This window comes from Sorex fumeus, unplaced genomic scaffold (assembly GCF_029834395.1).
Source record: "Sorex fumeus unplaced genomic scaffold, SorFum_2.1 ptg000128l, whole genome shotgun sequence".
NCBI lineage: Eukaryota > Metazoa > Chordata > Mammalia > Eulipotyphla > Soricidae > Sorex > Sorex fumeus.
In genome coordinates, this window is record NW_026606185.1 from 182,128 (window position 1) to 463,792 (window position 281,665).

Here is a 281,665-nt window from a genome sequence, read left to right on the forward strand (position 1 = left end):
GGGGTGGGTGCCTTACTCAAATGTGTTTAGGCCACCGGACTGCTAAGGAAAAACCGACCCTGCGCCACCCCTCTTCATGCCAAGTGCAGTGGGCATCTTGGAGGCCCGGGGCCTGCCCGCCTGTGCTCAGGAACATTTCACTGTTGGTGATGACCCGTGTGTCACGTCAGCACAACGCTGAAATCACAAAAGCCATCGCAGTGACCTGTGTCCTGGAACGGAGTTCCTTCCTCAGAAGGCGTGCTTGGAGGAGCTGTGGTCCTCCCGAGGGCAGCTTTGCACGGGTCGGTGCCGAGAGTCCCAGATGGCTCAGAAGGAGCAGAAGCATTCGCCCGCAGCTGGGTTAGCGCAGGTCCCTGAACCGTTGCTGTCACTTGTAAGAATCCAGGCGACTGGAGCACGGGCTTTGTACATGGGGTCCCCAGGGTGGCCCGAAAAAGAAAACTCAAGGTTTCTTAAGGCACCACCCGAGCTGGCATCAACTCGGAATGTCCCCGTCTGCCAGCTGCTGCCGCTCGGAGCCAGAGGTGCGGGGGCTCATCTTACCCAGCCTTAGAGGAGGGCGGTCACTAGCTGTTGGCTTCTCTTCCTCGGTTGCTAGGGAGGCTCTCCCCTCCTTGCTGCATGTCCTGGCCGTGCAAACCTGAACGTGCCTTATGAGAGTACCCTCACCTCGCCTGCGTGGGGTGGTGTCCTGTCCCCACTCTGCCTACCCACCCGAGGCTGGGTCGCTCAACTTCCCGCCCCTGGAATCAGTTGGAGGCTGCCTGCCGGAGTGTCCCGCAACCCGAACAGTTCAAACAGCCTCTGTCCTGTCTTAGATCCCTACTCTGCCTGAGTGAGGTGGGTGGCAATGTGCAGGGAAGGTGGTCAGGGAGTCCCCAAGCAACCCAGATGAGTGATGGCAGAACCTGCCCAGCTCTGTCCTGGACAGAGTCCCCCGGCCTGGGTCCCGTGCAGAGCTGGGAGCCACTAGATGGCTGTGCACGGCGGCTGGTGGGGGCTCGTGCTTGCCCACCCCCCATCCTCCAGGATCCCATGGGAAGGACTGAGTTTCTGGGGGGAAATCCCAAGTTTTTAACACTGGAGAGCTGTTGAGCTATGGAAAATACTGTGATTTTTCCTCTCTGATGAGAGGTAACTCAGCAATGAGCAAGTATCTGGCACGTGTGAGGTCCTGAGTTTGATCCCTGACACCACAAAAGTCGAAAAGACCAATAAAATGTTTGTACACGATTTCAGCAGCCTTGGCACTTTTATTCTTCCAGTCAAGAGAATGGAGGGTCTCGGGCTGATTTAGAGGGTGGTCGGCAGTGGGACACTTGCTTAGCATGTGATGTCTTGAGTTTGATCACCGGCAGCTTTTAAAAAAAAAACTAGAAAACTTTTTAGTGGTTCAGGTTCCCCCTTCTCTGAAATATGGTACTGGGCTGGAGAGGTGGAACATGGGTTCTGCTGCTTGCCTTGTGAGCGGCCGACTGGCTCAGTCTCAGGTATCACATAGTCCCCCGGGCACTGTCAGGAGTAAGCCCTGGCACTGCTGGGTGTACCCCTCCCCAAAGTTACCACACACCACACCAACGACGTTCCCCAGCAGGCTGCCCTCTGCACCCTCCATTCTGTGGCCACAGATGCTGTTGTGTCCCATTTGACTTGTCTCTTCCAAGATATTTTTTGGTTTGGGGACCACACCTGTAATACTCAGGTTACTTCTGGCTCTGCACCCAGGAATTATCCCAGTGGTGGTGCTCGGGGGACCATTTGGGAAGCTGGGGATCAAACCAGAGTCTACCATGCGCAAGGCAGTTTCCCTACCTGTAGTTCTCTCTCTCTCTCTCTCTCTCTCTCTCTCTCTCTCTCTCTGGCCCTCTTCCCCATCTCTGTGTTTCGCATGTGATGGGGTCATCTGTTTCAGTGGGCTGCTTTAGGCTTTATGGGACCGTTGGCGAGTTTCCAGCCCTTTTGTATTTCTGCTTTACAGAGTTCCCAATCACTCTCCTCAGCTCCCACGTTCCCCTTCCATATTACCAACACCATGACTCATACGGGAATAGGTTTTAAAAGAAAATATGAGGCACTGGAGAGAGAGAACCATGAGCAGGGCTCTTGCCTTCCACCCAACCAGCCAGCATTCGATCCTCAGTGCCACATAGGGTTCCCCTGAGCCCTTCCGGGAGGGAACCCTGGGCACAGAGCCAGGAGCAAACCCTGAGCACTGCTGGGTGTGCCCACTCCCACCCCTGAGAGCTTGGGACCAGAGTGAGTGGTGGCACAGCAGTAGGCCCTCAGCACTGACAGGTGCGACTCAACACCCAACCCAAACACACCCCTACAGAATGCCAGGAGCCGGAGGGGGCAGTGACTGACTGTGGGGTACCCAGTAGTGATCACTGCCCCTGATCTCAGTTTCTGGTGATCCAGCTAGTGTCTGCTTGGCCGCTCCTGCTCCCTACCCCATGTGGCTCAGTCCCCAGCCACCCCAGCCTGTTCCAGGGCCCCGTCTGCTTCCGGGGTAACAGCACTCCAAGACTGTCCTGTTGCGTGGGCTTCCAGTACTGAAGGAGCAGAACCCTCACAGTGGGCCTGGGGGGTCCGCCTGTGCCCTCAGCAGCGTGAGTGGCCCAGAGATGCTGAGTCTCTGCATTTCCAACTCTTCATTCCAGCACGCAACAGAACAAGTGGGCACATGACCCGGTCAGTCCAGCTCCCGAGAGAAAAATCCTAAGCTGTCCACGGAACCGAGGGTGGGTTTCTGAAAACGTCTGCGGATTCTGCTGATACCTAATGCTGAGAGGACCTTGAGGTCCCTACAGGACTCAGGCGCCCCCAGAAATGAGGCCTCTATGGAATAGAAGGTGCCAGAGTGCACCACCAGGGGTGACCCTCATAGGTGCATCGAAACACAGCCTTGTCCAAAGGAGAATCGGTGAGCTGTGGCCCATCGTGGGGGCAGCGCTGTCAGCCCCAGAAGAGAGAGAAAAGGCCCTTTTCCCTCGAATCCACTCGCCCTCAGCCAAGTCCTGGCCCATGGTTCACTGCTGTGAGCCCCCGACAGTGCTGGGAGGCCAGGTGCCCTGTTCTCATTTAAAAGCAGAAAAGTAAAAAAAAAAAAAAGCGGAAAAGTGGAGCTGGAGTGATAGCACAGCGGGTAGGGCTTTTGCCTTGCACGCAGCCGACCCGGGTTTGATTCCCAGCATCCCATATGGTCCCCTGAGCACCGTCAGGAGTAATTCCTGAGTGCATGAGCCAGGAGTAACCCCTGTGCATCGTCGGGTGTGACCCAAAAAACAAAAAAAAATAAAAGCGAAAAAGTGGGGGGCCCTGGGCCAGGGGCCTGTGGGTCCACGGGCAGGGCCAGGAGGAATTGTGCCCCATGGCCGGTTCACCTGCTGCTTGGTTGGGAGGAGACTCCTGGCACGGATCTCTGGGCTGACCCAGGCACATCCAGTCTAAGGCCAGGGTCCCAGCCAGGCCTTCCTGCTGAACTCATTGTTGGAGAAACCTTCGCCCGATTTACAATTGCCTAGGAGTGGAAGAGACAGTTCATGGTCTGAAGGTTCCTTCCCACTGTGGAGTGTAATCCCGCTCAGGGCCAGCAGGGGTCGCTCTCTGCCCAGCTGCTCACAGCTTTTACTGAAATCCCGCTCTGGGCCAGCAGGAGTCGCTCTGCCCTGGGATTCACAGCTCTTACTGAGCTCCCGCTTAGGGCCAGCAGGGGTCGCTCTGGCTGCTCAGAGCATCCGCTGAGATCCCGCTTGGGGCCAGCAGGTGTCGCTCTGCCCCCACTGCTCACAGTTTTTACTGAAATCCCGCTGGGGCCAGCAGGGGCCGCTCTCCGCCCCACGGCTCACGTGCACCTGCCCAGGACGGTTTCTGGGAGGGGTCTCTCCGCTTCCACCCCTTCGCCCAGGTGGGAAATCACAAGCGCAGAGTAAGGAAGGATTTTTTTCACAAGCTGCAGAAATGCTGGGGGGACCCCCCACGTCCTGGTGATTATTCCCAGGGCCAGGGGTCTGGCTCCCGTGACCTCACATGTCCAGTAGCAAATGTCCCCCGGCCAGTTCTGGAATGGGGAGAAGGTGCCAAGCCCCCCGACTGCTCACCCCACCCACTGATCCTCCCTCTGCACCCCTTCTGCCCCCACACAGCTACGCCGCCAGGATTCAGAGCGGGGCCCCCTCTGCAGTCACAAGAAGGGGGACCTGGGGAGATAGGGGGCCCGTTTGGGGTCTTGGGGTGGCTCTGCCTGCTGGTTTAGCACCCCCAGAAGCAAGGGCCTGCACCTGAGTGAGGACAGACAGTGCCCCGTGGGACCATGGCCCCCAGGGACCTTCCTCCAGGAAGCCCTCAGCTGCTCCCACTGTCCCCACCCAGGTGCAGGCCTGCACCGTGGGGCACCTTCTGGGGGTCTCCTGGGGCTGGGCCTCTCTCCCTGCTGGGACACCACCCCCCAGGCAGGTCCCTCCCTCCCTAAGTGCTCCCTGCCTCGGCCCAGCAAGGCCGGTCACGAGCACACAGGGACATTCCTTGGGGCTGTGGTCACCTGGCAGCTCTGCGTTCCTGGGCCTCCGTGGCGCCTGTGAGGGCCACTTCTAAGGCCACGTGCCCCACATCCCCACCCGCCGCACAGAGGCCCGGCCTAGCCTCAGCCCCGGCTGCTGTCTCAGAAGAGACGGCTAAGCCTCCCGTGGTCTGAGCCAGGGCCCCAGTGCTGCCCAGAGAGGCTCGGGGGCGGGGGGAGCAAACGGGAACAACTGAGGCCAGACTCTGGGGAACAGGGCTCAGGGTGGGGCTGGGGAGGGGGACCAGGGAGGGGGACCAGGAAAGGAGACCCGCGGTCTCCAATGGATGGCCCAAGAAGACACGAAGCGTTGAATGGAGCGGTTGCATCACACACTCTGAGTAAAGCTGACTCCAAGGCCTTTCTAGAACCTTCCAGACGCTCCCAGAACCTCTCCAAACCTAGTTCTTTTTGGTGGACATGGCCCGGAAGGAAGTGCAGAGGACTCCTTCCCCGTGGGCCCAGGGGTTAAGAAGAGACGATGCCAAGGACCGGAGCACAGGCTGTGATGATGCTGCATCTCAGAGTCCAACCCCAGTCGTGACACAGTCCTGCGCAGAAGCTGGGAGTCGTTGCCCAGATGCCGCTGAGTGGATCTGGGGGCACCACATGGTCCCTGGGACATGGCCAGGAGTCGCTCACCCCCAAACACCAAACTCAGGGCCCCAGGGGTGAGGCCCCCAAATGAGCCAACAAGCCCCTTGGTGCCTCAAGGGAGGCCTTTGACCTCTCAGTGCCATCTGCGAGACCCCAGGTCAGGGGAAGAGCTGGGAGGTGAGAGGCTCAGGAGCTGGAGGCTGAGTCCCTTGGGGAGGACGCTGACCTTGCTCGTGGCCACCCCAGGTTCCATCCCCGACATCCCACATCCCTGAGCCTCGTCAGGAGTGATCCCTGCGTGCAGAGCCAGAAGTCAGCCCTGAGGTTTGACCCCCAAAACCTCTCTGCGGGGATCGAAGAACACGCAGGTGTCACTCTTGTATTGCGTCTGGCGCACCCTCATTCCATGCTGACCGCGGGCTGGCACAGCACCGCTGACCACGCCCGAGGAGACCCTGGCCTTAGCCGGCCTTCTCACACGGCGCTATCCCCCCCGCTGCCAGCAGGTGGCGCCCATGCCTCACCTCAGTCCAGACGCGGGGGGGGGGCGGGGGGGGCGGCTCTTCACCCAGATTCCTCAATCAAAATTTTTAAAAAAATTTTTAATTAGTTTATTTTTTGCTTTTTGGGTCACACCTGGCGGTGCACAGGGGCTACTCCTGGCTCTGCACTCAGGAATTACTCCTGGCAGTGCTCAGGGGACCCTTTTTGGATGCTGGGAATTGAACCCGAGTCGGCCGCGTGCAAGGCAAATGCTGTGCTATCACTCTAGCCCCTCAGTCGAAATTTTTAAATCCTGTAATTATCCATATTTATCTATCTTATTTTTTTGGCAGGGAGTTTGGCGGCGCTCAGGGACTGCTCCCGGCTCTGTGCTGGAGGGTGGGGGGGCACCCCCAGGTGCTCTGGGGACCATATGGGGTTCCAAAGGCCCAGCCAGGTGCCTCCCTCAGGAAGCCCATGCTCAGCCCGTTAAACTCTCTCCAGCCTCACAAGCGTTTTTTTGTTTGTTTCAGTTTTCTGGCCACACCCAGCGATGCTCAGGGCTGACTCCTTGTCTTGTGCTCAGGGATCACTCTGGGGGTGCTGGGGGACCCTGTGGGACGCCAGGGATTGAACCTGGGGGGGCAGGGCAAGGCAAGTGCCCTCCCCACTGTGCTATCTCTGGTCCCCCACAGGAAGTTTTCAGAGAAAACTTGGGGTGTCTCTGTCTGGGGGGGCAGGCGAGGCCACACCAGACTCGGGGTAACAGCAGGGACCCCAGGCGGTAGGTGGGGGTGGGTGGGCTGCAGGAATCAGCCTGGTCCTTGCTCATGCCCAGCGGCCCTCTGGGGACCCCAGGAAGAAACCCACTGGGGGTGGGGCTCAAGCCTGCTGCCACCCCTTGGTGTGGGTGGGCGCGCCCTGCTCACCTGGACACCCCCAGGCTGGCCCCGAGCAGAGGTGGGGGTCCCCACAGGACATCCCGGCCAGGCTTGGCCCGGGACCCTGAGGGACATGACCTTGGACCACTTCCCTGGCCTCAGCAGCAACCCCTGGGGGTTGGAGGGTTGGGGGTCCTGGGGGACCCTGGGAATTGGGGGACAGGAGGGGGCTTTCATGCCCTTTATGCCCTCTGACCCCCGCTGGCTGGAGTCTGACTTTCCCCGGATAGTTCATGCTTCTTCGAAACAAGGACACCCCCTTCCCACCCTGCGAGCCTCGACCTGGTGCAGGGGGCTCAGGGTGGGGGCTGGGAGGGGCACGAGGGTGGAGGATCCTCCCAGAGTGGAGGCGATTGCAGGGGAGGAGGCGGGAGGGGCCCCCTGAGGTCCTTCCCCAGTTGCACGACCCCCCTCATCCTGGCCTGGGTGCTAAATTCTGAAACCTCCAAACCTGCCTCCCTGAACCCCCGCCCCAACTGGGTCCGAGGGGGTCTGAAATGCCCAAAGGCAAGGCTGCCCCCCCTTCTCCCTGTTTTCTCCGCTGTGTCCCAGCTCCCCGTCCGCAGAGGGGCTCCCCAAAAGCCAGCCTGGCCTCCTCAAATCCTGAAACAGACATAAAGGGGGCTTGACGGGGGTCCCGGGCCAGGTGGGCGCCAGGCCCTCCTCGGGGAGAACAGCAGAGTGAAGCGGGCCCGAAGGGGTGCACACCCTTCCCCCGGTCTGGCCCTGCCGTGAGCTCGGGGTCCCCCTTCCCCTGCGCGGACAGCAGGCCCAGCTACAGGCCACATCACCGCCCAGCGTCCTGCACCCCGCCGCGTCACCCCTTCCCACCCTCCGCAGGTGCAGAGCCCCCGGGCCCACGCCCCACCCTGCGCCCAGTCCCTGCTCCCACGCCCCCTCCCATCTGCACACCTGCCCGCGCCCTCTCACGCTGAGCCCTCCCCCTGCCTCGGGGACTCGGGCCCACGCGGACGCCCACTGGCCGCGCGCCCGCCAGCAGCCTCGGAGCGGAGCGATGCCCCGCGCCCCTCTCCCCTCCCCCGCGCCCCTCTCCCCTGCGGCAGGACCTCAGCTGGGCGGGCTCGGGCTCTGAGTGACAGCCCCAAGGTCCTGGCAGGGGCGCGCGGGGCGGGCCGAGCCGCATGAATAGCGGCCTTGTGTGTCTGCCCACTGCGCAGGAGGGGGCGGTGGAAGCTTCTGGGGCCACCCAGAGCCTCGCCCTCCCCCCGAAAGTGCTTCGTCAAGGGAATCTCTGTGCAAAGGTTGTTGCTTTAGGCTTGCGGGGCCCGGGACAGGCCCGGGGCGGCGAGAGAGGCCCTCGAAGGCGGTTTGGGGCTGCGCCTGACGCGGGCTGCTGGCCTGGCCGCGCGCCCCAGAACGGGCCCCGCGCCCCAAAACGGGTCCCCGCGCCCCAGAACGGACCCTGCGACCAGAACGGGCCCCGCGCCACAGAACGGACCCTGCGACCCAGAACGGGCCCCGCGCCCCAGAACGGACCCTGCGACCCAGAACGGGCCCCGCGCCCCAAAACGGGTCCCCGCGCCCCAGAACGGACCCTGCGACCAGAACGGGCCCCACGCCACAGAACGGACCCTGCGACCCAGAACGGGTCCCACGCCCCAGAACGGGTCCACGTGCCCCAGGACGGGTCCTCGCGCCCCAGAACGGGTCCCCGCGCCCAAGAACGGGCCGCGCGCCCCAGAACGGGCCCCGCGCCCCAGGACGGGTCCCCGCGCCCCAGAACGGACCCTGCGACCCAGAACGGGCCCCACGCCACAGAAGGGGACCCTACGCCCCAGAACGGGCCCCGTGCCCCAGAACAGGCCCCTGCGCCCCAGAACGGGCCCCTACGCCCCAGAACGGGCCCCGCGCCCCAGAACGGGCCCTGCGCCCCAGAACGGGCCCTGCGCCCCAGAACGGGTCCCCGCGCCCAAGAACGGGCCCCGCGCCCCAGAACGGGCCCCTACGCCCCAGAATGGGTCCCGCGCCCCAGAACGGGCCCCGCGCCCCAGAACGGGTCCCCGCGCCCCAGAACGGACCCCGCGCCCAAGAACGGGCCCCCCTTCCCCAGAACGGATCCCCGCGCCCCAGAACCGTCCCTCGCCCCCCAGCGGACCCTGCGCCCCAGAACGGGCCCCACGCCCCAGAACGGACCCTGCGCCCCAGAACGGGCCCCACGCCCCAGAACGGACCCCGCGCCCCAGAACGGGCCCCCTTCCCCAGAACGGGCCCCACGCCCCAGAACGTGCCCCTGCGCCCCAGAACGGACCCCGCGCCCCAGAACGGTCCCGCGCCCCAGAACGGGCTCTAGAGCGGGCCCCCACCCCAGAACAGGCCTCTTCGATGTTTCCAGAGCTGCTTTGCCTGGAGCAGGCCGTGACTGTCTTGCCGTTCTTGGGAACCGGGATGGGAATGGAAGGGAAAGAGCTGGGACACCTGAGTCGGGTCGGGGTGGGGAGCAGGGCCGGGCCGGGGCCCAGCTGCAGCCGGGGTGACCCCTCCAGCCCTCAGCGCTGAGCCCTATTGGGGAGCACGGCCGCCGAGAGTCCCAGGTGGCGGCCCCCAGCCCCGATGTGAGCTCCGGGAAGACGGAGCTGACGCAGCCTGTTGATTGCACAGACACCCCATGAGGGGTGCCGGAGCCCCAGAGCTCCCCCAACCCGCACGGCCCATCTGTTCCCAAGCTCTCCTACACCATGGGGTGGCAGAGGAGGGGCAACTCAGGAGGGGAGGCGGTGGGGATGAAGGCAGAATGTTCTGGAAAGAAAGAAGCTGGACTGCAGGCCAGGGGGTTGGTGCGGGGGTCTCAGTAGTGAAGGGGCTTCCCTGAGTGCGAGTCCGGAGTTCAAGACCCCCCCAGACATGGGGCTGGAGCGATAGCACAGTGGGGAGGGCATTTGTCTTGCTTGCGGCTGACCTGGGTTCGATTCCCAGCATCCCATATGGTCCCCCGAGCACTGCCAGGAGTGATTCCTGAGTGCAGAGCCAGGAGGAACCCCTGAGCATCGCTGGGTGTGACCCAAAACGCCAAAAAAAATAGAGTTCCCGAGACCCACACAGGGGGGTGCTCCAGAACCCGAACACGTGGCAGGAGGGGATGGTCCGGTGAGTTTGTGGGAGCCGTGGGCGGGCAGAGCAGCAGCTGGGACCGGGGGCAGGGCGGTGTTCTCACTGGACAGGTTGGCCCCTGGAGAGGGTCAGGGCCCTGGACCAGCCTGGGGTGCGGGAGATGGTGACTGGGACTTCGATTCAGCCAGTGGGAGGGACAACCCCCAGGGGGGGATCTGGGCTGCCACAGAAGGTTCCGGAATGGTCCGGAATGGCTTCCTGGTCCCGCCTCCTCCCTCTGGCCCACTCTGTGCTGTCTTCCCCTCAGCTCCCCCAGCCCAGATCCTGCTGCAGGAGTGGGGAGCCGCCGGCAGGACCCCGAAAACGGGGAGCACAGAAATGGGGCTCAGAGCTCACTGCACCAGGTCCCCGGGGGCCCCTCCAGCCCGGCCCTCTCTGGGGTGCTGACAGGAAGCAGGCAGGGGTGGGCCCAGCCGTGGGAGTGGGGTGAGCCAGCGCGCCTTGCCCTCCCACCTGCTCCCCACCCTGCGAGGGGCCACTTGGGTCGACTGGGCTCTTGGAGCCGACCAGGCCAGCATCGCCTCCTGGGGACAGTGGCAGGGATCACGACCTGCCCGTCCACATTCTCACTGCCACCTGCAGACCCCACCCAGCGGTGCTCAGGGAGCACTCCTGCCGGGGACTGGGGGTTGTCTGTGTGCAAGGCAAACCCCCTCCCTGCTGTGCCACCTCTGCAGGGTGGGACATCGGGGCCTGCTCTGCCCACGGCTGTGCCCTGTGTGAAGGTGGCACTGCCTGGTCTGCCTACTGACACTTGATTGGCAGGTGTGATGTGAGGGAACCAGGCCAATGCCGCTCCGGCCTGTTCTGTTCATGGTCTTTCGGCTCCCTGTCTGCCCGCCGCCCCCAGCCAGGCCCCAAGGGGAGCAGGGCTGGTCACTTGCTCATTCACTTATTCATTCACTCGCCCTGAGGGGGAAAAAAAAAACATTGATCTTCTCATACTGGAGATTCATTTTGTTGTTTTTATTTGATTTGATTTTTTGGCTTTTTGATCACACCCGATGATGCTCAGGGGTTCCTCCTGGCTCTGCACTCAGGAATTAATCCTGGCAGTGCTCAGGGGATGCTGGGGATCAACCCTGGTCTGCCGCGTACAAGGCAAACACCCTCCCCGCCGTATTATTGCTCCAGTCTACATTTTGTTGTTGTTTTCTTTTTAAGGGGGCCACACCCGGCCATGCTCAGGACTGACTCCTGGCTCTGTACTCAGGGATCACTCCTGGTGGCCTCAGGGGACCTTCTGTGGTGATGGAGATTGAATCTCGGTCATTCCCATGCAAGGCCAGGCCCTGCCCGTTGTCCTGTCGCTCTGGCCCCAGCACACCAGGAATGACCGTGAGGGGACTGCCCAGGGCACTCAGCAGTGGGATTAGGGTTCAGAGTTGCCTGACCCTGAGCTGCCACTGTGTCCCCCAACCCCTGAACCCCAACCGCAAGCCGCCCCCGACGGGCACTCAGCAGCGGGGGTGGAGGGGAGGGCCCGGGGATGGACTGTCCTGTGGGAAGGAGATGTGGTTCCACCTCCGTCTGGACAGTGGGAACCGGCCAGCAGAGCCGGACGCTGAGAACTGTGAGGTCACTGTGTCCTCTGAGAGTCTCCCAGGGTGGAGCCAGAGCACAGCCAAGAGGGCATCGGCCTTGCATGAGGCTTGCCCAGGGTCCTCCCCAGCACCTGGGCACGGCCGGGAGCGGGGATCCCTGAGCACAGGGCCAGGAGTAACCCTGAGCACAGCCAGGAAAGATCCCTGAGCACAGAGCCAGGAGTAACCCTGAGCACTGCTGGGGGTGGCCTAAGAATCAAAGGAAGAAGAAAGAGTGGTCTGAGCCCATGGACAGGTACACAGGACACTTAATGACCCAGACGCCAAAGCGTTTCCTGTGATTCAAAACCGTTGGCCAAGCAAGCGAGACAAATTTGGAAAAACGAACGATATCAAACTAAGAATCTGAACAGCAAAGGAAATGCCGGCCAGAGAGAAAGACACACACAGGCTGGAGAGGGCATCTGCCCCCAGTCACTGGGGAAGGGGCCAGGACCCAAGATACAGCCACTATTAGAGCTGCACAGAGAAAGAGATCAGAAAGTGGGGGAATAGATAAAAAAGAAAGAAAAAGAAAGAAAAAAGAAAGAGAGAAAGGGAGAGAAAACAGCCAGCGTGGCCTGGTGTGGGACAGGGTTAATGGGTTAATGGGCTTCTGGGTTTGGTCCGGCCTGAGCGCAGCCCACAAGCACCCCTGGGTGCTGACCAGGTGGGCATGAAGAGCACTGTAAGGCTGAGCACTGACTGTCAAGCAGTACCCCTGAGCACAGCTTGTGGGGGGAGAGAAAAGGAGAGGGAGGGAGGGAGAAAAGGATGAGGAAGGAGGGGAGGAGGGAGGAGGGTGGGGAGGAAGGAGGGAAGGATGAGGATGAAGAAGCGGGGGAGAGAGGGGAAGATGAGAAAGGGTGGACAAGAGAGGGGAGGAGGGAGGGGAGAACGAGGAAGGGGAGAGGAGGGAGGGCATGGGAGGGCGGGGTGTGGGGCACAGAGCCTCAGGACAGGAGCTGGTGTCCCTCCCTAGCAGGGACAGGGGCACGTCCCCTCACTGTCAGACGAGGCCAGCGACGGTGTGACCTCCCCGGGAGGACAGTGTCCCTCAGACAGCCTCCGCTGGCCAAGGTCACCGTGAGGGACGGATGCCCTCGGGGGCCAGGCCCGGGTGCCGGAGCTGATGGGGCCCGGTTGGTTCCATCGGCCTTTGAGGCGACAGAGCGGACGGAACAGTCTGATGCGCCCGTCAGCTCGCCCTGCCCTGATCGGATCTGTCATGTGGGGGTGCGTTCCGGGGTCACAGCAGGCGGGGGCCGATGGAAAGCCCCTCCGGGCTGGCAAGGGCTCCCAGGGGATTTGGAGAAATGGGGTCAGGGCTCTGTCGCTGGTCCCCGCTGCCCCCCAGCCCCCTTGGCCGCTCTCTCCCTGTGAATGAGACTCAGGATGGGAAGCTGTGCTCCCTGCACCCCACCGAGAGGGCACGGAAGCCCCCCACTTCCCAGAGAGCCGCTTCCGCCCAGACCGGACACTTGGCGGCGTCCGGGCCGTGTTGGACCAGCGTCAGAGGCCGAGCCGCCTCCCCACACCGGACGTGGCGCGGAGAGGGCAGATTCTTGGGGTGGCGCCCAGACAACGGAGCCGCGTGGGTCCCTGCAGGGGTGCGGGGGCTGAGCACCGACCCGGCGCTCCCCCAGCCTCTGCCTGATTTCTTTTCTTCTTCTGTTTTTGTTTTTGTTTGGGGGCCACACCCGGTTGTGTCCAGGGCTTCCTCCTGCCTCTGCACTCAAGGGTCACTCCTGGCAGTGCTGGGGGCGGGGGCAGAGGAGATGCTGGGGATGGAACAGACTTGGTCACAGGACAGCAAGCAGCCCACCCGCTGTGGGGTCCTCTAGGCTCTCCGCAGCTCTCCCGGGCTCCCCCAGCTGCATCTCTCATGGGTGACCCGATGGCTTGGTCTGGCCCCCACGAACCATCTGACCTCTATCTGCACTTGGACCTCAAGCCCTTGAGACTGGGGTCTGCTGGACTATAATTGCTGGAAGAGGTGCCTGGACCCTTATCCCTGGCCCCCCCTCAAAGTTCTCACCACAGTCTTTCTGGGACTCTGGAGAGATTGGCAGAGGTGTCCTCTGGGGCCTTTCTCTTCTGTGGGGTTTTTTTTTTTTTTTTTTTTTTTTTTTTGCCTTTTGGGGTCATATCCAGGGGTCTACTCCTGGCTCATGCACTCAGGAATTACTCCTGTTGGTGCTCGGGGGACCATATGGGATGCCGGGGATCGAACCCGGGTTGGCTGCGTGCAAAGCAAACGCCCTACCTGCTGTGCTATCGCTCCAGCCCCTCTTCTGTGGGTTTGGGGCCACACCTGACGGTGCTTGGGACTGAGTCCTCTGTGCCCTCAGGAATCACTCCCAGTCATGCTGAGGACCCTGTGGGATGCCGGGGATCGAACACGGGTCGACCTCACATGAGGTCGGCACCCTCCCCTCTGTTCTGTCCCCTCTGAGCCCACTTTTGCAAGCCTTTCAACTGGGGTGGGGGTTGGGGTGGGCCTTGGCGAGCCCTGCAGGAAGCTGGCCTGGGCCCCTCGGCTGTCCTGGCCTCGCCTGGGTGCCCACGTGGTCCCAGCCCGTTTTTCCCTCCGACCTATTTTTTCCGGTTGTGTTTTATGTTCTTCCAAGGGGCCCCCCTCTCCTTCTTGGAAGCCAGCAAGCAACAAACACTCCAGCAGTGCCCTGTGACCTGGCCCTGGCCGGGGCTTCCTAAGCAGGCGGGGGGGGGGGGGGGGGGTGCGAGGGGAGGGGATTCTGGGCGGGGGGTCCTGTTAGGGAGCGCAGACCACGCTCAGCACCCCCCCCCCCACCACACACACACACCCGCCCCGCTGGGAGCCTGCCCTGGAAAACAGCAGCTCGGCGGGTGGGTTAGAGTAACAGGTTTGAGAGGCAGAACCAGAAGCCTCCATCTGCCAGCAAATTCCTCTCCCTCCCCCAGCCTCTTCCCAGCCTCCCGTCTGGCTGCTGGCAGGAGGCCCTGAGCCCGGGGGACTGCGGGCGGGCGGGCGGGGATCAGCTCCCTCGGATTTCTGTCAGCCCCAACCTGGCTGCCTTCACCTCGGGGCCTGCGAGGTGGGCCGCAGATTTTGCGAGCAGGGTTGGGGTGGGGGCACCCCCAGAGGATCCCCTGCCCGGGAACGGGGAGTCTTGGGGAGGCGTAGGGAGCACGGACACGCTAGGGAAGGGCAGGTCCACCCAGGCCGGCCGGCTGGCTCTCAGCAGGGGCTGCTGGCCGGTGGAGGGCGCTGGCCTGGCTCTGCGTGCACGGGGGCCCACAGCTGCAGAGCCCGGAGAGCAAGATCGGGCAACTGTCAGTGGTCAGGGCGCGGGCCTGGCACGAGGCCAGCCCAGGCTCCATCCCCGGCACCCCACAGGGTCCCCCGTGCCCCACCAGGAGTGATCCCTGAGTGCAGAGCCAGGAGTCTTCCCTGAGCACTGCTGGGTGTGGATACTCACTCAGCAACTGGAAACACACTAATGCGCACACACAGACACACACAGACACAGAGACACAGACACACAGACGCACACAGGCACACAGAGACACACAGACACACACATACACAGACACACGCACACACACAGACACACAGACACAGGCAGACACATAGAGACTCACACACAGACGTAAACACAGATACACAGATACACATACACACGCACAAACACACTACCTCTTCTTAATCACGCAGTCCCATGCACGCCCAACTGAGTCCATCACTGGCCTCTCCGTGGACGGCACTGCCCAGAGTGGTCACTGCAGGTTCCAACGTGGACCCTGCTCTCAGCCCCTGCGCCCTCGCACCCTCTGGGTCCAGGGGTCCCCAACTCTGGCCCCCTGTGTTGTCCTCTGAAAAAAGGGGTCACGTGGATGGATGCCCCTCACAGAAAGGCTGAGATGGCCTCAGACCAGCCCCATCACGTGCTAGTCAGTGCAGTGGGTGCCCATGGGCAGAGCCCTGGCGGGGAGGGGCGGGCGCTGGGGGGCCCGGACACATCCTTGGGGTCTCAGCGGCGCCCGCAGGTGTTAATCTGGCCCGGGCAGAATCCATGGCAGCGCAGGCAGGCCCTGCTGGGTGAGGCGAGAGCCCTCGGCTGCACAAGCAGAATGAGAGACTGTTTCTGGGACGCGCCAGAGAGAGGCCAGGGGGCAGGGGCTGGGGGTGGCCCAGGTGCATAAGGCCGGAGGTAGACCCCGCGAACCCCAGGTGTGCCCACCCCCAATGCAACCTGAAAGCTGCCAGCTCCGGCTTCTGAGTTGCGGGAGGTCGGTGGCCCGGAGGGAGGTGTCCTGGGTGAAGCTGTGGGGGCTGAGGTTCCTGGAAGAGCCTCAGAGGTCAAAGGGCAGAGAGGAGGCCCCTCCCCGCCCCTGTCCAATCAGGGAAGACTCTGGACCGGCCTGTAGGTGTCGGGTGGAAGTTGATGAGGGAGGAGGCTGTCCAGGCCCCACTGGGCACCAGGTGGACGGCCAAGCTCCTTCCACCCGTGCCCCCTGCTCGGCTGCGCACCCCCCATCCCAAATGGTCTGTGTCTGCCTGGCTTCCCTCAGCGCCCCCTTTACAGGAAGCAGCAGTGCCCAGTCGGCAGATGGGGCGTGGGGTGGGCGTGTCCTTCTCATGGGGGCACCCTTGCATCCCTCCCAGTACCCGAGGGGCTCCCCGACATGATAACCCAGAGAGCAGCCTGGCCCCCCAACCCTGCAGGTTAATGTAGAGGCCGGTGGGGGGCGGTGACTGTGGGCGTTGGTCCCACCCCCCTCCCCCACCCCTGGCCTTTGGGGTCACCGCTGGTCAGGCCCTAACTTGGCCACGGCTGTCAGGTGGCAACAGGGGACAGACCCAGGCTTGGGTCGCCTCCCAGGAAGAGGAATTTTAAAGCCCATGCGTCTCCCGGATGCTGGGGAGAGGAAGTGGATTCCGGGAGTGCAGCCACGGCGGGGAAGGGGGTGTGCAGGGGCGTTGGCCAGCAGATGGGAGGCAGGGGACACAGCGTCACGGGGTCCCTGAACAGGGCCAGGGCCTCTCGCCGGTCAGCGGGAGCTTAGCTGGCCAGCTCATGGTTGGGAAGCAGAAACCGTACCCCCTTTGCAAGAGCCCACGATGCTGGGGCAGGAGCTGGGGGCTGTCCAGGCAGGCGGGCACAGGAGGGTCCCGAGGCGGCAGAGAAGCCACCTCAGTCCCCCTGGCAGCCCCCTAGAACCCCACCCTGCTCCTCCCTTCCAGCCCCTGCCCCGTGCTCCCTCCCCCGCCCAGAAGCAGAGCCGGACACCAGACGTGCTACAGTGCTTTTTAATGTCTCTTTGCTGTTTTATCAAGATTTTGAAAAAATATACACTGTTCAGAATCTGGAACTGGTTTGGGGGAAGCTGGTGGGGCCACCCCGCCCCTTCCGAGTCTGGCCCCGCCCCCCACCGTAGTGGGGCTGTGCAGAGAGAGCCCCAGAGGGGCTCTGGGATCCAGGACGAGGTGGGGGGTCGCTGTCACGTGGTCGGCCAGCCACAGGGCCAGCTGGTTCCCATTTGCAGCCCCCCCCAGCTCACACCCCCCCTTCTGCTCACTCCCTGAGGGCGGGCTTCCAGGGGGTGGTGACACGGTCCAGTTGGGAAGAGCCAGAGTCTCCCTGTCGCCATTCGAGGGGGCCCCTGCGTCTGGACAGGGGCTTTGTTGTGCTGCTAAGCCAGAACCCCGTCCCTGGGGCCTGGGAAGGGAGGAGGAAGTGGCAGGGGGGAGGCTGGCGGGGCGGGTGGCCCTCACAAAGGCCCTCTCATCCCCGGGAACTGCCAGGGTTTCTGTTTTGTTTTTTTTAAATGATTTTCCCAAACACTCAGGACCAGCAACCTCCTTTACGGACGGCTGGGGGCGGGCACCCCCCCCCGAGTTGCAAATAAAAGGTCGACCCGCCTAAGGAGCACGGTGGTTCTGGGGGGTCCTCGGGCCCCCCTGCAACAGGGCGACAGGAGCCTGCTACCTGCTAGCTAAACCTCGTGGCCAAGACTTGGTGCCCGGCTCTCAACTGTCCCCAGTATTGCTCTGAAAGGGCTGAGCCCTACGAGGGAAGGACAGGGCGAACCACCAGGGTGGGGGGTGGAAGGCGCCCGCCTGCTCCCTGGACACCCCCCCTCCCCGGGCCCTTCTGGAAAACCCACCAAGTCCAGGCCCTTCTGTTCCTGTCTGGTTCCCGCCCCTCCCCGAAGAGGGGGTACAGTGAAGGGTCCCTAATGCCCATGGGGGCTCCAGGAGGGCGACCCCCCTTCCTCCCACCCCCCCCCCCGCCTTCCCCCGAGGGTCCTCGGAAGCCAGGGAGGGGGACCGGTGGGCAGGAGAGGGAAGGGGACCCCTGTCTGGGCACGAGGGGAGAGTGGCCCGTGCTGTGGGGGCCCCCAACTCCTCCACGGGGCCCCCCGAGGGGTGGCCAACTCTGTCCTTCCGCAGGGTGGAGGGGGCAGGAAGTGGCCGGTGGTGGGGGACTTGGGGGCGGCCGCGGGCCTCACACCCGGATCTCGTCTTCCTCCTCCTCGTCCATGAAGGAAAATTCCTTGTCGGGCTGCCGGGGGAGGGGGCCGCGGCTGGCCGGACTGCGCTCCTCCAGGATGCCCGACGTGCAGCTGGACAGGGAGCTGCTGTCCCGCGTGGTGCGGCTGCCCAGGCTGCGGGCCGAGCCGGGGCTGGGGGCCGCCGCCCCCCACCCCTCCTCCTGCACCGCCTGGGCGGGCGGTGGGAGCCGGTCAGGGCCGCCTGCCTGGCCCCCGGACCTGGCTGGGGCAGGGGACCCCAAGGTGGCCATCGGGGCATGCCCGGGGGGCCGGCCCAGGGGCGCGGCGTCCTCCTCCTCCTCGTCCTCCTCCTCGCGGTAGCCGCCATCGTGGTAGCCGCCGTCCTCCTCCTCCCCCTCCGGGTCCCACTCGTCCTTGTCCATGATGCTGAGGACGTCACCCAGCATGGACGGGCCCAGGTCGATGTGGAAGGACAGCACGGACTCGGCGTGTTTCAGCCCGTGGCCAGCCCTGGGCACCACAGGCAGCTCGGTCAGGTCCCCGAAGGCCTGCTCATCCAGGAGGGCGTCGGCCAGGCCCGGGCTGGCAGCCCCGTTCCTGCGGGCCGCCCCGTCGAGGGCCCCTGCGGCCACTGCTGCCGCCGCCGCCACCTCCTCCTGGCCGCCCTCGCCGCCCGCCTTCTTCACGGGGCTGTTGGACAGGCTCTTGGGCAGCTTGCCGGTCCCGCGCTCGGCCGCCTCCTTGTCGTTGAGCTGCGGCAGGGACATGGCGTTCTTGACGAACAGTGCCGAGTCACGCAGGGAGCCCAGCACGTCCCTCTGCTCGCGCTCGCCCCGGGTCACTGACTGCGACCGCTTGCTGCCCCGGAACTTGCGGGACAGCAGGCCGCGCTTGGCGGGGGCCGCGGCCGCCGGCGGCTCGTCCAGCGACTCGGCGTCCAGCTCGCCGGCCTTGCTGTTGAGGAAGGACGTGTCCCCGAAGGCGTCGCCCGCGCGGCCCACGTGCATGGTGTGGCGGAAGTCACCCAGCGGGGCGCTGATCATCTCGGCCGTCAGGTCCACCCGTGAGCGGCGCTTGGAGTGGACCGAGCCGGACACCAGCTGCTTGAGGATGGGCATGGTGGAGGGTGGTGGCGGGGGTCCTAGGCCCGGCCCGCGGGAATCAGACGCGGGATCGGCGGGGACGGCGGGTGAGGTGGTCACAGGCCTGCAGGGGGGAAGCAGAGGGCACAGGGTTAAGCGGGTGACTGTCCACCCCACATGGCTGTCCAGGGCTAGAAGGCCGAGGAGCCACCCCCTGCCCCCACCCGCTGATGGGGCCTGTACGGCCCTGGCAGAGTGTGTCGGCCAGCCCAGTGTAGGCTCAGGGGCAGGGCCTCCCTCTGGGTCTGGACGAGCCCCGACCAATCCCCCCTCTCCTCCCCGCCACCCCCACCCGGAGCCCGGGGGCGCCCGAGCCCGCAGTCAAGCACCCCGAGACCAGACGGAGACGCTGGCCCCGGACAGCAGCCAGGCTGGCGACACCCCTCAATTTCTTCCTGTCGCCTGACCTCAATCCGGGCAGGGGAGACTAACCTGAGTCACTGTCCTGGCAGGGAGGGGGGGGGCGGGGGGGGGCAGGGAGGCGGCCCGGCCCGGGCCTCCAGTTCCACTTCTGAATCAGGCACCGGGTGGGGCGGGGCGGCGGGACCCACAGAACCAGCTCCCCGGCTTTCCGGGCCCCGCCGGGTGGGGGCCTGTATCGGGTCTCAGTGCCGAGGACACCCACACCCCAGCCCTGAGGCCGGGCTGGAAAGCTCAGTGACACCCCCCCCACCCACGCCCCTCTTGGTGAAGCTTTTCAGGGCAGCCAAGGGCAAAGAGCCAGGAGACCCCGAGAGCCCCCTCCTTCCTTCCCTCCCTCCCTCCCTCCATCTGCAGGCCTGGGGGCCGCGGTGAAGCTCTGTGCTGGGACCAAGCCAGTCCTGCCCCCACCCCCACCCCCACCCCCAGTCCCCTAGTGCAGACCTGGGCCACGTGCTGTCACCTCCTTCCGGTTCTCCACTCACCTCTGAGCTAAAACCGAACCTCCCCCGTACAAACCCTGGCTCCATTGGACCCCTGCACTCTGCTCAGCTCCCTAGACCCATTTCCCAGCACCCCAGGGCTGTACTGAGCCTGGAGGCGGGGGATCCTCCAGGCCGTAGCCCCCGCCACCCCAGCATCTCTGACGTCCCTTCCTCTCCCCACACCTTCAGCGACATCATTCTCTGCAGCCAGTCTCCTAATCCCACCCATCTAGAAGCTTCCAGAAGGTCTAGAAGCTTCTAGAAGGTTCCGAGGGACCTATTCACTGAACCCCGCATACCCATGCTGGGCCCCCAACCTCACACCCTGAGTGTCTCCCCTTCTACCTGCACAGCCCCCGGGCTTTAACCTGGGCTTCTAACCCGCTGTCCCTGTCTAGCTGCCCACGTCCAGACGGAGGACCGCCATTCCCAAGTCTGCCGGTTTCTCCCATCAGCCAGGGGTCCCTCCTGCATCCCTCCCGCAGTTATCTGGAAAAGGCAGTGGCAGCCGGGTTTGGGGCACCAGCCACACAGGTGACCTGGGTTCAGAGCCGCAGGAGAACGTCCCAGAATGGCGCTGAGGGGGGCGGCGGGTTCCCCCCTCACTCTCCTCCCACCAAGCCCTGGCCTGAACCTCCCCACTGCCGACACCCCAGGCTCCAACCCCTGAACAACGCGACAAGTGAACTGCCTGGCGGGGACCGGCCGACGCCTCCCATAAAGATCTCAGCTCCTGAGCGAAGATCCATCTTGCTTCGGTTTAGGTTTTGTGTTGGGGCCACACACCTGGCGAGTTTCAGGGCTGACTCCTGGCTCCGCACACAGGGATCCCTCCTGGCGGGCTAGGATCTGGGGAGCTGGAGCTCAAACCCGGGTTGGCTGTGAGCAAGGCGAACACTCTGCCCACTGCACTAGCTCTGTGGCCCGGAGATCAAGCACGAGGGCACAAAAGCAGTGGTCGAACACCGCCGGCCACGAGCCATGCTGTGCCCCAATAAAACGTTATTTATACAATCAAGTGGGGGGCCAGATAGGGCCCGGGAGTTGGAGTTTGCTCGATCAGAGACACACAAAGCTCAGGTCTGAGTGTCCTTCCCTCGCCGGGGTTCCAAGGGGGAGCTGACAACGGAAGCCCTGGGCCAGTCATGTGCTCTGAGGCCAAACTGTGGAAGGAAAGCAGCCCAGTTGGGCTCTTGGGAGAGGGTCTTCCTGGGTTCTGCCAGCACTGAGAAAGAGTGGCAAGAATGGCACGACGGGGCTGGAGCAATAGCACAGCGGGGAGGGCATCTGCCTTGCACGCGGCTGACCCGGGTTCGATTCCGAGCATCCCATAGGGTCCTCCGAGCACTGCCAGGAGTAATTCCTGAGCGCAAAGCCAGAGAACCCCTGTGCATCACGCGGTGTGACCCAAAATGTCAAGGAAAAAAGAAAAAAGGATGGCATGGCCCTTTGTGCCCGCCCGCAAGCCTGGGATGGTGGGAAGAGATTTGCAGAAGGCACGTTTCCCTCCAGGCTGAAGTTTGCAGGCGCAGGGCAGGGCTTGGACGCAGGCCCGCGCCTGTCCAGGTGGCCGCGAGGTGGCGAGTGACCACGTCCCACCAGGTGCCCCGCCCACAGGCAGCCACCCGAAGGAGGGGCCTGCTTCCTGGAATCTCCACGCCACCCCCCCCCCCCACCTCCGGCACCCCTCCCCGTGGCCTCCACCTACGCAGCGGCGGCAGCAGCAGCGTCCCTGGGCCAGCCGGGAAAACCCCCGGCAAGTCCAGACGTGTCAGCTGCCAATCAGGGGTCAGACGTGCCCGCGGACACACGTGAGGCAGAGGGGGGTGGAGAGGGCCAGAACGACGGAATCCAACCGGCGGGGGAGGCAGGAACCCAGGCCCCCTTGTAAACTTCAGGCCCCTTAGGGTAGCGACCAGGGCCGGGATTCCAGAGGGCCGGGAGGAGGAGGGCTCCCACCCTTCCCCACATCCCCATCCCCCCTGGGACGGGACGAGAGGGACATAGCACATAGTACCCACCACAGCTTGATCCTCCTTACCACCCCTGTCCTCTCCAGCCCGGGACCCCCAGGCTCCCGTGGGGTCCCCACCCCTCCATAACTGCTCTGCCTGGGACATCTGCTCCCTGGGCTGGGACTGAGGCTGGGGCTGGGGGTGGGACCAAACCATCTGTCACACCGTGTGGAGGGGCTGAAGGAACATGGGGACCCGGAGCAGAGTTGGGGGCAGGGCTGAGTCTGAGCTCCGGGGTCCCAAGGTCACAGCCAGGCTGCAGGGGGGTCCACAGATGTTGTTGCAGCTGTTGGTGTCATGGTGCCCGCGTGATTTTTTTTTGTGGGGAAGGGGTTGGGCTTCCCCCAGCAGTGCTCAGGGCTGGCTCCAGACTCTGTGCTCACCAGTTGTTATTATTATTATTCTCATTCTCATTGTTATTTCTATTTGGGCCACACCTGGTGGTGCTCAGGGCTTACTCCTGCCTCTGGGCTCAGGGGACCCGATTAGCCGGCTGTGGACAAGGCAGGCGCCCTCCCCAGTAAACTGTCCGTCCTCGGGGGTTACTTTTGGTGATGCTGCGGTCAGTCCTGGGGATGGAACTGAGGTCAGCTGCGGTGGGACCCGAAGCAGGTGCCCCGGCCAGTCTGGGGGACGAGAGGCCGGGGCCATGGGGCTGTGGGCGTGGGGGCAGGGGTGGGCCTTACTGGCGCTGTGACTCAGCTCTGGGAAAGCGGCTAAAACAGGAGTCCTGACCACGGGCAGCCGCGCCCACAGCGCCCAGCCTGGACACCCCACCCCACCCCGGAAACCACATCCCACTCTGCTGGCCAAGCCCAGGAAAGCGGGGCCGCGGCTGGCGCTTCTCCCTGACCCTCTGCTTCCGCCCTGTGGCCACGTGGACCACTGAGCCACCACGGAGCCCAGGGTCCCCCACCATGACCCCATCAATCACTGCCGGGGGCGGGGGGCGGCAGCAGAGACGGCGACCTTCTGGCCGTCCCCCCGTCCCACACCAGCCAGCCCTTGTGGGGCTTCCCGGCGGGCACCCCCTCTCCTGCTGGCCGTGGTCGGCACCCACAAGGCTCTGCACCCCCCCTCTCTGCTCAATTCCCGGCCAGCAGCCCCCAGCCCTGCGGCACCCACAGAAGGGGGGCCGGAAACTGGCTCCTCCTCCCTGCCCTATGATCCCCTACTTGCTGCACCCCTACCCACACCCGCCTGCACAGCCGGGTTCTGGGGACCAACAGTGAAAACAATGGGCTAAGCCCTGCACCCCTCCTGGGAGGGTCAGACCTCCGGGTCAGAGGGCCCTGTGGGGAGCAAGTAGGAGGGTGCCCCGACAAAGAAAGGGCTCAGGGAGCTGGTAACTGACGACAGAGGGCAGAGGGTGGGGTTCATCGAGGCCATCCCGGCTGAGGGGAGATGCGGGGAGAAGCGTGCCCAGAGCGGGAATGCCATGGTGACCGGGACAGAATGAAACCTGAGGGTCGGACACCTGGGAGACCAGGTAAGAGCCAGGAGAGTGACCCGGGTGTCCGAGGTGGCCCTCGAAGTGCTCCCAGAGCAGGAAGTGCTCCTGAATAAAGTGCTCTCAAGCAGGAAGTGCTCCCGCGCAGGAAGTCTGGCTGTGAGGCCCACAGCAGGAATCCACTCGGGGCCTGGTGTGGTTTCAAGCACCTGGGACAGGCTGGGCATGGGACGGCGGGTCAGGTGCTTCCCTGGCATGTGGCCACCCTGGGTTCTGCGATTAGCACCGCCTGCTCTGCCCGGACTGACCGCAGAGCACAGAGCCCTGAGCACTGCCTGGTGCGGCCCCCAAAACAAGGCCCACGCACAAGGGCCGGGCGGGGGGCAGTGGCTCAGGAGAAGGACAGAGAGGGACGCTCTCTTACAGGAGGTCGGGGGGACAGAGACATAGGAAGGACAGAAAGGGCGGAATCAAAGGGGGCCCCCAGGGGGCCACCCCTGCCCGGGGGTGGGGGCCGCCTCTCTCCCTGGGCTGTGACCATGTCTCCCCAAGAGAAAGAACTCAAGGAGAGGCTGTCCCGTGTGTCCACAAGACGGACAGACGGAGGCTGCAGCCTAGCAAGGAGCCCGGCGCCATGGACAGAGGCCTGGGGCTGTCTGGCCCCATCCCAGCCTGATCCCACAGATAAGGAGGCAGAAGGCCCAGGAAAGCGAGAGCCTGTCATGCCCAGGGGCGAGCAGGGGGGACTGCGGGTGAGTGACGACAGAGGCGTTGCCCACCCCAGGGGCCAGGGCCAAGTCAAGGCGAAATCTCTCCCTGCCGGCAGTGCTCACGTGTTCCCGGAGGTGGAGAAGCGCCTGCACCGCCGGAGTTAAAACTTCAGCAAGGGGCTGGAGCCATAGCACACTGGGTAGGGCGTTGGCCCTGCACGCGGCTGACCCAGGTTCGATTTCCAGCATCTCACAGGGTCCCCCAGAGCACCGCCAGGAGTAATTCCTGAGTGCAGAGCCAGGAGGAACCCCTGAGCATCGCTGGGTGTATCCCAAAAAGCAAAAACAAACCAAAAAACGCAGAAAACCTCGGGAAAGGTGAGCGGGGCGTGGTTCCAGCCTCAGCAAGCCTTGGGATGGATTCGTGTCAAACATCTTCTGACAACACCCACAGAGGTGTGAGGAGCCACACCAGGCCTTGTCCCAGGCCATGGATGCAGGCCACGGCCTGATTCTCACACAGGCACGGCCTGTTCACTCCAACAGCTGGGCAGGAGGAGGGCCGGGGAGATGGCTCAGTGGGCAGAGCAGCGCAGGGCATGCAGGAGGCCTGGGTTCCGTCTCCGGCACTGTGGGTGCCCCCAAGCCTCCCAGTCAGGAGTGGCCTCTGAGGGCAGCAGCCAGCTGAGCCCCCCCTCCCCAAACAAAAGGAGTCAGGGAGCTAGTGCAGGGGTGAGGGGGGAAGAGGACAAGCGTAAGACCCCAAGTTCAATTCCCAGCACCACTTCGTGTGGCTCCGAGCTCTCCAGTGCCGCTGGACTGAGCAGCCGTGCTGGGTGGCAGAGCTGACCTGTCCAGCCCAGACCCCATCCCTCCCTGCACCCCCCCCCCCCCCCCCGGCAAACACCATTCACTTGTGGCTATGTTTTTTATTTTTGTGGGATTTTTTTGTGGATTGTGTGTGTGTGTGTGTTTGTGTGTGTGTCTGTGAATCAAAGTAATTTTTTGGGGGGGGAGGGTCACACTTAGTGATGCTCAGGGGTTACCCCTGGCTCTGCCCTCAGGAATCACTCCTGGTGGTGCTTGGGGGACCCTATGGGATGCTGGGGATCGAACCCAGGTTGGCTGTGTGCAAGGCAAACACCCTCCCCACTGTACTATCGCTCCGGCCCATCAAAGTAATTTTTAAAAAGAGATTTAATTGGAGAAACGTGAGGGCGAGAACGAGAGAGGAGGTTACAGGGTCATGGAATGGAAAAAGCCAATCAACAGATCTGAATCTCCCTTCTCTTGGGGGGCTGATGGGCGGGCTGTGGGATCTCAGCTGGTGGTGCTCAGGGATCACTCCCGGCAGTGAGGGGGGCCCTGTGTGTGTGGGGGGGGGGTTGTTGGGGATCAAACCAGAAACAGCTGCGTGCACTGCAAGCACCTGAACCCCGGGCTACTCTCTCTCCAGTCTGTTTTCCTTCTTTTAAAGGAAAAAACAAAATCTACACAGAAGTTCCGCTTCCTCACCACCCCCCCCAACCCCCCCAGTGAGTTCACTATGAAAATCACAGCAGGACAGCTCGAGGCTTCAGGACAGGAAGAAAGGGCTGGGGTGCCCTTAGGCAGGAGAAAGACTTGTCAAAGGTCCTGGGGCTGGTGAGCGGCCACGTGCCCAAGCCCAGGGCACCAAATTCCCATCTGAAGGTCCTTGCAGATAACACAGGTGACTGTGCCCAGTGCCAGGCCGGGCCATCTGCATCTGGTTCCCCCTGCACCGAGGGAGGGGCCCAATTCCAAGTGGCCCAGGAGCTGGGGAACTAGGAAGCACCGGGAGTGTAGGGGCCCTTGAAGGCTGGGACAAAGCTGCCCAAGACAGTATTTCTCTTTTAGGGGGGAGGGGGCACACCCAGTGATGCTCAGGACTTACTTACCCCTGGCTCTGGGCTCAGGGATCACTCCTGGCGGTGCTCGGAGGACGCTACTGGAGATCGAACCCGGATTCCAACTGCGTGCAAAGCAAGTACCCTCCCCGCTGGACCATCGCTCGGCCTCTGAGCCGATGACGGATGGCGTCCATCATGAGGGGTTTCCCTGGCCGTCCCCTGGGGGGGAGGGTGGCCCTCCCCCACAAAGCTCAGGGTCAGCACCTGGAACCCAGAGGGAAGGAAGAGGCCAGGCAGAGCAAGAGGCCAGCCCGGGGCAGGGCGAGGAAGGGACAGACAGCGGAGGCTGGAGGAAACACAACGTCTACGGCTGACCTGAAGTGGCGGACACTGGCTGGCCGAGAGGCCCTGGAGGGGCGCGGCAGGGAGGAGGGCTTGAGTGGGACCAGATGCTTTTGCCACCCCTGCACATCAAAGGCTTAAGGACGAGACTTTCCTTTGAACACCAGTTTAAAGCCCCCCTACGGGGGAGGGGCAGGTTTATGGCGACCCCCGTGCCTCCCCCGACCCCAGCTCACCTCCCCCCACCCCGCTCAGGAGAGGCTCTACAGCCTGTCCCCCAAGCCCCGTCGGCTGCACTACTGGGTCCTTTAATTCCCAAGCGTCTGGGAGGGCAAAGTGGGTAATCACTAACCACCAGGTGTTGGGGGGGTGTGAGATTAGGCCCCTCCCGCCCCCCCTGGCAGGACTCGTCCCCAACAGCTGCTTCCTGATAAGGACCCGCCCCCACCTGCTCAGCCACCCACTCCGGCTGGCACTGCCCTGAAAAGCTGCCTCCACTGGGAACGCCCACAGGAGCCCTGGCCCCACGGGGAGGGGGGAGAGTCCACACCCCACCCCCCACCAACATGCCCAGCTCTCCCTGGGGTGCAGAGAGAACAAGAAGGGGTGAGGGGCACCCCAGGGCTCCAGGCACAGTGGGCACCATCCCCAGCCCCGCCCAGAGCATGTTAGACAGCTGCCCTGTGCTACTGGGGAAACTGAGGCTCGGGTGGGAGCAGGGTTAGTGCGTGCTCCCTCCACTGGCTGCTCTGAGCCCTCAGACACCAGGCTTCCTCTCCGAGGGCATGTCGGGGACCCGGAGCAGCGGCAGGACGGACCAGGAAGCTGGTTGGCAAAGACCCTGGAGCCTAGGGGAGCTGGGGCTGCTCCCTCCGAGGGCCCCTGTCCTGCAGACCCCGCCACTGGGGGGTCGGGGTGTGAGTCAGGGCCCCCACCCCCTACCTGGAGGTTCTGGGGCGCCAGGCTGCCAGAACGGGGTGCTGACTCGCGGCTCACGGAACCACCAGTGCGGCCCACAGCAGCCTCTGGGTCCGAACCAGGCACGGACCCCATGGTCCAGGCCCGGGGGAGTGGGGAGTCCGACACGAGCGGGACACTGGGGGTCCCGAGTGTCCTGCAGAGAACGAGAGTCCCCTCAGGATCCTGCGCCCCCGGGGCGCCCTGGTGAGTCAGTGACTGGCAGCCCCACAGTGCTGAATAAAAAGGTAAAGGTAAAGGCCCTCCCGTTGATCGTCGATTTTGCTCGAGCGGGCCCAGTAACGTCTCCATTGGAGACTTTGTTGTTACTGTGTCTGGCATATTGAATACTCTTGGTAGCTTGCCGGGCTCTCCGAGAGGGGTGGAGGAATCGAACTCGGGTCGGCCATGTTGGCCGCGTGTAAGGCGAACGCCCTACCGCTGTGCTATCGCTCCAGCCCACAGTGCTGAATATACGCAGAAAAGATAAAAATGCTTAGTAATGCCTTCCCGGCCACTTGTATCCTTCCCTCTTGATTCCGGTGCCACCCCTGGCTGAGTGCAGGGGGCTCACTCCCGGCAGTCCCCAGGGGACCAGGCGGTGCAGGGATCGTACCTGGGCCTCCTGGAGGTCACTGAACCATCTTTGCAGCCCCTCTTTCATTCGATATTATTGTAGGGGGGGGTTGGGCCGTATCTGGCTGTGCTCAGGGCTTATTTCCGGCTCAGGGATCGCACCTGGGACCATCAGGGGCACCCGGAGATGAAACCCAGGCCACCAGCACGCCAGGCGAGTGCCCTCTCCACTGTGCCAGCTCCACAGCCTGCTCTAAGGGAGCTACGAAGCACATCAGTTGCCTGAGAGATGCCGCCACCGCTGGGGCACTCACCCCTCACTTCCTCTCTGCCCCCCACGGCGGTTCCACACTGTTCCCGGCAGGCTGAACAGGTCCACGTGTCAATATAAACGGTGCTACATCACTTTAGATTCTGTCCCCGAGAGCCTCAATGGTACATGCAGGGCCCCTGAGGAATGCGTCATCAGATCTGCTGGAACTTTGACAAGTCTCCTTGCAGCGGAGTCTGGGCAAGTCCAGGACGATTTCCGGTGGAGGGGACGTGCTTGTGAGAGAGAGAGAGACGCGACTCTCTCCTCTGGGGTGGGAGGAGCTTGGGGATCACACCCGGCAGAGCTCAGGGCTCACTCCTGGTGGAGAAGGGGGCGGGGGAGGAACCAGATGGGGTGCTGGAGACGGGGCCCAGGTCAGCACCGTGCAAAGCCAACGCCCTCCCTGCTTGATTATCACTCCAGACTTTCTGTATCTTAGAGTCAGCTACAGCTACGGTTAACTCCGAGTTACCCACCAAGACAGAAAGGACCTTTTTCTTAAGTCAGGACCAACAACACAAGAACAACCAAGACCTGTTCCCCTCCCCGCCCTCACCCCGGTCATCTGCATTTCTGTGAATTACTGAGAAGGATAAACGTTAAAAAATTTATGTGCTGGGGCTGGAGTGATAGTACAGCGGGTTAGGTAGGGTGTTTGCCTTGCACGCAGCCGATCTGGGTTTGATCCCCAGCATCCCATGTGGTCCCCTGAGCACCGCCAGGAGTAATTCTTGAGTGCAAAGCCAGGAGTAACCCCTGTGCATCGCCAAGTGTGACCCAAAAAGCGGTCTTTCATTGGGGTGGGGGGAATCTGGTGGAAAGCAGTAAGTTACCAAGATTCTATGCCACTTCTCCAAATGAGCACCTGAAAAGGCAGGGCATTCTGCTTGGCACCTCTGTGGGCAAGTACCTCACACACGCATCTACCCACGGGAACGACTGCCAGCACCCTCCGTCAAATGGTGCTCTGGTTTCTGGCTTCCTATCACGAAATCAATCCATGGCCTTCCCTGCTCCCAAGATTCTGGCAGACACTTCTAAAGCTGCCAGGTGATGTGATGAAGAACTACTCAGAGAGAGAGGCTGTAGCCATAGCACAGCAGGAAGGGAGCCCGCCTTGCATACGGCCGACCCGGGTTCGATCCCTGGCATCCCGGCCGGCCAGGAGTGAGCCCCGAGGCGGCAGAGCCAGGCAACAGGCCTGAGCATCGCCAAGGTGTGGTCCCCACACAAAACAAAAACTACCCAGAGACCTTCTAGAAGGAAACCCCGAGCCAGAAATAGCGGTGGCTTCTAAGATCGCGGGGCATCACGGATTCCTCCAAGGGTGAACAAGGAAAGCACTCAAGCCTACCTTCAGCAGACAGCCGGCCTTCTAGAAACACCCACTCAGCCCCAGGCCTATTTCCAGTCCTCCTCCTGGCTCCAGAGGGCTCCTTTTCCCTACCTGCTCTACAATGTCCAGTTTAAAACATAGTTTGAGGGGCTGGAGATATAGCACAGCGGGTAGGGCGTTTGCCTTGCACACGACTGATCTGGGTTCGATTCCCAGCATCCCATATGGTCCCTCGAGCACCACCAGGAGTAATTCCTGAGTGCAGAGCCAGGAGGAAGCCCTGAGCATTGCCGGGTGTGACCCAAAAAGCCAAAAAATAAATAAAAATAAAATAAAACATAGTTAGAGTTCCTAGTAGGGAAACAGCCCCCCTTGGGTCTTTTTGGTGTTTGTTTTGGGGCCACATTTGGTGGTGCTCAGGGCTTACTCCTGGCAGGCTCGGGGTGCCATTTGGGGAAGGAGGTCCAAACTGGGTTGACCCCAGGCAAGGCAAGTGCCCTCCCCGAGGTACTATCGCTCCAGTCCCAACTTTAGGCAACCCCCCCCCCCAGCTTTTTTGTTCTAAAATATCCTGGTTACCTTTACCTTTAGAGAGGTAATACAGAAGAGATGCCTTTTGCCTTACACATGGATGGCCCTGGTTCCACCTCCGGCCCCACAAATGGTTCCCTGAGCACCACAAGTGAGCCCTGAGCACTGAGCACTGCCAGGTGTGGAACATACAAAAATCCTTTTCTGGGGCCGGAGTGATAGCACAGCGGGTAGGGCGTTTGCCTTGCACACGGCCGACCTGGGTTCGATCCCCGGCATCCCATATGGTCCCCCAAGCACCGCCAGGAGTAATTCCTAAGTGCAGAGCCAGGAGTAACCCTGAGCATTGCTGGGTGTGCCAAAAGGCAAAAAAAAAAAAAAATCCTTTTCTCTTCTTTGGCTTTTTTGGGTCACACCTGGTGATGCACAGGGGTTACCCCTGGCTCTGCACTCAGGAATCCCTCCTGGTGGTGCTCAGGGAACCCTATGGGATGCCAAGGATTGAACCAGGGTTGGCCGCATGCAAGGCAATGCCTTACCCACTGTGCTATTGCTCTGGCCCCTATAACACCCCCAAATCTTAACTCCTTGGTGTTTTTTTTCCCTAAGGGAATCGGTCTTTCCAAACAGACTTTCCGAACTTTTATTAAGTTCCCAATGAAATCCCGATGCAATGACAGCAGAACTGAAAGGAAACAATGAACTCATTTAGAAGAACCAGATTAATCGAAACCGTCATCACCCCCGAGCCGCTGGCCTCTCAGACAGCCCCCGTCTGCGGGCCTTCGTCCCACAAATGCGCTGCATCTCTTGTCATGTGTCGTGGGGTTGTTTATTCTGTGGTTGTGTGTTCTGTAAATTATCCCTTTTGTGGCCATGAGCTGCTTGGCTAAACAATGACATGGATTCACCTTGGGTTTTGGTTTGGAGGCCTCACCCCGCAGTGCTTGGGGCTGACTCCTGGCTCTGTGCTCGGGGATCACTCAGGGCCATACCCGAGGAACCGGACACGAAGTTGGAGACCAGAGTTGGCCGCCTGCCAGGCAAACATCTTCCGCACTGGACTAGCTCTCCAGACACCCCTTTATACTATGCAAACAATTTTAAACTGATTTATTTGGGGGTGGAGGGAGGTTGAGTTTGGGGCTGCGCTTGGCTGTGCTCAGAGCTTACTCTAGGCTCTGGGCTCAGGGGTCACCCCTGGCGCCTGGAGGGCCCGATGGGGCTCAGGGTGGCCACATGCGGGGGGGGGGTCACTTATCCCTCCCCTTCCTCCCCAGCCCCTGGATAATGAACACAATGAGATGCAATTTGAGGATGTGAATCTTTTCTCCTGCTCTTCATTTTCCAAAATCCCGGTTCCGGGGCCTGGAGAGATAGCACAGCGGATAGGGTGTTTGCCTTGCATGCGGCCGAACTGGGTTCAATTCCCAGCATCCCATATGGTCCCCTGAGCACCACCAGGAGTAACTCCTGAGTGCAGAGCCAGGAGTAACCCCTGTGCATCGCCATGTGTGACCCAAAAAGCAAAACAAAACAAAAAAATAAAAAAAAAAAAAAACAAAGTCCCAGTTCCACAAGCATCTCTAGGAAACTCCCCATCCCAGAGGAAATCTCGGGGGTGGGAGGAGCGTTTGGGGGAGGGTATCCAAGACTCAGCTGTTGCTCAGAATTACCAAGTGAGAGCAGGGCATTTCTCACGACCTGGGCCACACACAACACGGCAGAACCTCCCCCATCTGTTGTATTTATTCTAAGGCCTCAGTGCCGCTGGGCAGGGGGGGCGGGGGGAGGTTGTCACCGGGGGCTACCCCTAGACCAGTCCACATGGAGATGGAAGCAGGGGTCCTACGGCCAGGCTCACTCGCTCCCCCTGTGCGCCCTCCCTGACCCTGCAGGCTTCCGGTTTCAAGATTTACTATTTACTGGGCCATCCCTAGAAGTGCTATGGGGCTACTCCTGGCTCAGTGCTCGGGGCCTACTCCCTGCTCAGTGCTCTGGGGACCATGGTGGAGGGGCTGGAAAGCAAACTAGAAGCTCCTGCTGCAAAGCCACGAAGCTCTCGGGAAGATTCCCAGGCTCTTGGAAGAATCGGCACTTCCGCCTGCTGACCCCAGGGACCCTCGGGGGTAGAAGCCACACCACGGCTCTACGGACAGCCTGGCTGAGACATGTCACCAAGACCCCAGAGCGCTTCTGTCCATGGGCTCCGGCAGCCACTGAGGCCGTGAGCTGGGCAGTAGTCAGCTTCGCTATGACCACACAGGTTGGCCGGGATGCAGCAGGTGACCAGTGGCAGGCACAGCCCTCTCTCTCACAGGTGTGTGCCGACAGAACAGGCTCCAGGTTCAATGATTCACCCAACACACACAGCAGCACCGGATGCGGCCAAGGAGAGTCCAGGGCAATAAGGCAGTGGACCCTGGCCCTCTCCTAGGTGAAGAGGACCAGGGAGGGCACAAAGTGGCTGGCAGCCTCAGCCCTCAGACTCAGCCCTCAGAGGTTTGTGTGCCCTCAGGATGCACAGAATTGGAGTTTCAATGCCTCCCTGCAGCTGGGGGGACAGTCGGGGGGCTCAGCAGGGGCATAGCCGACATGCCCGGGGTTCTGAGTTCAGTCACAGCACCAAGGGCCCTGGAGGCCTCAGTACCACCACCCCTGGGGCATGGCCCCTGAGCGACTGGGGAGGTGCCCCCACCCCCTGCAAACAAACTAGAATCCCCAGGGAAAGTCCCAGCACAGCCAAGCCCCTCAAGCCTGACTTCACCTCCTCAGGACTCCAGACAGACCCCCCCCGAAGAAAAAAAAACTTCCCTCCTGCCTTTCTCCTGGGTACCCCCCTCCCTCATCCCAGAACCAAGCTCTGGGGACCAGGGGAAAATCAGGCGAAAGGGAAGTCCCGTGGGAGAAAATGGTCCAGGAGAGGAAGAGAAAGGGGGAACCTGACCCAAAGGAGACAGGTCAGCACCAGGATGCTTGGGGACCCCCTCACTTCCGGGCCCTACTGAGACCTGAGCGCCCACCCGGCCCCCCAGCCACCGCCTTGTACCTCAAAAGTGCAGGAGCTGGGCCTGAGCGAGAGCCGGGAGGGGAGGGCATTTGCCTTGCGTGAGGCCAACCCGGGTTTGAAGCTCGGCATCCCATAGAGTCCCCCTGAGCACCACCAGGAGTGATGCCGGAACACAGAGCCAGCAGGAAGCCCTGAGCCTCACCAGGGCTGGCCCCGAGCACTATGGGACAGAGAGGCGAGGGGTCAGTGGGGAGAAAGTCCACCCTGGGTGTGACCCGGAACCAATCTGCACAGAATATCAATGCAACCAGCACCCCAAGCAAAACGCAGGCAGGAACTTAAAGACACACACATTCATACAGACACACAGACTCACATGTACGCATTCACAGACACACATTCTCACATGCACACACACACATCCACAGACACATTTCCTCTTACATGCACACACACATTCACACACTCATAGAAATGACATACAGATACACACACAGACATACACACACACACATTCACACACACTCGCTCTGGTACACACCCATATCCCCAAGTTTGCTCCCTTGCCACAGTCAGGGCTGGCAGGGGCCTGTCCTCCCGGGAGCCCCCCAAGGTACTGTCCAGTGCGGGCGGGCCAGAGGCCCCGAGCAGTGGGGAGCCCAGCTCTGTCCCCAAGGTTGAGGACAGGCCCGTAGGGCAGGTCAGCTTCCAGGCAGGCTGCCCAGCTCCTCCCCGCCCCCCCCCCTCCCTCCGCCCCCAAGTCTTATCCAGGCATCGGCCCAGATCCGGTTCCTCGTCCTCCCTCCCCCAAGGGCCGCTCCTTGGAGCTGGGTCAACAGCCGCCTGGGAGCTGGCCACTGACCCTTCCACGCCCACAGGAGTCCGTGGGCCCAGGTATTGATCACTCTCAATCACACACACACACACACACACACCTCCAAAGGTGACGGCTGTGAAGCAGCAGGGGACCAGCACCCGTGCCAGACCCTACTGGGGGGGGGGGTCCCTGCCAGGATCGCCTCGCAGGACCCCCACTGACATTTTACCAGGCACATACCTGACCACCGGGGCAGCCCCACATCAGCCCAGTAGAAGCCCAGGAGTGGGGGGAAGAGGGGAGACCGTGGGAGGCCCAGAAAACCGCAGCACCCCCTTCCCACATCAGAGGGTCTGAGACATCCCCAAATGCCCCCTCTGGCGAGCAGGCCCCCTTGATCGCGCCCCTCCCCAACTTCGCAGCCCCCCACCCAGCCGCCCTGAGAAGGTTCTCAGAGCCACACCCCCCAGCCCTTTGTGGGAAAAAGACAGCTGTCCTCAGGGCTGGGGGACAGAGTCCAAGTTCAGGGCAGGTCACCCCCACTCCTGGGTCAGTCACGTGGTCAGGTGACCTGGAGCAGGCGCTGCGGGAGGAGAAACCCACGTGGCACCCGGGCACCCTCGGCTGGCCCTGGGCCGCGGGGAGCAGGGCCGCCTTCCCGCCCAGCGGCGGGCGCCTGGGGCCACCCAGAGGACCGGCCGGGCTGGGCCCTGGTCCAACCAACGTCTTTGGGGGGAGGCCCCAGATCGGCCCCCCCCAACCCTTTCCTTTGTGCCTGGCTCTTTGTTCTCTTAAAATTCAGTCCAGCCCGCTGGTGGTCCCCTCCTTCACCCCCGCCTAGGAGAGGGGGGGAGTGGGGGGGGGGAGTTATTACAAAACCCAGCCTGGCTCCCGGCTGGGGCCCCTCATTGTTTATGATGGGGAAAGCTGTCTCGGGTCCAGATGGCCGCTGGGGGCAAGGATGGGGGGCGGGGAGGCTCCTCTAGCAGCCCAGCCCGCTCAGAGGGGGGCGCCGGGCGGGGGTGACTGGGCTTCCCTCTCCCCCACCCCGCCCTCCACCTTCATCCACTCGGCCAGGGGCGCCAACACGGGGCGCGCTGGCCCCAGCCGAGGGGCGCGGGCGCCGGCCACTGGGCCAGGGGTGACAGGCGGCGGGGCGCAAGCAGTGGACGCGCCTCCCTTCTCCCAGGGAGGGAAAAAGAAAGAGAAAAAAAAAAAAAAGGAAAAAGCAAACTTGCCCCGGCGGGGCGGAGCGGCCCGAATCTGGTTTGAGTTAGCAGCGCGCTTCGCTCCCCTCCCCCGCGCCGGGCCCGTGCGCCCCGGGACGCGCGCCCCGCCGCAGCCCGCAGCCCCCAGCCCCGCGGCCCCGGGGGTGCGTCCCGGGCCGGGCCGGGGCCCAGACGGTCGCAGGCCATTAAATCATTAACCGGCCGCTCCCGTCGGCGCCGCGTCTCCCGGCGGGCCGCTCCCGCGCGCTCCCCCCAGGACGCTCCCAGCCAGGGGGAGGGCGGCGGGGCCGCTCCCGCAGGGGCGAGGGCAGGGGTGCGGCGGGGCGGGGCGTGTTTCTTAGCCCTTCCCTACCTAGGCCCCCCAAAATAGCGCTGGCCGAGGGGCGCGGGCACCCGCCCCGGCTACCCCAGCCAGAGGATTCCGTTGGGACTCGGGGCCGAGCGACTCTGGGCGCGCGCGCGCGCGCACACGCCCCCCTCGCGGGGACCCCCCCCCATGGGAAGCCCCTCGCGCGCGCGCGCGCCGCCGCCCGGCGTCCACGCTCAGGCCAGCACGCGGCACACACGCCCCCCGACCCCCTTCCGTTCCCGGGCGCCCCCACCCCGCCCCCACCGGTCCCCGCCCCCCGCGGCGCCCGGGGCCCGCCCAGCCGAGCCCAGTCCCGGGAAGAGGAAAATGAGTCGCAGCCCCGGCAGCGCCCGCCTCGCCGCCGCCCTCCTCCCGCTCCTCCTCCTCCCCCCGCCTCCTCCCCCTGCTCCTCCAACCCGCGCTGCGCGGACACGCGGGGACCCCACCCGCCCTCGGGCCGCCCCGCACGCGCTCGGGTACCCCCCGCGCGGCTACCCGGGCGCGGTGGGTGCGCGTCGGGGGTTCCCGGCGTGTCCGCGGCGCGCGAACGCGGCTCTTTGATCGCCCCCAACGCCCCAAGACGGGGGTCCGAGCACCCCCCCAACACACACACACACCCAGCGGCGCGCCCCCTCCCCGAACCTCCCACTCCGGCGCGCCCCCCGCCCCGCAGGCCGCGCGCGCCGGCCCCTACCTGGGTCCCGGGGGGCGCGGGCGCCCGGCGCGGGGGGCGCGGCGCGGCGCGGGCTCGGGCGGCCCATGTCTGCGGCCGACTGTGTCCCCGGCTCGCTCGGGTTTTCTGGGCAGCAGCGGCGCGGACACGCCCCTCGCGGGCTCCTCCCGCGCCCGCTGACGTCACGGCGCGGCCGCAGCCAATGGCACGGGGCCCCCGCGCCCGGCCGCTCGGCCTCCGACGTTCAAATCCGAAGGGCCGGGCCAGCGGCCAGCGTGAATCCGCGGCGCCTCCGGACCCCCGTCCCGGGGGCTAGCGCGCCCCCCACCCCGCCCCCCGCTCCTCCTCCCCAAGGCTCTTTCTTTCGGGCAAGGCCAGAAATCAATAGCCGGTGCCCAGCCCGCCTGTCCAGCGCCTCCCAGGATGCAGGAGGATGAAAGATGGGGCGCCCCGTCTGTGGACCACTCGGAGGGGAGAGGTGGGGGCGAGGGAGCCGCTTTCCAGGCCAGTCCCAGGCGGGTTCAGCCCTTCTATTATTATTATTATTATTATTTTGGGTTTGGGGTCCGCACCCCCAGTACTGTCCCCAAATCTGCTCAGGGGTCACCCCTGGCGGGTGCTCTTGGGGACCTCTGCAGGAGTAGGGGGTCCAGCTGGGGGTGGGCCACATGCAAGGCAAACTCCCTCCCTCCCACACTACCCCTCAGAACCCACCCGCGTGCTTCCAGCTGCTCCTGGGCTTCGGCCTGCTCCTGCCGGGAGGTTGAAGGTTTGAGTTCCAGCCCTGGACCCTCAGAAGCAGCCCTGGGCTGGCTTTTCCCAGGCGCGGCTCCCCGTGATGGAAAAATCATTCCCATGGCCGCTGGCTGAGAACCAGGTTCGTGGACGGACAGTGCAGAGTTGAAGTCAGTTCTCTGGCTGCTGGCTGCCCGGTTGGTGGTCCCAGACTTAGCCTTCCTTAGAGACCCCTGAACAGTCCCTTGGGGCGGTTCCCCCCCCCACGCCTGGAGCCCAGCGGTTGGCCTCCCCCACCCCCCGCCCCCCACCTACCTCTCCGGCAGTCGCAGCAAACGTCTGGAGAAGGGGCCTGCGTCCCCCACTCTCTTTCCCTCTGTTTTTAACTCGTGGTGTCCTTTATGGCTCCTTTAGTACTTTGTCCTCGCTGCACGGGCGGGAGGGCTGCTTTTCCTGCTTAGATCACAGATCTGTCACACGCGCCGCCCCTGTCACTCTATGGTGCCACCTCTCCACCACATCCAGGGCTCTGCCTTTGAGGCTCCTCCCAACAGCCCCAGGGATGCAGCCCAGGGTCCAGGGTATATGCAGGTGTGTGTGGGGGGAGTCAGTAACCAGCCCTGCGTGGTTTCGTCCAGTCCAGCTCTGCAGGTGTGACCTCCAAAACAAGCAAAATGACCCTAGAAATCAACGTGAGGGCTGGGAGAGCACTGGGAGGGGCTGGAGCATGTGATTTACATGCCGCCACCCTGGGTTTTGCATTGGTTGGGTGCTTGGAGCTCATCTGTGGCTCTGTGCTCAGGGGTCACTCCTGGAGGTGCTCAGGGATGCATACAAGCAAGGGCCAGCCCAAGGAGCTTGATCCAGGGCACCACCTGGTCCTCTTAGCACCGCTGGGAGCAACCCCAGAGCACTGAGATAGGAGTATCCCCAAGTATCGGTCTGCCCTCCTCCATGTCCCCCCCCAACACACACAGATGGGGCCAGAGTGATAGGACAGCGGGGAGGGTGTTTGCCTTGCACATGGCTGACCCGGGTTCGATCCCCAGCATCCCATACTATCCCCAGGTTTGATCCCCAGCATCCCAATGTGGTCCCCTGAGCACACCACCAGGAGTGATTCCTGAGTGCAGAGCCAGGAGTAACCCCTGAATACCACTGGGGGTGGCCCCCAAACAAGCAAACAGAAAAAAGATGGGACGGATTGCCCGCCTGTAAGATTCCTAGAACGATGCAAACCTCCTCGCTCTGAAGCAGCTCGTGGCTCCTTCGTCGGCCTCTGCTTCCTGAGGCTGTGACGAGGCTGTTTTCCTTCTGCCAGACCAGAGCTGTCTATTGATAATCAGAGGAAATTAATGCAACGAAAAGCATGAAGCTTGAAATCGCTGGCAGGTTCTAAAGCCCCTGACTTTGGAGAGGGATTTGAGGTCTTAGCCGCACCTTGGTTGAAACTTGACCTCTAAGCCGTTAGGCCTGGACGTGTGTCTCTGCCTGTCGGAGCTGCCCGGGCCTGTGTGATCCTTACAGCTGCACGGGCCTGCCCCGAGCCCCGGGGACTCCCAGCTCCCAATGTTGGCTAACACGGGGAGCGTTTCAGGGCCTCTTTCATCCCCATCCTAAAAGCCCTTTACGTGGGCTGATGCTGGATTGCTTGTTTGGCCACACGGGGCGATGCTCAGGGCTTCCTCCTGACTCTGCACTCCAGGACCACTCCTGGCGGTGCTCAGGGGACCCTATGGGATGCCAGGGAACCCTATGGGATGCTGGGAATCGTACCTGGCTTGGCTGTGTGCAAGGCAAGTGCCCTCCCCGCTGCGCTATTGCTCTGGCCCCTGATCCTGTTTTGAGGAAGTGAGTCCTGCACCCTTGTTCCTCATTCCTTTTGTCTTGTCAGAGAGGGTTACTCTGGGGTTACTCCTGGCTCTGCACTCAGGAATCACTCCTGGCGGTGCTCAGGGGACCATATGGGATGCTGGGAACCGAACCCGGGTCGGCTGCGTGCAAGGCAAATGCCCTACCCTCTACTCTATTGCTCCAGCCCCCAGAGCGGGACCTTTGAGAAAAAGTTTCTGTGACTCCCCATCTCGTGCCTGCACCCCGCCCTGTTCCCCCTCCCTCAGAGGTTAGGAGACAGGGATGGGGGTATCTCGGGGTGTTCCCAGGGCCTGCTGGCAGCACACTTTGGTGGTAGATCTTGGAGGCCCTCCCTGTTCTGAGCAGTTTCCTCCCCCTTCTTTGTTTCCTGTTCTCAAGACCCCCCCCCCCTACACACACACACACCCCGAGGCCTTTCCTTGCTGGGACAACCGCTAGCCGCCAGATTGGGAACCCCCCAGAATACCAGAGAGCTAGAGGCTCAGGGCAAGTGCTCTAGCGCTTTCTCCTACCCTCCTACCAAGTGTACCTCCCCACTCAAATAGCAAAGCATCTGCAAGGGCACTGGGGCCAGCAGGACATCCAACTGGTATGTGAATTGAGTCCCCCAGGGCCAAGGGCCATAAAGGCCCTTGGCCTGATGATTGGGTGTGTCCAGAGCCCCTCCTGCTTCTGTCCCCTGCCAGTCTGCCCCTGGCTCTGTTAAGTGACCCCTTCCATGACCTCCTGGGCCTGGCAGGGTCACGCATTCTTCCAAAACCATCTCTCCTGGGCTGGAGCGATAGTACTGTGGATACCGTGTTTGACTTGCACGTGGCAGACCGGGGTTCAATCTCTGACATCCCAGAGGGTCCCCTGAGGCCACCAGGAGTGGACCCTGAGTGCAGAGCCAGGAGTCAGCCCTGAGCACTGGCCGGATGTGGCCCCCAAAGCAAAATCACAAAAGGACAAAGTTGCTGGCTCAGATAACTCTGAGTTGAGCAGACTAGAGACTGGCTGGAGGGACCCAGGAGACTGGAGGGGGCCAGGAAGGGGACAAGGTGGGCCTGGCGGAGTTGGCAGAGCAGAGTGGCCGTGGAGGAGAGCCTGGGTGTGGGGGACTGTGGCCCTGGGTCCACTTAGCGTGTCTGCGTCCCGCCTGACCCCACACAGAGGAGGTTATTCGGAGAGGTGTTGGTTTTCTGAAGGATGTGAAGACCCGCTCGCTCTGACATTCTGTCTGCCAAGAGGAACTGCAGGCATGCGCCCTCTGCCAGGGAACACGCAGATGGCATGACCCCCGCCTCTCAGCGGTCCTGGCTGGCACCGGGTGTGGCCAGGGCAGTCATACTTGGGCCACGTCCAGGCTGCCGTCCAGCTCACCGAAAGCCTTGTTTGTCCACGGGAGAGAAGAGGGAGAAGGGAGACGGAAGTCGAGCTTCGAGCTCCTCGGCAAATCAGTGACCATTTGGAGGACTTTCTGGGCCCAGGGATGTTGTGTGGCAGCAGATTTGTGGGACTCAGGGCTTCGCCTGCCAGGGACCCTCGGGCCTCCAGGGAGAACCTGGCCTTGTCCTTCTAGAAGCCCCTTCTTGGTTCCTGAGCTTGGGCCTATCCTGGCCTTGAGTGCTGCTGTTCTCACGAGGTGTCTCCTGAGCCCACCAGGCCGGGCTCTCTCCTCTGGGAGCACATGGGGACCCCCCTGTGCTGTGGGTGTGAGCCCGGGGCCCAGCATGAGCTGCTCTCATGACCCAGCCAGGACTGACTGCAGCTGCTCTGAATGAAGGCCCCCTTTTTAAATTTTATTTTATATTTTGGCTTTTCGAGTCACACCCGGCGATGCACAGGGGTTCCTCCTGGCTCTGCACTCAGGAATCACTCCTGGTGGTACTCAGGGGACCCTAGGGGATACTGGGAATCAAACCTGGGTCGGCTGCATGCAAGGCAAACGCCCTCCCCGCTGTGCTATGGCTCCAGCAGGCGCCCCCTCTAGACCCTCTGGGACAAGTTTGTTCCCGAGTATCCCTCCTCCCTGGGGTTCAGAGGGACCCACCTGCCCAGAGTTTCCTGGACCCAAGTTGATAGAACAGAAGGAGCAGGTGTATCTGCCAAAGCTTTCCTGAGAAGGGAGTTTGGGGGGGGGGGCAGGGGGATGCACTTTCTGTGGTTTCTGGAGAGCAGCCCCCAAGAACTCAGGACCCTCCTGAGCTTCTGAGGAGTGGGAAAAAGGAGGGCCTGGGGCAGGAAAGCACTCGCGCTCCCAGAAATGTCTCTTCTTCCCGAGTGTCCAGCTAGAGGCCAAAGCAGCTGCCAGTGGGTCCCCTGGAAACAGTGGGGGTCCCTGTCTGGAGGCAGCTGGGTCCCCCTCCGGTGGGGGGCTTTGTTGTGGACCAGGCCTCTCCCTCTTAGCCCATGCTGGAGCTGCTACTCTTTCATTTGGGGGCCACACCCAGCAGTGCTCAGGGCTTTCTCCTGGCTCTGCACTCCGGAACCACACCTGGCAGTGCTCAGGGGACCCTCTGGGATGCCGGGGCTCGAACCCGCGAGCAAGGCCAGCATGGCCAGCACCCTGGCGCTGCTATTCCTCTTTTTTTTTTCCTTTTGCTTTTTGGGTCACACCCAGCATTGCTCAGGGATTACTCCTCACAGTGCTGCAGTGCTTTGGAGTCCATATGGGATGCCGGGGATCAAACCTGGGTCGGCCGCATGCCAGGCAAGCGCCCTGCCCGCTGTGCTATCACTCCGGCCCCTGGCACTGCTGTTCTTATTTCCCTTTTCCACCCTGAAGCGGAAAAGCATGGGCTGGGGAACAGTATTAACAGCAACAGCAACAAGCCCAGTGTGTGCAGGTGGGACCCAGGCCACAGCTGCAGCCACTAAACTGAGAGCAGGCGGGAAAGTGCTTCCCAGCTGAGCCATGGCCTTCTTGGGGGCCGGGGGAGAGGGGCTTGTCCTTCCAGAGGCTTCAGCAGCACCCAAGACCCTTCCACCCGTTCAGCACCAGCCCGATTCCTTCCCTCACCTGCCCTGCTCAGCCCTTCTCTGCCCCCCTTCCGCACACCCGCTCCCCACCCCCCACGAGTGTGTCCCCAGGCTCCATGTGCGGCTAAGCTGTCACTCAGCAGCATCCCCATCCCAACGTGATGTGACACATTGCCCAGAGGTACCCAGCATAAAGGACTAGCGCTCCCAGGCCCAGTTAAGTCACAGCTCCACCCACCCCAACCGCCTAGTGGACAACCATGGGCCCCCAAGAACAGCCCCCCAAAACCTGGGCCTGGGCTTGCTCCTGACAGCCTGACTCCGGGGCCATTTCCCCGGGGCACCCAGCAGAGGCAGCCCAGGAGGGTCTGCCAGGGACAACCGTCTCCCTCACACTGACACCCACAGACTGTGCCTGGGGGAAGGGGCCGGAGCAGAGACCCCAACATCTCAGGCTCTTTTCACTGGAGTCCATGGGACGAGGCGCCAGAAGTAGGCATCGTTGCCAGAGCTCAGCCGGAGGGCCCAGAATCTATTTTCTCTTTTCCAGAGTTTCCAGTTCCACAAGTAGTTATGTTGGCTGGTGTGTGTGTGTGTGTGTGTGTGTGTGTGTGTGTGTGTATGTGTGTGTGTGTGTGTGTGGTGTACACATGCATGAATGTGTGTGTGTGTGGGCCTGCGTGTGAAGTGTGTGCGTATTTGTGCATCTATAAATGTGTATATGACTATGACATGTACACATATGTGCATACATGTGCAGGCATGTATGAGGTGTGCACCTGCGTGTGTGCATGTATGTGTGCATGCCTGTGAGGTCTAGACATGTATGAATGTGTAGGAACACCCATAGGGGGAGGGGTCCAGGACCCCACCTGCTGTGCATCTTAATTTTGGGGTGGGGTTGGAGGCCACTCCCAGTTCTGGCTCTACACTCAGGGTTCACTCCTGGCCGGGCTCGAGAGACCCCATGGGGTGCCGGGGATCGAACCCGGGTCAGATGCATGCAAGGCAAGCGCGTTCCCGCTGTGCTATCTCTCCCGTGCATCTTCATTTTCTTTTGTTTTTGGTGGTGGGGCCAGAGGTCGCAGCTGACAGTGTTTGGGGGGGGCCTCCAGGACTACACGTGGGACCTGTTCCTGTGATGCTAGGGGTGGAGTGAGGTCAGCCACATGCAAGGCTCAGGGACTATCTCTCTGGCCCAACTCTGCATCTTTATATGCAGTTCTTGGGAGCACTTGTGGGGGAGGGGCAAACCAAGACACATCTCAGAAATGACACTAGCCCTATCAAGAATAAGGCCCGGGGCATGCTCCCAGGAAGCCGGGAACTTCTCCCCAAGTGACCGTCCAGATAAGTTTGTTCCGTTCTGCAGCCTTTGTTGTCACTGTGCCGAGTCTGACCCGCCCTGCCAACACTGAACTCTTGCTGGCGGGTGGTTTCCTCGAAGTTGCAGTTTCCGATATGTTGTGTCGCGCTCTCCTCTCCCTCACTCTCCTCTCCCGTGGCTGTGGCTGCAGGGAGGGCAGGTCTCTTGAGTTCTTGGCAGAGCTGCCTTCCCTGGTATCTTTTCAACAGACAGAACCTCCTGGGATGAAATGGAGCTTCGCAGAGTTGGAGAGGGGACGGCGGGTAGGGTGCTGGCCTTGCACGTGCAGGACCCGGGTTCGATCCCTGGCCCTCTCCAAGGTCCTCCGAGCCCTGCCAGGAGTGAGCCCTGAGCACTGCGGGGCGTGGCCAAAGCCCTCCCTGGGTGAGGGGCCAGGCTTGTGCAACTTTTCCTCTGGATGTCTTAGGTCCTTGCTCCACCCCCTCCTCCTGTCCCCGTGTGTTCCCCGTTGCCCCGAGGGCACTGCACCGCTGTCCCTGCACGGAGCCTGCAGGCAGCCACACTGGGCTGATGAGCTGGTGGCCTGGGTGTCACGGAAACCTAAAAAAATCCTCACGAGGCCCACGTGGGTCTACCAGCTACAAGGGCAGGATTCAGGCCTCCCACTCACGACACTCCTGTCCCAAATCTCAGGAACTGGGAAGACAGCACGGGAAAAGGATGCAGCTAGCTCCAGGATGTAACAGCCGGTGGGGGCGGGGCAGAGGCTGAGGGGAGAGTCCTGATGGGGTCAAGACACACACATGGCGGACGCCCATCCTGGGCTCTGCCATCCCACTGGGTGTGGCCTAGAGACCCTGAACACCTCTTGGGAGGCCCCAGGTTCACCCTGCGCACCTAGTTGACTGAGAATCAACCAGGAGGAGCCCCTGGCCCTGACCATTGCTTGGGAGGTCCCCCCCTACCCCCCTACCACACACACACACACACACACACACAAGCAAAAATTGGGACTGGAGCCTTGAAGACGGGGGTGGGGGGGTTGGAATCTCGGCGACTGTCTTGACTCTCCCACTGGTGTCTGGGGACCGGTGCTGGCCTTCAGCGTGGGCTGAAATGGTGATGGGGAGTCAGCCAGGTCACGGTCATGCCCCCAGATCCCCCAGGGGCTGACCGTACCCGGGCTTCCTCACAGGATGGCCGCCAATGCCAAGGCCAGGGACAGGTGGGAGCTCTCGTTTCCTGGCTGGTGGAGGAAGGAGGCAGCCGGAAGGAGAAACAATGAGACCCACACTTGGGGCCCCGGGTGATAGGATAGTGGTAAGACGCTTGCCAGGCACACTGCCGACCTGGGTTCTAGTCCCCACACCCTATACGGTCCTCTGAGGCTGCTAGGAGTCAGGAGTAAGCTCTGAGCACCACTGGGTGTGCAGAGAGAGAGAGAGAGAGAGAGAGAGAGAGAGAGAGAGAGAGAGAGAGAGAGAGAAACAGAGAGAGAGAAACAGAGAGAAACAGGGAGAGAGGGAGGGAGCGGGCAGACAGTTCCCAAGGTTGCAAACCCTGCAGGAAGGCCCAGATCAGGGCTGGTGACTCAGAGGCACAAGGGGTGTCCTGGGCTGCCCTCTCAAATGCTGGGGCCATCAGGCCCTCCTGTGACCCTCGCCAGCCTTCTGGTTCCCTACTCCCCCATCTTCGTGTTCGAGGGCCTGCTCCCCTCATTACGCGGGGTCCGAGTCCTCCATAGTCCTCACCAGGATTTGATCATCATCCATCTTCTGACGTCGATTTTCAGATAAAGTCACAGTTGTTGTTTGGTTTGGGGAGGCCACACCCCAGCAGTGCTTAGAGGTTGCTCCCTGCTCAGTGATCCGGGGATCACGTGTTGGGAATCAAACGTAAGCCTCCTGCTTGCGAAACCTGCGCTCCAGTTCATCAAGCATGCGTTCTCTCTCCGTCTCTCTCTGTCCCTCTCTCTTGCTCTCTGTTGTCTGTCTCTCTGTCTCTGTCTCTTTCTGGCCACACCTGGTGGTACTCAGAGCTTACTCCTGGCTCCTGGGACCATATAGGGTGTGAGGACTCGAACCCAAGAACCCAGGTCGGCAAGCATCTTACCCACTGTCCTACCACTCGGGACCCCCAAGTGTGCGTCTCTGTTGTTTGTCCTTCCGGCTGCCTCTTTCCTCCGGCAGCATCTGATGATGCTCAGGGCTTACCCCTGCCCTGAACTCAGGGATCACTCCAGGTGGGCTTGGGGGACCATATGGGATGTCGGGAATGAAGCCTGGGTTAGCGTGTGCAAGGCAAGTGCCCTCCCCACATTACCGTCTCTCCACCACCTGGTTTGTGCCCCCACAAAGCCTGGATTTCTGGGGACTGAAAGTCCCGTGCACCAGGTCCCATCGGCCCTTGTTTCACCCGGCCCCTGTCCCCGCTCCCCATCCTAGGCAGCCTCCTCTGAGGAGGTGAACGCTCCAGCTCTGACCCACTTCCCACAGCCCTGGGGCCCAGTGTCAGATCCTATAGTGTCACAGTTGTGCGGTTGAGCCGCCCTGAAACTTCATCACATGAGTATTGGCAGCTGTTCCCTGGGTGGGTATCCCAGAGTCCCCCAATCCCCACCCCCGCCCCCGCCCGCAAGCAGGAGCCTCTCCTGGGGTGAAATCATGGTGTTATGACTAGAACAACTTCACCGCAGCACTCAGAGCTCATCCCGGCCATGGGAAGGAGCAGCCTGTGACTCACACCAGGTCTGCAGGGCTGGTCCAGGCATGACCTGGGGCCTGAGCGCAGTGGGGTGGGGGTGGGGGGACAGCCACAAAGGGAGGTGGAGAAACCCACTTGTGCCATGCTGAAGCCCACCGGCTCCTGCTGAGACATAGCTAGGGGTGGCTTCTGCGGGGCCGTCCCTCACGTGTCCCATTCCAGTCCCTGATTCTCCCCAGTCTCAACGGCCCTCCCTCCTCCCGCCCCTCCCCGCCATGGCTGAGACCCCTCACAGCAACGTGTCAGGTTGGTCCCACACAGGCATGTAACCAGTGGTCCCCAAGGTGAGTCCCTTTGTTGCAGCAGCTTTGATTTCCTTGGGGTCCTAGTGGATGGTGAGTAGAGCAGGTGACCATCACAGGTCATCACTGTGAGAACTCATGGGAACCAGAACACAGGATGGGGACTTATATAACCCATATGCCCGGCCCTTTGTTCTTTCTGCTTCCTGATTGGTTACATCCTATGCAAATGAGGGTTTGTGGGATGACCAACCGGATCAGACATGTAAATGAGCGGTCCAGAGCTGGTCTGGATCTGGCCGGATCCTCCTCACTGCCTCCCAAACTTGCAGCTTACTCTAAATCAGAACATAGTGCGTTTGGGATGGGACAGGGTCCGTCCCGCCAGTTTCCAGCCTTGTCCCAGCCTTGTCCCCGCATTCAGGATACCTGACTTCTGGGTGCTGGTACTTCTGCTCTACCTTTGCGAGTTAATTTGTGCCAAGCGCTTAGGAAAGTTTTTTATTTTTTCTTCTTTTTGGCTCACACTCAGCGATGCTTAGGGGTTGCTCCTGGCTCTGCACTCAGGAATTACTTCTGGCAGTGCTTGGGGGACCCTATGGGATGCTAGGGATTGAACCCGGGTCAGCTGGATGCAAGGCAAACACCCTCCCCGCTGTCCTATCGCTCCGGCCCCGCTTTGGAAAGTTCTGTCTGATTCCACGTGAGCCTGCGTTGGCGTTTACACATGCGCCTGTCTCTATCTCCACTGCTGGTCCCAGGACTGTGGTCACCTGGCTGATGAGAATGCATGCACTCTGCCCCACCTCCTCTGTGCCAGGGGGGTGCTGCCTGAACCCCCAGGAAGCAGGCTACACTAGGTCACCCCAGGGAGCGCAGCAGTGGGAGAAACTGATTTTATCCCTAAAGTCTTTCATTTGTGTTTTGCAGGTTGCCAACACTAAGAGCTTTCTCTTGACCTTGACAAATGACAGTTGTGTTGGTTCTCAGCAAGAGGTGGAAACAACTTTAGAAATAGGGGAGGCAGCGAGAAGGTGGAAACAATAGTTGCTAGTGAAGCTCAGGGCTGGCAGACACTTCTCTGGAGGACTAAACGCTCAAAGTGTGTGGGAGGGGGGGAGAAAGAAAGAACCCCCAAGGTCAGGGAGGTACTCCGTCCTGGACTTCTGCCAGCTTCTCCCTTGATTAAACTAAACCTCCAGAGAAAAGTCTGGAGCCCCAGGAGCATGGTAGGTCACTGTTATCCTTCCATGAGGCTGACCTAACAAAGGACCGGAAGTCAGGGGCTGCACCCGCTGCCCCAGTGGATTCTCTCTCAGCTCAGGAGCTCAGGGACCCTTCTCTGAAAGTGCATGGCAGGCCCTTTCCTGCCTCTTCCTCCTTCCTGTGATCTCTGGAGGGCCCCTCACTGCCCCTGGCTTGTGGCCGTGTCTCTCTACCCTCATCTCTGCACACGACCTCCCCCCATCCACAGAGTCTGAATACTCTTCTCCTTAGCGCACACCTGTGATTTGATCGGAGTCCACCCCTGCCCCGGCATAACCTCATCGCTACTCACAAAACCTGCAGAGATCTCACTTCCAAAATTGGTCCCATCTGAGGTGCCCAGTCCCTTTGCTGACCCCATGGGGAAGAGGTAATAGCAGAAATCCCCACTGAGAAGAGGTTGCAGCCAGTGTAGATCTAGCCATGCCAGTGTAGACCCAGGCTGCTTATTTTTATATATTTATTTCAGGTCATATGAGGCAATGCCCGGGACTTACTTCTTGCTCTGCACTCAGGGATCACTCCTAGCTTGCTAGGGGGACCATATGGGGTGCCAGGGATTGAACCCAAATCAGCCATACGCAAGGCAAGCACCCTCCCTGCTGTACCATCCCAAATGCAAGCTGTTTAAATAGAGCCTGCTTGGGGCCAGAGAGATACTACAGCATGCAAGGCATTTGCCTTGCATGGAGTCGACCTGGGCTCAATCCCCAGCTTCTCATATGGTCCCCTAAGCAGTGCCAGGAGTGATTCCTGAGTGCAGAGCCAGGAGGAACCACTAAGCATCATCGGGTGTGATCCCAAAAGCGAAATAAATAAACAAACAAACAAACAGCCTGCTTTGTTTGTTAGTTCTGGGAAGCCCCAGAGCTAAGAATGATGTATATATATATATACATATACATATATATATATACATATTTTAAATGATTCTGAAGACAATAAGAACCAGAAGGATAGTTCATTGCAAGTGGAAATTAGATACTGTTTCAGGTCCTCTGCTAGCTCCTGCCTGGGATGCTGTTGGTGATGTCTCTGGAAGTTTCCACCTGAGGATAGATACCTCCTGGCCTGGAAAGTGTATTTCCCGGTCCCCAAGGGATAGGGCTGTTTGTTGGTTTTATTTGGGGGAGGTGTTACACTCAGCAGTGCTCAGAGCTGACTCCTGGCTCTGTGCTCAGGGATGACTCCTGGAGGGGCTTGGGGAACCCCACTTGGTGCTGGGGTTTGAACCTAGGTTAGCCCCTGTGAGGCAAGAATCTTCTCCCCTCCACCATCCCTCCGGCCTCTTTTTGAACCAATGTTGCCTGCCTGTCTGAGCTGGTCTGGGGTCAACAGATGAAAAATGACCCTTGGGGACCTCCCCAATACTCAGGCCCCGGAGGTCTGGGGACCCCTGGTGCTGACAGGCTCCTGCATGAGGATCCCCTCACAAGCTCTGGGGTGACCCAGCCCTCGGTATCATCCTCCAGACTCGGGGGTTCTTTTTTTTTTTTTGGCTTTTTGGGTCACATCCAGCGATGCACAGGGGTTACTCCTGGGTCATGCACCCAGGAATCACTCCTGGAGGTGTTCGGGATGCTGGAAATCAAACCTGGGTCGGCCGCGTGCAAGGCAAGTGCCCTACCCACTGTGCTATCACTCCAGGCCTGACTCTGGGGTTCTTATCTGTTCAATGCAAAAAGGTAAAAAGGAGGTGAAATTCCTTGGCAGGGGAGGGTCCCTGAGGATGAGCTAAGCCTCAGGAGCATACAATGCGAGCAAAGGTGAGTACCAGTTGTATACACAGCATACAATGCAGAGCAAAGGTGAGCCCCAGATGTGTACTCCGCAGACAATGCAGAACAAAGGTCCCTGTGAGGGCTGCAGTGGTCACCAGGCTGCAGGAAGTTGGTAACGCTGAATTTTTTTTTCATTAAAAAAATACTAAGGGGGCCGGAGTGATAGCACAGGGGGTAGGGCATTTGCCTTGCATGCGGCCAACCGGGGTTTGGTTCCTAGCATCCCATAGGGTCCCCCAAGCACCGCCAGGAGTAATTCCTGAGTGCAGAGCCAGGAGTAACCCCTGTGCATCGCAGGGTGTGACCCCCCCAAAAAATTAGGGAGGGGGCACTTCCTGCTGTGCTCGCTCCTGGCTCTGTGCTCAGGGATCATTCCTGGGGGTTCAGGGCACTTTATGGCCACATGCAAGGCAAGTGCCCTACCTGCTGTTGTAGCTCTTCCGTCCCCAGAACTCTGAATTTCTCCAGCAGTTTAGCCCTTGTCCCCCTATTCTGCAGAAGCTCCCTGTGGCCCCCAGGAGAGGAGAGCAGGGCCCTCCGGTCTGTCTGGAGCTCAAGGGGCTTCCCAGGGAACAGGCATATCAGAGGTGCTGGCAGGCCACTCTCATCTGCACCTACCCCTCTCTCTGCCCCTGAGCGGGGTTGTCTATGGGGGACTCGAACCAGCACCCCCGGCTTCCTGCCGAGTTTGGGCTATAGGAGACGGGACAGGTCAGTGGGTGGAGGAAAGTGAGATGAGAACCTGGTGTCTCCCCAGGGCCCAGGTGATGCCCCTCTGGCCAGCCTCTCCTGTTTCGGGGACCTCTATCTGCCATGTCCAGCTGGGGGTGTCCCAACTGGTTTCCAGGTCCCCTGCAGCTGTCCTGGAGTGTGCCTGGGGCATCCAAGATTCCCCCTGGACACAGCACCACCAGCCCACTGGGCTCTAGTCTGGTCATGTCCCCGGCCCAAAGCCTCACCACTGCACCGAGATGCCTGATTTGGTCAACCAAATACCGCCAGGGGTGGCCTCTGCCTCCCAAAACCCCACCAAACATTGCTTGGGGCGAATGTTCCTACTGCTTCCAAGTCTCAGTCTGAATGTGCTGTGGCTTCTAGAATGACCCAGAAAGTTCCAGAAGCCCAGATGGCAAAGGTTCTGGGTTTTTCTGCAGACTGGATTCCTGCTAAGCGTCGGAGGCCGGGTGCTGGGAAAGGGCTGGGAAGCCAGAGAGGCTGGGACTAATTGAACCAGAGCCACACCCCAGGGTTCTAGAAGCTCTGGAGAATTCCGGGCAAGTGTCCTTTATCCAGGAACAAAAGGGCTAATCCCTGCACTGTGCCACTCGGCTCAACTGCCTGCCTGGGGGCTCTCAGTCATCCTCCTTCCTGTAGCCTGGGCCCCCTGGAGTTGCTGAGCGACCCACATTCTCTAGGGACCTGTGATGGCAGCGCCCTTACCCAGCACCTCCTGAGGGCCTATGGGGGTGGGGGACCCTTCTATTGAGAGTTGGTGCTCCGAGGTCTGGAGCTGGGCTGTGGGCAGTGCAGGGCATCCTGTGAGGAGGACGTCATAACCAGGTTGACCAGGTCGAGGCTCTGGCTAACTGGCCATGAGGTCCCAGCTCAAAGGGCCTGGACCCTTTCTGGACCTTTGGTGTAGTTTTTAGTGTTTTTTTTTTTTTTTTTTTGGTGGGGGGAGTGGGGTGAAGATGGGGCCATACTCAGGGCTGACTCCGGGCTCTACACTCAGAGATCACTCCTGATGGAATCTGGGAACCCATGTGGTGCCAAGGACTGTAAGCACCAAACTTTATTTCATTTCATTCCACAGGATGTTGGGGCTAAGGTAGGAGCGCCAGGGAGGGTCGTTATTTCTGTGATTGTGATTGTTTTTTTTTTTTTTGCTTTTTTGGGGGTCACACCCTGCGATGCTCAGGGGTTACTCCTGGGTCTGCACTCAGGAATCACTCCTGGCGGTGCTTGGGGGACCCTATGGGATGCAGGGAATCGAATCCAGGTTGGCTGTGTGCAAGGCAAACACCCTCCCCGCTGTGCTATCGCTCTGGCCCTGTGATTTTTGCCTTGGGGGGGGGGGGAGGAGCACTGCAGGAAGTAGAGAGCCTGGAACTACCCAGCGCCAGGCAAGTGAAAGGAAAAGGGACGTGAGAATTCTCAAACTCTGCTTTTCTCCAGCCTGGGCGTCCCACCTGGCACGTGGACAGTCTCTGAGTCTTGGTGTGCCCGCCCTGGCACCCTGCGTCGCTCACAGTGTGTTTCCCGAATGTTCAGCCTCTCATTTCTTGTGGGGGGCAGCGTGGTGACCTCCAAGGCTCTGACAAGGAGAAGCGGAAACAGGAAGACCAAGGCTGAGCCTGCTCGGAAGTCACAGGAACTTCAGGTCCCTGGTGGCGCCAGAGAAGTGACGTAGGGAAGGAAGGCCATAAAGAATCGCTCTGTGGAACCCATTCTTTCTTTTTTTTTTTTTTTTTTGGGCTTTTGGGTCACATCCGGCGATGCTCAGAACTTACTCCTTACTCAGGAAATACTCCTGGCAGTGCTCAGGGGACCATAGGGAGTGCCGGGGATGGAACCCGGGTTGGCCACGTCCAAGGCAAGCGCCTTTCCTGTTGTACCATTATTGCTCCAGTCCTCTATTTGTGTTTCTTAAGTTAAAATGAAATATAAAAGATATAACTTTGGGGCCAGGGAGGTAGTACAACAGCTAGGGAGCTTGCCTTGATGCAGTTGGTTGGGGTTTGATCCCTGGCACCATAGAGGGTCCCCAGAGCCCCACCAGAAGTGATCCCTGAGCACAGAGCTGGGAATAAGCCCTGAGCACCACCAGGAGTGATCCGTGAGCACAGTGCCAGGAGTTAGCCCTGAGTCCCACCAGGAGTGAGCCCTGAACATTGAGCCAGGAGTCAGCCCTGCGCACAGCCAAGTGTGCCCCTCCCCTGCCCTCTACACTTTCACTCCCTTGCATTAATGATGTCGTTTAACGTACACTAGGTCTCTACCCATGGGGGGCTGGGCACCTCCTGGCCCTTTAACCGCGGTCTGGTTGGCACAGCCGCCTGAGCCCGTGATGAACGGTGCTTCCACACCGGCCAGGCGATGTGAATGGTCCCAGAGTGGGATGTGTGTCCAACACGCGCTCTCTCAGCACATCCGGTTGAATCCCGCATGTGGTGACTGTGGCGGGCGGTCCTGCAGTGGCTCAGATTCATCTCACAGCTCCAGCCCAAACTGCCCGGGTGGAAGGATGTGGTCAGGGCCACAGGACACCCCACAGTGGTGTTGCTCCATCCAGACCTGGGGGATGTGTGTGTACGCGCGCAGAGAGATATGGCAATGCACGAGATCCAGAGAGCGTCAGTCAGAGGTGCCTGGATTGATTGATCGGGACTAAGGTCCCCTTCCAGAGGAAAGACGGCTGGTCTCAGCTCCCTTTCTTCCTTTTACGTTCTCTCTTCTTTCTTTCTTTCTTTCTTTCTTTCTTTCTTTCTTTCTTCCTTCCTTCCTTTTTTCTTTCTTTCTTTTTCTCTTTCTTTCCTTTCTTTCTCTTCCTTTCTTTCTCTTCTTTCTTTCCTTCTCTTTCTTTCTTTCCTTTTTTCTTTCTTCCCTTTCTCCCTCCCTTCCTTCCTCCCTCTATTCTCTCTTCCTCCCTCCCTTCCTTCCTTTCTACTTCCTCCTTCCTTCCTTCCTTCCTTCCTTCCTTCCTTCCTTCCTTCCTTCCTTCCTTCCTTCCTTCCCACACCCTGTGATGCTCAGGAATTTCTCCTGGCTGTGCCCTCAGGAACTACTCCTTGTATTGCTCAGGGGACCCTATAGAACATGGGGGATCAAACTCGGGTTGACCACGTGCAAGGTAAGTGACCTCCCCACTGTGCTCCCTTCACTATCCTTCCATTTAGTTTTGGAGCTACCCCTAGCTCTGTGCTCAGGGGGACCCTACATGGGGTTGGGCATCAAACAAGGGTCAGCCGTGTCCAAGGCAAGTAAGTGACTTGATGGCAGAGGTGGACTCTAATGAACCTTCTTTCAGCGGACTGACAGGAAGTACCGCCAGACACACTGGTGGTCCTCACAGCCACAGTGTACCCCTGGGCGCCTGGGTCACCCAACTTGGGAAACACCAAGGCCAAGGCCTGACTCTTCAGACTCCTGAGAGCAAGTCCCTGAAGTGCTCCCTGGCACAGGTGAGCTCCTCGGGGGCTGCAGACCCCAAGGACCCCTCCACTGGCTGCAATGGATCAGAACAGGGATGTCGCAGTGGGGAGGGCATGATCGTGCTGGGATGGCCCGGGACAGAGCTGGGTCCTGGACAGCAGCAGGGAAGATTGGCATGGAATGACTGTGGGCATGCAGCGAGCACCCGGGGAGCACGCACTTCCCAGGGGAGGTGAATAACAGGTGCTCCCGGACTCAAAAAAAAAAAGTTTATTTATAAAATACACAAGTTTGACAGGACACGAACTTCTCGTGGTGTAATATTTCACATCAATTTCTCTCTGATCTTTCATTTAAAAAATAAACCTGCTAACAAGCTATATGACATATATATATATATATTTCTTACAGACACCTGCCATAACGAACACTCTTTCCATTAACTTTTTCATTATATTTTTTAAATCAAAAAAATAAAGATTTGTGTTGGTTTTTGCTTTCGGAGTCTATATGCATAAAGAAAGGTGATGCGTGGAGATGCTTTGGGTTCTGACCCGGAAGGAAACCATGAGAGGGTGTTCGTGGGCATCCGGGAGGCGGTCAGGGGGGCCTTGGACAGAAGGCTCCGCCCCCATCCTCATCTGCACACACGCTTTCAGGGGGGTCAGCGTGGGCAGGCGAGGGGCGCCCTGCCGGGGTGGGCTACTGGCGAGGTCTGGTTCTTGGCTGTGCTGCCCGGTTGGGGGAGAGGGGCGGGACAGCTGGCCTTTTGCCCACTGCATCCACATTTCCACGGGATCTTGGGGGCATGGGGGGGGGGCGGGACGGGAGAGGCACCCTAGGCTTGCAAACTCCCTGCAGCCCTGTGGGGAAAGAGACCTCTGGGGACCGGGAGGGGCTTTTTGGTTCGTTTTGGCAGTCTGGGTGTGGCTCGGAGGTGAACCTTGGGGCCGCGGCCTGCTGGGGGAGGGCAGTGGTGGGGTGCCAAGTGTGGGCGCCCAGGTGCAAGCCCGGGAGATCTCCCGAGGGCACCTGAGACAAAGGCGCCAGGTGGCAAGTGTCCCGGGGTGAACCCGGCGCACCTGGAGAGGTGACTGACTGGCAGGGAACAAAGGGGGTGTCCCGGGGGGGCCCCGGGCAGTGTCACCCCACCTCCCCGGCAGATATGTAAACAAGGGCAAAGAGATGTCCTCCCAGAGACTGGGGTTTGCCCGGCTGGGAGGGAGCCCGGTTCCACTGGTGGTTGGGGGTGGCGGCCACCGGCTCACTGCAGGACCCTGGCTTCCGGCGCCCTCACCCTGGACAGATCCCAGCCACCTCCAGGCGGAAGTGAGTCAGGCAGCCGGAGCCACGGCATGGGCCAGAGCTGGGAGTGTCCTGTGACCCCCGCACGTGTAGGGGGCTCTGCTCTGCGCTCATCCCCTGACCTGTGACCCCACGTGTCTGGCCTTCCTGGGGCCGGGGTCAGTGTGGGGGAGCGGTGTGGACAGGCCAGGAGGCAGAGGAAGCCTGGGCCCCTGGGAATCCCAGCGTGGTCTCCACCCCCACCCTTCCCCCCACCCCCCTGCAAACTGGGAACTTCCTTAAATGGCAAAACTCTGGAGCTGGGAAAAGGCAGTGGTGGCCGGAGGAAATGTGGAGGAAACGTGAGGGGAAGCAGCCCCGAGACAGATGTGCTGGACAGAGATCCAGATGTGCGCAGCCTCCCTGCCGAGGCCCCTGGGGTGGGGCCGCTGCTGGAGCCCAGCCCTGCCAGCCTGTCTGCAGAGGGTCCGAGCTCATGGCTGGCCATGTTCACCCCCTTGCCAGCCGGAGGTTGGGCAGTGCTGGACCCGTCCCTAAGCATCTCTCTCCAGGGACCGTCCACAGCCCCCGAACCAGCATCAGCTCCTCCCATGCTGGGCTCCCAGGACCTGCTTTTGGCCCCGCATTGAGTCCTGTTCCACCCTCGGGCCCCAGGCTGACCCCCGTGTCCCAGAGGGAGCCCTGCTCGGCCTGGTCCTCACAGTGACAGCTCGACGGGGGGCACCCCAGGAATTGGCGAGACACTTCCCTCCCTCCCTCAACCCCCAGCCTGGATTCCTGAGCTGCTGGGCCGAGTCTGGCCAGGGACGGGCTTTTTAAAGAACACGCTTGCTGCAGACTGCGCACATGGGCCCAGCCCTGTGTCCACTGCTATTCTCAGTCCTCGGCCCCGCCGGACCTGCCCCAGGCCGCCTGAGGGGCATCCTGCCAGCTGGGTCGAGCAGGGACAGGACCCAGCTTGTCCCCGAGGCCCGGGGCATGGTCACTGCGGGGCTGGGCTTCTCGGAGCCTTTGTGAGCCCAGGGCTGAGCCGACTTCGTGGAGCAGAGGAATCCTGGCCTCTGGTCTGGGGTCTGAGGGGAGTTTCCTGTTGGCGGGCAGGCCCAGAGGGACCCCCTGGACGGGAAACCTTCTTCTCAGCGAGCACGTGTGCATGCCTGTGAGTCTGTGCACGTGTGCTTGTGTGTGCGAGTGTGGTCATGTGTGTGAGCCTGTGAGCACGTGCACGCACGAGGATGCATGCACACGAATCTGTGTGTGTGTGTGTGTGTATGAGAATGCCTGAGCATGTGCATGCATGTGCACGCGAGTACACTGTGTGTGCATGCATGCGTGTGTGTGTGTCTGAGCATGTGAGCCTGTGCACGTGCGTGTGATGGTGAAGGGGGGTCCCTGTGTGTGTGTCTGTGGCCACCCTCAGCCTGCCCCAGGAGACCGAGTCACTCGCCTCCTCTCCGGCTCCCAGCCCCCTTTCTTGCCACCGGAATCGGAAGAAAGACAATTCGAAGCTTCGGAGATCTCCTCACTGTCCCCAGGTCACCTTGAGGCCCTCCCACCCCCGCTTCTGACCCCTGAATGCGTCCTTCAGGTTGGCTGAGCTTGGGGTCGGGGGGCTGGGCGGCCCCCGCAGGGCGCTGTGAGGAGTGTGTAGAGATCACAGAAGGGGTGAGCCGGGAGACGCATCCCTTCCTCTAAACAAACAGGGTGCCGGGGGAGGGGACATGGCTTTCTGGGGGGCCGCAAGGGTGGGGGTGAGAAGGCTGACTGCACCCCCAGACTGTCCGGTGCCTCCCTCAACATGCCAGAGACCCCACCCAGTTGGAATTCCAGAAGCTTCCACGCCCGCCGGCCAGCCCTCCAGTCCTCAGCCCCTCTCTCCCAGCCTTCCTCGAGGACGCCCTTCTGCCCCCCACTACCATCTCCTCCACTCTGCGCCCCCGCAGCATCAGGAACCACCCCCCATCCCCATGCCCGGGGCTGCCGTCCACCTCCTCCTCAGCCGCTGGAGGCCCGGGGATGAGCCGGGCAGCTGACTCAGTTTCTCCGTTCTGCTCTTCGTGGCCGGCGGCTGGAGGAGGGGCCCGGCGCGTGGGGCGGGTGGGCGGGCGTTCTCTTCTGATGTCAAACAAACGATGAGAAGCCAGTGATGGGCGCCCGGGAGCCGGGGGCCAGGCTGCTGGCGGGGCGGTACAGGGTGCTCTGCTGGCTCTGCGGGTTCGGAGGGTTCTGGGGCGTGGGGGTCCTACTGGCCTTGGGCCGGAAGAGGCTGCCCTGCTGGGGGCCGCCACTGCCCAGGGCCCCGTGCTCCTGCTCTGTGGAGTCGCTCTCCCCGTAGCTGGAGGACTGTGCCCGCGAGATGCCCCTCTGCTGCCGCCGCCACGAGTCGTAGTAGGTGGGGTCGCTGATGTAGTGGTTGACGAACGAGTGGGCCTTCTGGTGGCCGGGCTCTGTCTCGTACTCGCTGTCGCTGCCCTGAGGACAAGATGGGGGTGTCAGCCAAGCCCGTGGGCCCCTCTGCCCTCTTCCTGCCCAAGGGGCAGGACCTGTCTCCCGAGCCCCTCGGGCGGCAAGTCAGAGGGAGCGTGTGTCAGAGCTGGTGGGTCCTGACGGAACACCCAAGCACTCTTTTCTTATGACCCATTTAAAAAGATTGGAGCAATAGCACAGCAAGTATGGTGTTTGCCTTGCATGTGGCTGACCCAGGTTCAATTCCCAGCATCCCATATGGTCCCCAAGCACCTCCAGAAGTAATTCCTGAGTGCATGGGCCAAGAGTAACCCCTGACATCACGGAGTATGACCCCAAAAGCAAGAAAATTGGGGCTGGAGAGATAGTTCTGTGGGTCGGGTGCTTGCCTTGTATGTGTTCAATCCGGGTTCGATTCCTGGAACCCCGTAGAATCCCCTGATCCCCACCAGGAGTGATCCCTGAGCACAGAGCCAGGAATAAGCCCTGAGCACCACTGAGTGTGGCCCAAAGACCAAGTTTAAAAAAATGAATCCCATTTGTTTTGGGATTGGGACCATGCCCGGCGGTCCTTAGGGCTTACTCCTGGCTCTGTGCTCAGGGCATCAGATGTGCCAGAAATCAAATGGGGTTGGCTGCATCCAAACGTCTTAACCCTTGTACTATCTCTCCAGCCCTTTATTATTAATTTTTTGAACACTGACACCATTTATCTTGGAGCCACAACTGGTGGTGCTTGCTTGCTCCTGGCTTGGTGGGTGTGAGCTGCTTCCGCAGGGCTCAAACTGGACCTTCCTGCCCTGCAAGGTGTGTGCTTTGGCCCCCTCAGACTCTGTCCTGATCCTTTTCTTTTTTGCTGTTTTGGCGTCACACCTGGCGATGCACAGGAGTTATTCCTGGCTCTGCACTCAGGAATCACTCCTGGTGGTGCTCGGGGGACCATACGTGATGCTGGGAATCGAACCCGGGTTGGCCACGTGCAAGGCAAACGCCTACCTTCTGTGCTATTGCTCCGGCCCCCAGACCCACCTTTCTGGTGGACTCTTCTTTTTCCTGAGAAAGGCTCTGCTTGGTCTCCCCCGCGCACCCCTGTCCCATCTCTCTGCACTCCACCAGCTCCACTGCTGCCCCCCATGAGGCCCTGCTGGGCTGTGCTGGGCCCCTGGGAACTGGAGACCTCCGAGTGTCCAGGGGTTCACATGAATTGCCATTTTTTCTCCAGTGTCAGTCATAAGATGGACACAGAGGCCCCTCAACTGATTGAATTCTTTTTTTCCTTTTTCTTTTCGGGTCACACCCAGCGATGCTCAGCAGTTCCTCCTGGCTCTGCACTCAGGAATTACTCCTGGTGGTGCTCGGGGGACCATATGGGATGCTGGGAATCGAACCCGGGTTGGCCATGTGCAAGGCAAACACCCTCCCCGCTGTACTATGGCTCCAGCCCCGACTGACTGAATCCTACTCGGGGTCCACCGGCCCCTCATGCTCCCACACATGTAACCCAGAACGGCCGTGCCCACTCCCCGGGGGAGACCTGCGTGTGGGGGCCCCGAGACGGCATCAGGAGCACGTGCCCAGGGACTCGGGGTTCCAGGTGCCACTTCTGCCTCTGCGAGTCTGGCCAGCACCTCTGCGTGGTGGCCCGGTGGCCCCCAGTGGCCAGGGGCAGGTCCTCAAGACAAAGCAACATGGAAATACGCCCAAGAGAAAATACCACCCAGAGAATTGCACATTCACACAGGATTCACCCAGAAGCTTAGTTTGAAAAACACTGAATAGTAATGACTTTGTGCGTGCGCACTCGCACGCATGCGTGCATGTGTGTGAAGCGGGTGGGAGGTGCTTTGTGGGTTTTTTCCCCTAGTTTTTTTGGGCCACACCCAGCGGTGCTCAGGGGTTACTCTTGGCTCAGAGCTCAGGAATCCCTCCTGGCGGTGCTCAGGGGACCATGCGGGGTAACAGGGATCGAACCTGAGTTGGCTGCTCAGACTGTCCTTCCCCGTTGTCCTTCTGCTGCAGCCCTGGCTCCTGTTCTCGGGCCACACTCAGGGGTGCTCAGGGCTGACTTCTGGCTCTGTGCTTGGGGATCACTCCCGGAGGGGCTCGGGGACCCTCTGGGGGTACTGGGGGATCAAACCAGAGCTGACCACCTGCAAGGCCATTTCCTGAGCCTCAGGACCGTCTCCCCTGGTTCTGGCTTCTTAAGATCGCGGATCCCGGGGCTGTGGGGGTGACTCTGAGGCAGGGCAGGGGTCTGGCAGGCGTCAGGCCCGGGGTTCTAGCCCCAGACCAGTCTGCTGCCGCCCAACCTCCCTCACTGCTGGGGGGTTTTAATAACGCAACGACGTTAATAAAGCGAATCTGCTAAGCATTTGGAAGTCGTGTGGGGCTCTCTGTCTGCTGGGGGTGGCAGGGGCCGGGGGAGGGTGGTGGTGGTGAAACCAGAGCAACAGCCCCGAATCTGAACGGAGGCTAAAAATACCCCGCCCCTCCCCCACCCCAGCTCCCAGCCGTGCTGTGAGAACGAAGACAACAGATGGGGATGGGAAACTTCTGGAACTCTGGGGAAGAGCCACGCTGGGCCGGATGTTAGCGCCTTCCCAGCGAGATGCTGCTTCAGCAAGGCACGCCCGCGGCTGCCCTGTCCCTCCCCCTTCTCCTCTCCCCCCCCCCCCCCCCCCCCCCCCCGCCGCCAGCTTGGAGGTGGTGGGGTGTCTGCCTGGCTACAGTCCCCAGGTAGAGAAGCTTATTTGTTTATTTTGTTTTTTGGGGGGGGCCACACCCAGCCATGCTCAGGGCTGACTCTTGGCTCTGCATTCAGAAATTACTCCTGGCAGTGCTCAGGGGACCCTAGGGAGTGCCGGGGATTGAACCCAGATTGGCCGCATGCCAGGCAAACGCCCTCTCCGCTGGGATCTGGCTTGACCCTGAATGGTCATTTTAAACTCATTCGCTGCAAAGGTGGACAGGGCAGTATGGGGGGCTGGACAGGGCACTCCCCTGCCCCAGCGGCCACGGAGGGCCCATGCCGGCAGGGATGGACGCCTGCCCGTTAGACCGGCCGCTGACCTCTCTGTCCTGCCCAGCTGTCCTCCACACCTTCCTCTGGGCCCAGCCACTCTCTGCCCCCCATTCCCAGCGACCCTCCCCCCGCCCCCCAGCCAATGCCCCCAGGACCTCCGCCCTCTTGGTGGGCAGAGCCAGTGCCCAGGACAATGGAAAGTTCCGGGCCGGCCAGCTCCCAGCTCTGCTGGTGACGGTGATGCAGGGCCGCACAATGCAAACCGGCTCTTTGCAACACAGACAATAGCGGCGAGAGCAAAGCGGCCCGGCCGGCCCAGTTCCCGTATGCTGGGCAGGGCCCGGGCTGGTACGGCCACTGAGGTGCCCGTGTCCCGCCGCAGTGGGAGGAGGAGGGTCCTGTGTGGCCCATTGCCACGGGGCTGGGGGTCTCTGGGCCAGGCTGTGGCTGACCCCTGGCCACCTGGGTCACTCGGACCCATCTCTGAGGCCTCATGAGCGAGCACAGGAGAGACCTGGGCACAGTGAGCGCGAGGGGGCCCCCAAAGATCCACAGTGGGGATGGGGGTCCCTGCCAATACACAGATGGAGGGGAATATTCGCCCCCACCCGGCTGGTGCTCCAGAGAGGCCGGAGGCGGGTCCAGCCCTCTTCGGGGGGCCAGATTCGGAAGCCCGTTTATCCAAGGCTCCCCTCCCCCGCACCGCCCCACCCCAGGCTCCCGAAGTGCCAGAGTGTGCAAGGGGGTTCAGATTCTGCCAGGGCTGTGGGGAGGGGAGGGCGTGGAAACTGCGTGGGAGAGGAGGGGGGTGGGGCGTCTGAGGGACAGGGGCGGGTCTGCACCCCTGCCCCTGGTGATCAGTGGAGCCCCCCCTCTCCTGCAATCTGTTTCTTCTCTGGAGGGGGGCGGGATGAGGGGGAGAAGGAAGACAGAGGAGGGGACGGGGCTGAGGGCCTGGGAGCCGTGTGTGTGTGTGTGTGTGTGTGTGTGTGTGTGTGTGTGTGTGTGTGTGTGTGCGCGCGTGCGCACGCACATGCATTCACCTCAGCCACAAAGGGGCCTTTCAGGGCAGGCCGGGATGCAGAGCCCCTCAGCTGGCAGAGACCCTGGCGGGAGGGGAGAGGTGTGGGGAAGGGAGGGGCCCAAGCCTCTGTCCCAGGAGGGCAGGGCAGCGAAGGGCGTGGCCTGGAGACTGGAGGGTCACAGGGGCTTTGGTGTGGAGACTGGGGGAGGGGGCTCAAACTCTCCATTGCAGCCAGACGCCCCCTCTGTGGTTCTGGGGTCACGTTCACCCTTGACCCGGGGTCTGGGCTGGAGGGGCGTGGTCTGCTGGGGTGGGGTGGGGGTGGGCACTGCTAAGTGTCTACCCCTGGGGCGTCCACAGCCTCCCTCTGCCCCAGCTGGGAGGTCAGCAGTGACCGCTGGCGTGGGCCAGCCCAGACAGGTGGCCGCTGGGGGCAGCTATGACCCGCGCGTGGCCTTGGCTGTCTGAGGGCCCGGCTGAGCCAGGGTTGTTCTCCCCGTCCCCTGTGTGAGCCGAGACTCGAACCTTGTGGCCCTCTAGCCTCAGTTTCCCCAACTGCTCAGCGGGGCTCCTCCCACCACCGGGCATGGCTAGGTGTTCCCCCAGAGTGTGGGGCCAGCAGGGCTTGGACACAGTAGTCTAGCGCGCGGCCCCACCCCCACCTCATTCTCTTGGCCCCTGGACCTGCTGGAAGTGAAGGAGGAGTCCGGCACAAATGCTGGCCTCTGGGGCCTGTGAGAAGCTGGAAGTAGGGGCCATCAGCCCCAGGCTGCCTGCAGACAAGCAGAGAGACCCGGGGCATGTAGAGAGGGAGGGCCTGACACTCCTGCCCCTCTCCAGCCCTGCCTCCAGCACCCCCATCCTGTTCAACGGCCAGATGAATTGCCACCTCCTCCAGGCAGTCCTCCAGGGAGTCTCCAGGGCAATGAGTTCTTCACTGAGAGCTCCCCACACAGTCTCTCTGCCCCTGCACCCCAACGGTCACAGGCCCGACCCTGCGTGTCCTTCACGTGGTATTCTGGCTGAATACCTGCGTCTCTGAGCTTCAAATAAGCCACTCAGTGCTCCTCAAAGCCTGCCTGGCCTGTCCCCCAGCCAGCCCCCGCCAGTAGCCCAGGCACACAAGGGGCCTTCTGGGGACATGTCCTGGCCCAGTCCTGGGAAAGCCTGTCCTGCGAGGGGTCTGCGTGTGTGAGCATGTGTGCGTGCGTATATGTGCATGGACGTGTGAGCATGTTGAACATGTGTGTGTGCATATGAGTATTTGGGTGTGCTTGAGCATGTGTGCACACGTGTGAGCATGTATGTATGAGTGTGTACATGCGTGTGTGAGCATGGGTGTGTGTGAGCACGTGCATGTGCTTGAGCATGGTGCACACTTATGTGAGCATGTGTGCACGTGTGTGAACATGCATGTATGTGCACATGTGAGAGCATGCGTGTGAGCATGTGTGCATGTGTGAGAGCATGTTTGTGTGTGTGTGTGTGCATGTACACATGCATGTAACTCCCACAGCCACTGTGTTTACCCTAAACCAGGGAGCTGGCGGGAGCATTTCCGCCCATCTTGGCGCCTGTCCCTGGGGGTTCTGGCTCAGACTGTAAACTGTGTGTGGGGGGTGGGTACGAGAGGCTGAGGGGACCTGATGGGAGGGGAGGGGTGCAGGGTGGGTGCCTGGGTCCAGTCTGACGATGCGGCCCTGCGGGAGGGTGTGGGCAGCCTGCCCCTCACTGGGCAGCCACTGGCCCCTGGGCAGCACTGGGGCACCTGCTCCCTCTCCCGCCTGGGGGCCCTGGGGAGCTGGGCCGTGTCCACACCCATCCCCAGACTGCTCAGAGCCCCTCCCCGCCCCACAACCAACCCGGGCTGGGAACAGATTCCCCCACCCGGGACTGGACAGAGCGTACGTGCTGGAGGGGGGACAGTCCACTCCGGGGCCGCCCTCCTGGTGTCCTCTGAGGAGTTCAGGGGTAAGGACAGAGAAATTCAGCATTTTATGGGTTTTTTGGGGGGTGGAGGTGGTGGTTTGGGATACACCCAGCACTGCTCAGGGGCCACTCTTGGCAATGTTCAGGGGACCGCAGGAGATGATGGGGATCAAACCCGGGTCGGCCACATGCAAGGCAAATGTGTGACCCTCTGTACTATCGCTCTTGCCCTGAACGTCAGCATTTCAGTGGTGGCTGTGTCACTGCCTGGAGTGGGGCGGGTTGGGGGACACAGCGGGTCAGGGCAGGCTGAGGCCCTTCAGTCCTCCTGGCTCTCCTGTCTTGGGGGTAAGTGCTCTGGCCGAGCCCTCAGACTCCTACGCTGCCTGCAGCGACCCGAAAGCCAGTGCCTGCACTCACTCCTGGTGCCAGGGGTGGAGCCCAGGGCACCCGCAGGCCACGCATGTGCTTAGCCCCGAGCGTTGGCTGGGCCCAGTCTCAGTCCTCCGAATCTGCCTTGGGTCCCTCAGGGACACAGCGGGGGCGGGGGGGGGGGGGGAGGAAAATGGTGCCCCCCCCAGGTCTGGCTGCAGTCTGGCCCCCTTAGAGCATCCTGGTCCCCAAAAGCCGGGCTCAGTGTGGTGTCCATCCCCCAACCGCCTTCTGGCTCTGCTGACCAGTAACCAGGCAACCTGGGGCAGCCCTGGGCCCGGATCCAGCCTCAGGCACCTGTCCCGCCCCCGGCCCTGTTGTCTGCAGGAGCCTTGCCTTCTTGTCCTCTCCCTCTCCAAGCTGGTCAGGAAGGTCCAGGGCACGGGATCCCTCCCCTCCCCCTCCCCCCCCCCCCCCCCCCCCGCCCAGGCCTCCTCTCTGTAGCTCCCATGGCCAGAAGGACTGTGTTGTGTCACCCGGAGGTCCAGGTGCCCTCACTGGGGGTGGACCACATCCCTGGCGCCCGCTTCACACCCCAGGGAAGGGGCACAGGGTCTGCAGAGGCCCCAACCTCCACTGCGGGCACAGTTGTGATTGGCTGGACACTGTGTTGAACCCGACCCGTGAACCCATGTGAGGATCCTTCCCTCCCATTTCACAGATGGGGAAATTGAGGTCCCGGGCTTCTCCCCCACCCTGGAGGGCCCACTCAGGCAAGGGCTCAGCCAGTGGGTGGGTGCCAAACGCAGATTGCCCATCCACACCTTCAGAGTCCCACGGCGGGACTGGTCAGTACCAGTGTCCACCTGGCCCCGCTGAGTTGTCAGCCTCTCCCGAGCCACCCAGGCCTGAGGCTTGTGAGTCTCGGGGTCACGCATGTGGGCGTGTCTCAGATCATCAAGAATGGGGGACCCCCTGGTGTGAACTCTGAGCCGAGCCTGGCCCAGGGCTGCTGGGAAGTTCCTGGGGCCCCTTCAGGGTGACCGATGGGTCAGGAAGGGGACGGCCACAGGGCTGAGGGTGAGGGGCCACCTGGCCCTCACCTGGGAGTCGGAGATCTCGGAGGGCTTCTCGGTAAGGCTGCTGCTCTCGGCGGGGATGAGGTCATTGTACTTGGTGACGTCCTCGTCCGAGTAGTGGAGGCTGCCTGGGCTGGGCCTCGGTGGAGACCTGTGGAGAGGGGGGCGGCTGAGAGTCTCGTGGGGGGCCGGGGTGGGGTACAGGCAGCGGGCCCCTCTGTCCTCTCCCCGCATCTCGGGCTGGACCTTCAGAGACCGCAGCTTGGCTGGTGGGCTCTGGGGTTCCGGCGGGCTTTGGGGGTCCCGGCAGAGTCTGAGGGGCCCAGCGGGCTCTGGGGTCCCAGTGGGGCCTGGTGGGGGATCAGGTGGGAGGGAGCACTCTGTCCCAGAGTCTGCAGTCCAAGAAAGTCCAAAAGTCCAAGCAGGGCGCTGCATCCCTGGCCCCTTGACCCTCTCCTGCAAGCCACGGGGGTCGGGGGGAGGTCACCCCATTCTGACCCATCCGAGCAAATGGGGGGGGTCAGGGCACCCCAGTCCCGGGGCTCTGCAAGCTGGAGGGGGATGGAGGGGGGATGGGGGCTGTGGGCTGAGGCCAGGGTCTCCCCACTCTGCTGTGCGGCTTCTCCTCAGCAGCTTCCGGGACCCTGGCTGGATCCCCGTGGTCTGCTCATGGCTCAGGGTCAGGGCAGAAATCTCAGGCAGGGTGAGGAGGACGCAGACCGCACCCTGTCCTCTGCCTGACCCACCCCTCCCCGTTATGCCATAACATCCCGGCTCAGAGGCAGCTCTCAGACACCTGGGACCCTGACTCACACTGACTTGGTGGGACCTGGGGGAGGGGAGGGGGGAGGAGAATGTGATGAGAGAAGTGGGGGGGGGTAAGGGGAGGGGGGGGTGAGAGGAGTGAGGGGGAGGGGAGGGGGGAGGGGAAGGGAGGGATGAGGAGGGGGAGGGGAGAGGTAAGGGGTGGGAGAGGGGAAGGAGTAGGATGAGGAAGATTGGGGAGAGAAGTGTGGGGAGGGGAGAATGAGTGGGAGGGGAGAGGTGAGGGGGTGAGGGAGGGGAGGGAAGGGGGGAGGGGGGGTGGGAGTGGGGCTGCAGGGACATGGCCGAGGCAGTGCTTCTGCCTTGGCACCTTGTGCTGGGCCCCTTGGGCTGAGTCTGTGCTTAGCTGTGGGCAGTGGGGAGGCGCCCCCCATCCCCAGAGCCAGCCTGGCGGGGCTGTGGAGGCCACTCGGGTCTAACCATGGCCTCAAATGCCTCTTTCTTCCCCCAGGCTGGGCTGGGCAGGCAGGGGGGCGGGTTGAGAGGCGCCCGCTGCCCACGCTCCTCCCTCGTGCCCCCCCTGAACGCACAGGGCGCCTCCCTGCGGGCCGGACAGAGGGGCATTGTAAGCCGTGCCCGCCCCGCTGCAGGGGCCAGAATGTGGAAGGGCCCAGGAGTCCCAGGCCATGTCCCCCCGCCCCCCCCCCAAATGTCTCCCGGGTCCCTGGGAGCAGAGAGTGGCCAGGTCACACAGGAGGAGGGGCTGGACTCCAGCGGCTGCCCCCACCCAGGAAATGGGCAGCCTGGCCGCCCTGGGCAGCGGGGCAGGAGGGGCTGGGGCTCAGGGAAGGTGGGACTTGGGGTCCCCGCCGCCTCCCCCTCCTCTGCGTAGCAGGAGCTGCCCTTGGAGGCTCCTGCAGGGGGGTGGGGGCGGGTCCTGGCTCCTCCAGCCCTGCAGCCTCTCTGGGTGCACCGAGGAGGCCAGTGTTGGCCGTGGCCTCGGGGACGTTGCTAAGCTGCGGCCAAGCCCCGAGGCCGCCTGCAGAGTCCTGCCAGCGATTTGCATTCATTCCTGCATTCATTCTGCTTCCTGGGCACAGCCCTGGGGCCTGCCTGGGGCTCTGTGTGTGTGTGTGTGTGTGTGTGTGTGTGTGTGTGTGTGTGTGTGTGTTGGCTCTGGGCCCTGCCCCCGGCTTCTGGGCTTCTGCTCCCCTCCTGGAGCTGTTGGTCCCTCAAGGTTCTGAGCTGTGTGCGGGGCCAAGGCTGGGCGGCCTACCTGGTGTAGAGGCCGTTCTTGCGGCAGAAGGAGTTCTTGACGGACAGCCGGCGGCTGTTGAGCTCCAGGGCGGGGAAGCTGCTCTCGTCCAGGCTCATCATCTCCCCATGGCCCAGGGCCCCTGGCTTGGAGCTGCTCCCTGGGGGCAGAACTGGCTGGTCACCCCACGGCTCTTCCCACTAGGGGCTCCTCACCCCACCGGCTGGGCCCCTCGTTCTCGGCCCCCAGCAGTGCTCAGGGGGCCTGAGGTCACCCCTGGGGACCCTCGGGCTGGGTGGCTCTGTGCTGGGGCCAACAGGGCTACCCCAGCAGCCTTTAGGGGTCCCGCAGCACGGGGGTCACACCGTAGACTCGCACGCAAAGCCCATGTGCTGGGACTTCCGCTTCTTCCTGGCCCCCTTTCTCAGGTCAGTGCATTTCCCCGGATGTTCTTCCCTCGTTTTCCCCTTTCCTCCCCGTTCCCGCTCTTTATTGGGGAGACCCCCAGGGGGGGCCCAGGCGATGGCTGGGAGTGTCTGGGGTTGCTCCTGGGGATGTCCGGCCTCCCACATGCCCCAGCTCTGAGTCCGTCTCCCCAGATCTCCTCCCTTAGACTTCGTTTCTGGAGGGTGGAGGGTTTGGGCCACTTACAGTGGTGCCCAGGGCTTACTCCTGGCCGTGGTGGGGGGCACACGTGGTGCCAGGAATTGAACCCGGGTCACAAGTCGAGCACCTTAACCCTGGCGGTTTCTCTCCCACCCCTTCTTTCGGCGTTGCAGTTGCTTCCCTGAATCCGGACCTCCAGAAGGAGACAGCGGCAGCCCCCTCCCTCCCGCCCCCCCGCCCCGCTCAGCAGGACCGAGTGACCCCCCCTGCCCTTGCACTCACCCGAGTCCGTCTTCTTGGCGTACTTCTTGCTCTGGCCGCGGATGATGAGCACAAAGACCAGGAGCAGGATGAAGATGAGGCCCACCAAGGCGATGACCACCAGGAACCACCACTCCTCGTAGAAGGGGTTGGCTCTCTGGGCTGGACCACGGGGTCGAGGTCAGGCCAGGGAGCGGGCAGCCCCTGCCTGCCCTCTGGCCCCTGGACCAGCTATCTCTGAGCTATGGTGGGCGGGGACGGCCTTGGCCAAGTGTCAGCTCCAGTCCATGGAAAGGGATGGCCAGGAGGTGTTTGAGGAAGAGCACCGAGGGGCGCTGGATAGGAGTGCGGGGATCGATGGGGCTGGGATCTATTAGTGCTGGGATTGATTGGGGCTAGGATGGATTGGGGCTGGTATCGATTAGTGCTACGGGATCAACTGGGGCTGGGATTGATTAGTGCTGGGATCAGTTTGGGCTAGGATGGATTAGTGCTGGGATTGGTTATTGGGCTTGGATGAATTAGTGCTGGGATTGATTAGTGCTGGGATTGATTTGGGCTAGGGTGGATTGGGGCTGGGATCAATTGGGGCTGGGATCAATTAGTGCTGGGATCAATTAGGGCTGGGATCGGTTAGTGCTGGGATTAATCAATGCAGGGATTGACTGAGGGTACTCGGGACGCGAGCGATGGGATGAGTTAATGCTGGGATTGATTAGTGTTGGGAGCGGTTAGTGTTTGGATGGATTTATGCTGAATGGGTCCGCGCTGGGATCGATAGTGCAGGAACGGCTGGTGATGCCTGCCATGGCCTAGGACCGAGGGAGGGGTTTGCGCCCCCCATCCCATTACTGGTCTCTGGGGTCTCCCATTTAGTGTTCTATTGGCAGGTGCTGCCAGGGCTGCGGGGCCCTGGAGGGCTCATCCCTCAGGACCTGCTCTTTCTGGACACAGAAGCAGGGGCAGTGGAGAGGCAGCTTGTGAGTGGGCCCCTCACTGGACTCCTCCAGAATCCCAAGGGCACGCAGGGCACCAGGTGCTGCTCACTACCCCATGCGGTCTCCTGAGCACACTGGGGAGAGGCCGGGTGACCTCAGCACTGGAGGGCACCCTCCAAACTCAGCCTTCCCAGGTGGGCTGCTCTTTCCAGGGGGTCCTTGAGCAACTGGGGGCCCCTTCCCCTCTGTGAAGCACCCCTGCCAATGCCCTCTACGACTGGCCAGCTCTGGTCTGGGCTCCTGCCCTGTGTGGTCAGTCCTGTCCATCCCTGGCCAGCTCATTCTCTCCCCCATTGCCCGGTTCTGGGCAGGCACAAGCATGTGGGCAGCTCGAAGGTCCTGGAAGCTACGGGGATGGGTCAGGGGAGATTTCTGCCTGGGGGGGGGGGTGGCTTGTGGGCTGTGAGACTTGTCAGGTGGGGAGGGAGGAGGAGGAGGAGGAGAAGAGGCAGAGGAAGGGGAGGAGGGAGACAAGGAGAACGAGAAAGAGGGGGAGGAGGAGAGAGGTCCCCTTCCCCCTAACAGGGCAGCGTCCAGCAGCTGAGCCTGTCCCTGGGGTCTTTGGGGGTTGCCGTGGAAGCAGTTTCAGGCCTGACACCCTGTCCCAGTCATCTGACTGCAGACAACCCCAACACCGACTTCTGGAGCCCTTGGAAGGGCTCTTTCTGGACACAGAAGCAGGGGCAGTGGAGAGGCAGCTTGTGAGTGGGCCCCTCACTGGACTCCTCCAGAGTCCCAAGGGCACGCAGGGCACCAGGTGCTGCCCACTACCCCAAGGACCCAAGGCTGGTTTAGGGCCTGCTGGGGGTGCGCTGCTGGGGAGGACAGGGGGACCGGGCCCTGGGTGCCCCCCCCGACCCGCCACCTACCGGGCACTGACTGGGAGGGGCTACTGGGGGTGCCGAAGCCGTAGTCATTGACGGCGATGACACGGAAGTCGTAGCTGACGCCAGGCTTCAGGATGTCCATGCTGAAGGTGTAGGATGTCACCTCCTTGGGGATGTCTCGGATGAGCACGTCCCAGAGCCCCTCATCTGCAGGGGTGCAGAGAGGCGGCGGTGGGGCGGGGAGTCAGGAACCCCCCCGCCTGGCGGGGGCTCAGGTGCATCTCCCCCGAGGCTTAAGATGCCTCTATGGGGGTCCCTGACCTCCTCATGAGTTTTCTAAGAATTCTGAGGGGTGGTGGGGCCTGGGTGGGGCAGAGGCGGGCGTCTTGCGTTCCATTCCGGCCACCGTGGCTGACGACACTCCATCACTTGGGGGCCGCTCCATCGCAGGAGGGGCAGCAGGGGGCTCCCCTTGCCTCGGGGCTCACACCACACACCCAAACCTGGAACGCTGGGTCCCATGCCAGGACCCCCCCCCCCCCCCCCCCGGGCCTGGACCAGAGGCCACATTCCACAGCTCGGCCTCCCGGCTGGCCAACCAGATGCAACATAGACGGGGCCTGGCTCTCGGGGCCCATGCAACAGCCGGAAGGAAGGGTGGTGAGTCTTGGGCGCAGCGTCCCCGAGCCTGGACCCACCCGGGAGCTGGGTCAGCAATTTGAGACAGTAACGATGAGCCTGGGGAGAGCTTCCAGAAGGGCCTGGATGCTTCTTTGCTTGTGAGCGACACCTGCCACCCCAGCTGATGTGACAGGAAGCTTCAGACCTCCCCCTGGTCTCACTTGACCAGACCCCATTAGTTAGGGGTCTCCCTTGTCATCCATGGTGCAGGAACAAGAGGTGTTTTTCCTTCTGAACTCCATCGCCTCACGTGAAGTGCCACAGAATTCCAGAGCCACGGAATCCCAGAACCACAGAATTCCAGAGCCACGGAATCCCAGAACCACAGAATTCCAGAGCCACGGAATCCCAGAACCACAGAATTCCAGAGCCACAGAATCCCAGAGCCACGGAATCCCAGAACCACAGAATTCCAGAGCCACGGAATCGCAGAACCACAGAATTCCAGAGCCACGGAATTCCAGAGCCATGGAATTCCACATGGGAGCTGGCGGTTCTGGCAAGCACGCGGCAGGGCCGGCCCCATGGAGCCGAGCCTTTGGAGCAGGCTGGGGCCGGTGAAACAGGAGCCAAAGAGATGCTGATCGGCGGCTTCAGACGCGGTTTCAGGCGCAGGAGCCGTGGTCAGGTTACAAGAACTTCCTGGTACGCTCACGTGGGCCACAGAGGCTGACCTGGGCGGGTGTGGGTAGCCCAGGCACGGGCTCTTCCCAGGTGGTGGGAGGGATGGCGTGGAGGGCAGGCTGTCTGTTTATTCTCTTGGTTTGGGGCTCCCTAGCAGGCTCAGGGCAGCCAGGAGCCCCTTGAGGTGATGTCTGGGCCACAGGCTGGCCAGCTGCATGCCTGGCCCCACGGTGCCGGGGGCCCCCAGAGCTGGGCCCCGCGGTCCCAGGTGGGGGTCAGGCTTCTGTCCTGACCCGTGAGCTCTCACTGCAGCCCCAAGGGTGTGTGGTTTGACTGTTCCTCTGACACCTACCTTTGTTTTGGGGCGGATGGATCCTGAGCTCTGCCCATTGAACCAACCGCCCCCTACTTGACTTCTTCAAGGCTCTCCACCCCACTGGCAGGATCTCACCTGGGAGTCCCCGGCCTGGGCCCCGTCTTCCCCTGTCCAACTCCCCCCTGGATTCACCCGGAGTCCACCAGGACCTTTTCGGCAGATGAACCAAGACGCAGCGTCCGGGTAGGGGGCCTAGGATTCTCGGGAGACCAGGCTTGCCCCCCCCCACCAGCCTCCCCACCCACACACACCTGAAGGTCTGGCCTCGATGACATAGCGGGTGACGGGCCCCTTGCCAGGGTCGCCGCTGGACCAGTGGATGGCGATGGCCGAGCTGTAGCGCACGAGGATGGGCACGCCGGGGGGCCCCGGGGCACCTGCAGACAGGCCAGCGTGTGGGAGCGGGCAGGGGGCCGTGGCAGGGAGGGGTTTGGGGGGGTCCTGAGAGCTGGGAGTCCCACCCCCATATCCCTCTGCCTGTTTCCTCTTCCACAAGAGCCTTCTGGCCGGTGAGTCCCGAGGCTGTTGTAGGGGCAGCAGGTGTGTGTGTTGGGTGGGGGGGGGGGAGGTGTGGAGGGCCCAGGGTAGTGGGGCAGGGGTCTGCCAACCCTGGGGCTGGTGGAAAGGCGGAGGTGGGAGGGAGTGCGTGGCTGTGCTCCCTTCAGAGGCTGGAGCCCCTTCTCCAGGCACTGGGGGTGGGCAGGGATCTCCTATCACTCCCCCCATCCCCAGCTCATGCCATCCCCACCAATCCTGGTCTCCAGCACACTCCAGCCCTGGGACCCCAAAGTCTGGACCCAGGAGGTGGTGGGGTCCCCTGGCTAAGGGGCGAGGGGAGGGGAGAGAGCAGTGAGTGAGCAGGGTGAGATTGAAGACCACCCCCAGGCGTGGGGCTCATGGACAGGCTGCAGGGAGTGCTCCCGGCCCAGGGGACTGGGGTAAGCCAGGGGCTGTGTCCCTTAGGAGCTCGGGTCCCAGGGGGCCCAGTGCCACCTCCTCTGCACTTCTTGCTCCCCGCCCCCCAGCAAGGCCCCAGGGCAGGACGGCCTGTCCTCTAACGGCCCTGCCCTGCCCTGCCCTGGCAGTGGGCCCCGGAAGCCGGAAGCCGCTCAGGTGAGAGGAGGCGCAGGTGGGGCTGGGGCAGAGGAAGATGGGGGGCAGGGGGCAGGCCGTGTCCTGCACCCACAGGTTCCCTTCCAACCCTGCTCTGGGGAGTGAGAGTCCACAGGGAAGGGGCAGGGAGAGGAGGGCGGGCAGGGGGCCAGTGGGGAAGGCCCAGTGGGCGGGCAGCAGGAGGTGACAGAGGCTGTGGGCTGAAGGGAGAGTGGGGAGAGGAGGAGGGAGGGAAGGAGGGGAGGAGCTGGAGGGATCCCAGCAGTTTGCAGCTTCAGGTCCTGTCCCGGGAGGCTGAGTAGCAGCTGGGGGAGTCTGGGTGTGGAGGGACGTCCTGTGGTGTGACAACCTCAGCCACCACACACGCCCTGTGGGGCCCCAGGAGCTGTCATCAAACCTCCTCCCCTCCCTCCTCCCCCCTCCTTCCCTCCCTCCGTGCTCCCCTCTACACTCTGCTCTGGCCAGTGGTGCTGGTGCTGGCTCCCTCCGGTTTGATGCACAAACCTGCATCCTGCCCTCTCCCCACAGTGCACTGGGCCCCCAACTTGACCTAGACCCCCAACTGTGTTCCCACAACCCTACCCAGGAGGAAGCCTTAGCCTGGGGGGTGTCATCTTCCCACATCCCCAACCCATCCCCATAGCAAATGCCATGAGAATGCTCATTCCCAGGCAGGAGTCCCGGGCGCCCAGGAATCTGCACTGAATCCAGGAGTGCCCAGGGCTTCTCTCTGGTGATGCGGGGGTGGGGCTGGCACAGCTGGGACAATCTAACCCCCCAGTTCTGGGCCTTTCGACTCTGCTCCTGGATACTTCAGAATACTCCAGCATACTGATGCCATGGGATACTATGGCATACTGCCAAATACTCCAGGATACTACAGTATACCATAGGATACCGTAGGATACTACAGTATACTGCCAAATACTCCAGGATACAGCAAGATACTATAGTATACCATGGAATACTACAGCATACTGCCAAATACTTCAGAATACTACAGTATACTATAGGATACCATGGGATACTACAGCATACTGCCAAATACTCTAGAATATAGCATGACACTATAAGATACTGCAGGATACTGTAGTTTACTACAGGATACTGTTCAATACTATAGGATACTACCGGATCTTTAGGGTACTTCAGGATTCTGTAGGATACTATGGGGGACTGCAGAATATTGCAGGGCACTGTAAGCTACTGCAGGATACTACAGAGTACTATAGGGTACTCCTGTGTCCCACGGGACACCAGAGGATGTTCCAGGATACTGTAAGATGCTGCGGTACTCCAGGATACCATGGGGTACTCCAGGATACTCCAGCCTCCAGCTGGCTGTCACTTGTGTGCCTCTGATGGTCCCTCCTATAAGGACCCCCTCCTGGTCTGTCTCCTTCAGACCACCTCCCTGGCCCCGCCCTGTCCACACCTGGTCCCCACAGCTTCTGCCCTGTGTGGCCTACCACACATCCTGCCACGGCTGCACAGCCCTGGACCCCCCTACACCTGGGACTGGCGGCCGTGGGTGCTCCCTCCCCTACCTTCTCCGGGGCCCGTGGTGACGTTGGCTTCGATCTCAGGCCCGTAGGCGAAGGTCTTGGCGCGGATGCGGAACCTGTAAGTCATGCCCTCGGCCAGGTCCTTGACCTTCAGCCACAGCGGGCTGCCCCCCTTGACGTCCACAGTCACGATCTTACTCACACCTGGGGAGAGCGCAGAGTGCAGGCTGGGAGAAGGCCGGCCCCCATACCCCCACCCCTGCTCAGGAAATGGGGTTCCTCAGGGCAGGGGTCCGAGCAGCCGTGGGGCCCAAGCATGCATCTGGGGAGCGTGCACCCCCTCGTCCTGCCACGAAGACCCACGTCAGAGCTGGGGGCCCACCCCGAGCCCCCCACGGCCCGGGCCGAGCCCAGCACCAGCACCCTCCCAACCTCCAGCCCCCCGACTCTGGCTGACACCCCCGGATACCCACACGCCAGCTCTGCAGCCCACCAGGGCGCAGCCCCAGGACTCTGGGGGTGCCCCTGCCCCTGTCTGGGCTCCAGCTGCTGGGGCAGCCCCTGGGTCTGACTCCCTCCAACCTTCAGCCATGTCCACCTGCTGTGTGGGGGCCTACGTCCGCCTGGCCTGGCCTTCGTCTTCCGTACCAGCTGGGCAGATGGATACCCCCCTTCTCCTGCTCTGCGGCTGACCCCCATGAGAGGCGTGGGGGCGCTGCTCACCATCCACGGGTGTGCAGGGCTCGTACACCAGCCGGTAGCCCTCCAGGACCCCATTGGGAAACCGAGGCGCATCCCAGGACACATTCACCGACGTCGTGGTCAGCTCGCTGAACCGGACAGCAGCGGGTGCACTGGGAGCTGCGGGCGGAAGCAGAGGACCCCTCAGAGCCTCAGCGGGGGGCCTGGAGCAGGGTGGGAGGGGTCCTACCCCCCTACTCCCACGTATGCCCCTGCAACCGCTTTTCACTGGTAGGAGGAGGACTCAGGCTGAGCCCTGGGTCAGGGCCCAGGACTTCCTGGGTGGGGGGCAGGGGGTACCAGGGACCTGGTAAGGGCGGGTGGGGTGCCGGGCTCAGAGCCGGGGCACACGATACAAGGAGAGGCTGAACCACAGGGACCGGGCCATCCTGCTGGGGGCAGCTGCAGGCAGGATGGTCCAGGCGCCAAGCCCTGGAGTGACCCCAGGCCGGAAGGACAGAGCCGGGAGGAGGAAGCATCACTGGCAGCACCCCCGGCTTCTGGGTGGCCGGGCTTGTGGCTGGGCTGGGCCCCCCCAGTGCCGGCCACGTGGCTTCCGCCCCAGCAGGCTGGCCTTTGACGGAGGAAGGTGGGCTGGGGGCCCTTCCTGCCACCCCACAGTCGGGACGCGGGAAGCACGGTACGTCCTGCTCCTGGGAGCCAGGCTGCTGGGGCTCCGGGGGCTCGTGTCCGGCCCGATGCCGACAGAGGGGCAGGGACAGGCCTAGGCGGGCCGCGGGAGGGGAGGATGTGCGGGGGCCGGCTCGGGCTTGGGCCGGGAAACCCCTTTAAGAGGGGACAGACAGGCTGGGCTGGGGATGCTCCAAACTCCAACAGGAAGCCCGGGGAGGGGCTGGGGGTGTGGGCCGGGGCCGGGGTCCCAGACAGTGAGAATCCAAACAGTACACACGTGACATCACGGGGGCAGGACTGAACCAAGCCCCTGTGTGTCCTGGGTCACCTCCCTGCCGCAGAGTTGCCTTCTGGCACTGGTTGTTTGGGGCCACATCCAGGGGGGCTTGGGAGCTGCTCCTGGCTCAGTGCTCGGGGGGCCATGGGACTTGAGATGGAGTCCCGATTTTCCTGCGTCAAACTTGTACTGGGCCTACTGAGACATCTCCCCGGATTCCCCCCAAAGGCATCTCTGAAGAACAGGAAACATCTTGGTGCCTGCAGCTCAGGTGCACCCGCTCCCCACGACAGCTCCAGAGAACCCCAACTCCCCCCAGACTCCCCTCGCTCCCCCCTCCCATTTCCTTTGGGGCCCTCTGGCATCCTCCGGATTCTGCAGTCAAGAGTGGGCCCCGAGAAGCTGGAGCGATAGCACAGCAGGCAGGGCATTTGCCTTGCATGCAGCCGACTCAAGTTCGATTCCCAGCATCCCATATGGTCCCCTGAGCACTGCCAGGAGTAATTCCTGAGTGTAGAGCCAGGAGTAACCCCTGAGCATCATTGGGTGTGACTCAAAAAGAAAAATAAAAAAAGAGTGGGCCCCCGAGGAGTAACCTCTGACCCCGCCTGGAGCCTTGGAAGACACCTGTGGCTCCCCCAGCCCAGCTCCTGAGCCCCCTCCCACCCTCATACATTCTGAGTGGGCACTGGGGTCCACCCAGGACAACTGCTGATGAGGCTTTAGGGTCCCTCTCCTCTCTGCCCTGCCTGCGTGAAATGCAGACAAAGCCCGTCACTTATCCCAGGAACGAAACAAGACATTGGAGACACATAGAGGTGGGGGGCGCCGGTCATCAGCAAGAAGAGGGGAGTTGGGGGGACCTGAGGGTCCCTCCAGGCCTCTGGGGGAGGCTGCGATTCTCCTCTGACGGTCCCGTGTAGGCGCTCAGCCCCCCATGCAGCGTGTCCCCGGGGTGAGTGCCCAATACGGACCTCTCGGGGCCTGGCGGATAAGCCCCCCACCCCGCAGCCTGGGGCTCCCCTCTCCCCTCCCCACCTGCTTGCTGGGTGCGGCCGCGGGTGGGGGCGCTGCGGGGCCCGTCCCCCGCGGCGTTGAAGGCGGCCACGCTGACGGCGTAGGCCGTGTAGCCCGTCAGGTTCTTGAGCTTCACGCTGTTCTCCGCCAGGAAGAGCGTCTTGAGCCGCTCGCTGAGGTTCTGCTGCTCGGCCTCCCAGAAGTAGATCTGTGGGTGCGGCGTGGGAGTGAGGGGCGCCCCCCGCTTCCCTCCCCTTCCTTGGGGGGCGAGGGGGGCACACCATTTAGGACAGGGAGCAGCAGGGACAGGTCAGAAGCCTTCCAGAACTTTCCTTTCCCCACACCCGGGTCTCTGCTAGCCGGTGAGGCCCCCAGGGTCACAGCCCCACGGGCGTGTTGCAGGCCTAGAGGGTTTAGTGGGGTTCAAGGCACAGCACCCCCAAGGATGGGGGGGGGCAGTAACCACTGCAGGGGCTGAGCTGATGGGGGCAGGGCACCCTGACTACTACAGTGTGGGGGTCCCACAGGAGCAGCTGAGGGTGCAGGCTGCCAGGCTCCCCTTGCCCCACTGCACTGATACGTTCAGGCAGTCTGCAAAGCCTGTCACCCCGGGGTGGAGGGGGGCGGGGGGCAGGGGCTGACCACTCCCACCTCGACAGTGGGGGCCTGCGAAACCTCACTTCCCTGGACTAATAGGGGAAGAACTGGAGTGGCAGCATCCACACGCTCTGACAGGCTGACCTTGGAGTCCCTTCCACTCCCTTCCCCTGCACCCATGGAAACTTCTAGAAAGCCAAGATCCAACTCTGCTGAGGACTAGATGGTATTTGGTGCCACCTGCTGTCCAAAGTGGTTTGTGCAGGCTTTGAGCGACTTGTTTGCAAGGAGGCGCTGAGGCTGGTGGGAGGGCAAGACGCCCCACCCCAGGTAGGTGTGTGTGTGTGTGTGTGTGTGTGTGTGTATACACATGCGGGTGTGTACAGGGTAGGGGTTGGTGGAGGGGGACAGTAGCACATTTTGTCACTGGAAAACTGCTGAATTTCTCTGAGCCTTTTTCTTCTCGGCAAAAACAGTCTTCTTGGCCAGAGAGCTAGATTAGGGCTCGTTTAGCCTGTTTCCTTGTGTAGGGCTGACCCTGTTTCCATCCTGGGAACTGCATATGGCCCCCCAGTCTCCACCAGGAGTAAGCCCTGAGCACAGCCACCCCCGTAGCCCCCACACAGTAAAAACATTCTGTCCTGGAGTGATACCCGAGGCCACTCCTTTATCCGGGGTTAGAGGGTGAAAGTGCCCCCAGTTGGTGCTGACTTGGGGTCAGCTCCTTCCTGCAGCGGGGGGAGTGCATGAGAGAGGATGAGCATGGGGAGACTGCGGAGCGAGGGGGCGCGGAGAAGAGCTGGAACAGCAAAGGCACCCGGAGGTGTCCAGTGAGGAAGGCCCAGAGGAGAAGCTCCCCGTGCTCAGTCTCATACAGGCAGGGACAGTTGCATGTGCAGATCTGACCCAAGGGGGTCCTTCCAAACAGTGCTTCGTGAAGACCCACTAGGAAGAGGTTCAGGAGAGGGGCAGGAGGCCATGAGAGTCATGGGGGGGGTGTGTGTGCAGAGAGGGCGGTGGGCTGGGGACACGGGAGGCAGGAGAAAGGCTGGTGCAGCGTGGCGGCTGCTGTTGGTGGGCCCTGGGGGTGGTGCTATGCGGTTCCTGGTGGAGGGGGGCATGCACGCTCAGGGGTCCCATCCTGAGCTAAGGACAGTGCAAAGGGGTTGAACCCCGGCCAGCTGGACCACATCAGGCCGTGGTACTGGCCGCCTGCTTGTGGACTCAGTTGCCCTGATGCAGGGCACAGAGGGGCTTTACTCAGTGCTCGGCACTTCAGTGGGTTCCTGGATTCAACAGCCTGGGCTGGGGTGGAGCCCCGCCTCATCGCGGCCACGCTCAATCAGCCCCGCCCCTATTTTTAGGCACGCCCACTCACCGCCCCTATTACAGCCTCACTCTGGCCCCGCCCCCACCTTGTAGCCCCGCCCCAGACTACCTGGCCCCGCCCCTACACGTCTGGCCCCGCCCCAGCCCCGCCCCTACCCACCCTGGCCCCGCCCCAGCCTCCCTGGCCCCGCCCCTACCTTGTAGCCCTGGATGTCTCCGTTCTGGCTCTCCAGCGGGGGCGGCTCCCACGTCACGTCCAGCTGGGTGGCCGTGGCCCCGTGGACGACCACATTGCGGGGCGCGGCCGTGGGCACTGGAGGGCAGGAGGGGTGGTGAGTGCCGGGGCCAGGGACAGGGCTGGAGGCCAGCTCCTCCAGCCGGGGCTCCTGGGACTGGGGGGGCACGCTCACCTGCCTCTCCCACGAAGACCTCGTGGGGGGCGCTGGGGGGCCCCTCGCCCGCTGCGTTGTACACGCTCATGCGGATCTCATACCGCTGGTGCTTGTTCAGGTCTGGGGGTAAGAGGCAGCGGTCAGGGTCACCGATGACCCAGCCGCAGGGAAGGTTCTGGAAAGATCAGTTAAGGGGCCAAGAGGGGTGGCTGGGGCACTGCCGCCTCCCTGAGACGCTGGGCACGGGCGGCAGGGCGGTTTCCTGGGGTAATCGTGTCAGATACTCTGACACCAAAAGGGGTGCCCTTGCCGGCCAGGGGGCATACCGAAGGGGCTGACAATGATGGACACCCACAGCATACTGGACACCCCAGGTCAGTGGTCAAGGTCACCCCTTTCCCCAATCCCCAAGAAATGGAGAATTCCCAGCCCTCCCTGGACCCTTGGTCCTCCCAGAACCTCCTCAGTCCCTGGGAGGACCTGTGGAAAGCGTCTTTGTGAAGTCTGGGGGTGGGGACTCCCCTGGATGGGAGTGGGCCCTGCTGGCACCGCTTCCTGGGAATACAGTGGGAGTGGGGGTGGGGTCCCCATCTGACTGTGCCTGCAGCCCATGGACCAGGAAGGAGGCAGTTCCCCTCCCTCCCTTGGGCAGATTTCTAGGCTAGAGAGCCCCGCTTGGGTTCATGATGGCTGCAGCAGCAGAGAGCAGGGCCCTGGGGTGAGTGCGTTGGGTGCGGGCCCCCTCTCAGGGAAGGCTGAGCTGCGCGGACGCCTTGGGGGGCACAGGAAGGGTGCCCGGAACCCCCCCAGAACCCTCCTGCTGCTCCCATCCACCTCCAGAATCTAGTTTCCAGTCTGAACCCTGAGGCTGGGCCAGAGGCAAGGCCCCCCCACCTAGATTTTTTGCGTTTTGGGGAAAGTCACATGAATGAAGTGGCCTGGGGTCCCCCCACTCCCCGCCATCCCGAGACTTACTGTCCAGCTCGTAGTGCGTGAGGCTCGGGCGGCTGAGGTTCAGCATGGAGTAGGCTGGGGGCACGGGCCGGAGGGAAAGGGCAGGCGGTCAGTTTGCCCCTCTGCAGAGCCCCAGAGCGGAGGGACGGAACCCGGGACCCCCAGAAGTGGACTAGGCGGGAAGAGGGACATGGGGGCAGCACCGGAACCCTGAGGGTTCCCAGCTGGCTCCCGTGTTGGAAGGGGCAGAGGAACGATATGGAGCACAGTTGTGGGTCAGTCCTTCTCGGAACCGCAGTGCCGGAGGCTGGGCTGTGTCCAGTCTACACACAGAAGCATCTGTTGGGCCAGGGAGGCAGCTCGGGGCACAGGCTTATAAGCGCGAGGTCCTGAGTTTGATCCCCGGCACCGTGAGGCCACCCTCAACCCCCAGTACTACTGGGTGCAGCCTGGAAGCCTCGAGCCTCCGCCCAGAACCGTGCAGCCTGGCTGGGTGAGCACTGCCGGGAGGACCGCCCCCCCCCCAGCACTGCTCGGGAGCCCCCGCCTCAAGAAGCGAAAGTCTGCAAGAAGATGACTGACTGAGGGTCCCCTTGCTGTCCCCTGGCTGAGCCCCGGAGGGCAAAGTGCAGAGTGGGTTTGGGAGGAGGACGGAGGGCAGGTCCAAAGGACAGACCCCATCCTGCCGCCCACCCCTGCCCCCGGCCCTGCTCTCAGGGGAAAGGAGGGAAGGACCAGCTTTCCACCCCCAGCTGTCCCTCTCCAGCCTGTCCCGCCCCCCCACCCAGCGCGTCACCTCCCAAGCTGCCCTGGGCCCAGCCCCCACCTGTCACCCTCCTCCTGCCCCCTCCCCCCCCCACGACCTACCAGCTCCTCCTGCACCCTGATGCCTGTGGCTCATTCATGGACCCTCCACTGGGCTCCCAAACCCTCCACCTCAGGGTTGGGCTGCTCCCACCATAGGCGCCACATGGCCCCCAGGGGTGCCCGCTCCCTCTCGGTTATGCAGACCGGGTGCGAACTGGGGAGGGGGCGGCTGGCCTGCTCACGGGCGCCCCCTGGCGTCCGGGGCGGCAGCGGGGCGCGGGCGCAGGGGGCGGGCCCCGGGTGCCACTCACAGGTCAGCTCTGCCCACTTGGAGCCCGGGCCGTGGCCGCCCCGCAGCAGCGTGAAGCCCCGCAGCCCTTCGTGCCGCAGCTCGCGGTAGCGGATGCGGAAGCCCTGGAGGATGCCGTTGATCTTGTCCTGCGGCGGCGGCTGCAGGGAGGACACGCAGCGTGGGGGGCGCGCCCCCCACCCCTCCCCGCGGCCACGCTGCCCGGATGGACCGACGCCCCGATGGGACCTGGTCCAAGTGGTTCCCTGGAGGTGCTGGGAGGGCAGGAGGCGCCCAGCCCGGTAATGGGGCAGGCGAGGGAGGCTCAGGGAGGGTAAGGAGCTTGCCCGGGGTCACACAGCACGCTGTGACTCTGGACACGGGAGGCTCCTTGGAGCACTCTGGCATGATTACCAGCGCCTGTCCGGGGCGCCTGCCAGCTGCTCCTCGCAGAGGGCTGTCCTCCCCTCCCCCTTTATTGCTTTCTCCTTTGCCTTCTGCTTCTGGAGGAGGAACCGGCTTATATGGTCTTAAAAGCCTGCTGAGCCATCCGGCCTTTGATTAGCTCCTTAATGACCCGCCTGGTGCTGCTGGGACAGTCTCCAGGAGGCTCCAGGTGCCCCCGCCCTCGGTGGCACAGACCACTGCCCCGCCAGTCAGGTGGGGCTCAGCGGTAGGGGCCCGGGTCCCCCCTTCCTTACTACGGTCCTGGGACCCCTCCCCTCTGCTTCCTGCCCAGGCTTCCTGGGGTCCCCCTGCCCCTCCTTTCTTATCCCCTGCAGGGGAGAGGCTGCAGAGCAGAGGGCAAAGGTCGGGCTCCCCTCTCCAAACCCAGGGGCAGTTTTCTGCTCTGGGGCCCCCAGGGGCCACCTGAGGTGCCCAGAGGGTACAGGCGGGTCCCTCTGCAGCCCGGGCACGGCATAGCCCAGAGGGCAGTGGCAGGGACAGGAAAAGGGGTTCCCTTGCCCGCGTGGGGCAGCAGAGGGGTTGTGAGCCCTGGCGCAGGGTTCCAGCTGCGGGAGGGCACAGCGCCCCTGGGTGCCCCTCACGCCAGGTGCTGTGTACCCGGGGGCGTCGGGGCCCCCTCTGAGGATCTGGGGTGAGGATGGGTGTGCAGACACACGTTTGTGTGTGCATCTGTGCGTGCCCACGTGTGTGACACGCACATCTGCGTGTGCAGTCTGCATACGCACCAGGGCACATAAGCCCCGGGGGTGTCTTTGCCCGTCTGTGCCTGTGTGTGCTGCAGGGTCTGTGTGTGCATACATGTCTGTGTATGCGTGTCTGTGTGCACGTGCGTGTTCACAATGTGCATGAGTGTTTGTGTGCAGATCTGTCTGTGCAAACATGTGTATGCACATTTGAGTGCCTTCAAGTCCACATGTGTTTGCATGTTCATGTGTGTGTGCCCGTCAGTCTGTGTGACGCGTGTTGGCCCAGGCCCACGTACCTGCCACCGGATCAGCACCGACGTGGTGGTGTGTGGGGTCAGCGAGAGGATGGTGGGCGCTTCGTCGGGGGCTGTGGAGAGAGGGGTTGGGGCTGCCTGGGGGGGCCAGATCCCGCAGGTGCTGGACAGTGGGGAGCCCCAGTGGAACCCCCGTACCTTGTCTGAATGTCCGCAGAGCAGGTGGACGGGCTGGAGCCCAAGCCCAGAGCCCAGGGATGTTCTGACCCTTGTCACCACCCCATGCCTGGGCACCCTGACCCCACACACCGCCCTATGCCCGGGGCACCCTGACTCCCTCTCACTGCCCCATGCCTAGGAGGACATGGGGTTCCTGCTGGTCTGGGTGCTGTGGTGAGACCCCTTCAAGCCTCCGGGTGGGGGCTTCCCCAGAGCATCCCCCCCCGAAGAAGGGCTGTCAGGTGCCCGGAGGTGGGGACAAGGCAGGCCCAGAGAATGGCCGGCACTGACCTGCCTGCAGAGTGGTCAGCGGTTCCGACTCCTCGCTGAACTCACTGTCCCCAATGTCATTGGTGGCCTTCACCCGGAACTTGTAGGACGTGAAGGGCTTCAGCCTGGAGAGACAACGAGCTCAGGGCATGCAGGAGCCTGGTGGCCCATCTCTGGCTCCTCAGGGTCCCCCCTGGGCTGTCTCCGTTCCCATAAGGTCCCCCATGGGCTGTCCCTGATGCCTGTCCCCATCTCTGCATGGGAAAGGGGGACAGGGTTGTCCGGCTGTCACGTGGAGGGGACCGTGAGGCCCCGAGGAAAGGTGGTCAGGTCAGGACGAGACGGTCCAGGTCTTGGTGGTCTGAGCTCCTCCTGGGGGCACCCCTCACCCAGGGGAGCAGGAACTGGGGTTCACCCAGGCCAGCTGCCTCCCCGCCAGGTGCGTCTCCCTTCAGACGCCCCGCCTGGAATCTGGCTGGGGTGGGGGTGGGAGGCCCTGACCCGGGGCTGGGGGCTCCGCGGGTGGGGTGCTGTGACGGAAGGGGGGTCCCCTGGGAATTTCGGGGACTGGCCAGGCCCCAAGGGCCCTTCTGGGGGCCGGGAGGGGGTGAGTCTCACCTGTCCACGAGGAAGGCCGAAGCGTTGTGGCTCACGGAGGCCGAATGCAGCGTCCAGCGCCCGGCGGGCAGCTCGCGCGCCTGCACCGTGTAGTAGCGCACGGGCGAGAGGCCGTCGGCGCCCGGCTCCCAGCCCAGCAGCACGCTGTGCGCGCCCACGTCCTCCTGCCGCACGGCTGGCCGGCCGGGGGGCTGCGGGCGGGCTGCGGGGCAGGCCGTGAGCAACACGCACCCTGCATGCTCCGGGTGCTCACCTCTCCCTGTCCCCAAGAGGCCCTGGGCCAGGGCTTGCCCCTCGGGCGCTGCACCCACCCTCCCTCTGCCTGAGGCTGGTCCCGGCCCCCTCAATGTCGTCCGGACCCCTTACAGGCTTGTGGGGTGGAGGGTGCCCCTCCCGGGCCCCTGGGCAGTGTGGCTGCAAGCCTGTATCCACGCACCAGCCCCCAGAGAGGCTCCCCGTGTTGTGCTTCCGGGGACCCCCAGGGGAGGGGCGCTGTGCTTCTGGGGACCCCAGGGGAGGGGCGCTGTGCTTCCGGGGACCCCAGGGGAGGGGCGCTGTGCTTCTAGGAACCCTCAGGAGAGGGGCACTGTGCTGCCAGGGACGCCCAGCTTGGGCGAGGTCCATATAGAGCCAGGACATGGGGCCACCCCGGGTCCTCTCTGCCATCCCCCCCCCCCCGCCCCATGCTCAGCTCTGAGACGGGTCCCCGGAGCCTCACCTCTCTTCTCCGTGGTCACCACCAAGGCCTCAGCCGCCTCCCCCCAGCCCTTGCGGGTCTGGGCTGTGATGCGGAACAGGTAGACGGACTCCGGCTTGAGGCCGGTGGCTGTGTACTGGCGGGCGCTGGGTGCCAGCACCTCCACGGCTGCCGCGCTGGCCGTGGTGGCGTTGAGCCGGTGAGTGAGCTGGTAGGCTGCGAGTTGGGGGGGTGGGAAGCTGGGAGAGGCCCAAAGGGAACCCTGTCTCCTTCCCTGATCCCTAACAGTGCTGGGAAAGCACCTGCGAGCTGGCCGGCGCGCCCCCTGCTGGCCGCTGCTCGGAATAGCAGCTGAGGTTTACCAGATGGCCTGTCAGCTGCGCGCCAGCAATATTTGGGGAACAAAGATAATCAATGGGGCCAGGGCGACAACTCCAAAGGTTGAGCACCTGTTCTGCATGCAGGAGGGCTAGGTATGGCCTCCAGAACGGCACATTCCCCTGCTGGGTGTAGCCCCCCCCACCCCCCTAGTCAAAACAAAAAATAAAACCAGTTGACTGTAAGGGACCTCAAGGGACCCCAACTTTGGCCTTTGGCCTCCCCCTTCCCCAACTGCAGAGGATGAGACTGCAAGGGGAGGGGGAGGACTCTGAATGGGGCTGGGCAGGGCTGGAGATATTTTTTCTGGCCAATGAGGAAACAGTGCTGAGCCTGACACGGGGTCCGACACCTCCCCCCCCCCCCCCCCCCCGTGTCCTGGGGCTGTCTGTCCCCGGCCATCCTGGCTGTGGGTCACTGCGGGGAGCCCGTGGACTAAGGCCAGAAAGCAGGACTCACCCAGAATGATGCCGTTGGGTGCGGCGGGTGGCTGCCAAATCAGCCGCACGGAGGTGGTCCTCACTTCCGGGAAGAGGATGCCCACGGGGGGACCGGGGACTGGGGGGACAAAGAGAGGTGGGGGCAGTGCGGCAGCTGGACAGAACCAAGCCCAGATCTGCAGCAGGGCAGATGGACTCTCTGGGTCCTCAGGCAGGACACGGAGATGCTTTGGGGGAGTCATGACCACACCCACACAGGCTGATGGGGGCCTTGAGGGGGTCCCAGGCCCGGGGTCTGGGAGGAAGCATCCCTCTGTAGAGATGGTGGGTGCTCCAGCCGAGTCTGTGCACTGCCGTCCTCACCCGAGGGGCGGGGATGTGCCCACCCCTGACTCGAGACTTTGTTCTAGGCACCTCTGCCAGGCTCCTTGGGGCGGGAGTGGGGGCCTGGAGTGTGGCATCAGGGGGTATCCTGTGTCTCTCCCAGACACTCCCAACCCCCAGTGCCTGGGGTTACTCCTGGCTCTGTGCTCGGGACTCGGTCCCCGCAGTGTGGGTGGTGGGGACCAGTCTCTGTTCAGCCTGTTGCACTCAGCCCTCACCCCTGCACATGGGGGTCAGGTGGGAGCCCTGAATGTGACACGCAGGAGCTGACCCTGAGCTCCACGGGCAGCAGGAGAAGACCCAGGGCAGGGGGCAAGCCCCTCCTTTGCTTTTTTTTTTTTTTTTTGCTTTTTGACTTTTTGGATCCCACCGGTGATGCTCAGGGGTTCCTCCTGGCTCTGCACTCAGGAATCACTCCTGGTGGTGCTCAGGGGACCTTATGGGACGCTGGGAATCGAACCCAGATCGGCCACATGCAAGGCAAACGCCCTACCCACTGTACCATCACTTCAGCTCCCCAGCTCCGGCATTCCTGTCGGGACCCCACAACATGGGGGCGTGAGGCTGTGTGGGTGCGGCTGGGCCCGGCCGCCCATCCGGGGACTCACCGTCGTCCAGTGTGCGCTCCAGCACGGGCGGGTGGCTGAGGCTGCCATCACCGATGCGCGTGAAGGCCAGCACGCGTACCTCGTACAACACATACTTGCCCAGGCCCACGAGCTGGGCACTGCGGGATGCATTGCCCTCCACCAGCCAGAAGCGGGCGGGCGCCTCCGAGTCCTTCTCCTTGTACATCACCTGTGCGGGCAGCGTGGAGCTGAGCCCGGGGCTGGCAGCCAGCACCTCCCGGGAGGCTGTCCCAGGACAATGGGGGATGCTGCACTCGGCAAATGGCTGGAAGGCCCTGTGGCATGGGCCTGGGGGACCAAGGCCTCACGGCCAGCAGTGCCCGACCCCTGGCTGAAACGTTTCTGACTTCTAGGCCAGGGCGGGAGCATGGGGCTCGGAGGAACATTGGGGGCTTATAAGGAGGTGAGGAAGCTGGGCCCGAGGGTCTGAATGGCCTGGAGGGCTCTGGGGTCTCTCTGGATGCTTCCTCTGTCCTGGGTGGGCTTGCTGCTGGCCCCAGTGGCCGAGGACAGGAGGACGTGTCCCTTCCCTTCCCCGCCCCCCGACCCCGACTCACCTTGTACCCCAGCACCAGCCCATTGCGGTCGGCCTCGGGGATCTGGTTCCAGCGCACCAGCATGCTGCTGGACGTGGTGGCCAGCGCGGACACGTTGGTGGGGCCAGACGACGGCACTGCGGGAGACAGGATGAGCGGTGAGGGTTTACCCAGGGGACCCCAATGGGCAGGTGGGGGTGTTGGGATTTGGCCCCAGGGCAATGTGGCCCACAGTCCCAGATGCTCCCCAACTTGGGGGTTTCTGGACTGGGGTTTTGCGGGTCTTGGTGGCTCCAGTGAGCCCGTGGCCCCCCTAGAGCAAACAGGGAGTGGGGGGACCTGCCGCCTGAAAGGGGTCAGTAAAGAGCCACGGCTAAGGGGCCACATGTGGATGAATGAGGGCCGCAGCCAGGCCTGGGGAGGGGGGAACTCTTCTGTGATTTGGTAGAGCTGAGAGCTGACTCCTGGCTCTGTGCTCAGGGCTGACTCCCAGCTCTGTGCTCAGGGATCACTCCAGGCTCTGTGCTCAGGGCTCACTCCTGGCTCTGTGCTCAGGGATGGCTCCTGGCTCTGTGCTCAGGGATGACTCCGGGCTCTGCCCAGGGCTGGCTCCTGGCTCTGTGCTCGGGGCTGACTCCTGGCAGGGCCCAGGTGGGGTCACAGGCAGTAACCGGTGATGGAACCGGGGCTGGCCACGTGCCTGGCGAGCGCCTTCACCCTGGGACTCTCTGCTCCCTTCCATAGCGAACTCTGGCTTCTAGGGGCCGGTGACGGCACTCTGGAAGGTTCTCCCAGCTCAGCCCACCTCCCGTCTCGACTGCTGAGGGTCACAGGGAGGCCAGCGTGGGTACCTGACTCGCGCGTCCGGGCCAGCAGGGCGGGGCTCCAGGGCCCGCTGCCCATGGCGTTGAGCGCCTGCACCTGCACGCGGTACTCCGTCCACTCCTCCAGGTCCTCGATGGTGAACTCGCGCTCGGCGCGGTCGGCCACCACGTGGCTCAGCGTCCGCCCGCGCCCGTCCGCCCGGCTGTACTTGATTTTGTAGCCCACAGACTCGGGGTTCCCGTTGTACTCCCGCTCTGGGAGGGGCTGCGGGGCAGCAGGGCAGGCAGGCTCGTGGGGGGCGTGGCCGGAGGGGCGAGGCCCGCATGGGGTGTACTCGCAGGGGGCGTGGCCTGAAGCTCGTGACACGTGGGGCGTGACCCGGGGGTGTGGCCTGCAGGGGCGGGTTTGCAGGAGGCGTGGCCTGCAGGGGGTGGGCTCGCAGGGGGCGTGGCCTGCAGGGGTGGCCCTCGGAGGCGTGGCCTGTAGGGGGTGGCCCTCGGGGCATGGCCCGCGGGGGCGTGCTTGTAGGGGCGTGGCCTCCAGAGGCGGGTTTGCAGGGAGCGTAGCCTGCAGGGGGCGGGCTCGCAGGGGGGCGTGGCCTTCAGGGGGTGGCCCACGGGGGCGTGGCCTGTAGGGGGTGGCCTGCTGGGGCGTGGCCCTCAGGGGGCGTGGCCTGCAGGGTCCCGCCCTGCCCCATGCCCGTGGAGGGGACCCCGCGGCTGTCAGAGCCATGCCCCCACTGAGGCCGCCCACCCGTGGCCGTGCACAAGACTGGGCAGAGCCAGCAAGAGGACCTGGCCTCATGCTCTGGGGGAGTGGACGCTGCCTCCTAGAGACTCTCGGAGGAATGTCCTCTCCCGAGCTCCCGAGACAGGCCAGCTGGGCGCGCAGCGGCCGGGGACAGATGCCCGAGCCGGGACTCACAGTCTGGCTGGTAAGCCGAGGGTCTGGGGGAGGTGGGGACGCAGAGTTCTCACTAGGCCCCCCTATGAGAGGGATCCCCCACACTGAGTCCTAGCTCACCAGCGGGGGCGGGGGAGGCCAGAGCCATGCCCCGTGAGGCCCGGCCTTGACATCTCAACACCCCCACCGGAGATCTGGTGACTAAGAAGCCCCAGGGCGTCTCCCCTACACCCCAGGCAGAAGCTGCCCTCAGGGGCTGAGCTGGATCAGCACGGGGGTCCCAGCCCACCCGAAGCCCATGACCAGCCCTGACTCCATCACGCCCAGGGTGTGTGAACCCACCCAGCACTGCCACGGAGGGAGAGGGACGCTGCCCAGCCTCCACAGAGGGAGGGAGAGCTAAGGGGAGCCCACATTCCTCGGGCAGACCTGGGGCAGTGTCTGAGAATCCCCCTGCAGTGCCCACCCCAAACCTGCCTTCGCTCTCTGCCCGCTGGGCCAGGGGTGCTGCTGTACCCACCCCCCATGTCCCTAACTTCTGGAGGCCCAGTTTTTTTTTTTGGGTGGAGGTCACACCCGGCGATGCTCAGGGCTGACTCCTGGCTCTGTGCTCAGGGATCCCTCCTGGTGGGCTTGGGGAACTCTATGGGGTGCCAGGGATGGAACCCGAGTCAGCCTTGCCCAAGGGGCACGCTGCTAGAGGTCGCAGGGAGAGAAGAAGGGTAGCAGGGGCTTTGCTCCCTGTCCTGTGGGCCCTGAGCACTGTTTGGGGGACCCCCACCCCCTTGAGGAAGAAGAGAGGAGGGAGTATGGTGCGGCCTGGAGTGGGGGTGTTGGCCGGCTGGGGAGGGGTGACGCCCTGTCACTGTTACCCCCTTCCTGTCACCTCCACCCCTGACCCCCCCAGCCTCACCATCCAGCGAAGCCACAGGCTGGTCTCGCTGGCCGTGCGCAGGGTCACGTTGCCCGGGGCCATGTCTGGTGGTGCCTGGAGTGTCTGGATCTTTCTAGAAGGCTGGCTGGGTGGGCTGGTGCCCACGATGTTGACCTGGCGCATGCGGAAGCTGGGGCGGGGGGAGGGGTGCGAGGTAGAGCGGGCTGGACCGGCCTGGCCGGGGCCACCCCCACTCCTCCCCCCTCCCCTTTCCCCCTCCCTGGTGCTGCTGTTACCTGTAGTAGGTGAAGGGGTTGAGGTCGGGCACCTCCATGGAGCGAGCATCGGGCGCGCCGGCCAGCTGGTGCACAGGGAGCCAGTCCTCCCCCTCCCCCACCGCGCCCACCTGCAGGGAGGGAGGGGTGGGCAGCCTGTGGGGGCACCCCTGCCCGGGTCCCGCTTGGCCCCAGGTGCATCCCGGTCACCTTCCCCGCAGACCCTCAAAAAGACTCCAGGGTCCAGTCCTCCCATGTCACTCTGGGGCGTGGTCTAAAATGGTCTAAACCTCTCCTGGCCCCCGAACCAGGCCCTCCAGCGTCCCCGGGGCTGCTGTCGGCACTCTGCATGCTTCGTGAGCTCCCCAGGGATTCAGAAATGCAGGAAAGTCAGGCTGGGGGACCGGGGGGGGGGCAGGTGCGGGGCCCCTTGTGTACCCCGGGTTCAGGGCTGAGAACAGGCTTTCCTATCGATTCAGGTTGGGGCCCACACCTGGCGGTGCTCAGGGCTGACTCCCGGCTCTGTGCTCAGGGATCACTCCTGGTGGTGCTCGGGGGGGCCAGGCGGGTTGCTGCCGGGGATGGAACTTGGGTGGCCATGTGCCAGGCAGGCATTCTCCCCACTGCCCTTGCATCCAGCCCCTGGGAAGCGTCCTCCGAAGGGCTGGTGCTCAGCCGCAAAAATGGCCCTGGGGTGCCACACGGGTGCATGAGGGCAGTGGAGATGCCGGGGAAGGTGGCATGGCCGGGGGTGGGGGGCTCACCTGGGCCTCCACCAGCCAGCGCGAGATGGACGTCTTCCCGTCGTAGCCCGGCCGGAACTGCAAGGTGACCGAGCGGGGCCCGATGTTGGAGATGCCCAGGTTGGTGGGGGCCCCAGGGAGCTCTGCCGAGGAAAGTGGGGGACAGGAGTCGGGGGACGGACCCCTCTGCCTCCCGCCCCCTCCCGTAGAAGCCCAGCTCGGCTGCGAGGCCCTGTTCCCCGCCCCTTGGCCACGTCCATGGGGTCTGAGGTGGGCCAGGGCGGGCACCCACCTGGCGGCACCCCCGAGGAGATGGTGGAGGCCGACACATGGCCCTGGCCCTTGGCAGTCATGGCGGCCACCTCGATGGTGTAGGTGGTGAGCGCTGTGAGCCCGGTGACGCGGTAGGCCAGCGTGGCGCTGGGCAGGTAGTGGGTGACGCGCGTGTTGGTGCGGTTGAACTCCTCCCAGGAGATGCGGTACCCTGCGGGCGGCGGTGGCCAGGTGGAGGGTGTGGGGGAGGGGGGTGGGGATGCCTTGCCCGGGGGATACCCGCAGCCCTGGGCCTACCTGTGAGGACCCCGTTCTTCTCGCCCGGCTCCTGCCAGCTGACCTTGAGTGACGTGTCCAGGATCTCACTGAAGCTCAGGTGCCCCACGGGACCCGGCACTGCACCCCAAGAGAGGTCCCCGCCCCATGCTCATCAGTGCCCAGAGGGGAGAGTCTTAGAGGCGCTGGCCCTCAACGTGCCCAGAGCACCCACAAGGTTGGGATGGCTGTGCCCGTGACGCCAGCCTGGCCCTGGGGGAAGGGGAACTGGCAGGGAAGGGTGCAGAGCCAAGGGGCGCAGGAAGGAGGGGTAAGGAGGAGGGGTACATGGGGCACAGGTACAGGGGTGAGGAGTATGGGGGGAGGGTGCAGGGGGAGGGTCTCAGAGACAAGGGTGTTGTCAGGGGAAGGAGAGCATGGGGAGGGTGCAGGGGGAGAGGAGCAGTGGGGAGAAGAGTAGGGGTGAGGGGAGCAGGGGCGAGGGTGCAGGGGGAGGTGAGCAGGGCTGAGGTGAGCAGGGGGAGAGGGGCAGAGTGAGAGTGCAGGGGGAGAGGAGCAGGGGGAGAGGAGTAGGGGTGAAGGAAGCAGGGGTGAGGGTGCAGGGGGAGGGGAGCAGGGGTGAGGGGAGCAGGGAGAGGAGTAGGGGTGAGGGGAGCAGGGTGAGGAGAGCAGGGGTGAGGGGAGCAGGGGTGAGGGAGCAGGGTGAGAGAGCAGGGGTGAAGGTGCAGGGGTGAGGGTGCAGGGGAAGGGGAGCAGGGGGCGGGGCGCCTACCGTCCTCGTGGGTGCGCACCAGCTGGGGGGTGCTGCGGGGCCCGTCCCCCGGGGTGGTGAAGCACAGCACGGACGTGAAGTACTCTGTGAACTTCTTCAGGCCCGACACGAAGCCCACGTGGATGGTGTCCTGGAAGTTGGGCCGGGCGGTCACCAGGGTCACCTCCTCCTCCTGCGCGGGCTCCCAGGCCATCAGCTGGGGAGAGGTGGGATCAGAGCCGGCCGGTGAGCGGTGGTCAGGGCTGGGGGTCCCCCAGAGGCCTCTGACGCCGCCCCAGACCCGCCCCAGGTGCTGACACCATGGGCTCTTGAGGGCAAGCGGCGGGCATGGTCCCGGGCAGGACACCTGGAATTCACATCTGTAGTGGTCAGTCACAGAATGTGGGGCCACTGCCGGGCTGACCCCTGCCTCCCTCTTCCCGCACACCCAAGCCAGCCCTGCCTTTGCTAGCCAAGGAAACGGAAGCTCAGAGAGGCTGAGTAACACATCCCCATCACACAGCCTCTAGGAGGAGTTAAAAGACTGTGAACTGTCACATGCAGCAATTCTTACTAATTTTTCTTTTTCTTTTCTTTTATTTGTATCTATTTAGTTTTAAATTGAATCACCATGAGATACATAGTTACAGGTTGTCCGTGATCGGGCTTCAGTCATACAACGTGCCAACACCCATCCCTCCACCAGTGCATATTTCCCACCACCAATGTCCCCATTGTCCCTCCTGGCCGTCCCGCCGAGCCTGTCTCTATGGCAGGCACATTTTTCGGGAAATGATCACTCTGGATAAGAACAGTACTGAGAATAGGTAGAGGAACAAATATGATAACCTCTCAGTAGCCATATTGCACTCCTCCCCCTATCACCTCCTCTCATCACCTCCCTCACCTCCTCTTCCCATCACCTCCTCCCTCACCTCCCCCATCACTTCTCTCTCACCTCCTCCCCCATCTCCTCCTCCCTCACCTCTCATCACCTTCTCCCTCACCTCCTCCTCCCATTACCTCCTTCCCATCACCTCCTCTCATCACCTCCCTCACCTCCTCTCCCCATTACTCCTCCCTCACCTCCTCCCCATCATCTCCTCCCTCACCTCTCATCACCTTCTCCCTCACCTCCTCCCATCACCTCCTTCCCATCACCTCCTCTCATCACCTCCTTCACTTCCTCTCCCCATCACCTTCTGTCATCACCTCCCTCACCTCCTCTCCCCATTACTCCTCCCTCACCTCCTCCCCCATCACCTTCTCCCTTACCTCCTCCTCCCATCACCTCCTCCTCCCATCACCTCCTCTCCCATCACCTCCTCTCATCACCTCCCTCACCTCCTCTCCCCATTACTCCTCCCTCACCTCCTCTCCCATCACTTTCTCCCTTACCTCCTCCTCCCATCACCTCCTCCTCCCATCACCTCCTCTCCCATCACCTCCTCTCATCACCTCCCTCACCTCCTCTCCCCATTACTCCTCCCTCACCTCCTCCCCCATCACCTTCTCCCTTACCTCCTCCTCCCATCACCTCCTCCTCCCATCACCTCCTCTCCCATCACCTCCTCTCATCACCTCCCTCACCTCCTCTTCCCATTACTCCTCCCTCACTTCCTCCCCCCATCACCTCCTCCCTCACCTCTCATCACCTTCTCCCTCACCTCCTCCTCCCATCACCTCCTCTCATCACCTCCCTCACCTCCTCTCCCCACCACCTTCTCCCCACCTCCTCTTCCCATCACTTCCTCCTTCACCTCCTCCCTCACCTCACTTTCTCGTTTGTTCTCTCAGCTTCTCGTCTGTCTCCAGCAATGACAGCTGGTCTCAGAGATTCCCTCGTTTATCTGAAGTTGATTAAATAGCAATTAATGATGAAAAGCAACACTGGATGAGTTTTAATAAGCGTGGTATTTATAGATAAAACATGCCACCACGCCGATGTCTCCTGATGAACGTACGCCGGGAACAATGCTCAATCTCTTCCTGGCGTGGCCGCCTGTTTATAAAAGGGGGTTTCTGAAATTTAATGGGTATTGTGAAAAGATAGCCTATAGCAAGTTAATTAGACGCTAATTAGACCCTAAAAATCCCAATCAGAACTACTAAGTGGCATTTAATAAGTATGTTAAATATACTCCTAATTTGGCCTATCTGGCTTCATAGCAATTACGTCTTCCCAACTTCTTGGGAGTAGATTAAGAAACCAGTTTCATGTTTTAATTTAATTTAATTAATGTAAATGGGAATTAATTACACCATCAGCATTAATTGTGAGGCGTGTTCCCCAGCAAGTGAAAAGTCTGGGTAAATATGAATTGATTGGGCTTAGCCCAATTATACTGGTGGCCACTTTCAAGGAAAGGGCAGACCCCCTTTCCAGGTGCTCCCTACCACCATCACCAAAAAAAAAAAAAATGCTTTCCCAAAGTGGTCTGAGGAAGCCCGGACTCCTGGCCTGTGAGGGGTACAGAGCTTGCCCAAAGGCCCCGAAGGCTGGCACGGGGCCTGGGTGCCCCGACTATGGGGCCCAGATTCCTCTTCCCCCTGGGACGTGGCTGGGGGTGGGTCCGGGGACTGGGCCCAGGCTGACCTGCTCCACAGGTCTTTGGTGCCAGATTCTGTGCAGCTGGGGCTGCCCTGAGCACTGTGCATGGGGGTGTCGAGGGATGGAGCCTCAGCCAGAAGCTGGGCAGGGACACAGATGAGCGGCCCGAGGGGACAGGCCCAGTCTCAGCTGCCACTCAGCCTCTCTGAGTCTCTGGTGAGGACCAGGGGCAGCGGCAGCCCCGGGGAGCTGTAGGGGAGAAGGGGGGTGCCCGGTGTTATGGGGCGGACAGGTGGGGGTGCCGACCCTCTGATAGCCGGGGGTGGGGTCCAGGACGTAAGGGGGGAGCCTCTCTCTCTCTCCATCCACGCTCACACAGGACAGTTGACCAGGGTCCGAATGACAGGGCAAGGGGGGGGTGCCTGCCTTGCCCAAGGCTAACCTGGGTTCGATCCCTGGCATCTCATAGGTACCCCTGCACCCACCAGGAGTGATTCATGAGCACAGAGCCAAGAGTCAGCTCTGAGCACTGCCGGGTGTGACCCCAAACAAACAAACAAACAAACAAAACCCCCAAGCCCCAAACAATCAGAAAAAAAAAAAAACCCTGTTTGTCCAGGAGCTGTGAGAAGCGGACAAGGAGTTTTTGGGTGCACGGGAGGGGCCGGAGGCAGCGGGCAAGGCACCCCGCTCTCTGCGCACCTCTGGGTATTGGTTTCTGCCCCCGAGCCAGTCTATCTACTGTTTAATGGAGAAAAGTAAGACTACTCTGAATTATGTATTATTAGCAATAATAATATTGCCGATATTAGCCACACTCGACGCATGCCAACCTTTGACCCAACGCTCTCTCTGGGTCTAAGAATCGATTGCAAAGGTCCACCTGCCCATCGACAAATAGGAAAAGATATTTGCACAGAGCTACTGTGTGCAGAAATGTTTGTTGTGGGGGAGGGAGGCGGGGGACACAACCAAAATGTCATCAGCAAAGGGGTTGGTTGAACGTGGGGAGAGGGGGACATGTGGCAGAGACCTGCAGATGTGCTGGGAGGGACACACGCCATCCCGTGGTTCCCCCAGTGGTGAGTGTGAGGCCACGGCCAGGCACGGGCATCCTGCCACGGAGTGAGCGGCAGAACCCACATTCGAGTCAACCTGTGCTGACTGAAGCTAAAGAAAAGCCGAGGACCGAACCCAACCCAGCAACCTACAGGCGGGCACAGAAATGCCCGCTGACTCTTTGCATCTGCTTTGTAGATTAGGCGCCATCCATGCAACCAATTAGAGAAGAAGATTAAGTGAAACAGAAAGACAGACAGAGAGAGAGAGGGAGGGAGGGAGACAGAGAGAGAGAGAGAGAGAGAGAGAGAGAGGGGGAGAGGGAGAGAGAGAGAGGAGATCCCTAAAAATGGAAACTCAAAGGCAAAAAATGAACCTTGGAAGGTACAGCAAGGAACAGCTTGGGCTTTTGTGGATGGGAGAGTTGCGTGCGCATCTCCCAAAGGGCAGAGAGACCCTCGAACCGCCAGAAGCACAACCAGCCTCAGGGATCAGATGGTACTCCAAGTCGGTTGCGGGTGAAAAACGGTGGATAATTACATCAGCGTTGCAAGAACTGGGTCTTCAGCACTAAGGGAAGAGGTGACAGACCACCAGGATGATGGAAAGATTCTAGTGTGGGGCCGGAAGCGATAGGACCGTGAGGAGGGTGCTTGCCTTGGCATGCGGTCGACCCGGGTTTGATCCCCGGCACCTGATTCGGTCTCCCAAGACTACCAGGAATGATCACTGAGCACAGAGCCCTGAGCACCGCTGGGTGTGACTCCCCAAACCCAAAACTGTCATTGTCACTGTCCTGCTATTGTTCATCGATTTGCTTGAGGGGGCTCAGTTATGTCTCCATTGTGAGACTTGCTGTTACTGTGTTTGGCATATCGGATACGTCACAGGCAGCTTGCCAGGCTTTGCCGTGCAGGTGAGATACTCTCAGTAGCTTGCCTGGCTCCCTGAGAGGGGCAGAGGAATTGAACCCGGATCCGTTGGGTCGGCCGCATACAAGGCAAACGCGCTTCCGTTGTGCTATCGCTCCAGCCCAAAACTACAAAACGGCTAGTCTGGAAATAGAATTGGTAGTACCAATTTATGTTTTAGCTCAAAAAAAAAAAAAAAAAAAAGAAAAAGAAAAAGAAAAAATCAGGGGTCAGAGCGATAGTACAGTATGTAGAATGTTTATCTTGTATGTGGCCCACCCGGATTTGATCCCTAACACCCTGTATGGTCCCCTGAGTAATTTCCGAGCTCAGAGCCTGGAGTGATCCCTGAACATCCCGAGGTGTGCCCCCTAAAACAATCCCCTGAAAAAACTTTAGAGAGTATAGGGGCTAAGGAAAAGCCTTTTTCGAGGCCAACCCTGGTTTGGTCCCTGGCACAGGAAGACTCAGGAGTACCAGAGGGTGCAGCCTGGGGGTTGTGGGCACCATCGGTGTGGCCGAGGGAACCCCTGCCACTGTAGGTCACACCAGAACCTCAGGCCCTCACCGTGGGCACTGTCTGGAGCAAGGCTGCATGGAACAAGGGGTGGAGGAATTGTATTGTCATTTTCTTTTTCTTTTCTTTTTTTTTCGCCTGCACCCTCCCCAACATTGTCATTTTCTAATAAGGGGCCGGGCTTCTCCAAGGCACTGCAGGTCCCGGGCCTGGGGCTGGACATGTGGACAGTTACAAACGCATGCTAAGGTGTACTTCTATGTAAAGTTTTGCCTAACACGGGGCTGGAGCGATAGGACAGTGGGGAGGGCATTTGCCTTGCATGTGGCCGACCCGGGTTTGATCCCCGTCATCTCATAGGATCCCCTGAGCACCACCAGGAGTGATTCATGAGTGCAGAGCCAGGAGTAATCCCTGAGCATCACCGGGTGTGACCCAAAAAGAAAAAAAAGTTTTGCCTGACATAAAGTCAAAGGCTGGGATATATTAGGTTCCTGCTAGGTGCAAAGGCTTAGATGACATTCACTGGGGCCAAGGGCATAGCCGTGTCTGACTGCCCGGCAGATGGGCCCTCTCCAGGTGGCCTAAAGTGCTTCTCCTGCATGTCATTAGGTTCCCATGTCCACTTGGTTCAGCGCCTGTCTTTGGTTTGTGCTGGACTCTAAGTGATATGTGGGCTAGTAGTCTTCTGCCTGAGCAGATGGATTGAGCTTGCATGGGAAGAGGGTGACCGGGAAGGGTTTCCTGGTTACTGATGGAAGCAAACAGCTTCCTTGGGAGGGGAGATATCTGATGATGAGCGGAGGGTGCCAAGTGCCACCCGCAGGTAAAGGGTCATAAATCCCTGTACCTCAAAAAAAAATGGTTTCTGGGGGTTGGAGCAATAGCACAGCGGGGAGGGCATTTGCCTTGCACACGGCTGACCCGGTTTGATTCCCAGCATCCCATATGATCCCCTGAACATCACCAGGAGTGCTGAGTATATGAGCCAGGAGTAAGCCCTGTGCATTGCTGGGTGTGACCCAAAGAGAAAAAAAAAGATTTCTGCACACACACACACACACACACACACACACACACACACACACACACGAACTCAGAGGGCCAGGACCAAATCCCTGGGACTCCTGGGGCCCCTGTAGGGCCAATGGTGGCTCAGGCTGGCCTCTCTGTGAAATGACTGGCCAGGAACCAAACAGATCAGATATGTCCTTCAGGACAGAAAAACCCGTTCCCAGACCACAGCTGGGCATCAAGATACCTCCACACCATGCCCACACTTGCTCAACCCCCTCAGAAGATTCTATGAAGCAATTCACAATTATGCAGATGGCGGGGGGGGGGGGGAAGTTCACAGGAAATGGGGACTCGGATCCCGCTTTTTCCTAGACAAATCCTTCATGCAGGTAACCCAGAGAGTCAGTGATGGGATGACACGGGCTTGGAAAACATCCCAGCAACACAATCTGGGAAGGAGAGGACTGGACCCTCCCCATTCTGCAGCTTCTGTTGAAATGACCGTGACACATCACGGGAGAGAGGGAGAGGGAGAGGGAGAGGGGGGGAGGGAAAGGGGGAGGGGGAGAGAGAGAGAGAGAGAGATCACTCGACCTTCTGATGGAAAACAGCATTCAGAGGAATTTTTGGTGGGGGAGGAAAAACCACCCCAGCCCACCATCCAATGCCAATCAGAGCAATTGTTGGTTTCTAAGATGTAATTTATTGCGAGTATGACACTGAGGGGGCAATCCGCAGCATTCGGACCGTGGGAGGCTCTAGAGGACACTGGGCTGAGTCTCTTTCTTTTTCTTTTTGGTGTTTGAGCCACATCCAACAGTGCTCGTGGCTGATTCCTGAGTCTATTCTCAGAGGTCAGAGGTCACTCCTAGTGGGTTTTATGGAGTGTCAGGGACCAAATCTGGTCAGCAGCGTGCAAGGCAAGTGACCAGCCCATTGTACTATCACTCCAGCCCCTAAGTTTCTTTTCTTTTTCTGGTCACACCTGGCAGTGCCCAGGGCTGACTCCTGACTCTGTGCTTGGGGGTCACTCCTGGAAGGCTCGGGGGACCCTTTGGGATGCTGGGGATTAAACCCAGGCCGGCTGCGTGCCAGGCAAGCACCTTACCTGCTATACTATATCCCTGGCCCCCATAAGTTTCTTGTCTTTGCTTTGCTTTTTTGGTGACACCCAGGAATACTCTGGGGTTATTCCCGGCTCGGCACTCAGGACTCATTCCTGGCGGTGCTTGGGGGTCCCTATGGCATGTTGGGGATCAAACCTGGGTCTGCCACGTGCAAGGCAAAGGCCTTCCCTGCTGTACTACCGCTCCAGGCCCATAAATTCCATTTCTAAATATAAGAAAGAGGAGGAAGAATGAGGATTTATAGACAGCCAAGACTTACAGCCCCAGCCAGGGCGCGACCTCCCCAGCTGGGCCAAAGAGTGAGGCGGAGAGAAAGCTGCCCGCCGGCTGCGGCTGTCACGGATGCTGACACTGTTGATATTTTTAGGCTCCTGGTAATGCACTGCTTGTGATTATAGGTTAAAAACACGTCTCATCTGTAACATCTCTCCAGGAGCACTTAGAGATGAGTGAGCATGGGCCTCCAGTTGGCTTCACGCTTCTCCAGGAGAGCGGAGAAGCAGAGGGCGGGGGGGGGGGCAAGGGAAATCGGGGGCCCCCGAGGGGCCTGAAGCTGAAACTGGTGGCACAGCCAGTGTCACCATGGCTCCCTGCAGGCATTACAAAGGGTCTCTCGAGAGAGCGAGGAGTCTAACATCTCCCCTACCCCCACAGGTATTTGAAGTGTTTCCTACAGACACAAGGAGAACGTTCAGCCCCATTAGAGGCCGCCATGATGAACGGTGACGCATCCGGGATCCAAAAGGCAAGAGGTTGTCACAATCCCTAAGGCAAGAGGTTGTCACAAGGATCTGAAGAGATCGCACAGTGGGTAGGGCCTTTGCCTTGCAAGTGGCTGACCCAGGTTCGATTCCCAGCATCCCATAGGGTCCCTCAAGCACTGCCAGGAGTAATTCCTGAGTGCAGAGCCAGGAGTAACATCTGAGTATCACCGGGTGTGACCCAAAAAGAAAAAAAAAAAGAGGCTGTCACAATCCCTGCCTGCGTTCATCTGAGCTTCTGGTGAATCCTGCACCACAAGGAACGTCTGATTTTTCCCGCCAAGTGTTTCTCCATGGGACACACAGGGGAAGGCTCTGGCGTTTGCCTCTGAGTGGGCCCAGTGGTTCTCTGGGCCTCTGGGCCGAGCCTCCGTTCCTCCCTCTGTCCCAGGGCCTGAGGATAATGAGCCTCTCGCGGTCGGCCCAGGAGCAGGGCAAGCATGGCAAGATGGAGGAGGCGAGTTTCTGTTTAATTAGGCTTGGGGGGCCACACCCGGCCGTGCTTAGTGCTTCCTCCTGGCCCTGCGCTCAGGGATCACTCCCGACAGGGCTCCGGGGTACCAGGGAATCGAACCCAGACTGGCCGTGTGCAAGGCCGGCGCCCTCCCTACTGAACTGGCTCCCGCCCCTGGCACAGGAGAGTTGAGACTTGGCAGCAGCTCACGGTCAACACGGCTGAGCTCCCGGCTTCCCGGTTCTCCTCCTTCCCTCCCTGCCTGCCCCCAGAGTCCCAATTAGCAGCTCTGCCAACGGCATGCACCATCAGATTCAAAATCTGCCCCGGCCCCAGCAAGCCCCTCTCACCGGGCTCCTCCTGTCCGTCCCGGGGCTGGCTGCCTGGACCATCCTCCTCTCATCGATTTGCAACAGCAGCAGAAAAATTCTCTTCGGGGCTTAAGCTTGGCCTTGTCCTGCCCGGCCTAGCCCAGCCGGCTGGGGATCTCGGCTCACACGGCCGCCCTAGAAACCCGCTCACATCCTGCACTTGCACCAATACTGGCCCAGAGGGTGAGAACCTTCACAGAACCTTCTGGAAAGGGCCACGGATCGTTGGGGCTGGGCTCCAGGCCAGCATCTGTGGTGGGCCTGTCCCTCATGCTGCCCCCTGCCTGAGCCTCACTGGCCCCATCAGGGGGTTGCTGCCTGTTCTGCCGCTCCAGGGCCGAGAGCAGGTTCCCGAGGCTCAGTCGCGGCCCCCAGCGCCTCTGTGCAGGCCCTGAGCCCCCGCCCCCGAATGCAGGGAAACTGGGTCTCAAGGGAGGGAACTACACTACAATGAGTCCCGAAGAGGCCCCAGGCCAGGCCATCACACCCCAGAGAGGAGGGGGCGGGACAGAGAGGCACCCAAGGGGCAAGCATTGGGGTGCAGGGGCAGGTGGCCACGGGCACACCTGGGCAGAGGCTGTGGGAAGAACCTGCCCTGTGCCCACCTCAGCCTGCAGCTTCTGGCCCTCTCACCGGAAAGTTTACTACTGCCGGGTGCCTCGGAACACTGTGGAGAGCAGTAGGGCAGACACACTGTGCACACGGGTCAGGGCCCAGGACACTCTGCCTGCACCAGTCCTCTGGCCACCGACCCGGGGAACCCAGCTCTGCAGGTCAGAAGTCAGACCCAAGTCCTCACGCACCCCAAGAGTGACCCCCATAGTCACCCCGAGACTGAATCCATAGTTCCCCCCAAGACAGTGACTCCCATAGTCACCCCAAGACAGTGGCCCCCATAGTCCCCCTGAGACAGTGACCCCCACAGTTACCCCGAGACAGTGACCCCCATAGTCACCCTGAGACAGTGACTCCCATAGTCCCCCCAAGACGGTGACCCCCATAGTCCCCCTGAGACAGTGACCCCCACAGTTACCCCAGGACAGTGACCCCCACAGTCACCCCGAGACAGTGACCTCCATAGTCACCCCGAGACAGTAACCCCGATAGTTACCCTGAGACAGTGATCCGATAGTCCCCCCGAGACAGTGACTCCCATAGTTACCCCGAGACAGTGATCCCTAATAGTCACCCTGAGACAGTGACCCCCATAGTCACCCCGAGACAGTGACCCCCATAGTCACCCCAGGACAATGACCCCCATAGTCACCCCAGGACAGTGACCCCCACAGTCACCCCAAGACAGTGACCCCCATAGTCACCGAGACAGTGACCCCAAAGTCACCCCGAGACACTGACCCCCAAGTCACCCCAAGACAGTGACCCCCAAGTCACCCCGAGACAGTGACCCCGATAGTCACTCCGAGACAGTGACCCCAATAGTCACCCTGAGACAGTGACCCCCATAATCTCCCTGAGACAGTGACCCCCATAATCTCCCCGAGACAGTGACCCCCATAGTCACCCCGAAGCAGTGATCCCCATAGTCACCCCGAGACAGTGACCCCAATACTCCCCCGGAGCCCCGGGAGCTGACCCAAGAGGAAGTGACTCTGGTCTCCCTCTCTGAGGGCGTCTTGCCTCTGCTGTCCCAGGAGAGAAGCCCCCATGGGAGTGGGCCAGACCCTTCTTGCTGGCCTGCCCATCTGCGGGCCGAGCCTTCACCTCAGGCAAGGCCTACAGCCCCGAGGACGCCCACCAGAGCCACACCTGGGCGAGAACTGGCAGCTTCTAGAATGTTGCAATGGGGCCATGGCTATTTCCAGGAGTCCTGAGCCTGAACCCCTTTAACGATCTCGTCTCCCGAGCACCCCCTCCCCCCCACGGGGCTCCCCCAGGAGGACCTGGAGTTCGGGAGCAGAGGGGGTCCTCCTTGCGGCCCCTGGGGCCTCCCTCAGCCAGTTCCCAGTGTCCCTGGGTGACCCCCAGGCCCCCCTACCTTGTAGCCCTGGTTGATGCCGTTGATGAACTGGGGGCTGGGGGCGCTCCACGTGAAGCGAATGGCCGTGGAGTTGGTGGCCTCTGTGTGGACGTTGCCTGGGGGGACGGTGGGCACTGGGGGGGACAGAGACAGAGGGAGATGAGGGTGTGGATGATGCACCCAGGAGTCGGGGCTGTGAGCCCCTTTGGCCACCCCCTGCTTTCCCTCACTCGGAGACTTAAGTGCCCCCCTCTGTTACTTGGGGTCTCCCTCCACTTGCCGGACCCCGAGACAGGCAAGCGAGTAAGAGCACGAGAGTGCCCAGGGGCGTTTGGGCCCAAGGTGGCATCTCAGTGCATCTGGGACCAGCCTGTGGGGAGCGTCCAGCCACCCCCAGACATGAACAGCATGGGCAGCCCCCCTCCCCCCCCATGCTGCCCACGCACCTCCTTGCAGTGTCCACTCGGTCACTTTGCTGCTGTAGGTGCCCAGCCCGGCACTGTTGTAGGCGGCCACCTCGATCTCGTAGTTGGTCCAGATGATGAGGTCCTCCAGGAGCAGGTTGGTCACGTCGGGGTCCGTGATGTTCTTGAACTGGTACCCCACGGGCAGGCCGGCCAGGCAGTACCTGTGGGCAGGCGGGGCTGGAGCGCATGGGAGCCAGTGCAGCCCACCTCGTGCCCAGGACGCTGGGCCTCCTGGCATGGGCCCAGGGACCTGGGGCTCCTGTCCCCGCCGGCCCCGGGGTCCTTGCCAACAAGAGAGTCCTGTCGGTGGCGTCACTGCTTTCTACTTATATATTTTAAATTTTTCTTTCTGGGGCCAGAGCACACAGTCCAGCAGGGAGGACATTTGCCTGGCATGTGGTCGACCTGGGTTTGAGCCCTGGCATCCCACAGGGCTCCCCGAGAACCGCCAGGAGTGATCCCTGAGCACCGCCAGGTATGGCCCCCAAACAATTTAAAAATCTTTTCACTTTACAGTTTTATATTGAGCCACACCCACAGGTGCTCAGGACCTACCCCTGGCTCTGTGCTCAGGGATCACTCCTGACAAGGACCAGGGGACCATATAGGGGCCCGGGGATGAGACCTGGTTCAGCCACATGCAAGGCAAGTGCCCTCCCCGCGGTGCTATCGCTCGGGCTCTGTGTTATTTTCTTTCCTTTTTTTCCCCCCTTTGGTTTTGGGGCCACACCTGGCGATGCTCAGGGGATCATATAGGATGCTGTGATTCGAACCTGGATCGGCCTGTGTGCAAGGCAAACGCCCTATCTGCTGTGCTATCGCTTCAGCCCCAAACATATTTTTTCTTTATACTTTTATTTTTTGGTTGATTTCTGGGCCACACCCAGTGGTGCTCAAGGCTCACCCTGGAGGTGCTCAGGGATGCCAGGGGTTGAACCTGGGTCAGCCGCAGGCAGGGCAACTGCTTGGGCCGCCGTGCTACAGCTCTGTCATGAATTTGGATCGCCACAGAGGACTGACTAAGTTTAGGGGAGGCGTCGGGAGGATTCATTTCTCAGTGGGGATGATGAGGAAAGGGGGCAGAGGGGGCAGAGGCGAGGAAAGGAAGACTCAATGTCCCCGCCAGCTCTAGGCCAGGCCACTGGGAGGACGATGGTCCATTCCTGGCGTGCCCTGGGCTTCCCTGGTCCCGTCCCCTCCCCAAGCCCTTCCCAGAGGACACGGGCAGTGCTCCCTGATGCCCAGCCTGTCCTTCCTGGAGTCAGGGGCGCAGGCCCCCCGCCCCCGGCATGGTGCTGTTTTCCGCCCCACCCCACCTCTCAGCTCCCCCCACCCTGGCGCCCGCCCCCACCTGATGATGTAGCCCTTGAGAAGGCCGTTCTGGTGGCCCTCGGGCGGCGGCTGCCACTGGATCATGATCGACTGGTTGGTGCGGCCGCTGGCGATGACATTCTGCGGTGGGGCTGTGGGGGGCTCCTCAGGAAGGGAGACCCTGGAAGGGAAGCGCAGGGCTGGGCCTCCTGCCTCCGGCTTCCGGAGTCTCGGGGGGCTGAGTCGGGTCCAGTGCTGAGGCCTCTGGCCGGTGCTGTACCCACGGCCCAGTCCCACAGACGTGTGAGAAGGCGCCACTGGTCGGCTCCCCAAAGCCCGTGCCTCAATGGCCGGAACACAGTCAGTGCTCAGACGCATGGGCCTGGGCCTCAGTTTCCCCTTGGAGAGAGTCACTACCAGGGCAGCTGCTGAGGATACAAGTTTTTTTTTTGTTGTTGTTCGTTTTTTTTTTTCTTTTTGGGTCACATCCAGCAATGCTCAGGGGTTACTCCTGGCTCTGCACTCAAGAGTTATTCCTGATGGTGCTCAGGGGACCATATGGAATGCTGGGAATTGAACCGGGGTTGGCTGTGTGCAAGGCAAACGCCCTACCCCTTGTGCTATTGCTCCAGCACCAGGATACGAGTTTTGTTGTTTTTTGTTTGGGGAGGGGGCACACCCAGCGGAGTTCAGGGCTTACTCCTGTCTCTTCACTCAGACATCACTCTTGGTGAGCCTTGGGGACCCCACAGGGGTGGGGATCAAAACCCGGACCACCTGCATGCGACGGAAGTGCATGACCTTCTGAGCCATCTCTCTGGTCCTTTACTTTTTGAAAGCCTCCCCCCACTCCGCCCTTAAATTAAGGGCCAGAGTTACAGTACAGTGGGGAGGGCTCTTGTCTTTCACACAGCTGACCTGGGTTCAATCCCTGATACCCGAGCACCACCAGGAGTAGGCGATGAGCACAGAGCCAGGAGGAGTTGCTGAGCACCCCTGGGTGTGGCCTCCCCCCACACCCCAAAATCGTATCCTGTGATTTGGGAAGTTTCAGAGCTGAGACACAGAAATGCAAATGTGTTTACCCTGGGGGCCCCGTGTAGCCCCAAGATATGCCAAGGGGCCGCAGGTGAAGAATGGGGGTCCAGGCATGAGAATGTGGATGGAGGCATGGGAAGGGGCCAAGCTGGGAAAAGCTGGTCGCCGGCTCCCATGGTGCCCTCGGCTGGGTTCCTGCCACCTCCAGCCACATGCAGTAGGCACCTGCCTGCCCAACAGGGAAAGAGCAAGGCCCCTCAGCTATCCTGTGGCCAGGCTGACAGTGCCACTCTCTGTGTCCACATCTCTGGGGCCACCATCAGGAGAGAGGGACATTCTGGGCAGGGAAGTGAGTCAGAAGGAGGAGGACAGATTGTGCTGGTTCGTGGACTCTCCAAGTCAGCGGCAGTATGGCGGGGAGGATGTCTGCCTGGCACACCACAGCCAAGCTGGGTTCGATCCCCGGCATCCCTTAGGGTTCCCAGAGCACCACTAGGGGTGATCCCTGAGCACAGGGCCAGGAAGAAGCCCTCAGCACCACCTGGGCATCCCCGAAACAAACAAAACTAAATTAAATCAAAGAAAAAAAGAGAAAGAGTTCAGAAGGGTGGTCCCCACAAGCCCAGGTGGGGAGAAAAGAAGTTCCGGGTCGAAGGGCACAGGCTTCCGGTGAGTGGTTAACTCGCGGGTTCTGGGGTTTTACATCAGCTGATGCTTAGACTAATAACTCTGTGTGATGTGCTTCAGCGTTGGCCAGAGAAAGAGCTTCAGAAAGGGGAATTGTGCGTACCCCAGGTGGTCATCACTTTGCTAAGGCAAGTGGAACAAATCCACACAGCCCACACCTCAGACACACACAATGTCACCTGTCACTTCCACATCCAAGAAGCCGACGGGGGCAAATGACCCAACAAAGAGTAAATCAATAAAGAGCCACGTGCACGGGCTGGGGTGTGAGTGGGCAGCAGGCGGCCCTGTGGAATGGAGTTGGTGCAGGTGAGACCAGCTCTCACCCGCAGGAGGGGGTGTCACCGCGGGGGGGGGGTCTAATGGAGGTCCGGCTGCTCCTGTTCCATTTCCACCGCAAGGAGGCTGGGCTGAAGGCGGGACCCAGCCGTCTGTAGGCACCCCTACTCCTTACGACCCACGGGGGCTGGGGAGGGTCCTTTGTGTCCATTCCCTTAAAGAAGGTGGATTTCTGGTGGGGGGGGGGAGCACCGAGTCCAGTTTTTCAGAAAAGGGGGTGGAAGGCCACATAAGTTAGGGACCCTCTGCCCTAGACCATGATGCCCCCTGGCAGAATGTGTGGGCACTGGGGTGGAGGGCTCGGGGGCAGCCGGGGTGAGGTGTGGGACACGGCTCACAGCGGGCAGGAGATTAATTCACTGAGGGCAGCTCGTAGGCGGGCATGCGGGACCTCTTTTCACCTCTACAGCAAGTGTGTGAGCTGAGCTACTGTCCTCGTAGCTGGAGACTGGGCTGCCGTGGGAATGGAGGGAAGGAGGCCGTGGGCACGCGGGGAAGGGCAGGAGGCTGGTGGGTGCCCCAAGATGGTCAGGTGGTTGGTGGGTGCTCCATGAAGCTCGGGCAGCTGGTGGGTGCCCCGTTGATTGGGCAGCTGTTGCTGCCATGTTGGTTGGGTAGCTGGTGGATGCCCCATGGTGGTTGGGTGATTGGTGGGTACCCCATGATGGTTGGGTGGTTAGTGGGTGTCCCAAGATGGTTGGGCAGCTGATGGGTGCCGCCATGTTGGTTGGGAAGCTGGTGGGTGTCCCAAGATGGTTAGGTGGCTGGTGGATTCTCCGTGTTCGTTGGGCAGCTGGTGGGTACCCCCTGTTGGTTGGGGAGCTGGTCCCACCATGTTGGTTGGGCAGCTGGTGGGTGCCCCAAGATGGTTGGGCGGCTGGTGGGTGCCCCCTGTTGGTCAGGTGACTGGTGCATGCCCCCATGCTGGTTAGGGCCACAGCAGCCCCCCAGGGCCCGCCCCTGAGGCCTGTCATCCTCACCTCTCCGTGTCCTTGCTGAACTGCCCTTTCCCCACGTCGTTGACCGCACAGAGACGGAACTGGTAGGAACGCGCTGGAACCAGGCCCTTGACCAACACCGAGGTCGCCTCTGGGTCGACACTGGACAGAAGCACCGTCCAGGGGGCATCTAGAGAGACAGAGGGGAAAGAGGGAGAGACCCGGGGGAGGGTCCTGGGCTTCCAGTCCCACTCCCGGCAGTGTCCAGTGGACCCTGAACGAGCAGCAGCTGGACCTCAACGTGGTTGGTCCCAACCTTTCCACAGGTCCCTGCCTTTGCTCACACCTCCCCGGGGAACTGAGGCGACAGGCGGAGGCCGGGCTCAGAGGGACGAGATGCACGTCTCTCTCACAGGGGGCATACTCTGCCCACCTGGCCCCCCGCAGCTCCTGGCCGCAGGCTCCCAGGTGGGGGCGCTCAGAGATGCGGGAGACCCCCCTTACTGTTCTCTGACATCTCCAGCATGTAGCGCAGCAATGGGCTGTTGCCGTCGAAGGGCCGCGTCCACGTCAGGTTGATGGCGCGTCTCTCCGTGGGGCTCAGGGTTGCCACCGGGTGCTCGGGGGCGTGGGGCAGTTGTCTGCGGGCGAGAAGGGGGCTTTGGAGTCGGGGGTGACCCCGGGAGGCATTGCTGGGACTCCTACCGCCCTACGGCCGTGACTGGAACTTGCCCTTCGCCCTGCAGAGTTTCTCACGGCTAAGTTCCCTTGGGACTTAGCGGGAAGGAGGTGCAGGGGTGGGTGGGGGGGGGGGGCTCACCTGACCCGCAGGTGGGCGCTGCGGGAGTCGTTGCCCCCTGCGGACAGCACACGGCAGCTGTAGGTGCCAATGTCGCCCGACCAGGTCTGTGAGATGTGTAGAGAGCCGTTCTTGTCCAGGCGGATACGGGGCGTGTCCATGCCCAGCGCGGCCCCGTCCTTCTCCCACACGTACCTTCAACAGGGAGGGACTCATCACAGGTGCCCTGGGGTGGGCTTGGCTCAGAACTGGTCTATGTTAGGTACCCAGAAGCCAGACCTAGAGCCAGGCTGTAGCCACGACAGGCCACAGCTCCCATTAAGTTTTGACTTGGCCTAAGTTTCTGGGCTATTCTTGCTTTTTGGGTCACACCTGGCAATGCTCAGAGGTTGCTCCTGGCTCTGCACTCAGGAATCACTCCTGGCGGTGTTCAGGGGACCCTATGCGATGCTGGGAATCGAACCCGGGTCGGCCTCATGCAAGACAAACGCCCTCCCTGCTGTGCTATCGCTCCAGCCCCTAGGCCTAAGTTTCTGTTTCCCAGAAATTGAACTTGCAATTTCTGGTAAGGAACTGCTAGATCATCTGACTGGTCATGAGGGGTCACTATGTTCTATTTTTTGGAACAACCAGAAACTGACTGTCACTATGTCTGTTTTTCGGAACAACCAGAAACTGTTATCAAATGTTGACTAATTGCTGACAACTGTTGCCTGGTAACTGCTATCATAGCGCTTGCTCAATCGTGGGACTTATACAAACTGCTTGTACTTGGAGGTCGGGGTCGCTATCAAGAGACCACTTTGTGGGTGTGATAGTTGACCCCCGTCAACCAGAATAAAACTCCTTTGCACTTGCATGACTGTCTCTCTGACTCTGTTCATTCATGCCATGACCCGAAAACCTGGGTATAACAGTTTGCATGCCTCGAGCACCAGCCTGTGGGCCCAGCCATCTCGGCGGGTGGCAGGGATGTGGTGGGAACAGGGGGGCAGCCTATAACCCTGTTGCAGGCTGGTGGGGGGTGTTGGCGTGAGGTCGAAATCTTGTGTGGGGTCAGGAGCTTCTGCTGAGCAGCATGGAGAGCAGGTGCCCCAGTGGGACAGCAGCGGGCACACCTCTGGGGTCTGTGTTATGACGGGAGCCCCCAGGCTGATGAGGCATGGTGACAAATTGGCTTGCATGTCCCCAGCCATGTTGGCTCTGGTCGGCTGGTCTGCAAGGGAATTTGAGAAGTGACACACGTGTCCCAGCCTGACATGGAGAGAGTCCCCGGCAGCTCTGTCACCATCACTGTCACCCACAGGCTGGGCCCAGGTCCCCAGGGAATAGGGCCTGCAGTGTTCGCTCCTTGAGGTAGGGCTGGGACCGGGCGTCCCAGAACCCCAGGGAAGAAGCCATGGAAAAGGATCCCAGAGGAAGTCGAACCCCCATGAAGAAAAAAAATCCCAGAGAAGTTCTGAGTCTGAGATATTGAGAAAGGGAAGAAGCAGCTCCAACTGGCACCGATGCTTTAGTCTAGATTACCCCTGCCCCTCTCTCCGGGGAGCTGATGGAACGCCAAGTGAGCCCACTTTCTCTGCATCAAATGAGGGAGATTCCCTCCCCCACCACCTCGTGGGGGTGCGGTCAGGATCCCGTGAGACCAGTGCCAGGATCATGATGGGGTGTCTGCGAGGGACTGGGGGCAGCATCGCTGGGTGTGGCCCCCAAACAAAATAAAACAGAAGTGTGTGTGTGTGTGTGTGTGTGTGTGTGTGTGTGTGTAAGGGGGTTGAGGGGGAACAGCAGTAGGCTGGCAGGGCGGTCAGGGGCTGGAGAGGGCTCACGCTCCTCAGAGTAAGGCCGGACCTTCTCCAGCAGAGAGAGAGAGGCCGTTTCACGCAGGCAGGGCAGAAATGTTCCAGAACCATCTGCAATCACAGAACTGCCTTTTCATCTGTGGTTTTCAGTAGCCTCTGGAGGTCAAAGACCTAAGAGAGTCCTCAGAGATGTCCGAGATGAGCCAGGCAGCTGTGTGGACCTTAACGTGAATAAAGACAGGGGGTCCATGGGGGCAGGCACCAGGGTGGGCGTCACCATGGAGCTGGGGCCCCCAGAGAGGCGACTGGATGGCCTCATAATTGAGTCTCTACACAAAAATATCGATGGGCGGGGAAAGAGTTTCATAAAAAGCTCTCTCTTAAGGGGGAAAAAATCCCATGAAAGAAGCAGTGTTTCTGTTCTTTGTTTTGGTTTTTGCTTGTTTTATTGTTGTTTGTTTGTTTGTTTTTGCCTCCAAACAGAACTCGGGTCAGTGAGACTCTCAGATCAATCTACTTGCTTCTCTCTCTGCCCCATGTTTGGGGGGCTTAGTTGCATGTTTCCCGTTTCCTCTGCAAATAAATATCTATTAGCTGTCTAATAAGGAAAAACCCGATAGACTATTGATCCACATAAATCAGGACTAAAAGTGGGTTTGTTCAGAGGCCACGGAGCGGGGCCTGGAGAGGCTCCTCATGCCGCAGCCGGAGAACAGAAGAGAACTGCGGAGGGTGGGGGGGCTCGGGGTTGGGCCCACGTGGCTGTTTGGCTCCTTTTTAGTCCCGACTGCCCCCTAGAACCACCACCCCACCCCCACGTTCCCCTCCAGAAGGTAGAATCCACCTCTGGGTACAGCCCCCAAATACCAAAACAAAAGGGGACGGATATTTCTGTCTCTTTAGATGGATGTTGAACGGATAGCCCAGTGGGAGGGCGCTTGCCTTGCACATGACTGACCCTGGGTTCGATCCCTGGGATCCCATAGGGTTCCCTGAAGCACTACAAGGAGTGATTCCTGAGCACAGAGCCAGGAGTAAGTCCTGAGCACCCCGAGGGGGGCTTTTCCCCAAAAGAGAAAAGGTTGAAGATGGGGAGAGAAGACCGTTCCCAGTCTGAGATGGATGTGTGGGAAGGATGGGGGGGTGGGAAGAGGGAAGCCAGGACTGGAACCACTGCCCACTTGGGGGCATGAGGGACCAGTGGTGATCTGTCCTCCCAGCAGGAAGAGTCTTCTCCACAGTGAAGACCCCTCCGTGAACTGGAAGCTGTTTCCCACCTATAGCTCACTGGATCCGGGGGTGGGGGCTGCGTACACATTGAAGAGCCCCCGAAAGCCTTTGTGCGTCAAGAATTATCACGAGAACGAATCAGGTCTCTAAGTCATCCTCTGAATGCCAGCCAATGAGGTTCGGATATGTAAAGGCAAGTTTCCAGTGACGCTGGAAGATCAGGGGTTTTCCCTAATGACATAGAAAGCCCTGGGTGTGTGTGTGGGGTAGCACTGTCCTCCTGCTGTTCATCGATTTGCTCGAGTGGGTACCAGTAACGTCTCCATTGTGAGACTTGTTGTTATTGTTTTTGGCATATCGAATATGCCACAGGGAGCTTGCCAGGCTCTTCCTTGTGCGTGGGATACTCCCGGTAGCTTGCTGGGCTCTATGAGAGGGATGGAGGAATCAAACCTGGGTGGGCCATTTGCAAGGCAAATGCCCTACCCACTGTGCTATTGCTCCAGCCCAGGGCGGGGGGAGGTATGTGGAGCAATGGTACATAGGCAGGGCACTTGCCTTGCATGCAGCTGACCCAGATGTGACCCTCAGCCCCCCTTGTGGTCCTGGAGTGATTCCTAAGTGCAGAGCCAGGAGCAACTCCTGAGCGTCTCTGGGTATGGCCCCAAGCCCCAAACCAAATGAATAACACAGTCCTATAAGGGTCCACGGTGACGGGACTCTCACTGCATGAGACCAACTGGGTTTGACCCTGGCACCTCCTATGGTCCCTTAAAACCTGCCAAGGGTCAGTCCTGAGCGCAGAGCCAGGAGTCAGCCCTGAGCACAGAACTGGGAGTCAGCCCTGAGCCCTGCTGGGTGTGCCTCCCCTTTCCCCCGCCCCCAGAAGAAAGCTCCACAGATGTGTGCAGCATCATTGGTGTGCATGAGGGTTCCAGTCCCTGGAACCTGACCCTGTGGGCGCCCAGGGTCCCCCTGGAGGCAGCCGCTCAGATGGCCACATGCCAGTGGCCACCAGGGGGCGCTCCAGGCTGTAGGAGCAGGACAGCACAGGGACCGGCCAGCCTGGAGCTCAGAGGGGACTGGGCCCCTAAGGGGGCGTGGCCTGCTGGGCTCAGCACCCAGGATCTCAGGGCAGTGCCCAGAGGGGCAACTCTGAGCCAGCCCTGAGGTCTGGCCCTGCAGGTAGGCCCCAAGGGTTGCCCACTTGTGAGTCTTCAAGGAGCCCCTGGGCGTCCCGCCTTATCTGTGTTCCTGCTTGTATACCCACGCCAGCACCCCTCTACTGGGGGACACAGGGTCTAGCAATGAGGCCCCGGCCATCACCAGGGCGGCGTGAGCCCCAAGTCCTCTTCGTCCCCTCTCCTCCGAGTCCCCCAGCCCTGGTGCCTGGTCCCTCTGCAGCCCGGGGTCCCCGCGGCCTCCGACATAGCTGTCTCCCTGCTCTTGGTGTAATTCTGTTCCCAGAGGGGTTTCTTCTGTTCCTGGAACCTGGACCAGCCCTCCTGCCCCTCCCTGTGTGACCCCTGCAGGGGCCCTGCCGAGTATACCTGACGGTCACCCGGGGGTCATGGGTCACGCCGCACACCATGGAGGCCTGGGTGCCCTTGATGACGCTCTGATCCTGGGGGGGCCTGGTGATGCGGGTCCGGGCTGAAAGACAGCGGGTGGGACTCAGGCTGGGCCCGGCGGTCACACAGCCGAGGGCAGGAGCAGGAGATCTGCCAGTCCTGGTCATGGAAGGTTCCAGAATGGCTGAGCAATGTGCTGTCAAGGTGCTTGGGGCTGCGGTCCCAGGGGCTATGGGGTTCACAGTGGACACGGTGACAATGACCCCCCATAGCCATCAGTGCCAGCATGGCGGCCATGGCAGGCACGGTGGCCAGGGCCATCAGTGATGATGGGGCCTCACTCGGTCCCTCTCCAGACCCCACGAGGGGTCCGACCAGTGTCCCTCTTCTTTGGGCCCAGGAAGATGGGCCACAGAGGCTGAGCCAGGATGGCTGAAGCAGGCAGGAGTGTGTGGGGGCCGGTAGGGGCAGGCAGGAGCGAGCAGGAGAGGGCAGGGCCGGGCAGGACAGGCAGAGTCTGCAAGGGAGGAGCGGGGCAGGAGGGTGGGCAGGCCCCTGCTAGCTCAGTGGACCTGGGCTGTGCACTGGACCCAGAGGGCAGCTGCCCATGGGGGATTCGGCCCCGTCCGAGATTGCGGGGAGAAAGCGGGCACTGAGGGGAGGGGGAGGCTCTTTCCGGGACACGCCGCCTCCCTCCCCCTAACCTCTAAGTGTCCCCTCTGTCCCTCCCTCCTCCCTGGCCCCCCGCGCTCTCACCCCACACCACCAGCTCGGCCGAGGCCTCATCCACGCCGCGGGAGTTGGTGGCCAGGCAGGTGTAGGTGCCGGCATCGGCGAGGCGTGCAGGGCTGATGAGCAGGCTGCCCGACTCCAGCAGCGTGAAGCGCGGCAGCTGCACCGACCCGCTGGCCAGGACGCGCTCCCCTGCGGGCAGCAGGGTCAGGTGGGCCGCCCACTTGGAGACCCCCATCTCACTGATCACCCATCCATCCCCAGAGACCCCCGATCTTACTGACCACTGTCCATCCCCAGAAACCCCCATCTCACTGACCACCCATCCATCCCCAGAGACCCCCCCTGACCTCACTGCCCACCCTTCCCTCCTGTCTGCCCGCCACTCTGTGCCAGTCCAGGCTCAGGCCCCCAGCTTCAGAGGTGCCAGAGGGGATGGGTGGAGGCGAGGCAGGAGCGGGGCCCCTGGGGTCTTGGTGACAGGCACCAGGACACGAGGCAGGTAGCCGGCCCAGGGCTTCTGATGTCCGCCCATGAGGTCATCTCCTTGCACCCGGGCGGGCAGGCAGGTGAGGAGGGACACGCTCTGAGCAGGCGAGCAAAACACAGGGGGGCGTCCAGGGGCCGGGAAGCGATTGGGGTGCAGGGACAGCTGTGGTCAGGGTGGCAGGACTCAAGGTCGTGCTGGACACCTCCCGTCCACTGCCCGCTGCCCCCGCCCTGGCACCCACTCCCCTCACGTACCTTTCTGCCAGGTGATGGCCGGCCGGGGCGCGCCGGAAGTCTCACAGGCCAGCACCACGGACACGCCGTCGATGACCGTGCTGTCCAGGGGCCCCCGGGTGATGTTGGGGGCGATGCCTGCAGGGACACGGTGGGTGGGTGTTGTTGCCCCTGGGGCTGGGTGACCTGCCCCACCCCCGCCCGGCCTTGCCACGCACTCACTGGTGACCCCCAGGTAGGTGGACGTCTGGGCCTCGCCAGCCGCGTTGCGCGCGAAGCACTGGAACATGCCGGTGTCGTCGGGGACCAGCCCGCTGACCTGCAGGCTCCCATCCCCCCGCTGCCGGAAGCGGCCCGGCTTGTCCACCTGCACGGCCACCGCATCCTTGTACCAGACGATGGAGGGCAGGGGCACCCCTGGGGGACACGAGAGGCCACGGCTGGTCAGCCTGGCCCCGCCCCTTCCAGAACTTCCTCAGAGTCGTTGCTGAGGGGTGGTGTGCAGGGGAGGGGGCGCTCTCAGGGTTTGGCCTCTCGGGGCTCCCAGGATGCGGGGAGGGCTTGGTGGGGGGTCCGCTGCCCTCGGAGGCTCTGACACCCTGGGGCCCCCGTCCCGGTTCTCCCTGCAGAGGCTATGGGGGCAGTGGGGAGGGTCTGGGTGGGTCCCGCCCTGGCAGGGACTACGTGGGGGGCAGCCTAGGGTTCAAGGGGGCTCTGGGCTGTCACCTTTGGCCCGGCAGGGGATGTCCACAACCTTCTCCATTTCGGCTGTGATGTGTCTCTCGGGCTCCTTGGTGAACTGAGGCGGCTCTGCGGGGGGAGGTCAGACCCATGCTCCTCGTGATACAACCGCCCCCGGTAGCCCCCCGCACGCGCCAATCTGGCCCTGGGCAGCTGCCCCGGCTCACCCAGCACGGAGAGGTAGGCCCCCCGCATGACCGAGGGGACGCTGCTGCTGCGCAGGACGGCCTCGCACTCGTAGTAGCCGGCGTCACTGCCCGTGGGGTTGGGGATGGTGAGGCGGCGGCCGAAGTCACTGACCCCACTGCTCAGCACCTGCCCATCCTTCCTCCAGACCAGCTGCAGCTTGATGAGGGGCCTGGGGGGCACAGGGGCTCAGTAGGGGGGGGGTGGGAGGGGCAAGTGCTGGGGGGAGGGGAGATGAGCAGGGACTTGTATGGGGGAGGGGAGGAGCTCAGCTGGAGGGAGGGGCAGGGGCTAAGCCACATGGGTAGGGTAGGGGCACAGGGGCCGGCCCACTCCCCACTCTCAGGGTCAGTGGAAAGAGACTCCAGTGTCAGGGCTTCAGTTTCGCCCCTGGGGACGGACCCGTTGCCTCCTTCCGGCCCTCCCACATGCCGAGCCCTGAGGCTAGGCAAGAAGTCCCCGAGTACCCGCCCTCCCCACGGGCATGCTCCTAACTCCCCAGTTTCTCACAGGTGCAGGGAAGGCCCCCGGGGACCTCGGAGACACCCGAGTTGGACACCCAGACCTTTCCTGCAGGCCCCCCTGGGAGCTGCGTGGGCCTTCCTGGGGGCTGTGTCCCCGGGGCTCACCCATTAGGTGCTACACGGAACTCGGGGTGCTGGGGTGGGTGCCGATGGGGGCAGTGCCTGCTTCCAAGGAGGCTGAGGATGGGCACACCCACACTTGCCTTTGCCTCCCCCTGCACCCGTGAGATACTGGGGTGTTAGAAGTGTACCCGCAGACATGCAGATACACAGGCTCGAGGGGGCCTTGGGGTCCCGGCAGGACTCCTGGCTCAGAACGGACAGGCTCTCCTCAGTTCTTGGGGGGTGGCTGGGCTCTGCCCTCACCAGGTGCCTGCCAGGAGTGGGGTGCCCCGATCCCCGTGTACAGAGGGGAGGGACTGTCTCTGTGCATTGGGGGCCAGCGAGGGGGGGGGGAACATGAGCACAGCAGGTGGCATTTGGCTGCTGTCTTGGCCCGCTGGGCCCCGCAGGCAGGCTCATAACCCCTCTGGACTGAGCAGGGTTCTGAGGGGGCAGGGGAGCAGTACCAAGCTGGACTCCCTCTGAGCATTTTCTGTTTCTTGTGCAGGAAGGGGACCGGGGGTCCTCTGCTCCTGCCTGTGACCCCTGGGATGCAGCCCCACGTGGCCCACACCCTAAGGCTCGTGGACACAGAGGCCTCGGCAGGCTGCTCTCGGCTCTCAGCAGTGGGCCCCACTGGCTGCCCCAAATCCCCCACAAATACTGCCAGCCCGAAGCCTGGGCCACCGCCGGGCAACCCCCTCGGAGGGAGTGAACGTACCACCAAGTCCCTCTCTTGTCCGTGCGACAGGCCCCACACCCCTTTTTGGGCGCAACTTCCGGGCTCTTCTGAGTTCTGGGTGACCCCTGGGCGTGTGTGTGTGTGTGTGTGTGTGTGTGTGTGTGTGTGTGTGTGTGTGTGTGGCGGGGGGGGGGGGGGGAAACACCCACCTGGCGTTGGCCACACACTCCAAGGTCACCTCCGAGGTCCCGGCCACCACGCTAGTGTTCTTGGGCGGGATGATGATGGTGGGCGCAATGGGGTCCGCGGGCCCCCCGACATCTGGGGACGAGGCGAGGGGTCAGTGGGGGCAGGGCTGGAAACCCCCCTCCACCTGCTCCCATCCCTGACTTTTGCTCCCCAGGAGGAGGACAGGACAGGAAGCCTCAGGTCAGCGCTGCACTGGCCAGGTGAGGCGTCTTGGGCCGAGACCTGAGGGACCCTGCCCATCCTGGGGGCTTCCTCCCACCCTCTCCCCGTCCGTCTGGCTGCCGTGCAAACCTCTGTCCATCCACTCCCACCCCCTGCACCAGGGTGCAAACTGGCCCACTGGCTGGGGGCACCGTAGCACTGTAGCACTGTCCTCCTGTTGTTCATCGATTTGCTCGAGCGGGCCCAGTAACGTCTCCATCATGAGACTTGTTGTTACTGTGTTTGGCATATCGAATACATCACGGGTAGCTTGCCAGGCTCTGCCGTGCGGGCGAGATACTCTCGGTAGCTTGCCAGGCTCTCCGAGAGGGGTGGAGGAATCAAACCCAGATCGGCTGCGTGCAAGGCAAAGCCCTACCCGCTGTGCTATTGCTCTGGCCCCCCAAATTCACGCTCATGGCAGGGGCCTGGCCCGAGGGGTCCAGACGACCTCCAGGCTCAGCCCCTGGGCACCTGGGCACAGCTGAGGGGCACCCACGTGTGGCCGCCAGGAGACGCGGCCTCAGTGGCCGTGAGATGCAGCTGTCAAGGGCTGAGCAGCGCCCGCCGGGGCGAGCGTCCCACTGGGACGCAGGAGTTCGCAGGCAGGGTGGGAATCAGACACGGGCAGAGTAAGGAACGGGAAGGGGAGAGAAAGGCCGCGGAGAAAGGAGAATAATTGCCGTGATATAAAAGCCTCGTGTAGGGGCCGTAAAGAACGATGGGCTGAAAGCTGCTGATATAGCTGAATCCATAAACGCGGGCGCTAAGCTGTTTATTACAGGCAGGTACCTGGCCCAGATTAATGGGGCCCGAGGAGGAGAGAGTCGGGAAGCTCCGCAGCTCTCGGTAAACAGAACCTTGGAGACAGGAACAAATACACGCGGTCTGTGGGGCCTCGGGGAGCCTGGGGGTGGGGAGACCCACGCAGCGTCCTGGACCTGCTGTCCAGGCCCCGGGGCTGCAGGTGGCCGGACAGGTCAAAAGGACCCGAGCTCAGGAGAACCAGCCAGGCCTCCTGCGTGCGTGGGGGTCTGGGGTCCCAGAGGACGGGGGAACCGGGTAGCACTGAACTCATGAGGGTCAAGGTTGGGCCCTCTAGCAGTTGGGGCCACAGAACAGGCCTCTGGCCCCTGGGCTGCCCTTTTCTGGCCTATGGGAGAAGGTGCCGATGGGTCAATGTGAGCACTTTTCCATGAGCATTGTATGCAAACACATTTCTATGAGTATTGTATGTGAGCACTTTTCCTGGCTGAGCTGGTGTGTGTGTGTGTGTGTGTGTGTGTGTGTGTGTGTGTGTGTATACTCTAAGTCTGGCACAGAGCACCCAGCTCCCCTAGACTGTGAGAAGTGGCCTTCTTCCTGCTGGGGGCAGCCACCCCGGAGGTCTGCTCCCGAGAGCGTGCTTGTCCCAGGAGGACCCCGGTGGCCACGTGCCTCCCCTCCTGGGTGGCTCCAGGTGCCCAGGGGCCCAGGCCCGACCTGCCCCATCACAGGGGGGCCAGAGGGAGCTCCTGAAGCATGGCCGGTGTGGCTGGTGCCTTTTCCTTCTTTTTTCTTTTTTTTTTTTAACTTTTTGGGTCACACCTGGCGATGCACAGGGGTCACTCCTTGCTCATGCACTCAGGAATTAGCCCTGGTGGTGCTCGGGGGACCATATGGGACACTGAGAATCGAACCTGGGTCAGCCACGTGCAAGGCAAATGCCCTACCCGCTGTGCTATTACTCTAGCCCTGCGCCTTTTCCTTCTTAAGCACCTGACGCCCAGTTGCAAAACACAAAACCCCAGGTCCCCAGAGCAGTGATGAAATCACTCCCGAGTGAGAGTCTGGGCTTCCGGCTCTGCCTCTGCGGAGTCTGAACACAGCGCTCATCTTTCAGACGAAGCTTTGCATCCCAGTTGGGCTGGGCTGGAAAAACACACGGCCCCGAAGATTTCATAAACGCCAAATGAACCCCCAAACCCAGTGCAATTCAGCTTGTTAATATTTTCCACACGGATGGTAAGTGAAGAGAGTAATAGTCCAGGAAGGTTAGGTTAAATCAAATATATCAATAACACCGAGTGCTGTAGTTTTTTTTTTTTTTTTTTCTGCTGGTATTTATAGTTTGGTCGCACCTGGCAGTGCTCGGGGCTGACTCCGAGCTCAGGGACCACTCCTGGCGGGCTTGGGGAACTGTATTAAAAACTGGGGCCGGCGGCAACATTTCCCTTTATTCTCACTAGTCTTAAAACGAACGGCTCCTTGGGGCCGGAGCGATAGTGCAGCGGGGAGGGCATTTGCTTGGCATGCGGCTGACCCAGGTTCAATCCCTGGCACCCTACAGGGTTTCCCCTGAGCACAGAGCCGGGAGTCAGCCCTGAGCACGACTGGGTGTGTCTCCCAAACAAACAAAAACAAACGAGAAAACAAACAGAAGTCTTGGAAGGCTTGCTGGGACGGAGCCCCCGGCAGCTACCACATGTGGAGTGTCCAGGGCACAGGTGCCCAGGCTGCACTGCCCTGTCCTGCACCCGCGGGCAGGGCCCTTGCTAGGGGGCTTTCAAGCAATGCTCAGGGGGCCCTCAGGGGCCAGTCCCGGAGGCAAAAACTCAGCCAAGCGGCCAGTGGTCTGAGCGTCCAACGCTGTTGCTGCTTGAACCCTCAGTGCTGCTCCTCCCTCAGTGTTCGGGGGTGCCCAGGACCACACCTGGGGGTGCCCCGGGGGCCACCGGGACTGGAACTGGGGCCCCTAATTCCGGTGCTACCTTCCCGGCCCCTAGGGGCGGCTCTGAGGTGACCCTTGCAGCTCACATTTCATGCAGGGACCCCAGGCCCTGGGGGGGTGTACAGGCACAGCAAGGTGGGGGATAAAACTCGGGGTTTCGTGCCTTTCTTGGCCCCCCTGATCCTGGGCGGAGCCTGTGCCACCCCTGCGCAGGGCAGTGGGGAGCCTGGGTCTCACCCAGCAAGTGCTGCAGTCTTAGAGCTGTGTCCAGCGGTGGGCACCACTGGCCGCCCCAAATCTTTTTTGCTAGACATACAGCCCAGGAAGGAGGGGGCAGCAGGGGCCCACCGGCTCCCCTCCCCTCACATCCCGGACCCCCTTTGGGCTGGGGGGTTTCACTGCCCCCACTTCAGGTGCAGGAAGAGGGTAATGGGAGGGAGAGGCCATCACAGGTCTGAAGAGGGAGTGACGCGGCAGGGGTGAGGTGTGGAGGAGAAACAGCTGAGTCAGTAGGTTCTGCGGAACCCCGACACGTCACACCACTGACGAATAAAGGGGTGAGGCAGGGGGTGGCAGACCTGGGGGGCAGGAGGGGCCTGGGCTGTCTGTTTCCCTGGGCTGGGTGGATGGGCCTGGGGTGGACACGGCGCAGAGAAAGAATGACCGTCCCCCCTGCATACAGTGACCACGAGCAAAGCTGCCCATGAAGAGGAGGCGGTGGGTGAGCACAGAGCCAGCCTCGGCAGGCAGGGGAAACTGAGTCATGGGCACAAGTCCGGCCTTGCCACAAACCTCTGAGCAAAGGAGGCGTCCTCCAGGGACCCTTTGGCCCAGCCAATGGAGACTCAGGGGACATTCGCCTCCTGTTGTCCAGCAGCCTGAGAGCCTGCCCAGGTCAGCGTCGGGGGAAGCCTATGACACCAGCCTGGCATCCCCCCGCCCCCAGATGCAGACAGCAGACAGAGCCAGGGATGTGCTGACTCTGTAGCAGCTGGGCTTGGCAGGATGGGGGGATGGGGTGGCCGGGGGCGGGTGTTTCTCTGGGTCCTGGGCCGACTCTCGCCCTTCTGGTTGCTGGGGCCCCAGGGGATAAGGCCACTTGTGCGTGCAGGAGTCACACAACCATGTGGGGACCCGAACTTCCTGCTCCTGAAGCCTGCAGGGCTGCGGGGGTCTCCGGGAGCCTGGGGGACGTGCATGCAGCGTTTGCAGAATCAGAGGTCTCTCCCCGGGCTCCCTCTGTGCTCACACAGGCACCAGGGCCCTGGGCACTGCACCCCTGGGTGGAAACCTGGTTTAGCATGAGCCTTAGGTCACGACCACTGAACTTCCCTGCCTCGTGCCCGCCAGCAGCCAGAGTGGGTAGAGGGGGCCCCCACCCCTGCTCCCTACACCCCTGCAGCCCCGAGTCCCCTTACTCTGCACGGTGAGGGCGATGGTCTGGCTGGTCTTGTTGTCTCCGTTCTTGTCGTTCACGGCCTGGACGTAGTAGCGGCCGGCGTCGGGCGCCACCGTGGACAGGATGACCAGCGTGTTTCCCAGGGTGATGGCTCTGGGGAGCAAAGGGGCGGGGGGTAGGGGGTGAACACCCTGCGGGAGAGCAGTGGGACTGCTGTGCCCCGAGACTCGGGACCGTCAGCCCCATGAAGCTGCACCCCAGTGCCCGCGACCCTGGGCCAGTTCTGCCCCACTCCACTTGGGGGTGGCCCCTGCACCCCAAATCTGCAGACACTGGAGAAAAGTTTCAGACCGGGTGGAGGAAGGAGGGGAAGGATGAGTGATGCCACTGTATCCTGGGACCAATAGATACATGTCGGACCGCTAATAAGTGTGCGTCTGGCCCCAACGGTCATGGGTCACCTACTACCCAGGCTTCTGGGGGTCACGCTCTCTCCAGCCCCCTTTCTATATAAATTCATTTTTATTTATTTGCTTTTTGGGTCACACCCAATGATGCTCAGGGGTTACTCCTGGCTCATGCACTCAGGAATGACTCCTGATGGTGCTCAGGGGACCCTGTGGGATGCTGGGGATTGAATCCGGGTCGTCTGCATGCAAGGCAAATGCCCTACCCGCTGTGCTATCGCTCCAGCCCTCTCCAGCCCCCTTTTTAATTTAAAAAAATTTTTAATTTATTTTCATCCCCCTGTTTTTTTTGGCTTTTTGGGTCATACCTGGAAATGCCCCCCCTTCCTTTTAACTTTTATAAAATTTTTATTTATTTTCCTCTCCCCCCCGTTTTTTTTTTTTTTTTTTTGGCTTTTTTGGGTTATGACCTGGAGATTCTCTGCACTCAGGAATCACTCCTGATGGTGCTCGGGGGACCATATGGGATGCTGGGATCAAGTCCGGGTCAGCCTCGTGCAAGGCAAATGCCCTCCCCACTGTACTATCGTTCCGGCCCCTTCCAGTCTCCTTTTTAATTTTTAAAAATTTGTATTTACTTATTTTCCTCTTTTTGAGAGGCTTTTTTGGGTCATACCTGGACATGCTCTGCACTCAGGAATTACTCCTGGCAGTGCTCGGGGGACCATATGGGATGCTGGGAATCGAACCCGGGTCAGCCACGTGCAAGGCAAACGCCCTACCCGCTGTGCTATCACTCCAGTCCCCTCCAGTCCTCTTTTTTAAGGGTCTTAACCTCTACCTCTCTGACCCAGGGAGAGGCCAGCCTGGATGGGAGGGAGAAGGGGGCACAGGAGAGTCACTGGCTCCCGGTGGGGCCCCCTGGGCCGGGACGCCCTCTCCGTGCCCAGCAGCCCGGTTTGCCCACGCAGGAAGCAGGGCAGCGGATGCAGCAGGCGGAGTGGCGCCGAGCCTGGCCCGCCTCCCCTCGCCCATTCTCCTGATGACAAACAAAACCATTTATTTGCTGAGTCTCTCGCCGGCCTTAATGGGATGTGCCCGAGACAGCTGCTAAACATCCTTAATGTCAGTTTAACAAGGACAAATCCAGTTGAATTCTTTTCAAATTTTCTCATTAGGTGAATGTTACAGAGTTTTAAGCAGACTCTCCAATAAACATTTCTGCTAATGATTTTCCAGCCTGGCTCTCTCCCAGCTGGGGGGTGCTGGGCCCCACTCTCTCCTGCTTCGGGAGGAAGTGCTTGTGGGCTGCGTTTGATGAGGTCAGTCGAGCACTGGAAGCAGGTACTCATCCTTCATTCCCTGAGGCTTGAGGGCCTGGGCTGTGCAGTAGAAAACATTCCTCTGGGTGGGAGACAGTAAAGGCACTTGCCCTGCAAGCAACGGACCTCGGGCTGGTCCTGGACACCATTTATAGTATCCGAAGTCCCGCTACGAGTGATCCCTGAGTACTGTCGGGAGTGATCCTTGAGCACTAGTGCCGGTAGTAAGCCCTGAGCACCACCCAGGGTTCCCCAAATGTGACAAGATTCTTCTTTGGGTATTTTGTTCGGTGGTGTGGGGGAGGAGGTGGCGCCCAGGGCTCCCCACATGCCAGGTGGGCGCAGACCACTGAGCTAAACCACCAAGCTGGCCCTCCACCCTCTTAACCTTCTGTGAATGAGGCGATGGGAGGTGGGATGAGGCTCGTGTTTTCTCTTTATTTTAAAAGTGACAAAATAGAGCTGGGACCACTTCCTGGCCTGGGACCTCCCTCAGGGTCCTTGTTCTTGTGCGTATCCACTGGGATGGATGCAGCTCTGTCAAGGACCGTAGCCCCCACTGCTGGCCACTGCCCCCTCCCGAGGAGACCAAGGGCTGAGGCTGAGGGGCTCTAGTTCCTCGTTCCCTTTGCTGCTCTGAGGTCCGAGTGTCTCATCTTTCACAGGCAAGCATGTGCACAGTTGCATGCCTGCACACATACCTGCACACACATCCATACACACATGGTGGCTCACACACACATACACACACACACACACGCCCACACGCCCTCTCACTCGCATGCATACATACCCACACACATGCCCATACACACGCATGGTGGTTCACACACATGCATGCACACACGCACACACTCACACCCACTTGCACCACACACTCATTTGTCTGCACACACACACAACCACTCACACACACACTTGCAACATGCCTGCTTGAAGCTTTTGTGCATGTACATGCCTACTCGCACACTCACCTGTGCACCCTCACATGCTCCCACATCCTTATGTTGTGCACGCATACAATCACATGCATGACCATGCACGCATACATGCACTCACATGTACACACACATCTGCACACACATACTCATATGTACACACATACCCACACGCACCACACACGCTCACATGCACAAACACATGCATGAATACCTGCATACACACATGCTCACATGCATGCACATGCTCACACGCATACACACGCTCACATGCACGCACACATGCACGCACACATGATCATACACATACACACATGCTCACATGTACGTACACATGCTCACATGCACACACAGGTGCCCCTCACCCCCGTGCACCCTTGCGCGCAGGCTCACCCTCACACACAGTCTCACAGGGAAGCTGCTGGCGTGTCTGGCCACATGGGCTCTCCCCTGGGCACTGCCGCTCTCCTGGGCCCCGTGGCTCTCAGGTCTGGGGCGATCATTTGCTCAGTGACTATCTGGGGGACACTCTGGGCCTGGGCCAGGTGGGCCCATCGTGGGGGCCCTGCAGTGCGGAGCCACCCAAACACCCGCTGAGGTCACAGCACCAGGTACTTCCGCTGCTTCTCAACAGCTTCCTGCCCCACCAGGGCAAGACCCTCCCATCTGGCTCCCACTTCCCAGGCTCGGGGCGAGCTCAGGGCCCCTGTGGCTGAGGAGAGGAGACGGGGGCTAGGGGGATCTGTCTGCCTTTTTGGGCACCAGGGAGTGCTGGGGCCTACACTGGGGAACCCCACTCCAGCCCGCCACCCGGGGGGCATCAGAAGAGCTGGGTGTGCCCACCCCATGCCCCTGCAGCGGTGCCAGCCCCTGTCTGCCAGCCAGAGGCTCACACAGGGGCACTCACGGCCTCTGAAAGGGCTGAGTGTTTCTCTCCCGACACCTCCCTGGGCCCCACCTCCTCTTCCTGGCCAAAATACACAGTGTTCACCCCACCCGGGGCCCCACCTCTGGAAGTGGGAACACAGAGGCGCCCCTGCTGGGGGCAGTGCCAGTCCTTCCCTGGCCCGCTGGCCCGGGTCTGTGGGAGCGTCAGAGAGTTGACACAGTGGGGCTGCATCAGGACCTTTCCGCCCAAGCTCTCGGCCGGACCCCCAGATCCCCTGAGGGTGCTTACATGCGGCTGCTGGGTGGGATCTTGCGACCGTCCCGGAACCAAGTGACCTGCGGGCGGGGGAAGCTGGCGATGCGGGGGGCGTGGATGACGGCTGCCTCTCCGTGAGTCACCGTCTGCCGCTTCTCGCTGTCCTCGAAGCTCCCCATGTCTGCAGAAGGCCAGAGAAGAGTGAAGGGGGGGGGGGGGAGAGGTCAGGGCTGGAGGGGGTCGGCGGCAGGGAGGGCCCAACTCAGAGGTGGGGTGGGCAGCCAAGGAAGGGCCAGTCAGAAGGGCCAATGAACAAGAGCGGCCAGGGAACAGGGGACCCTAGGGCACCCCTCTCCCATCTCGGAATCCACGGCTCGGTATCTGGCACACGTCACAGGCCTGCATTCAGAACTGCTGAGTGCTGAGTTCAAACCTTCCTCCTGTGACTTTGGAGGTCGCCCTGGGGCCCAATGTTTGACCGAGCTGGTCTCTATTCCCGCCAGGGTAAAACGGAGCTAATCTCGGAGGCCACAGTGTGGCTTATGCAAGATAATACACGTGGCACTGGGCTGTGTCCTGCGAAGGTACCGCCAACCTCAATCTATATCTCCAGTTTCATGTGCTCGAGCTTCTGGCTGGTGATGGCCATTTGCCCCACAGAGAGGGGGCGTGTCATCACCCCCTGGACTTGGGGAGGTGTGTGTGTGTGTAAGTGTGTGTGTGTGTGTGTGTGTGTGTGTGTGTGGTGGTGGTGGTGGTGAGTGTGTTTCCTTCCATCATGAGAAGGATGGGCTGGAAAGGATGCTTCGTGCTTCTCAAGGCTGGAGCATTCTAAAAGATGCAGTTCCTCGGTGCCCGGAGGACCACTGGGCTGAGCATATGCTCTGCATACAGGAGGGCTCCCCATGGCTACACAACCCCCCCCCACCCAGCACCACGAGAAGTGACCTCTGAGCACAGAACCCTGCTGAGTGTGGCCCATAAAACAAACAAACAAAAAAAATCCATGTCCAGGTACTTGAAAATCCAGGTGCTTGAAATCCAGCTACTTTGTAAGGAAGCTGGATCCATGGAGGACGTGGCCAGGGTGTGTGTGGTCTTGGTCACAGTGGACACATGGACAAGCCCGTGAGTCCCAAATCATTATTTCCCTGAGCCGTGGAGTGTCCAAAGGAATCCTCGGATGGTGAAGTTGAAGCTTTCGTCATTAAAGAGCAGAGAGAAGCCAACCACCACGCTGTGCCATGTCCGGCCTCAAGACTACAGCATTCTCGCGGGTAATAAATGGTTGTTGTACGCTAATGCGCTTCGTGGCAATCCATGAGGCAGCCATTAGAATCGGAGGCATAGATGAAGGTGCTGGAATTGATAGCTCGTATTTATAGCAGTAAAATATTGGGACCCGTACATTTTTTTCCCACTGTTGAGCTTAAACATCCATGTCCTCCACAAAGACAGCCCCCGCACCATCAGAGGCAGTCAGAGAACAAAGCCTTACTGGCGACCAAGTGGGTGTCGCTTTCTCCCTGGCTGGGCTGGACGTCCATGGCCTCCACTGACCCTCAGAACGCCATGCCACACTCAACAGAAATAAACACACAGTCCCGAGTTGATGATTCATTTTGATGCCTCGGTTCTGTCTCCCCACATTTACATCCATCAACGCCACTGATTTCAAGCCTTACCATAATTTCATCTGCTAAGAAAAAAAAAAGCCACCTTTTCGTAGAACTCGGAAGATGTATTCGAACAATTTAAGGCAATTTCATGGCAGCAGTGTTGTTCTTCTCTGGCGTTTGTCTGAGCCCCATTTCATCAGAGAGGAAATGAAAACTCATGGAGATGGAGTGACTGATCTAATGTTAAGTGGCTGGGGCTGGTCCCGGCCAGCTTTCAGACCTTTGGCACTGCCTCACTGTCGCTCACGGCTCAGCCTCTGCGTTAAAATTCTGCATGCATATTCCTGATCTCTCTCTAAGACGCGGGGATCTCTGAGAGGCAGTTATAGCCCTGAGAAAATCCCTCAGCCCCGGTTCTTCACAAGAGTGGCTCTCCCTCCCTGGGCCAGGCAGAAGGAAGAGCTGGTTCTCTGCCCTTACGGAGTGATGCTCAGGGCAGACAGGCCACAGCAAAGCAGTCCACGGACAGACATCCCGTGGCTCCCTGTGACAAGTATCAGAAAAAAGGAGAGGGCAAAAGGCAGTGCTGGGAAGACCACAGAGGCTGTGGAGTCAGGTGGGGTCTTCTTATAAGCAGAAGTAGAGAGTGGGTGTTCCGTAAGTGTAGCAAGAGAAGGTCAGGGGGTCCAAGAGAAAGTCAAGTTAGAGGAAATCAAGGAATATCAGTAGGGAATGGTCATGGTGGATCAATGGGGGATTTGGGTGGGTGGGTAAAAGAATAAAAGGATGAATGGATGGATGGGTGTTTGGATGGATGTGGAGCGTCTGTTTGGATAGATGCGTGTATGCATGTGTATATGTTTGTATGCAGAGACGGAAGGATGAATGGATGGATGAATAGCTCTTTGCATGGATTTGATACGATGGATGGATTGGTGTTTGGATATATGTGTGCATGGATGTTTGGATGCAGGAATATATACAGGTTTTTATGCATGTATGCAGGGATGGGTGATGGATGAATGCTTGATGGATAGATGGAAGAATGGATAGATGGAAAGACAGATGGATGCATGAACTGATGGAGAGATGGATGGGGGCTGTTTGCATGAATGAATGGAGGGAGAGTTGGTGGATGGGTGGGTGGATGTTTGAATAAATGGATGGAGAGTTGGAGGGTGGATGGAGGGATGGAGGGGTGGGCAGATGTTTGCATGATGGATGTAGGGAGAGAGGATGGACGGAGGGACGGACAGATAGAGGTACTACCAAGAAGGACACCAGTCAAACCGCTAGTGCAGGACAAGGGCTAGAAGAAAGGAAGTGCACAGAGACCAGGGAACCAGGCTCTCCTAGGTCCCCTTACACGAAAAACTCACACTTAGGAATAGACAACACTCACTGGCTCCACTCCCTGCCAGGGGACATGCTCGTTAACTCACAAGATTCCTGTGAGTTATGCAATTTTCACCCGTGTCCTCACTGGAATATCTGGGGGCACTCCAGTAGGTCACATGCCTTCTCATTGGGAAACACACCCTCGGGCATTGGTATAACATACACAACAAAGTCTCACGAGAACGAAGAAGAGTGGGCCAGGGCACAGCTGGGATGGGGCCTAAAAATGATCCCCCCACATCTTGGTTATTTCTTTCTTGGCTTATTTATTTTATTATTAGTTTTTAGTTTTTGGGTCACACCTAGCTGTGCTCAGGGCTGACTCCTGGATCTGCTCTCAGGAATTACTCCTGATGGAGCTTGGGGTCCATATGGAATTCCAGGGACCAAACCCAAATTGGCCGGGCGCAAGGCAAGTACCCTACCTGCTGTGCTATCACTCAGGCATTTTACATCTTTATTTTTTTATTTGTTTTTGGATTCATGCCATATCCGGCTCTGCACTCAGGAATCACTCCTGGAGGCCTTGGGGGGCCATATGGGATGCCGAGGATGGAACCCCGGTCAGCCGGTGCAAGGCAAGTACCCTCCCCACTTATCTCTTCCACCCCTTGGTTATTTCCTAAACGTGTTTCGCCAAGTGTGCACTGCACTTCAAAACGTATTCATCGCTTTCATTTAAGACTCAGGCATGCACCATGCCACGCATACCAAAGAGTATACCACGCATACCACTGATCTAATACAGATGCCTAGTTGAGAGCCGAAGCCAATGCGCAGGTGTTCGCCAATCAGCTTCGGGAGCCAAGGCTCCGCCCCTGCCCCTTCTGCCGCAGAAACCCGCCCCCGCTGTCAATCACAATGTCAGCTCACAGAGACCGTGCAAAGGTGCGCACTCCACCCCCAGGGGTGTGCACGGGTGCTGCCCGGAACCTTGCACCCGCACAATGAGTCACAGCCGCTGTCGCCTAGCGTCCTGTGCTGGGGGGCTCCGAGGAGCAGAGGCTGCATTGTGCCCCCCTGTCCTGTTCGTGGGGGTCTCCAGGCTGGGACTATGCCTGAGAGTGGGGGGCGCGGGCTCAGCCGGCCTTGCTAATCCACACCAGGGTCGCCACTGACCCTCACCGGCAGCCGGGCATCGGCCTCGAGGGTTCTTGCCATGATCAATCTGCCCAGTGGGCACGAGATGGCATTTTATTAGTTTAGTTTTGGGGACTCCCAGGCATCAATGCAGGGGCCCCGCTCCTGCTGGGATTTGGTCATCTTGGCCAGCGGGGCCTGGGGACAGGGTCAGTGCGGGGGGCGGGGTCAGTGCGGGGGTGGGGTCAGTGCTGGGAATGGGGTCAGTGCGGCTGGGGGAGAACGGGGTCAGTGTGGGGGGGGTCAGTGCGGGGGGGGGGCGAAGAACCGGGTCAGTGTGGGGGATGGGGTCAGTTCTGGGGTGGGGTCAGTGCGGGGGGCGGGGTCAGCACGGGGGATGTGGTCCGTGTTGCCCGCGTGCCCCAGTGCAGGGCCAGGGATGGGGCTGTTGGAGGCTTTGGAGCAGCCACAGGGCCTGGGGGGGCTGGGGAGGGGGCGGCATTTTATTCCCTTCCCCTTCATTAGTAGTAAAACTGAGGCAAGCAGCTCAAGGACTCGGCCACCGAGGGTCCTTCTCGGCATCTTGAGATCCAGGCTTAGGTTCCTCTTGGAGCGGGTGTGGGAGCGGGTGTGTGTGTGTTGGGGGGGGGGGGTCTCCAGCCTGTTTCCTGCCTGAAGGCCACAGCCACAGGGAGGGGGTGTCCGGGAGCCCCTGATCTCAGCCGGCACCAGGGAGTCCGACAGCTTGGAGTGGGGAGGGATGCGGGGTGCAGGGAGCAGCCCCGCCCTGCGCCTCCGCGAGGGACCCACCCAGTAGCCATGTGGGCGGGAGCACCCTCGGCCCCTTGCCCACGGCGGGAGCACTCTTGGCCTCCTGCCCACCGTGCCCTGGGCACTGAGTGAGGTGGCTCCGCCAGGTGCTGGGCTGCTGGTGTGACCCTGCAGCTTCTGGGGTATCTCCCTGCTGCTGAGCGGTGACCAGGGGCTTTCCTCGGGGTCACCAAATCCCGCCTCCCCCCCGCCCCCCCCGCCCCCCCACCTCCCCCGGACACCCCCATTCTCTGGGTCTCTCCCGCAAGATCCCGGCATGAACCTGCCCGGAGCCTCTCTCCCTCGCCCTGCAGTTCGCAGGGACTGGACATGCGCTGCCACCGAGAAACTCGGGTCCCTCCGTGGCTGCTTCTTCTTCCCCCGGAAGCTCCTTCGGGGGGCATGGGGGGGTCACAGGGAGCAGGGATGGCCCCCAAGGGTTGGGGGAAGGGTGCTACCGCCTCCACTTTGCCCTGCTGGGGTCCCAGACTTGTCACCTCGCATCTCTCTCGTAGAGGGTGGCACTCCCCAGAGAACATGGGGGACCCCCAAACTGTAACTGCTCCAGGAATGAGAAAGTTGGGGGGGCTCAGAGAAGTCCGCCAAGAAGAGAGTTGTGGGGAACACTGGAGAGGTTTAGGGGGGCATCACCAAGACCACCCCAAGGGGAGGCACGCCCCGAGCAGGTGACAAGCCCCCTCCCCCCATGATAAAATGGCTCCGAGGACATTAGTTGGCTCCATCCAAAGGAGGGCGCTGGGTAAGAGTGTCAGGAAGGAGAAGGTGGTCACCCCCAGACCCCCTCGAGGACCCTCTGGTACTCACAGGCCACCTGCACCTCTGTCTGCCGCTGCAGCAGCGCCCCCATACGGTTTCGCACGATGCAACGGTAGAAGCCGGCGTGGGTGCGGTCCAGATTGGCAATCATGTACCTGCAGACAGACAGATGGACAGTGGTGAGGGGGACAGATGGTAGAGGCCCCTCCCGGAGCCAGAGTGAAGGGGGGCCCTCTCAGAGGCAGGGAGACATGCCGGGGCATACGGAAGGAGCTGCACCCTAGCCCTTGACCCTGCCAGTGACCACCCACTCCCCAGGATGGCCGTGATGGCAGCTTTCTCCCTGGCCCGTGCCGTGGGGGCACTTTGCTCTTCCTCTTTGCTGCCCAGGCATGGGCCTGCTGGTTGCTGTCAGCACATGAGGATGCAAGTAATGGCAATGGGCAAGAGGGTGTAAGCAGGGGCGGGAGCCATAGCACAGCGGGGAGGGCATTTGCCTTGCACACGGCTGACCTGGGTTCGATCCCCAGCATCCCACAGGGTCTCCCGAGCACCGCCAGGAGTAACTCCTGAGTGCAGAGCTAGGAGTAACCCCTGAGCATCGCTGGGTGTGACATTTAAAAAAATAAAAGAGGGCGTGTGCTTCAAACGCTTCATGCATCATTCCAGCCTGGGCTGCTCCCTGGCCACATATGGGCACTGAGCAGAGCCTTAGAGCCTCCCCAGCTGCTTCACCCTGGTGTCTGCCCTGGGAATGCGGGGAGGCAGAACTTGCTGGATTTGGGAAGGCAGCTGCAGAGCTAGGGGCTGGGCTCACCAGGCTGAGAGGCAGGGGCGGGGTGGGGGGTGGAGGTGGGAGACAGGGGCAGCCCTGCCCTCTGGCCCACAGGGGCCTGTTGCCATCACCCCACTGGGGTTCCCTTTCCCAGCCCTGGCCAGGGCAGCCCTGCAGGGGGCTCTGAGGGTTGGGGTTTGAGCCTGGAATAACTCTCCTCATCCCGGGGGTCCGAGGTCTGTCCCCAGAGACATCTGTCTTATTTGATAGGGAATCTGGCTGGGGCCTGGTGTCACCACCAACGCATCACTCTATCCTCACAGTCATCTTCATCCTCCTCTTCCTTCTCCTTGTCAGCCCCATCGCCGACACCGTCACCCTCGTCCTTATCACTGTCACCATTGTCCCTCTGCATCACTGTCACGGTCTCCTCCATCTTCACGGGAATCATCGTCATCATTTTCATCCTCCTCGTCATAGCCTTCAGACTCGTCACCTTCATCGGGACTGTCCATCATCACTGCTGTCCTCTGCCCCTCGTCACTGCCACCACCGTCACCATCCTCACTGTCACTGTATTCACTGTCACGGACACTGTGGGCGTCACCTTCATCCCCCTGAACATTCTCCTCCTCCTCCTCTTCCTCCGCCTCCTCCTCCTCCTCCTCCTCCTCCTCCTCCTCCTCCTCCTCCTTCTGCCCATCTCACCCCCATGAAGCCACGCCTGGCGACCTCCACACGCCCCCCATGCCCATGAAGGATTTGGTTTCTTCATTTCGTTCAGCAGTTCCCAGACGACTGGCTATCGCACACCAGTGCCACTTAAAAAAGACAGGGCCTTGACAGGACTGTCAGCTTCCCTCCGCTAAATAAGATCAGAAAAACCAACCAACCAGTCACCCGGCGGAAAGAGCAAACAGATGCGGGGGCGGGGGGGGGGGGGGCAACGCTAGCTAGCCGGGGAATGATACGGTGAAAACGGACCAGGCAACGACGAAGGAATTAAAGGGGAAGAGTCAGCGTCTGAATGTGAAGGGACACCTTTGAGATCAGGAGAAAGGAAGGTCATCACAGAAAAGCGATGCCAAATTTTACACTTCCACTTCATGCCAGGCCCAGTTAGGTCTGTTGGGTGCGTGGGAGCAAAGAGTGGAGGGACACCACGCCAGGCTGTCTTTACTGGGGCCCCTCGGAGTGGGACGGGTTGAGTTTCCCTCCCCACCCCAAGCAGAACCCCGGCAGCCGAAAACCTCCAGAACCCAACCACAGCCATGCTCAAGGCCACTCTCCACATGCTTGGACGAGCCTCACCCAAGAGGGAACCGGCAGAAAAACCCAAGTATGCAGGACCCGTGGCTGAGATCATCAAGCCCACTCGGATCGGGACTGGGATCTCCAAGTCTGCTCAGATTGGGACTGGGCCTCCTCCCCCCAGCTACTCAGTTTTCCAGCAGCTTGGCAGTCACACCCACAAACTGTCCCCAGCACCATGTAATCACAGCAACAGCCAAGATCCAGAGACTATAAACCAAAGCTCTCGGGAGAGAGCCACACAGAATTTCCCGGAGCTCTTATACGCTAGCCCACTTACTTACCAAAAGTATCACGCATTTGTTTGGTTTTAACAGACTTGCTTGTATTCTCTTATATACGGGCTTAAATGGCTCCACAATGAAATACAACAACCCTCACACACTTCCCTCTTATTGTGGTGGGAAAGTGCTTGGTGGTGGGATTGGTGTTTGAAAAATCATCTGTAATGAACTACTGTGAACTACTTTATGAAAATAAAATATATAAAAATTGCAAAAAGAAAAAAAGTCGGGGGTTGGCATTTAGGATTTTCAGTAGAGTGTTTTTTTTTTTAAATCAGCATCCCTATTTTACAGAGGAAACTGAGAAACAGCTCATCACTGACCTGTGTCCACTCACGTTCCAGGAGACAAGAGGGAAGCCTTGCAAAGTCTTTCGGACTCCACGTCCAGCTAGCTACTGATCTGGGCCTGAGACTGCGTCCCAGAGGTCTGGCCCCTTCCTGCCCGGTACTGAGCCCTGAACCCACGCCTGTGCGTGGGCCTGTGCCAAGCTTGCTGTCTCTCTGCAGCTCTGCTCAGAAGCTCCTACGCCTCTTATCTTTGGCACCGGCTGGCGGCTCTTATCTGTGCCCTGCACGCAGTGAGATGCTGGGGGTGATAGCACGCGCCCAACACGCTGGCACATTTCCCTCTTTTCCATCACCCCTTTCTCAACGTCTGCCCGGGCTCCTCCTTGCTCTGAGGGTTGCCTGTGCTGGGGAGAGACTTTGCACGGACTTGAGAGGAAAGATGAAAGGTGAGGTCTCCGGGAAAAGCTCTCTCCCTTCGGAACGGGAATCAGATCCGATTAACCAGCACCTGGGAGGGGGAAAGGAACAGCCACGAAAAAAGATGCGCGTCTCGCAGAAGATGCTGCAATCAAGAGAAGATGCTACAGGCACAGAGCAGAGCAACGAGGTTTGTCTGGAGGCTGCGAGCCAGGGGGAGGGAAGGGACCACCGAATGCAGCTGCAAAACAGTACAAAGAAGTCTGATCGCTGGGCCAAACTCTCTTCAGGGGAGTAGCTGCAAGCCTTGGAGCAGACGCGACCCTCACAACTGAACGCTCTTAGCAAAAACATGCACGAGGGCACTGCATTGTTTATAGTGGCTCACTATAAGGGCTGGAGCAATAGCACAGCAGGTGGGGCGTTTGTTTTGTACGCAGCCGACCTGGGTTCAATTCCTCCGTCCCTCTTGGAGAGCCCGGCAAGCTATCAAGATTATCCCGCCCACACGGCAGAGCCTGGCAAGATCCCTGTGGCATATTCAATATGCCAAAAACAGTAACAACAAGTTACTCACAATGGAGACGTTACTGGTGCCTGCTTGAGTAAATCGATGAACAACAGGAGGACAGTGCTACAGTGCGGCAGTGGCTCACAGTGGCAGGGATCAGTGAAACCAAGTCACGTGTCAATCAAACGGGCATGGACTGGGGCTGGAGAGAGTACAGCAGGGAGGGGGCTGGCCCTGCCTGTGGCTCGTTTTAGTCCAATCCCTGCCTAGATTCAGCCCAAACTCTGTCAGGAGTGATGCCTGAGCACAGAGCCCCGGTAAGCCCTGAGCACCGCGGGGTATGACCCCCAAACAAACAAAAACGAAAATAAAAGAAAGTGGCATGAATGACCCTGGGGCCACAGGATGAGCAGAAACGCCTTCGTGGTTTGCCAGAGCTCAGTGTGTGTGGAAGGGGGTCGGAGCTGGGAGGGCACTGATGGGCAGGAAACCAGGAAAAGCCTTCGTGCTGCCCCATAGCACTGTAGCACTGTCCTCCTTTTGCTCGAGCGGGCACCAGTAATGTCTCCATTGTGAGACTTGTTGTTACTTTGTTTGGCATATCGTATATGCCATGGGGAGCTTGCCAGGCTCTACCATGTGGGCAGGATACTCTCGGTAACTTGCCAAGCTCTCCAAGAGGGATGGAAGAATAGAACCCAGGTCGGCCATGCGCATGGCAAACACCCTACCCACTGTGCTAGAGTAACCGCAGCAAAATGCCAACAGTGTATTCCGATCGGGTGGGGGCTTTCTGGTTGAGAGTGAGACACACTGATGGACCTAAGAAAAATCATGGAAGTTTGTGGTGTGTGCGCGCGCGCACACACACACACACACACACACACACACATTCTGGCATGTGCCTACAATTTTTTGCGAAATAGAACCTCCCGAATACTTTATTTCCCTTTGGGGAGAGATATCAGGGCTGGGGAGGGAGGGAAACTTCTACTCCTTTTCGATTTTTATCTCTTTCTGCGCCACCCGAATGTTCTTTATTGTACGCATATATGGCTTTTATTTTAAAAATAAAATTAAAAAATGCACACGGAGTCTATAATTTAAGTAGACATTATAAAGGAGGCCCCAGGGACCCATCGGACCCAGGCTTGTTTGCTGATGTCAGTGATTGGTGGTGAGATAGTAAACTTTAATAAACGCAGCTTCCTGCCAGGCTGTGGTGCCCATCTGCGTTTGCCAACCCCCACCAGGGGTGGGGGGGTCGAGGAAGGCAGATGGGCCCTCCTGAAGGAGGGGCAGGTGCCTGTGGGTACCCGGGGAATGGGCTGGGCTCCCCCGCTGTATGTGGGGTGGGGGGCTGACCCCATAACCCCCTTCCCCTCCCCCACCTCCCTCACCCTCTGCCAGGGAGACTTCTCTCTTGCTTGCAGGAACATTACTTAAAGTCACAGCTCCACCCAGACTCCGGCTCTGTCTCGCGGCCTCCCGGCTGGGGCTGAGGGTGAAGCGTGGGCAGCTGGGGGCTGGCACCTGATGAGTGTGAGCGTGGGTGACGGGCAGCCTGGGGGTTCTACATGCACTGGGCTCCTTGGGGCCAGGGCTCCGTCCCCCCACCACCTCCCACTACACCCCCTGTGGTGGTGGCCCCAGCTTATCCCATTCCTCACCCAGACAGGAGGGGTCCCCCCTGCCCAGAGGGACCCCCCAACCCATGTGGAGAGCACAGGGCCAGTTGGGAAGATTTCGACTTTCCCTCCTGCTCTCTGCCGAGCTCTTCTCTGGCCTGGGCAAGGTGGACCCTCGCGAGCCTCGGTTTCTCATCTGTAAAATGAGGGCAAGGCCAGTCAGTACTGACATCAGCACTGCCCGAGGCCCTGCATATGCACATACACAAGGGTACCACGCAGAGCCTGCCAGGGGAGTGAAGGGATTGTGGGCGGCTTAGAAGGGCAAGGCCAGAGCCCCCATTCCTGAGTGGGCATTCCCTGGCCTGGAAAACTCGACATCCGCTCCACAGCTGTGAACCCCGACTTCCTCCCCCACCACCCCTCTCTCTCACCTAATGTTTCCTGTTTGGGGGAGGCGCCCAGACGGTCCTCCCGGGGCCCAGGGGCCACTCAGCAATATCTGACTGGCTGGGCGACTCAGTGCTTCGCCCGTGACCTACTGGTGCTCAGGGGACCCTGTGGTGCGTGAGATGGAACTCGGGGACCCTGTGGTGAGTGGGGTGGAACTTGGGTTCTTGCGCGGGCAGGCCCTTGGGCCCCCTGAGCCACCCTCACCCCTGGCCTTAATGATCGAGGGGCCTCTGGTCCTGCTTCCCCAGGGACACTGGGGGTCAGCCCCGGTCTATCCTTAGTCTCTGACTTCATGACCCGTCCAGCCTGGCCTCCCAGCAGCCCAAATCCTCCGGCTAGAGGGACTCGGGGCAGCTCCTGGAGATCAGTGCAGTGATGGGGGGTGGCAGGCTCCAGACGCCAGAGAACACCGCGCATCACCTGCCTCGAGACCCCCACCCCTGCCAAAGGCTGGTATATGCACTGGGTTATTACTACAAACACAGCCACTCATTCAGACAGGAAGAATTTTTTTTTAAAGCTTCACTGGAAAAACCTCTCCAGGGTCAAAGTGACCATGGAGCGGGGGAGAGCGCTGGCCTGGCATCACGGGGCCAATATAGGTTCCATCCCTGGCACCATGGAAACCCTCCTGAGCACTGCCAGGAGAGAACCCTGAGCACAAAGCCAAGAGTAAGCCCTGAGTACTGCCAGGTGTGGCCACATCCACCCCCGACCCCGACCACAACAACACAACAAAAAGAAATCACACATCTCCTGTCCATGTCCTCTGCTACATGTCACCCTCCCCCCACCCCAGCACCCTGAGGAAATGTGTTTTCCAGAATGCCCTTATGCAAACGCAGGCAGATGTGCCCGCACCAGCCCTCCCCTGGAGTCAGGAGAGACCCAGCCTCCTTGCGAGCAGCGGGCTCCGGCTGTGTGCCAGTGACAAGCTGCCTCGGAGATGTTTCCGCCACGGCAGGGAGACCTTCCCTCGGCTCGCTGATGGGTGGACGGCAGCTGCGTCCCAGAGCTGGAGGAGGCAGCATGTTCTCCAGGTTGCCAGGTCACCGGCACAGGGGTCTGTGGGTACGGTAGGGGTCTGAGCTCAGGACTGGACACAGAGAGAGGAAGAAGCCGGGGAAACTGCAGCCCCTCCAGTCCTTCCCACGGGGCCTGACTGGAGCCGGAACCTGGCTCAGTTCCCTCTCCCAAAGCGAAGTGGGGCTCAGGGCAGCGGGTGATGGTGCGGGGAGGGCGGGGCCGCTCACTGGACTCGAAACAGGGGGATGAGCGGATGGAGAGGAGCAGCCTGACAAACGCTGTGTCTCCAAACACACAGTGCCCTTTTTGGTTCGAGTCCTTGAGTGTCACTGCTGATATTTAAAATGATTCTTACTCGCATTAAATAAGATATTTCAATTCCAGGAAGCTGTCAGGGGCCGATGCGGACAGGAGAAATAATAGGCAACACTCTCCTTGCGTCGTCCTCGTTAATAAATCAGATGCACGGGAGGCGTGCAGGGGTGGAGAAGGGTGCGTGTGCATACGCGTGCCCACTGCACTCATGCGGCCAGTGGTTACACTCATCAGCACACACACGCACCGTGCATGTCAGTGTCACGCATGCACCCACCCGCACATGGCTGAGGTGCACACCTGCCTGCTCATGCCCTTGCATGCTGTAGCCACGCCACCAGCACACACATTCCTCCACACAGGCACACAGCTGCATGCCTCCAAGGGGCACATTTGCCCATGCATGTACCTGTGCACATGATGTCACTTCACACACGGACATGCACATACAGTCAACGAGCACACTTGCTCATGCATGTCCTGGTGCATACTACATACAATGCACACAGCTGATGGACATGCTCAACCACCTGTGCACTTATGCACACACACGGTGACGGACATGTTTGCCCACATGTGCACTCATGCACACACATGCACACAGGCGATATGCACGCTCATGCACACACATACAGCCACACTCACACATACTCATACATACAAGATCACATACATACACATACAGACTCTCACACATGCTCGTATACATATAGGGCCACATATATACACATACACACTCACATAATATAATACCCACACATACACACAGACATACTCATATATACAGGCTCACACACACATACACTCACACACACTCATATACACTCATAGGCAAACTCACACACATGCACTCACACACTCACCCTTACACACAGCACACACACATACACCCCCATTCACACAGCACACACAAATACTCTTTTGCTTACACACACACACTTGCACAAACACACATTCATTCACACAGCATACACTCACACACTACCTCTCTTACACACACACTCACTCGCACACATACACACTCATTCACACAGCACACACTCACACACATTCACAGACACCCCGGTCCCTCCTGCAGCAGGGGTGAGTATGGGTGATGAGAGCTACAAATAATTCTGTGAGTTTGCTTCTGCCAAGGATCTTCAGAAAAGAAGGAACAGACCCGTGGGGAGGTCAGGGTTCAGGGAGCAGTGCTCTCGTGCGGATGGGACTCTGGGGTGCTCCCCCTGCCCCCTGGCCGTGAGACCAGGAATCATGACAGCGGGAGGGAGACAGACAGACACCATGGCCTTCTCGGCAGCTTCTAGAAGCCACCTGTGCGCTAAGAAGGCATGTCCATCCCGCCTCACCTGCCCCTTTCTCTGCCCGTTGCCCCTTCCTCCTCCCTACCCAGGACATCCGTGCCCCTGGCCCCAAGCACCGGCCTGTAGCTGTCTCCAACTGTCCAAAGCTTGGTGGCCTGGGCCACAAAGGCTTGACACCAGACCTCCAGAACCGGGGAGCGAGCTCAGGCTTGGCATGCGGGAGACCCCAAGTTCCATCCCAGGCTTGGTCTCCCGAGAACCTCAGGGTGGAGCCCGGAACCCCGTGCACTGCTGGGGGTGGCCCCCAAACCCAAAGCAACTGGAGGTAGAGAGTCTGGAAAGCGAGGTCTGTAGGAGGTTCCTGGGGGAGGGGTCCCCATGCACAGACGGGGGGCACTGGGTCCTGTACAAGGTGGCTGGGGAAGGGTTAACTGAGTTGGGGCAGCAGGAAGTGGGAGGGACTCCTCAGAGCCCTTTAAGAATCTAATTTCCTCCCAAACAAGAATCCTGTGAAGGATCCCCCCATACTCCCCCCTCCTGTCCTTCCTTAATGTCCCCCCACTTTACCCAACCCTCCCTTCGGTCCAGATCAGAGCCGACACCTCATCAAGCCTCTTGGCTTCCTGCCAGGCAAACGGGGTGGCAGCCGCGCCTCCCGCCTCCAAGCAAACTCCGGTGCTGGCAGCTGGGCCTGGGGACCGGTTTCGACAGTGTGTATCTGTCCCCCATGTGATGGACAGATTGGGGAGCAGAGCCCAGCATGTGAGAACCCAGTTCCTGTCTGTCACGTGACAGCGAAAGTCACGCACAGCCAAACCCCCAGTGGCCCAAGGCTGTGCTGGTGGCCTGCAGACCCCGCCCGCCCGCCCGCTGGGCTCCCCCAGTTTACCTGGAAGCCCCTTCTTCCAGTCCCCTTGCCCCTCACCCAGCTAGGCACCAGCTCCAGCCCTCCCGCCTCCACAGGAAACTCTGGGGCCTTTCCCAAGGCAAAAATCCCCTTCCCTGGCATCGTCTGCCTTCCCGTGCCTTCGCTGCTGCAGGAGAAAACACGGTCAGCTTTCTCGGAGGCGGCTCGTCGGATGAGCCCACTCGGCCCCCACTCGCCCTGCGGTTTCCACTGTGTGGTGTTGCTTGGCGTGGGGTGGGCTTGCATCTCTGCCGGAGCAGGTTGCACAGCAAAGTGCTTTGCCTGGCGCCTGCAGTTCCATGGGCCGCTGGGGAACCGCACCCTCTGGGGTCAGCTGTGATTATCAGTCACCGCCCCCGGCCACAGCCTCCAAGGCGCCCCGGCGCTGTCTCACGCTGAGCAACAGTCACAAGGATGAAAGCAGGCACCCGCAGCCTGCGTGGGACCCAGGGAAGGACCGGGAGGCCGCCGTGACGCTGCCCGGGCACACGGAATTGGGCTCAGCGCTGGCTTTTTTTCCGCTGCCATTAAGGATTTAACCCCTGGGCCTCTGGGCCTCTCCAACCCCCCAGCCTGGCTCATCACTGAGCCGGAAGGGACTTGCCATGGCCCTTAATTACCCCAAAGGATAACGGATAATTAATACTAAGGAGGTCAGAAGCATTGGGGGTGCGGGCGGCACAGGGACCGGGTGAGTCCTGCCCGGCTGAGTCCCGCTCCCCGGCGTCCCCTCTCCCCCACTCCAGGCTCTTGATTTCTCCTGGATGATGCTGGTGAGGGTCAGACCACCTCCTCCCTGGTCCCTGGGGTCCCCCCCCCCACCTTGCTTGCTGTCATCTATGGGGCTGGTCACCCTGCAGGGTGTGGTGGGGGTGTCTCTCGGGGAGGCGGAGGACCCCCTGCTCTTCCCCAGACCTGCCTCCAGGTTAGAGTCTCACCCGCTGGCGGAGGTCTCTGGGCTCCTCATTTCTGAACCAGTGATGTGACAGGCAGAGTCCACCCGCCAGCCCTGGCTCTGGGATCTACCTATCTCCATAGAGGGGGTCTGGGCTGCTCTTCCACTGAGGCCAGAAAGTGCTCGGTTTCCCAGGTCTGGTGTGTGCTCAGGGGAGCAGGAGGGGCCTGAGTGAGAGCACTGTGGGTGGGTGGGCTTGGACAGGGGGCCTCACCTCTGTGAGCCTCCCTGCCACCTCAGAAATTGGAGGCGTGGCAATAACAAAGAAATTGGGTGGTCATAAGCCTTTTATACGGGAGACTCCACTAATTCCTCACTGCCCTATAAGTCAGAATGAATTCTCGGCAAACATGGCAGATGGCATGAATGGTGAAGCCACAGCTCAGAGAGATTAGGGCACTTGGCCAAGGTCACAGAGCCGGTGGTGGCAGAGCCACAGGTGCAGACCCCAGCTCTGTACTCTCGACATCCAGAAGGCATGCCTGGGGGGATGTGACCAGTCCTGTGAAGCGCTAAGGTCAGGGCTGGTGGGGGCTGCAGGAAGCGCTGGTCTCCAGCCAGCAGCCCTGGGATTCTCAGAGCCGTGATGCCATTCACTCGCTGGGTCCTGGGTCATTCCAACTCCCTGGGCATCAGTCTAGATCAGCTGCGGCCCCAGGCATCCCTGACTGATGCCAAGGAGGATGCAATACGCCTGTGGCGCCGGGGTCTCAAGGCAAGCAGGGTCCCCAGCCCCTCTGTGTGCTGGGACTTCGTGCTCAGTAGCTCAGGCCAAAGATATATACATGCCTGTGAGGAGGGGGCCGCCTCTGTCCACACACTCCAGTTCACAGCCAGCCCACCCGAGCCTCCGCCCCACTCAGCATAAGCCACGCCCACCAGCGCCTCTGCCCGCCTCCTCAGCACAGAGCCACGCCCACTGGTGCCTCTGCCCACCTCCTCAGCACAGAGCCACGCCCACCGGCGCCTCTGCACGCAACACAGAGCCACGCCCACCAGTGCCTCTGTCCACCTCCTCAGCAGAGCCACGCCCACCAGCACCTCTGCCCGCCTCCTCAGCACAGAGCCACACCCACCGGCGCCTCTGCCCAACTCCTCAGACAGAGCCACGCCCACCGGCACCTCTGCCCGCCTCCTTAACAGAGCCACGCCCACTTGCACCTCTGCCCACTGCCTCAGCACTGAGCCATGCCCACCATCCCCATACCCACTCTGAGTTTGGGGTGCCTGAGGCAGGCCCCAGCGAAGGTGCTAGCTCCAGGTGATGAATGATCCAATGCTTTCTGATTTGCATGTTATGTTTCTGCGCGCCGCAATCAATCGCCTTCTCTCATCCAAGCCGTTCATCACCGGTTCTATTCTGAGTTTCCGGGAGTCTGGGTGCCCCCAGCACCTGTTCCCGGAGCTGCCAGGGAGATGGATCCTGGGAAGCTCATCAGTCCTTGGGAGGGAGGGGGAGGTGAGGGTGTGGCTCTTGGGGGTGCACTTGCTTGTTCTAGACCCTTCCGTGAAGAATGGGGGGGCAGTGGCGAGTCCACACTCCTGCCCCACCCCCTGAGTTTGGATCCAATCGACACTGACTCACGCCCCTTTTCCTTCCAGGCAGACCTTCCCAAATGCAGGGGAGGGCTTGGCCAGGAAGCCTGAGGCCAGGACTGTCTCAAAGGCCCTGGGTGGGCCCCTCTGGGGCCCCCACTGTCCAGTGGTCTGACACCAACCACTCACTGTCCTGCAAAGGGGGTCCCACTTCTTCCCAACGCCAAGCCCTATTCGGGAGTGTGAGGCTGGGGGGTTGCTATGGAAACCGAGACAGCCAATGCCTGGCCGACCACAGCCTTTGTTCCTGTTTCCCCTTTTACATTTTGAACTTATTCATCTTAATTGGCATAATTATTGCAACACCAACCAGAGGCCCAGGAAGCAGCCTTGGCCCTCACCGCCCACCCACTGCCCTGACTTGGTGGGGGAGGGGCTCTCCCTACAGCCTCTCCCCTCCTCACGAAGTCCCTCCGGCCTCCAGTCCCTTAGCAGGGCCAGGCTGAGGTTCTCAAGTCCAGACAGGGTCTGGTTCCATCCCCAGACTATCATATCGGCAGCCTTAGGAGCTACCCGTCTGAAAGGGGGGGGTGCGGACCTTGCTCAGAGGGGTCTGCACCTGGAGTGCTAAGCCATGTGGCGACCCCAAATCTCTGCCAGCTGCACCTCATCTGCCACTCGGCCACTATCAAACTGTGATTGGGGCCGTACCGGTCCAGGAGCCAGAGCCTTCCGGCTGCTGGGGTAGGGGACAGGGGCAACCCAATCCTGGGGCCCTCTTAGAGCCTCTGGCTCCCATCTGCCTCACCCACCCTGCTCCTCCTACCCCAAAGAATCTTGGGGAGCAACAGGAAGAACCGCCCAACGCTAGCAGGAAAAGGCGAGGCAGGAGAGACCCCTCTCCCTCACCCCCTCTCCTCAGTGGTGCCCCCAGGGCTGGACACAGCTGCAAGGTACCTGTGGTCTATTTCCCACAGGACACTCTGGGGTGGGCCCAGCTCTGCACTCCAAACACTGCGTCACTTTAGGGGTTTGGGGCCACACTGAGTGATGCTTGGGGGACGCCATGGTGCCAGGGATGGAATTGGGGGCTCCAGCCCATTGGGACATCTCCGTCCCTGGCCCTAGAATACTCATTCCTAAAGGTCCCCCACTGGCACATCTGGGGGAAGGGCTGCTGGTATAGCGCAGGGGGCCCTGGGGGGCAGCCCCAAGGTGGACATTCTCGAGGCAGAGAAGTCTGCTCCTGGACACGGCTTTCCTCACAGTTACTCCCGTGACTCCTCAAACCCTGCCCGCATGGTTGGAGGTTCAGTCCTCTTTCCAGAGGGCCACCGTCCCCACTCGGCTGGGGGGCTTTCCTCCTCCCCACCCCGCCCCCCACCCTCCCTGAGGATCCCACCATTTCTAAACTCGTTAACTTTTAATTACTACCTTCCCTTTGCCTGAGTACACTGGCGCTGTGCCACGGACATCTCTATTAAAATTCAATTTATGCCCATCATAACTAATCCCTGCATCCCGGCTCCCCCACCGGCAGGCAGCCTTCAGCTTCCAGACACCATGGCCAAACTCGGGGCTGAGTCAGAGGAGGCCGCAAGGAGGCTGGAAGTGGGTCGCGGGGGGGTGGGTGGGTCTGGCTTTGTTGATGGTGAGGAGCTGGGGGGACCCCCATCCCCCAGGCCAGAGGAAGGAAAAGGGGAGAGCAGGGGAGGGGAGAGGAGATGGGCGGGACCCGGGAGCCCTTTCCTCTGGACTGCTGTGATGAGCTGCTCCCAGAAGGCACTGAGCAGACGGGGAAACTGAGGCTGGGCCCAGTGTGCATCAGGACCAGGCTGGGTTGAATCTTCGAGAAGGAGCAGGGCACTCTTCTCTTTCCAGCTGGCATAGGGGTTAGGGCAGGTGAGGGAAGGCACGAGAAGGCTTGGGGTGTTGTCCCCTCAAGTCGGGGAGGGGGTGTGAGGAGGTGGAGGGGCAGGAGCCGCAGACACAGGCCTTGTCCTCCTCGAGCCAAATCCAGGGCCCCCCCATGTTCTTCCTGCCAGTCCCATCAGCCCGGCTATGGCGCGTCCCCCGATTCCTTCTGGGCCAGCTTGGCGTCTGCCCGCCCCCCCCCCCCCCGCCAACACACACACACACACAGACAGACACACACAGACACACAGACACTTCAACACAGACACACACAGACACACAGACACAGACACACAGACATACACACAGACACACACAGACACACAGACACTTCAACACAGACACACACAGACACACAGACACAGACACACAGACACAGAAACACAGACACTTCAACACAGACACACACACACATACACAGACACAGAAATACAGACATACACACAGACACACACAGACACAGAAACACAGACACACAGACACACACAGACACATAACAGACACAGAAACACAGACATATACACAGACACACACAGACACACACAGACACAACAGACACATAGACACAGACACACACAGACACACAGATACAACAGACACATAGACACAGACACACACAGATACATAGACACAGACACACACACACGCATCCTGACTTCTTCGGGGAACCTCCACTCTGGGCCAGGCCGGGGGAAGGTCTCGGTTTGCCTGGAAAGAGTTGGGGGTGCTGCCAGCATCTCCTGGTGCTCTGTGGGGGAGCAAGGGAACCCATCTGGACTGAATCCTGGGCTTTCAGGTCTTTAGTGGGCACTGGACCTGAACTAGGGTGGGCCTGGACGTGGGCAGCACCAAACTGGGCGTCTCTGTACCATGAAGGTCTGAGATGCTGCCCCATGGGCGCTGCCCACACCAGGCCTGAGGTTAGGGGCTTGTCCAGGTGATGCTCAGGGGGCCTGTCCAAGTGACGCTTAGGTGGCCTCTCTGGGGTGACACGCTTAGGGCGGCTTGTCCAGGCTGCTCTCTGGGGGTGAGCACTTCTAGGTGACTTTTTGTAGCAAGTTAGAAGGCTGGTCCTCTGCAGAGCCCCAGGCCTCGGGGAGGACAAGCAGGAAAGGCCCTGGGCCGGGCTGGGCTGACTCTGGGTGAGACTGTCCCCTCCGGGCTGGCAGTGCAGCCTTGGATGAGTCACGGACACTCCCTGAGCTATGGGCCCAGGTTGCCTCGGCCCCACTTTCCTGGAACCGCTGCCTGGTGAGAGTGGCCGGGAGCTCTGCTGGCCTCGTCCCCCTGCTCACCCTCCATAGGCCAGGCACAGAAGCAAGGCAGCTGGTCCGGGAGGCTTTCCCTGTCCCCCGGGACCCCGAGGGTTGCTGGGCCTCCCTCGCTACTCTCTGGCCTCCTCCAGTGTCATCACACCCAGGGGTCCCACCCTGCCTCCCCGCTCCCTGCAGCCAGGGACATCTGCCTGGGGCAGGCTGGGCACTGGGTCTGGCTCCCCTGAGTATCCCCTCCCCACACCAGCCAAGTGCCATAGGGGTGCAGGGACAGGCCAAGGGCACTGAGACCTGAAGGCTGGTTTCAAAGTGGTTTGAATATGTCATCAGCAAGGCTCCTGCCAGGGGCTCTGGAAGGGGCCTGGTCTCATGTGTTCCTGCATCCGCATCCGGAGATGCTGTGAATCGTCATGGGGAAGGAGCTCGCCTGCACGCCATCATTTCTGGGGGTGGTGTGAGGGTTGCTGTTAGACTCGGCCCCTGACCCTCAGGAGACAGCAACCTCATGTCCTCCCGGAAGGGGCCCTTTATTCACGCCTGCTGCACCGGGCCGGAACAGGCGGGCTCAAGGGCCACCTCCCCCCACCCCATCACTCCTGCTCGGAGGCAGTCATGGAGCAGGGGAAATTCTGTCCAAGGTCACAGAGCTGCCACAGACAGGTCAGCACCCTGCCCCCACGGTGGACAGGAAGTCCCCATCCTCCCCAAGCTGCACCTATAGCACCGATGCTCAGACTTAACCTCACGGAGGTGCCACACACACACTGCACATGTGACACACACGGTCCTTGTCACACACACATCTCACTGACAATAAGCCCCTCAGAGCAGCTGCCAATAGAAACTTCTTCCTTCAGGTGGGAAACGGCTGAATTTACAGCAGCACTTCCAACCTGACTTCCTCTCAACTGGCTGAATAAATCCAGCTTTCTGCCTGGAAATTGGATATTATCCCAAGACTCCAAGCCAGAGCTTTGCAAGCTTTACAGTGGCCAGCAGTGGTGGGGCAGCGTGGGCCTGAGCATCTGACCGCCCGCCCGGGATAACCATCTCCACGATGTGCTTATTTAAAAGGTGAGCCCAGAAAGCAAGCGAGCCCTATGCATCCCACAGAGCTGCATCACAGAGGACCCGGGGCGATGGCACAGTGGGGAAGGCACTGACTTCACACACAGCCAACATGGGCTCGATCCCCAGCACCCCATATAGCCTCCTGAGCTCTGTCAGGAGTGATCCCCGGGGCTGGAGCGATAGCACAGCAGAGAGGGTGTTTGCCTTGCACGAGGCAGACACAGGTTCAATCCCCAGCATCTTCTATGGTCCCCTGAGAGCATCGCAAGGAGCAATTCCTGAGTGCATGAGCCAGGAGTAATCCCTGTGAATCGCTGGGTGTGACCCAAAAAGAAAAAAAAAAGAGAGAAAGAAAAACAAACAAACAAAAAAGAGTGATCCCTAAGCGCATAGCCAGGAGTCAGTCCTGAGGACTGTAGGGTGTGACCTAGAAAACAAACAAAACCCTAAAACCAGACACCCAAAACCAGTGCCAGAGAGAGAGGACAGCTGGGAGGACGCTGGCCTTGCATGTGGCTGACCCTAGTTCAATCTCCGGCATCCCACAGGGTCCCTCAAGCCTGTCAGAAGTGATCCCTGAACACAGAGCCAGGAATCAGCCCAGAGTACTTCTGGATGTGGCCCCCAAACCAACCAACCAAACAAAAAGGGCAGGGGTCCAGCTTTCGCTCTTCAGCCTGGGCTGGATTTGTTGTGGGGAGGGGAGAATGCGGGTGAGAATCACCATGAGTCTGGGAAGGAGCAATGATGGGGCGGCCACCGCGACAGGAGGCCGAGGAGATGATGCCCAGGCTGGGGGTACCTGCTTTGTGCGGGGGCAACCTCAGGTTGGAGCCCCAGCTCAGCTGCCAGGGGAGACCCCCAAGCCCTGACCTGGAACTAGTCCCCGAGCTTGAATGGAAAAAGTGAAACAACGAAACTACAGTCCAGGAGGAAAAATTCATGAGCTTCCCGGTGGCAGGTTTTTTTATTTTTATTCCCCCCCCCCCCCTTTGGGTCACACCCAGTGATGCTCAGGGGTTACTCCTGGCTCTGCACTCAGGAATTACTCCTGGCGGTGCTCAGGGGACCATATGGGATGCTGGGAATCGAACTCAGGTTGGCCGCGTGCAAGGCAAACACGCCCTCCCCACTGTGCTATTGCTCCAGCCCTGGTGGCAGATTATTTTAAAGGGGATGAGAGAGGGAGCCACTTGCAGACAGAAGTGAAGGGGTACCAAGTAACGCCAGTAAAGGAAGAGACCTTTGGTCTGGCGTCCATATGCCCCAGGCACCAGGAGCTGCTCCAAGAGGTAGAGGGAGAACTCCCAACTTGGCCTCTGACTCCTTTAAAGAGGTTGTGGGGGATGGCCTGGGGACCCCTCCCACAACTGGTCCCATTTGCAAATGTGCAGATGCCCACTGTCCAAAGGACGCAGTACTAATGCTGGGTAAACGTTCAGGAGCGGCTCTGGGCCCCCAACTGAAAACTCCCCCCAGGGCCGCCCAGGCCCCCCCAGACCCTCATCACCCTGGAGACCCGAGCCCAGACCTGGTCTGCACCCCCAGAGGGAAGGCGGGTGTCCTGTGCTGTGTCACCCGGGCTGCACCCACCAGCCCATATACAACTGGGGGCGATGGTTCACCCCAAACTCAGGCCGCCCTGCCTGAGCCCTGCTCCTGTCTGCAGGGGGCTTCTCGGTAGGGGGGGGGGGGCGCAGCTCCAGCGGGCTGTGTTCTGTCCCGGGGGCCAGATCTGTATCCAGATCTCCCGGGATGGACAATCTTGTTTCCCCAACAAAAACCAATTAAACGTGTCAGGCCATGGGATTAATCATAGCCCTGAGTTTCAGGGGCCAAAAGAAAAGGCTGAGGAGGGAGCAGGGGGAGGGGGAGGCGAGGAGGGTCTCAGGCCAGGCCTAGCTGGGGAGCACCTGCCCTCACTCCCTGCGGGGCCCCTCCCCGGGGACTCCCCCCCTCCCCCCGCCTCCACCCTTCCCTCCGTCCCTTCTCCTGCCTCCCCTTGCAAGGGCTGGTCACAGGACAGGCAGAGCTGCAGTCATGCCTGGGAAGCTGTCCCCGGATTGCACCCTGAGGCGCCCAGCAGAGAGGCATGTCCCACTGCTGCGTATACCCCCCTGTGTACCCCTCTGCGTGCACTCCTCTGTGTACTCCCTGCGTGTACTCCTCTGTATACCCCTCTGCTGCGTACCCTCTGCGTGGACCCCACTGTGTACTACTGTGCATGTACCCCTCTGCGTGGACCCTCTGTGTACCCTCCACGTGAACCCCTCTGTGTACCTCTCTGCACGCACCCCTCTGCATGGACCCTCTGTGTAGCACTCTGCATGGACCCCTCTGCATGTACTCCTCTGCATGTACCCCTCTACATGGACCCTCTGTGTACCCCTCTGTGTGTACCCCTCTGCGTAGACCCCTCTGTGTACCCCTCTGTGTGGACCCTCTGTGTACCCTTCTGCATGTACCCCCCTGCGTGTACCCCTCTGTGTACCCCTCTGCATGTACCCCCTGCATGTACCCCTCTGCATGAACCCCTCTGCATGGACCCTCTGTGTACCCCTCTGTGTGGACCCCTCTGTGCCTGGCCCACAGCATCCCCGGGAGTGGCAAGAGGGTTGCTGGCTGCAAGCTGCGGCCCAGCACCACAGCACAAGCCCCGAGCCCCCGGCTGGGCCATCTGTGCCCCCGGGACTCCGTTAGACTCTACGGGCTCAGCAGGGCAAAGTCCTCTCCCCCGTGGGGCACCCCCACACCCCCAAACCGCTGCCTCTCTGGCCAGAGCCTCCGCCCCTGGCGCACCGGCTGTGGGCACTTGCCTGTACTCCAGTGAGAACTTGGTCAGCTCCCGGCCATCGTGAAGCCACTTGAACTCCAGTGGCCAGCTGCCCTCGGCCATGCAGGTCAGCACCAGGCGGTTCCCCTCCAGGTGTACCTGTGTCCGCACCGGCTCCATCTTGAAGTAGGGGGCCACATCATCTGAGGGGACACACGCACGCATCAGGCCCAGGGCTGTCCTGGCTGCCCCCGCACCTCCCACTGTCCTCTAGTCCCATGACCCCCGCTGCCCCCTCTACTTCAGGCCCTTGGTTCCCCCAAGAGCGGATGGAGCGGGGTGTGTCGGCAGCTCGGCCAGGCAGACGCAGGGGCAGATGCTGCCTGCTGGGGGGGGGGTCCACGCCCCGAGGTGCCGGCAGACCCTACAACCATGCAGAGAGTGCCCCACGCCCCACCTCCCGTCTCATCCTCCTGTCCCAGCCTGGGCCAGCCTGCCTCAACCTCCCCATTCTCACACCATGGGGCTGCCTGGGCAGAGAGCATAGCCTGGGGCATGTGTGAGAGTGTGTGTGTAAGTGTGTGAGTGTCTGTGAGTGTGTGTCTGAGTGTGTGTCTGCCTGTGTGAATGTGTGTGTGCATGAGTGCGTGTGTGAGTGCATATGTGAGTGTTTGAGTGCATATGTGTGTGTGAATGAGTATATGAGTGTGTGAATATATGTGAATTTGTGTGTGTGGATATGTGTGTGAGTGTGAGTGCATGTGTGTGTGTGTGTTTGTGTGAGTGTGAGTCTGTGTGTGTGTGTGTACTTGTGTCTAGGGTCCTTGTGATGCCTCTGTCAGGTCCCCTTTAGTCCCCCAATATTATCCCCCAATATTACTCATGAGCCGCATCCATCAGGGACCCCCTCCGACTTCAGGGGGTGCACTGGCCCAGGTCCCAGTGGACACCTCCCTTTCTGCCCTCTTGGCCAGAAGGTGAGGACGGGCCTAAAGGAAGTGGGGGCAGGTGGCAGGAAAGAAGACCAAAGCACCCCGAGGCCTCATCTCACCCATACGCCCCAACCACATGGGCCAGGGACCCGCCTTCCAGGGTGAGGGGCTGTCCTAGGGTCGGGGAAAGGGTCCCCCACACTGAACCTGAGGGCATGTGCCCTGAAGGTCAGAAGGCTCAGCCATGAGTGAGCACGCCCGGGGCCCGCCCGCACCCCATTGGTGGACACAAGCTCAGGGCCCACCCACACCCCTCGAGTGGACACGAGCTCAGGCTCACTTGCACCCCACTGGGGCCCCAGCACCATCTTTTCTCCCTCAGATGGCCCCAGAACCGGGGTACCCGGCTTCCAGCAAGTTCAGTATCCATCACACCCCACCCGACACCCACAGCAGAGCCGTGCTCTCCAGCAGGACTCGCACCCCAGGCCCTCTCCTCCTTGGGGTGTGCTGTGGCTCTGTGGGGCCCTCCCTCCCTGGGAGGAGACAATGGGACAAGTCCTGGCGGGACACAGGGACCCTGCAAGCCCCTCTCTCCTGGGCCTTCGATCTTCCCCCATCTCGAGTCCCTTGCTCTCGTGGGGGCCCGGGGAACAAAGGGGCCCCAAAGACCCAGGCTCAGGCTGTGACTCTGTGCTCGGACCCAGGGATGTCAGGGTACTGCCAGGGCCACCCGCAGGGGCACTCCTGGACTTCAGAGGCGTGGACGGAACCTGGAACCTGTCCATGTGTCCCCCTGCCCGGTCGCCCCCTACTCTGTAACTGTTGAGTTTTATCTCCGCGCTGGGATTGAATCCAGGCCCCCAGCCCTCCTCGGACAGCCGAGACACTTGCAGGACTGCGTGGGTGGGGCCGCCCTTGCCCGTCTCTAGCCAGCCTGGGAGAGGCTGGCGGGCACCCACCAGCCTGGCCCGCAGCCTGGGCACCCTCCATGCCCACTCGCCCCCGCAGCTCCTCTCGGTTTAACAAACACGCATTGACGTTTCCGAGTCGCGTTCACATCCTCCAGCCGATTTCAAGAGCCTTTGGATGGTGTCTGGCAAACCCTCTTAGCACTGTGGCAGCTCAAAAACCACGACACGCCAGCCCTTCAGTGGCGGGCTCGGGGGCCTGGCTGGCACAGAGCCAGGAGCGACTGTCTTGTGGGGTGTGTGCCCGCCACAGACACGCACATGGCACACGTGAGCCCACAGGCTCATATGCAAACACATGTGGGCACATGTGAACTACAGACACATATGCACATGTATCCGTACAGGCACACATATGGGCACATGCAAACACACACGGACACATGTGTCTACACAGACACATGTGGGCACATGTGAACCACAGACACATGAGCATATGTGCTCATACAGGCACACACGGGCACATATGAACACACACTGACATATGTGCACACACAGACACACATGTGCGCACATATGAACATACACAGACACATGTGAGCACAGGTGAACACACAGACATATGTTGTGGGCTCCTGTGAACTTACACAGGCACATGTGAGCACACAGGCACTATAGGCACACAAGAGCACATGCACACACAGGAAAGAGTGAACACACAAGGGCATATGTGACCAAGAATGAGCTTCAGGGAAAAGCTGCACGTCTAGGATGGCACACGCAGGTGATAACCCCGGAAGCAGAGACAAGTCCCACCCCTGGCCAGGGGCAGCAGCTCCCTCCCAGCACCGCTCGGGGTTGTGCAGTGCATAACTCATACGGCTGTACACGGCAGCCCCCTGGGCACCTTCTCCCAGCGAGAACGGAGAATTGTGGAAAGCAAAATCCAACACTTAGATGTCGTCCTTGTAAGCTCTCCCTCATGCTGGAAACACACACGCCAAGCATTTGTTTTAACCACAGTGATTCTAAAGTTCATGCTGGTTCACTGCAACTCTGAGGACAACGGCCAGGGAACGGAAACTGCTAAAGAAGATGGGGCTGGACATGCAGCGGACCCTCTCTGCTCCGAGAAAAAAGCCAAACATGTCTTCTTCTTCCACATGGCGCTGGAGGGGGTCATATGAAGTGAAATAAGTTAGAATTGGAGAAAGACAAAATTGGGGAGGCCTGAGGGGCTGGAGCTACAGTACAGCAGGCGGGGTGCTCAAATTGTAGGCAGGCCACCCAGATTTAGTCCCTGGAATCCCACAGGGTCTTGAGCCTGGCCAGGAGTGATTCCTGTGCACAGAGCCAGGAGTAAGCCCTGAGCACCACTGCGTGTGGTCCCCTCCCGCCAAATGGGGTGATCTGTATGTGGTAGAGAGAGAAACAACACATGGTTATAATACCTCTCTGCTGACCACAAATCTGGGACTCTGACTACAGAACTGGGGGACCAAGTGATGGTGGGAGAGACTGGGATGGGAGGGAGGAGGACCAGAGGTGACATCAGGACAGTGATGGAGAGGTGGGGACTCTGGACAGGGTGAGCAGCACAGTAACTGGGCGTTGGCACCACTGGACCATGGGTAAGGTCTTGCCTTGCACGTGGCCAACCCAGGTTCGATCCCCAGCACCCCATATGGTCCCTTGAGCATCACCAGGAGTGATCCCTGGACCGCAGAGCCAGGGTAAGCCGTAAGCACCACCAGGTGTGGCCCCAAAACTAAACCAAACAATTACAGCAACCATATTATCCCAACTACAAAAAAAAAAAGTAAAGGAATACAGAAAAGAAAATCAATAAACTAGCCAAGAACATTCTGGAAAAGTGAGTGCAAAAAGATTACAAAGAAAGATGTGGGAGTACCTAATAAAGCTGCAATAATGAAAACCGTGTGTTTCTGGACAATCAGGCGCAGGAAGCAATAGGTAGTTTATCTAAAAATAGTGCATAAGGGATTATTTAATACATGAAGCAGCATTTCAAGTCAGTAGGGAGAAGATCAATTATTCAACAAATGGTTCTGGAACAGCAAGGGAGCCATTTGGGGGGAAAAAATAACATTGAGTTTTTTCCTCACACTGCCTCAAAATAAATGCTGGAGGGATCAATGTTTTAAACATGAAAAAAAAAAAGAAAGAAAAAGAAATTCTAAAAGAAACAGGGGGGAAAAATCACCAAGGTTTAAAAATATATAGTCTTGGCGAGGTGAAGTACTTCCAAATACTTTCTAAGTACTACACAGACTCCAGGAAGTCCTCAGAGGAGACGGATGGCTCCCAGCACCTGGGGGAAAGTAGCCATAAAGAAAAAGAAGCGACCAAACGACAAGCGGGGAAAGATATTTGCAACTTTTATCATGGACAAAGAGCTTGGTTTCCTGATACCAAAAATATATAGAACCATAATAAAGGTCATAAATCAGAGGCCTGGGAAGGCGGTGCGAGAGTTCACGGGAACTGCATGCAGCTACGGGAACTGCATGAAGCTATGGAACTGCATGAAGCTATGTGGAAACTGCATGAACTGTCTGAACATCTCAGGGTGCAGGAGGGCAGCTGGGGACACCTCGCCCAAAAGATGACTCCTGGGACCTTGGAAATGAGTGGACACGGGACTGTCTTGTTGGCTCTTCCTCTCACCCCTGGCTTCTCCTTTTCCCCTAACGTTAAAGTTTTAGGGGCCTGGGAGTGCTCACGGGACTTTGAATGCAGGAGCCCAGGGTTCTGCCCCTCAATCCCCCCGGGGTGGCACCCCCTAACGCAAACGCATTCCTATGAAGTGTGTCTACAGGCAAACTAGGTGTTCCCCTCCCGGGGGATATCCCAGGACCCCCCATGGCTTCATTGCCCAGTGGGGTGACCCCATGTCTCACAAAGAGTGGTTGGAGCCCCAATGCATCCCCAAACCATCAGCTGCACATGGCCGGCTAGACCCTGCCTCCCCCCAACCCCACCCCCTTCCTGCTTGTCGCTACTTTCTCCCCAGTCCCCACCTGAGAACCCCCAAATCCCAGCTGGCGAGTGAGATGGTCTTGTGGGGACGGCCCACAGTGCTCAGGGCTATTCCTGGCTCTGTGCTCAGGGGTCATTCTTATCAGACCCTGTGACGTGCTGGGGATGAAATCCTGGTCTGCCTTACGCCAGGCGAGAGCCCTTCCCACTGGACTACCTGGTCCTCCAGGGCAATCTTTGAGAGCTACAGCTAAAGAAGAGGTGGGGGTGGGTGGGAAGGAGGTCTAGAAGGGGGGTGACTAATCTGCTACTACCCATGCGCACGTTTTTTCCCTCCGAGTGTAAAAATATAATGGCTCGTAGAGTCACAGACTGTTTTAGGGGAGTGCATAAGGCGGTGGGTGGGTGGGTGAGGCGCTGGGGGGGGGGAAGCAGGGGTGGGAGGGCGCCTGCTTTTCACTCCAGGCCTCTTTTGTAACTTTCTTTCTTGCTCATTATCTTACGGGATACTTATATTGTGTTACAGTTACAACTCGTCACCCGCACTCCCTGGGAATGAAAAGGAACCCGATTGTAGTTCCAAACGTGCGAGCTCCCACAATTACTGGCTCCCGCAGAGCCGTGGGGTCCTGCTAAGCCGTCACCGTCACCGTCACCGAGGATTGGCACCAACCTACTTCTCCAGCGTGAATTCCCAGCTCCCCTTTTGTTCCTTCTCCTTAGCCCGCCTGACTTTATTTATTAAACGCCTCCGTATCTCTCCTGAGCGGTTTCTGCGACTACCTTGGGTCGGGGTTACCTGGCTGTGGTGTCACATCCAGGGGTGAGGGTTGGTGTCCCCGGCCCAAGCTACCCCAGGATCCATCTCGTTATTTCTTTCTTTTTATTTATTTATTTATTTATTTATTTGTGAAACACCATGAGGTACAGTTACAGACTTACAAATTAGTGTGCTTGGGTTTCAGTTATACAATGATCAAGTACCCATCCCTCCACCAGTGTCCATTTTCCACCACCACGAGTCCCAGTATCCCTCCCACCCCCAATCCCCCCCATCCCACCCTGCCTCTGTGGCAGGGCATTCTCTTTTGTTCTCTCTCTCTCCTTTTGGGTTTTGTGGTTTGCAAGAGAGGCATTGAGTGGCAATCATGTTTGGTCTATAGTCTACTTTCAGCATGCTTCTCCCATCCTGGGAGGATCCTCCCAACATCCTTTATTTGGTGCTCCCTTCTCTATCTGAGCTTCCTTTTCTCCTAGCACACATCCCGTTATTTCTGAGACCAGATATGATCTCAACTCCTTTCCTTCCCCTTCTCCCATCTGCATATTTGGGGAGGGGCGCATTGGGGGTGCACACATCAGCTATATTCAGAGGCTCCTCCCAGCTCAGTGCTCAGCTCACCCCTGGGGGTGTTCAGGGGATTATCTGATTTAAGGGATCAAACCCGGCATCACCCCAGCCAGACATGTGCTCTGCCAGAAGCCCCCTCACTGCCCCTTGACCCCGGGGACTGTGCTTCTTCCCTGCTTGAACAAAGAGCACTTGATTTGCACACAGCTGACCCAGGTTCAATCCCCAGCTGGCTCCTTGAGCCTCCCCAGGCATGATCCCTGAGACTCAGGGCTTTCCCCCCCAATTTTCAAATATTTTAAAATGAATCACCATGAGATACAGTTACAGACTTACAAACTTTTGTGATTATGTTTCAGCCATACAATGACCAAGCACCCATCCCTCCACCAGTGCCCACTCTCCACCACCAGTGTTCCCAATATCCCTCCCACCACCCTCACCCTATCCCCCTCCCCCCCTCCCCGTGGCAGGCACATTCCCTCTTAACTCTCTCTCCTTTTTTGGTGTTATGGTTTGCAATACAGGTAGTAAGCAACCATCATGTTTGGTCCATAGTCCACTTTCAGCAGGCATCTCCCATCCCAAGTGAGCCCTCCAAGCATCGTGCAGTTAGTAGTCCCTTCTCTATCCTGGCTGCCTTTCCCCCCAGCATGTGAGGCCAGCTTCTAAGCCGTGGTGCGATCCCCTTGAGAACTTCCCCCTTCTACCCCCCACTTGTGAGCACCCTCGGCCTCCCGGTACCTTTGGGGTCCTACTTCCTCCTGCTGCTCTCCTGGACCCCACTTCACAGCCAGCACAGCGCCCTGCACCCCTCACCTCCTCAGAGGGCGGAAGGCTTGGGCCCTGCCTGCCCCCTGCTTGGACGGACCCCCACTGCCGGTGACGCCTAAGGCGGGGGCCGCACCCGGGATGGTGCCTAAGGGGGGATGCTCCAGCCCCGCCCCCCTGCCCCCACCAACTGTCTAGAGCACAGGACTGATGGGTGCTGGGAGAGGGTGATAAGTGGACACAGGCCTCCCAGCTACTCCCTTTCTCCCGGGTGTTTGAGCTGTCCCTAGCCCCCTGCAACCCCCTAATCAATGAGATGCTAATTCACGCCCCCCCCTCTCGCCCTGACAGACGCCCAGCCTGGCTTGTCCACTGCCGCTGCCGCATGCCAAGTGCTTCATTAGCCCCCGCGAAGGCTCCCGTCTTCCTTAATCCTCAGCCCGACAATGACCTTCAGAAGCAGCCCCGAGTGAGGCAGGGGCCGGGCGGGGGGACAGCCACGATGTCCCTGGCTCGCCAGCTGCTGCCGAATGGATTTCTCGCTCCGCAAAGCATGTTCGAGACAGCAGCTCGCAGAGCGGATCATCGGTTTGTGTGAATACACATCGAATCTAATCAGATTAGGGGTGGCCACTCGCAGGGGCGGGCAGGGCCACTGCACCCCAACACAGCCCCAGGGAATCAGAAACCAGGTGGGGAACAGGAGGGGCGTGCTCCCAGCCCCACCCCCCACCCCCTCGCCGGCTTGGCCTGCTGGATTGCTCTGCTATAAAGCCACAGAGGGAGAGAGAGTCCCAGGGGTGCCAACAGGGCTGGGCTGAGCACAATGAAGGAGGAATGAGGTGACGGGCCCCTAACATCTGCACCGTGTGCCTCTGCATCCCTGTCCAGGGGATGTGAGGGGACACAGCAGGAGCCCGGCATGTGGAAGCCCCAGACTCATCCCTGAGGCCCCAGGGTCCCCCGAGGATCTCCCCACTCTCCCCAACTACCCCAATTCCCGTTTTTTTTTTCTTTTTGCTTTTTGGGTCACACCCGGCGATGCACAGGGCTTACTCCTGGCTCTGCACTCAGGAATCACTCCTGGTAGTGCTCAGGGGACCACATGGGATGCTGGGAATCGAACACGGGTCGGCCGCATGCAAGGCAAACGCCTACCTGCTGTGCTATCGCTCCAGCCCCCCCAATTACCGTTTTCCTGGAAGAAAGCTTCGGGGAAAGAACAGTGCAGACCCGGCCAGGGAGCTGGCTCAGAGGGCCCGGAATATGCTGGCATGTGAGAGCCCTTTTCTCCCGCAGGGCACCACACAACCCCTACACTGGGCCATCAGTCCAGGAGCCGCCCAGACTCCCTGAGCACCACTGAGGAACAACCCCCCTCCCCAAGCCCATCCCTGAGATCTAGTGAGTGAAGATGAGGACAACGGAGAGAAGGGGGGGTCCCTGGCAGGCATCTGAACTCAGTGGGGGTGGGGGGACAGGAAGTGGAGAGGTGGCTTGTTGGCATAGCTATGACACAAGGCTGGGTCTGGAGGCGAAGGGCACCCCTGTCACCAGAGTCGGGGGGCAATGGAGCCGTCAGCAGCCGCAGCCAGACCCCCGTGGAGAAGCCCTCCCTCACACCCCTCCCCTGTGCTGTGTGAGTCGCTGGGGTTGGGGCGGTGGCACACCCAGAGCCGCAGGTAACAATAGCTGGGGCCTCTGCCCGGTCTGGTGGCCTCGGGGAAGAAAAATGCGTCTCATTTCCTCAGGTTGATTTCACAATTAAGCCAAGGGAGGGGGAACGCTGCCCACGTTCTCGAAGCAGGGCAGGAGATTAAACTGATTCCGCGGATTAGAATGTGTGTTTGTCTGACAGGGATCCACATCCAGATTCATTAGCGCCATAAAAGTCGCCAGTAGCACTCGGCCACTCTCTCTGGGGACGCTTGTCCCCGGGGGAGCCATTTGCCAGGGACGCCCTCTGTCCCCTCAGCCACCCCCAGGGAGGGCGTGCTGGACTCCATGCTCAGCTCTTCCAGCCAGGCCCTCGGAGACGGTCCCACGGGACATCTGGAACCTTCGCAGCTACTGCTTCTCACCACTGCATGTCCCTAAGCGTGTGGGTGCGGGGATGGAGCGACACCAGCCTCCAGGGGCCGGAGGGAGCCGAGAGCCAGAATTTACAAGCCCAGCCATGCTTCTGGGAGTCCGGGACTCCCCTGCACTGGCCTCTCGCCCCACCTTGGCTAGTGAGGGCACTTCAGACACAGGGTCTTGGAAGGGACAAGAGAGTTGACATGGGCTGGAGCGATAGCACAGCGGGGAGGGTGTTTGCCTTGCACGCAGCTCACCCAGGTTCGATTCCCAGCATCCCATAGGGTCCCCCGAGCACCGCCAAGAGTAATTCCTGAGTGCAGAGTCAGGAGTAACCCCTGTGCATTGCCAGGTGTGACCCCCCCCCCCAAAAAAAAGGAGGGCAGACACATCTCTAGGGTCACCCATTGCCTCGAAGCTCAAGAAAACCGCCTCTCCTGGGAGGGGGATTCTGGGGTCTGGAAAACAGAGGCAGGAAGTGAGGGGGTCAGAGTTGGGGGGTCTGACAAACACCGACATCCCAACATGCCACAGGGGCAGGCCAGCGGGCGAGGCAGGAGCCCCCAGTGTGGGTTTTCGGTTACCTTTAGTGTCTCCTCCCTTTGTCCCTACCAGGTCAGAGGGGGGAGGCAGCTCAGCCCAGAGAAGGGGGAAAAGGCGCAGGGGCCCGATTCCAGTGGCTTCTCCAGGCCCCACTCTTCCCGACAGCCACCGCAGGGGCTCATCATTCCCGCTCTCAGGGTCTTGCCTCTGAGGGGCACAGGGTCGGGGATGGGGGTACAGGGTCAGGGCACAGGGTTGGGTGGGGGGCAGACAGGGTCACAGCAGGTCAAGTTCAGGGCAGGTTTCAAATCCAGGCCAGGCCGCCTGCGAGGCCTCTGATCGCCCCTTGGGTCGGCTCGGGGTTCGGATCCCAGGCAGAGAGAAGGCTGGGGGGCCGCGGGGCGTCGCGAGGAGGCCAGCGCCAGGCGGGGTGTGCTCACAGAGGCGGCAGCGCGGGCTCATTCATCAGGCTGCTGACCCCGGTATGCCGGCGCTTTGTAGCGTAGAACAAAGACCGCGGAGCAGAAAATTGGAGTTCAATTTGCTGTCCGTCCTGCGCGGCGCTCAGCCCAGTGCCGGCCCCGGCGGGCACCTGCGCGCCTCGTCATAAATAATAACAGCGCGCGGCTCCGTGGCCTTTCCGCAGCGCCGGCCGCGAGCAATTTACAAGTAGGATCCACTGGAGGCCGCAGGCGGCCGGCCACTCGGTCACCAGCGAGGCTCTCGGGGAGGGCCAGGCCTCTGCTCATTCGGGACCCCCCCACCCCCCACCATCCCAGCTGCCCTCCCTGAGCTGCCTCTGTTAGTGGAAAACCCACGGGTGCTCCTGGGGGATGGCGAGGGGCTACCATCTGGGGCCGAGACAGCTTCTGCAGCCGGTCTGATGTGCCCCCGGGGGTGTGGGGCGCAGTGGAACTGAGACCATGGGCTCCACACCCACCTCACAGATGGGTGCTGTGTCCACATCCCGGACCCTCCCTTCAAGGCACTACCGCACGGGGCCTGGGGAGGCTCCCTGCCTGGCACCCAGGGAGAGGGGCACTGGTGCCAGGACAGCAGGGGAGGGCACGATGGCCCAGGCCCACACGTGGACGGAAGCAAGGGGGCTGGAGCACGAGAGAGGTGGACAGGCGGGCTGGAGGCATGGGTAGGGAGCAGCCGGGCTCCTGTAATGCCACTGCCTCAGTCTCCCTTTACACCCAGAGAGGGCAGAGCTGGGGCGGGGCACACTGCCCAGGCTTGGTGCAGGCACCTGCCAAGACACTGTAGACCCAAGCCCAGTCAAGCGCCAGGGCACCACTGAGCTGAGCTGCCCATCAGTGGGGGTGTGTCTGCTTGCATCTGCCTGTACCCGCCCCTGACCATGTGTATCTGCCTGTGCCCACCTGTATCTACATATGCCTGCCTGTATCTGTGTCCACCTGTGCCTGACTATTTCCGCCTGTGCCCGCCTGCATCTGCCTGTAGTCACCTGTATCTGCCTGTGCCCACCTATACCCACCTGTAGTATCTGCCTGTGCCCACTTGTATCTCCCTATGCCTGCCTGTATCTGCCTATAGTCACCTGTATCTGTCTGTGCCCACCTGTATCCACCTGTGCCTGCCTGTGTTCACCTGTATCTGCCTGTGTCCAAGCTCCTCTTTGCCCTGGGTTCATCCCAGGCTGCTTCAGAGAGGGAGACACTGTGAGGGGGACACCATGAGGGCACAATATGGGGGAAGCAGTGATGGGGACGTCGCGGGGAGGACACCGTGAGGGGGGAACATTGCGAGCAGGTGATGCCCTGAGACGGTGCGTGTGGTCTCCGCACTTGTGGGGACCATCAGGGATGTCCATGGGACACAGACCTCACACCAGGCTTTCCACGCTTCTCCTGGGCAGATTGAGGTGAGCAGACACTCATCTGGGTGGGCAGTGAGGCGGCAGGAGGTGGGGACCCTGTGCTGTGTGAGGAGAGACCGAACCGGGGTCGGGGGTCCCTCTCGATCACGCTGCTCCTGCCACACAGGGGCACCCTCGGGGCCAGCCCTGGCAACTCCAGGCTCTGCCAAGGAGCAAGAGAGACAACCAGTGGCCGGGCACCCGTCTCCTGCCACCCTCTTCCTGCGGGACACGCCCCCTCTGTCATTGGGCTCAGCTGTGGCTGCAGGCATGAGCCCTGCCTGCCCCTCACTCAGAGTCAGGCTGCTCAGGGCACTCGGGAGCAGAGAGGGGGCTCCCTGCCTGCCGCAGACACAAGGACGTCCATGTGCTGGGGACAGGCCCTGCTGGGAAGGGCCCCTCAGCCCCGGCTCTGGACCCTGTTCCTGTTGCTGAGCAGAGGAGGGCGTCATGTCGCCTCCTCCCCTCCCAGCACCAGGGGGTCTCCCAGGAGCCCATGCAGTTCCCTGCTGCTCCCCCCAATTGGGGCCAAACTGTAGCGAGCTCCCCCCCCCAATATACCCAAGCTCTGATGGACATAAGCCTGTGTGATCAGGGATCAAGTTAAGAGCATTAAAGTGATTCCGATCTGATATGATGGGAAAAAGGGAGAGAGTGACAGAGAGAAGAAGGGGGTGGGGAGAGAGAGAGAGAGAGAAAGAGAGAGAGAGAGAGAGAGAGGAGAGAAGGGAGAGAAAGGAGACTGAGAGAGAGGGAGTGATTCAGAAAAAGGGAGAGGGAGAGACAGAGAAATAGAGGGGAGAGACAGAGAGAGGAAGGGACAGACCAGCAGATGCAGAGATGCAGTTCTGAGGCAGAGGCAGTTCTGATGCAGTTCTGATGTCGCCGGAACAACTTGGCTGGGCAGGGGGAGCCCCTCCCAGTGTGCAGACCCCCCCACCCAGACACAGGACATGAGAGTTCAGTCTCCAGGCTAAGATAAGACGCTGTTGTGCCTGAGACACCCCAGTGGGTGGGGGCTCACGGAGGCAGCCCGAAGCCAGAGTCACCCCCAAGCCAGCCTGCTGCAGGGTCCCCAGGAGCAGACATGAGCACCCACCACTGTACTCCCCAGCCCCCTACTCCTCACCGGCTACCCCTGGGACTCCCCAAATGCCTGAATGTCCCGTGCAAGGACACCCTCTCCCCGCCAAAGAGGCATCTGGTGAGCACTTAGGGCCTTTCCCTCTGACTCAGCCTGTTTCAGTATCCGAGCCCGGGTACTGGCCGGCTCTGTGGGGGGACCCCTGGGACCCACGGGGTATGGCCAACACTGCAGGGGAAGATGCAGGCACCAGCTCCAGGCCCCATGGGGCTAAGCATCACGCAGCATGCGGCAGTGACCCCTGGGACCACCCCGGGGCTCCAGGCTGAGCTCAGGCTTGGCGCATGGGAGCCCTAAGGTTGCTCCTGGCCCCTGCGTCCCCGGCACCGCCAGGAGCTGCTCCCAGACTCTCCCTCTCCCCAGGACTATGGAGGGGGGGGCTTCTCTGGGCCTCAGTTTCCCTTCAGACCACACTTGCCTCCCATTTATTCTTCCCACTCGGGGGAGGGGGCAGTGTGGGGGCAACAGCAGGAAGAAGCTGGACAGTCAGGGATTGGTCAGCAGCACCCGGATGCCAGGGGAGGTGCTGGGGTGGTGAGATCCAGTAGCTTCCCTGCAAGGCGGAGGCCGGGGTCTCGGGACCCCACCGCTCACTGCCAGGGATAGCAGGACACTGAGGTCTGGCAGGGAAAGGGGGTTCAGCAGGGCCCTCAGTTACTGGAAAGCTCAAGGAAGACGAAAGGGCTCTTGAGCTGTGACCAGGGGGACATGCACCGTCACAGGTCTCGAGAGCTGAGGCAGAGGGGGCCAGACCCAGGGGCACAGACGGCCCTGAGGGCAGGCGCCTCCTCTCCAGTCAGGGTCCCCTCCCCAGACCGAGACCTTGCCCCTCATACCCCAAGGTCACCCCCAACCCCACTGATGGGAAGGCCCCGCCCCACGTCCCTGATTCCCTGGACCCAATCCCCCTCAGGCAGCAGTTTAGGGATCTGACCGGTGGGCACCCCAGTCATTCATTCACTCACCCATTCATTCATTCATCAGTTACTGGCTCATTCACTAACCCATGCCCTCACCCGGTCCCTAACTCACTCACACAAGTCACTCATTTACTCTTCCTCCACTGACTCATTTAAGGGCTGGAGCAATAGCACAGCGGTAGGGCGTTTGCCTTGCACGCAGCCAATATGGCCAACCCGAGTTTGATTCCTCCGCTCCTCTCAGAGAGCCTGGCAAGCTACCGAGAGTACCTCGCCCGTACAGCAAAGCCTGGCAAGCTACCTGTGTTGTATTTGATATGCCAAACACAGTAACAACAAAGTCTCCGATGGAGACGTTACTGGGCCCGCTCGAGAAAATCAACAAACAACGGGAGGACAGAGACAGTGAACACTGATTCATTCAGTCACTCATTCACTAACCCATCCACTCACTCACTTCATTCATTGATTCATTCTCTCACACACTCATTCATTCACCATTCACTGACTCATTCTCTAATGCACTCATTCACTAACCCATCCACTGACTCATTCATTGATTCACTCACTCATTCACACATTCACTCATTTATACATTCATCCACTAACTCCCTCAGTCATTGACTTATCCATTCATTCATTCACTTAGTCACACATTCATTCCCCATTCACTGACTCACTCTAATGCACTCATTCATTCACTAACCCACTCACTCACTCCCTCACTGACTCCCAGTTCAGTGCCCCGTCAGTAAGAGTCTGAGGAGCCTCTGTCCTTGCAGGGGAGAGTAGAGCTGCTATGTGAGCCTGTGTTTACAGGAGTGGGTGCCCCGCCTAGGGCGAGTGTCAGCCATCTGGGTCCTCATACTAGCCTGTCTGGTCCACTTGGCTGCTGGGGTTCTAGTGATGCCACCCTTGGCTCAGCAGGACCAGCTTCGAGCCATGACCCAAGGGGCACCAGAAACGACAGACCCGGGGCCAAGGGGCAGACTCGGCCCTCAGGGACCCGGGGCCAAGGGGCAAACTCAGTCTCCAGCCTGAGAGTTTGGGTGGAAGGGTGAAGAGGTGCAGCTCCCCGGGTCAGGAGAGGGAGGATCAGGCACAGGAGGAGGAGGACAGAGGTAGAGAGAGAAGGGGAGAGGGAGGAGGGAGAGGAGGAGGAGGGGTGGAAGAAGGAGGGGGAGTGGGAGGAGGGGGAGAGGGAAGAGAGGAGAAGGGAAGAAGGAGGGAAGGAAGGAAGGAGGGAAGGGAGGAGGGACAGAGGGAGAGCGGAGAGAGAGGGGAGAGAAAAGAGGAGAGGGAGGAGGGGGAGGGAGGAGGGGGTCAGGGGAGAGGAAGGGAGGGGCAGGGAGAGGTAGAGGGAGGAGTGGCCCGTGGGCGGGTGTCAGAACCAGCACAGGCCCCGTGGCGAGGACAGGCTCTTGTGCAGGCGGGCTCTTGTGCAGGGTCACGATCACGATCACGATCACACCCGACCCTTCAAGGTCATCAAGGCTGCGGGGGGGGGGGGGGGAGAGAAGCAGGGATGGGCAGGGTGGGGGGCCCCCAGCCCCCGGTCTGGCGGGACAGAGGCCCCCTCGGCCTGGGAACCGGCCTGGGAACCACCCTCCAGGAGCGGCTGAGCAGGGCGGCAGTGGGGTGGGGGGGTAGGGGCCCTGTGCCACCTCTGGGTGCCCCCCTGACTCCGCGGAGCCCCTTTGGAGCGGGCCCATCAATCTCGCCCGCCTCGTCCACCCACAGCCGCTCTGGAGCCCCTCAAGGTCAAAGCTTTAATTTCCGGGTGAGTGGAGGGGTGAGTGGAGGGGGGGCTGCCAGCCCAGGGCCAGTGATGCACGAGCCCATGGAGCGGCCACTGCCAAGATGGTGGGGAGGACACCTTCCCCCGGCACCCCGCCTCCACCTGCGGTGTCAGCAGGGCCTGGCTACTCCCTGCCTCTCTCTGGTTGTCTCTGTCTCTCTGTCTCAGTCTCTCTCTGTCTCTGTCTCTGTGTCTCTCTCTGTCTCTGCCTGTCTCTGTCTCTGTCCCTGTCTGTTTCTGTCTTTGTCTGTCTGTCTGTGTGTCTCTCCGTCTGTTTCTCTGTCTCCTGTCTTTGTTTCTCTGTCTCTGTTTTTCTCTGTGTCTCTGCCTGTCTCTGTCTCTATCTCTGCCTGTCGCCTCCCTCAGCCTGCTTCTCCTCTCCTGACTTCCTCTGCAGCCTTGGAGATGAGTTTCCTGCCTACGACACCCAGGCCAGGGGGATAGCACAGCAGGTTGGGTGCCTGCCTTGCATATCGCAGACCCGGGTTCAATCCCAGGCATCTCCTAAGGCTCCCCTGAGCCCCACCAGGACAATCCCTGAGCACAGGGCCAGAAACAAAGCTGGATGCGCCCCCGAAAAAAGGTCACCCTGAGTCCTAACCCCCTGTGGGGCCTCTCTGAGGGGTCTGGCCCCCTCCCCACCGGGCCCCTTCCTCTGGTTCTCAGCCTCCTCCCCAGCCACCTTCCTGGAGCTGGAAAGGTGAGTTTCTGCTTCCTGCTGGTGGGCCCTGCGTGGCTGCCTCTGAGCGGGTCTCTGAAGTCCCTGTCTGAGGCCCGGGCCTGAAGAGGCTTCATCTCCTGCTTCCCTGTGTCCCGCCGGGGACCCTGCAGTGCTCTGAACTCCCGGGCCCACCTGAGCGCCAAGCCAAACACCCTGCCCTCATTACTTAAAAAGTTTTTGTTTTGGGGGTCCCAGCCAGTGATGCCTGGTGGTGCTGGGGGGGACCCTATGGGATGCCGGGGATCGACCCTGGGCCAGCTGTGGGCACGGCCAGCACCCTGCCCGGGGCACAATCTCTGCAGTCCCATGAGGGGAGGCTTATTTCAAAATCCACCGCGTCACAGGCCCATGGGGGTGCTGTCCCCCCCCGCCCCGTGTCAGCCGTGCCAGCCTAACACGAGCCCACCCTCTCTGCATCACCCTTCCCAGGGAAAGGGGGTGGCAGTTGAGACACGCTCAGGGGCACCATCAGGACCACCCATCCCCCCATGACGCCCAGGGAGGCTAGGCAGTGTCGGCAGCTGTTTGTGCTTGTCACTATCTGGGGGTCATTGCAGTGTGGGGACGCCGGGGTCAGCTGTAGCGGGAAGGGGTCGAGAGCGGGTAGCATGCCCACCGCCCTGGGTGTAGCCCCACTCTAGCCATGTATGGGGTGGAACTCCGCCCCCACCCCAAGTGCTGGGAAGGAGGCCGAGAGCCCAATGCTGGCCAGTCCGGCTAGCCCCAACGCCAGGGAGGGCAGTGGCCCCTTGGGGAGGCGGCCACTCAGGCCTGTGATGCTCAGGGGGACTCTACAAGGAAACGGGGCCTGGGGACCCTCGGACCCCCTCAGTCACGGGCTGGTTTGGGCTTCCTGCTCTGCTCTCTCCCGCTCTGGGGCCTCAGCGGACCCTCAGAAAGGCAAGGGGCAAGAGCTCACGGCCGCCTGCCCCCCACATTTGAGTCTTTCCAGGGCCTGTCTGTGCGGGAGTGCTGCGGGAGTGCTGGGAGCCAGCCTAGTGGGGGCCAGGCCAGCTCGTGCCCTTGCAGGGAGGTCCCTGGGATGCAGCATCTGCCCAGCGGGTCCAGCATCTCTGTTCAGGATGCCCTGGCCAGGACAGGGTCAGCCTGAGAAGCCCAAGTTCGGGGCTTGCTAGGGGACCCCTCCCCGCCTCAGCCCCTCGGTCTCGCTCTCCTGCTCGCCCCCGCCTCCCACCCCACCCCCCAACTCCGTCCCCACTGACCTGGGTTCTAGCACCCACGCCATCCCCTGCACACACAGCCTGGGGCCCCCTTTCCTTCAGACTCTGCCCCCCAAAGCAGGGTCATTACCGCTAATGCCTTTCCTCCCCCATCTGCTGCCATTGTTTACACTCTGCTTGCTAATTAGAGACTAATTAGCTGCTGCTGAAATTCATCACTTTCCAAACACAGCTCAGCCCAGAGCCTGGCGAGGCGGGCAGCAGCTGGACCGCTCACGGCCGCCGCTGGGGGCCTCCGCCAGCTCCTACCCCCTCCTTCCTCCTTTCCCTCCTCCCCTCTCTCCTCCCCTTTTCCTCCTTTGCCTCCTCCTCCTCCTCCTCTCCCTCCTCCTCTCCTCCCTCCCAGGCCTCCAGGCAGAATCCCCCACCCACCCCTCCAGTGCTGGCACGCCTCTGAACACACAGTTGATTCTCGAATGAATGAATGAATGAATGAATGAAGAGCCGATTCCATAAAGGGGCCCCAGGACCCCCACACATGCGTCACCTACATAACAGCTCGGCAGGGGCAACCTCGGAGGTGCTTGGACGGTGGAGGGGGAGGGGAGTGCGGTGGGGCGGGGCTGTGGTGGGGTGGGTCCTGGGCGGGGCTTGTTGGTGTGGGGCGGGTCCTAGGCGGGGCTTGGCTGGTCCTGGGCGGAGCTTGGTGGGGGCGGGTCCTGGGCGGGGCTTGGGTGGGCGGGGCGGTCAGGCTGATGCCACAGGCCATGCCAAGGCTGGGGGACTCAAAGACAGTGTGGGTTTGAAGTCCGGGTTGACCTGTACCTGTTCACAAGCTCCAGTGTGCAGACATGCATCTCGGTGTGTATATGTGTAGATACACGTTGACCCTGCGAGCATGCATGTGCACACGTGCACCTCTGTGTGGATGCGTGCAAGTGTGTCTTCAAACGCACAAATTGTCTGGGTGCATGCATCTGTGTCTGTGTGCACACGCGTGTGTCTGGGGGTGCTCATGTGTATGTCTGGGTGCATGCATGTATGTCTGTGTACATGCGTGTGTCTGGTGCATGTGTCTATGTCTGTTTGCTCACACGTGTCTGGGTGCATGCGGGTCCTGTGCACACACGTGTGAGGCCGGGTGCTCAGTTAATGCTATATTAGGAATCTCTTTTTATGTAGAGATGATGGATCCTAAGCCGAGGAATGAGACTTGAAAGGCAGCCGGCCCCGCCCGCTCCCCGCACCCCTGCCAAATGGCCAGCCTGGGAGCCAGGGGGGATCAGCACTGGGGCCGTCAAAGCGGATTTCAGCCTGTCGATTTTGCTCTGAACTCCGCACCGCCTCGCTCCTCCCGGCCCTCCTGCTCGGCCCGTTGCCTTCTGCTCCCTGGCTCCCCCCACCCCCTCCCCGCCAACCCCCAGGCCTTATGGTCCCAAGGTGGATCTATTGACCCCACTCAGATTCACAGGCCCTTCACGGCTCCAGCGCTGATGGGAGAGGCAGCGCTGAGGTGGGCCGGGCTCCTCAGGCGGCAGGGGGTGCTGGGAAGGGGAGTATGTGGGGGGAGGGGGTTGGAAGCATTGGGGGGTTGTCCGCCCAGGATGGGGGAGCCAATGCAGTGCAGGGATTCTCTCCCTGAGTTCAGACTCAGTTTCCCCGTGTAGAATTGCCTGCATCCATTCCCTGGCTGACCAGGGCACACCTGGAGCCCTCCCTGAGGTGAGTCTGTCTGCAGGGCTGACCCACCCCACAAGAGCAGGTACGTGTGTGGAGAGAACTCGGGGTCCCAGGAGCTGGGCTCCATGCCCCAGGGTGGTAGTTTCAGACCACTGGGCCTGCCCAGTGAGTATTTGAGGTTTGAGCTCACACTTGATCCGCCAGGCCTCATTTTACTTTCATTTATGTATTTTTGGTTTTTGGGTCATACCTGGTGATGCACAGGGGCTACTCCTGGCTCTTGATCTCAGGAATTACTCCTGGTGGTGCTCAGGGGACCATATGGGATGCTGGGAATCGAACCCGGGTCAGCCATGTGCAAGGCAAACGCCCTACCCGCTGTGCTACTGCTCCAGCCCCAGGTCTTATTTTATAGATGGGGAAACTGAGGCACGGACCAGCCTCTTCCCAAAGTCTACTCACGGTGGGCCTCCCACTGGGAACCACCCTACGGAGCAGAAAACCTGGCACCACCCCCTGCACTGGTCCTGCGCTGGCACCCCAGGTGCCCAGGTGCCCTGAGCGGGCATGGCTGGAGGGACCCGGCCAGTCCCACAGTTGCTCGGTACTCACTGAGACAGGATGGCAGGAGGGCACTTGCCTTGCAAGTGGTTGACCTGGGTTCGATCCCCGACATGCCCTGTGGTCCCCCTGAGTCCTGCCAGAAATGATTCCTAAGCACCAAGCCAGGAGTCAGCCCTGAGTACCCCCAGGAATGATCCATGAGCACCAAGCTAGGAGTCAGCACTAAGCACCTCCAGGAATGATCCCTAAGCACCGAGCCAGGAGTCAGCCCTGGGTAGCTCCAGGAATGATTCCTGAGCACTGAACCAGGAGTCAGCCCTGGGCAGCTCCAGGAGTGTTTCCCAAATGAACAAAATCTATCGATAATGAATCAACCAGGAACATTGCCCAAGAGCGAGACACTGGACACATGGTCCAGCAGGAAGGCGCTTGCTTTGCACGCAGCTGAGCCGGGTTTGATTGCCGGCACTGCCAGGAAAGGCCTGAGCACGGTGGGGTGCACCCCAAACCAACCAACTGAAGAAAGCGTTCTGGAGCCGCGGGTGCCCTAAGGGGGGCGTGGTCTAGTGGATTGGGTGGGACCCCTATCCTGGCCTGGCCACCTCTAAACCACAGGCTCTGATCCTGGCTCCTCAGGGTCCTGCCTACAGCGCCCAGCACAGAGTGGTGTGAGGAGCCCTCCCGGGCAGGTAGGAACCCCCAACCTGCCGGGGGTGGTGTGCCCAGTGCTGCCCTGCTGTCATCACAGAGAGACGGGAGCTGGGTACTGCCCACTGGGCACAGACACAGGGTCGCTGGACCCTGCCTGCCTGGCCCCAGCTGCCCCCCACCCAGACCACTGGAGTTCCAGCCTGGCCTCTCTGCCAAGCGTGCCCACCTCCTCCCGCACTCCAGGAATGCCCCCCTTTTCCCCCTTACCCCAAGGGCCACCCTTGGGCTCCTGAGGTCCCTGACCCACAGGCCAGGTCTGTGCAGGCCCCAGGGCCCTGCAGGGCTGCCTCAATGCCTTCCCCGCCTTCTCTGCTCTGCATCTCCCTGACAGCCCAGACGACTCCCGCAGTGATGCCTCAAGGACTCCACGAGGCCACCGAGCTGCTGAGCTGCCGGCACCAGCAGCCCCGCCCGGTCCTGGCACGGCCTGATAAAGGAATGATTTTCCTGCCAAGGGGAAAAGCCGGCCAGCGATGCTCACTCTTCAGACAAGAGGAAGCTCTTAGGCTGACAGGGAGGGGAGTGGGGAGAGGGACAGAGTCGGCGGCTCCCTCCCCCTCCAGGGAGCCCTCCCCGGTTGCCATGGGGGGGGCAGAGATCTGGGGCTGCTCAGGGCCCGGGAACACTCTGCTTTTCAGCTGGTCGTTGGTGACGTTTTAGTTCTCGCTTCTCTCTTACAAAGCATCTCCCAGCCTGGGAGACGGCTCAGAGGGCCAATCTTCAGCACTGCATAGAACATCACCAGGATGGACTCCTGAGCACTGTGACAGGAGTAGCCTCTAAGCACCTCCAGTATCCCCCTGCACACACAGCAAGGCATCTCCTGAGAGCACAGACAGGCACGAAGAACAGTGTAACTCCCACCCGGAGCCGCCCACGGACCAGGGGAAGGGAATCAAAAGCACCCAGACACAGAGAAGGTGCTGGGGAGAGCACTGGGGGCAGGGAAGTGAAGCCAGCCTGAAGGCATCAGGGAAGGCTTCCTGGAGGAGGGGGTATCTCAGTCTGTCCAGACGGGGACATGCTCTGGTGCAGGACGGGACAACAGGGCAAGGGGATGCCGCAGGTCCCACTTGACAGAGGGAGGCTGAGGGGGTAGTGATTGGGGATAGTTCAAGGGAGTCAGCAGGTCATGGAGCAAATTCTCCTCTCAGAAAGCTCTGCCAACATGGGGGAGCCTGGGCGGGGAGGAACCTGAGCACTGGGCAGGTGTAGGGGGTTACCCGAGCGAGGGTGGGGATGGAGAGGGAGTGTCGAGGGCATTGGTGGCATGTGGGAGATGAGTCAGAGAGGAGTGGGAAGCGCACGGCTGGGAAGGTGCTGGGAGGAGGAGGACGCGGCCCCTCACCCAGGCTGGCAGGAGGGAAGGGGTGGGGGGGGGATCTGGGGTCCCCACTGTGGAGCCTGGCGAGGCCCTAAGGAACCAGGGGCGGCTGGTGACATGCCCAGCACGGTGGTGCCCTTCTGTCCCGGTCAGCTCAGAGATCTGGGGCAGTGACGACCAGGGTGGGGTGGGGTTGGAGACAGCTCCCCCAGGGGAGGGTGCAGGGTGGGATGAAACCCCTTGCGCCCACCTCCATGAAGGGGGCCAGAAGCAGAGCACTGTGAAAAACGGGTCCCGAGCTCTGCCTGAGGCCCATGGCTGAGTCTCAGCCCCTCTCGATTCCTGGAAATAAAGATCTACAGCACCACGCCCCGGCTGCAGTGGGCGCGGTCACACATGCTCCCTGGAACACCCAGGAATGACCTGTCCCCACATCCCTCTGGCATGCGGGGGGGGGGGGGGGCGCTGGGGATCCCCCCTTGGTTTCAGCTTTTTAAATTATTATTATTATTATTATTATTATCATTATTAAATCACCACGAGATAAACAGTTACAAAACTGTCTATGATTGGGTTTCAGTCATGCAATGTTCCAACACCCATCCATCCGTCCACCAGTGTGCATTTATTTGTGGGATATAAATAAACACAGTATGAGACTAATACCCAAGGACGGTAGAAACACGGGCTAAGGGGATTGGTCCATGGTTGGAGGTCGGCCTCAGTGCTGGAGGAGAACGGAGCTGGGATAGAGAAGGGACCTCCAGGACAAAGATGGTTAGAAGTGATCACTCTGGAGAAGAACGGCGTGCCGGGGCCGGAGCGATATTACAGTGGGGAGGGTGCTTGCCTTGCATGCAGCCAACCTGGGTTCGATCCCCCGCATCTCATAGGGTCCCCTGAGCACTGCCAGGAGTGATTCCTGAGTGCAGAGCCAGGAGTAACCCCTGAGCATCACTGGGTGTGACCCAAAGAGTCAAAAAAAAGCACTGTAGCACTGCACTGTCCTCCTGTTGTTCATCAATTTGCTCAAGCAGGCACCAGTAATGTCTCACAACAAATTGTGAGACTTGTTACTGTTTTTGGCATGTGAAATACGTCACAGGGAGCTTGCCAGGCTTTGCCGTGCGGGCGAAATACTCTTGGTAGCTTGCCGGGCTCTCCAAGAGGGGCGGAGGAATCGATCCCGGGTGGGCAGTGTGCAAGGCAAATGCCCTACCCGCTGTGCTAAGAAAAAAAACTGTATGCTGAAAGTAGGTAAAGGAAGAAGGATGTTTAACCACGATAACTCTAAGATACTCTAAGATAACCTCTCAGTATTGCAACCCGGGTGGCTTCAGACCCACCCAGTGACTTCAGTAAGAGGAAGATGCTGTTTGTTTTTTGGCCACCTGCTGTGGCTCTCTGTGGGTCACTTCTGGAGGGGCTTGGAGGGGCCCTCTGCTGTCAGGGATGGAACCCGGGTTGGCTGCTTGCAAGTCCCCTCCCTGCTGTGCTCTCCCCTTGGGAGGAAGATTCAGGAAGGAGCAGCAGATCAGGCTGTGTGACCCTGAGCATGTCCCTGCTGTCTCTGGGCTCGGGGACGGAGTGAGCAGTGCAGGTGACCAGAGAGAAGGATCAGCACTCGGCACCCCCACTGTCCCTGCCGCCTGTGTGCCCATGCTCCACGCCCTGCCTCCCCGCGCTCCTGTCTGGTGCCGTATGACAACTGGGGTCCAAGCGAGCTTGGAAACGTGCCCAGCGGAGTTGAGGAGTTGAGGACCTGACGGCATCTGAAGCCACAGAGCCATGGGCTGCCCTGTCCCAGGGTTAATGGCCCCGCTAAAAGGCTCCCTGCCCGGGGACGGGCCGTCCTGCCCTGCACTCAGTTCAGGGGCTGCAAAATGAGGGGGTAAACCAGGGCGGAAAATGCAGTGGGGGCAGGGGGGAGGGGAGGGCAGAGGGCCGGCCTGGAGGGGCGGGGGGCGCTGGGAGACCCCATGGCTTCCCCTGGGCAATGCAGAGCAGGGAAAGGACAGGGCTGCTCCCTTGGGCGCAGCGGGCAGGTACAAGGCAGGGATCTGCACCCTGAAAGTGCTCAAGCACCCCGGGCTGGAGGGGCCTGAGAGGAAGTGGGCTGGATACACCGGTCCTCCAGGTGCAGAGGTGAAGGGGTGTGTGCGTGGGGGCTGGGCGGGGGACCTCGGCTTCCTCCCTTCTCCCTGCAGTTCTTCCCATTGGTTAAATCCAGCCGGAGGCTGCTGATTATGGGGGTCCCGGACAGAGAGACAGGTAGGGTGCAGTGGTTCCCCATGGTCCCCGTGGTCACGGGCCTCCCCTCCCAAGTCCACGCTGGAGCCGCTCAGTCACCTTTTCAGGGGGCTCACTGCGGTGGTCCAGCTGCAATCAGGGCTGTCCTGGTAGAGAACATCCAGAAGTTTCCACCCCAGCTGGCCAAGCCCCCCGGGTCAAGAGGCAGGACCTTAGTCCCCTGGCCTGGGAAAGGACTCACTCCCAGTAAGGACAAAGGTCACACATCCAGGGCCATGCCCCAGCGTGGGCCAGGATGGAGGGGGCAGGGGGTTTGCTAGCTGGGGGGGCTGCGGGAAAGGGACCCAGAGCTTCACAGGTCCTGGTTATTGCCAGTGATTACTCCGTCACTGCCAGCGGCCCACCCTGGAGGGGCTCTGTATCCCCCTCCCGCCACCCCCCGCCTCCAACGCAGCCCTTCTTAGGACGGGGGAACTCCAGGCTCACGCACACCTTCCAGGACCTTCCTTAGAGCCCTGACAGGGCAGGGAGCACTTTTAGCAGGATCCTCAGGCCTCACCCCTCCCTCCTACCTGCCCTGCCCTCCCCACACTTCCCAGGGAGGAGCCCAGACCCCCCAAGTCCACACCCCCAAGTCCGGGCTTGCTTCTCCTGAAACCCCTTCCCAGTAGGTCAGAGCCGAAGGTGGATGGGGCGTGGGAGGGGCGGGCGCTGGATGCACTGAGCTGTGATTGGACAGCACCGGGCTGATCGATAGCCAGAGAGACCAATCGTGACCCTGGGCAGCCGGCCCGGCCACGGCCCAGCCCTGGGCTCGGGCTGGAGCGGTTCTAAATCTCCGTGACATAAAATATCGTCGGAGAGCCGCAGCGCAGAGAGATTAAAAAACAATAAAGAGAAAGCGAAACTCTCGACTATAATTACCAGCCTCTAGCCGGCAGCAGCAAAAACGCACTAAAATTTTAATAGGAACCACTGCATTTAATTTAACGACACATTTTTTCAATTACCAGAATAATTGTTTTATTCATAAAATGAGTTTCAATAAAGAGGGTAATTTTCCTTTGTTTTTATTATTCATTTGTGCAACATATTTGAGGCAGAATTCCCCCGTGCACTGACAGCTTGGAAGGGACGCCCAGCATCTGTGCCACCAGTGGGCGCCGGGTAGGGGGTGCACCCCCTAAAGGGCGCAGGCAGGGTCTCAGACCCTCCCCAGGCCACCCTCCCATCTCTCCTGCCCACCCACAGGCCCTTCGAGTCCCCCAGAGCCTCCCACCCCCCGCAAGCAGGTGCCAAACATAACACCTACACCTGGATGACAGGGACTGGACCATGGAACCTCCAAACCCTCCTCCTGCTCCCGGGCTGCTCAGAGGAAGGGAGAGAGGAGAGCGGAGATCACTGGGACGGGGTGGGGGTGAGGCTCAGTGCTGGGGGAGGGGGCTGGAGCACTTGCTTGCATGCATGGGGTCAGGGGTTCGATCCCCAGCCCTGCCCGGCGTGGCCCTGGGGGCAGCCAGCCCCGCCAAGCCCAGCACCATAGGCCGTGAGGTGCACAAGGGCCCTGGCGTGCTGCTGGGTCCTTTAAAAAAAAAATTTTTTTTTTATTGAATCACCATGAGAGAGACCCTTACAAAGCTGTTCGTGGTTAGGTTTCAGTCATACGGTGTTCCAACACCCATCCTTCCACCAGTGCACATTTCCCACCACCAGTGCCCCTCCCATCTGCCTCTCTCCCTCTCTCTTTTTTCTCTGTCTCTCTCTGCCTCTCTCTGTCTCTGTCTCTTTCTATGTCTCTTGTCTCTGTCTCTTTCTCTCTGTATGTCTCTGTCTCTCCCTCCTTCTCTTTCTGTGTGTCTCTGTCTCTCAGTCTCTCTCTGTCTCTCTGTCTCTCTGCCTCTCTGTCTCTATTTCTCTCTATCTCTCTGTCTTTCTCTGTCTCTTTCTCTCTGTCTCTCTCTGTATGTCTGTCTCTCTCTCACTCCTTTCTTTCTCTGTGTCTCTGTGTCTCTCTGCCTCTCTGCCTCTGTTTCTCTCTCTGTCTGTCTCTGTCTCTGTTTCTCTCTGTCTGTCTCTCCCTCCCTCCTTTTCTCTCTGTGTGTCTCTGTTTCTCTGCCTCTCTGTCTCTGTTTCTCTGTCTCTGCCTCTCTCCTTTTGGGCGCTGTGGTCTATAGTAAAGATACTGAAAGGTTCTCAGGAATATCCCTGTACCTACTTTAGCCCTCAGTTATTGTCCAGTGTGACCATTCCCAGCTGAAACTATCACCCGGGTCCCTTCTCTATCTTATCTTGAGGTGATTCCAGCTACTGGCCAGGCCAGTCCTCCTAGGCCCCTTTTCCCTGGGCCCCCAGTCTTAAGAGATGGAAATCACATGCGAGTCGGCCCGTGGCTGCAGAGCTGTGAGCGACGGACGCCCCCCAGGGCCCCGTCTCTGCCCCTCTGCAGTGCCCGACGACCCTCTCACTGCTCCCACGGGTAGCTTCCAGGGCCCGAGGACCGAGCGTGACAAACTCAGGACACAGTGTGGTTCCAACAGCTGGCCTCCCCCCGCCCCTCCCCCCACTGGCGGGACACACGGGGTCAGCCTGGCAGGCTGAGCGCAGGGCACGGCATGCTGTTCCCACGTCCAGCAGTGCCTGTCCCCATCTGTAGCCCGCCCACCTGGCCCCCTCATGCAGGCTGAGGCCGGCCATCCCTGCTGCTTCTGCAGTGGGGGCTCTGTAGTGCCCCCCAGAGTCTGGAGGTGACCGATGGGGCATGCCGGCCTGGAGACAGGGGTTGCATACTCAGGACTCGCTCTTTTGCTTGTTTGTTTGGGGGCCACACTTGGCGGAGCTCAGGGCTGACTCCCGACTGTGCTCGGGGATCACTCGGGTGGGGCTCAGGGGGCCTGGTGGGGACTGAAACCAGGCGGGACACGCCAAGGCAAGCTCCCTACCCACTGTCTTAGTTTCAGGGCTGACGGCTTGACTTCCATGTCTCGCCTGCTCAGGGCCGCCTGCACAGCGCCCACCTCTGTCCCCTGGGTAAAGGTGCTAAGGCCCAGCAAGGTGAGACCCGCCTTCTCCGAGGTCACTAAGCTGGCCAGCAGCAGAGTTGGGCATTCCTGAGGACATCAAGTATCAAATATCCCCCACCCGCAGGAGCTGCCCTCTGCAAGGAGGGACAGGAGGCCGGGAGTATGGACGCCCATCTGGAGTCTGGCCAACAGCCTGCCCAGTCCATCCATACAGCCTCAGGACCCCCCTGACTCTGCCTGGCCGGTACGCTCCCTGCTGGCCGCCCCCTGCAGGTGTGTCTGCCCCTCTCAAGATACCAGCCAGCTCCTTCCCAGGGCGTGATTTGGGGACGTTCCCCAGGGAGGGTCACTGGCACAGGAGCAGTGGCTGTGAAAAGCCCCTAGGAGTGAGTCTTGCCTGAACACCCCTTAGAGGGGGCACTGGGGACCCCCAAATGTCTTCCTGGAGACCTGGACCCTTCCTAGGGGGCAAGTGCCCAGAGCAGGAGGAAGAGGATGAGAACACACGGTGGGGGTGGGGTGCTTCCCGGGAAGGCTCAGCTGGGTAGAGGAGTTAGTTCCTCATCTGCGGACCCCTGGGCCTGACAGCCTGACTCTGTGGACGAACCCCATCTAGGCATCTAACTTGCAAGCACGACCCCCCTCTATCACCTGCTCCTTCCCTGAGGTCTCTTCCATTGCCTCAGTGACAGGGATCGTCAACCCACCCCACGGCAGCAGGAATGCGGGGACAGGATGACGGAGGCCCCCGACCCGTGTGCTCGAACCCTCACCCCCTCCACCCCAAGGCAGAGACTGAGCTGTAGGACTTGACAGAGGGGCTGAAGGCCAGGGTTGGGGGTTCCAAAGTCTGGAGCATGGGGGGGCAGGTACCCCAACACCTCCAGGTGTGGCCCCAGCACTGCCGGGTACAGACCCCCCGACAAACAGAATAGATGCTGGGGGGCCGATAACACATTCGCCTGGTACGAGTGAGGCCTTGGGCCTACCCCCACTTGGGGTCACACCAAGATGATAATTAAGGTGAACGGGGGTTGCTGTTGAGGCCCTGAACCAGCATGATGGGTCTGGTTCTGTGAGGAGATGGGGCACAGACCCCAAGGTCAGCCTCAGGGTCCCGGGGGTGGAGGAGGGGAGCTGTCTTTGTCCCCAGCCCTACAACGGTGGTTCTAGAAGCAGCCATGACTGTATTTTGGGCCTTGAGTGTTGGCGCTGGGCTCTGGTGGGCAGCCAAGCCAGGGAGCTGGTGAGATCTGGTGAAGCCCTGGGGACCAGCAGCCCCCCACCTGGCCCAGATCCCCCTTCTCAGTGCTGGGTGAACCCATCCCTGCAGCAGCCAAAGTTCGTCCACGTGAGGGGCAAACCTGGACACCCCACCTCTCCCCACTGACTCGTCCTTCTTGGTGAAAGTAAGTGCCATGGGGACCAGGCCATGGCTGAGCCACAGACTGGGCACCCATGGGTGGAAGGTGGAGTGGGGAGATGCCCCCACTCCCCAGAGCAGCACTGCAGCCTACAGAGGTTAGGAGGCAGTGGGGTAGAGTGCCGGGGGCACCTCTGACCTTGGGTGCCCTGTGCCAGCTCTCTGTTCACGGGGTGGGGGATGTGTGCCAGGGGCACCTCTGACCTTGGGTGCCCTGTGCCAGCTCTCTGTTCACGGGGGGGGGGGGGGGTGCCGGGGGCACCGTGGGAGGGAGGGGCTGGCCTGCTGTGGCTTATCACCGTCACCATCATGGCCCTGCCATTGCAGGCAGCCTGGCACCTGACGTGCCTTTTTGCCCCAGTGACCCGGTGTTCATCTGCCGGGCGTCAGGGTGGCACCAGTGGCAGATGTCTGCGGATTAGCTGCTCAGTGTCCAAAGCCGCCGTTCCACTTAATATTCTGCAGGCGGGAGCATTTCCCTTTCATGGAAAGCAAATGCAGGATTGAGAGACGGCAGACTCCAACACCTGGGGATGGGCGAGGCTGGGCCCTCGGAAAGCCTTTCCGGGTGTGCACGAGCCACATGGGGCTGAGGGCTGGAGGGCTGGAGGGTCCCGGGGAGGGGGGAAGGAGGGAGGGAGGGAGGATGAGACTGAGTCTCAGCAGCTTGGGGGACATGTGGGTTTTTGTTTGTTTGTTTTGCTTTTTGGGTCACACCCGATGATGCTCAGGGGTTACTCCTGGGTCTGCACTCAGAAATTACTCCTGACGGTGCTCAGGGGACCCTATGGGATGCTGGGGATCGAACCCGGGTCGGCTGCCTGCTGGGCAAACACCCTCCCCACTGTCCTATCACGTGCCTAGGGACACGTGGTTTTAAGGGCCACTGACTGTGAGCTTGGGCTCAGAGTGGGCAATGTCCGGGCTGTGTCCCCTCTGCACTCCCCTCTATGGAGGTCAGCAGTGGGGATGACCCTTGCAGAGAGTATCCTGCTTCCTGAGACCAGATTCTGGAGGCCGAGGCAGCCCCCCAGATCAGCAGATTGGGTAGCAGAGGCAAGTTTGATGCAGGCCAAGAAGCCGCCAGGCCAGCAGCCTCAGGAAATGGGCACTCCCAGATGCCCTGAGTGCCCCGTTCCTGGACAGAGAAGAAGTTGGGGGCCCCCAACAGCACCTATCCTGAGAGGAAGGGCAAGGGCCAGGTGGAGGGGGGAACTCAAGTGCTGGTCTGGGCTGTGTCCCCATGTATGTTCCTGGGTCACTGGGTCTGGGGAGGGGATGTCCACGCCTGACCAACTAGGATGGTTCCACCCAGGGTGGCAGGCTCTGGGCGCCTGGAGTGGCTCAGCTCAGCCCGGGTACCGATGGAGCCAGACTTAGGGGTACCTCTGTGCTCAGGCCCTGCTGCACTTCAGGCAGGGTTGGGGCGGTTCTGAGCCCCACATGGCCACCTGCCCCAGCCTCAGGACACACTTGGGTGGCATGACAACAGCAGAACGTCAGCCTCTCTCCCCACTGCCCACTCATACAGCAAAGAGGGAGAGTCTGCCCTGTCCCCGCTACCACCAGTGCCCCCCGTAAAAGGGGGTATCTAACCACCCAACATAGGGTGGCCTCGGGGGTCCGAAAAGAGCTGGTGGGCATAAGAAACTGCCCCGGGGAATGAAGCGATAGCACAACGGGTAGGGCGTTTGCCTTGTACACGGCTGACCCGGGTTCGATCTCCGGCATCCCCGATGGTCTCCTGAACACCACCAGGAATAATTCCTGAGTGCAGAGCCAGGAGTAAGCCCTGAGCATAGCTTGGTGTGACCCAAAAAGCAAAAAAAGAAAAAAAGAAAAAGGAAACTGTCCGAGTCTGTCGTGTGCAGCGGGTGAGGGGGTGAGGGGCTGTGGGAGGTGAACAGGAGCCCAGGCAGAGCAAGAGGTGGTGGGCGCACAATCCCTCCTTGAGTCGCCGTGTGGCTATCGGCAAGGGCCAGGCATGTCCCGGGCATCCCTGGGGAAACACGCTGGATCCTGGTGTCGGAGACCCTCTTCCTGGGCGCGCCTCAGGGGAGCTGGGAGGGAGCAGCCAGGAACCCCCAACCCGCATCCCTGGGGGTTGACTCTGGGCCTTGCCGCCCTGGCTATCTATGAACCTCGGTGTTGGGGGGCTTCCTCCCGGGGTGCAGAGTGGGGTCTTCGGGCAAAGGTGAAGAGAGGGGACACCCACATCTTATCACCCCAGAGAGAAGTAACAGCCCAGAGCAACTCTGCGGAAGACAAACTCAGCCAAGGAACCAACAAACCCCACAGCACGGAGAGACTGACGCAGGCCGGGAGGGGGCACGGCGGGCACCGCGCCATACAGAACACTGGCGTATTTTTACTCACTTGGGGAATTTTTGCATTCATTTGGATTTTTAAACAGAACCACACATACGGTGCATTAAAATGCAGAATCAGGGGAGTGGAGGGTTCTCCTTGATTTTGCACTGGTGCACCCCGTGAGCTTTGAGGCACTGCACCCAACACGGCTCCCTCATTTCACCACACAGTCAGCCCTTGGTGGGGGGGGGGGCGGGGGCATGTCTCCGTCCTCCCCCATTTTACAGATGGGGAAGTTAAGGCACAGAACAGCAACTCGGAAACATCTTCCCCGCTGGGCTGTGGCTCCGGCCCGCAGCTACCTAAATTTCAATGTGATGAAGCGGGAAGGTGTTCCCACTGTCAGCAGCACTGGCTGCGGGGGGCCTGGGCACCGCCCTAGTGAGCTGTGTGGGACAGAGACAGCTTCCAAGCATCTAGAAGGTTCTAGAGAGAGCATCGCTCACAGGGTGAGAAGAACCAGTGCTGCTTCTGCTGAAAGTAAGGCCTGAGCTATATCCTCCTGGCCAGAGCCTCTGGGCTCTGCCACCTGAGGACACCTAAGGAGGTCTGAGGAGGCCTGAGGAGGACTAAGGAGGCCTGAGGAGGACTGAGAAGGACTGAGGAGGCCTGAGGTATTAGGAGGCCTGAGGAAGCCTGAGAAGGTCTGAGGAAGCCTGAGGAGGCCTGATGAGGCCTGAGGAGGCCTGAGGAGGACTGAGGAGGTCTGAGGAGGCCTGAGGAGGCCTGAGGTGGCCTGAGGTCTGAGGAGATCTGAGGAAGACTAAGAAGGACTGAGGAGGCCTGAGGAGGCCTGAGGACACACGAGAAGGCCTGATTCATTCTCACAGGAGTCACTGGTACTGAGTGGGGGTGGGCAGCCTCCTTGTGGAGAGACAGCTCAGGGCCTTGCTGCGGGTCAGGAGACCCCACAAAGCAGGGCCTGGGGGGATGCCAGCAGGGAGGCGTCCACATTCACGGGGCTGGGTCTGAGGGCCAGCTCCCTCCTAGCTAGGAAAGTCCGCGAGATAGCATACCTGGGCTGGAGCCATTGGCCAGCAGGGAGGGTGCCGGCCTTGCATGGGGCCGACCTGGGTTCTATCCCTGATACCCCATGGGGTCCCCAGAGCCCTACCAGGTGTGACTCCTGAACACAGAGCCAACAGCAAACCCTGAGCACTGTGGGTGTGGCCAAAACACTAAAAAATAATAATCAAACACAAAACAGAGTTAGAGGACAGTGTGTGTATATGTGCATGCATGTGTTTGTATATGTATATATGTATATGAGTATACGTGTGTTTATATGTGTATTTATATATGTGTTACGTATTTATGTGTGTATGTGTGAGCATGTGTGTTTATATACATGTGTTTGTATGTATATATGTATATATGTGTATGTATGTTTATGCACAGCGATAGAGTGTTTGCATTGCACACAGTCAGCCTGGCCGAGCCAGGTTCGATTCCTCTGCCTCTCTCAGAGAGCCTGGCAAGCTACCGAGAGTATCTCTCGCCCGCAGCAAAGCCTGGCAAGTTACCCGTGATGTATTCAACATGCCAAACACAGTAACAACAAGTCTCAAAATGGAGACGTTACTGGGCCCACTCGAGCAAACTGATGAACAACGGGAGGAAAGTGTTTGTTTGTTGTTTGTTTGTTATGTGTATATATGTGTTTATGTGTATGTGTTTGTGTGTGTGTTCATGTGTCTTTATGTATGCATTTCTGTGTGTATATGTTTATATGTGTATTTACATACATGTCTGTGTTATGCGTGTTTGTGTGTATATATGTGTATGTGTATATATGTATATGTGTATGTATGTGTGTGGGGGGGGGCTGTGGGCACTGCAGCTGCAGAGTGAGGCTGGGATCCCAGAGAAGAGAGAGCCAGAGGGAGGCGGTTCTGTGACTGCCTTCTGACACACACACACACACACACACACACACACACACACTTTGTTTGCGATCAGGGCCCCATGAAAGACACTTCCACGAGTCAGTCGTGCCACGCTAACCGACCTTGCTCCTTCTTAGCCCCTCGGGGGAGCAACGTCACCAAATCCAGGTGTGATGTGGGAACCACGGTGCCCAGCAGATCGCCTCCAACATCTGGGCCCACCGAGGAGCAGGGAAGCGTGACCCCTAGGCAAGGGGAAGGCAGGCGGCAGGGGTGCCTAAAAATAGCTGCGGCAGCTGTGCACAAGCAGGAAGGCGGCTCCACCTGGACAAACGCATGTCTCAGAGACACAGAAACCGCTTGGAAGAACCAGAGTGGTCAGGAGAGGCAGCAGGGGTTAGGGCACATCCTGCCCCGGCTCTGTCCTCCTCAGCATCACCAGGGTTGGCCCTGGGCGGTCCCCAGCATCCTGTGATCCGAGCGCACTGGATCCTTGAGCCTGAGTGCTCAGTGCCTTGTCCGTTTGCTGAGTATCACCAGAAATGGCTTCCGGGACTCCTATGCACTGCTTAAGACCCCTCCTGCCCCACCACCCAAAAAAGAACCCCATAAAAATCCTACAACCAAGAAGGGAAGATCTGAAGTGGCAAGTCTGCCGAATAGGTGTTACTAGCGTGTTGGCAGATGACAAGGGCACTAGAAATAGTGGATCCGAGAAACAGCCCAAAAACCAACCAATCAACAACCTCCAACATGAACCAACCAACCAGTCTCCAACATCAGCCAACCAACCAGCCTTCAACACCAACCACCAACCAGCCTCCAAACCCAACCAACCAGCCTCCAAAAACAGCCAACCAACTGGCCTTCAACACCAACCACCAACCAGCCTCTAACACCAACCAGCAACCAGTCTCCAACACCAACCAACAACCAGCCTCCAACACCAACCAACCAACCAACTAGCCTCCAACAGCAACCAACGAGCCTCCAACACCAACCAACCAACGAGCATCCAACACCAGCCAAACAACTAGCCTCCAAAACGAACCAACCAACCAACCAACAAACAAACCAGTGTCCAAAAACAACCAACAAACCTCCAAAAACAACCACCAACCAAACAGACTCCAGAACCAGACCTGGACAGACAGACAAACCCATAGTCCTCAGAGCAGAATTCTCAGATCTGACAGGCAAGTCAGCGGAGCTCAAGAAACAGAAGAGGGGCAGGAGAGAAACTGGACAGCAGAAGGACCGGGAGCCCCAGCCCTGAGTTTGGAGAAAGATGCGTTGCAGATTCGAGGTGCTTGATGAACCATGGGGTAAATTCTGAAAGAAAGGGACCCGGCCAGCCCAGCAACCTATGGGGGACAGAGGTGGAGCCCAGGGTCCTGAATCAGTCCCGCCCACAGGAAGCGGGGGCGCCACTGTGCTCTGGCTACAGATTCTGTATCCACAGCCCATCCTTTCTCCACTGTGTGCAAAGGGGGCCCCAAAGACAGAAGCATGCAGACAGACTAAGCAACCCCCACACTCCAAACCCACACCCCTTTCCTCCCGAGCACGGTGACTCTGGTGTGTCCTACCCCTGGCTCAGACGGTGGTTCCAGCGTTTCCCACCTGTGGCTCACAGGGGAAAATGGCGTCATTAATTCCCACTGCAGTGCCCTCATTGGCGTGTTCGGACTCAGGGGCATGGCCCCAGGCTTGTCAGCAATTTTCAAATAGAAATCAGGTGGCACTGAGCTACACACACACACAGAACACACCGTCCCTGGAAGAGCTGGGTCAGACGCCGCCTTCAAAGTGTTTACTAGTCTTCATTCCTCTCGATGGCCACTCACAGAGGGGACTATTAAAAGGACCCCCACCCCTTCCGTGATGGTCTCATGGAACTAGTATTTGGGTGCTGGGCATAAGTCCCAAACATTATTTTTCGTGGGGGCACACTCGGGGGTTACTCCTGGCTCTGCACCCTGGGACCACTTGGCAGGGCTCAGGGGGTCATATGAGGTGCCGAGGATCAAACCCGGGCTAGCAGCATGCAAGGCAAGTGCCCTACTGGCTGTCCCATCACTCCAGCCCAGTTGTGGACATTTTTAAAAATAACTTTATGAAGCCATTAGTTTAATTACAGACATTTACTATTCCACCACCACTGCATCTTCCCACTACTGTTATTTCCAATTTTCCCAAACACCCTTGAGCCTGCCCCCATAGCAGGCCCTCAGTAATTTCTTTTACATTGCTTGTTATGATTTGCTGAAAGGATGATCAAAAACTATTTTCTTAGAAGAAAGTTACTGAAGATTGTTTTATCTCACCATGGAGCCCTAAAAGCCCTTGCCTAAGAGATTACTAAGATGTTGTTACAGGTTAAGCCTTCCGTATTTACATTTTGTTAATCGAGACTGGTTGCCTTCTGGGTGACCTCCCATCCAATCTGGTGTGTTACTCCTGGTGTATCAGTGTTACAGAGTTTGAGATGTCATTCAGCCAAAACCGTGGCATGCATTCCTGGGTGTCCAAAATTTCTAACGGGGTGAGACAAATGGAGTTAAATTCTTTGGGATATGTGCATGAAGCCAGGGCTTCTGGAAGTACAAGGAGATAGGGGGAGGTCGCCCATCCCCGACCCTGTGGAAGCCGAGATTTCAATCACAGAACCTGCATACCTGAGTGTTTTAACAAATTAATTTCTGGATGAGGGTTGTGAGCAGCAGGGTCTGGCTGGGAGCCTGGCAGAGATTGTGGCGTGTGGAGGTTTTTGGCTGCTAGGACTCCGTTTGGGTGGGCGTGGGTGATCACCCAGCCCCCTCTGGGTTCCCCCAGGGATGACTCAGCCTCGTGTTGGAACTGGGAGAAATTCTGCCACTTACAGATCTCTTTCGAGATTTATTTTTGAGTCTCTGGATCATGGGCGGTGAAAGAGCTCAGGTGGTCTGTGGGTGTGACTGTGGGGCTTCCAAAGTCAGGGAGATGGCGAGGTCACCCATCCCCGACTCCATGAAGGCCGGAGATTTCAGTCACAAAACCCACATACCTGAATGTTTCAACAAATTAATTTCTGGATGAGGCTCATCTGAGCAGTGGGGTCCAGCGGGGAAGCATGGTAGCGATTGTGGAGTGTGCCCTAAACATTTTTAAAGTCCCTCGCTGGGGCAGGGGAGGAGCTGGGTCTGCCAGCCGAGTCCTCCAGCTATAGGCTGGGCCACGCCAAAGGGGATGGGCTGGTCACTAGTACATATGCTGGCAGTGGGCCGAGACCAAAGTCCAAACCCAGATCTGCATGTTTGGACTGAAATCACCCCTTCCACTTTTCCCCAAGTGCCCACTAGGTGCACAGCTGTTCAACAGACACGGAGCGATGAAAGTATCCACGGGGTGGCCGGTCACAGGGCCTGAGCTACAGGAGCCCACAGTGGTGGGCACAAGATCTTACCCTGGGTGAGCAATGAGGCCGCAGAGTCCTGGCCAGGAAAGCAGAGTCTCAGACAGGCCCTGTCCCTCCCCAGGGCCAGTCCGGGCAGGCCCCGGCTCTGAGCTGGAGCCTGCATTTTCTGAACTTTCCCGGGCTGCCCATCCCAGCCCTGGCCTGCAGACTGCCAGTTGGCAACAGGGAGCCCTAGAGAGGCCCGTGGCAGCCCCGGCTCTGGTGGCTGCAGGCAGCCCACCCAGCTCTCCCCTGCTTATCGATGCAGGTCCGGGGGAGCAAGTGGGAAGCCAGCCCTGGTGGTCCCCGGCGCTCTGCAGCCGGAGCCTAATGACCACAGAAAGCCATTACGGCCACTTAGTGGGAGAGCTCCGAGTGCTCCTGGAGGCCTGGGGAGGGAGGCCCGGTGAGTGGGGGAGGGGGTGCACCGTGCGGAGGTGGGGGGCTGCGCTTCTTACTGGAAACCCGCTCCGGCCTGGCTTCCAGGAAAGGTGAAACTGGCCAGCCCCGTTCGGCCTGGGACCCCTCTCCCCGGAGCCCCGGCAGCCCCTGGTCAACCCTGACCCAGGACAACCTGACCTCCGAGGGCACAGACACCCCCACTCTGGGGGGCATCACTGGGCTCCCTGGAAATGCCAGTTGGGGAGGTCCCTGACCTCCTGGCCGCTCTGAGGCAAACACGGCACCAGGTGGAAAGGACGTGACAGTTTTAGGGGCCAAACCTCCGGCAACCACCAGCTCAGCGTCGGGCCCGGTGCTGGGTGCCCCCGCAAACCAGGCCTCTCTCAGCCATGGTCCTGCTAAGATCCAATATGGGGGGGGGTAGGGAAACAGCAAAGGGAGCCGCTCTTATCCATGGGCGTGAGGGGCCCAGGGGCTGCTCTGTTCCACTCCCCAATCCCACCCAGCCCCCACCTGTAGGAGTGCCTCTGGATTCTGCGCCCAACACACAGTCACTTCCCGCCTACTATGGCCTCAGCCTGGGGGGGCTCCATCACTCCTGGACGCGGGGACCGGCCCCATCACACCAGACGTGGGGACCGGCTCCATCACCCTCCCATCTGGGGTGTCCACTTCATCTCCCTCTGATGAGGATGCCCTTTGCTGCTTAGCCATTCTTGCCCCCAGCACCCGGCTTCTGCTCAGCGCACTCACAGGAGTACTTGCTTGCTGTCTCCCTGACTAAGCGCAGCACCCGCGGGGATGAGGGTCCTGTTTGGTTTCTCTCAGTGTGATCCCAGTGCTGAGCACGCAGTGGGAGGAGGAAACTGAATGAATGAATGAATGATCCAGGAGGGTGGAGTCTCGTCTGCTTTGAAGGCCAGTGAGCACTGTGTCCTCCTGTCTCCTCCCAGCCACAGCCCTGTCTCATGGTGTCCCCTCACCTCCGGGTCTAGCTGGCTCCTGCTTGCCCTTCAGCTCTCCCCAGGAACCCTCGGGAGGGGTGGGGTTCCAAGGGGAAGAGCCAAAGGGTAGCTGAGTTCCCACCCCAAAGTGGAGGCCAGGAGGTTTCGGCCAAAGTGGAAGAAGAAGGGTGAACTCAGGATGGGGGTTCCCAGAGCAAGGAGGCAGAGACAAGGGAAGCCCCTGGGGAGGATGGAGAGGTCCCTGGGGGGAGGATGGAGGAGTCCCTGGGGGGAGGATGGGGAGGTTCCCTTGGGAGGATAGGGGGTCCCTGGGGAGGATGGGGGTCCCTAAGGGGAATAGGCAGGTCCCTGGGGAGGATGTGGGAATCCCTGGGGAGGATGGGGGGTCCTTGGGGGAGGATGGGGGTCCCTGGGGAGGGTGGGGGTCCCTAGGGAGGATAGGGGTCCCTGGCGGGAGAATGTGGGGTTCCTGGGGAGAATGGGGTCCTTGGGGAGGATGGAGGTCCTTGGGGAGGACAGGGGTCCCTGGGGGAAGGTTGTGTGGGACTCTGGGTCCTGAGCAGAGCACAGCTAACAGCAGGCTGGGCACTGGGTCGTGCGTCTGAGGGGAGCATCTCCCCTGCACCTGTAATGCTCCTGGAGCCTCTAGCCCCACACTAGCACGATGCCCACCGAGGGAAGCGCCCGGGAGCCCCCGCTCCAGCTGCCGGCCCACCTGCCCAGCACCAGTCCCAGCCCCGCTCCTCCCGGCCCGATTTACTCCTCCTCTCCGAGGGAGACGTGTGCGGGGGAAGCGTGACGCGCCTGGCTCGGAGCCCCTCCTCCCGCCCCCGCCCCACTCACTCCGAGACCAGGAGCGTAAATTCCTTCTGGCTATTAATTAAAAGCAGCCTGTCCCTCCTCGCGCGCTGGCTCGCCATAAATTAATAGCGGTCTTCTTAATCAAATCTTATCTCCTCCTCGAGCCATAAACACACGAGCCGGAGTTGGTATCTCTGTGCACCCAGCCGTGAAATTTAATTTCTGGTGCTTCAACAGACTGCACGGGGCGGAGTGGGGGGGTGGGGTCCTTGTGGGGGGGGCACCCGCTGCCCCCCACCCCTGGAGTCCCAGCACCACACGGCAGGGATGAGGGATCCGCACCGCCCCCCCCCCCCACTTCCCCGGGATATCGGGAGGTGTGGTGTGTCTGACCGTGAAAACCTTCGGATTCAAAAGTTAAATCGCCCCGATTAGAATCGCGGACCTTGTAATGCGTCTTGTCTGATTCTCCTGACAGCTCAATGAGGGTCCGGGTGGGCCCGGGGAGGCTCGGCTCGCGGCCGAGACAGACTCTGCCTCTGCCTTGCTCTCAGGGACTCCTGCGCTGTGTATTCCAGCGGTCCCCTCTGACCCACCATCTCTCCATCAATTCCCGCCGCCCTCTGTGAGGGGGCTATGGGAGGAGCCACAAGAAGAGGGAACACGGGGAGGACCCAGGACAGCACCGGACCACGCAGCCATCCACCTGACCTCTCAGACCCGGCCGCAAGCTCTGTGTCCTGGGAGGAGGCCCATCCCAGAGAAGGCAGCCTGGGGTCGCGGGGCTGGGTTCTCAAAACCAGCTGGGTCAGCCACCCCTGCCTCTGGGCTTGCCCGGGGGCCTAATGCCATGGGATGGAGCAGGGCCAGGAGCTGCCTGAGTTCGCAGTGGGCAGAGCTGGAGTCTGGCTGGTCTGAAACTTCTCCCGTGAGCTGAGCTGGGCCCCCATGGGCACCCCCTTCCCCCAGGAAGCAGCCCTCCGCACCCTCGGGGCTGAGAGCGCCCAGGCTGCCCCTGGTCATAGGTGAGGGGCCCCACCTGCATGATCTCGCTTGCTTGATCACTCTGCAGGGCTCGCGTTGCCCTGGGAGAGTTTGCTGTATCGCCTGACACCCCTGCTCGGAGGGCTGCCCCTGCAAACCCTCCACCGACCTCGTTGGGATCACTCACAGGTCTCCTGTCCCCTCCCACGTGGCCTTCTCAAAGCCATGAGCCTGAGGTCCTGTTTTTTTTTGGGGGGGGTCACACCTGGTGATGCTCAGGGGTTACTCCTGGCTCTGCACTCAGGAATTACTCCTGGCGGTGCTCGGGGGACCATATGGGATGCTGGGAATTGAACCCGGGGCGGCCACATGCAAGAAAAACGCCCTACCCGCTGCACCATCGCTCCAGCCCCATGAGGCCCTGTCTCTCCCAGGTAGTCCCTCACTGTCCACGGGGGTTGGGGACAGGCCTCCAGGGGCCCATGACCCCCTTCCATGCCAGCCTTCCCTCCCCCTGCCCCGTCACCCCCAGACGTTTACCCAAGGGAGTCCAGTGTGGAAGCAACAGCACCCAGGAACGTGGGGGTTGGACTTGGGGGGCCGCGGGGCTCCGGGTGGGAGCTGTCAGCCCCCTGGGTGGTTCTGAGCACTGGGACAGGAGTACCAAAGATCCCGGCCAGTGAAGCTGGGAGAAGACATGGGACACAGGTGCCGGCTGCGTACAAAACAACCTTGGCTCCTGGTCAGCAAAGTGGGCATGGTCACTGGCCCTGCAGGGCTGAGATGGGAAGGGGCTCCGTGTCCACGGTGGCCTCCTCCCTCAGCTCTGCCCTCTCACAGGGACCGGGGGAGAGTGCTCAGGAGACGGGCCCCTGCCAGGGAGGGGTGTGGCACACGCAGCCAAGCTGGTGACCCCCACAGCCCTGCCCGCAGATGGGAGCTGCCCACTTCCCCGGGCACCAGCAGGCACCGCGCATGCCATTAGCACCTGATTACCCCTTTGTCCTTGGCAGTGCCAGGTGGGCCGGGAGAGGACAGCCCAGGAGCGAGCCCAGCGAGCAGGCGGCAGCTGCTGGCGGGAATTCTGTAGCCCTGCCCGGGGCTTTCCAGAAAGTGACCTCTTCCAGACGGCCAGCAGGCGGGGTGGGGGCAGGGGCGGGGAAGGACGCTGTCCACTGCCGACTGCTCGCTTCAAAGCCAGGGCAAGCTTCCTGCCTGGGCCCCACAGGCAGCGAGCAGGGAAGGGGGACAGGTCTGAGGGTAGAGAGCGGGGACAGCGGGGACACAGGGCCCTGAGTGTCAGGACACAGGTTCCCTCAGACATCAGGATTCTTCAACAGACACCCCCATGCACGTTCCCGAGGAGATAAGGCTCCATCCCCCGGGGGTCCCAAAACAGTGCGGTGAGAACTTGGCCACAGCCCCCGGAAATGCAGCCTCAGATGCTGCCCTCCCCACCACCCCCCACCCCTCCTCCAGATGTGGTCCTGTCCACAGCCCAGACCAGCAGGGGACGCACTGAGCCAGGACCGGGATGGGTCTGCCGAGGGCAAGGGGTCACAGACCACGGTTCCAGCACGTCCCTTCTGGAGTCCTGTTGCTTACAGAGACTGCAAATCTCCAACCCAGGCCTAGGGGAATCTCCTTGGGGTATAGACGACTGGGGTTCTCCACCTCGGCGGGGGGGGGGGGGTATCTGACTCTACTGGGGACTGTGCTGACCCTTCACATCCAGTCTCTGTGCAGTTCACAGAGCCTGAAGAGCATCGTCCTACCCTCTGAGTCTCACACCTGCCGCCCCCCAGCCCCCAGGGGTCCTGGGAAACCCCCCACCATGAGCCCCACAGGAGCTGCTTCACTGAGCCTAATCGAATCTACCCAACACCTGTAGGCAGGCAGGGGAACAGGACAGTGTGAGGCACTGGCCTTCCATGTGGACGGCCCAGGCTCCAGCCTTGGCACTCCTGAGCCCTGCCAGTTGATCCCTGAACACAGAGCCTGGAGTCAGCTTTGACTGCCACCGAAAGTGATTCAAAACCCACAACCACAACACAGAGAGACCACTTCTTGGCATCCAGAATACAAAAACATTAATTCGAAAGAATATACACACCCCATGTTCACTGCAAAGCTCGGGACAAGAGCCGAGGTAGGGACTCAACCCAAATGAGCAGCAATGGGGGAACGGATCAAGGCACTGAGGTCTAGGTAACAGCAGGAACCGCCGCCCCCCGCCCCCCAGCTCTGACCAAGGGCAAAGTCGGACGATCTGGTGTGACGTGGATGGAATCAGAGGAAATCACAAGGAGGGAAGTCAGCCAGGAGGCGACAGGCTTGGCCGCTCACGGGCAGGACGGACAGATATACAGCCAGGAGCCACCAGGGGCCAAAGGCAGCACAACCGAACCCAACCCAAGAACTGATCCATTTGACGGAGTCTGGGCTGGTGCTGAAAGGGCGGGGGGGGGGGTGTTGGGGTCCGGGGGGGTGGGCGGAAGGCACGCTGATGATGGGGGTGGTGTTGGAATCACGTCCACAGGGAACCGTCATCACCAGTCTTGAAAATCAGGCGCGACAGAGCAGCGCAGAGGGCATTCGCCTTACATGTGGCCGACTTAGGTTCGATCCCTGGCACCCCTGAAAACCACCAGGAGTGACCCCTGAGCACAGAGCCAGGAGCATCCTGTAAGCATTACCCAAAAATCAAACAAACAAACAAATAAAACCCCCAAACTATTATAAATCACAGTACCTCAATCAATAAAAATGTTTTTGAAAAAAATCAATCAATCAACTCATCAGTCTTCCTGGACATCCTGCAGATAGCTGGTGCCCAGACAGCTGGAGCCAGTGAGGAGGGGACAGAGCATGGACAGCCAGTCGCAGGCCGGGCCCCTCTCCCCTGGCGGGATCAGGCATGGGAATGGAGTCCCACGACAGTCAGTCTCCGGGGGACACGTACAGAACCTCAGGGGCCCCGAGAGTGGCTCTTGAGCACCTGCCTGGCCTGTATGAGGTCTGGGGTTCAAGGCCCAGCTTGCCTGACTCTTTTCCCCAACTGGTCAGAAGCAGCCCCTGAGCACTGGGATGGCCCCACAACAATCCACATGGTGAGCACTGGCTGGCAGAGATGGCACAGGGCTGCAGAGATGGCACAGGGTGGCAGAGAAGGCATCTCATGCCTGAGAGCAGCCAACCCGCTTCAGTTCTGGTGCCAGATGGTCCCCCAGCATTTCCAAGTGTAGCCCTGGGGTCCCTGAGCACTGCTGGGTTGACTTGGGCGACCCCCAGCCCTGCGGGGCACCCTTAGGCTCTTGCATCAAACCCCAGGCTGGGCTGGCCAAGAATCACCGAGAGGCATTCTGAGCACCACTTGGAAGCCCCCCTCCAAGTGCCCAGCTCTTCCAGGGCAGGAAGTGCCGTGTGGCACAGCGGATGCCCCATCACAGAGCCCCAACATCATGGCGGCCCCCAGGATCCTGACGTGTGACCAAAGTGCCCAGACTCAGTTTCCCCCAGTTTGGTACTTGCCGGTCTCTACAGCCCCTTCTGCTGGGGGCTCCCAGGAGCAGCCCACAAAGATGCATGAGGCAAGCCTATCCGGCGTCTCGGGAGAAGGACGCAGCCATGTGGGGACACGAGCAGAGTCTGCCCGGGCCTGGCCCAGCTCTGGCCTGTCCCACGGGAACCAAGGCCGGCCAAGCCCGCCGGCAGATCACACCTGTATGATTAGAATGTGTAAGAGCAGATTTTATCGGCGTCATAAAAATGCAAATGAACAAGCCGGTGTCGGCGCGCCGCCAAGGCGGCACGTGGGAGGGACGCGTGGGAGGCGTTTTCATCTCTGAGCAGGTCAGTGGCAAGGAGGGCGGGATGGCTCTCCTGGCCCTGCACCTCCCCCCGCTCTCCTGCCATCTGGCCCTGCTGAGCAGGGCCCCGGAAAGCTGCCATCTGGGGGTCTAACCAGTCCCCCAACCCCGTGAGAACTCAGGGGTCAGGCGAGACCAGGGGGGCAGCCCCGAGAGCCTCCCTGCAGTCTGTCCCCTCTCAAATGACAATCACAAACGTCCAGGTGTGGGGGCCAGAGTGACAATCCAGTGGGGAGGGCATTTGCCTTGCATGTGGCTGACTTGGGTTCGATCCCCAGCAACCCATAGGGTCCCCTATGCCCCGCCAGGGGTAATTCCCGAGTGCAGAGCCAGGAGTAACCCCTGAGCATCTCTGGGTGTGACACCCCAAAACAACAAAGATGACCAGAAGCTGCAGAGAAGCACCCCAGAGGCCCAGGTGTGGGGGGCCCTGCTCAGGGGTACTATGCACCCCCCGCCCATCCCCGGGGTTGCCTAGTCCCCCGGCAAGGCCAGAACAGGCCTCCAGGCCTCCCCTCAACAGAACTGGGGGTGAAATACTCCATGCCTGGGGGCAGAGTGGGGGCTTCGGGGGTCCTCAGGCTAGCGCTGCCTTCAAGGCTGCTCCCAGAATCCCCTAAGGGCAGTGACCTGGGCTCTGGGCATCTGTGGAGCCCCAGACTCTAGATCAGGGCTGCTGACAGTTTTACCACCGGCACCTGTTTGATGCCAGAACCCTGACCCAGGCAAGCAGAGCTAGAAGCATGTCACATCTGGACATAGGGGCTCCAGGACACAGGGATTCTGGGACAAAGGGATTCCGGGACACAGGGCTTCCAGGACACGGGGATTCTGGGACGTGGGGGTTCTGGGACACGGGGGTTCTGGGACATGGGGGTTCTGGGACATGGGAGTTCCAGAACGTGGGGGTTCTGGACATGGGGGTTCTGGGACACAGGGTCTTGGGGATGTGGGGGCTCCAGGACACGGGAGTTCCGGGATGCAGGGGTTCTGGGACATGGGGGTTCCGGGACATGGGCTCCGGGACACGGGGATTCTGGGACATGGGGTCTCTGGGACGTGGGGGTTCTGGATGTTGGGGTTCCAGGACACAGGGACTCTGGAACATGGGGATTCTGGGACACGAGGGCTCCAGGACACTGGGGTCCTGGGACACGGGGCCTCCAGGATGTGGGGGCTCCAGGACACGGAAACTCTGGGACACTGGGATTCTGGGACACGGGGGTTCTGGGACACAGGGGTTCTGGGAGTGAGTTTTTGGTCATTGCAACATTCCAGAACTTCTCACTGAGGCCAAATCCCATGAGCTCTCGGCTCAGTTACAGACCCCCATATGGGCTTGTGACCCAGGATAAGAGGTGGGGCTCCACTCCTCCTGCCCCTTAAACTGGGCTGATATCCCTGGGGGAATGTTTGGAACCGGAAGCAGGTTACTGTCCCTTCCTCCCGGGCCCAGCGGCCTCCCTGCCACATCTCAGACCCTCTGCTGCTCATTCAAACCCACACTAACACCCACACCCAGGCTCTGCCCACTGCTGTTTGTGCCCTGAAGAGCTCTGCTGATGATGCCCGCATGCTTATGCCTCCCGGGTAAGGTGTGGGGGGAGGGAAAGAGTCATACCCGGGCTCATTCCTCAGACTCCTGCTCAGAGCAGAGAGTGAGGAGGCCCCAAGACATCCTCCACTCAGCGATGAAGTGGCCCGCACAGCTGATTGGCCCAGGGACAACCAGTGCTAGAAGTTGATGACGATGGAGACTCCTTGAGGAGGACGCTGAATGAAAGCTCAGGTCATCAGTAACACTTGGGAAGGGGTGAGAGAAGAAACAGGGAAACCCCCAGCAGGAGTGACAGAGATGAAGAGCACAGAGGTGATGGAAAAACACCTCAGGAGAAGGTCTGAGCAGCTGGCTAAGGTCTGGCTAAGGAAGATACAGGGACGCTCCAGTGTGAGGCGCAGGAAACCTCTGGAAAATAACGAAAGATGGGAAACCATCCTGACAGGAACTGGACAGTACACCAGAGAACTAGAGGATAAGTTGGAGAGGAACAACACCAGAGTCACTGGAGTCCCCAGGAGCAGGAGGGAGAATTCCACACAGAACCACAAGAGAAAACAGAGGGGCTGGAGCGATAGTACAATGGAGAGGGCGTTTGCCTTGCATGTGCCAACTCGGGTTCGATTCCCAGCATCCCATAGGGTCCCCCAAGCACCACCAGGAGTGACTCCTGAGTGCAGAGCCAGGAGGAACCCCTGAGCATCGCCAGGTGTGACCCAAAAAGATAAAAAAGAAGAAGAAAACAGAGAAGAATTCCCCAGCATGGAGCAGGACAGGCACCCGGGTCCAGGAGGCCAGAAGGGTCCCAGTGAGAACCGAGTCCAAGAGAAAAGCGCCAAGACAGCGGGGATCAGAAGGATCATCCAAAGGCAGAGACAGAAGGCTGGAAAGCAGGAAGATCAAAGAAGAAACTTCGAGACAGAGGGAAGCCCGTAAAATCCTCAGAGGATCAAACAGGGGAGAGAGTGAACAGAGGCAAGGAAATGACGCCCTGCCCCCAACAGGCACTGTCCTGGCTGGATTACCCTCCAGACTCCCAGGAACCAGACAGACCTTCAGGGACAGGCGACTTGTCCACGCTCGGGGAAACCCATCGCCTTGAAACCAGTTTTGCAAAGAAGAATTAAAGAGTGTCTTCAAAAGACAAGATAAACTTCTCCACAGGCTATCACTGAGTCTTCCTCTTGTGCATCCATGGTTTCCTCCACTCAAATAAGAAGGGTCTGTTTATTCCTAGCTCGATAAGGGTTTGATACTTCATAAATAATTAATGTTTCATTTATTTTGAATGTTCCTTCTATGTCAATTCAGGTAATTTTGTCTATTCGGGTGATTTTTTTTCTGTACATCTATAGAGAAATTTCCTCTTATGAATGCAGATACTTAAGTGTTATCTATGATATTTTATAACACAAAACCAACATTGCTTTTTTCAGGCAAAACACACTTTTATCATTTTATAGGCCTATTCAGGCTTTTTTTTCTTTAAATATTTTAAAATTCTCTTCTCCTCACTCTCCCTAAACTGTATAATTGTAGGATTTATCTATTTCCTATAAATTTTTAATGTGTTGGCTTAGAATTATTCATACTATTTTTAAAAAATTTTATCTAGCTGTTAAAAAAGATATCCGGTTTTTGAAAAAAAATTTTTTTTCATCAACTTATCATTGATTTACAATCAAATGAAATTTCAGGAGTTTGGCTTTATTCTTCTATACGTGTGTCTATGTCTACACTGGCAGGGGGGAGGCGGGTTCTCTGGTGATGGGTGGGGTGTGGGAAGATGTAGACACGAAAAGTATAATTACTTGTATTTGTAAATCACGTACCTCCATAGCTGGAGCAATAGCACAGCGGGTAGGGCGTTTGCCTTGCACGTGGCCAACCCGAGTTCGATTCCTCCATCCCTCTCGGAGAGCCCGGCAAGCTACTGACAGTATCTCACCCGCACGGCAAAGCCTGGCAAGCTACCCATGACGTACTCGATATTCCAAAAACAGTAACAACAAGTCACACAATTTGTTGTGAGACGTTACTGGTACCCGCTTGAGCAAAATCGATGAACAACGGGAGGACAGTGCTATTGTGCTACAGTACCTCCATAGAAATGCACACACACACACACACACACACACACACACACACACAGCTATTATACTTGGTTTCTCTCTGTGGCTATTTTTTAAATCTAGCTGCGATCTGGTGGTGGGGAGAGAAAGTAACGTCCTTGCGGTTTTCTAAGAATTATTGTAAGAGGATAAAAGGATCATGAAGATGCCAATAAGTTCTGAAAGAGGAAGCTGGGATCAAGGGGGCAGGGAAAGGCCCTCTGAGCCCTGGGAACAGCGGAGGGACAGCAGAGGGGATGGCGAGGGACTCCTCCCACCCCCAAAGGCTAGGGGAAACACAGGACTCCGCTCCCTGCCCTGTGCAGCAGAGGGCGCCCTGCCCTGCTCCCCACCCACTCCTTAACAAGGGGGAAACGTCCAGGGGACAGGGCCCTGACTGGCCTTCAGAGCTGCGGCCAGGTCAGGACGAGGGACATCCGGGCCCCTTTCTACATGCCTCTCCTGCTGCCAGGGAGTGGGGGGGCAGGTTCTGTGCCCCCCATGACTCCGCCAGCCCCGGAACGAGGGCCCGGCGAGTTCTCAGAGAGGCATCACATTCACTCCTGGTGCAGGAGGCCTGGGGCTGTCCACTTCCTTCCTGGGCACCCCAGCGGCCCCAGGGACTGTCTCCTAACCTCCACCTTCAGCCACGTCCCCCACGGCTCCCGTGCTCCTGGCCTCAGCCCCCCCCCCCCCCCCCAGCCACACCTGTGCGCCTGCCCAGTACCCTGAGCCAGCTCCACCTACAACCCCTTTCTGATTTCTCAAGCCCTGCCCCTGGCTCATGGGGTGGGGGTGGGCGGCTGCGCGAGTCTCCGGGACCCACAAGCTGGGTCTCCCCCAGTCGACAGAGGGGAGAAAGCGGAGCCTCAGCTGCTGTTGTTAAGTATCTGGAGGCAGCAAATTATTCCACTTGGGTTTTGTCAAACAGGGAGAGGGGGCTGGAGCACTTCAAGCTTCCTGGCTGGGGTGAGGGAGACACTCACGGGAGCCCGGGTGTCCCCTGTGGGTGGGTCCTCACCCCCATCAGCTCCTCCAGGCACTTGGAGTCTCCCTCTAAAGCTGAAGGTAGGGGCTGGAGTGATAGCATAGAAGGTAGGATGTTTGCCTTGCATGTAGCCGGCCGACCCGGGTTTGATTCCCAGCATCCCGTAGGGTCCCCCGAGCACCACCAGGAATAATTCCCGAGTGAAGAGCCAGGAGTAACCCCTGTGCATTGCCGGGTGTGAACCAAAAAAGCAAAAAATAAAAAAATTAATAAATAAAGCTGAAGGTAACCGGTCGCACAGTGGTGAGCCTAAAGCTCAGACACAGTGCTCCCTGGACCAGGGGCCGGCCTGCTTGCCGCGACCCTGAACCTGGGCCTTTGCTCCTCACAGCTCCTAAGGGGAGATGCCAGGGGTCCCCACGCCCTGATGTCGGGTGTCACCAGCCCACCCAGTAGGGCGCATCATGAAACACTGGCAGATGCAGAGAAAGGGCTGAGGCGGAGGCAGGCGAGGGGGCTGGCCTGAGTTCAGGATGGGGGGATCCTAGAACCGCCCACCCAGAGCCCTGGGGTCTCAGGGCACAGGCACTGCCTGGCCAGCCAGGCTGCCAGACAGTTGTGACTGTTTATTCTCCAGCCTTGTTTACGATGCTCTAAATCTGGAACACAGACACTGCCCATCCCCGCCTCCCACAGGGCTCCTCAGAGAAACCCCCACTAATCTGGACCCACATGGCCCTCCGGGAGAAGCTCAGAAGCACGCCCCGCCTCAGACACCCCCACCCGGCAGCCACCCCGCCAGGACAGCTCCCGACTCTGAGCCCTGGGGTCCCCACCTCTGTGGGGAGTGATGGGAATTCAACATCGGCACCTAAGCTTCTTTCCAATTTTTTTCCAAGACGAGACGGGGTGCCGGTGCCTGCCTTGCACGCTGACCCTGTTCCATCTCTGGTCTAGTCCCCCCCGCAGGGACCCTGGAGAAGGATCTCAGAGCATGCCCAGTGCGCCGCCACCTCGATCTGTCTGTCGGTTGTGAGCCCCTTTCTTTAAACGCGAACATTTTCACAGACTTTCCAAACCACACTCAGGGGCCTCCCCCGGAGATGACCACCAGCCAGGCACTGTCCAGGCTGTGATTCCGCCGGTTCCCACAATGCCGGGGGTCACAAGGGGCCTCATGCCTGCAGAGTGCATGCTCCCACCCCTGGGCAGACCCCGGGCCCTTCCTGTGAGGGCTCAGACCAGGCCCAGCTTTCCCCACTCAGGGACGAGCAGAGCCCCGCCAGGAGCCATAGCCTTTCCTCACTCTTCCAGCTGAATCTAGATGCTTCTAGAAGACTCCACTGTGCCTTTGAGAGAGAGCCTCATCATTCATGTCCAGGGGTCAGGGAAGGCCGTATCTACAGGAGGGTTCATAGGGAAAGGACAGGGGCAGAGGAGGGGACACACACTCTCTCTCACACACATTCACACACAGTCACAAACACATTCACACACATATGCACACACACATTCACACACATACACACATATACACTCATACACATTCACACACATTTATACACACACTCACACACATTCACACACACTTAAATTCACAAACTCATGCACATCAACACTCACAAACTCACATTCACACACATCTACTCATACTAGCACTCTCACACTTACACATACACTCTCTCTCACACACTTACACACTCACGCACTGATGCTCACACACATTCACACACATATGCACACATACATACACATATTCATATACACACATACACATTCACACATTCATCGACACACTCACACACATTTGCACACTCACACACATTCACACACACACCCCTCACACAAACTCACACTCACACACACCCAACTCACACTCGCACACTTACACAGTCACTCTCGCTCACACACACACACACTCACACATACACACGCCTTCCCTCTTGCATCACTCCTCGCCCAGCCCCTGTGCGCTGTCCACCTTCCTGAGGTGCAGGATGAAGAGGCCCCGTCCCTGAGGAGGCAGCCTGCTCTGGGTCTCCAACAAAGGATGGGGGCACCAGCCCCGTGCGAGGTGCCACAGTGCTGAGCACAGCCCAGTAGGAGACGAGCGGCCTCGCCTCAAGGGCAGGAGGCCCCGCCCTGCCTCCTGGGGAACCTCCCTGAGACACTGCTCCGTCCCAGGGGTGACAGCGGGCTGGTCTGGCCCTCCTCCAGGGCAGTGGTCACTCAGTGGGCCCCGGTCTCCCCTGGGGGCCTGAGGACGCCTGGACAGTCAGGGTCAGGCCGTCAGCAGCTCCCGACGGGTATGACTTTGAGAGCGTTTGGGAGCCCTCCTCCCTCCCAACTGGGGCCACGCCTGGTCAGAGGGGAACTGGCCCCCCACCCACTCCTCCACATCTCTCTCTGCTCATGTTGGCAGGTCTGGGAAACTGAGGCAGAGCAGCTGGAATATGTCACCACTCCTGGGGCCCGTGGCATGCCCTCGTGGAGCTGAGTGGAGCCCCACCCCCACCGGGCTGCTCTGTGGGGGTCACCCACTGCCCAGGGATGCCCGGTCCCCAATGTCTGCACCCCAGTGGGACCCCCACTCAGCAGGGGCACTGCCAGGGTGGGAGGGGCTGTGGAAGGACCTGCCTCCCACCCTCCAGCTGGGGTCACACACAGAAAGAAACGGGGCCCCAGGACAACTCAAGGGCTCTCTGGGGTGCAGAGCAGGGGGTGGGGGACTTTGGGGGCACATCCCAGGCAAGGCTGAGTGAGGGTCACCCCCACAGAACCACCCCCTCCCCCAGCCCACCAACCTGTGGGCACAAGTCCGGCACCTCAGAGTCAGGCACCTAAAGCCTGTGTTCAGTCCTCCGGGCCCCTCTGGGGTGTGGGGGGCGGGGGTGCCCCCATCAAGGCAGGTGCCGGGTGGGGGTCTGAGGGGGCAGCAGGCAGGGGTTGGCCGGCCCGTGACAGAAAACTGAGCTCGGGGAATCTCTTGGGTTTTGGTTTTATATCATTATTTCTTGATTTCTCTTGGGTGTGACCCCAAGCCTACACCCACACCTGGCCATACTCAGGGATCACTCCCAGTTCTGCACTCAGTGCTCACTCCCAGCTCTGCACTCAGTGTTCACTCCTGGCTCTGCACTCAGTGCTCACTCCTGGCTCTGCACTCAGGGGACCCGAGGGGGATGCCAGGGATTGAACCCAGGTCGGCCTCATGCCATGCATATGCCCTCCCTGCTGGACTCTGGCTCCAGACCTAGGGTTTTGTTTTTTTATTTGGTTTCTGGGGCCACCCCAGACAGTGCCCAAGAGCTGCTCCCAGCTGAGCTCAGGGCCTCCCCTTGCCAAGAGACAAGGCCCCACCAGGATGGCAGGCACACGGGGCGGGACGGCCTTCCAGACTGCCCACACCTTGGCCCCGGTCAGCCCCGTCACACCTCCTCCGTCCAGCTCCCCAACCCACAGAGTCTGCATGACCTCACCGCCCCACCCCCCAGCACCCGCAGAGATGCGTCCTCAGCTTTAAAGATGGGGCGCTCAGAGCTCAGAGAGGTTGGGAAACATGCCAGGAGTCACACAGCAACAGGCTGGCACTGCCCAGGGCCCCTCCTCCATCCCTCCCCTGGGCTCCCAAGGGGCCTCTCCCTGGCCCTCTCCCTGGGCCCGAGTGTTTATTTCCAGGGCGCGGCGGGGGCGGTTTCCAGGTGGGGGTCTATGGAAAGAACAGGCTCACCGGCCACGGGGACAGAGCCCCATTCAGCCGTGCCAGGGGCGGCCGCGTGAGCTGCCAGCCGCCCCGCCCCCTCCCGGCCCAGCAGTGGCGGGTGTGGAAGGACAAGCACTGGCGGGCTCCCGTCCACGCCTCTCACTTCGGGGGTAGGTCTCCAACTGGGGGTGCGGGAGTCATGGCCAGGCCCGACGTTCCAACGCTCAGGCCCAGGGGCCTCCGGGTCAGCCCCGGGAGCTGGGCCTGGAGGTGCCGTGGGCTGGCCCCAGGGCACAGGGGGGGAGGGAGGAGGGGGGCCAGGGGATGCGCCCCCCACACCTGTGAGATGCACGCAGGGGGTTGGGGAGGAGAGAGGCATTGTGGGGGTGTCAGGAAGTGCTGGGAGACCCCTGCCCTGCCGAGCTATGGGAGGGGGGCCGTTAGCTCCGGGACAGGCTAAGGATGGGGGGCACCAGCTCGCACCCCCATTTGTGGGCTCTGAGCACCGTGAGAGGGCGGGGCTGGTGGCGGCACTGGGAGCCAACCCACAGGGAGAGGCTTGGGGGGGCCAGCGTGGGACAGAGGACACAAATTCTTCTAGAAGACACAGAAGATGGCCAAGGGGCCCAACTGACGGGTGCAAAGTGGAGGGGCAGGGGTGAAGGGGCAGGGGCTGGGCAACAGGAAGAGGGAGTGGAAGAAGATTGGGGGGCTGGATCAGGGGTTCTCTGGAGGAGGCAGGTGGGTATCAGCTGATAGGGCAGCGAGTGGAAGAGGCCCCCATCCCTCACTCCTTTCTTGCCTGCGCTGACCACACCCCCTGTCACCTCTTCCAGGGAGGCCTCCAGGTGATCCTTCAAGGAACAGGAACGCCCCCACCCCACCCCGCATTCCCTTCCCTCCAGGCACACTGCAAGTCCCAACTGCTTGATTTGGTCCCAGCGCACCCCCCTGCCCTGGGCTCACCTGTCCTGGTACCTGTGGAGTGACTGACCCTTCACCTGACCTCAGGACTCAGCCTCCCAGGACCTCACCTGAGAGTACTGAGCCACTGCCAGTCAACAAACTGGGGGAACTGGGCAGCGGGATTGTCTTGTGTTAAAAGAGAGGAAGAGAGAGCAAGAGAGAGAAAGAGAGAGAGAAACAGAGACAGAGAGACAGACAGACAGGCAGACACGGTGGGGGGAAGAGACAAGGGGGAAGAGAGATGTAGAGAGAGAGGGAGGGAGAAAGAGGGAAAAAGAGAGAGAGGAGAGAGAGAGAGAGGCAGAGTGAGAGAGGACCAGAAGGAAGGGGATAGGGAAAGGGAGGGAGGGGAGGAGGGGGAATGCAGGAGTGAGGGAGGGAGGGGGAGAGTGGGAGGGAAGGAGGGGGAGGGGGGAGGGGGACAGAAAGAGAGGGGAGGGGGGAGGAGGGCTAAGTAGTGTCCCCCCGCTCTGCTGAAGTGCAGCTGGTCTAATTAGCGGAGACACCAGTTCCCGCAGCACACATCCTATTTATTTGTGGGGCGCTTGGGGGACAGTCAGCCTGTCTTTCATGACTCCTCTGCTCACATCTCAGCTGCCACCAGCGCCTGTGACAGGGGCTGGGGCTCTAAGAGAAGCCGGTGGGGGTGGGGGATGCCAGGCAGCGGGGGGTGGGGGGGGGGGCGGTCAGCACTGAGGGGATGGGACAGGGGCCGCCTCCAGCCCATGGAAACCTTTTTTGTTTGCCTGTTTAGGGCCACACCCTGCGACGGTGCTCAGGGCTGACTCCCGGCTCTGCACTCCGGGGTCACTCCTGGTGGGGCCCCAGGGCCACACGGGATGCTGGGAATCAAACCTGGGTGGGTCGCATGCCAGGCTAGTGCCCTCCCCACTGTGCTGTCGCTTGGGGAGGGCCCGGGAGGCGGTGGTGGGGAGGGCGGCAGGAACCACGGCTCCTCCTGGTCTGTTTGCGCCCAACAACCCCTCCCCGCCCCCCACCCAGGCCTCCCGACTATGGCCCTGAGGATGCAGAAACACTCAGGGAAAGGTGCAAGCAGCCCCATGTGCACGGCTGGGGTCTGACCCCTAAGACCCGGCACCCCCGCGCAGGATTCAGGCTCCCCCAATGGGAGGATCTCCTGGACTGAGTGTCTGAGGAGGAGCTGCAGGCGACCAAGTCAGGGCAGGAGCTGGTGGTCTTTCAAGCACCCCCATGGGCGTGGGCACCCCCGTTCCCAGCCATCCTCTGGGCACCAGCCAGATGTAGGGCAGGCGGGGCCCCACATCCCCTTCCTAGGACACCCTCACCCAAGGAGCCAACAGAGAAGGGGGCATGACAAGGCCTGAAGAGGGAAGAATAAGGGCAAACTGTCCCGGGGGGTTTGAGATGACCCGGAAGGCAGGGACGCATGCTCAGCCGCCAGCTCTGACCACCGTGTCACCAGTTACCGTAGTAACCCCGGCTGCCACCAACCCACCCGGGGGCAGTGCCTGGCTTTGGACACTGTGATCCACAGGGCACCCAGGGGCCCTGCCCTGGGTAGCAGCAGTCAAACACACACACACACACACACTGGTTTTGGGGTCTCTGAGAAAGACTTTGGGGGACACACATGGACAGACTGTGAGTGGGGAAGAGAGAGGCGCCTCCAAAACACGCCTTGTCCCTCAAGTCTTAGCCCCAAAGCCGCTTGGCCGCCCCCGACGCATCGGAGAGCGGGGACAGCAGTCTGGGTGCCGCTGGCTCTCCAGGACACAGCCCAGGCTCACGGAGGCGACTGGGTGTGCCACTGTGTGCATACCAGGGGCCGTGTGTGTGCATGTGTGCATGCATGTGTGTGTGTGTGTGCGTGCATGTGTGATAGCACACAGAAAGCATGTGTTGTATCCATGCCTTCAGGAAGGACTGGGAGAGTAGGAGTGTGTGTGTGTGCTAATTTGTGTGCATGTGTGACTGCACGCATGTGTGTGTTGGCACAAAGAAAGAAGCATGTTGTATTCGTGCATTCTGGAGGGACTGGGTGTGTGGCCAATGTGTGTATATGGGCGTGTTGACACAGGTGGAATGTGTCCAGGACAGACTGGGAGGGTGTACACATGTGCACGTGTGCGTGGTGTATGTATGTGTGTGTGTGTGTGTGTCCCTGGGTGCCCACAGTACTCACACAGGTCTGTGTCTGGGGCTCAGCAGGTGCCCACTCAGATCACAGCCCACGGCAGCTGCACGTGGATGGAGATAAAAGCGCGCTTCTCCCTGCCCCCAGAACCCGCACTCCAGGGGCTCACATCCTCTCCCCAGCCTTTGCCAGTAGAGACCCTTCTCCTGGGGCCAGAGATGGATAGGGGTTAGGCACTGGCCTGCACACCGCCAAGCCAGATTCCATCCCTGGCACTGCATATGGTCCCTGGAACCAGGAATAACCTCTGAGCACAGATGTAGAAGCCTGAGTGCTGCTGGGATACTGCCCCAATTCCATCCATCCATCTATCCATCCATCCATCCATCCATCCATCCATCCATGCAGAGAAAGGTCCTTCCTGGGCTGGGGACCCCACATCTCCCAGGGCTGACAGAAAGCCTCTGTCCTGGGTCCGCCACACCAGGACACCGTGGCCCCGTTGGGACCTACACAGACGCCTTTCTTCCCGCTATAGGGTCTGGGGGTTGGGGGCAGGGGCACGGCCCCCTGCTGTACATCAGGGCATAGGACCCTGCTCTTGGGGACCCACTTGTGGAGTCACCCGCTCCTGAGTCTAGCTGTCCTATGCAGGCTAGTGGAGAGACCTTCAAGCCTCAGTTTCCCCTCTACACCCCTGTCACGACACTGAACCCCATCTGAACGGCCACGGGCTAGCCCTGGGGTGCAGGGACCCTAAGGTCTGTGTGGTTTCAGGGTTCAGTCACTGGGACTCTCCCCACTACAGCTATGCACACTCCCACCCCAAAGGTTCTAGTGAGGTACCCTGTCTCTGTCCTGAGGGGAGCAATCCTACAGAGCACCCCACTTCTCTTCCAGCTGGTCCCTTTCCTCAGCCTCGCACCCCAGCCCCTCCCCTCCTCCCCCCAGCCTCACCCCTCCTCCCCCAGCCCTGCCCCATCTACCAACCCTGCCCCTCCATAAGCCCCGCCCCTCCTCCCCCAGGCCTGCCCCATCTACAAACCCCGCCCCACAGCCCCGCCCAACCCCCGCCCATTGGCCACGCCCCTCCCCATGAGCCCCGCCCCATCTCCCACAGCCCCGCCCCCACTCAGCCCCACCCCATCTCCCAAACCCCGCCCCTCCACTCAGCCCCGCTCCTTACCTAAGCCCCGCCCCATTTCCCACAGCCTCGCCCCATCTCCCCTAAGCCCCGCCCCTCCTCCCTCCAGCCCAGCCCCTCCCCAGCCCCGGTCCTCCCCCTCCCTTAGTCCCTCCTACCTCAGCCCTGCCCCTCTACCCTGAGCCCCACCCCCTCCTTCTCAGCCCCTCCTCAGCTCTGGCCTTTTCAGAGTCCCAGGGCAAATCCAAGTAGGTCTGCTGGGCTGGGGGCCTAGACATGGGGTTTCCTGGCCCTGCACCGGGAAGGGGACGACCAGGGCCTGGGCACATGCTACTGCCACGATGAGTTTAAAATCCGGCGCCAGGCCGGCCTCGGGAGGGAGCGGTTCCCCGTCAGCCACCAGGGAAGCCTCCCCACAGAACAGCGTGAATTAAACATGCCGCCTAATGAGTTGATTTTATTAGTTTGCAAACGCATCAAGAACTCATTATCAAAATAAACATCAATTCCTTTCACCCCTGCTGCAGCCTCTTGGGGCAGGGAAGCTGAACTCTGGGCCACGGAGGCCCTGACCCCGCACCGGCAGTGTGGGGAGCCAGCTGGGACCCCCGCCCTGGACACTCAGCACAGCTGGGTTGGGGGTGGACAGAGCAGGGGCCCTGTTTGACCCTGGGAGTGGGGGGAGAGGGCAGGGGCCCCGGGGACTGGACCTCAGCACCCGCCTCACAGTCATCACCACGAGAGCTGCACAGTGGCTGTACCACACAGCAGAATCTGCTCTGTGCATTCTCTGAGCTTCCATGGTAGCTGGAGCCCATTTCACAAGTGACAACACCGAGTCCAGGTCACACCAGGAGCAAAGCTGCACCATTTGTCATTGTTTTGGGGTCACACCCGGGGATGCTCAGACTCCTGGCTCTGCACTCACTCAGGGATCACTCCTGGCGGTGCTCAGGGAACCACATGGGGTGCCAGGAATCGCACCTGGATCGGCCACATGCAAGGCAAATGCCCTCCCTGCTGTACCACCACTCCGGCTCCAAGACTCCCCCATTTCTGGGTGGACCTGCTCCCCACTCAGCTCTGGGTGTGCTCGAGGGGCGGGGGGCATTTGAGTTCAGGGGAACTTTCCCCAGCAGGTGGAGCAGGCATGGTGGAAGCCGGCCAGGACCCCACAATCCTGAGCGCGGGGCGGGAGTGGGGCAGGCTGGCCTCTGCAGGAACGCCCCCCCGCCCCCCCCCCCCCCCCCCCCCGTCTGCCTCCCAGGCGGGGCCTCTCTCGCTCTGAGTCCCTGTCTCCAGGGAGACACCTGGGTGCTCATGCTGGCCAGCCTCTCCCCGGCCCAGGCCCCTGAGAGAGAGAAACCGCCAGGACCGGCTGAACTGTCACACTCGGCCATCCCTGCTCCCGGATGCTCTAATCCCCCTCCACCCACTGCCCTGAGCCATCAGCTGTTCTGGGCATCTGAGAGGTGGGTCTCAGACAGCGGGGGCCAGGGTGGGCGCTGCCCCCCTGGCCTCCCCCATGGGCATGGGGCATGGGCGTCTCCATGCATCAAATGTCTAGAGCCCTTTGTTGGAAGGAGGCCCCCCTTCCCGGGCATACTGGGCCTCGCCCCCTGCCAGCTGCCCCACCTTTCTATTCTGGGCACCCAGCAGGACGGGGCTGGGATGCATTAGCCAGACCCCCTGCAACTCCGGAGGCCAGGCGGGGAGGCCTGGTGGGGTGGGGCCTGAGGAATCCGCCAGGCGGAAATGGCCCTCAGCTGCTCTTTGCAAGAGGGGTGCTGGAGCGGGGGGCCCTCCCCGGGAACTCGCCCTGTACCCCCCAATGCCCAGCGGGAGGAGCCCCAGGGGAGAAGAAGTCACAGACCTTCTCCTGCTGCCAACACGCCCAGCGGCCAGGCCGGGCAATGAGGCCCCGACATGCAGGCCACTGGCCTCCTTGATCACCCTCTTCCTGGCTCCAGACCAGGTCGGGGTGCAGGTCCCAGAGGATGCCAGCAGCGCCCACACGCCCCAGACAAGGACCGACTCATCCCGGAAGAGTCTCCAGGGGCACGGGGCTGGGGTGTGGGGGGCAAGGTGAGGGAGGGGGGAGTCCCGGCTATTTGCGTTTGCCTGAATGATTTTCCCCTCCCGCCAGCCCAAACCCCACTCCTGATGAATTAACCCGCTTTTCTGAAATCATAAATAATTCGTGAGTTTGGCCTGACGGCACTTAACGGTTTGTGATTTCCAAGCACTTTATACCCATTAACTAAAGGGCTCCTGACTCGGGTCCAGGAGGAGAGGATGGAGGAGAGAGTGGGCCAGGGCCGCTGGCCCACCCTGAGCATCCCCGTGGGAGCAAACCAACGACCCCTGAGCCAAGAAAACCCATGAGCCGGGGATGCTGGAGGCCCATGGGCCAGACCAGAGCACTGAAGGCTGAGCCCAGCAGGCTGGGGGGGGGGTGTGGATCGGGCAGACCCACAAGAAACAGAGACGAGCCACTGCCTACCATGAGAACTGGACCACCCTGGGGTCTAGTGTGCAGCTAGTTCCCCACAAGGAGGAAAGCTCTACTGAGGGGCCCCGTGACCAGCGAGCGAACACCCAGTCCCGTGGCGGGGGAGGTACGTGAGGGAGCCTCACTTTCCTCTCTGGGTCTAGCCCCACGACTGACGCCAACCCCGCCTCTCCTCTCCCCTGCAGGGCATCTGCAGAGCCCCTGCCAGTGGCTCTTGGGGAGGGGGTGGCGGGAGAAGGGAAGGATCCCCCCAATCTCCCCCCATGCCTGGCCCTGGGTGCAGCTGTGCTATTTTCTCGGGGAGAAGGATGGAGCCTTCTGCACGGTGCTGAGCAAGGAAGGGAAGGTGGGGAGGCGGGAGGGGGCTCCACCTAGGTCAGCCTACAATCTCGGCCCACTGAGGCCAAGGGGGAGGGGTGGGGTGGGCGGCAGGCAGAGCCCACCGTGCCTGCCTCTAAGTGTGGAGCACAGGGCAAGAAAAAGTGTGGACAGGAAAAGTCCCTGGGCAGGTAACACCCAGCCGCCCCTCCCTCCCTGCTGGATACCGCAATGCATGGTGAGAAAGGGGCCACCAGCAGCTCCATGATGGGGCCCAGCAGCCAAGCACCCAGTTGGCGAGCATGCAGCAAAGAGCAAAAAGGAGCAACAATCTGGAGGCAGCAGAGAGGAGACCGAGGTGGGCTGCCAGGGACCCAAGTACCAGGGAAGCCCTGGAGCGGGCCGGTGTTCTGGTGTTGGGGAGTGGGGTGCTTGCTTCTTTGGCCCTCTGGGACACACTATTCCTGCTGGGGGCAAGCCCTGAGCACCGTGCAGAGAGCTGGGGTCCCTGGCCAGATCAAGGTGCCAAGAGTCAAGCCGGGAGGTCCACCAGGAGGAGAGGGATCAAGAAACACAAAGGCAGGAGTGAAAGCCCCGTGGCCTGCACTTAGGTAGGTGCCACACCCAGCAGAGCTCAGGGCTGACTCCTGGCTCTGTGCTCAGCACAGGGATCACTCCTGGCGGGGCCTGGGGGAACATATGGGGTGCCGGGGATCGAACCCGGGTCTCTGCTGTCCTATCACTCTGGCCCCAACTAAGGAGGCAAGCACCCAACTGGCAAGCACACAGCAAAGAGCCAAAAAGAGCAACAGTGTGGAGGGAGCGGAGAGGAAACCAGCTCTGACCAGCTCGCCTGGAATGTTCTGGGTGGAAGATGATCAATAGTTTATCGGACAGTGCTTGGGGTAACGTGAGGGTGTCCAGGCACAGAGACAAAGGTGCATCCAGGAGCACAGACAGGATAGGACTGGCCACCACCTAGGAGCAAAGGTGGGACCGGAACCTTCTTAGAAACAATCCACCAACCCAGGGTGATGGATGTCATGGGTCTCAGTGCATACCATCAGCCTGAAAGGGCATCTGACTGGGTCTCGTCTAAACGAAGGACATCGGGGGCCTTGGAGGACGGTAGTGAGCATGGAAGGCCATGAGGAAAAGAAGGTCTGTAGCTTGTGTATGCAACCAGCTTGTCTCCCGGCCCCAGGACGCAGGACGACAGAAGAGCAAGAGCAAAGATGACCAAGGACGGGAAGAAATGTTGCTCCCCCAAGACGCAACCGCAGTCCAGGGGGGACAGGGCTGGCGCCGCCAGTCACCACCAGGGACAGGCCCTGTGCCAGCCAGAATGAACCCAGCAGCTGAAATAAAAAGAATTAAAGAGGAAATAATGGTGGGTGAGGAGGTGATGAAATCGGAGCCTTCCACAGGGCCATGGAGAATGCGGAATCGTTCAGTGACTGGGGTAGAAGGTAACCCTGCCAGTTCCTTAACACATCAAGATGAGGGGCTGGAGCGATTGGACAGCGATGAGGACATTGACCTATTGACCTGGGTTCAATCCCTGGCAGCCCCTCTGGTCCCCTGAGCACTGCCAGGAGTGATTCCGGAGTGCAGAGCCATGAGTCAGCCAGGTGCACGGCTGGGTGTGGCCCCAAAACCAATAAATAAATATAAAAAAGTTTAAAAACCATGAAGATGGAATTACACAGGAGGACTGGTCAATGTTTGGAAGCTTGCCACAAGTGTTACACAAAGCCCCGTGATTCCACTCCAGGGGCCACAGCCCCCAAGAACGGAGATCAGGGGACAAATGCGCACACGTGCATCCCCAGGGGCACCGTCAAAGGCGTGGGTGAGAGCGATGGTCCAAATGTCCCCCAGGAAGCAGACGGTGGGCTGCAGTGTGGGTGGGGCATGTCCCAGACACAGGACGGAAATGGGAACTCGCAGCTGCCCTTAGAGGATGAACCCCACACCACAGCATGGGAGAGAAGCCAGGCTCAAACCTTCCGTTGCGTGGGACCCCCTTACAGGGCTGGCTGGCGGGCTGGAGGGGTGGAGACCCTGGGAGCGGGTGGGGTCCCCTCTCGGCAGAGGTGTTGGTGGGACTCACTGAGAACAAACTCAACATACTGAATCCTCCACCTGAATGCGGCATTTCACCCGGACAGAGCGACAGGACAGCAGGGAGGGCCCTCGTCCACCATGCAGCTGACTCAGGGCCCAGGTGGTCCCCTGAGCCCTGCCGGGACTGATTCCTGAGCACAGAGCCAGGAGTCAGCCCTGAGCAGCACTAGATGTGGCTCCCAAATAAACCCCACCAACCCCCCAAACTTTCATTCTTTTGAACGGTTCATTTCCTGCCATTTACCATTTTCATTTACTTTATCTCCAAACAATAAAACGCGCCAGTAAGAACTCTCCGTCTGGGGCCCAGCTCAGCGGCCCAAGGCATCAGCCTCCTAAGATCCCGGTGTGACCCACCTGCACATCTGCTTCCTGGGACAGCCTGGCTCGGTCCCGGACAGGACACGAGGTGTCCGGCTCACGACCAGGCAGGTGTGAGCGCCGTGACCAAGGCGTGTGGGCTTGGCCTGAGAGCAACGTTAGGGGTACATGTGTGTGTGAGACGCCCTCCTCTCCCAGGGAGCGGGAAAGGCCGGGTGAGGTGGTCACCACGGCCCCTGTCCCGTGTGCCCAATCACCAAAGGCCAGAGCCTCCTCTAGGACCTTTAGCCAGAGGCTCGTCCACCCAACCCTGCCCCAGGTCAATCCTTCAATTCTTCCATATGGGGAAACGGAGGCTCCACCAGGCCAACGGCTTGTTGTCTAACCTGCTAAAAGCGGAGAGTGGGGAGGGGGGCATGAGCAAAGAATGGGGTCCTTCAGAACTCCGTCCAGAGCCCCAGATACGTGAAGGAGGGAGAGGGCACTGCCAGCCCTCACCATGCCCGGAGGTTGGGTGGAGGAGGGATATACGGAGGCGACACCCTCACCCATCTCCCTTGGTCCCATTTCCCCAGCCCCGCCCCTCCCTTAGCCCCGCCCCATCCCTAAGCTCTGTCCCTCCCCTAAGCCCCACCCATCTGCCTCAACCCCACCCCTCCCCTAAGCCCTGCCCTATTTGCCTCAGCCCCGCCCCTCCTCCCATAGCCCCGCCCCACCGCCCTCAGCCCCACCCCTGAAGTGAAGCCCCACCAGTGAAGATCTCGAGGGGAATTCTGGGCCCAGCTGTCCCCCACGCCCCCGGCTCTGTTCTGGTCACTCACAGGGCCAGTTCCTTTTCCTCCTCTGCTCTGCTGCGCCTAGACGGGCCTCTCACACAGCAGGGCCTCTGGGGGTCCCGGAGGGGGGCCGGGCCCAGGTTCCCCCAAGGCAGATCAGGGATGGGGAGGGTCACCTCCTGGCGGGACCCGCTTTCCTTTTCCACAGCCCCTTGACGAAGCAGAGGACACCTCTGTCCTCTCTCAGTCCACCCACGGCTGCCCGCTGTGAGGCCCTTGCTCCGTCCCCCGCACGATCAGGCCCTGCTGGGGACATCCAGGCAGCGCTTTATCTTGGGGTGCGAACACCAAACCATCAGGCTGAGCATGCCCGTTCCACCCCCCTCAACTCCCCCAGCACAGCTCTCTGGGGAATCGGGTTTTGACTCTGGCCCAGGAGGGAAGAGCCCGACATGCTGATTCTGCCACCTGGGAGCTCGGCCTGGGGTGCGAGCAGCCTGCCCTGGGAGAGGGGTGGGGGGACAGTGGACACTGAGAGAGAGGCACAGACCTGAGGGTGGGGTGCTACATGCATGGGGAGCCGGGGGAGTGCCAGGTCACGGGGGCTCTCTTTCCCCTGCTACTGTCTCTGGGTCCCAGAGTCTGAGGGGTTGGGGCTAAGATGTGAGGGGAACCCCGCAGCTGGCCTGGGTCTGGGCGGGAGGAAGGTGCTCCCCAGCTCTTCTGGGGCTTAAATGACACCTGCACTCGGGGGGCCTCGGAGGGGCCCCGGGGCTGAATGAGCCACACACAGGGGGGCATATTCGCCCCCTCATCATCCCCAGTGCCAGCAGCAACTCATGGTGGATTAAACCAGCTCCTTCCCAGAGGCTCCAGCGAACATGGGTGTCAGGACATGGGGACAACAGGATGAGGCATAAGAGGGTCCACAGCATGAGGGGGCATATGTGGAAAGGTGCCGGTGTGGAAAGTCCAGCAGACAGGAGGGGTCCGACACGCGTGAAACCCGGAGACCGGCTGGAAATGCAGAGTCCCGGGAGCCCCCAGTCAGCACAGCAGTCCCTCTGGACCCGGCCTGGGAATCTGCATTCCAGAGCGCCCTCCAGGGGCCAACACAGACGCGTGGGCGAGCCATGCCCTCCAACCCCCCATGGGACCCCAGAATGTGCTCCCGAGGGTCCTGCTGCCCCGGGGGTTCCTCATTCCCACATGCTCGCAAGAGGCCAGGCCTCCCCCTCATCACGTCTCACAGGGCCAGACTCCGAGGGAGGGAGCCCATCGCGGACCCCACACCTGAGTCCAGGCCTCGAAGAGGAGATTCAGGAGGAGCTGGAGTGTGAGGGGCCCCGCACCCTGAGCCGGGCGTCCCGAGTCCCAGGACACTGCAGGAGGGGACAGGAGGGGAGGGACAATGGGCCTGCCCCCCCCCCCCCCCGCCATGCCCTCCTGCTTACAGGACTTAGTGGGTCACAGCTTGGCAGGGGTCCAGCGGCGGCCAAAGACCCTCATCACAACCCCCCCTCCCCCACCCAAGAATGTCCCTCTGAGCCAGGGATTGCTCCAGAAGCCAGCACTGCCCACCTGCCAGTCCCAACCCGCCAGTTTTCTGGGCGGCCCGCGGCCGCTTTCTCTTCATTAGCGTGAGTGTCCACGCTGACAGCGCCCGATTCATTACCACCCCCGGCCACAGCTACTCATCACCCACTGATGCAGAATCCCTAATGAGCCTGGAGCGGAGCTAATGGGGAGCTCCCCTCGGCCCAGCCCTGGCCTCTCTGGGCACCCCCTGCCCACATCGCCTTTCCACCCCGCCACCTGCTACAGACACGGGGACAGGCCAGACCAGGATCAGGCCCTGGAGGCAGAGGCAGGGTCAATGGGTCGAGTGGGAGAGACTGAGATACGGAGATTGGGGGGAGGTGGGGGGGGACGTGGAGGGACGTGGAGGGAGAGGGAGGGGGACAAGCAGAGGACAGACCGCCTAGGGGTGCCCGGGTGAGCTGGACGTGATGGGGGACGCTAGCAAGGGCCGGGGAGGGGTGATGGACCCCCGCACAGAGCATTTGGTCAGTACGACCCCTGCAGGGTCCTGGAGGGCCCGAGGGTGGACTTCCAGCCACTCTCCTCTCCCAGAACTGCCTCCCTATGTGGGTAACAAAGGTCTGGGGTCAGTACCTCTTACTAAAGCCCCCGTTGACCCCCCGTGCCCTGTCCCAGCTTTTTCTGACCATGTCCAGGGGCAGTTGGGGCTTATCCAGGGCCCAGCCTGGGGGCTTGTCCAGGTGGGGAGGGGTCAGACAGAGTTGAACAGGCGGGCGGAGTCTTAGCTTGGCAGGATGTCCAGTTCTGTCCGCCTGCCTGCTCGGTCCCCCGAGTAGCCCCAGAAGCAATCCCGCAGCAATGAGCCAGGCGGAGCCCCTGCCGAGACATTGAAAATTCATTAAAAATTCACTACATTCAAGAAAAGAAAGAAAAGTGGGGGGTTGGGGGATGGGTGAAGGCTCGGGAGGGGCCGGGAGGACAGGGCAGGCAGACTGAACCTCGCTGAGCACATGCTCCCAGAGGGGCTGGCCCCGGGGATGCGGCTGCAGGACTTTCACAGGGACCAGACACACAGCATCTGCTGTCAGAAGCACGAACGGACCAGGAGGGGCTGGAGCAATAGCACAGTGGGGAGGGCGTTTGCCTTGCATGCAGCCGACCCGGGTTCGATTCCCAGCAACCCATAGGGTCCCCTGAGCACCGCCAGGAGTAATTCCTGAGTGCATGAACCAGGAGTAACCCCTGTGCATTGCCAGGTATGACCCCTTTCCGAAGAGGAAAGGGGTGTGTGGAGAGAGGCGGAGCTGAGGGTCTCCTGCCACCCCCTCCCCGCCGCGCCAGGGAAACAGCAAAGCTGCGCGGCCCCACCAAGCCCAAGGGAGGTTACAGAGGGCCCAAGGGGACCCCCACATGAGCAGGGGCCTCACACATCCCCAGCCCGCCCCCTCCTCAGGGCGTCCTGGTGACCCCAACATCGCCCTCCCCCAGCGGGCTGAGCTCGCTCATGGAGAACAATCTTTTACGCCTAATAACTTCACCCCGTGGATGGAGAATTAGGAGCTAAACTTGGAGGAGTTTCTAATTAAAGAAATCCGTCACCAGCACACACGAGGATATCATTCAGCATCAACAAGGCCATAGAGCAGAGGGGGATCCCCGGACCCCCACCTTCGAGAGAGGGTTCTGGGGGGGAGGCATTCCTGCTCTGGGCCAGGGGCTGTGGGGGGCGGGGCATGAGCCAGAGAAACTGCAGCCAGAGCAGGAGGGCAGGGTACTGACCCCTCCTCGGGCTGCTGGGGTACTATGGCTGGAGATCTCCAAGGAAGGGGGTGTTTGAGGGGCTTCAGCACCCCCAGGGCCCGTAGCCAGAGCCTTGGGAGGGTTCTGAGTCTTTTTTTTTTTTTTTTGGCTTTTTTGGGTCACACCTGGCAATGCTCAGTGGTTACTCCTGGTTCTGCACTCAGAAATTACTTCTGGCAGGGTTCAGGGGACCCTATGGGATGCTGGCAATCGAACCTGGGTTGGCTGTGTGCAAGGAAAATGCCCTACCTGCCATACTATCACTCCGGCCCTCTGAGTCTTCTTAGAGGGGAGCTTGTCCCATACCCACCCAAGTGGGGCCAAGCTCAGGGTTCAGGAGAGGCTCCTCTTCCTGAAGGGGGGGGGGCAGCTGGCCGGAAGCTACAGGCTGGTAGTGTGCAGGTCATGCCCACCAACTCTCCCCACGAGGCCAAGTGGCCTTGACACCGAGCATCTCTGACTCCTGGTACCATCCACGCTGGCTGGCACGTGGCCTCCTGGTGGGGTGAAGGGGGCGTGAGATGCCAGGGAAGCCCCCCGGGGAGCTGGGAGCAAGGGTCTGGCACAAATGCTCCTTCCCTGGGGCTAAGTGGAAGACCAGGGCCTGGCTCCCACCTGACTCCCCAGACCCCACAACAACTGCCCCACCACTCCCTCATCTGCACTCACCAATGAGGTGCCGGCGGGCGGGGATGAGGGGAGAGGGAGGGGTACAGGGTCCTGGCTGCATTTATTATTGGGTCGCTGCGATCTCCCAAAACCAAATTCTCCAGAGGGGCCACACGATATTAAACAATGTTTCTGGGGCTGGAGTGATAGTACAGCAGATGAGGCATTTGCTTTGCACCTGGCCAACCTGGATCCGAATGCTGGCATCCCGTATAGACCCTCCTGAGCACTGTTGGGCGTGATCCTTGAGTGCAGAACCAGGAGTCAGCCCTGGGCGAGGACAGATGTGTCCCCTGGAAAGATATTTCTTCTCCTCCTGGCTAGCACCGTCTCAAAATCTCAGGGTAACGAAGAACTTCTCACAAAATATCAAACTCAAATCACCCTATTCAGTTTTTTTTTTCTTTTTGGGTCACACGCGGCAATGCTCAGGAGTTACTCCTGGCTCTGCACTCAGGAATTACTCCTGGCGGTGCTTGGGGGACCATAAGGGATGCTGGAAATTGAACCTGGGTTGGCCGCGTGCAAGGCAAATGCCCTACCTGCTTTACTATCGCTCCACCCCGCTATTCAGTTTTTGTTCTTTTATGTGTGGGCCACTCTTGGCAGTGTTCAGGGGTTCCTCCTGGCTCTACAATCTGGGATCTCTCCTGCCAGTGCTCAGGGGACCCTCTGGGATGCTGAAGATTGAACCCACGTCAGCTGCATGCAAGGAAGACACTTCCCCGCTATACGATCACTCCAGTCACTCACCCTGCTCAATTTACAAGACTCAGGGTTTTTTTTATTATTATTAATTTTTATTAGTGAAACACCATGAGGTACAGTTGTAGACTTACAAATTTTTGTGCTTGGGTTTTGATTATACAATGATCAAATACCCATCCCTCCACCAGTGCCCATTTTCCACCACCATGGATCCCAGTATCCCTCCCACCCCCCATTCCTCCATCCCACCCTGCCTCTGTGGCAGGGCATTCCCTTTTGTTCTCTCTCTCCTTTTGGGTGTTGTGGTCTGCAAAAGAGGCATTGAGTGGCAATCATGTTCGGTCCATAATCTACTTTCAACATGCATCTCCCATAAGACTCAGGGGTCTTAAGGAGAACTTTCAAGCCTTGCAGCACATTCCAATGCCCCAGAAGGGAGGGCAAAGGAAGAGAAGAAGAGGGGTTCTAGACTGACCTCTGACCTCTCCTGCCCACGGAAGACACAACTGGGGTGAGGCAAGAGTCAACGGGAACTGGGACAGAGCTTCCAGATTCTTCTCCCTCCCTGGACTGCCTGGCCTGCCACCACCGGGGCCCAGGCCCTGACTTTCTGATTTACCAGTCGGGGGTCTTGTTGGTCACTGCCCTGAGCCTCAGTTTACCCCCTTGTTGGATTCAAAGTTAGGATGGCCTGGTAAGTCCTGCCATACGCCACTGGCACATCTGAGAGTCAAACACGTGAGAAGACCAACTGGGTAGGGCGGGGGAAGGGACTGAAATGGTGGAGTGTGCAGAGCAGAGGTCCCCGGGCAAGGCCAGGGAAGGCCGGGAGCCAGGGATGTCTCAAGGTTCCTGGACAGCTCGCTGGGGACAGACACAGCGGGTGTGAGAGTCGGTGACTGCCCAGGATGTGGCCAGTGATGAGCTGGAGACGTGCAGACACGGGACTGCAGGCACCCAGGGGGCAGGGCCGTGCCTGGCACCGGGTACTGGGTACCGCTTGGTTTTGAAGGTGCAGAGTAGAGAGCTGGGAGTGAGGCCACCCTGGAGAGCCCTGGACACCCCCGGGGATGACCTCCGGGGACCAGCGTGGACCAGGGCCTCCGCGGGCGAGGAGGTGGAGCCTCTCACTTCCTTCTGGCCAATGGGCGCAGGGCAGACACTGCGTCTGCGCATTTCATCACCTGCCTTGGAGTTCCTTGGGCTTCCCGTGCACGTCCCTCCATACACACAACACAGACGGACGGACACTGCCCCCAGCCCCTGCCCATGCTCCCATATTGCAAAGACGGAATTCGGCACGAGGCCCAGGGTCCCCCAACCCTGAGTCCAAGCTGCTTAGGGACCCGCTGCCTGTCAGGTCTGAGGTGGGAAGTCCCGCACGAAGTGTGTGTATGAGGGGGAGGTGGGGTCCCGGGTTCCTGGGCCAGTGGCACCTGCTGCTGGGTCGATGCCAGCCAGCCCACGCTCGTTCTCAGAGGGCCGCTCTCAGAGGCCCGTTCACTCTTGGAGTGACTGATGACCTTGCACATTTGCAGACACTGGACAGGGAAAGGGGGGCCCCGCTGACCACAGGCTTCCTTTCACAGGAGTCAGATCTTAGGGCAAATAGGTTCTGTTCCCCAACACCTCCCAGGAGGCCAATTTCCTCCTCCAAAACTGTCCCATCTGCAGACCAGCTTGTTTGGGATGGTAGTGAGTCCCCCCGACTCAGGAGACATGCAGAGACCGGAGCTGTATGTGACACCAGAGATACCTGCGAGGGAGCAGGTGGAGGCCATATGACCCAGCACTCTTGGTATCCTGCGCCTCCATGCGTTCATGCAGTCCCTTGCTTAGAACCCCCTGCAGGACTCTGGGGTAACCGAGGAGCAAAGCCAGGGGTAGCCCCTGAGAGAGGCAGTCAGCACCGGGAGGGAGAGTGAGGAGCAGGAGGGGACATGGGGGCTGAGGAGGCACGTGGAACACTCGTGCCCTGGGGCATCTTCTGGCTTGCCCAGGGACTTCAGGTGCCAGGTGACAGGCATGCCAACCGGGGAAAGGTCTAGAAAGAGAGGGGAGGGTCTGGAGAGCACAGCCGGGAGGGTGCTCGCCTTGTGGGCATTTGACCCTGCATTTTTCTTTCATCTTTTCTGAAACTATTCTTCCCCCCTGGGGGCACACCTGGCGATGCTCGGGGGTTCCTCCTGGCTCTGCACTCAGGAATCACTCCTGGTGGTGCTTGGGGAACCACATGGGATGCTGGGGATCGAACCCCAATCGGCTGACTGCAAGGCAAACACTCTCCCTGCTGTACTACTGCTCTGGCCCCTGACCCTGCTTTGATTCCTGGCACCTGATAAAGCCTTTCAGTCGCTGGCCAGAAGTGACCCCTGAGTGCAGAGCCAGGAGGAAGCCCTGAGCACTTCTGGGTGTGCCCCTGGACTGTCCTCACCCACCCCCCCAATGAATAAAAGCACCAAGTGGAGAGCAGAGAGTAGAGTAGGGTGGAACAATCATCTCACAGAACGTCTGGCCAGAGGTGTCAACGCTGAGCCATTCCCTCATTTTCCGGATGTGAGTGTGAGGCATTGGACACAGAGATGGGATTCAAAGGGGGTCCCCACCCCCAGACCAGAGCCTCTTGGTGCCCTCACGCTCTGAAGGAGCAGGGCCTGGGGGGGGGGCGCTGAGGACAGCTCTGGGGCCCCAGAGGCGACTGGTTCAAGGGTCCTTCCTTCCTGCTTTCCCCCCTCAATGCAGCCTCCTGAACACATGTCGGCAGCGGGGGGCGGGTCCCTGACTGTCTCACAGTGGCTTGTTTTCCTCCATGGCAGCGGGGGGTGGGGGGTGGGTAGGGGCGCGGGCAGGCGGGGAGCCCACTGGCTGTGGTTGGCATCGCCAAGTCCCACATTATGATGACTAATTCCCACCACGTCGGGCCGCTCCAGGACCGTCTGCGGCAAAGTGCCGGGAGGGTGGGGACTTGCCCCGGCATCTCCTTAATACTCCTGAGCACTTCCCACTCAGTGCCCTGACTCTGGGGGTGAGGGTGTGTGTGACATGGGGAGTCAGGGGACTTGGGAAGGGGTTTCCAGCCCATCCAATGCCTCTTTCCATTACAGCCAAATTCTAGGACCACAGGCCGCAGGCGGGTAATTTCCTCCACAGCAGCTCTGATGACTGGGGTAGTGAGCTCTCCATCGGCAGGGGTATGCAAGCAGCAATCAGAGGCCACTTGTCCCGGGTCAGGGGTGCGTGTGTGTGTGGGGGGGGAACAGAAAACGACCTCTCGTGTTGCTTTCAAGGCAAACACAGGGATTCCCGCCAGTCCCAAGGAGCAAGTAAAAGTTCCCTCTCCCCACCATGGGGCTCCGGGTCCAATCATGTCCTCGAATCAAAGGCAAAGGCAAGGCTGTTTAACACTGGGCCCCCCGCGCCCCCGCGCCGGCCCTGTTTAAACAGAGCACGGCTGGAAAGGATTTGGCGCCTCTCCCAGTCTCCTTTCACGATGAAAAAAAGGTTCCTGGCCCCTACTCTGGCCTTCCAGGAGAGGACGTGCAGGAGGGAGGTCGATAAATATTTGCGGAATGGATGCATGGAAGGTTCGGCCGGGGAGCGGGCAGGAAGCCTGCCGGGGCGTTATCAGCCCGGTGGGCTTCTGGGTGGGGGGACCCCAGTCTGGTCAACCCACACGGGCGGGGGGGGGGCAGTCCCAGCACCACCTAGGTGTCGTATGCGTCATTCACCCAACCCCAGTCAGAATGTTCCAGCATCCTAACCGCAGCCCAGGAGAGCAGAGAGAGAGGGGGAGAGGTGTGGGGTAGGGAACTAGGTCCCCCCAGCCCCCCCAGAAAAGGGCAAGTCAGAAGCAGAGATGAACCTCCTCCACGCCTCGGTAGGGCTTGTCACAGCCACGGACCCCTCCGGCAAGCAGGACAGTGGTCCTGTGCTAATTAGCAAGAGGCCCTGATCGATAAGTTATTTTTTGCTGTCAGTAATTAATAATTACAGCTCAGCCGCCCCGTGGAATTAGACTCCCACCCCGCTCCCTTGCGTACTGTTTGGCTCTTACTGAGATTAGCTCCCAGCACTCAACTAAACTTTCTCCCGCTAGAGCCCCCGGAACCTGGGGCGCCGGGTCCCCCCCCCTTCCGTGTTCAGGGATTCTCCTTCTGCTGCCTGGTTCTTACTCCCTCTGGCTCCCCCAACCCTGCCCCTCCCCAGGCACCGTCCTTCCTCTGAAAGAAACTTCTGGACCAACTCACCAGGTGCCTGCCACCTTCCCGGGTCCTTTGGGTGCTTGCTGAGGTACCTGAATCTCTTGCATAGTCTCTAAAGAAGTTTTAAAAGGCAGGCACCAGGGGGTGGCCAGCTGGCCATCACGAGATGGGGAAGCAGCCCTGGATGCAGGGGGTACGGTCCCCTCCAAGGCTCAGGGCTAGGGGCCTGCGCAAGAGACCGGCAATCAAGGCCCAAGAGAGATGCTCCTGACCCTTGCAACAGTGTAGAATTATCATCGCCCCCTGTGTGGTTAATTGTCACAGAGTAGCAAAAAAAGTAGCAAACAGGCAGAGTAACAATCAGAGCAACAACTGAGTTACAACCGCACAAACCACCACTGTCCTTCCTGCAGGACTTCTCTGGGAAATGACGGGGCATTGGGGGGCAGGGGGTTCCGATTCAGGGCAAGCGCGGTTGTTTGGATTCTTAGCCCAAACCGAAATTGCCCAAGATGAGCCCCCGGGAGAACCAGGCGAAGTCTGCTTAATGCCTCACAGTGGCCGGTGGCCCCAGAGCACCACTGCTTGATCCTTCCTGGAATGAGTGACAACCTGTGGTACGTGGGTGGGGCAGGGGATTGAAGGGGGGTCTGCACCCCCCAATGGGTTAAGGGGCTCCCAGCAGAGGAGAAACTGCTCTAACTCCACAGCAGCCAAGCTAGGACCCCCCAGTGGCCTGGGCCCCAACACACACACACACACACACACACACACACACACACACACACACCCCAGGCCCAGACCAAGCTCCCACAATCCTCTGCGTGGTTGGCGGCTCAGCCCAGGAGACAAATGGCAGGAGAGGGAGGGAGGCTGGAAGCCTGGGAGGAGAGAACACAAACGCGCAGCTGGGGCCGGCAGCGGCACTCAAAGGGCTGCAAACAAGAGAGGCAGCAGGACCGCGGATCAATCAGCGCTGCTGGCGCCTGACAGCCCGAGGGCCGGCCCAGCTGGACAACAGACCCCGGGTTTCCCTCCAAGGGGCAGGTGCCCGGGGCTCACCGAGCAGGCGTGGTAACCCACCCAGGGACTGCAGGTGCCAGGGGGACCCAGCAGGCTGCCCCTAGAGAGCGAGCAACCTGGACAGGCGCACCCCAAGGTCCCCCTGGGTACCCCTGGTTTTAGGCTCGTTACCCCATGGGCAGCTCAGAAGCAACCTGCCAGGTGCTCCTCAGCCAAGCACACCTCTGTTAATTTGTTTCTTTTTGTTTTAGGGTGGGCCACCACTGATAATGCTCCTGGTTCTGTGCTCGGGGTGGGGGGAGGTGAACATGGGGTGCCAGGGATGGAACTCTGACCTACGACAGGCATTGTGAGCACTTTCCCCATTTCACCGTGTTTTTGTCGGCTTGTTTGGTGGACCAGGGTCCTCCAAGGGTGGGGGAGGACCCGGGCCAGCGGCCCCCACCGTGGAGTGCCTCCCCTAGCCCTGCTGACAGCCCCTAGGTCCCTCCACCCCATACACCGTCTTAGGAAAGTTACTTAAGGACCCAAGCCTCAGTTTTCTCATCTGGCAAATGGGTAGTGAATCAGAACGCCTTCCAAGGCCCCCCAAGCCGAGACTGTTTATGACGGTCATAAAAATAATAACTTTTATGATCTTACGTCCACAGTGCCCGTTACAAATATCCCAGCCCAGAAACTACCTCGTAAACCCTCACCCCGGGCACGCGCGCAAGTCAAGCGGCTTATTCGCTTTTTGATCTTGGCTCTTTGAATGCCCCGGCTCGGGTCTTCCTGGCGGCGGCGGTGGCGGCGGCGGCGGCGGCGGTGCAGGAGCCCCCCAGGTGAGGGGAGAGGGCTTCCCCGGAACCCGCCGCCGCTGCTCTGCAGGCCGAAGCCCCCAAGAGCCTGGCAGCGAGGGTCGTGCCGCTCAGCCCGGGTCTGTCTCTCTCGGCCCCCAGCAGGCGCCGCTCGGACTCCGCCGTCTCCAGCCCAGACCCCCAGCGCCAGGGAAGGCGGCGCAGCCCCGGGCCGCGCCGGGACCAGCCCCGGACGGCGCCGACGGGGTCTGGGGGCGCCCGTGGGGAGGGGGGAGCCGTGGGGGACCGCGCGCGCTTCTCCCCGCACGCTCCCCGCAAACCCATCCGCCGAAGCGGCTGCTCCGCGGCGGCGGCCGAGACAATCGCGCCGGGGAGGCGGCGGCGGCGGCGGCGCGGGGCCGCCGGGAGGGGCGCGGGCCTCGGCCTGAGGGCGCAGCGGCCGGCGGGTCCCGAGCAGCGCCGGGCAGGGCGCGGGGACGTGGCCAGGCCGGGCCACCGCCTCCCGGGGACCCGGCCCTGCCCCCCGCGCGCGGCGCCCGCCCCGCAGGGCCTCGCCCTTCCCGGCGGACACCCACCGCGCTCGGGGGCGCGGGCCGCAGCGTCCACGCCCGCTCGGGGCCACCCGCCACCGGCCCCCGCCCCCAGCCGTCACCCCCCATTCGGAAGCCACAAGTCGCGGGCAGACGGCCCCACCCCCCGCACGGAGACCCCCACCCCCAGAACTCTCCCGAAAACTCCCGGGAGAGCGAGGTGTGCCCCGGCCGGCCCGCCCCCGGGAGCCCCCCGCGCCCCTGCCCTGCCCCACGTGGGGCCGCCCCCCTTACCTTGAGCCGCAGCCCCCGAGATCCCGAGCAGGGCGAGCAGCGGCCACAGCAGCTGGCCCCGCATGCTGACCGGAGGCCAGGGGGCGTCCTCCGCGCGCCGCTTGCAGAATCCCGGTGGGGTCCGGTCAGCCGGCGGCCGGGGGCGGCCCCAGCCCCGAGGGGCAGCGCGGGCGCCGCCGACCGTCCCGGGGCGCTGGAGTCCGAGTCGCCGGGCGCGCGCCGGGGAAGGCGAGGGGCCGGCGGAGGCCACGCGGAAAAGCCGCGCGCGAGCACTCGGGGCGTCTCCGCGCGGGGCCCCCCGACCCCGACTTCTTCGCCCGCGGGCAGCGCGGCCTCGGGGCTGCCGCCGGGTGGCCGGCCGAGCTCGGGAATGAGCGGACAACTTCGGGAAACTTCCTCCCGTGGCCACGTTGCCCGCCCCCCGCCCCCTCCCCGCCCCCTGGTGGGGCTCGGGGCGCGCACGCAGCGGCCGCGGCTCCCCGCGCCGGGTGCCCGGAGCCGGCCGCGCAGAGCGGGGCGTCGATCAGGGGCGCGGGGCGCGGGGGGCGCGCCGAGCACCGCGGCCCGGAGCTCCCCGGAGCCGAAGTTTGCTTCCTGCCAACTTCGCGGGCGGCATCTGGCGGGGGCCGCGCCGTCCGGGCCCGACTGCTCGGGGGTGGGGGGTGGGTGGGGGGCGCCGGGGCCGCCCCCACCCCGCGCGCCCTCGGTCCGGCGCCCCGCGGCTCAGCAAACTTTGCGGGGCGCGGGCCCCGGCGCGGCCCCCCGCGCGCCCATGTCCGCGCCGGCCGCGGGGCTCGGCCGGATGGGCTGTGGCCGGCGCGGGGCCGCCGGGCTGGGCTCGGGGAGGGAGAGGGAGGCAGCGGGCGGCGGGGCCCGGGCTCCGGGCGCGTCTCCCCTCCGGCCGCCCCGGCTCGGCCGCCCGGAGCTCGCCGTCCGCCCGGGGCCCGCCGCGGCCGCCGCTGCCCGCGCTCGGCGCCCGGAGAAGCGGCTGCTGCCCGCGCCGCGCCGGAGCTGCGGGGGCCGCCGAGCCGGGGACGAGCGCGGCGGAGGCGGAGACGGAGACGCGGAGAGGGGGGCCGGGCGCTCCCCCGCGGCCGCCTGCGCGCGGGGCGCCGAGCCGGGCCCGGGAGCGAGCCCCGCACGCCGCCCGCGCTCCCCGCGCCCCTCCGGGTGGGCAGCGCCGCCCGCCGGCGCCGGGCACGGGGGAGGGGGCGCCCCGGCCTCGCGCGCCCTGCTGCCCGCGCCCGCCGCCGCCGAGCCCCGCTCGCGCCCGGAGCCCGGAGCTCGGAGCCCTGGACACCCTTCCCGACGCGGACGTGGAGGGACCGGGCCGGGGTGGGAGTAGGGGGCGGCGGTGATCGGATCGGTCCAAGCCCGGACTGGGGGTGGGGGTATGGGTGTGGGTGGAGGGATTCCCGCTTTCCCTTCCAGGTCAGGCTTTCAGAAGTCTGGACTGGCTCTTAGGGGGAAGAGACAGAGGAAACCCAGGCCTGGGGCTGCAGAGGGCGGAGGAACCCGAGTGGGGCTAAGGCAGTTTGGGTTTCCTTCCCTCCCCTCTCCTCTCCCTTCTCCTCCTTTTCCCTCCCCTCCCCTCCCCTCCCCTCCCCTCCCCTTCCCTCCCCTCCCCTCCTCTCCTCTCCTCTCCTCTCCTCTCCTCTCCTCTCCTCTCCTCTCCTCTCCTCTCCTCTCCTCTCCTCTCCTCTCCTCCTCTCCTCCCTCTTCTCTCCCTTCCTTCCTTCCTTCCTTCCTTCCTTCCTTCCTTCCTTCCTTCCTTCCTTCCTCTCTCCCTCTCTCCCTCCCTCATTCCCTCCCTCCTTCCTTTCTTTCCTTCCTTCCCTCCCTCCTTTCCTCCCTCCTTTCCTCCTTCCTTCCTTCCTTCCTTCCTTCCTTCCTTCCTTCCTTCCTTCCTTCCTTCCTTTCCCTCCTTTTTCGCATAGAAGGAAAATTAACTAGCTACCAAAATAATAATTCTGGTAATAACTGTGGTTTTTCCCTGTGGCCCAGAGGAGGAAGAGGAGGAGGAGGAGGGGGGGGGGAGGAGGAGGAGGAGGAACAGCCCCCAGGGATAATGTGGGTTTGCAGCACCCAGTGAAACTTTTCAGAAGCTGGGCTTCTTTGCCTCGGGGACCCTTCCTCCCTTCAGAAATGTGCCCGGGCCAGGGCACAGGGACACGGACGCTTGCTGACCAGGTCCCAGGCCCCGAGCTGGATCCCTGATACCACAGGGTGGGGGCCCACAGGGAGTGACTCTATGTTATCCAGATTATAGATGTACGTTTATATGCACAGGCATCTATTATGCAGAATGACCTGTGAGCATCAAGACAAAATATTAATAGCACATAGCACAGCGCACTCTTCAACTTAAATGCCCATTTATTGCTTCCGATTTTAAAAGAAATTAAAACACTTTCACGGGTTCCTGAAAGCCTGTGGTCCCTGGTCCATTGCCACGCGGAGAGCCACATGGAAGCCCCCACTGCCGGCTGGGCGATTCTTCACTGAGGGTCTCCACCTCTGGCCAAGGTGCCTCGACCACACCCCAAGGCCATCCATTCCGTGACAGGCTGCAGCGTGGACCCAGTCGCCACCCAGGGATGTCTCCTCTGTGGGAAGATGTTCCATCCCAGGGACATTTCCTTCTGTCCAGCCTGGAAAAAGCACGGTGGGCTTTTCCGTTGGCTGCTGAGAACGAGACCGTCTTCTCTCCCATAGCCTCATTCCCAGCCAAACGGGCCTTTTCCCCTGGGCAGGGGGCGGTCCTGGGGAGCTTGTGGAGTGGGAAGGCAGGGCCGACTGGGTGTGGGCAGCCTCTGGCCCTGGGCGGGCAGGTCTCACACCCCTGTAACCTCCTGACAGCTCAGCCAGCCCTTGGATGGCAGAGCAGAGGTGGCGAGGGCGCTGTTCCTCAGCTCGCTCACAGAGGGGGCCTGCGAGCCGGCTTTGCTGGAGACAGAGGCCACGTCTGTGCTCTGAGGAGGCAGGAGGAGGGGCCCGCTTCGCTTGCTGGGGCATCCACCCCGGGTCCCGTGTTCTGTGTCCAACCCCCAGTGTCAGCTGCCAGGAGTCTGGACCAGGTGCTGTGGGGGTCCCGACAGTGAAAGCCCTTTCTGTAAGCAGATACAGAGAGCACTGTCCAGGGATCATTTTCTGGGAAGCTGGCACAGGTTGGGGGTTCCGCTTTCTTGGACATCCCAAAGTGGGTCCTACATACAGGCATTCCCCCACCCTCCCACCCCCCCACCAAGCCATTCTTGGAGCAAAGCTGGCTGTCCATCCGGAGGGCAGCAAGGAACTGGCTCTCTCCAGCCTCTGCCTGAACGCGTGCGCACACTTGCTGGCCGAAGAACTGCGTGCGTTTCTTCTCAGAGTCCAACCCCGGGGGGCAGCCTGGCAGGGCGGGCGCCCGGCCCTTGGAGACGAGATCGTGACCGGGAATGTCGCTTGCAGACGCCATGACCTCATTCCTGCCACCCACGCGTAATTAGAGGGTGCACAAGGGGCCGTGATGGTGGCTGCCACGTCCAGGGCGGGGAGGGGGGTGGGGGGACGTGCCTCTCCCAGGCTCTGCTCCGTGCTGCCTCCCTGCCCCCAGTTTGGCCCTCCAGACAGAAGCCCGGCCTGCAGTGGCCCTGGCAGTATAGGGGGGAAGGTGGGGGGCACATACCTTTCCACACATTTCCCCCCAGTGGGAGTGGGGGTACCACCTCAACCAGCACCCAGGCAGGCACAGAGCCCTGGGGGCCCCAGATCCTTCGTTTCAGCCCACACATCTTATTTTTTTTCTTTTTGGGTCACACAGGGCGATGCGCAGCGGTTCTCTGGCTTTGCACTCAGAAACTACTCCTGGCAGAGCTCGGGGGACCCTATGGGATGCTGGGAATCGAACCCGGGTTGGCCGCGTGCAAGCCAAACACCCTCCCCACTGTGCTATCGCTTCAGCCCCTGGAGGGGCACCTCTTTCCACATTCTTTGCTCTGCAGTTCCGGGGGAAATGGGGGTGCAGGGCTCGAAGGAGAAGGGAAGGTCTGGCTTGGTTGGTGTGGCCTTCTCAGGTGGACGGTGAGTGTGCGGAAGGTCAGCATCTCCACAGATCTTTACGGACCCCAAACCGAACCATGTCCAGAGCATTCCAGCCCTCCATGTAGGGGGTGTGCAGGGGACAGTCTCTGTGGAACCCAGCCAGGGAGCCTCGGAGCAGGAGATGTGCACATCTGCTCCAGCCAGGGACCAAACAGGACCATCACTGCCACCCCTCGCTCCCAGAGGCCCCTCCCCACCTGGCCCAGCTCCACATCTCACCCTTCTTGCTCTGAGACCCAAAGGGAGGCCGACCCGCTCATCTCGGCCCCAGGGTTATTATATTTTTGTCTGTCCCCTGCCCCCGCGCCTGGCTGTCCACGCTGGGGCCCCTTGCAGGGGGGCAGGTTGAGTTTCCCTCCCCGCCCCGAGCAGAGCTCCGGCAGCCAAAGACCTCCAGAACCAGCCACAACCATGCTGAGACCACTCTCCACATGCATGAAGGTACCAGCAGAGGAACAAAGGCATGCGGGTCCTGGGACTGAGAGCTCCAAGCCTGCTTGGATTGGGGCTGAGCATCCTCCACCCAGATCCTCCATCTTCCAGTAGGCAGGAGTCACACCCACCAACTGCCCCCGGCTCCGTGTAATCCCATCAACGGCCAAGACCCAGAGACTATAAAACCTAGCTCCCAGAAGCGTGCATCCACACGACATCTTATTATCTCATTCTTACTATGGACAACCTGGCAGGCTACCGAATGTAACCTGCCCACACGGCAGAGTCTGGCAAACTCCCCGTGGCGTACCCAATATGCCAAATACCAGTAGCAATGATGGGTCATATTCTCTTAACCCTGAAAGAGCCTTGAGTACGGCACTTTTTAAAATCTCAGGGCTAGGGCGAAGGAGACGTTACTGGTGCCTGCTCGAGGCAATCGACGAACAACAGGATGATCATGATCATGATGTTTATTTGAGGGCCACACCCGGCGGTGCTCAGGGCTTCCTCCTGGCTCTGCACTCAGGGGTCACTCCTGGCGGGCTTGGGGGTCCATGTGTGGTGCTGAGTCTTGAACCTGGGTTCCTTCCCCGCTATGGGAGCTCTCCAGCCCCTGCATCTTTGATTTCTTGTCCAATGTCACAGACCCTGAAACACCACGTGTGGTTGGGGGAGGGGTGAGGGGTATCATCTCCACAGACACAGAGCCCCTGGGGCCTGGGCTGTGATAGGTGCCGCCTCCTCCAGGGTGCACCCCCATGGCTGCCTGGCTGGAGGGGGGCAGGAGCTGCATCTACAGAAGTGGGGGGCAGGGGCTGGAGCCATAGCACAGCAGGTAGGGCATTTGCCTTGAACGCGGCCGACCTGGGTTCAATCTTCAGCAACCCATAGGGTCCCCTGAGCACCAACAGGAGTAAATCCTGAGTGCATGAGCCAGGAGGAACCCCTGTGCATCGCCAGGTGTGACCCAAAAAGGAAAAAAATAGTAGAAGTGGGGGCAGCCTGGACACAACCGAGAAGCACAATTGAGGGGTGAGAGGACCCCCGGGACGCAGGTTCTGTGGCTCTCAGGCCCTGGCGTTTCAGAACAGAAACCCCCACGTCTGCCCCCTTCTTGGCATCCTCTTCCCATTTCCATCTGGGTTGGGGTGGAGGTGGGGTGCAAGCCCCCCATGCCTTGGAGGACTTTCAGCAGAGCCGCCTCAGTTCCCCTGAATGAGAGCAACTCAGACAACTAATTGCCTTGAAACGCGGCAACACAGCTTCCGCTAAATAATTAATGGCCTCCTTTCCCGCCTCACTCTGCTTCGGAGAAGTGGGGGCTGAAGGGTGTGTGAGTGTGGGAGTGGGTGAGCGTGTGTGTGCGTGTGTGTGCGTGTGTGTGTGCGTGTGTGTGTGTGCGTGTGTGTGTGTGTGTGTGCATGTGTGTATGTGTTGGGAGGTGAGTCTCTGGGGAGAGGAAGAAGCCCAGGTCCTGGTCTAGGTCAGCTGGGCTGCTCCCGTGTGACCCCACAGACGGGGCTGACCCAGAAGGTCACTTCTCGTCCTTCTGTGGGCGACCCGGAGCTTTTCTTCTTGGAGAAGTGGCTGGTCTCCTTCAGGCTCTGTTCTCACCTCGGGGAGATGAAAATCGAGAGAGAGGGGTGGGGAGGGGAACAGAAGGGGGAGAGAGTGAGAAAGGGAGAGAGAGAGGGAGAAAGAGTGGAAGAGAGGGAGGGAGATGGAGAGAGAGGAGAGAGAGAGAGGGAGAGGGGGAGAAAGAGTGGAGAGAGGAGGAGAGAGAGAGAGAGTGGAGAGATAGGGAGAGGGAGAGAGAGGAGGAGAGAGAGAGCGAGCGAGAGAGCGAGAGCGCTTCCTCCTTTTTATTCTGGGCCACGCCAGGCTCTGTGCTTGGGAGTGACCCTAGCAGTACTTGGGGGACCATATGTGGCATCGGGGATTCAAACCATGGTCAACTGCGAGAAAGGGAAGCGCTTCAAACCCTGCACTCGATCTCCAGCCTCGTCTTCTTAGAAGGAGACAAATCCCGTTGTGCTGCCCCCTGCTAAGGTCCGGGAGAGGCTGCGTGTAACAGGCTCAGTTTAGCCCCAGCGGTCCCCATATGCAACTCCCCCACTTCCCACAGGCGCAACCGCCCATTTTCATTAACTTTCACCCTGCAGAGGTTGGTGAGACTCTCTGCATTGAGGCCTGACCCACCCAGCTCAGGGTGTGACAGCCACATTCCCTGTCTCGGGCCTCTCCTCGCTTCTGCCCACCAATTATGCAGGGAGGGAGAGAAAGAGATGCAGCGAGATGAAGCAAAACCCCTCGACACGAGCTGGAAGGGCCAATGGGGCCAGACGCAAGAGGGAGGAATGGACAGAAGGGGGCCTAGAGGGTGACAGGCCACGGGGCAAGGCCCTTGGGAACACTGAGACCATCTGACGTAGGATGGTGGGGGTGGATGCATGCACGAAGGGAATAGGGACATCTTCCCTCGGGACCTCAGCGTGGGCAGGTACCACCAAGGCCAGCGGAGGTGCGGGGGTGATGCTTCTGCTGGCCAGGAGGGGGCGCTGAAAGGCCCAGGAGGTTGGAAATTGGGTGCAGTGAAAAGAGCACTTTGCAGGAGTCCTCCCTGCAAACCCCTCACCTGCTTTACCCAGGGGATGTCTTTCGTACGTCTAGCAGCTGGGGAAGCCAGCCAGGGTGGCAGGCGTCGGGCATTCAAGGAGGCTAGAGTTTAGGAGAACACGGGCCTATTCGAACTGGCAGAGCCAGAAGTCCAACTTTGAAGCAAACGCTCACCCCTTTGATCGGGCAGAAACGTGACACAGGGCCCCTCCTGACCATCCGTTGGAGCAAAACCATCCCACATAGAGGGAAAGTTCAAGAGTGCCTGCATGGGTGATGCGCAGGACCAGCACTGCCCCCAGCTCGGGTACCAGCTCTCAGGACGCAGATAGTTCTGTGGACACTCCACACGCCACTGCACGCATGGATGGCACGTATGACGCATAGCCACCATGCTAGCACATATGGCATGGATACACACAGGTGCACACTCCCCGCTTTCTCCCTTTCCTTGCTTTTACCAGCCTGCCATCGGGGAAAGGGCCTGAGAGCTTTCTTCACCCAGTACCCCCCCCCCCAGCCCCCATTAAGTGCTGCAGGCGTCTAGAATAACCAGATGCAGAGCAAGCGACGCTCTGTGTTCCACGACGTCAGGCGTTTGTCTGCAGCGTGAACAAGCCTTGCCACTTCACCACCGTCTTTACTTCCACTGACCTTGCAAATTAAGCTCTTCACACCTCAAATGTGTGTTTTCCAATATTTGTATTTACCGCAAACATGCAAGCGCGCACTTCTCCTGCAAAAATGAGCCCCCTCTTGGACTAATCCAGGGGCTGTCCACACGCGCTTGCAGTCCTATAATTTCTCAGAAGGAAGGGTTTGCCGAGCGGAGTTGAAAGGCCGGTGAGTGTTTGGAGCCCGGCTACTTCTCACCGGTATGCAATTAACATTCCGAGTTGTGCACGGAGAGAGCTCTGCTTACTTGGCTTCTGAAAAGGGCTCTTTACAAGAATTTACGCTCCAGAATTCTTAAGCACCTCCGTGGATAAAATGATTCCATTTGCATTCTGAGACCAAAGGGCCCCTCTGTTTGGGGATAAGGTGGAGCGAAGTGCCAGGACTGGGATCAAGGGCCAAAGGCTCCGGGTTCTGGTCCCAGGTTCTTGGGTTAACGCAGGACTCACGTTGTCAAGTCTTGTGGTGGTGGATGAGAGAGAGAAATACCTGCATGAGAAGGGCAGAAAAATGCCTCTCTTAGGACAAGCGAGGAATTGGTATCTAACAATGCAAAAGGGGGTCTGACATCAATAATACTAGCAATTTTTTTCTTTGAAATCGTTCTTTGGGGGCTGCATAGAATTTGGAAACAATTCCCCGGTTGCTTCTGAAAATACTGGCGTTAGACGAGGCTCCTGTGGGCAGTCTGAGGGGGACGACCCAACCTGCTGGCTGTTTTTGTCAATAAAGCTTTATTGGAACACAGCTGGGCCCACTCGCTGCCTATCTCTGCGCTTGCTCCCTGGTACCTTCCCACTAAGGCAGAAGAGTGGAACGATGATGACAGCTCTTATGGCCGGCACATTTTCAGCATCAGCCTGCTTGGTCCTGAACGGGGGGGAGTGTGCCAACTTTTGCTGGCGAGCCAAATGCAGGCGAGCCGTCTCTCATGCTCCTGCTCTGCTCAGCCCGGGCCTGCCCTTCCCAGCGTGCCGGAACCATCTAGGACTGCGCTTCTGTCCTGGGGGTGGACCCCGGCTTCCTCACAAATCCCACCCAGCAGGAGTGGAGAAAGATGGAGAAAGAGATCCTTGTAGGAAAAAAAAAATTCTGTTTGAAGTCAACTCCCATAGAGATTGTCTCCTGCCCGGGCGCTGGAGAACCTGGGTTCATTCTTTTTGCCGTTGTTCCTTCCTCTGGTCTACACTGCCTCCCCTCCCCTGAGTCTGGCTCAGTCCCATTGGGGTTGGCCCTGGTCAGTAAAACCTGTTGCCCCATCAGTCCCACCAGGAAGTAGGGCTGGATGGGGAGATGGGCCTTTTCATCCCCTGCTCTCCTGGTGCTGCTTTCCCTCAATCCTGGTCTCAGCTCCCCTGACGTGCACTTTTGCCGTCCAACCCCCAGATCTGCTCCTGTACCCCCATCTGCTCCTGCACCTAGCCCCAAGCACCCTTGCAGGCAGCCTGGTCCAGCCCCAGCCACCACCCCCACCCCTTGCCTTTGTCTCGGCTCTCTAGCCACCGTTAATTACCAGCACATCCCAGAATGCCACTCTCCTGCGGAAACCACTCTGATATCTGGGATTCTCCAGCAATTACCCGTCAGAGGCCAGAGAGTGTTTGGGGGGCCATCTCTCCCTCTCAGAGAGCCCTCCCATTTGAGAGGCGTCTCTGTAATAATTCCAGGTGCACCTAAGTTTGGCTTCTTACCTCATCAATGCCTGGGGCTCATCAGGGCCAGAGCCCGGGGGGTGGGGTGGGGGTGGGGGTGGGGGGGGGCAGCACCCCTGCTTTTGTACCAGCTGGATGCACACACATGGAGAAGGCTAGAAATCAAATTGCCAAGGCAGGTGAAGATCCCACGGGTGAAGGGACAGGCCATGTGCAAAGGTAGTTTCCATGTAATCAAACCCACGTGGCCCTGTGGCCTATGGGGCAAACCTCAGCCTGCCTTGCCAGTGCTCGGGTCTCTCGCCATGCACCCCCTTCCTGCAGCCTTCTTGTGCCCACACCCCTCCCTCCACAGCCTTTAAGAACCCCAGACACCCCCACAGCTCCCAGGGGGTCCTCTCGCAGCCCCCCCACCGCACCCTGGGCAACTGGCAAAAAAAAAAAAAAAACGAAAAAAGTTAAAACATTTATTTTAATGTAGACAAAAGCCACAACTGTTGAAACAGTTCTAGCGTTAAAATTGATGCAATACTAAAACTCCAATACTAAAATCAATAAGTATGGAAAAAATTGATTTTTTGTATAAAAACGGTTCTATCTGATCACAGGGTTGCTGAGCCCTTGTCTGAGGGTTTGCTAAGTCGTGTGCAGCTGCGCCTTCTGTGGTTTTGCTTTTGTTGTTGAGTCAGCGTCTATGCTCCCTTCTATCTCATTTGCTGTGCGCCTCCTGGACCCTCAGCACTGAGGAATTAGGAGGTGTCCAGAGACTTCAGGACCGATGACCTGTGCCAGCGAGTGGCCATGGCGGCAGTGGGGGGAGGTGGGCGTCCCAGCCTGGCCAGCTTCCTGCCAACGCTCAGGCCTCCTTGACAACCACCGTCTCCAAGAGGCCCGTCCCGATGCCTCCTTCTTCTCTTACCCCCTCATTGAGTTTCTCTGGGCACCCTGTCCTTTCCCATCTCGTTGCTCACCAGTGTTCGGGTCTGTCTGCCCACCAGGTCACCTATTTCAGGAGGGTGTCAGCAACAGTGCCCAACGCCCTCGCCGGGCGATGCCAGCTGACAGGGGGGCAGCTGCCACTCCCAGCAGCTCCTTTCAAAGACACGTGCTTGGTCACCAGCCATTCAGAGAGGGAGAAATGGCCAACATCCTCCCCAAAGCTCGGGCAGTTCCAAAACGCTTTTCCAGATTCTTCTCTGCTTCCCGTTGTTGTGACGGGGGATGGGGAGGGGTGGGAAGAGGGCCACGAGGTGCCCAGGGACTGATCCTACCCCACTCCTGGCCTCACCCACGGAAGCCCCGTGCTCGGCCACTGAGCCACCCTGGGTGGAGGACGAGGTTCCGCTCAGGCCTTTTGGTGCATTATCTGAGCCACTCTGGGGTGAGCTGCCTGCAAGCTGCCTGCCCCCCGCCCCGTCCCCTCATCTCATAGCTTAAGGAAACCATATTTAGGGATGCAAGAGAAACCTCCTGCGTTCCTCCCCCCCACGCACTCCCTCCCACCCTAAGTAACTGCCACAGTTAGGAGTGCTGCATGGAGTCACTGCATCTCTCCTGTATTTTTATTAGCCCTGCGTGCACCCATAAACAATACGTGGTGTTGTTTTATGTGTTTTTAAAAATGTATGTAAATGGTGCCCTCCTCCACATAACACGCACGGGGCGCCCGGCTCCACGCCGCCATATCTGTGTGCGTGTGCATATATATTATAGATTAGCTTCGTCGCTGTCACTGTTCTCTCGCCAGCCACTGCGGGAAGACACCGCGATTTATTTATGGATTTCACTTAATGAGCTACGTTGCCATCAGTGCCAGTCTGATCTCTGACAAAAGAGGCTGCGAGGAACTGTCTTGAACTTGTGTCTCCTGGGGAGGTGGAGAAGGTTCCGCCACGCCCCCTGGAAGCTGGCCCATGGCAGATGTATGCAATGTCTGGTCCGCCGATGGCACAAAACACCGACAATTCCTTTAAAATCTACAAGGCTTTTACATGTGTGTTCTGAACTTGGACCTCTCATGGCCTAGGAAAAGTGGTCTGGGCCCTATGCAAGGTCACGCGGTTGTGATGGGGGCCCAGGGTCTCGAGCTGACAGGTTGGACCATTCCACATTGGGCCACTGGGATTTTCGCTTAGAATGAAAATGCGAGCTGGGGCTGGAGTGATAGCACAGTGGGTTAGGGCGTTTGCCTTGCACATGGCCGACCCAGGTTCAATCCCCAGCATCCCATAGGGTCCCCCGAGCACCGCCAGGAATAACTCCTGAATGCAAAGCCTGAGCATCGCTGGGTAGCATGGTAGCACTGTAGCACTGTCCTCTCGTCATACATCGATTTGCTCTAGTAGGCACCAGCAATGCCTCCATTGTAGACTTGTTGTTACTGTTTTTGGCATATCAAATACACCACGGGGAGCTTGTCAGGCTCTGCCGTGTGGGCAGGATACTCTCGGCAGCTTGCCGGGCTCTCCAAGAGGGACGGAGGAATTGAACCTGGGTTGGCCACGTGCAAGGCAAACGCCCTGTTGCTGTGCTTTTGCTCCAGCCCCATCACCGGATCACCGGGTATGACCCAAAAAGAAAAAAAAAAAAAGAAAAGAAAAAAGAGAAAAAAAATGCACACTGCTTGGTGTAGCCAAGGACATCCTAGGCAGAAGCTCTTATTCAGGCCTGTGGCTAGTGTTCTGGGTGCCGTGTGTGTGTGCCACTAGGAGGCTCAGAGCTGCCCCTTAGCAGAGAATTGTTCTGAACCCTTTCAGGGGCCACCTAATTCGGGGGTTGCTGAAAATTGTGCTCGGTGGTCCAGCCTGGATAGTAAAAAGCACGGGGATTTCTCAAACACAGAAAACAAGGGGCTCATTGTAGGATCAGCAATGCCACTCTTTTGTTGGTTGGTTTTGGTTTTGGAGGTCACACCCGGCAATGCTCAGAGGTTCCTCCTGGCTCTGCACTCAGGCATCGCTCCTGGAGCTGCTCGGGGGACCCTATGGGATGCCGGGTGTGCATGGGGAACCAGGTTGGCACTCACCTTCGCAGACAGACACACACCTACCTTCGCGGGCGTGTTTTGGTGTTTTGCCCCAAGCTGCAAACGACTCCAGGGCCCCACGAGGAATGAGTGGCAGAGGGACCTGTGGTGGGTGGCCGGTGGAAAATGGCTCAACTGGAAGGAAAGATAGAGCGGCACCTTGGAGGCACCACGGCAGGAACTGCCAAGCAGGGGAAGGCAGAAGGCAAAAGGTAAAGAGCCGACGATCTCACAGGTGGGGAATAAAAACGAACAACACTGGGAACAGGTGAGGCCACTCTAAAGTCGCAGAGTGCTGAGGAAGGGCTGGGAAGGAAACCCCAGACAGGGGTAGAGATATTGGCACTTGGGCGGGGGATGTGGTGTGCTAGCATCGTCCCCCTAAAAGGTACAAATGTTCACGCTCTTGCAAGCCAGTTAATTAAAATCTCCCCAAGTTGCCCTTGTTTGCAGGCGCTGCCTTAGCCAAGGGCTAATGATCCGGGTGGATCCTGGCAGCTCTGCGGCTCAGCGTGCTTCAGGCGTCTCACTGGGCTCAGGCGGAAGGAGCTTCAGCGGGACCCCCACGCCCCCCTGCCTTGGCCTCGCTGCATTCCCTGCCCGATTTTGCCCCCTCCCGAGAACAACCCTTTGAGAATTCTCATGCCTGAAATTCCTATCTGGGGGCTGGAGCCATAGCACAGGGGGGAGGGCGTTTGCCTCGCACACGACCGACCTGAGTTTGATTCCCAGCATCCCATATGGCCCCCCGTGAGCACCGCCAGGAGTAATTCCTGAGTGCAGAGCCAGGAGTAACCCCTGAGCATCGCCGGGTGAGACCCAAAAATAAAAAAAAAATACTATCTCTGACTCCAGTTCTAATTTTTGTTCGACTTGGGTTCTGGGGTGCAGGAGGCTCACGTCGGGCGATGCTCAGAGAACTAAATGGGTAAACTCAAGCTTCCTTCATGCCTAGCCCCGGTTGTCCTCTCCGCAGCCGTAGGCTCTGCATCTAGGGCAGTGTTTTAAGCTTTGGGCATGGAAACATTCCCACCGAGTTCAGTTAGAACTCCCGGTCCAGGACTCAGGAGGGCCCGCCAATCTGCATTCCGACGGAGTTTCGGGGGGTCATCAAGGCTGCTGGTCGAGGCCCTTGCTGTGAGCAGCACAGAGCGATGAGAATGGGCGGGAGACAGAGGCCCGAGGCCGCAGACCTGACCTGATGAAGGAGGATGCCGGCAGGGGGGGAAGAGCCTCTGGGGTGCTGGCAGGGAGGAGTCCTCTGCGAGTCGGCTGGAGAGGGCACGCGCGTGACGACTTTTGTGCCGCTCCTGGCACCTGAGTAGCTTTGCAGAGTGAGGAGTGATAAGGATCATGGCACTGAGAAGCTGTTTCTGAGAGCCACTGGTGCCTGAAAGATAGGAAACAGGGCCTGAGAGCAGAGAGAGAGAGAGAGGGAGCGAGAGTGAGCAAGCAAGAGAGAGACTGAATGAGAGAGCAAGTGAGAGAGAGGGTGGGCGAGAGAGCAAGTGAGAGAGTGTGAGAGAGTGAGAGAAGGAAGGAGTGAGGGGGGGAGAGAAAGGGAGGGAGAGAGGGGGTGAGAGAGGGAGGGAAAGAGAGTGAAAGAGAGAGACAGGGAGAGAGAGAGCGAGGGAGAGAGAGGGAGAGAGGGAGAGTGGGAGAGAGCAAGAGAGGGAGAGAGTGGCAGAGAGAGCGAGAGAGAGAGAAAGAGAGGGAGAGAGCGAGGGAGAGAGACAGCGAGAGAGGGCCAGAGAGCCAGCAAGCGCACACAGCAGGGGAGACTTCCTTGCTTGTGCCCCACCCAGGTTCATCCCCTCCCCCTGCAGAGGGCTCCCCTGAGCAGCACCAGGAGTCGTCCCTGAGCACAGAGCTAGGAGTCAGGCCTGAGCACCGCCAGGGGTGGCCCCCACACCCCAAACAAAACAAACTCATGGGGCTAGAGATGACAGTGGCCAGGAGTTCAAGCATTCGACTTTTGTGCAGCCAAGGCCAGATGCCCCCAGCCCCACGTGGACCCCTGAACACGCGCTCCTGGAAGCCCCTTTGGAGCCTGATACGGGAGCCCCATGGGAAAAAGTAGACCCACGCGGCTGCCCGGTCCGTTCAGAGCCCCGTGTGGAAGCAGGGCTTGCCTGGCCGGCCGTGAGCACGAACACGCAGGCCAGAACCAGCTTGGTACCATCACAGAGGGTTCCAAGAAGGGTGAACTCAGCAGAACTCAGCCATCTGAAACGGCTCCTTGTTAGAGGGTCTGAGTGGGCAGTGATTTCCGAGGACCCAGAGTCCTCCCGAGAGGGGCAGGCGGGGTGAGGTCAGGCAGTAGGCGGAGTCGTGGCCTAGGGTCATCTCCCAGAGGTGCTCAGTGGAGGGTTGGACCCAAGCGTTGGCCGTTATTCCCCGTGGCTGAGTCTACGATCAGAGTGAGTCCACGTGGGTCTGGCCGGCACTGTCCCCCCACACTTGCTCCCTGGCCCCTGTGTTTGATTCATTTTGTATTTCTTTGTTCCCACTCCTGCCCCCCCCCCCTTCATTCCCATTGTTTGGGTGATGGAGAGGTGCCACGGGTTTTGCTGTTGCTCACGGCTCCAGAAACAGCGGACCGAGCAGCCCAGCCCACGCTTGGTACATGGGAGGCACCCGGGATTTGAACCCGTCACCGCGCACTTTCAAGGCAACCACTAGAAAGCTCTTGTGCAAGTCCTCTGGGCCTTCCCTCTGCATTTTTAATATGTGTTTACCCTTAAATATGTAAATATATTCACAGGCATCGGCTTCCTCCATACATGTTTTTCTGGGGCTGATTTCTTGGAACCACTTGTCATGGAAATATTTTTATATTAATGCATAAGGGGCCTGAGGATCTGTCTGTCTCTCTCTTTGTTTGGTATTGAACCACACCTGGCTGTATTCAGGGCTCACTTCTGGCTCTGTGCTCAGGGATCACTCCTGGAAGGACCGAGGGCTGAGTCAGGGTCAGCTGCGTGCAAGACAACACCTTGACCCCGACCCTCTCTCTGCGTCCTCATGTGTGAAGGCATTACAGGGACGATCATTTATGGAATGGGGATGGCCTTGGGGACTCGGGCACCCCAGTTCTGCTGCTGAGACATGCAGGGTGGCTTTGGAGCTCCAGGCCAGGGATGGCAAGACCTCCTGGGGGCTGGACCCCCCTCTGTGTGCGCTGGGCTGGGGTAGCTCTGGTCCTTGCTGTGGGGAGAAGTGGCAGCTCAGAGCATGGAGGAAGGGAAGATGCACGCACACCAACCCTCGCTTGTGGAGGAGGAGTGTGGGTGTGCTCAGAACACTAATGTTTTCATCAAATGTAAGCAGTGAATGAAAAGTCCCCTTCCGGGTCAGGGAGATAGAGCAGGGATCTTGCATGAATGAGGCCCTGAGTTTCTTTCTTTCTTTTTTTCCCCCAACTTTATCTAAACCCCGTGGTTTACAGAGTCGTTCGTGATGATTTTTTACAGACTTTCACTATTCCAACCCCAGACCCCCCCACTGTCACCTTCCCATGTCCCCCTTTTCCCAATTACCCCTCAAGCGTGCCCCTGTGGCAAGTCCACGGTGATTTATTTTATATTGTCTGTTACTCCTGAGTTACCCCTAAGTGGTTAATGGAATGATCAAAACAATACTTCAGTAAAGGAAAAATTGTGAAAATTGTTGGGTCTCACCCCAGAGACATGAAACCTTTGTATCTGAGGGTTTGCCATGCTGCTGTTACTAGTTGAGTGTCTGTGTCCATATTTTTATTAATCAAATATAGTTGGCTACTCAGTTACTCTTCTCTCACCAGCTAACTTGATGTGCTCCTACTGGGATGTGGGTATTGGAGTTTGGAGGTATCGCATGGCTGCAAATGTGGCCGCATGCTCCAGAGAATTCAGAATATTTGACTGGACAGCCTGGAAAGCTGGAAGGCCCTGGGTTTGATTCCCCAGCATTCCCCATACCTGAGCCCTTCCAGGGGCAGCCCTGGATACCCCAACCAACCCTAGGCCCAAGAGCTCTGCAAGGCAGGACCCAGCATGGAGCCAACGGCCAAATTTCTCCAGGAGGGTCCCTGGGCCCCTGAACAGAGCTCGGAAGCCCCCTGCCCACCCAAGGAAAAATTCTCTTCTCATCCTCCTCTGTATTTCCTCACTACCAGCTAGTCATGACACATTTGAAAGATACTGGATATTTTGGTGGAGGGGGCTCTTTTTTTTTCTTTTTTATCATGTAATCTTATTATTTTTATTAAATCACCGTGAGATACAGTTACAAAGCATTCATGTTTGAATTTCAGTCATACAATAATTGAACATCTATCCCTCCACCAGTGCACATTTTCCACCACAAATGTCCCCAGTATACCCCCCCTTTTCAACCCCCCCGCCTCTATGCATCTATGCAGATAATTTTCGAGGAGGGTCTTTTAATGCAGTGAATAGTTCTATATTTGCTCCCATTTTTAAGTGGAATGTTTAAATTTTCTGTTTGAGTTGCAGATGCTTCCTGTCTATTTGATGAATTATTTCTTTATGGGTTAATGCTGTTGTAACTCTTCCCCTCTTCAACCGCCCCCCCCCTCCACACACACACCCGACTGTGACTTTAGTCCTGGCTCTTCTCACAGCACACACCTGCTGGATTGGACCTCCTTCCCCGAGCCTTCCCCGAGCCTGCGGGGTCTGGGTCTTCTCTCAGCAAAGCTCTCTCTGCCACAAGGAAAGAAAAAGAGTGATTGTCTTAAAAATAAACATGTGTCGAATTAGTATCTGAGGCTGGGGGGCCCTCTTTCCTTTCTAGATTTTTGCCACCCATGGAGTTCTCAGGGCTTATTTCTGGCTCTGCACTCAGGGGTCACTCCTAGTGGTGCCCAGGGTCCATATGGGGTGCTGGGGTTTGAATCTGGGTCGGCTGCATACAAGGCAAGCGCTTGCCCACCATCAGAACTTCCCTAATTTAGGTGGGAGCACATAGTAAGCAGTGCTTGGATGCCACTCCTGGCTTATGCTTGTGACACCAGATAGTGCCAGGGGGATTGAACCTAGGCCTCCTCCATGCCAAGAGTTCCCTCAGCCACTGAGCATTCATGAACACTCGTTGGGGACGTTCTCTTTGTGTGCTGGGGGCTCTCTCTCCCCCTCCTAGGGTGGTGCAATGATTTCATAGAGCCTGCCATTGCTTTCTGGGTGCACTGTTGACTAAACTCTACTCCTTCTCCTTGTTCCTGTCCCTCAGGAACCCTGTTTCCATTCTCATCTGCCTACCTGGTCCCTGACATCCAAAATAAGGGGATATGAGTCCAGATTACTGGGTTTTCTCATCAGGAACCTATTCAATGCACTACTTTCCTCAACAGGTAGCGTGTTTGCCTTGCACGTGGCCAACCCAGCAGACCCAAGTTCAATTCTTCCACTCCTCTCAGAGAACCCAGCAAGCTATCGAGAATATCTCACCCACACAGCAAAGCCGGGCAAGCTACCTGTGATGTATTCAATATGCCAAACACAGTAACAACAATTCTCACAATAGAGACATTACTGGGCCCACTCAAGCAAATCGATGAACAACGGGAGGACAGTGCTACAGTGCTACTTTCCTCAAAATATCTGTTTTTTTTTTCTTGTGGAGGGGGGTCAAAGCGATAGTCTAGTGGGGAGGGTCTTTGCTTTGTATGCAGTCAACCTGGGTTCAATTCCCGCCACCCCCTCCAGTACCTCCAGGAGTGATTTCCAAGGACAGAGCCAAGAATGAATCCTGAGCATCACCAAGCGTGATCCAAAAGGCCAAAAGAAAAAAAAAAGTCCACAGAATATCTGCTGGGGCCATTGCTTTTTCTTTTCCCCTCTGGATTTTGGAATGCACGCCCCCAAGGAAAACTCCCAGGTTTGGGGTTTAGTGGTGACCTCATCACGCCCATCTCTTCCTAGAATGAGGAGGAACACACTTTCGGATGTTCAAGCCTTTTCCCATGGCCCTCTGGAAATTTTCTTCCGGTCCTCACCTGTGCTCGAGGGTTTCAAGGTCTTGGTTTTGATGGAAAAGTTCAGCCCTTCTTGAATTAGACTTTCAGATTTCATGAGTCGAAAAGCAGTTGAGTTTGATGTGTTGCCTTTCAAAGCAGCTGCAGGGCTGGAGAGCGAGTCCACGGGTGGGAGGACTGGTCTTGCCTGCCGTCCATTCTCATCCCATCCCCGTCCCTGCAGATAGTCTTCTGAGCTCCGCCAGGAGTGAGTCCTGAGCACAGAGTCAGGAGTCATCCCTGAGCACTGCCGGGTGTGGCTCAAAACCCAAACAAAACACAGCAAAATCCCCCAAATCCAAAGCAAACAACCCAATCAGCTTTGCTGTATTGTTCTAACAGCGTCTTTATATTTGTTCTAGTTGCTTCTCCTGCGTCCTTGAGGCAAATAAGGCTATTGTGGACCGAGAGAGGCAGCTTGGTCCCTCCTCAAACCACTGGACACACTCTCTGCCTTATTCCCTGCTCAGGGCATCTGAGACCAACTCCAGTAGAGCGTGATGGTGTTCAAACTTCCATCCAGACCCTTGGGAACAGGAATTATGCTCTCAAAGGCAGCCATGGGGGACAGGGCTGGTGGGTCTGCTCTCTGCAGAGGAAACTTAACTGGTGTTTGTAATCTACCCATCCTTCGAAGTGAGTCATTGCAACGTAGGGACTTGATGGGAAAGGGGAGAATTCGCCTAATTAGCAGAGCTGCGTTCACCTGCCCTGCCCTTCCGGGGACCCTCTGCACACGGTGTGGGTGGTCTACGGGCTGGAGTCTTTTGTCCTGTTTGGGGGGGGGCGGGGAAGCGACTCCCTACAACAGCCTGGAGCTCTGCAAAATAAAACCTTGTCATAACTGCCAACACCTCTCATTTTGGGATATACCTTTATTTTTATTGAAGTAACATGAAGTGACACTTTTCATTTTTAATGAGAAAAGGGTTGGATCTCATCAAATCTCCCTCTCTTCCCCACCAAAACGAAGGCACGGCTTTGCCTTTTAATTTGTAAATGCCAAAATTCACACAGAGAGATTTCATAATATCAAACCATCCCTTCCTTCCCAACAAATTAAACTTGATGTAATATATTATTTGCCCAGGATCCCGAGGAGTGAGAGGTATTCACAACGTTTGGGATGCGGGGTGGTGGTGGTGGTGGGGAGCGCTCCTCGAATGCTTAATAATGAAATTGGCTTGGAGGCATCCACTTGAATTTTCTGTGCAACTCTGGGCTTGGCTCACAAGTTCTGTTGCTTTTTAGAACTCACGGCAAACATTTTCATCTCTTTTGATATTCCCAAACAGCTTGTCTATCCCGAAAATCAACGGAGCCTGGAAGGTGTATGAGAACTTGCCTGTCGGCTCCAGGGGGCCTTGAACCCATCCTGGCTCATTTCTCAGCCCTTTCACGGTCTATGTATTTGGGTTGGCTGCGTCTCAGGGAACAATGCCTCCAAACCTCCTTGTCCTCTGAGACCCAGACAGGGAGGCTGGTGGGAAGCATTGGTTGAAAAACAGAAGAAAAGAGGCCAGGAGAGAGAGAGAAAGAGAGAGAGAGAGGAGAGATTCAGGGATAAGTGTAGCTCTCCCTGCCTGTGGCTGACTGGGGTTCAGTCCCCATAACCATGTACCCGAGGGACACCAGGAGTGAACCCTGAACACAGCGGGTTCAAACCAAGGAACCAGACCAAGCCAAAATATAGGAAGTAGGCAAGCAGGGAGAAGTATGTGGGGGGAGGGGTTCTCCCTCCCGGCCCCCATTTTGGGGTATATCTCTGATAGCATTGCATCTTCCAGGGGGCACTGCCAGCCTCCCAACCTGAGGGTCTAGCCTCTACCAGACTGACCTCTGCCAGCAGTGGTCTCCCCCTGCCCTGCCCCCTTCCACCCTTTGGCCCTGCCAGTGTTCTGTTGTTGCTAGGCAACAGCGGAGGTTTCCCATCACCTGTGCAATCAACACCTGCACTCAGCTCCTGAGCCCTGGAAGCCCTAATGGAGGAGACGGAGCTCCCGAAGCAGGCAGGCATCCGTCCATCCGGCTTGCCCTCCTCAATCAGCTCTCATCAGCGGCTCTCCCTTCAGCAGTTGCCTGCTGCACGCCCAGGCTGGATGCAGTGAGAAGCGGGCAGTATCTGAGCCCCCTCTTTGAATGGGCGAAATCCCCTTCACCTCAGTGCAGGTTGTGTGCCTGCCCGAGTGTGGGTTTGGCAATCAAACTGGCCAGGCATGTGCCTACTTTGGATCAGTATTTTGCTGGGCAGGCAACTGTTCATCTCTCGACATTTCCCCCGAAGAGGTTTCTCTATCAGGACGGGGCAGCGGGTATGTGGTCCCTTCCTTGCCTGAATCCATGCACTTAGCATGGGGCGGGAGGGCCCAGGGCTCTGATCTATCTGAATTCAAAGCCCATCCTTTTTTTTTTTTTTTTGTTCCTTGCATTGGGGAGCATAGATGCTCTGGGCACTCATGAAAGCATCCTCATAAATAGCCTTGACATTGTCTCCAAAGAACATGAATTTCCTTTGTAATTGGGGAAAAAGTTAATTAAGCCTAAACAAATGATTATAATAAAAATGGGCTTGGAAGGGGAGGAAATAGGACAGCACAGCCACTTCCAACTTGGGAACGCTTAGAAGAGGGCAGTCGCCAGTTAAACTTGGCAGCGCCCAGGTCTGGTTACAGGGCCTCAATCCATCTCCAATCCACCCAGCTAGCGGCAGCTTGCCCCAGAGTCAAAGGTCTTGCCTATTGCCCCAGAACACTGCACAGCAATGCAGAAAAAGACTTTGGGGGATGGGGGATGGTATCTGGCCTGCCTGGACACACTAAGCACTGCAAAAAAAAAATTGCCGTGGAATCTGCAAATTCCATTCTGCTTAGCCGCAGGGATGGGGTCCTGGTGGTTCAAGACCCAGAAACAGAGGCCCTGTGGCACTGGGCTCATTCCCGCAACTGGTGGTGTAGACCGTCTCTTCTCCTTGGCGGGGCTGGCCAAAGCAGGCTCATTTTCTGTTCTGGCTTCTTCTGCAGTCCTGAGTTCAGTTCCTCAAGGCGGGGGAGCCTGTGGGACCTCCTAAAATAGCCTTCCTCGGGAAAGAAGGAATGGAATGCACACCACACCACGCATATTGATTTCAATTTCGGGTTCTTATCAAGATTTATTTTTCACCCTCTCAGGTAAATAGTGACCTTGGACTCCCGCCTTTCAGATTTGCAGCCCGGGTCAATGAATTTTGGTATTGACCTCGGGGGCCATCAATAGCTGCTTATTGTTGAGATATTTCAATGTCAATAACTGGCCCCCTGGACGTGGGAAAGGGGGCTTTGGGCAAACCCAGGAGCTCAGAAACCAATCCCTTTCTCCCGTTGTCATCTGGGCCCAGGAGGGGCCGATTCGGAGATTGATGAACTTTTCTGCGGGGCGTAGGAAAACAAACTCCCCGGGAGAGCCTGGATCTTGCAAAGAGAACATTCAAGAGATTATTACCCATTATTAGGAGAGGAGGGAGATATCCATGTGTTCTCTCTCTCTCTCTCTCTCTCTCTCTCATACATACACTCACACTCACACACTCTCATACACATTCAACCCCCCTTCTCTCTCACACACACAAACACACACTTATACATATGCCCATGCTCTCATACATACATTCCCCCACACTCCCACACACATACACTCACATACACACACTCCCATATAGACTCAATCCCCCTTCTCTCTCTCTCTCTCTCTCTCTCTCTCTCTCTCTCTCTCACACACACACACACACACACACACACACACACACACACACGCAGAGTCACATTCAAACCTCCAGGATCCAGATCTCCATGGAAAGAGCCATCCAGGGTGCCCTCGGGAGCCCTCGCGTCCTGCTCTGAGAGGGAGACCCCACGCCCCATTTCCCCACCCAGGTACTCGCAGCCCGCAGACTAGGCAGGTGGGCACTGTTTGAAAGAGCCCGCGCATTGGTGCCTGAACTCCGGAGAGTAAATGGTGGACGCACACTGGACTCATCATTTCCTCCTCCCTGAGCTTCCTGCCGCGTGGGTCAGGCTTGCGACTGTCTGTGCTTGTCTGGCCTGAGCAGGTGATTCCCCAGGCCCAGGTCTTCTTTGGCAGGGGACACCTACTGTGGGGGCTGGCAGGGGACCCGGATGCACCTCTGAGCCACTCTCTCCCCGGCTCACTCATTTTCATCCCATACTAGATTAAAAAGTAAGGGGCTGGAGCCAGGGAACAGCAGATAAGGTGCTTGCCTTGCAACATGGTCGACCCAGGTTCAATCCTCGGCATCCCATATTGTCCCCTGACTCCCACCAGGAGTGATTCCTGAGTGCAGAGCCTGGAGTAAGCTCTGAGCATCATGGGGTATGACCCCACCAATAAAGGTAAGACTGGGTGACGGTGTGGAGAGAGAACAGTGGATAAGGTGCTTGTCTTGCATGCAGCCAGCCGGGTCCAATCCCTAGCATCCCCTAGGGTTCCCTGAACCCTGCTGGGAATGATCCTTGAGCATAGAGTCAAGAGTAAACTCCGAGGACTGGCCCCAAACAATAATCGGGTCAGAGTGATTAATGGGGATGGTGCTTGCTTTGCACATGGCCGATCCGGGTTCGATCCCTGGCATCCCATATGGTTGCCTGAGCACTGCCAGGAGTGATTCCTGAGAGCAGAGCCTGGAGTAACCCCTGAGCATCGCCAGGTGTGGCCCCCAAACAAACAAACAAACAAACAAACAAATAAACCAAAAACGACAAAAGTAAGACTAAGGGAAGAATGAGTGTGAGCATGCAGGTCAATGCTCCTTCCTCTGAAGTCTGCATGACTCTCCCCCTGGCCACACTGTTCGTGTACCCTGGGTGCCTGCTCTGTCTAGGAGGTTCCAGGAAGCAGGGCTAAGCCCTGGTGGAGTTCTCTGCAGGCAGGGGTGGGGGCCTTTTTGTGTGCCCTGGCACTGTGTTGGCTCCATGGCCCCCAAACTAAGTGCTGAGCCTGAGTCACCCTGCACCCCTGCACCCTGCTTCCCTGCTTTGCATCTGGGTGATGGACTCGCCTTGTACCAACTGCAGGCTTGGTGAAGAGACAGCATCATCAAGAGACACCCCCCGCCCCCAGTGGCTTGGTCTGAGCAGCAGCAGGACCTGGCCCAGTGACCAGACAGTGAGATGTTCAGACCGAGGAGGGGAGAGGACACTGGGGAGGGAACAACCTCGATGTGAGTCAGGCCACAGAGCCGCAGAGCAGTCCTGACCGCCCCACCTCTGAGGACCCAAGCGCCTGGACTCAATCTCCCTCTGTCCCCAGCCAAGTCCAGGCATCACGAAGCAGGTGTCCCAGCAGGAAGGCTTATGGCAAGGCAGAAAGGAGCTAGTCCAAGTCCTGACTTACTCCAGGCATTAGAGAAGCCGCCCGGAGCCTGCCCCAGATCCGAAATGCTAAGAATAGAACCGGGAGGTGCCACCCTGGCTCGTGACCATCTCTGGCACAGCAGTCTGGTCCCCAAGCCCAGCTTCCCTTTCAGAATAGCTTTCACCGACCACGCACCCAGCCTTGGGCACGTTCCCCAAATCCTCCTCCCAACACCACCTCTGGACTGCCCACTGCCAGAAATCTATAAGGCAAACACCCAAATTCAGGATATGCAGAGAGAACCACACATTTGCATATGCAAATAATCATGCAAATTAATACCTGCTTCCCCTCAACCCAACCCCCCCACCCCAATCCCCCTCTCCCCAGGTCTCCCTAACTAAGAAGAAAAGATGGTGTGTGTGTGTGTGTGTGTGTGTGTGTGTGTGTGTGTCTGTGTGTGTGTGTGTGTGTTGGGGGGGAGGTGGGTAGCAGGATCTTCCACTGATGAAGCTTCTGGCTAGAAAGAAAATAGAAAGAATAGAGCACGTTCCTTTGTTTGCTCATTAACCCCTCAAATATGTATGTGTGTTTGCCGGTGTCAAACAGGGCACGGAGGAATGTGGACACGGAGGATAAAAATGCACGCATTCTTTTCTCCTGGGGGGAAGCATGGCTGCAGGAACCAGTTCTGTCTCTCTCCCCGTATCTATCTGTGTAATTCTATCTCTGCGTCTCTATGCGCGTGTGTAATTCACTCTCTATAGAAACGCTTGCCCCGAAGGAACAAAAGTTCAGCAGAGAAGACAGACATGCAAACGATTATGATATAGTGAGAAAAATAACTTTAATATAGTTAGCGTCCAAGAAGACAGGAGGCTGGAATCAGAAGTGCCCAGAGCGACTGGGCAGGATGGGGAAGGCTCTAAGGATGGAGGCTGAGTGTCTCAGGCAGGCGAGGGCTGGAGGAACTGCCCAGAATAAAGGAATCTCTGTTCATTTAATAATTCTGTATTAGAACACCTGCTTCCAGTTAGAATAGATTTTGCTATCAGTTAGGATGAAGAAAATTATATGAGAGTCCTGTTCTACCCTGTTGTCCTAGAAAAAGATAAAAAGACAACTGGGTAAGCTATATAATTACCTCTTTACAAACCCACCCAAGCGATGAGGACACTAATTCCAGAAATCTGTGAGTTCTTCCCAGGATGGAAGAGATTCATGATTGTGGATATGGTGAAGGAAACATTGAAATCTGCCCAAGAGGGGAGTAAAAGGAAGCATATGAGGAATTTGAAATTAGTATATGGAGACTGCCCTACAGATTTGTATCCTATTAAAGCCCCCATCACACCTTCCGATGCTTCTCTGAGTCAGAAGGATGTAGGTTGGTCAGGAGAGCAGAAAGATGCATTAGTGAATATCAGTCACACATCCAGTTAAAGGCAGGACCCAGTCACAGGGGTTGGCAGGGAAGCAGGCTAGAGAGACATCCCAAGGGAGAAAGTCAGGGGCCACGCTGGAAAGCCAAAGAACCCCTAAGTGTTGACCCTGCCGTTGGGGAGGTGAATCTATGGAGAGATGGCCTGGGACCCTGCAGAGTTGCTTTTCTTTAGTTTTCGGGCCGCAGAGGAAGTTATGACATAATTCTCAGAACAGCAGGGGACAGAGTTGGTAGGGCAGTGGCAACTAAATGAAACTAGACTCAAGTTAACTGCAGGGTAAGTTCACTCAGCCTCCCACTTTAGTGAATAATTGTTATGTACTTTAGTCTCGGCTGTCCTTTTATACACAATGTCTGGAATATAATTAAAAATTACAAAACATGTGATACAGCAAAAAAAAAAGGTGACCTGTAATCAAGAGGGAAAATCATCAAAGCAGAACCACAGATATTCCAGATGTTTCCATTAGCAAACAAAGACTTCAAACTAACCATTTAAAATATTTTAATGAACCAGCGAGAGAGCTGAACAACGTATGAACAGATGGTGAATTTCAGCATCAAATGATGAAAAGGAACCAAATGGTTATTCTACAGCAGAAAATTCCTGAATCAGAAATAAAGAATTCTATCCAGTAGATTTAATAGTAAACTGGACACAATGGAAGAAAGAATCAGTGAACTTGAAGACAGGTCAGTTGCAATCATCTGATGATGCAAAAGGGTAAAACAGTCACAACAAACAGAACAAATCCTGTGAGTCTTTGGGATGAAATCAGCACTATCCAATGCAGAATGATTGGAATTCTAGAAGGAGAGGACGCCAGATGCAGCAAAATTAAAAGTACATCAACAGATGTCCAAAATTGATCCTGGACATGCCCGGATCCCAGAATTCAAGCTGCCTCCAATCAGGAGAACACAAACAAAATCATATCTAACTGTATCCTAGTCACACTGGGAAAGCAAAGACTAAAAAGCAATCTTTAAAATCACCAACTTAAAAAAAATACAGATATTGGGCCAGAAAGATAGGAAAGAGGGTCAGGCTCTTGCCTTGCATGTGGTCAACCTGGGTTTGATTCCTGCCCTTCCCCCCGAGTTCCCTAAGTCCAGGCAGGAGTGATCCCTGAGCTAGAGACAGGGTTAAGCCCAGAATCCAGTCACCAGTGCCCCCCCCAAAAACTCAAAAAACACATGGCATTGAGGGGGAGTCACAATTAGGATGACAAGTGCTTTCTCATTAAAAAATAGAGGCCGGCAGACAATAAAATGATATTTTCACAGTGTTAAGAAAGAAAAGCATTAAACTGTCCATCTAGAAGAGTATGCCTGTGAAAATATTCTTTACAAACAAAAATGAAACAGAAACATTTCCAGACAACAGAGCTGAGTCAGTCTCCTCCGTCAGACTCATGCCAGATGAAACACTTCGGGAAACTTTCCCTTACCAGATGGAAACCTGGTGTGTGTGGGAGGGAAAGAGGGGCCTCCAGAAGAGTGAAAGTGAGAATGATTTCAGATCATCTTCGTATTTCATAAAAAAAAGTATTTTTACATTTCCGTGGAAGTCTATCGAATACAGTGAAAATTCTAGCAGTATCCGGTGGATTGATGCCGTATGTAGAAGTGAAATACAGAAATACAAGAGTCCACAGTGCTGCAGAAACCTTTTATAGTTTGGGAAATCAGTACGAGTTAAAGGTGCCTATTGTAACCTATAGTAAGCATTAAAAATAAATACAAAGCGGCCAAACCTAAAATAAAAGATCAACACGAGAAAGTGGAACACTGAAAATTATTTCATCTAAAATGAAGGCAAGTAAAAATAGAAATCAAATATTGAAAATAGATTCCAATTCAGCCATATCGACAATTAAAAAGCTATATATGGACCTCACTCAGACGTAAGGGCAGGTCTGTTCAGAATAGGTGCGAGTGAGACCTCTCAATAGCTGTTTATAAAAGACCCAATTTAATATAAAGTCGGGGACAATTTGAAAGTAGTAAGATGGAGCCCAGTGCAGGCACCCAGTGAGCAAACCAGCCTGCAGTTCTATTGCAGAGGTGCAGCTCGGTGGTGGAGTACTTGCCTTGATGTGTGGGACCCCAAGTTCAATCCCAGCACTGCAGAATAAAATTTCTTTTCCATGAAAGAAAAGAAAAATGGTTTACCCAGAGATTATGAGACAAAGTGAATTCAGCATGAGAACTATGGTCATCTGTTTGTCACCTTGCATTTGATGCTGATAAAAGGGCTGATTTCTCTAGAAGATCCAATGGCCTTACATTTACACATCCTGAATATCAGAAGTTAGAAACGAGTGAAACAAAAAGCTACAGAGCAGGAGGTCGAGGGGAAAAATAAATGGAACAAAAGAGGGAATAGACAAGTAATCATACTTGAAGATGCTGATGTTCTTCAATGAATAATTGACATAATAGACAAAATATTAAAAAAAGATACAAATGAGGGTGGGGGAGATGGCTCAGAACACAGGCCTTACCTGTGTCTATCCCTGGCTTTGACCTCACCACACAAAAATAATCACTATAGCACTGTAGCGCTGTCCTCCCTTTATTCATCGATTTGCTCACATGGGCACCAGTAATGTCTCCATTGTGAAACTTGTTGTTACTGTTTTTTGGCATATTGAATATGCCACGGTGAGCTTGCCAGGCTCTGCCGTGCTGGCGGGATACTCTCAGTAGCTTGCCGGGCCCTCTGAGAGGGATGAAGGAATTGAACCTGAGTCAACCACATGCAAGGCAAACGCCCTACCCGCTGTGCTATCTCTCTAGCCCACAAAAACAATCAAAATCCTAAAATAACATTATACAAGGTTTGACAGTTACAGTGAAGCAAAGCATACAGCGGAGTTTTCTTGGAGTTTATAGGTAGAGATACACTATTATAAGATATGCAAGTGTTTTAAATATGCATGGATATTCACTAAGCTTGACCAAGTACTGGATCAAATAATTTTTGAAAGATTAAAGCTCTCACAGATTAGAGTGTTTCTTCTCAGCATTCATAGTTGATTTAAAATAAAAGTAGACTAAAACAATGAGCACGTTTTCCCAATAGTTCTTTGAAGAGTTACCAATCCTTTAAATTTCCATAACCTTCTGCTTCATGATAGCTCTTTAATTTGAAAATCTCAATTGAAAAATAAAATAAAAGTATAATAAGAGTTTGTAAAGCCTAAACATTTGGAAATAAAGCAATAGAGTTCTATATAATCCCCCAAATGACAGAAGTGATTAAAATATTTTTTAGTTGGATATAAAACACAATATGTCAAAGGTGATAGAAAGTGTTATGAAGATAATACAGTTATATGTGATATAAAGTGATATGAAATGGTACGAAGCTAAAAAGTGATATGAAGCGATATGAAGCTAATACAGTTTTCTGAGGAAAAGTCATAGCTTCATATACTCACTAAAGGAAAGAAGAAAGACTTAAGGTCTGTTTCATGGAGCCATTAAAATGTTAATTAAGCTTATGGAAATATTAAAGATAAATCAGAAAGCCATAATGAAGAGAATGAAAAATCAATAAATGAAATTAATAAAGATGGCCAGCAAGCAAAACGCGGTTCCTTTAGAAAGATTAATAATGTTGGTGCTCAGCAAAACCTTTGAGAAAAAGAGAAAAGAGAAATTTGCATGAATAGGGATCACAGACTAATCATCACTACAGATACTACAGACATTAGCAGAATGTTGTGGTATTAATATAAAAACTGTATGCCATGGCCCAGAGAAATGGTCCAGGGTTTAAACCTTGCAGTAGTTCACCTTTATTTCCCCCCCTCCCAGCACCATGATGGTCCTCAAAACACCACCAGGAGTGATCCCTGAGCACAGAGTCAGGAGTAAGCCCTGTGAATACTGGGCTTACTGGTGTGACCTTTCGAACAAAAAAGACCCCCCCAAATGTGTGTCAATGACTTTAACAATTAGGTGAAACATAATTTTATTAGAAAATGCTATCTTAGTAAAAGACCCAGAAAATATGAATTGTCTTGGAAAGTTGTAAAAACAGATCTTACAACTCTAGATGGAGAGAATTTTATTGGCAAATTCTATCAAACACTTAAAAAGAAATATTATAGGTCATGGATAATGAGAGAACATTTCCACCCATTTTTAAACTCCAGCAAACTGGAGTTGTGTCCAAGCCAGAAAGAGACCTTTAAAAAATTATAGATTAATATCTCTCATGAATTTAGGGGCAAAAATATCTAGGAAATATTATAAAATTTTATCTCAAGAATGCAGTATTGATTTAACATTTAAACATCAATGTAATTTTACTGTATAACAGAATAAAGAAAAAACATTCAGTCATCTTTATAGGTGCATAAAAGCATTTTAAAAACTATAAGCCATATTCATTATTTTTAAAAGAGTTCATCATACTATAAGAAGGAACAAACCTTTTAAATTTAATAAATATCTATGATCTCACCTATCTACGTAGGTCATAGGTTAGACCCACAACCATCTATAACCTGAAGTTAAGCCATAGTTACTGGTGACACACTGACGCTTTCCCTGTATTACATAAAAGGGAGGAGTCTCCATTCTTACCACTTCTATTCTGTTTTCCCCTAGAAACCTGGACAGTGTAATAAGGCACGAAAAAGAAACAAAAGTCATAACAATTGGACAGAAGAAAACGGCTCTTAAGAAACAGGCTTTAGAATACAGAAAATGTGAAAGAATGTATGCAATCAGTCCTAGAATTAGCAAGCATAGTTAGCAAGTTTGCAGGATAAAAGGTCAAGAGGAAATATTAAATGACATTTCTCTTACTAATAAGGAAAATTGGTGATTAAAAAATTTAAATTCTTTCAAATTGCTTCGGGAGGGCTGGTTCAGTGAAGGAAAACTTACCTCGAGATCTGGGTTGGATTTCCAGTACCACAAGATTCCCTCAGATGCCACCAGTTGAGCTTGCCAAGTATCTAATTGGGAGTAGTCCCTGAACACCACAGGAGTGATCCACAAACAAACAAACAAACAAACAAGCAGCCTAAGAAAACGATAACCAGTAATACATTCAACAAAGAGATGTATAAGAACCTTAACACTGAAAATTCAGCCCATTTCTTAAATGGAAGCCCTAACCTCAGGGGCAGACAGGCTTTCCTGGAGGATGAGAAGGGCCAGTGTTATCATGCTGCCCTCTGTGATTGCCTCATGGGCCAATCCCAACAGGCTTCTAGGTTGAGATGAATATGCCCTCTCTAAACCGACGTTCAGAGAGAAGAGCTCTAAAGTGTTAAAACAGTCTTTAAACATGCCATCTACAAAGTGTCACTCAAGACACTGCCTAGAGGCACCAGAAAACTTGTTCAAACCCAAATTTTCTATTGGTGACCCCAAACCCAAAACAACTTGGGTGTCTACCAACAAGAGGAGGGATGTTCAAACTACAGACAGCCGTGCCTTGGGTCACAAATCAGAACGAGAAGAAATACAGTGATACACAGCTGGTCTCATGGACATACAACACCGTATGTTCCCTGAGCACCCCAGGGCGTGGCTCCAACCCCCAAAATAAATAAGAATCTAGGTAATTGGCAAGAGAGATGCCACAAGTGTTGGCGGCCATGTGTGGCGTATGTGAGGCACTGGATTTGATCCCTGATGCTCCATCCCCCGCCCCCACAATCCCCACCCCAACTCAGTGCTGATAGAAGCAGCCCCTTATCTAAGATAGAGTTGGCACCTATAAAAAAAAATGAACAGGGGTTGGAGTGATAATACAGCGGGTAGGGTGTTTGCCTTGCACGTGGCTGACCCGGGTTCAATTCCCAGCATCCCATATGGTCCCCCAAGCACCACCAGGAATAATTCCCGAGTGCAGAGCCAGGAGTAATTCCTGAGCATCACTGGGTGTGACCCAAAAAGCAAAAAAAAATAATAATAACAAAGAATTATTATTCTTTCCACATCATCTCTCGCTCTCACTCCCTCTCCTCCCATGGAAACTCCTGCCCCCCATCCACTCACCATCCATCTGCTGCAATGTGACCTTGACCTTGAGTCTCTCCCGATGTCCTGTGCCACCTAGACCCCTAGCCTCCTCTTCCTCTGTTGTTTGGGTCATGGCACTTGCTACGGGTTAGCATCGCACCTAGGGGTTTGTGACCTGTCGGTCTCTCTCCTCCAATCCCCTACTGGACCGGCAGACTTCTGGGAGCCAGGGATTCCCTGGAATGGGGCTTCACATCTCGTGGCACTCGGACATTTGGGTCGGAGGAAAACGATGATTGGTATCTCTTTTGTGTCCCGAGATAGAGCATGAGTAGCAAAGAGTGCAGGTGGGGTCCAGATCCTGGAGGAGAAAGAGTCTCTGGGCTCAGAGTGTGCCACCTGCCATTGTCTGTCTCAGCCAGGAGGTCACAGTCCCGGGGAAACGCTGGAACTCATCATGGAGGAGCCTGACACATATGTGCATGCATGTGTGTGCACGGATGCCTGCATGCACACGTATGTGCCCGTGTGTGTGGCAGTCACTGGGGACAATGACCTCAGAGGCCACTTTCCCAAGAACAACATGAAAAGGGGACTCTCGAACCAATAATGCAGAACCTCCTCCCCCCAACCCAAACAGTATCATCCCAAATATGTAAAAGACCCAAATGACGCTTTAAAAAATTTCTTGGGGTTGCTGGACTGGGTTCAAACCCCAGCATCCCATACGGTTCTTGGAGCAGCGCCAGGAGTCATTCCTGAGTGAGAGCCAGGTTATAATCCCTGAACATCCCCAGGTGTGACCCAAAAAGCCAAAAAAAAAAAAAAACCCTTAATTGAATCACTGTGAGATACAAAGTTACAAAGTTGTTCATGATTGCGTTTCAATGTTCCAACACTCGTCCCTTCACCAGTGCACACTTCCCGCCACCAATGCCCCCGGTTTCCCTCCCTCCACTCCCTGCCAGCCTGACTCTCTGGCAGATGGTTTTCTTCTCTCGCCCGCCCTTTCCCATTTTCCTTTTAGGCACTGAGGTTTGCAACGCCATTATTGAAAGGGCACCGTATCATGCGTGTCACTTTCCCTCCTTTCAGCACTCAGTTCTTGTCCAGCGCGACCATTTCCACTATCATCGAAAGACCCAAACGATGCTTCACACGAGAGTCTATTTCACGGCCGATGAAGCAGATGGGAAGGTACAAGAGTCCCTTAGTCATTAGGCCACGGAGACCGAAACTCCCACTGAAGCCGCAGTGGGGTCCTATGTGTGCTCGTGCAGGACGGATAAATCCAACCCTGACAATACCAAGCGTTGGCAAAGAGATCAGAGCAACGGGGTCTTTTCTGCGCTGCCTTTATGGGAACGTGCGATTGTACTGCAGGTGGGAAAACTGTTAATGAGTCAAGGATCAATATGCTCTTTGTCGGATCGGTTCCACTCCTGGGTGTTTGGGTGAGAGATGGAATATGTGCCCGAAAGGATTTTGCACACAAATGTTCGCAATGGATGCATTTATTACCCTAAAGGTAGAAAGAAAAAAAAAGAGGGGAATGAAGGGACCTTCTGCAGGGGTGGAAATGGTCTGTGTAGGCCAGTCAGTACCGTCAAAGTTCACCCAAACATGCAGCGTTTTGGAAACCGTGAAAGGTGCTTCACCTCTGCTGCAGTCAAGCCAAAGACCTACAGGAAGGGCAGATATGAGCCTGGGGAGAAGAAGATGCTAATCAGAAGGAGCCATCGAGGTGGGAAAGAGAGAAAAAAACCCACGTGATCGGGGCCCAGATTGGGGCTGTAGATGCGATTGGGGTGAGGTCCAGTGGGACTCAAAGTTTAGGTAAGAAAAAAATCCAGGAAGCGACGGGGTCAGAGGGGCATGGAGGATGGCTGGGGCTGGTGAGAGGGGTGCGTGGGGATGCCCTGACCATCTCCAGGAAGGGAGGACAGAGGACAGGAGAGGCGGGACAAGGGGAGGGGGCTGGCCCATCACAGGGCTGGCCCAGGCTTACCCTCAGCACCCCTGAGCACAGAGAAAGGAGCACCCCCAAGCACCACCAGGTGTGCCCCCAACCCCAGAAACAAGACCCCCAGAAGGGATGACGGGACTGGGCTGGGCTAGCGTGGGTGTGGGTGGGATAGTCTGGGCTTGGACCCCACGGGAGTAGAGCCGTCAGGTGAGCAGGCATAGACCCAGACCAAGGGTGGCAGGGTCCCCTGTGACTTTGGGGGTTCATGCACAATTACAGGGGCAGAGAGGACACGGCTGGGCATGTCCTGCAGAGCCCTCAGGGGGCTTTTAGTTCCATCTCCTGTCACGTCCCCAGTGGCCCTCGGCCGGCTGAAGCTCAGCTCTGAGTGTCTATCTGGCCTAGGCTCAGTCGGACGGGTCCTGTGCTGGCCTGGCCAGGGCTGTCCAGAGCGTCACAGAGTCCTTGGGACCCCTGCTTGGCCAGGCCACGTCACTGTGTGCAGAGTCCCAGGGCCCCTGAGACTCTGTTCCACAGTCTGCAACGCTGGGCTCCATGTGGGCTCACACTCCCGGGGGCAGAAGCAGGGGCCCGCCTGCCCCCTCCCTCCCTCCCTCTCTCCCTCCCTCCCTCCCTCCCTCCCTCCCTCTCTCCCTCCCTCCCTCCCTTCCTTCCTTCCTCCCTTCCTCCCTACCTTCTTCCTTCCTATCCTTCCTCCCTCCCTCCCTTCCTTTTGTGATCCCTCCCTTCCTCCCTCCTTTCCATTTTCCCTTCCATCCTTCTTCCTTCCCTTCCTCCCTTCATTTCTTCCTTCCTCCTCTCCTCCTTCCCTCCCTCTCTTCCTTCCACCTTCCTTCCTTTTCCCCTTCCTCCTTCCATTCCCTCCTCCCTTCCCTTCTTCTTTTCAATCTTAATTTTCTGGGGGTGGGAGATGGTCTCACAGTTCACATGTGCCCTCCCTGGTTCAGTTCACTGCCTGGCCCCTGGTGATCAACAGGGACATCTCTGGAGACCTCCAGCATCTCTGGCGTGGCCCTCAGTATCCCCAATGCTGCAGCCTTTGGGATACTCCCCTCCCCAATTTCCTTTTATTTTTAGTTACGTTGTGTGTTTTTTAGTTACTTTGTGTGTGTTAACTTTGTGTGTGTGTGTGTGTGTGTTTTGCACAGCGTCATGGTACCCTCACCACCACCACCACAAAGAGTCTAAGACTCCGCACCGCCTCCCGTGGAAACTTCTAGTCAGCTTCTTCCCCTCCCCTCCCTGCTTCTTGGACACCTTCGTGTGCTGCCATCAGAAGCCAAGAGTCTGTCGTCACCTGGTTCTGTTTCTTCTCTGCGTTTGCCTCCCTCTGTGCCGCAGAGGCGGGCACGGCTACCCCCTGCTCCCTCAGACTCATTTCACCTAACAAGGCGTCCTCCAGCTTTCCAGCTGGAAATGGTCACTCTGGCCACGAGCGGAGTGCGAAAAGAGGGAAAGGGATATGCGTGATACCTTCCCCGGAAGGTATTGTGGACCACGGTGCCTAAAGGGAAAATGAAAGAGAGGGTGAGAGGGAGGGAAAGAGGGAGAGAGAGAGGGAGAGAGAGAGAGAGAGAGAGAAGGAGGGAGGGAGGGAGAGGAAAAGAGAAAGAAGGGGGAGGGAGGGAGAGAGAGGGAGAAGGAGAAAGGGAGAGAGAGAGGGGAGGGAGAGAGAAGTAAAGAGAGAGAGGGATAGAGGGAGGGAGGGAGAGAGAGGGAGTGAGGGAGGGAGAGAATAAAAGCGCCTGCCATAAAGGCAGGTTGGGGGCCGGGGGGTGGGAGGGAAACTGGGGGCATTGGTGGCAGGAAATGCACTGGTGAAGGGCCGGGTGTTGGAACATTGAATGACTGAAACCCATTCGTGACCAACTTTGTAACTGTGCATCTCACAGTGACTCAGTCAAAACTTTTAAAATGATCGTCATCTTTTCTTGTATCTACACACCCTTCCATTGTGTGTCTGTGCCGTAGCTTGTTTATGAATTCGTCTGTCCCTGGGGCTCGGGGTTTTCAGCGCCCTTGCTATCACACTTTGCGCCACCGTCAACGCTACACTCTATGGGTGTGCATCTGCCTTTTGAGTCAAGGTTGGTTTGTTTCTGTGCCTGGGGTTGATGCCGGGAGGTGGGATTGCTGGGTTAGAACTTCAGCAGTTCTACTCCTTCTGTTCCGAGAAGTCTCCGAACTGTCTTCCACGAAGGCTGAACCAGATGACGTTTCCCCCCACAGTGAAAGGGACTTCTTTGTTTCCGCATCCCACCCACCAACACTGGCTGTTTCCAGTGCCACCGACATGCTCCAGCTAATGGTGCGAGATGGTATCTGGTTGTTTTGATTTGCATTTCCCTGATAACAATGACAATGCCCCCTTTTTTACATGCCCACTGGCCGCCATATGTCCTCTTGGATAAGCGGTTCTTCATCTCCTCTCCTCGCCCCCCTCCTTTTTTTTTTATCCTCCTGTGGTTGGGCTTTGTGAGTGTATTATCTCTGTTGGATGTCAGCCCTTTATCTGATACATGGGGTGCAAATATTTTTCTCCCCTTCAGCCTGGCGCCTTTTCATTTTTGTCCAAGTTGTTTTGTTTGTGTTTGTCCCATGTAAAATCCTTTTTAATTTTGTTATAGTCCTATTTGTTTATATATATTTTTAAACTTTTGCTTTGCTGATGGGATCAAATCATTGACCATGCCCCTGAGGTACAACCCTGGAGAGTTCTGCGTGTGTCTCCTTGGAATGGACTGCAGGGGTTCCAGTATAATTAGGTCTCTTATTTTTATTTGTTTTCTTTTTGGGTCACATCCAGCAATGCACAGGGGTTACTCGTGGCTCTGCACTCAGAAATTACTCCTGGCAGTGCTCAGGGGACCATATGGATGCCGGGAATCGAACCCGGGTCGGCAGCGTGCAAGGCAAATCCTCTGCCTGCTGTGCTATCGCTCCAGCCCCTAATTAGGTCTTTAACCCACCTTGAATTAACTTCTGCCCCTGGTGTGAGTGACAAATCCAGTTCCATTTTTTGGCATGTGCTCTTTTAATTTTCCCAGCAGCATCTGCTAAAGAGACTTGCCTTGATCCATTTAACGCACCCCTAAGTTTCCTGAAGCGTGGGCTGGGTGCTTCCACGTGGAATTGTGTTAATATTAGCACTGGTGCTGATGGTGTGTACTATGATCGTATGCTATCAAGTGTAGTGACATATTGATTGCCAAGCGCTGATGGTGTGTTACAGGAGCTATCTTATTGTGTGGGTTCAAACATGCCCCCATGGGCTGGGGCCATAGAACAGAGGGGAGGGCTCTTGTCTTACCGGTGGCTGACCCCAGTGCCCCCGACATCCTGTATCACCCCCTGAGCACCACCAGCCGTAGTTCCTGAGTCAGGAGTAATCCTTGAGTTTTGCCACGTGTGGCCCCCAAACCATCCTCCCAAACCCCTCCCCAAAGGTCCCCAGATTAGTCTAAAGTCACGTAGAAGAATCATCCAAAGATGCGTGATATTCAGGTGATGGGAACTTATCAAGTCTGTAAACTTTTCAAGCCTCTGTCTCTCTCCTGTAACATGGAGGTAACACGCTCACTGGTCTTAGAGTTGGTCTGCACCCAACAGTCATCTGTGGGGACTGCCGGCCTGGCCTCCCTCCACGGAAGAACCAGGCGCTCTGGGAAGGACAGTTTTTGCCAAGGGCCCCCCTTCCCACCCCAGCCCAGGCAGGGGGCCCACAGTCTGGGCTGCACTGGGCGAGGGGCCAGGTCAGGCCATTCCCTCCCCCTCTTCATTCCACCCTCTCTTGTATCTCTTTTTGTTAATTAAATATGGGTCAGCTATTTCCACGAATGTACCTGTTGCCATGACAACCAGGAAGCATCCTGAGGCGACAGCATCCTTTGCCCCGGTCCAGGGAAAAACTCCGCCATCCCCTCTCCAAGTCCTGCCCATGTCCCTCCACCCCACCCCCACTCTCTCTGTCATCAGTATCTTCAGGGCACTTTGCTTTCTAACACAGTGTCCAGAAAGTTCTTCAGACCCTTTTTAATGCCCACAAGGAAAGAGAGAGAGCACGCACCAGAGAAGTGCCTGCCATTGAGGCAGGGCTGGGGAGGGGGGATGGGTAATGGGAGGGAAATTGGGGCCAATGGTGGTGGGAAGTGTGCAGTGGTGGAGGGATGGGTGTTGGAACATTGTATGACTGAAACCCAATCACGCACAACTTGGTAACTGTGTAACTCACGGTGATCCGATGAAAAACGTTTTTTTAAAAAAGTTGCTGGAAATGTTAAAGAAAAAAGCCCCGTTTGAAATGCTAGACCATTCCTTAGATCTCCGTTTAGGCCTCCCTTAGGTCTAACTCAGCTGAAGAGATGCTTAATCCAGGAAAGGAATCGGCACCTCGAACCCAACCCGGCAGGTATGGAGCATCCAGATGAGGAAGGGGGACAGCTCAGTGCCGGATCTGGCCCTTGGGCCACGCCCTGTCCCCTGCTGCTCCCGCAGTTGTGCTCCTGGGGAGGCCCCATTAGTAGGTCAGTGACCCACAAGGCGCCCACCACCACAGAGGCCCTGGGCGGTCTGTGTCTTCCAAGCCGCTCGCGGGAGCTCCTGGCAGTGCGGCATGTGGGCTGCGCCCCAGTTCCGCGCCCCAGATGGGCGTTTGCACAGTCTCTGGGGTATCCTCGGGGGCGCTGTCCTTTCTGGAGGCACCAGCCTCGGGGCTCCCCCGTGCCAACCGCCAGAATCACGGTGGCGATGGCGAGGCAGCTCCTCGTCGGGGCCAGCACCCTCAGAGGCAGGAGTGCGTTGACCCTAAGGGTGGGTGGTGAGCGACGTGGAGAAGCAAGAGCTGAGTGCTGAAAGCAGGGGCTGGGACAAACACGGGAACCTTTCAGTACCTGCATCGCAAAGTAAAATGCCCAAAAGGAGAGAGACAGACAGACAGACACAGAGACAGAGACAGAGAGACACAGACAGAGAGAGATAGAGAGATGGAAGGAGGGAGAGAGAGAGTAGGAGAGAGTGAGAGACTGACAGAGAGAGGGAAGGAGGGAAAGAGAGAGAAAAAGAAAGAGAGAGAGACAGAGAAGAAAAGTGTCTGCTATAAGAGGCAGGCGGGGGGCCATGGTGGTAGAGAACACTAGGGATACTGGTGGTGGGACAGGTGTGTTGGGACATTATATTATTAATCCCCCCCCCAAAAAAAATCCCCAATGCCGCTTGCTAAATGGATGATTTGGACAAACTGCTCAGGGCTTACTCCTGGCTCTGCAGGGATCACCCAAGTGAGTTTGGGGGACCCTATGGGATGCTGGGGATTGAATCAAGGCTGGCTGGGTGCCTCTCGGTTATTTTTCAGTGAACGACTCCAAGTGCCCCGACTCTGATTTCTCCTTGGCCGGGCTCACAGGTCGTGAACATCCTCACCACAGTGATGAATATTTGCTGCCCCGTGATGCACTCTGCAGAGCGCCTGCCCGGCCTGCTCGTGTAACCAAGAGCTGAATGGAATGGGCAGAGGAGAAGCCGAGATGCCTGCTCTGGTCTGGGGGAGGATGCTTGAGAGGACAGTGCCCCACACGGGCCATGAGCATCACGCCAGCGCCACCAGCAAATGCAGAGCCAAACAAACGAGGCTCGAGAGTAAGGGGGAGAAGTTCCTGCATCTCAGCTGGAGCTGCCACGAGCTGGGCCCACGGAAACGGGTCTCCCTAAGGTGCTTCCATTTTGTCTTTGCTGAATGTTGATCCTTATTTATCTTGTTCGGGGACTACACCTGGCGGTGCTAAGGGCTTCCTCCTAGCTCAGAAACCACTCTTCCTGCTGCTCGAGGAATCATATGGGATGTCGGGGATCAAACCTGGGTCGGCCACAGGGCAAGGGAACCGCCCTCCTCACTGGACTCTGGCTCGTCAGAAAGAGCCTCATCCTGATGTCTTTCCAGCTCAGGGGACTGGCTGACCATCCCTCCCTCCCTCCTGGTCCCTCCTATACCCCAGGGACGTGGCCGACCCTCCCTCCCTCTCCCTCCCTCCCTCCAGGCCCTCCTCCAACCCCGTTGCCCACGACTTTGGCCAGTCCTGCTTCCCTCCCCGTCCTGGCCCCGTCTCCTTGGCAGGTGGCATCTCCAAAGCCACCTTCTCCCTCCAGTCCTGGCGGAGAGCCACTGGGCAGTGACTCGGCACTTGCATCCCATTCTGGGGGCATCGTGGGACCCTAGGCCAGCGGCTGCCCCCTCCCCCTCCTCCCGTCCTCAGCACCCACAGACGCATGCATGCCACAGAGCATCTGCCGTCTCAGAGACACAGGCCAGGCAGGTAGCTGTCCCCTCCCCCGTGTCTCCGCCACGCCACTCCCGGCCCCCTGAACACGGCCCCTTCCCGGACTGCAGCTGCCGCCTTCTTTGTCCTTTAAGTATTGCTTCTCGTCAGGCCGGGCGATCCCGCTTCTATTTGTTCCTTCTGACAAGGGCCTCTGGAGCCCTCTACGTGCCTTGGCTGCCAACTGGGAACGCCCGGAGACGGGCCGGGCGGATGAGGATGCTCAGCTCCGCCGGACCCCTCCAAGAGTCAGCCACCCCCTGCTCGAGCATTACCGTCGTGCCCCAAAGGGCTCTGGGCTACTTGTATCTAACCTTTAGGCTTGAACTGGGTGGGGGGGGAATGTGTCCCCCCCCCCTCCACCCCCGTGGATTCTAGTTTCACAGCCCAGCGAGGTCTGGTCTGTGTAGCCCCAGCCTCACCTCCCCTCCTATATCCAGAAAGGCAGCCCCCCTAAACCTCAGCCTGCTTCCTATGGTCACCCCCGAGGCCCTTAGCCTGAGACGCAAGAGGCAAGTGTCACCTCTACTTTCTTCCTCAGGGACTTGGTTCTACAAGACAACAGGGGTATGAGACACCGGCGAGGACTGTCCCATGCCAAGGAAGCAGCTGCAGACGGGACGGACAGAAAGGGAGTTTAAAAGGAAAAAAAAATAATAAAAAAGAACCCCAGTTTGACAGAGATGGGCGGACAATAGGAAACGCTCCCCTGAAATATGGGTATTTTTTGGGTGGGGGTGCTGGGTTCACCAGGGGTTTCCCCTTCCTTAGCGTGGGAATGTGTCTTTGCTGATTTGTTTACCACAAACATATCTTTCTTCTGTCTCCACCAAGTAAACAAACAGGAAACCCTCAGCCTTGCTCTGAGCCTGCATTTCCATATATTTGCATGTGATCTCAGGTGTCCCCCTTCCCCCCAGTTGTCCCCGCTGTCCATCAAAGCATCCTGGACATCAGCCTCATCCTGAATGAGGTGCTCCCATCCTTGGCATGGAAGGCCCCTAGAGTTTCTAGGAGAGCCCCCCAACCTCCCCACCCCACCTTCCCACCATGCTTTTTTTTTCTTTTTGGGTTACACCCAACAATGTATCAGGGGTTCCTCCTGGCTCTTCACTCAGGAATCACTCCTGGCGGTGCTCGGGGGACCATATGGGATGCTGGGAATAGAACCTGAGTCTGCCAAGTGCAAGGCAAACGCTCTCCCCGCTGTGCTATCGCTCCAGCCCCACCCCCACCGTGCTTTAGACCTGGCGCCCTCCACCTCTCCCACCCAGCCTTCCTTTCTCCAGGACACCAGCCCAGCAGCGCCCAGCCTCTCACCACACTTCCTACCCCCTGGGTGCCCCGGTTCCCCCTTGCCTGCATCTTGGCCATTCCCAGGTTCTTCTGGACGCCTTCTTTGACCGACCCCTGCAGACAGGTTCACTTTTCTTTGTCCTTCTCCTGCATCTTGCCCCCTCCCCTGGCTCTCTGGGCCCAGCCAACTTCTGGGCTGTCACCTAATTTTGACATTTGGGGGGTGAAGGGAGAGGAAGAACAGCACCCCAGGCCCGCTGGCTCCAGGGGCCAGGCAGGAAGAGAGCTGACCAGGAGAGCCAGAGAAGGCTGAGGGGAAAGCAAGCCAGCTACCAAAAGGGGGTTAGAGAGACACAGTGGTGGTGGGGGGAGACAGAGAGAGAGAGAGAAAGAGAGAGAGAAGGAGGGAGGGAGAGAGATGGGGGAGAGAGGGAGAGGGAGGGAGAGAGAGAGGGAGGGAGAGATAGAGGGAGAAGGAGAGAGGGAGAGAGGGAGAGGGAGAGGGAGAGGGGGAGAGGGAGGGAGATGGAGGAAGAGAGGAAGGAATAGAGAGAGGGAGGGAGAGAGAGGGAGAGAGGGAGTAAAAGAGGGAGGGAGAAGGAGAGAGGGAGAGAGGGAGAGGGAGAGGGAGGGAGGGAGAAGGAGGGAGAGGGAGGAAGAGAGGAAGGGATAGAGAGAGGGAGGGAGAGAGAGGGAGAGAGGGAGGAAGAGAGAGAGGGAGGGAGAGAGGGAGGGAGAGAGGGAGGGAGAGGGAGAGAGGGAAAGGGAGAGAGAGCCCCACTCAGCACAGTCCTGGAAAGTCTTTTTTATCGGATGTCCCCAGCTGTCGGGCAGGAAGTGACTGGTTTCTCCAGACGGTCGTTCTGGGAGGTAGCTGGACGGTAGACTGGAGTCAATTCTGGGAAGTGAATTTGTTGTATCTAAAATGTTCGAAGCCAGGGCTGAAGTGATAGCACAGCGGGGAGGGCGTTTGCCTCGCATGCAGCTGACCTAGGTTCAATCCCCGGCATCCCATAGGGTCCCCTGAGCACCTCCAGGAGTAATTCCTGAGCATCACCAGGCGTGACCCCCCAAGCCAATAAAAAAAATAAATAAAATATTTGGAGCCCATCCTGAGACTGGGGAAGTGTGTAGAACATAACCTGAACCTCTTCCAGGAAAGGGAATGAAGCAGGGTCAAGGTCCACACTACTGACTAAGGGAAGGGTCAGCCACAGTGGTCAGGGCACCTTTGCCGAGGGCTTCTGCTAGATCACTGTAGGGGAGGCGGGGACCCAGGGCACCTTCTCAGACCTCCACCCCCACCCCGAACACCCTGGCAGGGTCTTGATTATGGGACGGCCGGTCCTTGGACAAGAAGAGTTTCCTGGGAAAGGATGGCTTGCTCTGGGGACGTTGGTCAGGAGCCACTGGACATGGCAGGTCCTCAGCCGTGTGATTTTCTCTCTCCTACTTTCAAGACAGGACCCAGGTTCTGCCCCAGAGCACTGTGCCTTAGAGGTGTCAAAGGTCCGTTAGGCTGATCATCGTTGTGTCTGGGGCAGGGGTCAGATTTACAGGTGGCACAGGTGGCCTTGGGCACTTGAAACGAAAGCTGACCATCACAGACAAGCTCCTATAAGTCTCCAATGATCAGGAAGATGCAAGTCAAAAGGACACCGAGGGACCATGTCACACCCGGGGCCAGGGTCACAACTCCCGCTAAGGGTCAGGGCAGTGGGGAAGTGAACCGTTCTTCAAGGGCTCACAGGAATGTGCACATATGGGCCAGGTAGGAAACACAGCGTGGCCGTTCCTTCAAGACTGGAAGAGACCACAACCAGCTGGCATGAGTTTGATACCCGTAATCAAGCACGCAGAAGCCGTCGTGTGGGAGATGCCGCCTCTTTCGGGCAGGTCCGGAAGCCCCAGGGCAGAGGTGCGAGGAAGCCCATCTCTGCCACGCAGGCAGGACTTGCAGGAGAGGGGGGCCCTGCTTCCCGCAGCCACAGACGGGACCCCAAGGTGTCGTGCATGGCAGGTCAGGAGGAGGAGAAAGACCCACATCAGAGGAGTCACTCGGGGCCGCTGACCAAAGCAGGGCCCACGCTGGCCAGTGAGCCCGAGCCGGGGCTGAGGGCGAGAGGAGGGGTCCTTTGCACTGTGGGAGAGGTCAGGGTTTGGGGGCTGGGCAGAGAGATAACAGTGATCCCTAATCTGTGAACTTCTGTAATCCTGTAAACCAATGGCTGCCTCATTTGAAAAATGCATTATAAGAAGTCTTGAACAACATTGTGTTGTTTGGGAGCCAACTGCGCACACACACATACACCCACTCACACACACTCTTACACACTCACATTCTCATACACTCAGACACACTCACATACACTCACATACATTTCAGACACACACACTCTCAGACACATACTCACACAAACTCAGATACACTCAAACACACTCACACACTGTCAGACATACACACACTCACACACACAAACTCTCACTCACACACACTCAGGACACATACTCATATACACACACTCTCTCAGATATACTCTTACACACACAAACACACATACTCATACACAATCTCATGCACACACATACACTCAAACACATATACTCTCACACACTTTGACACATAATCCCACACACAATCTCATACACACACACTCTTACACATTCATACACTCACATACTCTCATACACACACACTCACACTCTCACACAAACTCCCATACACACACTTATACACACACACCCTCCCACACTCTCACACACAGTCTCCACACTCACGTTCTCACTCCCACACACCCCCTTGCTGTCCTTCAGGGACCCCGTGGGTCCCCAGGACCACGTTTCTCTCTGCAGGAGCCCCTCGATCACAGAACCCCAGACCCCTGAGTTCTGGGCTTCCCTGTCACCCACCCTGGTGGCTCACTATGGGGGGGTGCTGCTCACACGCCACCTTGGGCCCTCACCCAGGGATCCCGGGACAGCACCTGCCTCTGTCTGGGGGGCCCTCCTCAGCCCCTCACAGCTCCAGTCAGGTCAACCCCGGGCCCGGCTCCCCTGGCGCTCCGCGGCTGCCACACGCTGACAGCAGGATCTGGCTTGCCCGGGAAGCATGGAGGGCCGCGGCCACAGTGCTGGGAAGTGACTCCCCCTTCTCTCCATCACGGCCGAGCCTGTCATTCCCATGTCTGCGGTGAGCAATGACGTGCTTCTGGCCACCGAGTCTGGGGCCACCGCCTTCCGGTCAGGCAGATCTCCCGGCGGGATGGGGGGACGGGTCTGTGGCCCACACAGAGATTGAGCTGCCTCATCCTGGGGTTCCGTCAGGAGAGCCCCCCACAGCACCTCCCCAGGAGTTGGTTTCTGACCCCCGCTCCTGCAGCCTGGTCGGGCTCCCCTTCTGTCCTTGTGGCGGGCAGCAAAGCATGACGCTCCTGGCTGGGGCTGAGGGGAACCCCCCTTCTGGGGTGCTAGGGAAAGAGGCAGGCTTTAGGAGGGGCAGAACCCAAGAGAGGGTGATGCCAGTCACCCTAAGATTAGAGTTCCCGCAAACCCAATTCCAGGGAATAGACAGACCTGAGGCCTGTGGGCCAGAGCAATTCATCAACACCCACTGTCACTACACCATGGCCCTGGGGGGCAGGGGTCAGATTTACAGGTGGCACAGGTGGCCTTGGGCACTTGAAACGAAAGCTGACCATCACAGACAAGCTCCTATAAGTCTCCAATGATCAGGAAGATGCAAGTCAAAAGGACACCGAGGGACCATGTCACACCCGGGGCCAGGGTCACAACTCCCGCTAAGGGTCAGGGCAGTGGGGAAGTGAACCGTTCAGCACAGCGGGGAGGGTGTTCAGCCTGGCACGCAGCCCATGTGGATTCAATCCCCAGCATCCCATAGGGTCGCCTGCACACCGCCAGGAGAGAACCCAGAGGGCAGAGCTAGGAGTAAACCCTGAGCACAGCAGGTGTGACCCCCAAACAGAAATAAAATAAAAAGTCTTCATGAGATGAATCACTTCGATTCCACTTTTCTACTAAAGAACGACACCTCCCTACCCCCATACACACACACACACACACACACACACACACACACACACACACACACACTGTTGACGGGCAAACATACTCCTGGACATTCAAGGGGGTCCCCTACACTCATAGCAGAATTCCACTCTGGATAATGGATTCAGGGCACTTCCTGCCGGGGAATTATATTCAATCAGGGTCTGTCAATAGCGTTTCGGGTCAATTGTCACTTCGTTCGATGGGTGGATAATGGAGCCCGGGTGGTGGTGGGGGGGTGGGTGTGGGAAGGGGACACCCACATGGCCGGGGCTGTGGGGATGAGGAGAAGCTTCTGGAGAGACTCACCCCCCTCTCAGGGCGTCTACGAGTGTACCTCACCTGGACGCCAAACGCTCTCTGGGCAGTGCAAGGGGAACCTGCCACCAGCCGGGGACAAAGGCCAGAGATGTGTCAGAAACTCCTTGGGAGCAAGGCCAGTGTCTCAGCAGCTAGTGGCCTGGAGTGTCACCACGGTTACCTCCCTGCTGTGACAGGCTGGTGACTAGCCACACGGGTGATTAAATTCTTCGTCTCCAGGGCCCCCTGAAAATGCACCCCTTGGTGCTCTGGATTCTTGTCCTTGTGGCGTGTTTTTCAATAGATTTGTTTATTTCCCTCTGTATATAGGGGTCGAGCTTGCCTCTGCATTCACACCGGTCCACCGACAAGGAACTGCCCCCGAACGGCTCATTGCCGGAGACCCTCTTGAAACAGAAGCTGGGCGGTTGCTCTCCAGAGAGATTTAACATTCCTAAGGTTCTTCCTTCCTTCCTCCTTGCCCTTCCTTCCTCCATCCCCCTTTTCCCTGTGGTTCCCTTCCTCCCTCCTGGCCTCGTCTCTTTCCTGCCTTCTTGCAGCCCCGGTACTAAACTCAGCTCAGAGCAGGGAGTATAAATGCCCGGACCACAGACATCTCTGGAGGCTGGGCCAGCACGCATGCGTGACTGGGACCCTCCCAGGCCATGGACTTCACCTCGGATCCTCCCTGCTGCCAGGACAGGAGCCCAGGAGACCCTTTCTGGTAGAGCTAAGCCCCCTCCAATCCCCTCCTGGAGGCCTGGCCACTGGCGTGGTGGAAGAGAAGAGCCCACACGGAAGAACCCCTGCATCCAGCCGCTCAGAGATCCCTCCTGTTGCTGCTTCGTTGGACAATTCTGAACTGTTTTGTTTTGGTGATCACACCAGGTAGTGATCAGGAACCACCCCTGGAGATGCTCGGGGACCCTTTGGGATTGAACCCGGGTCAGCCATGTGCAAGGCAAGTACCTTACCTGCTGTACTATCTCTCCCGCCCCAAGAATAGTTCTGAATTCTTATTTGGAGATGGGTGTGGGGAAGGAAGAAAGGAAGGAGAGGTTGATGGCATTGGTGGGAGGTGCTGTCTGTGCCCCCTGCTTCCAAGAGAGTGTGGGGTGGCTCACGCCCCTCTCCTGGGACCCCTGCTGGCCTTAGTGACAGATGGAATGAAGCCCAAGGGAAGTGGCATTGAGTGATCCCCAGGACGGATGGGAACAGCCCAGCAGGTCGTTTCAGGGGCTGAAAGACCCTCAGTCTCCTGAGACCACTGGGTTGAGGATCAATGTGTGGCGGCGCCCCCTGGAGGCTCGGAGGTCCGGCCCCACTGAAGGCTCTCATGGCCCCTAGGCACCTCCAACTGGTCTCAACCTTCAAGGTCCAGGGGGGAACTCACTTCTCCGCTCCAAGAGCCCTGGGTCCTGAGCAAGGTGCGGTGGTGGTTGGAAGCCACTAAATTCAGTTTCAAATTTGCAACACGGCAAGGGGGGAGCAACATGGGGTTGGAGCAATAGTCCAGCGGGGAGGGCATTTGCCTTGCACCAGCCAACCTGGGTTTGATCTCCAGCATCCCATAGGGTCCCCCGAGCACCGCCAGGAGTAATTCCTGAGTGCAGAGCCAGGAGGAACCCCTGAGCATCACTGGGTGTGACCCCAAAAGCCCCCATGCCCCCAAAAGAGGTAAACAATACATAGTGCTAAGGAGTCTACCAGTGGAGGTGCGGGGTGGGAGATTCTCCTACAAAGGCCCTTTGGGGAGCCCCCAGTGGTGGGGTGGGGGGGTGTCGACAAAGGGGTGCTGGACTGAGATCTGAAGGAGTCTCATGGGAGGAAAATTCTGGGAGAAGCAGAAGTGGGGGCAGGAAGGAAATGCCGGAAGATGTGGAATAGGGACCCCCGCTCTGCAGGGACCCCCAGCTCTGAGGAGTAGATCTACCGGCTGGCCGGGTAGGGGTGGGGTGGGGGGCGCAGGGGGAGCAGAGGGACCCAGGAGACAGCGTCCCAGGGCAAATGTGCGTGTCTACAGCTGGGCGTCTCTGTGGGGGGCTTCCTTCCTGCCGAAGTGTGGCCCCCCTTCCTCAGAGACAGCCCCGGCTGCCTCCATGACCTTGGCCCTGTCCCCTCTCTCGGGGACAGGCCTTTCAGGGATGATGTATAGAGGCTTTCACGTCCCGCACATCTAGGAATCAATTCTCAATGACTTTCCCATCACGGAGAAAGCAGCCGCTAAAACGTACATAAATGGATTAAGGAGCCCACTGACGTGGGATCAGAGTTAATGTGATTCATTGCCCGAAGGTGCCCTGCCCTGCGCCCGCAGGCTGTGCCCCCGGCTGAGGTTAGAGTTACAGACACCCAGATGGCCTGGCCATGGGGCTGGGGCCCTGCTGTCCACTCCCTCAGCCCCAGGTAAGGAAGGGCACCCTCTGGACACCTGTTTCCAGCCCATGGTGGGTGCTTAAACTCAGTCCTGTTAAATGTGCGCATAGATTCAGTCTGCAGGGGCTGCACGCAGGGGCTGGGGGAGGCACTTTCACACCTGGCAGGGCTCGGGGCTCACTCCTGGCTCTGCACTTAGGGGTCACACCTGGTGATGCTCAGGGCTCACTCCTGGCTCTGCACTTAGGGGTCACACCTGGCGGGGCTCAGGGGACCTTAGGGGGTGCTGGAGATCAAACCCATATTGTCCATAATGCAAGTTATTGCTCCATCTGGAACATTCTTCCAGGCTGAGTGACACACAGGTGTTTCCCCCGAACTCCCAGCTCTGCTTGGCTGGAGGAGGAAGAGAACAGGGTGTGTTGTGGGGTGGGGGGAGATTCTGCTCAACTCACAGATCTCTGCGGGCATTCAAAATCACTCTCCCCTGGTTCTAGATGAAAAAACAAAAGCCAAATGGTAAACAATGTCAGGTGCCCGAGCCCGTGTCTCCGAGTCACACACAGACACACGCGCATGTACCAAACGCAGTCTGTGGCGGGGATGCTAATTCCCGTCTCCTTGACACACGCCTCATCTGCTCTCGGCGCCGAGCGTGGACTGCCCACCTCAGCATCCTCACGCGGCGGGTGAGGACAGGGAGCCAGAAGGAGGCCAGGCCCGGCCAGGGGGCACCCCCTCGCCCACACGATGAAACGGCGGCGTCTGGGATCCATCGAGACAGTAAATTTTTTTGAGTCCCTATAAGCTAAAATCAATATTGGCACAACTGTGTGTCATTAAAAACTAAATGAACATGACAAAGCCAAAGTACTGCCTATTAAACAAATGAGTTTTCTCTGCGCACAGGCACAGCGGGTTATTAAATTCTTTATTACAGGAACAGGCACCATTTGAAAAGGGGAGAAGACGCGGTGATGAGTCATCTGGATGCGCGGCCGGGCCTTCCCGGGGGGCCGCCCCCTGGACACCCCTGCGCGCCTACCCCCTGCTCCCGCGGGACCCTCGATTTCCCCAGATTCCGCTCCTCCTGCCGTGGGGGTGGAGCCACACCAGCCCTCACGTGACGCGCCCATCCAATCAGCGCTCCGTCCTTCATCCACCAACGTTCAGGACCCCAGGGCCCCAGCTACAGTACCGCAGGGAGGGCGCCTGCCTTGCGCGCTGCTGACCCGGGGTTCCATCCCTGGCACCCCCCGCCTACGGTCCTCCAAGCACCGCCAGGAGTAATTCCTGAGCATCACCAGGTGTGACCCAAACCCCTAGAAAAATAAAAACTAACGAACCTTCCAAATGCCTCTTTAACTTATCAGCGGAGTTAATTGCAGCCACCTTTTGAAAAAAAAAAAAAAAACTCAGCAGTCCCGGCACCCAGAGCCCTAGAAGCAAGTTCTGGGCCAGAGGTGCTGGTTTGAGGCCAGGTCTGTGGTCGGCAGTCTCCCAGAGGGGCTCCCCGCCCTCCCTCTCCGGGGGCTGCAGCCGAGCCTCAGCTTCTCCACCACACAACTGATTTGGGCTGGAATTTGCGAGCCAGCACTTGGATGCTTGAGGTTCAGATGAGCGTCACCTGGGTCTGAACACAAAACTCCAAAGGCACATCGTGGTCTGTGAGTTGCAGAGGACCCGGGATGCTGCATCTGGCTCCAAGCCTGGTACCCCGCTTAGGGGAGATCTGGAATTAATGCAGAGGGAGCAGAATGGGAAGGTGGAACTCTGCGGAAGAGAAAAGCATTGTCAGAGGCGTTCTTTGAGCCAAGGCGTCAGGTCCTGTTCAGCCTCTGCCAGGGGACCTGGCGTCCCCCAATCTGCGTGGGGTCCTGCTTCCACCGTCTCAAGGACAGAGCTCAGAATTTGAAGGGGGGTGAGGGGTGGGATTCTCAGCCGAGCCCAGGCGGGAATCACGTGGGACCTGGGGTAGGATGCAGCAGAGCTCTGGGTCTCAGTTTCCCCGTTCTAAAGTGGGGATGCTTGGCCGTGGGAGCATGAAGAGCACCAGCAGGCATCAGCCCGATGCGATAAGCTTCGGGGGTGCTTTGTGGGCACACCCACCCGCGACTGTGTTTTCTCAGTGGAGACACCTGCACACCCCCCAGCCCCATCCCCGGGCTGGGGCTATGTTCTCTCTCATCCTCTCCACCTCCCAGGCCTCGCTCTCTCCTCCACCTTCCGATACAGAGATCTCTGCCAGGAATGGGAGCTCACCGCATCTCTGTGCTCATTCCGGGATGTGGAATCTGGGATGGGGCCAGGGCACTGCCAAAGGGCCGCTGCCAGGGCCTGGCTGGCTCGGAGAGGGGGTCTGTAGAGTCAGACTGAGGACAGGCTTAAGGAAGAACCAGCGGGAGGGAGGGATTGCCTAGTGCTCCAGGTCTCTGAAGTGCGGACAGAGAGAAGGTTTTAGAATGTTCTAGAGGCGTCACCGCAGAGGAAAGCCTGACAATCCTCAGGGCCTTGGGGGAGGATAGGCACATATAACCCAGTTTACCTTCAGCTAGGGGCAGAGCAAGAGTGCCCCGCACCTTCTCAACTCTCCCTCAGACCCCCGGGGGACCACCAGAGGCTCTTCTCAACGGAAGTCAGAGGAACAGGGGCTCCTCTGTGTCAGGTGGGGTCAAGACAGGGACACGAGAGACATCCCGGAGGAGAGGGCAGAGGACACCCAGGGTAGCCCCGAGTCAGTGGTGCACCCAGACGGAGCTTGCAGGCCGGGCACGTCGAGGAGGTAAGAAGCTGAAGGAACTTCAGCTGCCTGCAAACAGGAACCGCTGCCGCCTTCTGCAGGGAAAGGGAGGCTGTCAAGGCCCGTTCACTTCAGCCCCATGGGAACTCCCATGCCAACCACCTCTACAGACTGAGCACAAGCATTCCTCCTTTCAAAGCCAGTGGGTCCTAGGGGGGTAAGACCTTTAGGAACGTCCAGAAAAGGTTTCATTCCCCCAGTGCAGTGGTAGGTGGAACTAGAAACTGCCTTTGGTTATAGCTGTGTGAGGTCCCAAAGTCTGGGGCAATGGCAGCCACTTTGTGATGATGAGGAGAGAACCAAGCATGGCCCCGCAAAGGGAAGAGCAGAGATGGAAAGAACTTGGGCCTCTCAGGAGAAAAATGTCAGAAGAAAAGAAATGGATTTAAGCCTGTCTTGGCTTGAGCCCCCTCCCCCACAATGATGAAGAAGCAGAAGGGAGGTCAAGGCAGCCTCCCTTCCAGCCCCCATGTGAGACAGTCATCAGGATGGCATTAAGGACGATCACATCATATTATGGAAGCTCGAGTCTTAATGGCCATGACAGTGGCCAAGTTCCATCTGCCGACCTTGGCCACCACCTCGCAGAGGGCCATTGTTTGGCTTGGATGATGAGAGCATTGCTGGCGCCGAGCCCTGGGAATCATCCTCACTCGCTCGCTGGAACCCGGAGGTGCTTTCTCTAAAGGTGACACTGCAGGGCTGCAGAGGGTGGGCCTCACAGCAGCCTGGTGGGAGGGAAAACAGAGCGCTGGAGAGAAACCCTGAATGCAGGATGTTTCAGGGTCAGTGGAGCAATGGTTCCTTCTAGCCAACACGGGAATGACATGTGCACACTGGTGAGGGGTGACCTGCCAGGGGTCTCGGGGGCCCAGGGTTTGATGAAAACGGGGGTCTGCCTCCATGCAGCCTGCCCATCATCGGCAAGAACGTGGACAGGGCAGGCTCAAGTCACCCCAAACCTAGACCACTCCCATTCCCAACAGTGCTAGGAGCTTCAGGGACAGGAACTGCTCCCGAGACTCTGAGGGTGCGGCTGGTGGTCCCTGACGGACATCAGATGCAGTGGTGACACTTTCTGCTCTCCCGGGGTGGGGGTGGGGAGGTGGTGGCGGTGGTGGTGGCGGCAAGTTTCTGGTGTGTCCTAAGTGAGGGGCTCTACTGCCTGTCTGGGGCGAGGACACCCCCTCCCCCACACCTGCCTCCATGCTCACTCTCTCCAGCTTCCTCCCAGCCGGCCTCCCTGTGTGGGTGTCTGAGCTCAGGTGGGCCCCAAACGTGCGCACAGCGGAGGATGAACTGAGTCAGGTGGAGAGAATGTGAGTCACTCGGCCATTGGCATGCCCCCACAGGGGTTCAACCAGAAGCAAAACCCCCTGCTCCAACGAATGGCCGGAAAGCAAGCAGAACTAGGCACCATGGGCAGAGTTAGATGTAAGCGGATATGGGTTTAACAGAATTGGAGGCATCCTGGGGCCACCCTGGGCCAGCCAGAGCCCAGGCCCGGGACTTCGGACCCCAGAAGTTGCAGGCTCAGTTCTCCAGCACATTCTGAACTTCTGAGAAAATTATCCCCTGATGGTTTGTGTTGGAATAATCCCCCCTCCCTCCTCCGGTAAGTGCTAAAGCAGAGGGTCTTAACTGAGATTACAGACCCCCTCAGGGGTCAGGGAATGCGCTTCCGGCTGCCCAAAAATTAGAAAATTTTGTGTGCATTTCATGTACCTTTCTTTTTCCTGCCGAGAAGGTCCATAGCTTTCATCAGCTTCTCAAAAGATTTGGTGACACCCCCTTGGGAAAGCATGTGTTTAAAGATTTATCTGCAGGGGATTATCCAATAAATAGTGTGGAGATAACTGGCTAAACTTTTGTGAAAATAAGAAAGAAAAAAGAGTTGCATTCTTCCCGAACTTCTTACACCAAATGCATTCCAGATGGATCAAGGGTTTCCCTGTTAAAGGAAAAATAGAAATCAAAGGCAAAATCTGGGCAAATATCTTATAACCTTGGAGGTGAGGGATCAGTTTTCAAAGGGAACCACAAAAATCTAGGAAAAGCCTGATTAATAGAGAAAAAAAGAAAACTAGTGTGGAGAAAATTGAGAGAAGGGACAAATTCAGGGACAAAGGCAGATAAGAAAAAAAATGTACAATGTAAATGAAAATTAAAAGCCAGTGTCTTATTTTACAAAGGCTCAGACAGCTCGGAGTGTGTGTGTGTGTGGGGGGGGAATTAAATAATAGAACAGAAAGATGTCCTGATGGCATAACTCACTAAGAGAAATCTAGCAAAACAATAAACAGATTAAAAGGTGTTCAGCCGGTCATTCAGTAATTAAGGAGAAGTGGTGGCTATAAAGCCAGGATTACCGTTTTCTACTTGGACTGCAATTTCGACTGCCGAGCGCTCTGTGATGTGAATGTTTTATGTGTCTCGGTCTCCGTCTTGAGACGCGGGTGGTGTCTGAGTCTCGGGGAGGAGACACACTGTTGTCAAGAACAATTTGGTAGCCAACCCATGATTCTTTATTTAGAATGAGCTCCTTGAAGGACTGAGACCAGGTAGTTTCCTGTTTCTGAGCCGAAGGCTGTCATGCTGGGATCAGAGGCCGCAGGAACGGGCAGGCAGGAGCTGGAGACTAGAGAATACTATTTAGTGAGCATCTACTACATGCTCGACATGACCATTTAGGAAGCGAAATCTAGGTGCCCCTCTCAACAGCAGCAGGAAGTGGGCCAAGCTCTTCCCGGGGCACAGAGGGCCCAGCTGAGGTCCAGGAAAGGTTGGTAATGAGCCAGAGGATACAGAGTGATGAGGAGCTGGGCTTGGGGGCTGGCAGGATTTCAGGGCTGGCTGGCCTGGCCACTTATATTCTTGCCTCATCGTGGTCATCAAAGGCAGCAAGAGACTGGTGGGAGTAGCAGTCCCCCAACCCACTCAAATGAAACCCAAACAGCAACAGCAACTATCCGACCATCAGTGTCCCAAACAGAGAGAGTTTACTGTGTCCCCACCCTCTTACCTGATTGGTTAAGCCCTATGCAAATACAGGTTGGTGGGGGCACTTCCATGGGGTTGAGTGTAGGATAACATTGGTGTGTCCTGTCTCCCCTGCCACAGGGATCTTAGGTTTATTGGGTTACACCTCTCACAGTGCTCCTGAGGTGCTCCCATTCTTCTGTGTTTATCTTTAACCTCTGCTCTGTGCCCTCTTCTCCAACCAGTTAATCACCATTTTCCCCTAAGTAGTCCCTGTGACTTGTAAAGTCAGAGTGCTCAGAAATCTCTGATTTTATGAATATTGCTCTTCCCTTCTCCTTATGTCCTTTGCATAGTTACTTCAGAGCAATGTCCTGTTTGGACAGACACAGAAAGACAGTTAATGCTATGCTTTTGTAATTTGGGAGTTAATTGACTCCGAATAATATTCACTCCTGGGCATCTGCTTTCTTGACTTAAGCCTCAGTTGCCCTTAGTTCCTAGCACCCCAAAAGCGGGATCCCGATGAGAGACTGGATGGACCCAGGGCAAACTGTGAGCTACTATGGCATTGAAATGGGCCAGACCAAAGCACCATGATACTTTACTATAAGTTAAGAGCATGGTCATGGACACATTCTGTCATGATCCAAAGAGTAACAGCTGGATTAGGACCCTGTTAGGGTCAGGAAAGACTAATGTGGCCTGAGCACTGTAGTCAAGAGACCGTCTAAGCTTTTACTGTGTCTATACAAAATGAATAATATTAGTAAGAAGTAGAATTAAGATGAATGTCTATATGATTGTTGGACTAAGGGAAGGAGAAACGCACACATAGATGGTATTTCACCCTTAGGCGGGTCATCTTGTCCTAGAAGAAGCTTCCCCTGAGGGAAGGACTTTACCTCTGTTGATTGTCTGACCACACTTATGTGTAATCCCTAATCCCTCATGACTTGGGATGTAACTAAGGCTGTAAGAGTGGGCAGGGGAGAATCAAGGAGAACCCAGGAGAAATATGAAAGGATTCAAGAGGAGGATGAGGGGGATTGGGAAGAGGATCAGGAGGAGAATGAAGATGGGAATGGAATAAACTGCAATTGACACTAACCATTTCCTCCTTCCTTCATCTGCCCATTGCCGTCGGCCGCCCTGGGTGGGGGAAAAGGTCTGAGACCACTGAACGCAGGTGGAGAGAGAGAGAGAGAGAGAGAGAGAGAGAGAGAGAGAGAGAGAGAGAGAGAGAGAGAGAGAGGATTTTAAATTCGTTTTTGAATATACAGTCGTGCATGTGCATATATATTCTGGGGATCTAGGGATCACTTGTGTGAATGAGGGACCAAGCAGGGGTCTTGATTATCTACCCCCCCTCATTTCCTCCTTAACCCTTAAGCCTCTGGATGCTTCCACTTGTCAGGCTCAAGGGGGAGTGGTCGCCTCGCTCCCCACCAGAAACTCTGGCTCTTTGTATTTTTTTGATTATAAAACCAAACATAATTTTTTTCTGTTTTTTTTTTTAAAGTGCACCATGAAGGCGACTTAAAAGCATTTTTGTTAAAATCTATGTTCTGTGGTTGACAATGCCATTTTATAATAATGGTTTCTCATGCACCTAATTCTAACACCACGCCCACCACCAGTGTACTCCTCCCTCTACCAAGGACCCCGAGACTCTTTCCTCTCAAGCCCTTCTACTCTTCAATGGTATGGATGAGTTCTCCCAAACTTTGGCACTTTTGTGGAGCCCTCGCTGTCTAAGTCCCGCCCATGAGGGATCACTGTGTATCCCATACCTTTTGACGGAGGGAAGGCAACTCAGCATGACCTCCTCTGGTTCCAACCAGGCCGATGCAAATTGCATGATCTGGCTCTTCATTTCAATGCTCCACCCAACAGGCTGTGTGCAACCAAATGACAAGATTCAGGTCAATGTCTTTGAGAGCAAGTGTGATGTTAACTTTACAACAAATTTTCAAGATCTAAGAATGGGGAAGGGACTTGAAGGCTCAAAGAAAGTTTTGGGGTTTGGAGAAGTTTTGGTTTGTTTTTAGGACAATGTGTGGCAGTAGGCTGGAGCTACAGCACAGTGGCACAGTGGGTAGGGTGTTTGCCTTGCATGCAGCCGACCTGGGTTTGATTCCTCCGTCCCTCTCAGAGAGCCAGGCAAGCTACCAAGAGTGTCCCGCCTACATGGCAGAGCCTGGCAAGCTCCCCGTGGCATGTTCGATATGCCAAAAATGGTAACAACAAGTCTCACAATGGAGATGTTAATGGTGCCCACTCGAGCAAATTGATGAACAGTGGGAGGACAGAGCTACAGTGCATCGCAGTACTCAGGGCTTACTCCTGGCTTTGTGCTCAGGGATCAATCCTAGCAGGGTTCAGGGGGACCATCTGGGATGCTGAGGATCAAACCCAGGTCAACCACATGCAAGGCAAGCACCTTACCCACTGTGCCACTGTGCCCCTTAAAGAAAGTTTTTGAAGGGAATCACATAGCAGTGTCCTTTACACGGCTGGAGAGAAATCAGCAGTACAGTTCTGAGAACAGCTGCAAAAAGCAGCAAGCACATTCAGCCTTGGGCTAATCAGGAAGTCACCTTCTCTCCTTATTCCTTGGGTATAGTTACTGGTTAAAACAACCTGGAGCACCAGGAGGGATCATGTAGCAAATGTCAAAGACATCAGAAACCTACACTCCCTCTGAACGCCCCCCATTGGCTCTGACAGACTCATCTCAAGGAGCCATCCATCTTCATCAGGATGGAGGGGGTACCAGTCTTCACAGCATCGTCTGGACGTGGAACACGGGAGACAAACCCACATGGAATCCGAAGGGCTTGCCAAGAAAGGACATGTGTCTAAAGCCACAGGAAAGCACGGGACGGGGGCCGTGGTCACGTCCACTCTGGGGGTGGACCCAGCTCAAAACCATTGTGCACTAGTATATTTTTAATAAAAATGGGGGAGGGGAGAGACCCCTAAGTAAATGATGCTTGGAGAGCTCGCTTGGGATGGGAGATGTGTGCTGAAAGTAGACTATGGACCAAACAGGATGGCTGCTTTGTACCTGTATTGCAAACCACAACACCCAAAAGGAGGCAGAGAGTAAGAGGGAAGGTGCCTGCCACAGAGGCAGTGGGTGGGAAGGGGTGGGGGTGGTAGGAGGGATACTGGGAACACTGGTGGTAGAGAATGGGCACTGGGGGAGAAATGGGTACTCGACCATTGTAGTATTGAAACGTAATCACGCAAGTTTGTAAGTCCGTAACTGTATCTCACCATGATTCATTAAAATTTTAAAAAAAAATTAAAAATTAGGGGAGAGGAAAGAGAGGAAGTGGTTGTACCCCAAAATAGACTTCTTCCCCAGAAGATGAACTTACTGGCTGGTTGTCTCGTTCACACGCCTTTCCATGTTCTGAGGTTCTGGTGGCCGGAAGTGCTTTATAATAAGAAAAAGGGAGATTTTGGGGGGGGGGTGCCACCATGACAGGGGTACTTGATGGGTATTTTCAGGGTCCACTTTGGTGCATCTGCAGGATGGGTGAACTGGCCAGCGGAGCCGTCTCCCAGGTCCTCAGACCCTTTGGGGGACATCAGTGCCCCAAGACACAGCCCATAAGACAGAGGGCAGCTTGGAGGCTGGAGGCTGGGGCTTCTGGCAGGGACCCTGGGTTGACTAGTGGAGAGAACAGAGCTAGAGCCCGGCTGTGTGTGTGTGTGAGACTTTGCCCCCTGCAGGGGCCTGCTCACATCCCCGAACAGTTGACTCCCAGGAGAGAGTCTGATTCCATTAAAGAGGTCCCGAAACCCCAGCTGGCCGCAGGGGTTTGGGGTCCTGCCTGGGTGGGGCCTACCAGCCTTGGCAAGCCACCATGGGCCGGGCAGGCTCCGTGTCCTGTGTCCTCCATGTCCTGTATTCCGTGCCCCCGTGCTAGGGGTTTCTGGGCTCTGACAGGGCGGGAAGGGTCCCTAAGCATCTTTCCTTTAGGGGTGTGGAGGGCAGCCTGCCGGTGCTCAGGGCATAGATACGGTGCCAGGGATCCAACTCTGCAGGTACCTGCCCTATCCATAAGTGCCCTAGCACCTGAGCTTTCTGTTTTGTTTGGGGTCACACCTGTCTGTGCTTAGGGCCAACACCTAGCTCTTCACTTAGACATCACTAATGGCAGGGCTCAGGGGGACCCTGTGGGAAGCCGGGGATTGAACCCGGGTTGGCCACACGTGCAACGCGAGTGCCCTGGCCCTGGATTTTCCTCCCTAGCCTCTCTGGAGTGTCTTTGAATTGGGGGCTGCCTCATCTACCACCCAATAGGGGACACGCATCTTAGTCCTCGAGTCCCTCCTACCCAGTATTGGTGATACAGTATCCCCCGGGGGCTGCAGGAAACTGACTCTGGGGCTCCCTGTCCTGCTTTGCCCATTCATTCATTCATTCATTCCCTTGGCAGCACGGAATAGCTGATGGACAGACCAACAGATGCCCACAGACCCCTCAGCTGTAGATGGAAGCCCCTCCCCTTCCAAGGGGAAGTCACACTCTCAACCAGCCCCACCCAGTGAGCAGAGAGAAGCTTTTGTAAAGATGAGTCCTCCTCAAAGAAGGGAGAAGCCATGGGCTGTGAGGTGGGCCGCTGAGGTCTACAAAAGTGTCGGGACCCTCTTCATTATCTGAGCCCCCTCTTGGGACTCTTGACCAAGGAGCCCCCCAGAAGTGGGGGTGGGGGTCTTTTACCATCTGGACAGAACAGGGACCCATGAACCCTGGGTCTGGTGCTGTTCTGGTACAGGAAGGGGGGCGAGGGGAGCCCCCATCCCACGGGGACGAGAGAAGGACAGAGGCAGACTCAAGGTCTGAGCTTCCTGTGCCCTCCCCCCGCCCATCTCCCCCCCTTGTAAAGCAACACCCCAGGCCTGGGGGTGGAGAAGGGGTGGGGGAGGAGGAGAGAGTGTGTTCTGTGTGGGAGGGGGCAGAGCCCCTCTGCTCAAGGACGGGTCCCTGAAGAAGGGAGGCGAGGAAGAGAAAGAGGGGCCTGGTGGTTGATGTGAGACCAGGGAGGGCTTCTGGGGTGCAAGGTGGGGGTGCATGGAGGGGGCTGACCCTTCCATCCTGGTCCTGACAGATGCCCTCTGGACAGCAGCCTATCCCTGGGTGATGGGTGCAGAGAGCCTCCCAGCTCTGCCTGGTCACACTCATCCCCCTGCTCTTTGGAACGCGTCAGGATTTCAAATGTCAGCAAATTTCTCTTCCTAAACCTGTTTTAACTTTGCCAACACAGGCATGTGCTTTGCAGGTCACGGTGACGGCAAAGTCCCAGCCCCTGTCCCAGCCTGGGTCTGCCCCCTGACCTGTCCCCATTGTCAACCCCCCACTACTCGCCTGGGCCCCCCAAACCCCCCCAAGAGCCCCTGTGCCTTGGTGCCCACGTAGAACCATTCCTGGCTACTTCCTGGCAAGCGCCCCCGACTCCTCGCATGGGGAGCCCCCGAGCTTCTGGCCAGGCCAAGGGTGCATCCCCCCAGAGTCCCCTCAGCACCCCCGAGGCCCAGCAGACCTGAGCTGTTGGCTGGGCCATATCTGCTTTTCCAGTCTCTGTTTTTCATTTTAAAAAACACATGTTCAGCGGCATGCACACGCTCTTGTCCGCGGCCAGATCAAACAGTCCCCGCGTTTCCCTCGCAAATAAAAATTCCGGGCCTCCTTCCCCCTCGCCTTCTCCCCACCCCCAGCCCTCCTCCTGCCTTTTCAAATCTGTATCTCGAGTCCAGTACTGTTCTGGCGGTTGGAGGCCCGCGTGGGAGCTTGTTCCCCTTGGCAGGGTGCAGGATGGGGGTGCAATGAGAGGGGGCCGGGGTCGGTGGGCTCTCAGCCCCTGCAGTCACACTGAACCCCTCTTTCCCAATGGGATGGGGACCCAGACACGTATCTGAGCTGCCACTTCCTGTCCCTCCCTTCTCCCTGAGGGCCGGGGGTGAAGCTGAACCCTGACTCATGGGCCCAGCTCGAGGTCTGGCACCCAGACCCGCACCCCAGCGGGCCTCTCCTCTGCGCAAGCACCTCCCCAGGTCAGCTCTGACCCCTGGGGACCACAGATGTCTCCTTCTCCCAGGGAACGCCCAAGTCACAGGTTCTCACTGGTACATCTGCAGAGATGAGAAGTGCCCACTGGGTCCAGGGGCCAGAGAGGCTGTGAGGCGACTCTGGGCATGGCTTGGCGGGGGGAGGGGGCAGCTTCTAGGTTTCAGGGGTCGCCCTTAGCATGGAGCAGCTGATGCAACCCCCCAGCTGCTGGCTTTCCTCTCCCCCCACTCCCAGCCCCCCCTGGAAGCCACAGGCCCCAGGACAGCGCACATGCCGGAGATTTAACCAGGTGCTGGCTCTTATCCCCAATATCATTGAGTGGCCAGGAGTGACCAGGGAGGCCCCGAGCCTGTCCTCCTGCTCATCCAACTGCCTGGCATCTTATCTGGATCTGGGAGCCAAGTCAGGGGTGATTGTGACTCAGCACGCGGCCGCACATTGTTACGGCAGCTCCTTACTGGAGAGAGGAGCTCACTCAGGCGTGGGCTGCCGGTGGGAGCTTGATCCCGCGAGATCCAGTCTCTAAATCCCCTCCTGGGGAAGAGCTGCCATCGGCTCCTGATAGAGAGACTCAGGGTGGGGGTGGTGGAAGGGGAAGGGGCTTCTAGGGCAGCTCATGGACTGGTGAAAGACCACCCTAGACAGGGCATTGAGGGCCAGAGTGACAGCCCAGCAGGGAGGACGTTTGCCTTGCACGCGGCTGACCAGGGTTCAAACCGCGGCATCCCTTTGGGTCCCCTGAACTGCACGAGGAGTGATCCCTGATCACAGAGAC

General features: G+C 59.2%; 2 protein-coding genes across 2 annotated transcripts; both read right to left on the minus strand.

Annotated features, from left to right (window-relative positions):
• Positions 1 to 16,573: 16,573 nt before the first annotated feature.
• CDC42EP4 (CDC42 effector protein 4) lies at positions 16,574 to 36,125 on the minus strand. The gene is made up of 2 exons (XM_056138203.1): positions 36,040 to 36,125; positions 16,574 to 18,998 (listed from the first exon to the last, which is right to left on the minus strand). Exon 2 carries the CDS (start codon positions 18,908 to 18,910, stop codon positions 17,786 to 17,788), a length of 1,125 nt encoding a protein of 374 aa, XP_055994178.1. The 5' UTR covers positions 18,911 to 18,998; positions 36,040 to 36,125; the 3' UTR covers positions 16,574 to 17,785.
• A 20,389-nt stretch (positions 36,126 to 56,514) lies between these two features.
• On the minus strand, positions 56,515 to 222,020 carry SDK2 (sidekick cell adhesion molecule 2). The gene is made up of 45 exons (XM_056138117.1): positions 221,406 to 222,020; positions 148,323 to 148,482; positions 129,584 to 129,690; positions 123,885 to 124,032; positions 120,060 to 120,193; positions 115,691 to 115,802; positions 114,155 to 114,345; positions 113,973 to 114,056; positions 113,469 to 113,663; positions 113,268 to 113,384; positions 112,548 to 112,715; positions 111,771 to 111,873; positions 107,210 to 107,383; positions 106,894 to 107,030; positions 106,432 to 106,579; positions 103,428 to 103,568; positions 102,056 to 102,237; positions 101,628 to 101,743; positions 90,885 to 91,080; positions 90,134 to 90,232; positions 89,856 to 90,047; positions 89,585 to 89,706; positions 88,842 to 88,951; positions 88,585 to 88,735; positions 86,795 to 87,032; positions 85,965 to 86,080; positions 85,387 to 85,576; positions 84,414 to 84,512; positions 83,598 to 83,792; positions 82,880 to 83,081; positions 82,283 to 82,386; positions 81,815 to 81,885; positions 80,387 to 80,525; positions 79,290 to 79,343; positions 78,333 to 78,434; positions 78,120 to 78,235; positions 76,018 to 76,204; positions 74,052 to 74,189; positions 73,371 to 73,532; positions 70,962 to 71,087; positions 69,072 to 69,236; positions 67,226 to 67,366; positions 66,359 to 66,497; positions 64,342 to 64,468; positions 56,515 to 56,897 (listed from the first exon to the last, which is right to left on the minus strand). The coding sequence occupies exons 1-45, from the start codon at positions 221,467 to 221,469 to the stop codon at positions 56,547 to 56,549; spliced, it is 6,513 nt and encodes a 2,170-aa protein (XP_055994092.1). The 5' UTR covers positions 221,470 to 222,020; the 3' UTR covers positions 56,515 to 56,546.
• Between the last annotated feature and the right edge of the window lie 59,645 nt (positions 222,021 to 281,665).

Bases quoted from the DNA above. Each gene is read 5' to 3' on its own strand.
- CDC42EP4 (XM_056138203.1), bottom strand. From the start codon at position 18,910: ATGCCCATCCTCAAGCAGCTGGTGTCCGGCTCGGTCCACTCCAAGCGC.
- SDK2 (XM_056138117.1), bottom strand. From the start codon at position 221,469: ATGCGGGGCCAGCTGCTGTGGCCGCTGCTCGCCCTGCTCGGGATCTCG. The intron at 102,238-103,427 runs GTGGGGGCGGGC...GCCTGCCCACAG, and splicing joins CTCAAGGGCTACATCATCAG to GTACTGCCTGGCCGGCCTGC. The intron at 79,344-80,386 runs GTGAGTGGCACC...CCGTGCCCCCAG, and splicing joins CAAGTGGGCAGAGCTGACCT to CCTACTCCATGCTGAACCTC.